Source organism: Phodopus roborovskii, unplaced genomic scaffold, assembly GCF_943737965.1.
Source record: "Phodopus roborovskii unplaced genomic scaffold, PHOROB, whole genome shotgun sequence".
Classification (NCBI taxonomy): Eukaryota; Metazoa; Chordata; class Mammalia; order Rodentia; family Cricetidae; genus Phodopus; species Phodopus roborovskii.
The window spans coordinates 2,763,138-3,038,838 of NW_026126444.1; the positions used below are offsets into that span (position 1 = coordinate 2,763,138).

The 275,701-nt window shown below is 41.0% G+C and overlaps 2 protein-coding genes and 1 non-coding gene across 3 annotated transcripts; all 3 read right to left on the reverse strand.

Moving 5' to 3' along the window:
- Positions 1 to 469: 469 nt before the first annotated feature.
- Positions 470 to 48,842, reverse strand: LOC127224705 (thioredoxin domain-containing protein 8). The gene is made up of 6 exons (XM_051187823.1): positions 48,697 to 48,842; positions 27,960 to 28,047; positions 26,134 to 26,238; positions 21,782 to 21,841; positions 15,918 to 15,983; positions 470 to 532 (listed from the first exon to the last, which is right to left on the reverse strand). The coding sequence occupies exons 1-6, from the start codon at positions 48,840 to 48,842 to the stop codon at positions 470 to 472; spliced, it is 528 nt and encodes a 175-aa protein (XP_051043780.1).
- Positions 48,843 to 53,260: 4,418 nt separating this feature from the next.
- Svep1 (sushi, von Willebrand factor type A, EGF and pentraxin domain containing 1) lies at positions 53,261 to 211,861 on the reverse strand. Its single transcript, XM_051187853.1, has 48 exons — positions 211,158 to 211,861; positions 185,621 to 185,876; positions 182,109 to 182,285; positions 153,833 to 153,991; positions 152,706 to 152,885; positions 145,384 to 145,563; positions 140,282 to 140,476; positions 138,124 to 138,242; positions 131,508 to 131,637; positions 130,298 to 130,405; positions 129,446 to 129,577; positions 128,138 to 128,332; positions 126,513 to 126,634; positions 125,414 to 125,522; positions 123,922 to 124,086; positions 123,149 to 123,382; positions 121,060 to 121,221; positions 119,167 to 119,328; positions 116,218 to 116,379; positions 115,507 to 115,598; positions 114,965 to 115,061; positions 113,224 to 113,337; positions 109,639 to 109,752; positions 108,885 to 109,086; positions 106,422 to 106,579; positions 104,362 to 104,563; positions 102,374 to 102,549; positions 101,251 to 101,375; positions 100,039 to 100,162; positions 98,898 to 99,068; positions 96,519 to 96,692; positions 95,794 to 95,913; positions 93,242 to 93,418; positions 92,938 to 93,022; positions 92,295 to 92,486; positions 90,989 to 91,159; positions 80,441 to 81,113; positions 75,928 to 78,713; positions 74,048 to 74,273; positions 70,127 to 70,282; positions 64,458 to 64,521; positions 63,766 to 63,939; positions 62,578 to 62,754; positions 58,447 to 58,617; positions 57,462 to 57,557; positions 56,755 to 56,850; positions 53,984 to 54,077; positions 53,261 to 53,637 (listed from the first exon to the last, which is right to left on the reverse strand). Exons 1-48 carry the CDS (start codon positions 211,689 to 211,691, stop codon positions 53,616 to 53,618), a joined length of 10,710 nt encoding a protein of 3,569 aa, XP_051043810.1. The 5' UTR covers positions 211,692 to 211,861; the 3' UTR covers positions 53,261 to 53,615.
- A 59,733-nt stretch (positions 211,862 to 271,594) lies between these two features.
- LOC127224726 (U1 spliceosomal RNA) lies at positions 271,595 to 271,759 on the reverse strand. The gene has a single exon (XR_007834737.1). It is a non-coding gene; the product is annotated as a U1 spliceosomal RNA (small nuclear RNA).
- Positions 271,760 to 275,701: the final 3,942 nt, after the last annotated feature.

Sequence of the window (275,701 nt, forward strand, 5' to 3'; positions counted from 1 at the left end):
AATGGTAAAAGGCCTTGTTGCTTAGCATGTGAGGGCCTTAAGCTTGATTCTTGGTCCCTGAACAAAACAAAACAGGGCAAAGTGAGGTATCCCCACCTAACCTCAACAGTGGCATACCTAAGATCTTTGATCATGTGAACAACTACATCTTTGACTATCTCTGGAAAACCTTGGTGACCTCCTGCTATTACTTAGCTTCATATGGGCTCCACTGTAAAGGTCACAATAACATAACCCAAGGAACATCCCCAGAGCAAGGCTGACTAAAGAGAATGGAAGTAACACAACTCTGCTTCTGCAATGGTTCTGATCAAGGTCTTGGGAGGATCATAATGCCACATTCTTCCCATTAAACACCAGGAGAGAGACTGATAGAAAGCAAACAATAGGACACATTGAGAAATCAAAACATAAAACATTTGCTGCTGCTTTAGAAAACGTCACAGGTATATTTGGTTTGGGTGGCAGCTCACATTAGCTCTTGAATCTTCAATTCCAGTTTTTTAGCATCAGCTCCGTGAAATTCAAAAATCTGTTTCAAATACATAAAGGCACAAAAATGTTTATTGATTCAAGCACTGCAAAGATGCGAAAGGGTCAAGGAATTTTGTGTCTGTAAAATTGTTTCTCATTTCCATAATTTTTAAGGCACTTCAAGTATAAATACACACCAACTAGATTAAGTTCATGACCTTCTATTATTTGTCACAAGATCAGGTGCATTCAGGTGATGTGGCCATAGATAATGTGCTATTCTTTCAAAATGGGTGATAAGATTTCTCCAGGTCTCTATATAATCCTTTTTAATATATGCCCTAGAGCATTTGACCAAACTGGAGATGATCGGAGCTCCTTACATATTGGTTTTTTCATTTATATACACAGTTTTCTAAAACTAAGTTTTTCTGTGACTTCTGCCCAGGTCATGGTTGTATATTTGACTCTTACAAGTGCATGTTTTTCACTTTTCCCCCAACTCCAACTCAGGGTACACTTCATAATGGGTGGTATATTTTAATTGCCACATTTTTAGTAGTATGTAAGATAACGAGCTATCTCTCTTCCTCTTTGAGACAGGTCTTAGGTAGCCAAGACTGGCCATAAAGTTCAGCCCTGATCCTCCTGCCTCTACCCCGGCAGGGCTAGGAGTACAGGCACACACCAAACATGTCCTGTTGGAGCATCTTTTAAATAGTTCTCTCAATGTTTGGCTTGGGGAGACAGTTCAGCTGGTGAAGTGCTTGGTACACAAGCATGAGGTATAAAAGGCCTTGTTTAGCTAGAACCCAGCTAAAGAGTGAGGTGGGTGTGGTGGAGTGCGTGGTCACAGTCCCTGAGCAGGGGAGGGGGAGGTGGACAATCCCTGGGCTTTGATGGCAAGCCAGTCTAGAAAATTGGTGATCTCCAATGAGAGACCCCAAACCACGAAGGTGAATGGCTCCTGAGGAACCATGCTGAAGTTGTCCTCTGGCTTCCAGAAGCTCTTGCACACACTCACATGAACACACAAAACAAGCACGTTGCAGTTAATGAAATAAGGAGATCAACCTGCCCTTTAAACCCACCACCAAGTCAATACTAGATGCATTCACTATTTGGATCCAGGGAAGAATGTAAATAAACGCAGGCAAGGATCAGCTGAAGACTTGAGCTTCTGGTAAGAAGGTTTTGAAGCTAGGAATGTGTTACGACTTTGGAGTAGGGGCTGGAATATCCCAGAACAAACGTCTGTGCTCAGTGTGCTTCAGAAAAGTAACTGTCCCCACACCTCTTGTTTCTGCTCCCCCGCTCACCAGCTTCCCCTCCGGGGCTGCCGCTTTATTCACTCCATGAAGGCCAACCCCAGGTGTGGCTTATTTCCATATCTTGGTCTCATTTCACTTACCTTCCCGGCCTCCAATCCACTTCTGAGACAGCACAATGTTCTTTTGAGTCTTGAGTATAGAGTGACCTATGTGTGGGTGCAGAATTTCATGGTTTATCTGAGTTGCCAGTCTGTAGTCAACTTCCTATAAATAGTTCTCCTGGCTTTTGGGCAGGGGAGGAAGGCATCAAAAGGGATCTACCAATAGGTCTCCTTTTTTAAGGTTGGGGAAAATTTCAGTCTGAAAATATTTGCCTAGCACACACAAAGTCCGGCTTTGACCCCCAGCAGCTCATAAGCCAACTGTGGTGTTGTACACCTGTAACCCCAGCATCCAGGAGGTGAAGAAGGCAGGAGCACCCAAAGTTCAAGATTTTTCTGAGTTTCATAGTGAGTTTGGCGACAGCCTAGGCTACATTAGACCTTGTTTTGGGGGCTGGAGTGGGGGTTCTTCCTAGTATTAGGATGGCAACCTGGGGCATGAAGGGAGTTTCACTATTGGGTCTTAAAAGTACTTCATCCCTTGTCTGAAGCCTGAGCTGGAATGGAATGCAGGGTGTGGGAGGTTCTGAATTCCACTTAGTCTCTGTTTTTCTCATGGGAGCTGGGAATCACCATGCAAGAGCAGTGGCTCCCATTGACCTTCTTTCAGATTTTATGTCCAAGGAGCCTCCTAAAGCTTTATCTTTTCTTCTGCTACAGAGGACTCCAATGTAGTTGGAGGTATGAGTGAGACCATCTGAGGCAAACAAAGCATCCACAGAGAAAAGGTGTGTCTGTTCCCATGATCAACACCATGTAATTCTAGATGGCCCTCTGGACTACCGACTATCTGTTAGAAGATATTTATTTCAGCTTACTTCCTACTTCAAAGGACAGTGTAAACTAACTAAATAGAGAGAGGGAGAGAGAGAAAGACAGAAAGAAAGAGGGGTTGGGGGAGCCTCTGGAGAGAATTCTCTAGCTGGAAAAAGCTGTGTCTCATAGTGGGGTGGTACAAAAAAAATGGGGCACAGCTCTGGAGAGGGGTGGTTTCCATGGTTATGGGGCTATGAGATTCCTGCTGCACAGCCACCAGGAGCAATAAGAACCATGGATACTGTGGAGTCTGACATCTTTCTAGAGATACATTGAAAGTACCACAGGGGACTGTCACCCACCCTATTACATTTGCCAGAATTGCACAAAAATTCCATAACTTTTAAGTAAAAAGCTAAGAGAATTATTATGAAGGAATCATATTGTATAGCCATCCCCAGACACCATGTCTATCATCTCACATCATTGTGTTATGCTCAAAAGCAACCTCAATTCTGAGTTCTTCACAATGGGTTGCTTTTGCATATTTTTGAACTGTACAGGTAGAATTCTATAGATTGTATTCTTTTTTCTTTAAACCTTTTTGTATTTTATGTATATTGGTTTTGCCTCCATGTTTGTCTGTGTGAGGGTGTTGGATCTCCTGGAACAGGAATTACAGAAGGTTGTGAGTTGCTGTGGGGGTGTTGGGAATCAAACCCCAGTCCTCTGGAAGACCAACCGGTGATCTTAACCACTGAGGATTTTCTTCACCCCTACAGTATTCTGTGTCCAACTTTTTTTTTTTTTTTTTTTTTACTCAGTATCATGCTCATGGTATTTCTCTGTTCAGCAGCAGTCTGTATGTGTTTCAGTATTCCTTTGCATGAGTATGACATAATTTATCCACTGGAGCTATGGGGGAATAATGCTTTTGGGAATATTCTTGTCTGTATATTTGGGGGTTGCATGTAAGAATTCATTCTAGCTGTACACCTAAAGGTAGGAATTATGGGATTAAACTTGATAGAAGTTCTCTCTATATTTCTCTCTGTCTGTCCGTTTCTCTCTGTCTTCTCCTGCTCTTCTCCCAGAAAGGGTCTCATGCAACCCAGGCTGGTCTTTACCATGCAGTATACCCAAGAATAACCACGAATTGTTGGATGCACAATCACACTCAGTTTATACCATTCTGGGAACTAAGCCAGGGCCAGTTAGGCAACTGAATTACAACAGCAGCTCCAGAAAGTAACTGTCCCAGCAGAGGATAAGTGTTCTAGTTGCTCCACATCCTTGACAACTTTTGGTATCACCAGTTTTTGTTATGTAAGCCATTCTGGTGGCTTAAGTGACATTACCTTTGTTTCCTAACTGTCCACTTTTAAGATGGGCTATAACAGTAGCAACACAACTTTCTCTGTATTCAGTTTTGTGCCTTTTATATACCCCTTCTTCTATGAATCTCAAAACCACAAACGTGCTTGTGACATCTTTTCTAAGATTCTTCTGTGTTTTTTGCCTCACCATAAACTCCAGTCTTCTAATGATGTCTTAATTTTGTCTCTTTTGCCTCAACACCATTCCTTATATAAACTCTGAACTCTAGGAACAGTTCATGGAGAATTCACTTGCTTACTTAAAAAATCATGACTTGAGGACCCCTTGTCTGAAGTGGTTGGGCAAGCATTTCAGATCTTGGGATATTTGAAAATAAATAATGAGATGTCACTTGAAATTTGCTTATGTTTCACCTGTTTTATGACCTGATGTCTGCTCATTTCCTTTATGTTGCTACGATAAAACACTCTTACCAAAAGCAACTTAGAGGAGGGCAGGGTTTATTTCATCTCACAACTCCCAGGTCACAATCCATCACTGAGGAGTCAGGCAGGAACCTGGAATCATGAACCATGGAGGAATGATGCTTGTTAGCTCAATCTCTGGATCACTTCCTGGTTCGTGCTGAACTAGCTTTAAACAGCCCAGGACCACTGACTAAGGAATGGTGCCTCAGTCATGGGGTGCATACTCCTACATCAACCAATAATCAAGATAGTCCCTCACAGGCATGCTCACTTAGGCAGTTCCCTAGTTGCTGCTTCTTTTCTAAGATGATTCTAGCCTGAGTCAAGTTGACAGTGAAGGTTTACCAAGGTAATAATCTTGCACAGTGCTGTTTCTAGTTTTTATTCACAACACTAAGTCAATCAATATTGAAACATCAGTCTTACAGCATCATGCTGGGATGGAGTAGCAGATTTTGGAGTGCTTCTTTCTGACTTTGGATGTTTGGGTTATGGATACTCACATGGTTTTCTTTTAGAATCTGCACTTAATGAGTACCTAGGGTGACCCAGGGCATTGTGAACAAGACAGATGAAATCTCATAGGAGCTTATATGCTAACAATAATTTCATGGCATTGTTATATAAGCATAGAAATTATTCCAGAGACACACCCAATGCTACACTATTACTCTCTACTTCTCCTTATTCAATCCCATTTCTCCCTGATGATGGTCACCCTATGAAGCATTCTGAAACATATTCTCTACTGTTCTAAAGCACTCTAGATGTTCCTCTGTGACATAATTGATTTTGTCTCAGTCTGTCCATTAGCTCAAGGATGGAGACTGTATTTTTTCAGCACATTTTTGGTGTCCAGTTTGGAACTCTCACACAAATTAGCTGTTATTAGAATGAGTTCTGCTACACTCACTTTTGGCCATTGACGTGAGTTCAAGACATTGGGTTGTATTAAATTTCAAGAATTAAGTGTTGTTCCTCCTCCCCCATAATTAGTGTCAGTGTGACAGGATCTAGAATCACCTGGAGATTGGCTTATGGGCATGCCTTTGAGAATTACTTTGATTATGTCAGTTGAGATCGGAAGATCCATTCACTATGGATAGTGCCATTTGCTGGGATTATGGTCTGTATTGATGGGGGATGTCCTTCTGTATGCTGTGAAAAGATTTCTCTTATTGGTTGTTGAATAAAGCTGTTTCAGCCAATGGACAGACAGGATTTAGCTAGGCAGGAAATCCAAACAGGGATAGAGAAAGGAAATAGGCAGAGTCTGAGAGTTGCCATGTAGCTACAGGGGAGGCAGGATTCCCGGGCATTACTAGTAAGCAAAAGCCATGTGGAGATACACAGATTAATAGAACTGGGTTGATAAGAAAGAGCTAGCCTGTAAAAAGTGTAAGCCAATGGCCAAACAATTATAAATAGATATTAAGTCTCATAAAGGTTATTTCACTGTGGCTGTGGGGATCTGATTAGGTGGAGAGAAACTGTCCAGTCGACCTGAGACTAGAAAATCTCCCAACACTGTATAAATGAAGAAAGAGTGAGCAGCATCCATTCACTGTTCTGACCTCAGATGTAATGTGACCAGCTGCTGTTAGCTCTTAGTGCCTTGACTTCCCCACTATGATGGGGTATACCTTGAATTGTAAGCAAACACAAATCCTTGTTCTCTTAAGCTGATTTTCTCAGGGTATTTTATCACTGACAGTAACTACGATCGATACCTTCCTTTTCTGCTTTCTTGCCAGCCTTTCCTTTTCTTCCTTCCTTCTGCTTTCCTTTGTTATGCTGGAGAACTGAACCCAGGGCCTTCCCACATGCTAGGCAGGAGCTCTGTTACCAAGCTACATCCTCAGCATTATTTTCTTTCTCTGTATAGTCAACCAAACACAAACATTACATTTCGTATCCTGGTATAGTACTGGGCTTTGTATTTGGGAACTTAGTAAGGGGACTGAATGAAGGAGGAAATGATACCGATCAGAACTTATTCTACAAGTGGCCTTGCTAACAGGAGCTCTGCAATTGTCTTGGAATATCACTGGGGATTAGAGGAACATCAAAGTCCACAGATGCTCCAGAGTGCATGCCTAGAACCCAAGCCCATATTCTCCTGATCTTTATTTATAACAGCCAATACAGTATAAATGCTGTGTAAATAGTTGTTACCCTGTATTGTTTTAGGAATACTAACAAGAAAGAGAAGTTTGTACATTTTCAGTATAAATATCTTTCAATTATTTTTTATCTATTGTTTGTTAAATACAAGAATGTGGAATCCACAGATTCAACTATAAATGGTTTGTGAATACTGACCAAAGTATTTCTCCCTTTTAATCTGGTGCTATGTTGGGTGGGTCTCCCAAAGGCTTCGACCAGAAACATCAGGAAGTGAATTTACAGCTCTCCTAATGTCTTCTTTATTTTAAAAACTTCCACACTCCCAGCTTTGAGATAGGATCTTATTGTGCACTCTCCACCCCATTTTGCAATAAGGTCTCACTATGTTCTCTCCCCACCCCACTTTGAGATAGGGTCTCACTATGCATTCCAAGCTAGTCTTGACCTTGCATCTCTACTGTCTCAGTCAACCAAGAGATAAAATTACATGCTGCTGTATGCTGGACATACTTGCAGCAACAAATAATAAGATCCTGTTTGTTTGTTTGTTTGTTTTTTGAGGCCAATAGGACAATAGGAGGAGGGAGGCTGTTCATCACTAAAGAAAAACCCAAATCTAACATGTTTGAAAACAGCTTTCATTGAGGACAGTTTCAAACACACACATACAAATACAGTAATGCTTATTTTGTGGTAATATTGAACACCTTTAATCCCAGAACTTAGGAGGCAGAGGCTGGGAAATCTGACTTTGAGGCCAGCCTGGTCTACAGAGAGCTCCAGGACAGTGAGAGCTATACAGAAAAACCCTGCCTCAAAAAGCAAAAGCAAAAAGAAACAAACAAGTGAACAAAATAGAGTAATAAAGTGACTCTTTCCTGATTTACCTATCACTTAGGTCTAAGAGAGGTATTATTTCTCATGTGCCAAAGACATTCTGACATTTACATTCAGTCTATTGCTGTTACCAGGAAAATTCAAAGGGCTTGGAGACACTGGTCCCTTCCTAATAGATGTCTGAGAGAAAAAACTAGCCGAATGATGCATACATAAGACTAATTAGAATGAATTGGCCGGCTGTTGTACAATTTTGGCTGAGTGAATATTGAAGTTATATTTGGACCAGCTGCATGAGTTCATCAATATCCCAGACATTTGGACTTAGTTAACAACAAGAACAATAGCAACCCCCAATGCACCAGCAACAATACAACACTAAACAACAGCATGATCCCATCAAGCAATTCAAGGCCTCCTTGTGGGATGACTGTAGAGATGTCTATAATACAATGTGTAATTCATTATAACACGACTAAAAGGAGAACATGTTCTCCTTCAAATAGATGGATGCTGAGGGATTAGATAGGATGAGTAAGACAGAAAAGGTAAGTATATTGAAAGAAAAAACTTTTAAAGCTGCCTCACCTGAGCGGAAGGAACAACAGTAACTACTGTTGATTCTGTCTTGGCTCCTTCCTCTGACCCCGCCCCCTCCACTTATCTCTCCAGACCCACTTACATCACAAGCAGGTATTTGAACATATTGGCTTTCCTATGCCTCAGACAGACCTTGATATGTAAGTACTTCAATTAAACTCGTTGGAGTTGAGCTAAAACATATCCAAGAGGTACCTAGAAGAGGTACACTCAAATTCAAGATAAGGGCAAATAGGTGTAGTCTGCTTCTGATCCCACTACTTGTCTTCACTGGATGGCACCTGTTTTGATTGTGAGACAACAACAAAACACCAATGGACTTTTGTTTTCTTAAAGTTGCTGCCATTTCTTACTCTGAGTATCAGCAACACAAATGATGACAAAAGTATGTTTCTTTTTCTCTGGTAGTAACCAACTTTTTGTTCATATAATACTCATCTGGGGCCTGGTAGGATATTCACATTTTCTGTGGAAATGTAAAAGCAGACATAGATCTAAGTAAACAAAATGGCATGGCTGTGCACTGTGTGTTTATTTCTGAGCAGGTGGAGGGTCAGCTTTGGCTGGACTGTGAGTTCTTATTCTGTGCCACTGGCTGGTTGTGTTGAGCAGACATGAGAAGCTGCTGCAGGACCAGGCCCTCAATACAGTGTGGCTTACCACTGAAGGGATTGTGGTGTGATGTCAGGGTTCATTTCCAGCCACACTGGAAATGGGAAAGACCATTTTGAACTGGGTCTACAAGAAATGATCTTCTGCCTTTCACTGGGAGTGTGGAATGGGACTTTGTTCTTTCAGGTAAACATCTTCCAGGGCATTCTCTTCTATGGCATATACCTATCCTCATGTTTCCACTGGGAAAATCTGCTCAGATTTTCAGTATTGGGTTTCTACAATCCTTGGCTTATCTCCATTCCCACTCCTACTCATGAAGTCCAGAGTGAGTGTCCCTTAAGCCTAGATGAAGGAATAACCTCTTGTCCATCCTCTCTCTTTCTGGGATACCCTGATCACGGGTACAGCCATACTTTCCCCCTAGTCTTTGTAGACAACCCTGAGAAAAGTATGTCCACATTTGCCTTCTTCAGACAGGTGAGAAACCACCACCACTCTTTGCTCATTTTTGGGCCTTGGGAGTCATGCAAAGCAGGAGCAGGACCTTCCTTATCTGGGCAGGAAGTTTCAGCTGTATAGCCCCAGATCCTTTCCCAGGCGGGCCATCTCAAAGTCTAGACTTCAAGAGAACCATTGTTCACATGGGACCCAGCCATGAATTTTTATGAGCACCACCGAGCACCAGAAGGACTCCCGATAAAGATCATAGCTTGGTTATCTGCATGACTCATGAGAAAAGAGCTAATGTCTGGTTGTTTATGCCTTGCATGGCTCTGGGGCAATCTGTGTCCTCTGACAAGAGAGGGCATCAGAAGATCCTTCTGGATTTCACTTATGAGTACTTCTCCTGATGCTTTTATTCTATATTCTTTGATGCAATAAATTTTAACTCTTGAGTACAACTTATTTCAGAGTCTTCTCATTTTTCATAAATCACCAAATGAAACACTGCTACATCTGAACAATTGAAAATTCAGAGTTGATGAACAGGGCTGTGAAAAAATTTTAAAGGGTGGGAAATCCTCAGTAATGAAGATAAATGACATTTTGATAGAAATTTTATGATTAAAAAATCAATACAAAACTCCTCAGTGAACAGAATATAGAACATTAAATAAGAGCATGGTTTGCAACACTGAAGGATGATCTGTATTGTCTAATCCTAGAGAAGAGACACACGTAGGAACCTCTTAGTTGCTAAGGCAACAGCAGTATCCTTTGGAGTGGTACTAAGGATTGCTAAAATGAGATGAAAGCTGCCCCACTTTGCTAACTTTCCTTGCATCCCTCTTAATTTTTGAACTCTACAATTTTCTGTCTAGAATATCAGATGCTCTGGGCTGACTGACAACTAACCAGAACCTGAGGACAAGGGACTCTTTATAGTCCCCCAGGCAGAATTCCTTTGTCTGCTATTGTCTGTATCAAGATGGATTTTACTGAGTAAAGCAAATGATGGTAACTCAGTGTAAGCAGAAGTTGTACATATTTGAAGAGTTTAAATGCCCTCTCAAACTTTATTTCTAAATTTCTAGTTATTTATGAACTTGTAGGGAAAAGGATACAGCTGGATCCTGAGGTTCTGATAGTAGCCATATTGCTAAACAACTCATCAGTATAAACCAACTATAAAAATGATATTGCAAGGTGTGCATCAGGTCCAGTATTTGATTCATTCTGTGCATTTTTTGAAAAGATTTACGACAAAATTTCAAAGATGAGTGATGTAGCATTCATCTCCCAAAGGAGGAAAATGAACCTTAGGATAGCTTATTACATTCCTAAGTCACTCAGTGACAGGAAGACAGAGGACCTGAACAACAGTTGCCTAATTCCTGGGATAGTGAGAGCCAGTTGCAAGAACTCGCTAGGAAGAAGGCCAAGCATAATTCATTTTTGAAGTAGTTGAGCACAGCATTTGGGAAGGATTCTATAGACACACCCCCTTCCCTGTTTCTTCTTGCTTCATCTATTATCTCTTCCTGGCCTTGAGGCCACTGTTGTGAGCCTTGTTTCAGTCCCATCCTCTTTCTAGCAAATGATGTGGGATGCTTTTGGTTTCTATATCCGCTTTATTTTATGGTTGATGCTTGTTGGAAATGACTTCTGTGATGTCAGCAGGAGCCCTAGAGTTTGCAGACATCTGGGTAAGAGGTTCCTCCTTCTTGATGTGAGAGTCCGGCAAGTGGTTTCTTGTGTTATGAATTATTCACTTATGAATAATTTGTTTATTAGCATATACAAGCCCAGTTTCCATTGCTCTTATTAGTGGGCCCACCTAAGTGCTTTGGGAAACCATTTTACTCTAAGGCAAGAGATGAAAGTTGCAATTAACTTTTGATAGTTGGCTCGGGCATAAGCAGTTGACCAAGACTTGCTAACTCTTTGTTTTGCTTCCTTTCCTATGCTCTGCAGACATCTGCTTAGCATGGCACCAAAGTTCTTGGTACAGTGGAGCCATTGTTCAGTCTCAGAGGCATGGAAATCCCCAATATTACTTGCAAGTATCAGGACACCTATGTCCATTTGTTTTTCTGAAGAGAGTTTATAGCCTCTAGTGAGTTTTTAGGATGGTCCATAAAATTTGTAATCTCTATATATAATAAAAATATGCTATTCACTTTGTGTGTAGTTTTATTTTCTATGATTTGTTACATAGATAACCATGATATGAAAATATTACATAGAAAATTTATGAAGTAAACAAAATCCCGAAACTGATGAACTTTCAAGCTTAAAGAGTAGATGGTCCTTCTACCTGCCCATTAGGAATTCAGTTATCTCATCATCACACCTATGGGCTTATGTTCAAGTAACCCTGGTTTATCTTACTATTAACCCTAAACTGTTAAGAGTAATTATTGGTGGCTGAAGAAAAGCTATAAAATATTTATTTTACCTGAAAATAAAAAAAATTCTTTACTTAGTAAGGAATGAAAATAATTACATATGTTTCCAAGATCTATAATAAGGATTAATAGGACCACCCTTCCATTTTATATCTAGGATCATTCAGTAGTGTCTGTGGTTTCAAGCATCCACTGGTGGTCTTGGAATGAATTATTTTTTGATAAAAGGGGGACTAGTACATGTATTACAATCATCATTTACCACAGTGATTCTTCCTAGAGCATGATATAATAATGCCTTAGATGAAAACATTAAGGAACATAGCAGAAAGTACTGAAATGCAGAATATGCTCTGTATGTGCACATGCGTTCGAGCATATTTACAGGTTAATGTAGGTTTGAGAGGTCAACCTCAGGTGTCAACTCTTCATGCACTATCTACCTTGTTTTTTGAAATGGCATCTCTCATGTGGATAGAACCCGCCCATTAGGTGTCCTGGATGGCAGCAGTCCTCAGGCATCCTCCTGTTTCTGTCTCTCCAACACTGGGATTTCAAACACACAGTCACACCTGGCTTTTCATATGTGAGTTTTGGGGTTCAAACTCAGGCCTATGCGCTTCGATGGCAAGTTTACTGACTGAGCCATCCCTACCCACTACCATAATTTCCTATATTGCATCCCTGCCAACTAACTTCTTAAATGAAACCTTTCAGCAGCCAGGGAATGATCACTAAGTACCATGACCCCAGGTCATGATTTATGGCTTTATGTGTTTTCATTAAAAAAAAATCTACTTATGATGTATACACACTAGAAATGACATGGGCAAGAATGATGGCCAAAGAAAACAGTAAAAGACTAAGGACGGTGTAGTATGGTGGATGTCTTTTTGGAACACTGGAGACACAAGCAGGTAAGGGACCAAGGGATTAGAGCAGCAGAAGTAAGCCTGAGATTCTTGGCGCCTATAGGAAAAAAAAAGGGGAACCCCAGCTCTTCCTATCTGATGCAATGGCACACATTGTGTTCCCAAAGGAGGAAGATATCATTCTGTGTTCTAGGGTGACTTATGACTCTTTTTTGTACTGTGAACCTTTAAGAGGCACACTGGCTATTTGCCAGATGTCTTACTGGAAACACACAGATGTCTTACAGGAACCATAAAGAGATTTCTTGAAACAATCCTCAATAGAACTGGATTCTAGCTTTTAAAAAAATGGTTAAGTGGTACTTAATTGCTTCAATAAGTCAGTTACCAGCTGCATGTTCCAGATGAAGGCATGGAGCCCATTTCTGGAGGTGGTTTCAGTGACATGAATTCCATTTTTCTCTACTTTCTAGAAGATAATTGATACCAATAAAAGCTTTCTTGCTCTGGTCTCCTAACAAGTAGACATTCAAATGAATATATCTTTTTCCTTGGCCACCCTAAACCCCTCCTTTGCAGTGACTGCCTCTGCAGACCACTGTGAGACAGAAACTGGGGGAAAAGGATGTAGACACATCATGGATTAACTCTAACTCTTGATGCAATGGGAAAGTGGGGCCCCATGGAACCCTAAAGACCTGTTCAGACTCCATTTTGAGATTTGAGTCAAAAGAAGTAAAAGATTTAGTGCTATCCACTTAGGATCTTGGTATCTTTTTCTTGGCTCTCACCTTTGGTGTACCAAAGTTGTTTTGTTGCTAGTTTTTTGTTTGTTTGTTTGTTTTGTTTTTAAGCAGGTTTTCATATGATTAGAAATAGATGCATTGATACATTGTGATAGAAATTGTTTCAGATTGTTTAGTTTTTAGAAAGAGACTTTATTTTTATTTTTTATTTCTGTGTCCCTCTGTGTGTCTGTACACACTGGTATCCACAGAGGCCAGAAGAGGGCATTGGGTCCCTAGGAGACAGAGTTGCAGGTGGTTGTGAGCCACAGGATCTGAGTGCTAGGAACTAAACTCATAAGAGCTGAGCCATCTCTCCATCCCAGCTGTTTAGTTTATGAACTCCACAATCAGTTTGCTATGCTAATAGTATTCAATGAAAACTTCGATTAAGAAAATTTTGGAACATGTCTATATACATTATAATCAGGGGCTTATTGGATAGCCCTGGAATTAGAAATCAGGGAGTTATAGTAGCTACTGGTAATATTACCAATTCAGTTAATTTTACTTTCTGTTAATTACTTAAATCAGCAAATTTAAATCTGTGGAGAGTTACAGTGGCTACTGGTGTTATCATCAATTCAGTTAAGTTCACTTTTTTGATAGTTGCCTATTAGCAAATTTAAATCTATTTTCAGGTTTTGTGTCCACAAGAAGTCCATATGGTAACTTGTATTCTCCAGGACACTGTGGGAGGAAGTAGGGCCTAGCAGGTCATCTTCAGGGCATTGGAGGAATACTCTAGAATGGAATTATAGTATTCCCAACCCCTTTCTCTTCCTCTGTTTAAATTTATTAGTTTTTTGTTGTTGTTGTAGTTAGTGCTAAAATACATTCAATTTATAAACATGAAGACTATGGGATGATTTAAGCTTAAGCTGTGGATGAATTCAGTTTATTATTTATTTATTCTTAATTTTTTTATGAGCATGAGTGTTTGCCTGCCTGTATGTTTGTGCACCATGTACATGCTTGGTGCCTGGTGGCAGACTCCCTAGAACTGGAGTTGCAGATGGCTATAAGCCATAATGTAGGTCCCGTGTAAGAGCTATGAGTGCTTGTCACCGCTGAGCCCTCCTTACACCTCCAATAAGCTCAGAGTTTAAAGCACTAATATCTTGGCTGTGTTCTGCCTTTTTTTGCATGATGGCTTCATTATCAGGTCCCATGTGGCAGTGAGCTGTGTCATAGCTTCTGTCCTCAAGTGTAAACCCAGCAGCAGCAAACGAAAATATATTGACTTAGCTCCTTCCACCAAATTCAAGCATTACTTTTGGTGTGATATGAAGTGGCTTGATCAAATGAAAGGGTCCATACCTGATGTGGATAGAGTTAATTGATTGGTTGTAACCTAGGGGTGGAGCTTGAGACTAAACATAGGAAATAGGGCTCCTAATAAAAAATAGAGTATGGATGCTGGTTGAAAAAACACCAGACCCAAAGAAGGCAACAGATGGAGGGGAGGCAGGCAGGGTGTAAGGATGGTACTGATGTTGCAAGAAGAACATGTTCTCAAGTTTGAGATGGTAGCAAAGGTGATATACACAGGCAATTAGACATGTAGGTGGGGTAAGTTAAGGAAACACATGTTAAATAGTTTTATTTTCAACTAAATGCCATGGGAAGAAACATTTAGTGTTCAAAAAGAACAAATCTATTGCATCAATTATATTACAGCAAATACCAAAAAAAAAAAAATAAAAACAAAAATAAACTGTACACCTGGTAGATCAAATAAATGCTTTCATTTTCCCCAATTTAGACACAATCTTTTTAAAACCTAAGCATGACTTTTAAATTTCACAAAATTCCTCATAACATTTTAGTTGTATACCATTCCACAGAACAGATGGCCCAGAACTTACTTAGACATTTTGCTGAACAAGGCATCATAATTGCTTCTATTGTCAACATTAGAAATAATGCCACAATTATTATATATTCAGTTACTGTATTTTTCTTTGGGATGTTTCTATGGCATAGGTTCCTAGGGACAAGATATTGTTGTGAAAGACAATGTATATTTTATGTCTCCTAAGTTTGCTACAAAATGATAGTTCAAGAAGCATGTGTGAGTAACTATCAAGTTCCCTCCTGTCATATCTGAAAATACTAGCTTTATCATGTGCTGAACATTTTAGACATTTTATCCCATTAATACCTATAAGAGAACAACTAATAGAACACGTTAAACCACTAATGGCAGGAGGGATCTCACACTTTAGTCGTGATAACATATTTAATGTTCATAATAAATGACAGAAAATTTATATTATCTCTACTTTACAAATGGGGGGGAAATGATATAAAAAGACTAAGTAAGCCACTGAAGGGCCCATAACTAAGAATGAGAAAGCTTGTGTTTGGGCCATGGGGATTTTACCTGGGCTGTGCATACTATGTCATGAGGCTATATTGCCTTACAATAATTTTTGGTGGATGTTTCTGCATGTCCTGCTAATGACTATACACTCTTGTGTGAGAATTTCATCATGTTCTTATCAGGTAGGTTCTTAATTTTTCTACCCCTGAGTGGAGGGAACAGTATGCTTTCTATTATTTGAATGCTTCAGATAGGGAGAGACTTACTATAAGTCATGCATTTTCTTTATCCCTCACCATGGTGTGTGGTGTTTGAGATTAATAATTAAAATAAAAAAACCCAAGTATTTTCATCTAACCAAGGAGCACCAGGGTTTTTTATTTTAGTGCTGATGGTTGTATCATCTAATTCATCCCTGCTGGTTTCCATGGAAACATACCTTTTGGGTGTGCTTGAACATCTGAAATGTGGGTACTGCTTTGATGTCACAAAGTTGAGTCAGTTCCTAGGAAAGAAAAGAATTGTTGTGAAGTCACAGTTTTGGTGACTCTCTGTACCAAGTGTGCGACTTGGTGACTTCTAAGAAGCACTGTCTTAAAGCCTAAGGGCACCTGACACTTTACAGAATTTCCTCACATAACCTCAAAGCCTTCAGGACACCCCTTGTGTAAAGAGGACCATTATGGCATTCTTGGATTTCTCTTTCCAGAGCTCTCTGTGAGGGATGAGATGAAGGTCAAAGGAATGGATGGGGAGTGGCTAAATGAGTTGTATTTAACAACACTGATGATGGAGGGGAGCCCCAGGAAGCCTAGTATGGAAATACCATATTGCAAAAAGAGGAAGAAAAAGGCATGTCTTCACTGGTTACACTGAAGACATGACACTCTTAAGGCTAGCACAGTTTTTTCTTTTAAGCCTTGTTAGCCTTTCCTCCTTACTACTCATCTTTACTTCTGAAACATTTGGAGGAAAAGGACAAGAGAAAGGGCCAGGATTCCATAATTTTAACCCAAATCAAACTGCTTCCAAGTGGTATTTTTTGTTTGTTAGTTTCCCTTGTTTAGAAGCTGAATAAAAGCAGCTGTCCATGGAAAAAGAACTAAACTCTCCTGTTGATATGCCATTTGATTGATTTTAACTCCTTTCTGCCCACAACAGACACAGACACAAAGAAGCATTGCACACACACCAAGTTGTATTTTTAGTAATAATTGCCACAGCAACAGCTCCTCCATAAGTTATTATTAGAAAAGTGTGTCTTAAATTTCTGGATAACTATCACTTACCAAAATTAAATCAAGAACAGACAAACAACTTAAATAGACCTACAAGCTGCAATGAAATAGAAGCAGTCATCGAAAGACTTCCAACCAAAAAAAAAGCCCAGGGCCAGTTGGCTTCAGTGCAGAATTCTACCAGACATTCAAGGAAGAACTAATACCAATACTCCTCAAATTGTTTCACAAAATAGAAACAGAAGGTTCATTGCCAAACTCTTTTTATGAGGCCACAATCATCCTGGTATCCAAGCCACACAAAGGCACAACTAAGAAGGAAAACTACAGATCAATATCCATGATGAACATCAATGCAAAAATGCTCAATAAAATACTGGCAAACTGAATCCAAGAACACATCAGAGAAATCATCCACCATGACCAAGTAGGCTTCATCCCTGGATTGCAGGGATGGTTTAACATACGAAAATCTATCAATGTGATCCACCATATAAACAAACTGAAAAAGAAAAATCATATGATCATCTCCCTAGATGCTGAAAAGGCCTTCGAAAAAATTCAACACCCTTTCACAATAAAGGTCTTGGAGAGATCAGGGATAACAGGAACATACCTAAACAAAATAAGAGCAATATACAGCAAACCAACTGCCAACATCAAACTGAATGGAGAGAAACTTAAGGCGATTCCTCTAAAATCAGGAACAAGACAAGGCTGCCCTCTCTCTCCACATCTCTTCAATATTGTACTTGAAGTTCTAGCTAAAGCTATAAGACAACAAAAGGAGATCAAGGGGATACAAATTGGAAAGGAAGAAGTCAAACTGTCTCTATTTGCAGATGATATGATAGTTTACATAAGCGACCCAATAAACTCTACCAGGGAATTCCTACAGCTGATAAACCTTCAGCAAACTAACAGGATACAAGATAAACTCAAAAAAATCAGTAGCCCTACTTTATTCAGACGACAAAGAGGTGGAGAAAGAAATCAGAGAAACATCACCCTTTACAATAGCCACAAGCAACATAAAGTATTTTGGGGTAAACATTTACCAAACAAGTGAAAGACCTATATAATAAGAACTTTGTGTCTTTAAAGAAAGAAATTAAAGAAGATACCAGAAAATTGAAAGATCTCCCATGCTCTTGGATAGGTAGGATAAACATAGTAAAAATGGCAATATTGCCAAAAGCAATCTACAGATTCAGTGCAACCCCTGTTAAAATCCCACCACAATTCTTCAGTGACCTTGAAAGGATAATAATCAACTTTATTTAGAAAAACAAAAGACCCAGGATAGCCAAAACAACCCTATACAATAAAAGAACTCCAGAAGGCATCACCATTCCTGACTTTAAGCTCTATTACAGAGCTATAGTTCTGAAAACAGCCTGGCATTGGCATAAAAATAGACAGGTAGACCAATGGAATCGAATTGAAAATCCTGATATTAACCCACACACCTACAAACCCTGATTTTTGACAAAATAGCTAAAATTATACAATGGGGTGAGGAAAACATCTTCAACAAATGGTGCTGGCACAATTGGATGATGGTGTGTAGAAGACTGCAGATAGACCCATATCTGTTGCCATGCACAAAACTTGAGTCCAAATGGATCAAAGACCTCAACATCAATCCAGCTACACTGAACCTCTTAGAAGAGAAAGTAGGAGGTACCCTTGAACAAATTGGTATAGGAGACCACTTCCTGAACATAACTCCAGGGGCACAGACACTGAGAACAACAATTAATAAATGGGGCCTCCTCAAACTTAGAAGCTTCTGTAAGGCAAAGGACACAGTGGACAAGACCAAATGGCAGCCCACAGACTGGGAAAAGATTTTCACCAATCCTATATCCGACAAAGGGCTGATCTCCAAAATATACAAAGAAGTCAAGAAACTAGTCAACAAAACATCAAACCCTATTAAAAAATGGGGTACAGAACTGAAGAAAGATTTCTCAATAGAGGAAATCAAAAAGGCTGAAAGACACTTAAGAAAGTGCTCAACATCCTTAGCTATCAGGGAAATGCAAATGAAAACAACTTTGAGATACCATCTTATGCCTGCCAGAATAGCTAAATTAGAAACACCAATGAGGACTCATGCTGGAGAGGATGTGGAGAAAGAGGAACACTCCTCCACTGCTGGTGGGAGTGCAAACTCATACAGCCATTTTGGAGATCAGTATGGCGGTTCCTCAGGAAAATGGGTACTAGTTTACCACAGGACCTGGCAATCCCCCTCTTAGGCATATACCCAAATGATCCACTTCCATGCAATATCTCTTCAACTATGTTCATAGCAGCACTATTTGTAATAGCAAGAACCTGGAAGCAACCTAGATGCCTCTCAACTGAAGTATGGATAAAGAAGATGTGGCATATCTACACAATGGAATACTACTCTGCAGAAAAAAATGGAATCTTGAAATTTGCAGGCAAGTGGATGGGACTTGAAGAAACCATCCTGAATGTGGTAACCCAGTCACAAAAAGAGGAACATGGTATGTACTCGCTCATATATGGATTTTAGACCTAGAGCAAAGGATCACCAGCCTATAATTCATACCACCAGAGGAACTAGGATACAAGGTGTATTCTAAGAGATTCATATAAAGTCCCTCACAGAAGGGGGAAGGGACAAGTCCTCAGAGCACAGGGGAAGTGGGGGGGTAGTGAATGGAGAGAGAATTAGGAGAAAGAGAGGGGGAAGAGAGGAAAACACGAGTGACTAGGAAGAATTAGTCAGGGTAGGAATAGAAGACACAAGAGAGAGAGAGAGAGAGAGAGAGAGAGAGAGAGAGAGAGAGAGAGAGAGAGAGAGAGAGAGAGAGAGAGAGGACATAAAAGAGGGAGCCAATATTGGTTGAAGAGAAAATGGAACCTAAAGAAAGGTCTAGAGACCTACAAGACTGCTGCCAACGAACAATTTGAGCAACCAACTAACAATTTGAGCAACCATGGAAAGGCTACCATAAATAACCTTCCTGGATAGTGAGATCAACAACTAACTTATCCAAGGAGCCTCATCTAATACCTGTTGGAAACAGAAGCAAACACCCATACCTAAGCACTGAGTCAAACTAGAATCCAGATGCAGACGGAGAGGACAAGACCAGGTTGCAGAAACATATAGAGACAGCTTACCTGAACAAGGAGGAGCTGATGGGCCCCCAGACTGATAGCTGGGAAGCCAGCATGGGACTGACTCAGGCCCCCTTGAATATGGGTCTCAGCCAGAAGGACTGAGCAATCTAAGGGACCACAGACAGTGGAACCAGGATGTATCCCTGGTGCACAAAAGGACCTTGTGAACACATCCCCCATGGAGGATAACTGCCTTAACCTAGAGACATGAGAGAAGTCCTAGTTCCCACTTCAAATGACCTGACAGATCTACATGACCCCACCTGGATGGCATTGCCCTACATGTGGAATTAGGCTAGGGGGATGGGAGGGGAGGGTGATCAGAGTGCATGTGAGGGAGCAGAGAGGGTAAAAGGGAGGGAGGGAGGGAGAGAGGGAGAAGGAACTGGGATCAACATGTAAAATAATAAATTAAATAAAAAAAAACAAAAAAGAAAAGTATGTCTTTTGCTTCATCATAAGAAATAAAAAAAATCTATAATCAAAAAGATGAGAGTAACTTGTGTTTGCAAGAATGTGGGGAAATCAGAACTCTCTACTGTAGCAGTGAGAATGTAAAATGATGTGTTTTCTAATTCATCGATATACAATCAAAGTGTAGTAGCAACAACTACACGTGTAGATATAGCTCTAAGAGACATCAAAACTTGAATGATCACACAGAAATTTATTCAGTAAAATTTATGGAAATATCACAATAGCCAAAATCTTCCCATGTATGCAAAATTTGTGTTGTTGACAAAAGTATGACTAATTATGACAAAGAAGAGAACTAATTTCTGATTCCCTGATCATTTTAAAGCTCAGCTTCAACTCAGTGCTTGGGTGGGTCACTTGCTGTTTTTTTTCTGCCCTAGTTGGAAGGCCGAGTGCCTCTCTTGGGTTAGCGTGGAGCTATTGGAGGCAGTGGAACCCTCGAGAGGTGAGGCCTACCAGGAGGCCATTAGTCTTTTTTGGGCCATGCCCCTTCTTCCTCTTTTTTTCTTCCTACTAATGACAGGATTATTTCATTCTGGCATGCACTCCTGCCCAAATGTGCTGCCTTCTGCAGGTCCAAAAGCAGCCATGAGTTGACCAAGGACTCCCTTTTCTAACATGGTGAGACAAAACAAACCTTCTATAGTGACAGAAAGTTAATTAATATAATTACATTTCCTTATTATAAATTAACAACTCCTGGGGATAATAAGTCCTAGGAGATAATTTATACAGCAATAAGACATCTTTGGCTCGAGACTAGAAGGCTGATTATTTTGGGAGAGGGGACAGGAGAAGGGGGAGAACAGATCTAGGGACAAGAGGGAAGAATTTCCTGGAAATTTTATGCTATATAAACACCCCCCAAAAATACAAAGACAGGATACCAAAATGAGATATGTTAAAATGTCTGTAATTATTGAACAAGGTATTAGAAAATGAGTAATAACTTACCACAACCTAAAAATAATTTTTCATCATGGCTCCATTGTAATTTCTGCCTAGATTAGTGGTTCTCAAACTTCCTAATGCTGTGAACCTTTAGTACAGTTCTTCATGTTGTGGTGACCCCTCAACCATAAAATTATTTAGTCATTACTTCATAATTATAATTTTGCTGTTGTTAGGAATCATAATGTAAGCATCTGGTATGCGACCCCCAAAGGGGATGTGAGAACCATGGCCTAGAGTAACAGGGCTGAGGAACAAGTAGTGAGGACTGTTGGGATTGACTGGTGATGTCTGCTACAGGAGGAGGGAGCACCATGTATTTGCTAACATTTAAAGAAAACAGTTTGCTGCATTTAAAACAAAGATGCGGAATTACATTTGTTTTTAACCAGGCACTGCCATCACTTTGACAGAATGGCTCAGTGACGTTGCATTTGGGTTTCGATGTTCCTCACAGAGGATTTAAGAGCCTTACCTTAGATGAGTCCACATCCACACTAGCAAACATGACGTTTTGGTATTTTAGAGACATTGCCTTCAAGACAAAAGAATAAAACAATATAAATATTAACATTTGTACCAAAAATGTCATTTTGAGGAAAGGACATATATAATGTATGACTCTGTTGTTTCTTTCCTTTCTTTCTTCCCTCCCTCCTTCCTTCCTTCCTTTTTTTTCCTTTTGGTTTTTTGAGATAGGGTTTCTCTGTGTATCTCTGGCTGTCTTGGAACTTACTTTGTAGATCAGGCTGGCCTTGACCTCACAAATGTTTGGATTAAGGGTGTGTGATACCCCGGCCGGGCTATGACTTGGTTGTTAAAGAGACCTAAGCATCATTCTGAAGGTTCATTACAGCCTAGAACTTGAAGCTCCTCAAGGTCAAGTGAGGATCCATTCCAGAGTCTAAGGACAAAATGATTGGCATCCTAAGATTTGAGTTGTGTGCAGTGGAGCCAGATCTACCCTGTCAGGGGTAGCATTTTTCTGAAGGCATCAAGGAATTAACTGTAATGGTTTTCAAAATTTGTCTGGGGTGATGGGGGTGGGCTTAGATCACTGTCAGAAATGGTGCCATGGTCCTGGTTTCCCAGAAGAAAGATGCAGTTCTCTGAACCAGACATGTCCTTGGTGCTTTGACCTCCTCATCTGGACAGGGTTTGGAAGGTGTGATGCTGGGGGGGGGCAGTAGGTTTCCCTGAGGACCATCATCAGCCCAGCTTTTTCCACCTTCCCACACTCTCTGCAATCTATCAGATATTGAAACTAGATTTTCCAGACTCTCTTTGTCAGCTGACTTCCAGCTAGTCCATGGGAAGCCATGAAAGGTGGTGGGAGGAAGGGGCTGTCTCCTGCTTCTATTTTGTTCTGGAAATGTCTTTGACAGAGGTGGTGACAGCAAGGTCCTGGCTCATGGGTTGTGCAGATGAAGGACAGTAGTGATTTATGCCAGCACAGATTTATGTTCAGACAGCTGTTGGTCACTTGATAGTGTCTTGATTTGTTTACAGATTATGTCACAAGCATTTCTAGTCACCTTTGTCAAATCAGACTATTCCTGAAAGGTGACATAGAAGGTGTTTAAAGCTTGTCCAAGTGGAGTCAATACCAAATGGAGCTATCCCCAGGGATAGAGAAGTGGGAAATTCAAGGCATGGGGAGGGCTTAGATGGATGCCTGAGAAGCCTGCCACTGGTAATCCTCCCTGCAAGCTTGTGTGTTGATTGCAATTTATGTTGGGGTTCTTTCTTCTGTGGTCTCTTGAAATGGAGATATGGGAGAAAATTCTTGTATAATAAACACAAAGACCAAGAGGCAGTGGTGGTCATGCATCTTATTCCAGCACTCTGGAGACAGAGGCAGGTGGATCTATGTGAGTTCCAGGCCAGCCTGATCTACAGAGAGAGTTCCAGGACAGCAAGGGCTACACAGAGAAACCCTGTCTCAGAAAGACAAACCAAACCAAACAGACCAAAGCAACAACAAAAAGCAGAGGTTGGAGAATCATAAGACTGAGGCCAGCCAGGTAATATATGGAGTTCTAGGCCAGGCCAGGTCAGCCTGTCAGACTCTGGTCCCATCCCCAGCTTTCTCACCCGCTTTCCAGTGACTGAATAAGCATTTAATTCCAGGTATTAAAAACCCTTGTTTATCTTTATTTATCTCTCCTGATTTGATCTCTGATGGGTACAGTGACTAGACAGTGCCTTCTTCCCATCCCCTCATAGATCACGAGTCTAACAAAATCACATGAAAGACCGGAATCTGTTCCCTTACAAAAGGTCCGTCACTACGGTAATCACGGTACAGCAAATGCTAAATTCTTCCAATCACATTTTCCTCCAATTGTCACTCACTCACAGAAACTTCTCCCCCTTTTTGATAGCTATCCTTCTGCTGTGTTTATCTGCATATATAATGAATGGAGTTTACATAATTCCTTTTAATTCTTGTATAATCACTGTCTATTGAAAGACATGAGCTTTTCTTTTAGCTTTTAAATATTAAAGGTAAATACTATGAGTGTTTACAAGTAGGCTCATTTCATTTGATCAAGAGTACAACTGTTAGGTCATAGATTAATTCAATGTTAATTTTTAGGTCATAGGTTAATGACTTAATATGCTATACTAAGTTATTTATAGTACTATTTTTCTAACATTCTAATATTAATACATATACATATAGTTTATATGCCTTATAAATAATTACTGAATTATTTTCAGAGTAAGAATATTTTCTCACCTTTCTACCAACAAAAATATAGCAAAACAGTTTCTTCACATCATCTAACAATACAGATTCCCCACATCATCACCAGTTTTTTTTTTAAAAAGAAAAAGGCTTGAATTTTAAGGCTGGAGAAATATGTCAGTAAAGTGTTTGGTCTTCAATCATGAACACCCGAGTCTGATCCCTAGAACCCATGTGACAAATAGGTGTGGTGATATGCACTTGTAATTCTAGCTCTATGGTTGTAGAGGCTGATGGATCTCTGGGGTTCACTAGTCACAGTAAGGTTAGCCCTTCAGTGAGTTCCAGCCCAGTTAGACACCTTGTCAAAAAAAAAAAAATCCAAAATCCAAAATCCAAAAGCCAAAAGCCAAACCAAAATAACATCAATAAACAAGATAGATGGTGTTTGAGGAATTATGGCAGCTGAGGTGCATAATACACATAATACACACACATGGTGTATTATGTGCCTTTTATTGGCTACTGGCATCAGTTTTAACTATATGTCATTTGAATGGATTCACACTTTTGTACCTGAGTACTGGCTTTTTCTGTGGCATAGTTAGGGGTCCTTCTTTCTTAGTTTTGAGTGACAGAGTGGTCTGCCAGATAGTAATATGTTCTTCTGCACAGTCCAAGAGTTTCAGGCATAGCAGGGATGCGGAAGTGTCACAAAGATGGAAGGATGCTCAGTGGGTAAAGCCCTTGCCATGAAAGTGTAAAGACTGCGATATCTAAAACCCATGAAAAAGCCATTGAGTATGGTGGCCTGCCTATAACCTCAGCATGCAGGAGGCAGACACAGTGGGTCCCCAGAGCAACATGCTTAGTCAGATTAGCTTGAACGATGAGCTCTAAGTTCTGCAAGAGACTTTGCTTCATATGTGAGATAGAGAGGAATTGAGGGAAAAATCTTTCATCAACCTTGGACCTGCATATGTAAATATCCATGCATGCATGCACACTATACCTTTCTTTATCTGCTACAAGCTCATTTAAAACAAAACATTGATGGTTGTGACTTGTGAGAATTAGTTTCAGCAGATCCAAGAGGTCATGTGAGAAAATCCAAGATTTTAGAAACCTCACTGAAAACAGACTATGTTTTTAATTGTGTCATTGTGGTAGTTTGAATGTAATTGGCCCCCATAATCTCATAAGGAGTGGCACTATTAGGAGGTGTGGCTTTGTTGGAGTGGGTATGGCCTTGTTGGAGGAAGTTTGTCACTGTGGGGGTGGGCTTTGAGATTTCCTATGCCTTGGGTACCAGTGAGTGTTTCTGTCCACTTCCTGCTGCCTTGTGGTCAAGATGTAACCAACACCATGTCTGCCTGCATGCTGCTGTTCTCTGCCATGATGATAATGGACTGAATCTCTGGAATTGTAAGTGAGCCACTTTGGTCATGGTGTCCCTTTACAGCAATAGAAATCCTAAGTTAGAAACCCTAAGTCATGGGATTAAAATGTCTTTATATTTGAAGGAAGGAATACATTTCCTAAAGGTGACCAGGAGACTTTTGTACAACCAGGAGAAAGGAAACTAAAATATCCTGGCATGGGAGCTGGAGAGACTTCTCAGTGATTAAGAGCACTGGTGTTCTTTCCGAGGACCAGGGTTCAGTTCTTGGCACACACATGGCAACTCACAACTGTCTGTGACTCTAGTTCTGATGCCTTCTTGTGACCTTCACAGACACCAGGCATGCAAGTGGTACACAGACCTATACTAAGTCTAAGCATAAATATTGCCTCTCTCTGTGGTCTCTTAATATTTGTAAGGTCTGAGTTCCGACTTGGGTAAGATGATATGAATTCCCATTCATTTGTACGCAACAATTCTTCAGCATATGCTGGTGTTCCTTGGTGAACTGCCCACAGACAAATAATCCCAATCTTTGGGCATCTACTAATGAGATTCCAGATTCCAGGGTATTAGCTCCAGGTTCACTGGAATGCTTAAAAACAAATAAAACAACAATAGAAATACACCCTATAGATAGTTCAGAAGTAGAAAAATCTTTTAGAGTGGCTGTGAAACCTTTGGGGACCTAAATTCCTTTGGCAACTATGAGGTAGACACTGGAAATACTTACCTGGAAAATGGGGCCAACCATTTTGCAGGGGCCACACCACTTTGCTGAGAACTCCACCACCACAAGCCTGCTCCCAGCAGCTTTTAACAACTGTTTCAGTTCATCCTAAAACCAGACAGAACACAGGGGGATATGGGCATGGTCACAGACTCTCACAAAGTCTTGCAAGAAATAAAATGAGGATCTTGCAAAGGGTACAAGAATAGGGGAAGTCTTCAAATCCAGGCACCCTACCTTAGGGTCCCACAGATGGTCCAACCTTTTCTGAGTGAGTCTGAGGCTAGACATAGCTTTGTTTTCGAGTACACATGATAGGTGATGCATTCGCAAACAAGCTAGAAGTCTGCTTACCAAATGGCACAGTAGAGGCGGCTACCTTTGGGAAGATGTAGGTCAGCCAGGGAGAAATGAAAGTATTAAGGTGAAAGCAGAGATGCTATGTCAGCTAGATGTCTGTAGCCAATAATTTTAAAGACAGGTAAAATTCATCAATGGTGAGATGTCTTGCTTCGTGGGAGTGTTCACTCTTAAAGTATTAATACCATTCATTTAATGATTTGACTTATGCATTTATTTACTTATTTGCTAAACTTCCTCAGTAAGATTTCCAATAGTTGTTGCTACCACCTAACTAAAGTTTTCCTTCCTGGGACCTCAGATCACTATATTTATATTTGCTCATGGCTGTCATAAACAAGCTGTTTGGGGCCTGGTTTTCCCTATTGGAGTCACTTCTAGTTTTCCCTCATTCTTCCCCAGCCCTTATGGAAGAATGCGCACTGGGTGAGAGAATGACAGCTATAGGGAGTGCTCTGCACAATTTATTTTCTCATTATTCCCTGGAATTGAGATTAACTCACCCACACCGATGCTCTGAACTGTAATCTTTATGCCCAGTGTGCTCAGTATATACTCTCATCGATATCACAGCAAAGGGCACAGATGTTCACCACCTTTCTCAGGGCCATCCAGCAGGTGATGGTGTGACTGGGATTGTTCATTTAGGCAGCCCGACTACAGAGCATATTTTTTCAACCGTTACTGACTTCTCCCATAGATGAACTACACTCTTTTCACTGTGATTAGCAGCATCACTTTAAGTACCCTGGACTAGGTGTTAATCAGGTTAGTTCATAATTGGATTAAGCAGAGAAGGGCCTATCCCTACTAGGGGTGGAGCAAATTCCATAGAAATGGCATGCTTGCCCTTCACCAAGGGGCCCTTGCTAATTAAGTTCCCATTTGGTTTAGTTTCAGGCAGGTGAGACTGATGATTCAAAGATGCTCCCACTTTCTGGCCCTGCATTTCTGCAGAATGGGTGACTGAATTCTCATGTAGCCAAGACAGGCATCTGGTCTTAGTTCTATCTCTATTTCCTGTGGTTTTAGAGATTAAACCCAGGGCAAAGCATAAGCTAGACAAGGTCTACTTTTAGCCCTCTTGTTACTTTTTATTTGGAGATAGAATTTCACTACCTTGCGTAGGCTGGACCTTGTGTTCGATCTATAGCCTAGGCTAGCCTCTGACTTGGCAGTTCTCCTGCCGTTGTCTCCAGGAAGTACCAGCCTGCACCACTACTCTGGCTTCTCATGTGCTTTTAAGGTTACATAGTGAGCTCCAAGTCAGCCAGAGTTTCATGGGTTCTTCTTTCAGTAAGACCCCAAGACAAAAGACATAAAACAAGAGAAAGAACGGAAAGATCTCCCTTGACTTAGCGCAATGGAGGGAGCCTGGGTAGAGGATAATTCCGAGTGCTTATCAAGTCCCATTGAATACTGCTTCGAAGTGTCTTGTGAAATATTTCGTGAAGCCAACAAATACTTGCCATGTCATTAATTATCTGCACCATGATTAACATCTGGGACTTGCTGACGACCCTCTCCTGCTGGTTCAGGTGGATCACTGTAGCTGTCCTATTAATTATGGCATTCTGGATGGAATGAATATAAAGGTAGCTTTTCTATGACATCATCGAACAGGTCATCTCAGGACCTGGAACTTTGGCAGATTCTGAACCTAGTTTCAGGCTGTGACTAGGCAACTAGCTGGCCAGCCAAGAACCTGAAAACCATCAGGTCATCTTGCTCTTATTCTTGTCATTGGTTTCTACACATTTCTTTTCTGACCTCCCCCACCCAAGCATCAAAAACTCACAGTTAATTTCATTTAGGATTTTAAAGAAACTGTCCCTTGTTTGCAGGTCCGTCGAATGGTTGCAGAAAAGATGCCCTCTCCACCCCCTCACCATTGTCACCTGTGCCAGGCGGGAGAGCTGGTCCTCTTCCTCACCAGCTGCAGCACTTGGAGGAGCAGGCTCTGTATCCTAGTTAGGCAGCACAGTAGAGCTGGCCCTGGTGGTATCAGTCTGGGTGGGAGAACTGGCAGTGCCCCTTGTTGCCTGCAGCAATGGGCAAGCTAGCCAGGGCAGTGATGGAGAGCATGCCCCAGTGGTGAGGATTCGGGAGAGCTGGTGGTCAGCCCAGATGCAGGGCTGAGTTGGCCCATCCAACATCCACCCCATCTATTAACTGCTGGAGCATGTGAAGGGGCTAGTGTTTCAGATCCAAGGCTGCAATGACATGGTAACAATAGGATATCCAAGAGAGTCCCAGTGAGGATCCAATATTGATAGTGTAGCAGAAACCAGAGACCTCAAACCAGGCCAGTGACTCACTGTAATGAGCATTTGCAAGTAAAGATGGATGAATAAACATGTATACTGTGTGATTGGTGACACACTACAGCTTCCATGATGATATTTTTGTTTCTTTTTGTCTTTTTTTTTTTTTAATTGTATTTTATTTTTCAGGGGGAAGTTGCAAGGGCAGAGGGCAGACAAAAGGGATGGGGTGATGAGTGGGATTGGAGTGCATAATGTGAAATCCACAAAGAATCAATTAAAAAAAAAACTGCTGGGTAGAAAAGTACTAATACTTAATCCTGTAATGAGCTTCCTGTAAATTCATTTCATGACTCACAGATTCCAGAACTTTGCTGTTTTGCTCTAAACCACTTAGACTACAAAGAAACTTCACTTTCACACAAGCAGTGGTCGGCAATTTTTTTTTTTTTTTTTAAGGGGCAGATAATATTTTAGGTTTTTCAGGCCACGTTTTGTTGTCACACCATCTTTGTGTTCATAACTTTTAAAGACTGTAAAAAAAATAAATTTCTTTGCAAGCTGTAAAAAAAAAAAAACAATTTAAGAATTTTTAGAATTAAAACAAAACAAATCTGGCCATGGCTTCTGTTCCTCAATTCCTCAGATCAACAAGGACAATTAAAAAAAAGTGAGACATGGCTATTTCTACAATAAAAGAAAAATGAGGAATATCTTTGTTTGGGCTTTCCATACCCCCAGTCCTGTGTGTAAGGTGGAGAGACAAATAGCTTGGCCTGGAGGGGAAGTATGTGCATGTGCTAACTTGTCCTTAGTCTCCCTTGACTGGAAAGACTGCTCCAGGACAGGTCAACAGCAAGATGCTACTTTGGTTGTGGGTGGGCTGCAATTTTCATCTATAACAAATAACAAGCAGAGTGTTTCTGATGTCTTTGTCCAATATCTATCTTCCCCATATTTTGCCCCTGAAATGCTTTGCTTATATTGCTCATCTAGACCCGGTTGGCATTAGAATTTGTTACCTTTCTTCTTTTGATCCCTCTGTCATCCCAACCAAAAAACAAACACAAACAAAACCGCAAGAAACAAAAGCAAACGTCATGATTACAGACTGAAGGTCTTATCTTCATGAGTTCTGCCTTCCTTTCTCTCATTTTCACCCAAGAAGGGAAGACAGATGGGACTCAGAGTGAGCATCTGTTGAACAAGGCCTTTCAGTAGACGCCTTACTCATGCTTTGGATCAGAGTTCTTGCTGTCGTGGCAGGTGAGGGACCTTGTCTGCATAGCTGGATATTCAACAGCATGGGGATGTTGAGCTTTACCTACTGGTGTCACTAGCATCCTTGAGTGGTGACAACCATAAATGACATCTGGGGGTGCAAATTTGTGCCTGCATTCTGCAACAACTGCTTCAAACAGAGGGCTGACTTCTAGGTATCATTTCCATGGTTTACCTTGCAAGTTCCTGGATAATTTCATCTACTAACTGTAAGGGGAACGATTGAAATGCAGCAGGTTTTGAAGTTCTGGGTTGCTAGAATTAATTTAGAACTCAAGCCCCAGCCACTTGTCACAGAGAGACACACAGCTAATTAATGAAAACCATCTGCCTCGGGAGGGAGGGCCTAGTCTCTACTCCAAATGACTTTACAGATTTTGTTGGCCCCTCCTGGAAGGCACCACCCTCCCTGTGGAGTGGGGAGGGAATGGGATGGGAGGGTGGTTGGGGGGGATGGGACAGAGGGGGAGAGAGAGAGGGAGGGAGGAGGGAGGGAGGGAGAGGGATCTGGAATCAATATATAAGATAAGAAAAAAAAAAAAAAGGAAAAGGAAAAAATGTCTGCCTCATCCTCCAGTTTCTGGGGGGGTTGTGAGGCTAGGCCACACTTCTGTCCTCTAGTGCTAAGACTTGCAGACTTCCATAGAATTTGCTGCCAAGCAGCTTGCCCAGCCCTAGGGCAAGGAGAGTGCTGAGGAAAGCTTACAGAAGCCTGTTTGTTCTCTACTAGATTTAAGCAGCATTAAACACCAGAAAACAGTCAAGTTTACACAACTCATATCTTAAAACAAAATGTTTGCTGTATTAGTTCATAGACAAGGAAGATTTCTAGTCTCAGCAAAAACAGTCCCAGTTAAGAACTTTCTAGAATAAGAGGAGTCTGGGCATTTCCTTTGGACCCGGCCAGCTGTATTGTTTCCCCAACATGTGCTCACTTGCATTTTCCTAGACTCATTCCTGACATTGTCATTGGAAACGTGAAAGTCAGAGACAGTCTGGGGAGTTTCCTTATGAGCAACTAGAGCTGTAGTTTTGTTCTGTTTTATTTTGTTTGCTATTTAAAAAATTTAGATAGACACTCAGTCCAGAGAGAAGTCAGGATTTAAAAAAAAAAAAAAACTTCAAAAGCTGGCAAGAAAACCAGAAAGTGAGATGGGAAGGAACCAAGTAGAGAGATGAAGGGGAAAAGGAAGCAAGTAAGAAGAAAAATAGCAAAAGAAGATAGAGTTAAAATATAGTCAACGAAAGAAAGAGGGTCAGCAGGGGACTGTAGACAGAAAAACAGACTTATAGACAGAGCTTTCACTGTGTGGAGATGAAGAGTGAATTCTCTTTAGTGCCCCGGTTCTTGCTATTCAAGTCCCACATAGACCTTGATACAAGGTGAAGGTCTCGTCAGTAGAAATGTAGGGCATCAGACTACATCAGATCCATTGATTAAGAAAGAGCCAGCATCCTGACTCTGAATGTTACTCGTGTGCATGCTGATATTTAAAAGAATGACTACTAAGATCCATTTCTAACTGAGGCTCCCTGTAGACCAGTGAATGAGCTACATCCACATGGCCTGGGAACTGTGTGTATTCCCAGACCCCACCCTGGACCTACTGACTCAGAACCTCTGAGGGTGAGGCCCAGCAGTGCACGCCTTATCAAGTCCTCCAAGGATTCTGTTGCATGCTTAGGTCTGAGTGGTATTGCTGTAGTTTCAAACAAAACCTAACAAAACACAGTTCGATTGATTTGTGTCAGCTTCATCACCCTAAAACTGGGGGGTAACATTCAATATACTTAACCCCTTTGTGGCTTGGTGCTTCCTAATCAACCAGGATGGGAAGTGCCTGCAGCATATCTGCTCAGTTCCTGCCAGGCATTAACCCTTTTGATTGCTGGATTTTGGGGAGAACAAGGGTATTCCCAAGGTGGGATTTGTTCAACCTCAGTGAGGTGGGATAAAGGGATAGGAGTAGAGAGACTCATGGCTATTGACCATTATGCATGATTGTGTGTGTGTGTGTGTGTGTGTGTGTGTGTGTGTGTTACTATGGATCAAAGCCAAGGATTTGAGTGTGCTAGACAAGTGCTCTACCACTGAGCTATTACCCCCTCCCCAGTTTTCCACCATATGTTTTTAATAACTTATGACCTAGTATGACTGTCTCTGTGTGCATCAGCTGAACAATGCCTTGTGATACTGATAGTGAAAGCACCAAACAGCTGCCCTTTCTGGATACCAAGTTTCCACTATCAATACTCAAAAATCGAGTTGTCAGAAAATCAGTGTGTTTGTGGGGCTGGACAGATGGTTCAGCAGTTAACAGAGCACTTGTTGCTCTTGCAGAGGATCTGGGTTCAGCTCCCAGCACGACATTGTAGCTTACAACCCTCTGTAATTCTACCATGGAACAGAACTGATTCTCTCTTGTTTTTAACCTCCTTGGTACCATGCATGCCTGTGATACACATGCGTACATGCAGGTGAAAATCTCATATACAAAAAAGAAAAAAAAATCCAAAAATTTTAAAAAGAAGAAATGTTTATTTAAAAGTGTATTTGTCTGGAAATTTAGGATTGAAATGGATGTCTCTGTGGATTTGTTGTTAATGTCAGTGATTCCTTTACTATCAGAAAAGAAAACTCCATTATGTCTTCTGACCCAAAACCAGGGCAGAAAGGAGCTGTGTCTGCTGGCTCAGGCTCAGGGAGCCAAGATGCAGATCCAATGCCCTTTTCTGATATCCTTGGGCACCAGGCAGGCATATGGTACACATATATACATCCATATAGGTAAAACACTAATACACAAAAAATAAAATGAATTGTTTTGAAAGAGAAGATAATTTGTGCCCATACTAACATACCACTAATTTTATTTCTGTTTATTCTTAAAAGAATAAATGTCCTCAACAAGACCCTCCTCATCACAGGGATCAATGTCTTCTGCTCCTCTGCTCACCTAAAGCTAGGAACACTGGGTCTCTTCCATAACTGGAATGTTACTGTGACCAAATACCCCTTAAGAAGCATCCTTAATGGAGGGAAGATTTATTTTGACTGGTCAATAGTTTATAATGGCTGTAGCACAGTCATGGGAGATGTCATTCTGTAAATATGTTTTTCTTATTGGTTAATGAATAAGGCACTGTTGGCCAATAGGAAAGCAAGATAGGTGGGACTAGGAGACAAGGAGGTTTCAGGGAGAGAGGTAGGAGGAGATTCAATATGTAGAGACTTCAGGGAGAACAACTTTGGACCCTCTCTCCGGTAAGATAAGACCACATGGAAGTACTTAGATTAATAGAAATGGGTTAATATTTAAGACAGAGCTAGCCGATAAGAAACAAGTAACTGGCCAACAGCATTTATATTTAATACAGCATCTTTATGTATTATTTGGGGCTGGCGCAGCTGTGGGTCCAGGCCTGCAAGGAAAAACCTTACTCATAACAAAATGGAGTCCAACATGGACGGAAGAACTTCCACTTAAAATGTAACAGAAGCTTAAGAAAGGGTTTTAGAAACAAAAGAACAAAGACAAGCAAGACTTCTTGGTAGCAGCATTTTCCTCAGTTGGACTCTGTTTTGCTAGAGACAAGCAGAAATTTGCACAGCTCCTTTAAGGGAGATTTCCTGACTCAGCATAAGTGGCAAAAATCAGAAGGCTTTAAAAGAACTCCTGTTGCAACTGAATGGTGTGTACCAGAGCGGCAATGGCAGTGACCGCATCTCCAAGCCAGCAACATGCTGCTGGATGGCAGTGTAGACCAAGGCTGTGAGCACAGCTCTCAGTTCTGGCCGTAAAAGTGCCCGCTGCCATCTTGGATAGGCTAATACAGCTGTGGCTTTCATTTTTAGCAATGTTGTTGTTTACCAGATAAAAGACTCGTGATCCCAAAAAGATAAAGATTTACAGTAAAAACAGATTCGGATTAGGGAACACCTTTAAAGGTTTACAGTGTGTTTTAAAATATATGTAGGCTTGGGAGAGAAAATGAAACAGGATAAAATGGTTTAAAACAGAATGATAAAAAGACAGAGTAGCTGAGTGTGGTGGCACATGCCTTTAATTCCAGCAGAGGCAAGCATATCTCTGTGATTTCAAAATAAACCTGGTGTACGGAGTGAATTCCAGGGCAGCCAAAGTTACACAGAGAAACCCTGTCTCAAAAAAATGAAAGTAGAAATAAAACAGTTAAAAAAAAAAAAAAAAAAAAAGCCAGGTAAAGATGGAAAGCACAGAGAAACTTTGGATACTATACACTATTCTATTGTCTTTAAATTGTTTGACTGCTGAGGAAATAACTGTTAAAAGAAATACTGCTGGATTAATTCAATTTATATATTTTTAAAATGCTTTGACTTCCAAATTTAAGTCTAAGGACAGGTTACTGGGGAAAAGGATTTCTATTTTTGTTTCCACAGCAAAAGAAAACCTGTGGATTCCTTCCAGACTAACATGGTTTGATCAAGCAAGACCCCCTGAAGCAATGTCCACTGGACAAGGCAGCCTTGCAGAATACAGCCAGGATTTCTTTGTCTTCTTAGGATCCCCGTGACAGCGCCCCCTACCAGCAGGAAGCAGTGTGGAAAGAACGACACCCAAATATTGTCTATAAATGTTTGTTTTCATTTAAATGGGGTTGGCTATAAATGGCTAATGACCACAAAACTCTTTAAAGGACACAGAGAAAAGTGACGGACAAACTGCCAATATAGGTGGACAGTTTAAAGTTTCCTGCTTTGTTGAGGAGTCTGACAGACAGACTATGGCCTATGGGCTGAAGATGGAAGATTACAGAAGAACTTCGGGTGACTGACCAGGCAGTGAGTTGTCTCTGTCATTTCTAGAGTTTATATATTATCTTTCTGTGTTATTTGATGGAGTTGAAGACAGTTATGGTTATAGTTTTCCTTGGTTAGGATTAAAGATAAGATACATATAAGACTTTAGACTCACAAAGATAGGATAGATGATAGAATATTTACTAAATGTCAATGGACTAAATATTGTTAACTATGGTTCTTATTTGATAACTGTTTTGTTATATATTTTACTATTAAGCTTAAAACCATTTCTTTTATTTTAGACAGAAAAGAGGAGATGATGGGAGATGTCATTCTGTAAATATATTTCTCATATTGGTTAATGAATAAATCACTGTTGGCCAATAGGAAAGCAAGATAGGCAGGACGAGGAGACTAGGAGGAGAGAGGAAGGAGTAGGGAGGAGATCCAAGATGGATGATGGAGAAAGAAGAATGCCAGCCCCTCTCTCCGATAAGATAAGACCATGTGGAAGTACTTAGATTAATAGAAATGGGTTAATAATTAAGACAGAGCTAGCAGATAAGAAACTAGTAACTGGCCTACAGCATTATATCAAATACAGAGTCTCTGTGTATTATTTGAGGCTGGCACAGTTGTGGGTCTAGGCCTGCAGGGAAAACCTACTCCTAACAGCACAGCTTACTCATAGCCTGCTGAACCAGGAAGCAAAAGGTTTGGGGCTAGAATCAGAGAGAACTCTTGTTTTCGGTCTTCCATCTCCAGCCACCAGTGAGGTACAAGTTCATACCTTTTAAAACAGCCCACCAAGGTAATGGCACACACCTTTAACCCCAGCACTCCAGAGGCAGAGGCAGGCGGATCTCTGTGAGTTTGAGGCCAGCCTGTCTACAAGAGCTAGTTCCAGGCCAGCCTCCAAAGCAATACAGAGAAACCCTGTCTCAAAAACAAATCAAAACAAAAACAAACACAAACAAACAAAACAAAAAACAAACAAAAAGCACAAACCAAACAAACAAAACACAAACAAAAACAAAACAGCCCACCAAACATGAGTTCTTCAAATACATGAGCCTGTGGGAGACACCTCACATTCAAACCCTAACAGCACTGTTCTCAGCAACCACACTGTGGTCATCAAAGGATTTCTGTTTTGTTTTGCTTGACAATTACATTCTGGGTGGTATGGCCAGAAACCCTTTCTCTCTCTCTCTCTCTCTCTCTCTCTCTCTCTCTCTCTCTCTCTCTCTCCCTTCCTTCCTTCCTTCCTTCCTTCCTTTCTTCCTTTCTTGCTTGTTTTCTTGCTTTCTTTCTTCTTTCTTTTTTTCTTTGAACTGGGAAGAAACTCAGCCTCTGGCCATCTCAAGTAGTCTTTTCAAGTCAAACCAGAAAATTGATGGAATGGCCCACTGCCCAGCACATTATTAACAAGACTGCACAGGACGCATTTCCTTGGTGAAGCATTAGCAGTCTTATTATTATTGAACTCAGCACAAGTTGCCGGTTTCTGCAAATTGCCTTTCACTAGTATTTATAGAAGAGCCACTATCTTTTGTTTTGTGTGAACTTCTGGTCATCCTCCTGCCTCTGCCTCTGGAGTACTGAGATTGAAGATGTTGTCTTACCACATTCAACTTGAATACAATTTAAAGAGTTTGCATCATTTCATGGAGAAAGCATTTAACACTGACTCTGCTGCTGGCTGCCTCTGTGGCTGAGAGAAGGCAAACCATCTGACCTTTTATGGGTGGGTGTTTTTCACTCACAAATGAAAATATTACAATTGTGTTTTCACTCAACATTTATTAACAATTTAGGTTTGTTTTTAATGAAAAGAATAGAGAGCTTTAGCAAGGGCTGCTTTTGTGCTATTTGAAGTAAACAATCACATGACTGCTCAGAAAGTTGCCTTTACAACTTGTGGTCAGATCATGCTGTGATGATTCACATTTCATCAGTGAAGTTAAGCTCCTTTTCTCTTGAAACACTGGACAGAGCTGGTCAGATGAGGTACCCAGATCAAGTGATTCTGCAGGGTGTGTACTGGAGGGTGGTGACATTGATGCAGTAGCTGAATCTTCCTGGTGTGACCCGGCATGCATGCATATATGCACACTCGCACACAGATTCCTTTCTCTGAAGAGACTTGGCTGATCATTCCTCCATTAGGCCAAGTGGCTTTTGTTTTTTCTGTAGTTATATGTTGTCTATCCTGGAACCTATGAAGAATTGGCATCCAATTTAAATTTTACCAGTTCATTTTGCTCCTTAAAAGGCACCATGGCCTCTGTCTACTTTGGATCTAAACATGTTTGACAGCTGTTAATCTGTCAAGTGAGATGATCTTACTGAGTTTTGAAGATCAAATGAGATTTTCTGTAGAAATGAGTCTGTTAGCCTTGGACAACACTAAGCCAATAATCATTGGGTCTTAAGTATAATTTTCTAAGAACTCAAGTGTATTTTTTTTTATGCTGGGTTTTAATCTTCCTTTTTAAAATATATGTTTATTATTTTTTCTTATTTTACATATTGATCTCAGTTCCCCCTCCCTCCTTCCCTCTCTCCCTCCCATGTCCCCAGTCTTAAGTGTAGAGCAACTTAGTTAAGCTAACAATTCTTTACATCCTCTTTTTTTCCAGTCTTAAACCATGCTTTTATTCACATGTATATGCAATGTGAAGAAAAACAGTATATTTCACTATTTGAAAGTTCTTCTTCTTCTTCTTCTTCTTCTTCTTCTTCTTCTTCTTCTTCTTCTTCTTCTTCTTCTTCTTCTCTTCCCTCCCCCTCCCCCTCCTTCTTCTTCTTAAGACAGGGTCTACTTTGTAGCCCTGGCTAGCCTGGAATTCACTATGTAGACCAAGCTGACTTGGAACCCAGGTTTCTTGGAGATCAGCCTGCTTCTGCCTCCCAAGTGCTGGGACTAAAGGTGTATACTACCATTCCTGGTTAGGCACCTTTCCTTTCCTTTCCTTTTCTTTTTTTTTCCTTTCCTTTCCTTTCCTTTCCTTTCCTTTCCTTTCCTTTCTTTTTCCTCTCTTCCCTTCCCTTTCTCCTTTGCCTTTTTCCTTCCTTCCTTCCTTCCTTCCTTTCTTCCTTCCTGCCTCCCGATAGTTTGAATGTGATGTGACCACCATATGCTCATGCATCTCAAGCTGGTGGTTTGGGAAAACTGGAGTCTAACAGGCGGAGCTTCACTGGAGGAAGTGGGTCACTGGAGACAACTGGCCCCACTTTCTGTTAACGCCTCTACTTCCTAAGTGCAGATGTAATGTGACCATCCAGTCTCCTGCTTCTGCTGCCAGTCTTCACTGCTTGCTACTGTATCTTTCCCACCATGATAAACCCTTTCTCTCCCGAGTTGCTGTTATCAGAGTATCTTATCATAGAAACAGGAAAGGAAACAAAGATGACTCTCCCCACCCCACCTCTCTCTGAGACAGAATACAGCACCTGCTAGTGGAGCACCTCACCATGTCTGCATTCCCAACCTCTAGCTCTTGCACAATCAGTCTCCTGCAAACCCTGGACCTCTATTTTTCAACATAATTCTGCCTGGACGATATGTTATTGTGGTGGTTGAATAGCACCCATGGGCTCATACATGTGAATACCTGGTCCCCAGTCAGTGGAACTGTGTGAGAAGGCTTAGGATGTGTGACTTTATAGGAGGAGGTTCAGGCTTTGAGGGTTCAAAAGACCCAGGCCATTTCTCATGTGTCCTTTTTGCTTTCTGATTATGGGTCAAGATGTGAGCTCTCAGCTGTTTCTGCCACCACGCCATCCTGGACTCTAACCCTCTGAAACCATGAGCCCAATTAAACACTTTCTTGTAGAAGCTGCCTCTGCCACGGTGTTTTGTCACAGAAATAGTGAAGTAGCCAAGACAGTTATTGTCTAATTTGAGAACTGCTTCAGAGTCTGCTGGGTATGTGTAGGATGTGGAAAAGGCATAGTCTATGAGTCCAAATTTGCTTACTAGGAATCAATCTTGAACAAAAACACTTGTAGGAGTCTTCCCTTGGCACTGGAGTTGTAGTTAATCACCCTCCTTATAATGTGGAGGCAGTGGCTGAAACTCATTGTACTCCTCTCCTCACTCCATCCCTCCTCCCCTTCTTTTATTTCTCTCGCCCACTCTACTTTTTTTTTTTTTTTTTTTAAATGTTTTTATTGGTTCTTTGGGAATTTCACATCATGCATCCCACCACACTCATTCCTAGTCCTTCCATGCTCATCTAAGCATTCTTGTGACTTCCCTCCCCTACAAGAAAAAAAAAAACCTAAAATTTAAATTAAAAAAAAAAAAAGAACCGAGTCCAATTTGTGTTAACTACATACTCACTGGAGCATGGTTAAACCCTCAGGGTCCTGTCCCTTAAGTACAATCGAATCCTTCCCCTCCTGCATCCCAGCCAGAAGCCATCAATTGTGGAGAGCTGCACTTAAGTATCCTTACCATACTTTTTAAGAGTTCTCTTGCATAGCTTCCTGCGTGGTCGTTACTTTTTTTTGGAGGGGAGGTGTGGTGTGGGGGTAGGGGTTGTCCCAGAAACCTTCCTTCCATGTCCCCTTTTCTCGACTGTGTATCACAGCAATCATTGGTAACACTGCAAAAGTAGCTTCCTTGCACTTAGCAGTCAGTGCGAGCATGGATCATGGGCTTCTACGTGTTTTATGGTGACAGCACAGACCACAAACACTGCTCCCATCAGCAGTAGGACCATGGATCCAGACAAGGCTCTCAGAGGCAGTCTGGACCATGGACATCAACTTGGCCTCAGGCCACTCATATCAATGTGGTCCCTGGAAGTAGCACAACCCTGGGAAATCACTCTACTTTTTTCTGAACTTTCTTTTTATTCATCCTTTGTGTTTTTCACATCTCACCCATTTATTTCCCTGTCCCTTGGTATCCACTCTCTGCCCTTGCAACCTCCCCCTCCAAAATAAAATGAAATAAAATTTAAGAGAAATAAAGAAAAAAAGAAAGAAGGAAAAAAGAGAAGAGAAAACCATCAGTCTTGCCATGGAACCTGTGGCGTGGCACAGTCATGCAGCAAACCCTTCCGTCCATGTCCATACATCTTCACTTGTGGGTGTTCATTGCAAAGGGTCATTGGTCTGCTTTGAAGCCTCTGGTTTCTGCTATACTATTGATTCTGGGCTCTCCCTGAAACTCCTCTTGGTTATCCTGTCATTGTCCTGTGTGGTGGAGATCCTGCAGCCTTGGGTGTGCAGGACCAGCCCCTTCATGTGCTTCAGCAGATTACAGGTCGGGTGGATAATGGGGTGGCCCACTCATAACTCTGGTTCTGGGCCTGGGTAGTTGCAGGGTTGGTCAGCCCGACTTTACCACCAGGGAGAGCTCTGCTGCCCTACCTTGGCTAGCTCACTCCTTGCCATGAGAGGAAGTGGTCTGGCCAGTTCTCCCACTTTCATGTCCTCAGGGCCAGCTCTACTGTGTTGTCTGGAATGCTGCAGCTGCTGAGGGTCAGGAACAACTCTCCCACTCTTATGACTAGTGGGCCAGCTCTCCTACCGGCCTCAGGCGTTGATGGGCAGGGTGGGGCGGGGTACGGCAGGGCATCTCTTTCCCATCTGTGCTGCCACGTGACAGATGAGTAATGGGGACAGCTCTCCCATGCTCACAACTTCAGGCCGGCTCACCCACACCTCTGCCGACAGGATTGGCTCTATTGTGCTGCCCAGGTGAGGTGCGGGGCCTGCCCTCCTGAGTGCTGAAGCTGGTGCTCTCCCTCTCTTACGACTCAGGGCCAGCTCTCTCACCTGTTTCAGGCATTGATGGGGGGAACATTTATCCCCAGCCCATGCTGGCATATGGCAGATGAGGGGCGGGGCCAGGTCTCCCCTGCTCACATTCCCGGGTTGGCTCCTCTGCACCCTGTCAACAGGGTCATTTCTGCTGTGCAGGACCTGCTTTCTCGAGTGCTGCAGCTGGTAAAAGGGTCAGCTCCTTTGCCAGCTGGAGGCAGTAGGGTCAAGGAGAGGGGCATCTCTCCCTCGCCCTCACCACCACATCAAAGATGAAGGGAGGTGGTACTAACTATGACCCTTCACGTCCTCAGGGCTGGCTCATCCATGACCCTGTCTACAGGGTCAGCTCAGTTATGCTGTTCAGGTGAGGTGGGAGGTTCCATTCTCCCAAGTGCTGCAGCTGATGAGGGGTTGGGTCCTTACTTCTTGGTAATGATAAAACAGAGCAAAGCAAGGCGGAGAGGCCTGGGAAATTGCATAATCACTTTCAAAAATTGAAAACGACACATGCTGAAGTTTCAGAAGGAAATGCAAGCACTTACTGCCTTAATCTTTCTCTCATCTCCTTTCTTTGCTCCCAAAGACATACCCAAGTATATTTTAAAGCTTATTTGATCACACTGTTGTACCTTCAAAGTCACTGTTATAAGAATAATGTGCAATGTGTCCATACCCTCTGAGGTGCCCCAGGGCTGTGCTATGGATGACGTTTTTCTGGTGCTATGATTTATCTGCTCTTCTTGAGCTGAGAGAGAATGACAAGGCAGAAGGAGCCATGAACCTAGAAGAAGGAAGGGCTGGAGGCAGTGGCTGAAGTTCGGTTTTCCACTCTCTCATTGATGATGGTAGTGATGATAATGTCACTCTCATAACACTCACACACCTGAGCCTTAATTCTTAGTTCTGAAAATCAAGCCAGGCCCTGGTCCTTAAAGATGCACAGCACTGAGCTGGGGTCCCTTCTGAGCATTGCACTGGGGAGGGGGCTGAGTGTCCAGATTCCCTGCTGAAGCTGGTGCTGGGAGGACACATTGCCCAGATGATTGAAAAAAGGGACAAGCAACAGAAAACAGAAAGATGATCTTATCAGCAACAGAAAGACAAAGAGGGAGGAGTTGGGATAGGCTGTCAAAGAGGCAGGCCTGCTGTGAGTTTATGTGACTCAACAGAGCAACATGTCAAGGCCAATGCTGGGTGGAGAAGGCACTCTGAATGTGTGAAAATGGATGAGCTTGTTATGAAAGGCTCTCAATTGAGTCCTTGTTCTCACATTCTCTACTCAGCTCTTAGGGAAATCAATGAAGAGGCAGCGCCTTCACAGTTTAGTGAGTCAGTGCATGGTGCAAAGTGATTCATTAAAAAAACCAACCAACCAACCAACCAACCAACCAGACAAACAAACAAAAAATGACGCTTAGAAAGCTGTCTTCAAGTTCAGGAACCCATGCAACACTGCTTTCCTTTGTTTTATTTTTCTTAGAAATAGCAGAGTTATATTCATCTATTTTATCCTTTATGTGTAGGAGTGTTTTGCCTACATGTATGTCTGTGCATCAAGTGTGTACCCGATGCCTGTGGAGCCCAAAAGAGGGCTTCAGATGTCCTGGGAATGTAGTTAGAGACAGTTGTGAGTCGTCACATGGTTAATGGGAATTGAACCTAGGTCCTGTAGAAGAGCAGCCAATGCTCTTACCCGCTGAGCTGTCTCTCCAGTCCAGTGGCTTAAGAACAAGGTTCCCAGACAAAGGGATCACAAGGCTTTCTGAGATGCATAAAATACTCTGGGGTTGGGGTGATTAGCTCACCTGAGCTTGTAAGTTTTCATACTAAGACAATAATAGACACTGCAGGTTTAGTTTGATCAGTTTTTACTGACTCTAAGTTTGTAGGAGGCAACATTAAATTGTTCTACATTTACACTATACCTTTCTTTTGTGAGAGGTATTCCCATTTCAGAGATGTCAAACTTGAAAAATGGTTTTTGGATGAATGTAACGCAAACACTGGCTTAATTCTGATTGATATTCTGACACTTTAATCTGGGGGGAGGGTGTGGAGGGTGTGCCTCTGGCTTAGACTTCATTAGTCCTCATCATCTTCTAATACCTGGGCCTGAATAGTGAACATGGGCCTGTGAAGCTAAGTGAGGAGGGTCGTCGTTGTTGCAGCAGGGGAACCAGGAATGAAGGTTAGAAAAAGAAAACATTTTGGTCACTAGATCTCAGAGCACTTGTCTTAGCATTCTACTGCTGTGAACAGACACCATGACCATGGCAAGTCTTATAAAGGACATTTAGTTGTGCTGGCTTACATTATCAGAGGCTTAGTCCATCATCATCATGATGCGACCCAGCAGCTTGCAGGCAAACATGGTGCTGGAGCAGGGTGCTGAGAGTCCTTACATCTTGACTCACAGGCCACAGGAAGTGGTCTGTCTCACTGGGCATGGCTTGAGCACATGAGACCTCAAGGTCCACCTCCACAGTGACATACTTTCTCCAACAAGTTGGTCACACTTCCCCATTCCTGGAAGAGGTTTGGGATCACTAATGCTACAGAGTCATATACTAGCTGAGCTTTTTTTCTGGGAGGGAGGGTCTGAGTTGCACATACCACTGTGATGGCTATTGTGTAGGCTCCTTCAGTTTAACCCACGTGGGTGGATCCAGTGTGGAGTTAGGAAATGAGAGCTTAGAGCCTAGTGTCGTCAACTGTCACTTTGACCGTGGACTCACTCGGAAGCTGGCTCACTTAACAGGGTGAGTGTCTGTATTCTGAGGCCTCTGCTTTACTTTGCCAGTGCTCCCGTTACACCAGCCCGAGAATGAGGCATCTGAACAGCACTTTGTCTTAGTCACATGGCTGGTAAGGTCTAGGTACCAATTGATGTGGGTGGTGGTGGAGTTCCAGAGCTCTGTACCCATAAATAAGAAATAAACATAGCTATTAAAAATGCCCAGATGCATACACTAGCCAGCCTGCAAAGAGAGATGTGCTTTAATGGAGTTGTGTTTGAAGTGCTATGAAGTTCAAAGGATGAGATAGGTTCAGGGAGCCTCATGCTAAGAAGCAACCTGAGCCCTGGAGGGAATCAGTCACATTGTCATTTTAAGAAATGACATATTTTATCACTTGGTGCTTTCAGAGCTTGGGTCCATGGATTCTAAACCTTTCTAATGAGCAATTGGGTGGTTAGGAGATAAAAGAGAGAAGAGTTTTATGGGCAGCAGATGCAGCATAACTTTATTTATAAGGTTAAAAGCCCCGAGTGTAGCAACAAATTGATGGTGGTGATGAAACCGGAAGCACCCAAGGCTGGGTGAGTACTGCAGGAGCTGGACTGCAAGACTTAGAGCGAGGTGGCCACTTACACGGGAAAGCTCGCAATGCTGCTTCTGAAGATTTATTTGGGTAATTTTAATGATTAAACCACTTTCAAAGCTTCAGCATTACATCAGTGTCTGGTTATTGCATTCGATGAATTTAGCCAGCCTCCAAGGTGGCTACCGACAATTGTGTATTTCAGACCTATTTGTTCTGTCTTTGACATTGGAATGACAAGTTGTAAAAGGTATGTGTCTGGGGAGGTGCTACAGCCTCGCTGGGGGAAGTACATCATTGGGGTAAGCTTTGAGGGTTCATAGGCTTACCCTACTTCCAGTTCGCTCTCCGCTTCAGAGTTGCAGTGGAAAATGCTATTTCTCAGCTTCCTACTTTGGCTTCCTTCTGCCATGCCTCTCCCCATCATTATGGACTCTCCCTCTGGAACTGTAAGCCACACCAAATGCTTTTCTTCCATTAAAAACAAACAAACAAACAAACAAACAAACAAACAAACAAGGTTGCTTTGCTCTGAAGAACAAAAATCGGCTGCGTTTGTATATACATAAACATAAAAACATTGTCTCAACTATTCCATTTTTTATGATGTAATATTCCTGGAAACATCCCTGAATGTTCTCTAAATTCTATGAACTATTTCTCCCCCTAAGTCTTATTTTCCTCTTCCTCAGTGCTTATTGTTTACTAGACACAGAGTGTTACTAGGGATAAACGAACGAAGATGACACAGTGATGCTCTCCAAGGAGGGAGTCAGGTGAGTGGCAGCTCTGGACTCAGCTGGAGGGGCAACCATTACTGGTCAATGAGAAATGAGAGGAGTGTGGAGATACTACATAGGAGAAGGCAGCAGGAATAAAATGAGTCCAGTGACTGAATTTAAATGTATCCAAATGTGAAATCAGGAGAGATACAAGAATGAATTATCTACAACGATTTGTAATTTTTTTCAGGTCTAAGAGGGATGGAGGGAGCCCACTGTCCCACTCTTATGTGTCCTGTGCACTATTTACTCCCAGTTTGGCTCTGGACCCTGAAATCTTAGGAAGTGTATTAACATGGTTGAAATCTAAAGCATAAGCAAACAGCCTGTAGGAGGGGTCCCTATGGTCTAGCTAGCTTAGCCTCCAGGCCACTGTTCATCTGTGTTTTGGAAGAGGTTCATAAAGTCAAATAGCCCTTCAGTGGACCAGACCATGATGACCAGTCCTGCTGCTTGGATGGGGAGAAGCATGACTGTGCTGTAAACATCTGGTTTGCTGTCAGTGAAACTTCAGAATTAGTAAAATAGTATAGCACTTGAAAGATGCGCACACGAGCAGGATACAAATATGGGGCTTGTCTTCCTGTTTCCACACGTGTTTACTCGTAGACTTGTCAGCTGGACAATCTTGGCAGTCTGTGCAGAGTGAGGCATCAGTCCCAGCTTTTGCCTGTTTTCCCTTCCACAATCCTCGCATGCAGGATACTCTCGTGACACAGGGGTAAAGAACACTACTGTACCATGGGCATCTGCTTCTGGCGTCTAGGTCTACTTTTTTGGGGCCTGTTGATTATCAAGCTGGGCAGCGAGTCAACACCAAGGACATGGACTTGTTTGAATAATAATAAATAATTTGTGGTGTATGGTCTCAATAACACACACACACACATACATACACACACACAGAGAGAGAGAGCGAGAGAGAGAGTTTTCATTCTGTGTTTGAGTACTCATGTTCATTTGTCTGTTCATTATCATCATTGTTGAGAAGGGACCTTGGGACAGAGAAGGGCAGAGTTCATTCTTTCACTGTCTTAGATCAATTGACCTAGATCAATTGGTGTATGCCAAGGTCAACAGTACTTATCTCTCTTGGGGAGATAATTCAATTTGTTAAGACTTTGCAAGCCTCAGAACCCATGCTGAAGAAGCCAGGTATGTTGTTATGGGGGCGGAGGGAAGGGAAGGAGGAAGGGGAGGGAATGGAAATAGGAGGGTTCCTGCAGTTAGTTGATGGGCAAACCTAGTCTACTTGTTGAGTTTCAGGTCAGAAAGAGACCATGTCTCAAAAACAGAACAATGACTTCCAAGGTTGTCCTCTGCCCCTCACATGTACATGTAGGGAGAGTATTGTAAGGGTTGGGTCATGATGGCCAAGCTAGGTAGGACCAGGGAGTGGAGGGAGGTGGTACCACTAAAGGACATACCTTTCAAAGGCCTCCACATGAGAGGCTGTCATAATCAGATTCCAGAAGCCATTCAGCATGAGTCCCTCTTTGTTTCTCACTTATGACTTCTGGAACATTTGGGCTGTCTTTTGCACAGCCTGGGGGTATTTGGTGGGACTCTGTTCTAAACCAGAGGGTGCCTTGTGATTAGGACATTTTCTTGTGCAAACATCACACATATAGGCTGTAATAACAAACTACCACACTAATAAATCTTCCATGAGGTTGAAAATGTTGAAGTCAGGGCCAAGCTAAGGTTCATCCCCTGGAAAGGGTACTGCCATTGCCTAGCCTAGCCTGGCCTTTGGTTTGGTGTTGGTCATGTGGGCGTGACTCCTCCGTGCTTCTGAGCTCTTAGAGAACAGAGGAGTTTTGTAAACTGGGGAGGAGCTGAGCAGGAACAAGAAGGACTGACGATGATTTATTTGGTTACTTTTAAGATGACAGGTCTCCACAGAGCTTGGAATCCTTACCGCTTGGTGATGGCATAAGTAAAAAAAAAAAAAAAAAAAAAATGCATTTTATATGACAAAGCAGAGCACAAACTCTTTAAGGTGTGCCAGGAAAGACTTCGGAAGTATCTCCCCTCTAACCATGTCGTATATTTACAGGAGTTGGTTTGAAGAATGTGGAGTTCTTGGGAAATGCATGCAGGTAGCCTCTATGTAGTTCTTGCCTCAGTCTCTCCTGTCAGGTTTTCTAGTTTGACCTGGCTTCCTATTACCCTCCATGATAGAATATACTTCAACTTAAAGAAGCATTAACCTCCTTTGAACCCTTCTGGGAGAACAAAGAGATCCAGCAGACACGATGAAAGGAGAAATTTTAGTGACTGACGGAGGAGTGGGTGTGTAATTAGACAAGCTTAGGACTTGTGAGAAAACTTATTTATAACCATTTTGGTGAGGAGCAGGTGGGATCCACTCTTCTTTAGAAGAGGAGGCCAGCAGTGTTCCTTTCCTAACTGGCCAGACACCCAGCAGCCTGTGGGGGCAGCTGTTCACGCTGGCCTCACTCTTCAAAAACCTGAAGTATTCAGAAACCTTGTACCCAGAAAGGCATGCATGTTAAGTGGCTTTGGCAGCTGAGAACATGTGACTATGCTTCCCTGCAGCCCTGTGGTCCTTGCAGTTGGCTCATTGCTTTTCATGGTCATCGTTCTAGGACTGCTTATTTGTTCTGGTTTTGCACAAGCCCAGGCACTGGGCCTAGGTTTCCTCCAATTGGTTTATTTAACATTAACAGAAAAAGGAGGTTGCTGTCACTATCTTAAAGTATCCAGGAGGAGACTGCTGCAGCAGCTGGTTGCTAAGGAAGCCCCAGAAAGTATGGTAGGGACATGGCTGGGGAATTTTCAGTATTATAAGTATCTGCTTCTTGTGGATCCTTTTATGGGGAGAATATATAGTACACAAAGATTAGCTATAAGGTTTGTTTTAATGCTTGACTTGTAAGTACCTTAGTTTAATCACCAGGCATTTTCCTCTTAAGCACACAGCTGTGCACCACCAGGCCAGGGTTTCTTTGTTCTTCTCCAGTGGTTTTTGAAGGTGTATTTAAACAAAGCTAAACAGAGCCTGCCTTTAAATTTATATGGGATCTGCCTACCAATACGATGGACCAGTTATACGATATGTACACACACATTAATGTGGGGATTTTATTTCAATTAGTTTTTATGGAGATCATCACTTGGTATGAAGAGGAAAGTGTATTTACAAACATGAATGTGATGTGGCTGTTGGTTTTTGGTGTTGACATAAGGTCTCATTATGTAGTCCTGGATAGCTTGGCACTTGATGTCTAATACAGGATGGCCCCAAATTTGGGATCCTCTCACCTCAGTCTGCTGAGTGCTGGGATTTGCAGACTTGTCCTATCATGTCTGATTCTAAAAGTGACAAATCTTCATTGAAAATGAGTCAGACATAAAGGGCAAAATTGAATTAAGATGTAAAAATTACCCACAACCCCCTGTTTTATAGAAAATAATTATTGGTGGAATTTGGCAGATCTCCACTTATGTTGTACGTACATATTTTAGGCAACTGAGAACCAGTAGAGACACATTTTATATTATGTAAAAAACACATGCTGATTTTTAAATAGCATGTCATGCTGGTTTTTCACATCATTAACAATCTTTGTTAATATATTTACAAAATATTTAATGTCTTTTATTATTTACTCACATAAATAAATCATGAACCACAGTGCCAACTCTAGGTTTTTAAATGATATAAGCCCTTGCCTTTTTAAATGATGTAATAATGCAGTAATTATTGCTTTTGTGCACAGATATTTACTGCAAAGTTAGGTTTCCTTGTGGGATTTCTTCTGAGTCAGAGCATTACTGAACTGAAAGGTGTGAATTCCTGTTTTAAGCGTTTTTTGTTCCATGGTTACCAGCTGTTCCGAGGAAAGGGTGTTTCCACCACGGCAGAGGCCTCAGAAATCTTATACCAAACAGCCATCCGCACATTATCATTAGACAAACATCACTGCCACCAGCAGCAGCCCCCCTCTGTCCTCACTGTCGTTACCATTGTCGCCACCCGTCATCACTGTCACCACCACCACCACCACTACTGTCACCACCACCAACATTTACCACCACTGTCCCTATCACCATCATTTCCACTATCACCACCACCACCAGCATCACCATCAATTGCAGAAGCTCTGCCATTTTGTTAGGCAAAAATGTGGGTAATTCTTTATTTTCCATCAGTATTCTCTCTCTCTCTCTTTCTCTACCAGATTGATTTTTCATATTCCTGTTTAGAATAAATGTATTTTAGGGATAGCTACTAATACCTTACTTAAATTTCTTAAATTTACTATTATTGTACATAAGAGAGATGTATGCCTGTGAGTGTAACCATATGCACTGCACAGTGTGTGTATGGAGGTCACTGCACGGTGTGTATGGAGGTCACTGCATGGTGTGTATGGAGGTCACTGCATGGTGTGTATGGAGGTCACTGCAGAGTGAGTGTGTATGGAGGTCACTGCACGGTGTGTATGGAGGTCACTGCACAGTGTGTGTATGGAGGTCACTGCAGAGTGAGTGTGTATGGAGGTCACTGCATGGTGTGTATGGAGGTCACTGCAGAGTGAGTGTGTATGGAGGTCACTGCATGGTGTGTATGGAGGTCACTGCATGGTGTGTATGGAGGTCACTGCACAGTGTGTATGGAGGTCACTGCAGAGTGAGTGTGTATGGAGGTCACTGCATGGTGTGTATGGAGGTCACTGCAGAGTGAGTGTGTATGGAGGTCACTGCATGGTGTGTATGGAGGTCACTGCACGGTGTGTGTTTGAAGATCTCTGCACAGTATATGTATGGACGTCAAAGGATAACTTTCAGAGTTTGTTCTCTCCTTCCTTGCCAAGGCAACTTCTCTCTGATGGTCCTGTTGAATCCCCCAAGAATTCCTGTGTCATGTCCGGTGTTACAGTCGTTGATGCTTTTTGTCCTGTCTTCACTTAGGGTCAGGTCTACAGTGGGTGAGTATCTCAAACAGCTGAGGAAGTCTGTGCTGGAAGGTGGGTCCCACTGGAAGTGCTGATGGGAGCTGGTGGAACTTTGAGAGGCGAGAGGAACGTAGAGCACCGGAGCTGTGCTCTTGAGAGGACTTGTGGGACCCTGGCTCATGTCTGTCTGTCTTCTTGTTTTTCCATGAGATGAGCAGGCCTTCTTTAACACATTCTTCCTGCCCTGATGTTCTGTGGTAACAAGTCCAGAGAACTAGAGCCAAGCCATTTTAGACTGAAACATGGCCAAAACAAACCTTTTCTTTTATTTAGATGACTACCTCAGACATTTTGTCATAGTAACAGTGTGTGACTAACAGCCCAATAACTCCTTGCTTCCCCCAGTTCTCATCTTCCATTGTCTTGTAAGCATTGTACACATCTCACTTGTCTAACCCTGTCATGATCCATTTTTGAGAGGATCTAAGTTTCCAGTGAAAGCCTCTCTATTGCCTACACCTGTATGTTCTGGTTTTTTTTTTTTTTTTTTTTTTTTTGTAGTCCATAGACAGCAAGTTGTCTCTTTATAGTTGGTACAAACTGAACTACTCAAAGCTTAATTGCATTTTAATACCTGCCTTAATTTAATTATTCTTCTTCACATTCTTTTGAATTGCTCTCTCTGTAAGCTATTGCACTTTCGTGTAATCCTAATTTTTAATAATAACGTTTTTTAATGACCTGTGTTATCAGTGTAAGAAATCTACAATATTTAGAAACAAAAGATATGAGAGCAGTAATATGAAACCCAACTATATAGAGATGAAACTTCGACTTAGGATGTGGATTTACTTTTAATGTTTGTTTTTTTTTTTTTTCTGTTTCAATTTCCAAACTGGAGTCACTTAAATCTCATTATAGCCGGCCAGTGGCAGTGTACATCTTTAATCCTGGCACTCAAGAGGCAGAGGCAGGTGGATCTCTGTGAGTTTGAGGTCAACCTAGTTTACAGCATGAGTTCCAGGAGAGCTAGGGCTATACAGAGAAACCCTGTCTTGAAAAATCAATCAACAAGTAAACAAACAAATAAACAAATATCTCTTTATAGCCATACCCCTAAAACACCTTGATTGTGTAGATATGAGGGTTGCAGTTATTTCCTCTCAAGAGAGAACTGGATATTCCAGCTGTTCCTTAACATTGGCATTTGTCTCATTTTAAAAAACTACCTTAAATCATAGTAGCAGTGTCCTGGGACTTCCATCCCTGTACTGTGATGACACACCAGGGCCTGTCATATCTTGCAAAAAGCAAATATAAAATTTTACTGTGCCACCTGGTTTTGCTTCTTTGTCCTTCAGATCATGCCTAATTTTGTTTTATACTTTCTCTTTGCGGGAAAGCCACAGGAACTTGACATTTACCCAACCCAAAGATATTTGGGTCCATACATACCTTGTTTTAAATTTTTAAAGTTTAGTTCATTTTTTTAAAAGTGTGTGTGTGTGTGTGTGTGAGAGAGAGAGAGAGAGAGAGAGAGAGAAAGAGAGAGAGAGAGAGAGAGAGAGAGAGAGAGAGAGAGAGAGAGAGAGAGCTTTCCTGAAGGGCCCAGAGGCCTCAGATCTCACGGAGATGAAATAATGTGTGGTTGTGAACCACCGGATGTGGGTGTTAGGAACTGAATTTGTGTCTCTGCAAAATCAGTAAGTGCTTTTAAATGCTGAGCCATCTCACATTTTAAGTTGAGATACCATACACACAGAAGATTTGTAATGTTGGGCGTTTTCCTCCTTATCTTTAAAACAGATTTTTAAGTCTCCTGAGCATGGGAGTTTGAAAGGAGAGATAGTTGGGCTTAAATCCAGCATCTCCCACACAGGCACCCACTCTGCCATTGAGCTACATCCTGGTCTAGAACATTTTGTATTCTGATTCTCACCCCCAACCCGTTCATTATCCCATAGCTTTCTGCTTCTGACAAGTTCCATGACATTGCATTATTTTTGAAGGCTGCATAATATGTAATCCTGTAAACATCAATGTAGCATATTTGAGGCTTCCTATCATTGGATGTTGTCTATGTGCATACCTTACTGATAAAAATGGAGACATGGTGAGCTGCCTTGACCTAAAATGTGCTTTGGTTTTCACTTGGCTTTGTCTCAGGTGAGGGTCTAGAAACCTGCCCTGTTACCTCCTTCTCCAAAGCCTGTTAGTCTATTGCAAGCAGCCATAGCTACTCTGATGAAGATGGTTGCTGTTCTGCTCCGAGGACTATGTGTTACAAGCATGGTTCAGGAGCACATGTCTGTAACTCCAGGACTCCTACAGGGAGATCAGAAGCAGAGATAGAAGTCCTAGAGGCCTTGTGTGTGCTGCAGTGATGAGAGGTGCTGTCGCAAACAAGGTGGAAGGTAAAGACCAGTATGTGTCTATGTGCACACATGCATGGGCACATGTGCACCCCCCAAAAACATCATACATCTCCACCCCAAGATGAAAAAACAAAAAGAAAACCCCTCACTTATATGATAGGCTACTTCCTTAACACCTTGCATAACACATCTAATTTGGCTTACTTTGGAATTATAAACACTTTAGTCCATTCAAAGTAAAAGCATTCACATTCTAAACTTTAAAACCTATTCAAAGTAACAAGCCACAGTCTACTTGGCTGGTGTGTTTCATGAGTAGGCACTTTGAGATCCAAGTATTACTATCAACGGCTTTCTCTCTGGTACCACTTTTCTTTTTCAACTTTAAACTTTTAGTTTAAACTTTAGTTTGTATTTTTATGATTATAAATGACAAAGATCAACATAGGACAGAAGCCAACAGACTGCAGACAAACTGAATGACAAGCAGGCCCATAGCATATAAGAAAGGGAAGAGGGGGAAGTCAAGAGGATGAGCCCCTGAATAAGAGACCAGAAGGAAGATTCTGTCACCTTTCCTATATCTGCTGTACTACAGTGTACCCTGTGCCTCATGGGAGTTCTCCCAGAGAGCAGAACCAACCTGATTATATATTTCCTATATTAAAACAAATCTAGGCTTTGGCTTCATTTTCTGAACTCTGGGAAGTCTAGCCATCTGTGATTCTTTTTTTCTTCCTTCCTTCCTTCCTTCCTTCCTTCCTTCCTTCCTTCCTTCCTCCCTCCCTCTCTCCCTCCCTTCCTTCCTCTCTTCCTCTTTCTTTCTCTCCCTTCCTCCTCCCCTCCCTCCCTTTCTTCATTCCTTTCTTCTTACCAGGGAACCCAGGAGCCACCTCTGAGAATTTTTCAGCAAATATACTTACTCATAAATCCCAATCATTCCATCCCCCCAACAATAAGTTGATGTCTACAGTTTCCAAATGTGGAAAACCATCCTCCAAATCACCCTCAACATCAGGACAGGTTTTTGCAGAGGGCACCTGGTTCAATAGGTGTCCTCTTAATGAAGTAAGGAAACCTTTGCAGCCACACACTGTAAACAAGACAGGATTAATGGAGGGGCCTCCTTTATCATAACTGTTCAGTGTACTTCATGTAGTCATATGCTACACAGAGGATGAGAAGGAAGTTCACCATGAGTCCTCCTCTTTGTTTCCCAGCCACCTCAGAAAAAACGGCGCTACCCAGCAAAATATATTTAGTAGCAAAATATATTTTAATGGAAAGTCATTTTAAGTAATTGAATAAAAACCGTGTTCCAGGGACTTTCTCAGCAGACAGCAGAGTATGTACATCTGGCGAGGGTAGAGCAGCATCCCTTTAATATAACTTTCGTATAGAAAATGCAAGCATATTTAAACAATGGAAACATGTAAGAAAGGATGTCACAAAGAATAACAAAATAGATCACAAAATTAATAAGTCAACCTCAAGCTTATGAAACAAACGAGCCCAAGCACCGTGTTGGTCTTCCTTCGTGTGAGTTCCAGGAGCTACCAGGAGGAGATGACCCTGCTTTGGGAGAGGCTGTGGGGGGGCGTGTGTGTGTGTTAAAACCCGGTTCTTCTTCTCCTGAAGAAAGAAAACATAACAAAACCAACAGGTTCAAGAGAATCCCAAGCTCCATATCCATCAGCTTCACACAGAGTCCACATCAGTCTCCTTGTAGCTCCCGTTTTAGTACATGAGCCAATGAAGGGAGCCAAATAGTGTTTACTTTTGACATCTTGTTTTCTTCATCTATCCCGACTTAATATTTTCTAGCTTTGGGTTTAGTGAAGGTTTAAAGAGAGTACTTAGATATCCTGTGGTTAACAATGTTTACACTACAACTGGAGATACCTTCTGGCTCTTGCACTTTTGCCCCTGAGATACAGTCCAGGAGTTATAGCTCAGCGTTCAACTGGGGCTGTCTTACCTGGAGCAATCGTGTCCTGTCCATGCTGAGAGACAATGGCACCGGTTTGGTCTTACACATTTCCCACCATTTAAGCAGGGAGACTGGCAAGTAGCTGTGATGAAAAGATGCATGAATTCACTTAGGTAGTACTTAGACATTCTAAAGAAGTCACAGAAGCTAATGGATAGAAGTTGTCCTTTCTTCCCACTGAGCCACCATTGACCATTACACATGTTACCTCCACAGTGGCCTCACCTCCCCTTCCCCTTCTGAGCTATTCAGGTTTTCATATCAAGTCCTCACATTAAGTTTCACCACACTAAGATCAGCTTTACTGATCATGTTAAACCCACTGGATTGTCTGTTAGAATATTTTATTATTATTATTTTAATGTTGCAACCAGTATGATATTTTGTCCTGAGCTCTAAGCTTTTCATATACTCAGTTAATTGTGGCTCTGGGGGGGGGTGGGAGGGCAGCAATACACTCCAAATTGATTAAGTCAGACACCATGTTACAGGGGAATAAGTCTGTCACACAGAGTGCTCAGAACAACACATGGGGCTGGAGAGATGGTGGTTAAGAGCCACTGGATGGTGGCTCTGTGGTTAAGAGCACTGGCTGCTTTCCCAGAGACTCTAGGTTTGATTCCCAGCATCCACACAGTGGCTCACAACCATCTGTAACCCCAGTTCCCAAGGATCTGATGCCCTCTTATTGCCTCCCCAGGCACCAGGCATGAAAGGGGTACACAGACATATATGCACACAAAACACCCATACACATAAAGCAGGCGTGTATGTATAGTCCTTTGTGTTTGACCAGGGGAACACATCTCATTTAAACCAACCAACCAACCAACCAACCAACCAACCAATCAACCAACCAACCCAGCATTAATCAGAACTTGAGAACCTTAGTTAGGTTTAAAATTAAAATTAGTCACAGAGGAAACTCTGAGATAAAGCCCAAAGGTTGACTACACAGGTGTCTTTTCCCACAAACCCACAAACTCTTCATGTGCACAAGTCTGTTCATTAAAACACCACGGAGTCTAAAAACTGATATAAGTCCATTGCCTACCAGTTAAACCTGTCAAAGGAAGGTGAGTCCACACAGGAACCGTCAGGGGAGAGCAGGACATGAGTTTTACTTTAGCACAGCTAGGCGGGCCCTCTCCTGGATGAAAAACCCACCCTTGGTAAGACACAGTGAAGTCTGCTGAGCAGGCACCAGGCACAAGTACCAGGGATGAAGAGGAGACGGGAGGCCGCCAAGTAAACTGGAGGCTTTCCCCTTACAGGGTCCTCTTGCTAAAGAAGAGTCAGTGCGGGCCCAGCAAAATAAAACCTGAGCATCCCAGTCCAAGACCCCGCAGTTTCTTTTTGCTGAGATAAGAACTCTCTCGGGAGCACGGCGCTTGGTGCTCCCAGACTGGAGTCATTGACAGCAGTATTTCCCCTTCCCAGCCCCTTCCTCCTTCCTTCTCATGCCCATGTAGGCCACCCACTCATGCCGTGTGTCTTCTACACAGTGCCATTTCTCCCCTCTTAAATGCCTTTTATTGATGATATACAAATCTGTCTTCAGTCTAGATGTGTCTGCTGGGGACCCAAACTATCAAGAGACAGAAGTTCAGACCACTGCCCTAGTGTGTCCCAGACTCCCCAAATTCAAATCCTTGCCTAGACACCTCGCTGTTTTCCCTGGCTCTTCTAGTTCAGTAAATGGCTTCAATTCCTGGGGCCAAACTGGAAAGAGTAGACTCACCTCCCCTTTTACCTGCCTCCCCTGGCCCCCACTTTTCCCCAACCAGATCTGTAACCAATGCTACATTTCACACTTTTCACAGAGCCACCATTTTTGGGGTTTTAAGTTCTTTAGATTTTGTTTCTTCTTGTCTATAGTGTACCTATAACTTCTCAACCAATCCCTTGGTGCTGCCAAAATGACATTTCCTTTAAAAACAAACAAACAAAAAGCCCTTTTTAAGTGTATGGGTGGCTTGCTTGCATGTGTGTTTGTGTACCATGTGCTTGCTGGGTGCTCAGAGGCCAGAAAATGACATAGGATCAGCTGGAATTGAAGTTACAGACAGTTGTGAGCCACCATGTGGGTGCTGGAAATTGGAGTCTGGTCCTCTGGAAGAGCAGCCAGTGCTTTTAACCACTGAGTCATCTCTCCAGTCACCACTTGTCACCATATATTGTTCCTCTGTAAAGCCCCCCCCCCAGGCCAGGGCTCCTTCACTCTCATGGCATAGTCTAGCACCTTGAGTTTGCCATGTGCATTTTCTGACTTGATGCTGTCCATCTTTTCAGCCGTGCCCCTGGGTTCTTTTATGGCCCCTGTCAGAGACACAGTGGTGTGTACCTATGTGTCTTCGTGCTCTATGCTTTTGATTGGGATACTCATCCAGTGATTCTTAATTAGGATGGTTGGCCTGGAAATGAAACCAAGAATCAACTAGTGGATGGCTGGGCAGGATCCAGAGAAGAGGCCTTGCTAGCTAATGGTGTACAGTAGAGTGTGAGAGATATTCAGGAAGGATCAAGGAGAGGTGATGACGCAGATGGTGTTCTTTGGTACATTCTCCGGAGAGGTGTTTTTCAGGGTGATCTAGTTCAGTGTTTAGAATTGGCCAGAAGATGGTGTTAAGACATTCTTGAGAATGACTGATACTCTTCTGCTGCAACACCCCTTTTCAGTCTAAGTTCAACCCATCAGTATCTCCTGTGGTTTCATGAAACCAAACAATTAAGAAAGCAAACCGTGGGAGGAAGCCTACCTGTATGACAGCGGGACCCAGTCCAGCCTGCAGGGCAGTCACACTGATAAGGGGCCACACAGCGCCCACCGTTCAAACAGGGAAGTATGCATATTGCTAAAAAACAAAACCAAACAGGTAAAAATGTGTAGACAAAGGATTTGATCACAGCACCCATTTTCATATCTGCTCAAATGTTCAAAATCCTGTTTGCTGGAGGAGAGACTTTGCATGGCTCACTTGTGTACTCACTCTGCTTAGTAATGGCTATTGCTGGGAAAGTACAGCCAGGTGGAAGTGTGGTCCTTACTCAGGTAATGGCAGAGGCCCAAAGCACTGTTCCCTTAAGGGCACTCTGCAATGCTGAACAGTTATTCCAATTGTAGCCAAGTTGGAATAACTGGTTATCACTGAATTGAGGTAAGGGAAGAGAGCGCTGCGGCATGATCACAAGCCCCTTCCTAACAAGACTGGTACTGAGTGCCAGGAGGCACGTGGCCCTTTAGATGCGGCAACTGCATGCTCAAAGTTATAGATATTGTAGCTAGATCTTCTGCAGCCAGTGATCTATGACAGTAGCCCTGTACACTCGGGTCTGCCGCAAGGATTTGAGGCAATCAATTCCACAGGGCAGTGAAGGCTTTCGAGGGACTCTTGTAAGCCAGAAGCTTCTCAGCAAATGATCAGCAAATGATGGGACACAAAGGAACGTTCAAGAACAGACTCACGTTCTTCACAGAGACGCCCCATCCAACCGTCTGGGCAGGAGCAAGCATTTGGGCGTTGGCAGACACCCCCATTCTGACATGGGAACCGACAGACAGCTGGAAAGAAAACAAGGGGATTCATAATTCCAGGGAATTCTGGAAAGTTGATACTAGAGAATGCAATTTCTCTTTCACAATTCATAAATGATGCAGTCTTTAGAGAAGAGAAATATAATTAAACACCGAGGAAGAATTTCAATATATGAGGAGAGGCACGTGTTGTCGGCTGTTACCATGACATTTTTTCCCATCTTAATGGAGGTGAAACAGACAAATGCAAACTGTATTGACAACTTAGAACTTGATAGTTATTGTGAAACATGCATAGTCAAGCTAATCGCCATTTGTTAGCACACATAATTACCAGTTCTTTCTCCCCTTCTTCATTCCTCTTCTCTCCCTTCCTTTCCTCCTTCCCTCCCTCTCTCCCTCTGTTCTCCCTCTATTCTTCTCTAAATTGCAAATCTATAATACAATACTGATTACTGTAGTGGAAATGCATCAGCTCTTCAGAGCGTGTTCATCTCAACTGCACATTCTTTGGCTAATGTCTATGCCTCTTCCCTCAGGGTCTGAACCACCATGACACTCCACAACTCTTTTAATCTGACAACTTTAGACTGCATGCTTAGTAACATAGCTCTTGATTTGTAGCAAATGCTTTTATACTGAAAGAAACAACTGTGATTTCAAAAGCCATTCAGATATTGTTAGGAAACTACCAGCCTTAGAGGAGTGTACTCTGAGATCTGGTTTCCTCTTTTCATTTTGAAGAAATGAGGTTTTCAAAAAAGTAAATTAGCAAGTTATGGAAGATGCTGCTGCTGTTAAGCCAAATTTAAGGTCAAGAAAATCAAAGAGATGCACATACTTGTTGGTCATACTGACCTCTGTACGCATTTCTTTGCAGCTTCACTTGGAAATGCTCATTCAAATAGTTCCTTACCTCTGCAAATAGGAGATGATGTCCATGTTCCATTTTCCAGGCATATACTCCTCAGGGAACCTTCTAGCATGTACCCACTGTAACAGGAGTAGGTGATCATGTCCCCATATTGGTAATGGACACCTCGAGCAATTGCATTTTCCACATGAGTTGGAGGACCACATGAAATTTCTATGGGAAGACACAAATAACAATTGAGCCTGTCCAACTAACCAAGATTGAGAGTACATCCTTACCATAAAGACCAAAGTCAATTTAAGGATTATAGATAAAATACACACATAAAATATTTTCATCTGTATAATGTCTAGAATACTAGAAACTGAAAGAATAATGTGCTGTTTTAGTTAAATTTGATTACAATACCACGGGGTCTTTGTCCCATGATTCAAATGTCAAGGCTGAGTTGTTTGAAACCCAAGGAAAGACAGAGAACAAGGATGAGCTCTCAGACCTCGCCAAAGAGGCGGCTGCCAGAGAAGGTAGAAAGAGAATATTTATCAAACGAGCACAGGGCAAAAGGAGGATGGTAGCCTGCCATTTCAGAGGAACAATCATGGATTGCAAATTTTCTGTTACTGCCTAGAACAGCACCTGCAGCCCAGTGAGAGCTCGGTATGCATTTAGAAAATAAATAGATGCCAACAATAGCCCGTGACTGAGTTTTATGGAATTTAAGACCCCTTTCTGATACTGGAAAGCATCTTTGGGAATCTGTGTTAAGACTCAGCAACTGGCCTTTTTTTGAAGGGTATGTGTGTGCTGTATAGTTAGATCAGGATTATTACAACTGTTTTTGTTTGAATGTTTTTGTAAGATGTCTCATGATAATTCTGGGGTGCATTGAGGTCTGGGCTGAACTCAGTATTCTTGCTATGTATCTAGTTTGTGTAAATCTAACAGGTACTCAGACTATGTGACCTGATAACAAAAGATCATTTCGTTACCATGATATTGTTAAGATTTAGTAGAGGAGATAAAAAATTTGTGTGATGTTTCTACATTTTCTTTTCCTCCTAGGAAAAGGCTTACAAAATAGCAGAGACTGGAGAGAAATAAATGCCACGCTTTGTTCAGATAGGTAGGCAAGGACAGACAGTCTTGACCAGTGGTTCCTGTGATTTGTGGACACATGGTATGATAAGTCTCCTGCGAGCTGTGTCATAAGAATAGATGTCATGCCATAAGAACACTGGGTAAATATAACCGTGCTTAGAGTTGTCAGATGTGAACCACAGGGAAGTGGCATTTGCATGTGCTAGAGACAGGGTTTCTCTGTATCACTTTGGAGGCTGTCCTGGAACTCTGCTCTGTAGACCAGGCTGGCTTCGAACTCACAGAGATCTGCCTGCCTCTGCCTGCCTTTGCCTGCCTCTGTGTTGGGATTAAAGGCATGCACCATCAACACCTGGGATGGGGCAAGGTTTTTAAGATGGCAACAGCCTATAGAAAGATCACAGGGAACTGATGGTTGCCTATAGCAGTTTGATAATCAAAGCATGGGTTTCAGATCACCTGTATGGGAATCATCTGGGCTTTTAAACACACAGTTCTGAGGTTTCTGCCTTGGGACCTTGCATTTTACATACCCACCCTGGGTGATTCTCATGTGTACTAAATTTTAATCTCTGTTCTGCAGGGATTAATATGAAAAGCAGGTATTCAGGAGGAAGGTTGTTGCCTAGAAAAGGGAAGGATGTGTGGTTTCAATCCAAAGACTTCCTGGCTGATAGAAAATGGGAAAGAGGCTGGAGGATTAACAATCATGAAAAACGTCTCCTCTCCAAGGCAACTTGTGGCCCACTCTAGAATACCGAACGTCATCAGGCATACATAGAAAGAACATTTGTAACAAACACACGTCTCTTTCTGCTCTTACTTCCAGTGGTCTGAATGGCAAGCATCAGGGAGCCAAGAACTAAGGTGAAGTTGTGTGGGCAGAATGAGGCCACTTGGCTGGATTCCCTTCAGGCAGGTGGCTTTAAACCAGATGACAAAGGCCGAAGAGAAATCTAATGTACACTCGGTTGCTTCTTTCCCTTTTGTCAGGGAGATTTCTTAAGTGTCTTGGAACCAAATCCTAGTGAAAATATAGTGTGGAATTTTCTAGCTTTTTAAAAAACTCAATCTAATGCTGCAGTAGGCTGGCTGCTGGCTAAAAATTCCGGAGGTGGGAACATCATGTTACTGGGCACCTCTTCCCATTTACAGAAACTGCTGACAAAGCATACACCAACTGATTTCTTCCAGAAAACAAATCCATGAGACAAGCAGTATCATAACTATCAACAAATGAGAACCCCAAGACTGAGAGAATGCTAAGGCATTCGTGTAAGTTTAGAGTTAAAGTTTTGGAGGCTAAAATTCAAATCTAGTCTTCATGTGCATATGTCTCATTTCATTAATTGGAGTACAAGTATTTTGAAGATGAAATACATCTTGAGAAAAACATTCTTATGTTATGTAGCCTAGTGCCTTGAATGTGGTTAGACCCAGTGAACATTTTTATTGACTGCTGTTGACAGAGTAGCTTGGGGAACAAGGGAGACAAAAGGTAGGATGTCGGATGGGAAGATGTTTAAAGTGAAAACAGCGAGTGAGAGATATCAGGAGATAATCATAGTTAGCAGGAAAAGTCTGTCAATTTCAGAAGCCAGTGTTGCAACATGTATGGATGAACATGTTGCTGGGCCAGAGGTTCTCAAGTTATGGCTCCTAGACCAGCAGGCAGTATTCCTCTGCTTACTCATAACTATGAACAAAGTACCCATCAGGAATGGCCTAAGAGACAACAGGCTTATCTTGGCTCATGGTTCCATATGGTTCAGTCCATGATTGTTGGGCTCCTGAGCTTGTACAGAACACTGTAACCATGGATCCATGTGACAGAAGTGATTCTATACCTCATAGCAGTTGAGAGTAAGAGAGGAAGGGACTGGGGACAAAGTCCTGCCCCAGTGACCTACTTCCTCCGACTCAGTCTCGCCTCCAAAAGTTCCTAGCACTTCTCAAAATTCTGCCACTATCAGGGGACCAAGCATGCAAAACACAAGTAAATGAGGAAAATTTCATATTCAAGCCTTAACAATCTCCATAAGCGACGGCCAGGAACTATTAGAAATTGATGTTATTGGCCTCATCCAAAAACAGCATCAGAAACGGGAGTGGAGCCCAGCTGTCTGTGTTGTAGCGAGCTCTGGAAGTTCTCCCGACACACACTCAAGGGTGTGATCCATCTCAGGGTAATTTTTGTTTGTACAAAACACTCGTAGACCATTAAAGGGTAATTCGAAGACTTGGTGATGTGGAGGAAAATGTTTATTTTAAGCTTAGCATCACACTTTTTCTTGGAAGAGCACATTCTGACAAGTCTACTCAGTGATTCCTAACCTCCTAATCAGGGAGGTTTTAATTTGGTCTGGAAAATTAATTTTTTAAAAAATGTTCAGTATTCAAATATAATGTTTTTGTTGTTTTAAACACCAGTTCAGAAGATAACTAAACTAGTGAAGTGACCTAATTATGAACAGTTAAGTTACTTCATTGAAAATAATTTCACAGTGCTAGAGAGGTGGCTCAGCGCTTGTAAGCATCTACTGCTTTTGCAGACCCAGGTTCAGTTCTCAACGCCTGAATGGTAACTCACAATTATCTGTAATTCCAATTGCAGGGGATCCAAAATGCTTTCTTAGACACCAGATACACACACACACACACACACACACACATTCACACTCACTCACACACACACACACACACACACACACACACACACACACGATGTACATGCATACATGCAGGCAAACCATTCATACACATAAAAATAAACAAATATTTAAAAGACATTGTTGTAAACAGAATTAAACATCAGTTAAAACAAAAACGCCTCCCCCAAACTTTACATGGCCAGTAAGATGGCTCAGCAGGTGAAAGTACTTGCAAAGCATACAGGACAATCTGAGTTGGATCCTTTGGACCCAATTGTCCACTGACCTCCTCCTCCCTCTTTCCCACCCCCACACTAATAATCAATAAAATATGTATTTTTTAAAAAGGGAAAAAAAGAAAACTCAGAAATAAAGGAAAACCTTCTACACTAATGACCTCACTGGGCTCTGCCCATTGACTCACTTTCACACTTGGCGTTTGCTTGTGTCCATGTCTCATCAGGGCTGCAGGTGATGACGCCATCGCCTTTGAGCAGGAAGCCTTGCCTGCACTTGATAGATACATTCTGGTTGACATAAAACTCCCTTTCCGAAAGCAGAGCATTCTCGGGAATCACAAAAGGGACAGGGCAGGGATTTGCTGTAAAAAGGTGAGGCAGATGCTTACTTACTGATACATCTTCTCTTTCCCTAAGTCATCTCTTTAAAGACAAAAGAGAGGCCCGCGGAACATGGATTCTCAGTGACAATAATGATGGGGATATTTTAAAAACTCAAACAATCTGGCCTGAAACTCAGGCTCCTCCTGACTCAGCCCACCACGCCCAGGGAAAGGTTTAACAATTTAGAACTTCAAACATTAAGCACAGATTTGTTTCATGCCACAGGAAATTATTTGTAAAGATTAGAAACCAGGCATATAAGAAATCAAGGCCCACAATGAGTATTCCCTCAGTATGCGATGGATGACATTGCTGTGTGAGTTTAGCCTGACTTCAGGCTTGCTCTGTGAGGAACAAAGCGATAGAGCTTCACGTCGAGCTTGTAGGCCTGATGATAAAAACGGGATGTTTCCCCAGTTCTGAGGGAAACACAGACGGCCGTGCAAGTACCCAGCTTTGTTCAGAGCACACATGTGTCACACACTGCACAGGCTCTTTCAGCTTTTCTGAGTTTCAGTGGGTGTGGAATAAGTAACACCAAGGAAGGGCTCTTCTTAATTCTAAAGGGTCCATTTGTGTACTATAATACTTTAGACAACAGCCAGAAGCCTTCTCAAGTCATATTCCATTTGTATTGTTTTCATGAAAGTGGTCAAATTATCTATAGTTACCACATTTGTATGTTTTATATTAACATCAGACGTTAGCCATATCTTCTTCTCTATCCCTTTCCTCCTGTCAACAGAATCCACAATACCTTCATTTCAAAATATTTTCACTAATTTGTATTTTCTCTAAATGCCTGAATTTATACTCAGCCAAGTGTAAAATAACACAACTAGAGCTTTATGGTAAACTTGGACTTAATGGCCACAGGTGGCCTTCCCTGGACCAATCTCACTCATCAGTGTTTCCCTTCATCTAAGATATGTGGGAAGGTAATTGTGAAGACAAATGTGGTTAAAACAGCTCTTTAAGTCAACACACACGTTTGCAGAGGGGAATCAGGTGACTCCAAGATCCATTTTCAGTGCAATGTGCCTCAGGGGAGCCTTCCAGGGTGTAGCCTCTGTGGCAGGAAAACAGCAGGCTGGTCCCAGATGTGGTGTTTTGCATGACAGCCTTCCCATTCAGAAATTCAGCTGGGGCCTCACATCTGTTCTCTAAAAGGAAGAATAAAGCCTGTGTTAAATGCTCTCCCAAGTGCCCTTTGCTTCTCTTGCTAGAGTTGCTGAAGATATTTTGTAGTGTGTGTATGTGTGTGTGTGTGTGTGTGTGTGTGAGAGAGAGAGAGAGAGAGAGAGAGAGTTGTACACACATGCATGTGGAATACTGTAGCATGAATAATAAAAACCCAAAGACAGATATTGGGGTTAAAGGTGAAGTTCGGAGAAGCAAAGCAACCAGCCACTAGAGAGTTCTCATGTCTACCAAGGCTCAGCCCAAATGAACATAAGCTCCAAAACAAACCAAGTGTTGTTGCTGAACCAGCAATCTTATGTCATATATCAGTTAATCTGTGACCCTTAATTGGTTGGGGTCCTTGAGCAAGAGCCATTATGTGTTCTCTTATAGTTTATGTGTTTATTTTATTAATTAAGGCACAAAATGGTTATATAAAGGGAATGGAGGCACATTGTTGCCTTGTGTCCTTGGGACCCTTAGGTGACACTTAACTCACCTCTGCATGTTGCCACCTGTCCACTCCACTGTCCGTTCTCCTGGCAGACTCGTTCTCTATTCCCCTGTGAAGCAGCAGAGAAGGGTCATGAATAGTGTCCTAGTTTTATGATAGACAAGAAAGGACTGCAAAGCTATCTTAGTTGTGGATTTGAGTGACCTAACGGTGGAATGATGAATGAATATATTAAATGAATGTAGTGTAAAGTTTAGACTCACAAAAACAGTTACACCAAAATTCCTCCCTGGCAGCATGTGATGAAGGCAGACTCAGCTTTATTTTCTATTTTAAGTGACAGCTAATTATAACCCATAGCAAAGACTCAGGAAGAATGGGTCAGAAATGTCAGAGATACTTTCGTTTAGTATAGTTAAACTATTTTGAATTGCATTTATCTTTCAATACTAGTTACATAAAACAAAGTATATGAGATAATATATTGGTTTGAGGTCTGAAAATTTTAACCACAGGACATATCTATTACACCTAAATTTATTAAGGCCCTGTGTATTTAAATTTTAAATAATCTGGGTTAAGTCTAAAATTTGCTTCTCCATCTTCTGAGATATCACTTTCTTGAATAATAATTTGTAATTATCTGAATATATTTTTTCAATACCCCATACCTTTCAGGGTTATGTAGGCTGCTTGTTTCCTGTGGTATCAAAGGGTCTATTCTTTGATTCCTGAGTATAATTTTTTTTTGTAGATCTCTGCTTTCTATTTTTCTGTTATCTTTTACCAGAACCATCTGTAACCCCAATTTGTATTATGTTCCTAATCAACCATGAAACAATAACTAATTAAAGGTTTATAACACTACTCAGTAAAAAGACCAGGTATTGAGTTTCTCTCCCTCTGTTTCTCTCTCTGTCTCTGTCTCTCGCTCTCTCTCTCTCTGATGTGTGGTGTATATGGTGCACAAGTGGCAGTCAGAGAGGCCAGAAGAGGACCCTAGGTACTCTGCTTCGTCCCTCTGTCCATCCATCCACTCATTCATTAACCTTGTTCCTTAGAGACAGAGTTCTCATTGAGCGTGGAGTTTGGCTGGCAACGAGTGAACCCCAGGGATCCTTTAGTGTTCACTCTCCACATCACTGGGGTTACAGGCATGCACACACCTGCTTTTTAATGAGAGAGTATTGGTTTTTGAAACACAGGTCCTCATGGTTGAGCAGTGAACAGTCTTACTTGAACCATCCCTCCTGCCTCCTTAGTAGGTCTTTAAGAGCTTTGTTCAAGTGTGGACTACATTCAGGACATGGATCTGTCACCTATTTGTTTTCTAACTTTATTTATGTTTATGTGTGTTCAGCACATGCCACATGTATATGTATGGTAATGGTGGCCAGAAGAGAGCGATAGGTTGCATGGAGCTTGATTTACAGGTGGTTGGGTGCCAGGTGACTTTGGTGCTGTGAACTGAACTTGGTCCTCTGGAGGAGAAGCTAAGCCATCTCTCCAGCTCTGTATCACATTTTTTTAGCTGTGTTCTGAATCAGCAATAGCTAGGAAGCTGCTAATCTTCTACTCTTGTGTTTATCCCAATCCACTGATATCCTTATCGAGTCCTCCTTCGAGGTATTTTTTTTCTTGAGCCATGAGTTTAATTATTGATAAATCTTCACTTGTAAAGATCTTTCTGACTTTAATGAGATGGTCCTGCCCTAACTTTCCAAAACAAAACTAAACAACCTGGTTCCATACATTTCACTGTTTTTCAAAAACACATTTTTATTATCTTCTTCTTAATAAAATAGTAATTTTCATTCATTGTAGAAAAAGTGAAAACATATAAAAGAAAAATAAAGCTTTCACAGTTATTCAAAGGCAAATTTTAACCTTTGTGATTTTCCGTAGACAGAAAAATACTTTTCCTTATTTTTCTTACTTTTTAATAGTTTAAAGAACCAGACAACTGCCTACCTACTCAGCTTATTAACTAAGTACTCAGACTATGTTGTACTCAAGCAGCTTAGTCAATGGTTTTGCTTTTTCCCAGTGTCCTTAAAATGTTCTCTCCCTGTAATGACTTGAATGACAAATACTCTGTTTGATTGTGTGAATTTTTATTCTAATATAAATTCAAATAAATTATCAGTAAGTACTAACTTTAAAAAAGCATCCACTCACTTCCTCATGGACTTTTTTCTCTATTCCTTCACTTGCTTTGTGTGAGTCTTAGACCTATTAGCACAGCCCTCCACGTACCCCACCATATGTAAGTTTCCAAGCAACTTGTACAGATTCTTGTGTGACATTTTAGAGCCTTAACAACTGTTGTATTATTCACTGGTGGTGATTTTTGTTTTGGTTGTTAGCCTAGCCTTGAAGGGCTGAACTATCCCTCTAGCTCCTGGTGGTGGTTTTTAAAGTAACCAACTGAGTCTCAAGTTTTTGTTTTTGTTTTTTTTTTTGTTTTGTTTTTTGTTTTTTTTTTTTAACTTTGATTTACTATTTATATCTAAAGTTGGCTTTAGGTATATTTTTCATGCATGATAATTTTTTTTGAGATTGAAATAGCTCATAAAAAGGTATTTGCCTCACACTCTAATGGGGGCATATTTTTATAGTAGAAGAATGTAATATAATTTATGTTGGGTGTCTTGATTGCTTTGCTTGGTTTTGGTAGCAGTTCTGGTACTGGGAGTGGATGATGATAATTATCCTGCACAGACTTGGGATAATGCATTGAGGATGGTGCTTGCCACTATCATTTGCCTGAAGCCATCACATCCATGTAAGCAAGGAGGCTTACTGTACTGTATGTGTCAACAGGCTGAGGGTGAGCAGGTCAGTTTCCTAGTGCCCTTCAGAATCTTCGGTAGAGCAGACAGTCTGCTTCGTCTTCTGGAGCCATTTTTGGTGTCAGATGCTGGCCTGGTCTATAGAGTGAATGTCAGGACAGGCTCCAAAGCTACACAGAGAAACCCTGTCTCAACCCCTCTCCCTGCAAAACAAAACCTTTGACCTGGTTTGTTTTTTAGTGCTGTGATAAACACCATGACCAAAAGCAACCTGTGGGGGAAAGGAGTTATTTCAGCATACATACATACATACGGCTTATAGTTCTTGATGAGAAGTCAGGGCAGGGATTCAAGGCAGGACCGAAAAGCAGGAACTGATGCAGAGACCATGGAAGAATGCCACTTCCTGGCTTGCTCCCATGACTTGTCCAATCTGCTTTCTTAGATAACCAAGGACTACCTGCCCAGGGGTGGCACCACCCACAGTGGGCTGGGGCTCTTCAATGTCTATTATTAGTCTATATTAGGCTAAACTGAGGGGGCATTTTCTCAGCCAGAGTTCTGTCTTTTCAGATGACTCTACCTTGTGTCAGACTGACAAGACACTAACCAGCATGTCCCTACAGACTTCCATGATTATAGTAAATAATAATAATATGTCATATATTTAAAAAAAACTATGCCTTCCTAAATCTCTAAATTCTTTCTCTATTTCCCCTGCTCTTCCCTTCTTCCCTGTCCATTTATTTGTCCCAGATCTGGAAACTTGTCATTTGTTGTGTTGTTCCCAGACACACTTTTGTTGGCTGTTTTACACAATGTCACTGATACTATTTAGCAGACTGAAAAGCTTGATAAAGTCAAGTTCATTTTTTTTTTTTTCGTGGAAGGGAGCAAATCATTGCCACATATGTGCTGTTTCCATCCAGGGACACTAAATATCTACTATCTCTATTAGTTGATAAAGCCTAAATCCAGCAGCTCACAGGGATAGCATGTAAATTCTGGTTTTTCATTCATTAACTGGAGTGTTTTTATGAAGGTGGGTGTCCCTTCACTTAGCCTTTGGTTGTACTGCCTTAAGGAGCCCATCCTTCAGTTATGTGTTCTCAACAGGAGTTTGCACAGCAGCTGCTAATAGTTCCAAGGTATCATTTTTTTTTTCACTACCATTATGGGTCTCCTATCCATTCATGCAGTTTAACACATGCCACTCTGTTTGAATGGTCTGTATTGCTGCTCAAATGGCTTTTGAAACTTCCTCTAGTTGGCACCATGTTTCCTTTAAAGATTTGCTTATTTTTATTTTATGCATGTGGGTGTTTTGCCTGCATGTGTGTCTTAGCACCATGTGTGTGCATTGCCCAGAGAACAGAAAAGGGTTTTGGAGCCCCTGGGACAGGAGCTAGAGAGGGCTGTGAGCCACCACGTGGGTGCTGGGAATTGCACCCAGGTTCTCTGAAAGAGCAGCTGGTGCTTTTAACTGCTGAGCTGTCTCTCCAGCCCCCTCCAGGTTCTCAGGTGATGAAGGTTTCCAGGCAGTCTTTTACATATTTCATTATAGACCTGCATTTGTTATTTCTCCTAGTAGCTAGAGAGGCATAAATCTTTTGAAAAGACTGCCAGGTGATTTTAACAGTTGGTTGGCACAAGAATAGTTATTAACAACTTTCAGCTCTGTAGTTAACAGCAGGCTGTTTGCCCCCAACATTTTAAGTTAAATTATCAACTTCTTCAAATTTCCTGAGTTTGTGGTAGATTTTGTTTCCAAAAATGTATATGTTTTTGTAAAAATAATTCAAGATCAGCAATCTCAAGTAAGGAATGCCCCAGTTTCAAAAACAGGAAAAAGTTGCCTTCATTCTTTTTGTGCTTATTTTCTTAACCTTTGAGGAAGCAAACTTAGAGCCACAGAAATCTGGCTCCAGTTTTTATGGGCCTCCCGTGACAACTCTTTGATTACACGCGTGCGCACACACACACACACACACACACACACACACACACACACACACACACGGCTGTGCCACACACATACACCTGACTGGTAATGAATACTTGAGGTAAACCTATTCTCACACACCACTGCAAACACTAAGAGATTCCTGAGAATCCAGATGGTAACCTCTCATGACTCACAGCAGCTCTCCTAGACAGAGTTGATGGTGAGATATCTCCTTCAGAGAAATTAACCTCAGTTCTCCCATTAAAGCTCACAAGGAGCTGCAGGTGCTGCCCACGGCACTGCAATGCTGCAATCAGGAGTCACTTAAGGATAAGGTTGGGGTTTTCTTAGGAGAGTTCTGAGGAATTTCAGGCTAGCTACATCCCAGGGAACCTGGCACCTCAGGTAAGAGCTTGCCAGCACCTGTGTGCTCACTGTTGGTCAAGTCTGGCTTTACTCAAGTACCTTCTTGTGGTTGTACCATAGTGATGCATTGTGGGGACCGTTGGGAGCTGCCTAACAGGGTGCTGGGAGCCTAACTCAGGTCACCTGCAGGAGTAGCAAGTGCTCTTAACCAATGAGCCATCTCTCCAGCCCCCACTGTTTTTTGAACTGGGGATTGAATCAGGCCCCTGGATATGCCAAACAAGCACTCTGCCCCTGAGCCACACCCCTCCCTTTCTTTTATGTCTATTTTGTGACAGGACCTTGACAGTTGTTCACAAAGGCTTGAACTTGTCACCTTCGTGTCTCTACCTCTGAGTAGCTGAGATCACAGGTATGGGTCACCACAGCTGGCTATATTTTTTGTGTGTTTCAAAAATTTTAAGTCACCTTAACTGTTTTTCCAGAAAGTGTTAAGAGGATAAAGTAGCAAAATATAATAGGATGTTTTAGGAGCAGCGTTGCTAAAATTAATTTATTCAAATCATATTCAAATAGCACAGTAATTTTTGTTAAGTGATTTGTTACTGTACCTCTAACTCATAGCCAGAATCACATTGATAAACGATGGTGCTTCCATAGCTGTATGTACTACCGGTCACAAATCCATGTTCTGGACTTTCAGGATGCCCACAAAACACCGGGATGCAGGATTCTTCAGAAAACGGTGGCTCCCATGTACCATCGGGCTAAAGAACAGACCACAAAGTATAAGTCATATTAGGAATTTATACATGAGCCTGTTATTTATGTGGCAGACTTACCCCCAAAGTGAGAGTCAGAAGGACTAACTGTGTTGTTTGTTGTCTATCTGTAGTTCTTCCAAAACACATTTATCATTAGGTTTTGTATAGCACCGAACATTTGCTGACATCTCTGACACACACAAAATATGCTTTCCCCCCCAAATAGACCCATCCCATGAGGAAGTCCCCATTATAGCACACTAGCTAGAGTGTGGACTAGAGTATAGGACTTAGAGGGGGTCAGTGCAAATACCCCACCATTGTACATCCCAGTGAACCCTTGGATTTTACGTGATTTCCATGCCTTAATTTCAAGTTTCTGAGAAATAGCAGCATTGGGTGATGAGTTCAAAGTTTGAAGTATGGGTTTCCTGTACTCTATATTAACATGGCATTTATTTGTGTTTAATGTGTGTGTGTGTGTGTGTGTGTGTGTGTGTGTGTGTGTGTGTGTGTTTGGTGTCATCTGCTGTTCCTGATCATAACTTTTTCTTCCAGGCTGGCCTTAGATGCCCAGATCTTTCCCCGCATGTAAAGTTCCCGGTTTCAGAGGGGTCCTGGCCTGTACTTAGCAGGAAGGAGAGTTACCTGGAAAGACCAGGGATATTCTGGACAAGCTTAGCTTGGTTTCTACACTCAGCCTCTCAGTGTTAGAATACACCCCAGTGTCAATCACATTTCTACATATAGTCGGCTTTACTGATTGTGACTGTGTCATGATCTCTATAAGTCCCCAGAGAATAGAGGTCAGAGACTGCCTAGACAGCTGAATACATGGAGGCTTGTGCAACAGCAAACAACACTCATCTACACTCCAGGAGGCAGCGCACCTAAATGTGTTGGGCACCAGACAGAAGCTGCCACCTACTGGACTTTTCTGATCCTTGCCCTATGTGTCTCTTCACCTGTTGTTTACTCATGCTCCTAAAAGGGGGACACACTTAGCAAATTACTGCATCCCGAGAAGCAGGTAGAGGGAACCCTGACTAGTTGTCAGTAGGTCAGAGGAGATTCTAGAGGCTCAGGCTCACTCCTGGTGTCTGAAGTGGGTAGCCTTAGGAACTGAACCCTCAACCTGTGGGGCGTAGCACAACTTCCAGGTACAGAGTGTCAGAGGTGGACAGGGGCTCATAGCTAGCTAGCATCTGCAGCAGAACTGATTGTTGTTTATGTACGTAACTGGTATTAGAAGGGTGCTCTTGGTAAGTCTGAAACAGTATTCGAGGCAAAACCCTTTAATATACATATAATACAATATATATATGTATATATATACACACACACACACACACACACGTGTGTGTGTGTGTATGTATGTATGTATGTATGTATAAATACGTCCACTTTACAACCAATCATTCTCCAAATGTATAGAAGTTGCACTTTTCATTATTTTAACTGTTGCTTCAACAAATCAAAGTTTTTAGTGGAAACATTTTAAACTTTTAGGCTGGCATACAAAACAGTGGGTTTCATTATGGCCTCCTCACACATATGTTACACTTTGCTTTCATTTGTTTCCCTCAGCCCCCTCCTCCTCCTTTTGCCTTATCTCAAGGCCATTTCCTCTCTTTCCCCAGTGAGTTCCCTGTTCTGTTTTCTTGGATAAAAAAATTAAAACTACATTCTGTTGTGTGCTTTTGAAATACTGGTTGTTTGGCTTTGATTATTTCAGTTTTCTCCATGATGGTTATTTAATTGTCAGAGTAATTTATCACTTACTCCTTACCTCGATTTCTTCATCTACTTTTGGTTCACCGTCCCCTTCTTTTGCTTTTTCCCAGTGTTCACTGATGGAAGTTTTGTAATTCTGTAATGTCATAATTTCTGGAAGGGCTGGGCTTCCTTCAGTATTCATTTTTTAACAACTGTATTTACCTTATATACTAGTTCTATGACGTGCAGAATGATTTTGTTACATTATAATAAAAATATTTCTAGGTACTGAACACAGTTCTATGCAACTTCTGCATTTGAATACTTGAAAGAGTCAATATACCTTTCAGAGTAAAAATTAAAACAGAACCCAGTTAGATAAAGGACAGAAATCACATTTCATGTGGAGAAAGAAATAAAGGTTATATATACATAAAACAAAACAAAACAAACAAACAAACAAAAGCTACTGATTCAGAAAAAGAGAGCCTAGTCACCAGTGTCCCAGGATCCCAGAGGAAACATATGGAATCACCCAGTGCTTCACAGCCCAGTGTAGAGAACAGCAGATTCTCATGAGCCTAAGTTCTGAATAAAAAGGGGCATGCTTTGAGAGCCTGGCTCCTTGGGTAGCATTGCATCTGCTCCATGTGATGGTTCTGCCTGTAGGTTTGGAAGTAACCAATCGCTGGGGACGCATGGTTTATAAATGGGAAATTAGGAGAAGAATAAAAAAAAATTCTTGAGTCCCCACTATGTGTCAGGCATCTTCTGGATACTTAACACACATCAATGAGCACAGGCTTATAGACAAGGAACAAGCTTAAGGATGACGGACTGAGGAACCTCTAAATGTGAGTGATGACAATCTAACTCACATGCTGAGGGAAAGGGCAAGCCTGTGTTACTCTGTAGGCCTCCTCTTCCAGTCATAGAAAATGGAGGGAGGTTCAGCCTCTCATTTTACAGTGGAGGCCAGGAGAAGGGGCTCTGCTAGGAAGGCCTGCTATCTGTGTGGCAGTTCACATCTTTAACAAGGTGTTACAGTTAGCAAGCTATTAAACTATGCACAGAAAGTGCTTCATGGTAAACTAACCACAAATTTTATGCCCAAGTGTCTATGTGCACAAACCAGCTGATGACTTTTAAAAGATCAAAGTTTGCAGAAGTTAGGCGTTTCTTCCATCACCGATGCGGTTTTCCACAACACTTGTTTTCAGATATGGTAACCTTAAGTATAGATTCCACCGCCTCTATCTTGTAGCCCAGGCTGTCCTCAGACTCCCTATGTAACATCTGCTCCTCAGGTTTCCCTGTCTCAGTGTTGCCTTACAGGTGTGCATCACCATACTCAGTTTCACGTGATAGGCAGAGAAAAACCTGGGGCCTCAGGCATCCTGGGCAAGCATCCTTTCAACAGAGCTGTCCCTTCCCCAAACCTATTCCCTCATAGTCTTTCTACATAGCCCAGACAGGTCTGGTGATCCTCTTGCCTCTGCCTCCAGAATGCTACATTATAGAATGGGCTACCATGCCCAGCTTAAGTGATTTTCTAAAGTAAACAAACAATAAACCATGAAGGCAGGATTTGACTACTGTTTTCTGTCTGCCTGTGCAGCTTTCAGGCCTTCCACTGAGACTACCGCCAATGGCTATGAATATCTCATTACTATTGCTTTTTAAACATATTCCCTAACATTAGCTCTTTCTTAGTTTAAAACTGGTAATATTAGGAAGAAAACATGTTCTACTTCTTTTTTCCTCTGTGTTAAAAATTTTTATTTTATATGTATGTTTTGATGCAAGTTTCTCTGTCACATAGGCATCAGATCCCCTGACCTGGAGCTGCCATGTGGGTGCTAGGAACCAAACCCAGGGAGTAACCGGAGCTCTTAACCATCAAACCATTTCCCCAGCTCCACAGGTCTAAGAAATGTCTCAACTCTTTGGGTGCAAATGAAACCTGAAACATTTGCTTTTCTTTCTTGGCCAGCACGATGTCACAGATGCCGTGGTTAGACTGCCTGCCTCCATTCAGAGACAGTATCTTACCTGGCAGGTTGACGAGTCCACTCCTTTGTAGATAAACCCTTCTGTACAGGACACAGAAACTTGTCTATTCACCCGGAAGTCATCTCCAAGAACACGCATGCGTGTTGTGTTTAATGGCACCGGACATTTTCTAGGACTGCAGGAGATTCTTTCAGGAGACCAATGACCATCTTGCTGGCAGGTGAACGTATCTGTATCTGTGTCTGTCACATACCCTTCCAGACACCTGCAATGCAGATGAAAAAATTGACACCTGCAGAAAGTAGCATGCTGTGCCTGACGTATGCTGAGATTAAAGGAGTCGCTGCAAGGCTCAGGAGACATTTTATGAGAAACCTCAGAACTGCCTCAAAGGTCAGATGGATACCATTACTATGCAAAAATATTAATATAACAACATCCAGATAAATCCTTAGAGATCCACATTCAAGATTAGCCAAGACCAAAGTTGTCTTAGATGTGACTGAAATCAGTTTCTTTCATTTATCCATTAATTCTAAAATAGCTACTAGTTCAAGAAATTATTGCTAATACTTACATACTGGTAGGACTATAACATAGTATTTATGGCTTATCTACTGTGCAACAAGCACTATAACTTGTACAAGGTTCTTCTAAGCTTGATCATTAAGCATTGTTGTAGCTATAGTATAGTTCAAACTCAAGTAAAATTGGCTCTAAAGCCCCCCCATGACTTAAAAATGTGCATACTTATGCAGCAAATGGTTCTGTACAATGATTAATTTCTGGTGATCCCTCTATGTACTTTACAAATATCAATTTATTAAATTCTTATCAAATTCTCGTTTCCATCCCATTAGCAGATACTATTAGAACCTTCATGCTGTTTGGCATTGATGAGGTTTGCACCAGAGAGATTAGGTGCCTTTCTTGAAGTCACACAGCTCAACAAGTTTGTGTGGGATGTGGTAATACTCTAGAGGGAGTATTCTGGGGTCCATGCTCCTACCACCACTATATGCTGCCTTTTAAATCAAACCATTTAATCAATTCATAGTAACCTTGAAGAACACCTTTTACATTCCAAATATCACCAGGTTAGGCAGGAGACAGAAGTCTTACATAATTGGAACAACCTGATTAGCGGAAACTAAGTAAAGATCGGCTACTTGGTGTCACCGTTACACACCAAGGAAAAGGCTTAGGAGAATCTTGACAAATAAGTGACACTGTGGCTCTAGAAAGGAGGTTTTAAAATACACCCTAGAGTCCCAGAGTGGCCATTTATTCTTCTGTTCTGTGTGCAGGCCTCTGCTCAGCTTCCTCACACTCCAGCCTTCCATAGACCACAGTTAGGGAACAGGAAGGCAGCCTAGTCTGTTCACAGTGGAACACCCCAGAAGGACAGCTAAGTTATGGATCAGATCTGAGCTGTAAATGCTTGGAAAATCCAGTTTACCAGGCACATAAAGTACTGAGACAGTTGAGATGCTTTTGAATGCGATGGTTACTTACACCAATAAAAATCCTAATTCCCAGATTCATTCCAAATTTTTACACCTTTCATTGAAATATTTAATTTAGTAAAAGTCTTCAGACAGGGGAGTTTCCATTATTTGAGCACTATACACTTAGTTTAAGTAGCACAGGTTGGATAGTTGCTTTATTCATATGCTCAGTGATTCAAAAATGATTGAAGCTTTTCAGAGGACCTTGTGGTTTCACAAGCACCATGAAGATTATGCTAGAAACCATGGTCTGAAAAGGGTGTACAAATGTCAAATGTTAAAAGCTTTGGACTTTGGAGGGGAGCCCAGGGATGGAGGTTCTCTTCTGAATAGCTACATTTTGATCTGTTCCTTCATTTTATAATCCTGCCTATGCACTCCCTGCAGACTCTATAGCCACCTGAGTCTTACCTGAGTTTCACTTTGCTTTTATAGGTATATGCCTCTCCCATTGCCACTGCATTGGCAACAGGCGGTGGGGGTCCACAGGACAGGGGCTCACAGGCTGGGTGAGGCTGGCTCCATGCCCCTTTCTCTGTACAAATCAGATTTGAACTACCTTGCATGATGTAGCCAGGTCTGCAGCTGTAAGTTACAATGTTGTTCTCTAAAGGGATACTCTCACTGATGACTGCATTGGGTATGGTTGGGAGAGAACCACAGTCAGCGTGTTCACAGAGGGGGAAGTCAGACCACTGGCCATCAGCATCACAGGTGATTTCAGAAAGTCCAAGGAGCTTGAAGCCTTTGAAGCACTCAATCTGGACGGTCTTCCCACAGCCCACATCAGTTGCATTGATGGTTCCATGTTGAATGGTGGGTGTGGAACACCTGCAAGGTAGGCAGGAAGGCAAGCTACCGCTCCAGGAACCGTTGGAGAGGCATCTTCTTGAAGCACTTCCATGGAGCTTATAACCGGGAAAACACTGATACTGTATGTGGTCCCCGTGATAAAAGGAAAAGCCGTTAGGGAAGCCCTGGGGAAGATTGTCAGGAGGACCACAGGCAGCTGGTTTACAGATGGGAGCCTCTGCATCCCAAGTCCCATCTGACTGGCAGGTGAGTTTAGCAGCCCCATGTAACACATAGCCCTCTAGACAATGGAATGATACTTCCTTCTTGAACCCATAGTCAAGGCCATCTGTCACCCCATTTGCCACCTGCGGTGGGGCAGCACATCTGACAGGCATGCAGCTGGGAGTGGTGCCACTCCAACTTCCATTGATAAGACAGACACGGCTCTTAGCTCCTTCAAGCACGAACCCCTCACTGCAAGAGTATGAAATCTCTTTTTGAAACGTGTATTCTTCTCCCTTCACTTGGCCGTTGTTGGGGACTGGTGGTGAGCCACAGTCCACAGGAATACACGTAGGCTCGTGCCCATCCCAATCTTTATTCTCTTGGCATGTTCTCTTCTCAGTGCCATTGAGCACATAGCCAGGGTCACACTCATAGTGTAACACGCCCAGGTATGAGTAGTCACTTCCCTTGATGAGTCCATTCCTCAGTGGGTTTGGCTTGCTGCATGAAATGGCTTCACAGCGTGGTGCAGTACCACTCCACTTCTTATTCTGTAGACAAAGTCTTAAGTGGGAGCCTTCTAAAATGTGCCCTGGCTTGCAGCTGTATTGTGCAGCACTGCCCAAGGTAGTCTGTGTAAAGTGCAAAAAGCCATTTTCGGGAGCAACAGGCAAATCACATTCAATTGAAATGCAAGAGGGAGCACTCCCATTCCATGTTCCATCTTCCTGGCAGATCAGCACAGGGTTTCCCAGCAGTTCATAGCCAGGGTCACAGCTGTAGGAAACCATCGTGCCATATAGAAAGTGAGATGCATGTGTAGCAGGGGATTCCTTTGTATTTTCCATGGTTTTAGCTGTTGTTTCCAAATGTTGAGGGTGAGGAGTCAGATATGGGACTTCCATCATGTCATCTTCTTGTGCAAAATATTCCTGGCCTTCTTTGACTTTAGTACAGTCTCCAAAGTCTATGTGAGGAGGGAGACCACAGTCTATGGGCACACATGTTGGGCTGGAGCTTGACCATCCTGACTCTTCACAGGTCTGCATGGCATGACCAACCACCTGAAACCCAGGGAAGCAGCTGTAGATAATCATGGCACCATATCTGTAATCTGCACCTTCTACAAAACCATTCTCGATGGGTTGTGGGTCACTACAGTGGATGGCATTGCAAGAGGGGGCATCCATGTCCCAGTCACCTGTTTCTAAACAGGTCAGGGCCTTGGGACCTTCAAGCCGGAAGCCTCGGTCACAAAAGTATGTGATGCTTTGTCCATACTGAAAGCTTATGTAAGAGAACTGGCCATTTAAAATCTCTTTGGGCTCTGGGCATTCAATGGGTTTACACACTGGTTTTCCTCCAAGCCACTGGCCATTTTCTCCACAGAGAGTGGTCGCATTGCCCACTAACTCAAAGCCTGGCTTGCAGGTGTAGAGCGTGGTGCTGAGATAGGCAAGCCCTTGCACGTGGATGATGCCGTTGAGGATCTCCTCAGGTTGGGGGCATTCTACTGGAACACATTCAGGCAATGGAGAACTCCAGGCGCCGTCAGACTGGCAGAGGATGGTTGGGTCACCTCTTAAGAAAAACCCATCAACGCACGAATACTTGGCAGTACTTCCAAAATGAAGAGCACCAGAAGAAGCAGGGAGGCCAAAGGGAATCAAGGGAGGAGAGTGACAAAGGACCATCTTACAAACAGGAAAGGAACCATTCCATTGCCCGGATGGCAAACACTTCAGGACAGAAGGGCCTTGCAAGGCATGCCCCTCTTTACAGGAAATGGTCATCACGCCTACCTCAGAAGTTAATTCCTTTAACACGAGCTGGTTTTCCAAGAGGGGAGGCTCTGGGCACTTGGTGGGGACACACTTTGGGCTTGGCTTCTTACTCCATTTGCCAGATTTCTGGCAAGTCCAAGAATTATCACCAACAAGCTCATATCCCTCATTGCAGAAAAACTGAACCTTGGACCCCACACCAAAGCTTTCTCCTTTCAAGAAGCCATTCTGGATGGGAGGGGGTTTCCCACAGCTGAGAGGGGTACAGGACAGAGGGGCCTCACTGTGCCAGTGGCGATTGGCTTGGCAGACAAACACAGGACTTCCAACTGCCTTATAGCCTGGGTTGCACTGGAACCTTGCTTCGCTCTCAAAGGTCTTGCCAGTGGTGTGCTGCAGGACAGGGAGAGAAAAGTCAGTACAGCTCACAGAACAGGCAAGCCAGCAGGTGGAGTGCATTGCGAGTCACACTGAACTCAAAGGCCCACACTTACAAGTGACTGGTTAGGACTTTCATGAGCAAAAGTTTATGCTGCTTGCAACAAGCTGGCCCCGAGTTTTGAAGGAAAGTAAAATGTGGAAAATCAGGTGAGGTCATTTCCTCTGTAGAAAGTCTTATGGAACCCAAGGGGGATAAGATTGGGGGGTCTGTACAGATTGATGTCTTGAAGGGCAATATCAACAGGATACACAGAGAACTTGGTGTGATAAAAAGTTTACATAGATGCTTTAAAACCCGTTTCACTTAAAATATTGTCTATTTAAAGCGGTACTATGAGCCAGGTGGGGGTGGTACATGCTTTTAATCCCAGCACTCAGGAGGCAGAGGCAGGCGGATTTCTGTGACTTTAAGGCCAGCCTAGTCTACAGAGCGAGCTTCAGGACAGGCTCCAAAGCTACACAGAGAAACCCTGTCTTGAAACCCCCTCCCCTAAATGGCACTATGGTCTTCGACTTGGAAGACTAGGCTGTCCTCCCCCTCCCCCTCCTCTTCTCTTTTGGTGTATGTGGACACCTGTGTGTGGAGTCCAGGAGTGAACCGCAGGTGTCATTTCTTAGATGCCATTCATCTTGATTTTATTAATTCATTCTTTGAGATAGTCTTTAACTACTGCTTGGTAGGCAGACCAGGCAGGCAAGCAAGGGATCCCTGAAGATCCCTGTCTCTGCCTGGCCAACACTGGGCTGACAGGTGTGCTTGTCAGGCAGGCCAGGTTGGCAAGCCAGTGATCCCTGAAGACACCCATCTTTGCCTAGTCAGCCTGGGGTTACAGGTGTGCAGCTCAGTGCCTGACTTTTCTTACCCTGGGGTTTGGAGATCAAGCTTACAGCCTACCTCTCGCACAGAACACACTTTACATCCTGAGATATTGCTACAGCCCTCATTCTTGAATTCCTAGAACACTTACTAGAAAGACTCTTTTTTTAGCGGGTAAGTGGATCATGTCTGTATCATGCTTAAATAATGCTGAAATTACCTTTAGATATCTCAAAAGAGCAATGCAAAACTGCACCTCATATTTCATTTAAAAATCAGAGTGACAATAAACATCTCTGAGTTCCGTTTAGGTGATGAATTACATAAAGGAAAATGGTTTTCATTAAAATTGGCTTACTCCAACTCCATATTTAAGGCCAAGAAAAGATTACAAAGGCCTTGGAATGTCTACAGCTTACTATAATGCAGAAAGTTGTATACTGAAGAGGCTGGAGAAATGGTTCGGTGGTTATGAGCACTGGCTGCCCCTCCAAAGGACTAGGATTAAATTCTGAGGACCCACATGAAGGTTCACAACTGTCTGTAACTCTAGTCCCATGGAATCTGTTGCCCTTTTCTGGTCTTCTTAGACACCAGCCACATACATGGTGCACAGCCATATATGCAGGCAAACACACATACACATAAAATAAAAAAAATTAGAGCACACACACACACATAGTAAGGTTTCACAATTATCTTGACTCATTATTATGCAATACACACCGTGTATAGATTTCAAGCTACTTCTGTTCCAGGAATCAATATGTCTACTGTCTCTACTCCTAGACACTGGGCTAGCGATGGTAGACAGCCCTATGAGGGGTGAAAGTCACCGATCATTTGTCAGTGAGTCACTTACCTCCAGAAAAGCGTTCTCTACCTTAGGTGGCTCGCTACAGGAAACAGGGTGGCAGGTGGGCAGGGGTCTGCTCCACTGTCCGGTGGCCTCACAGGTGCTCTTCTTCTCCCCTTTGATATAGAATCCCTTGTGACAGCTATACGCCACCATGGCGCCAAAACTGTAATTTGCTCCACTAGCATAGCCATGCATGATGCTTGGAGGCTCTCCGCACCGCACCGGGATGCACTGGATTGACAGGGGAGAAGGGCTCCACTGCCCTCCTCTCAGGCATTCAATCTTTGCCGACGTGTTCAGCACAAAACCCTCCATGCACTTGAAGCTTACTACCGAGCCTGCTGCAAATTTTGCTTTGCTCACAGATTCCAGAATGCTGTAGGAAACAGATGGAGGTTTTTCACAGAAGTGAGCTATACAGCGTGGCATAGCCTGGCCTTCTGGGGGAACCCATTTCCCCTGGGCGTTGCAGATGAGCTGGGAATTATCAGCCAGGCTGTAACCGTCTGCACAGTAGTAGAAAGCAGTATCTCCGAAAAGTCGGTGGGCAGTCTCTGGAGAGGCGTGGTCCACATTGGGGGGCTCGTCGCAGGAGACTGCCAGGCATTGGTGGTTACTTGAATTCCACTTGCCATTGGCTAGGCATATGATGGTGTCAGGTCCAGCAAGGGTGAAGCTATGGGATGGAGGAGAAAGGAACAAGTCAATGTAGTATTGAGAAAAGGCATTGCCTTGTCTCGTTTCATTTTTTTTTAAATCATTTCAATACTAATTTTGCTTTTATTCTTTGTTTTTATAATAATATTTAGCATCTGGATATTAAGCATATTAATCAAAAGACTTTAATGCTGATCAGAAGGAAGTTAAGATTTCTGCTATTTAAAGATCTCTAATGATTGATTGTTACAGGTGTGTGTGTGTGTGTGTGTGTGTGTGTGTGTGTGTGTGTGTGTGCAAGTGCTGTGTGTTTGCAGAGGTCAGAGGTCATGATCATTTATCGTGAGCCCTGTACCTTATTTTTGAGAGGGAGTTTTTGGTTTGTTTGTTTTCCCCTGGGACCTGAAGAATGCTGCTTAGGCTAGGCTGGCTGGCCAGTGAGCCCCAGGCCACGCCACTAACACCCACACCAGTTTTTTACATGGGTGCTGGGGATCAAACCCAGGTCCTTGTTTTATCAGCTGAGCCTGATCCAAGGTCCTGTCTATTTTACATTTTTAAAATAAAAACAAGGTATAAGTTTTGGTTCTTTTGACTCAATTCAATATTGGGCCTCCATAGTTTTGATAGCGTTAGTCTGTGGATTTTAATACTCACTTTTCAAAAAGCTTTGATGAGCCATATTTATTACAGCTTATAGTTGCTCACTTCCAGTCAGTGAACTTTAAAACAGTGATTATAATTCTAGGCTCCAGTGTTTTCAAAACTTCTGCACATGTGGTTAGAGTTAAAAAGCTTTGTTCTGTATATGGCTATGCCATACAATAAGTGTATGGATACATTTTTGTCCAATAGCTCCCAGCCTTTCTTTATGTTCCAGGTATTTGCTCATACATTGATGATATGCTCCCCAGAGCTATCTCAATAAAGCAGAACAAACCAGTAGGCTGTGAGCTATTAGGGGAACCACATCCGAGGCGTTCTGACTTTCAGTTTCAGACTCTTAGACAACATTTTGAAGGGGTAGTTAACATCCAGTCAGTCTGTCATTTTGATACCAATGATGAGTAAGGGAATGAAATTAGCCAGGTGCCTAATTGAATCCTTGTTAGACATCGTGGCTTGTCCATCTTGTAGTCTGATGAGTGATGAATCAGACAGGCCCAGTCACTTGTCTAACATCACCCTGCTGTTAGCAGAGGATGTGAGGTCCAAATTTGGCGACTAGATTCCAACACTTACATCTTTTCCACAATGCTGCTCTCTCTCTCTTCCTCTCCTTCTCTCTCTCTTTCTCTTTTCAGACAAGTTAGTAAGACTTCTGTGTATGGGTATGTCGTGGAAACTCCACAGAGCTTTCACAGTACAAATTATTTAGCCCAGCTTTTGGCAACGATTCTTAAGTCCTTAGTAATCAAAACTATCACTGAGGTCCGTTTTAATTCTAAAAGGAAAAAGTCTACTAGATAAAAATTGGGATTCTATTATCCTCACCAGAAATATCCATAATATCTATAGGCGACTGATGGAAAAGTCAACAAAAATGACAGACATCAGTAGAATGCTATACATCCACCCCACCTATGGTCATGACCATGCAACTCACAGAAATGTGTCTACATGAATAAACTTAGATACCCTCAGGATAGCTGAGTGAAATTTCCACTTACAGCCATTTCAGTTGGTAGTTTAGGAAGACCTCAGTCAGTTCTTTGTAAATAGATATAGACTTAGCATGTGTTTAGATGACATCTTTCTTAACAATTACAGGGAGGCATCCATAGCAGTATGTTTAGAGCATGACTTTATAATTAAAACTCAACAGGCCTGGCCTACTGACTTGACTGCTCCTGCGCAGGACACATCCTGGGTGGAAGGTCTACTTACTAAGGCTCCTGTTGTTTTACAGCTCGACTTGGATCATTCACACACTTTGAAACATGCGTCATTATGGTTCCCAACCCTTTGATGTGGCTGGCACTGCTGAAGTTCATATGCACAGACCCAGACAGCTCTGATTTATAGGAATCCATTGCACATAAAGTTTTGCCTTTATTGCCTGGCTCCAGATGCTCTGAGGCAGAAGCATCTGTCTCCAGACCCTTCCTCATTCCACAGAGCATCTTGAGAACATGAAACAATGTCGTATAATTTGGCAGCACTTGATAGAGACTCTGACCCTTAACCTTCTGATAACTCTCCACCAACTGCTTTTTCTTCATGGAAAAAAAATCACAGCAAACCAGCTTTCTAATAGAATGGATAATGACCACTGAATACATGCTTTTAAAATAAACAAATGTAAAGAATTTATTTTTAGAATCTTCACTATCCCCCCATCTGGATTAAGAGCAATGATTTTAAGTACTCCAATTAACACTTATATTTTTCACCATGACTCTTTGCAGCTGGCTGTGGGACAGTCACTTCCTTGGGGCCCAGATACTGTGCCAGTGAAGTGCTTATTTGCAGAAGCCCAACTGTGGGATGTTGTAAGATACATTCATGTGTGGTCTCTTCCTGTGCCAACATGGGGTTCCCGAGGCCTTTGTAATGTAAGTGCCAGCATTCCTGGGCTTTATATCACTAGACAATGTGCTCAGTGAAAGTGAGTCTAGGTGATAAACAAAGACAAATAATTTTTTTTAAATGTCAAAACTTAAAGTTGATAAAGGAGGATATATATATTCTAAATGACACAAAAGGGGAATTACTATAAGCTATAGCATAATCACTTAAAAAAGAAAACCAAATTGCTTATACTATTTAATTCTGTTAGAAGTTTGAAAGTGTATTACAACTATGGGTGTATCTTTTATTCCCTTATCTTGTTGAGGGATTATTCAGAGTATGATAAACATTTTCAGTTGATAACATATGCCTATAATTGCCAGCTACCAAAGCAAGAAAATGTGAAACTGGGCAAAGTCTAAAATGTGAGAAAAACTTGGAATTAGAATCAACCTAAGTTGAAGGAATATTCACTTAAACTCTTTGTAACCTTTTGTATTTTCATTCAAGATGTCCTGGGAGCAATCTTTTATACTTTCTTTAAAAATCAACCACACACACTAACTACACTGTGTTCCAGGTAAAACAGCCCATCAGTATTCCAAAGATGTCACAGGACCCCAGCGATCCACAGGAGTCTTTTGGAAACAGACAGAATACTTTCCAGATACATTTTTTCAATAGTTGGATTCACACACCTAGAAGAAGCTTACTAGCCAGCACGGGCCCTGGGAGCTTTATGAGTGAACTTGGAGAGCAGCATTAGATTCCCTTCTAAAAGAGAAGAGCAGCCCATTAAACAGCTACAGATTAAAGACAATAATAGAAAGTGTGAAGAAGCATCAGTAATTGATCTTGTTTTAATTCGTAACAACAATCAAAGATCAAAGCTGCTGCCTCAATAGATCCAATAATTGCATTTAGAAGCTTATGTGTGAGAAGAACCAAGAGGGAAACTCAGTGGGTTTTTTTTTTTTTTAAATGACATCATTAACCCTTCTATGCCTCTGAGTTTCACACCAATGAATGCCAACCTAAGAAGGAAAAAAAAAAAAAAAAAAACGAGAAACAAGTGACCACCCTATATTTGGCGAAACGGAAGCACCTCTCACCTGGCATTTGGGTATTGATACAAATTTAGAAAACATAAATGTTTGGGTAGAAGATAAATTGGGAATGGTGAGTTTGATGAAGCTGCTTGCTTCTTTCCTGGTCTTCATTATTCTACTCTGGTCTCTTGAAGTTCTTGCCTACTCACTCACTGTAAATTTGAGAACTTGTCTTGTTCCCACGATTCAGGGAAAGACTCCATCAAAGCCAAACAACAGTTTAGCATCCTTCCCTAGCTGAAGAGCTATTGACAGATGCTAAGTGAAGGAGAGAAGGAAAGACAGCTTTCTTTAAGGGTGTGGTCCCTGGTAGGTGGCCTACACTCTAGGGGACAGCTTCATATTCATGCATATATGCAGGACAAATTGGACTCAGTGGGTGGCAAAAAAAAAAAAAAAAAATCAAGACAAAGCGAAGGCCTTGAAGTTGGGAGGAGGGTTTAGGGAGTAGGGGTGGATACTAGAGGAGTGTTGGGGAGGAGTGAATACGGTCAAAGGACATTGTATACATGTATGAAATTCCCCAGAGAACTAATAAAAATATTATATTAAAATGACAACCGTGAGACAACAGTAAGAATATATGCACATTCGTGATGTATGGAGGTCTGGGTGACTTATACGGTATGGAGGGCAGAGGAAAGGCAGACTTGAGACTTGAAAGGGAGTAAACTCCACTTTCACGAGGCTGAGAGCATCTCAGCATGTGGAAGGAGATAACAAGACAGGTCATATTACATAGAAGTCATGGCGTGGATACAATGATGCTATTTTTAATATACCAAGATGCAGAGGGTGTGCCAGACAAGCCCCTGAGAGGAAAATAGAAATGGAAAACACAGAGAGGATGAGAATGGAGTCCTAGTTCCGGCTATCACATAATCCACAAATCTATAATACCAGATGAGACATAACAGATATCATTTTAAAAGCATAGCTAGGCTATCCAGAAAGGAAGCCTTCATGCTCCCGACAAGAGGAAAAAATTGAAACCAGAGAAGCGAAGCTTGCCAATGAATGATGTGATTGCTTTTGGATCAGACAAAGAAAGGAACAAGAGAGGAAAAGAAACAGCCTTGGAACTGAATTAGTAACTGCAGTGTCTGGCAGGGATCCACATCTCTAGAAGGAGGTTTGCTGACAAGGTGAACTTTAAAAATGTAGTTCATTTCTGTGTCTTCAGAGGTGCTGGGCAGAAAAAAATGAGGCCCCAGCTAATTATAATTCTGTATCTGATATAGATTTCACATTTGAATTCATGTGCTTACTTTGCATGCGAAACATTTCAAACTGAGAAATTAATATGAAGCTGAGGCCCCTGGGGTAGCTGGTAGAAAAAAGAATCCAGAGAGTCAGCTCACAAGGTTATACAGGTTCCCCAGCTGTCAGTCTATATAGTCCATAAGCGCCTACTTGTTCAGGTCAGCTGTTTCTCTGGGTTTCCCTAACATGGTCTTGACCCCTTTGCTTATCACTCCTTCCTCTCTACAACTGAATCCCAGGAGTTCAGCTCAGTGTTTAGCTGTGGATTTTTGCTTCTGCTTCCATCAGCTACTTGGTGAAGGCTCTAGGATGGCATTTAAAGTAGTCATCAATCTCATTATAGGGGAAGGGCATTTAAGTTAGCCTTTCCACTATTGCTTAGATTCTTAGTTGGAGTCATCCTTGTGGATTCTTGGGAATATGCCTAGTGCCAGGTTTCTTGTTAAGCCCATAATGACTTCCTTTATCAAGGTATCTCTTTCCTTTCTGTCCTTCCCACAACTGACTTTCCTGATCTCTCATGTTCTCCTCCCCCCTTCCCTTCTCCTCTCCTCTCTTTCCTACCTCCTTTTGATAAAATAGATTTGAAATTCCAGATAGCTGTTTATGTTAGGAACCTTACGGTTTTCTTACTTGAAGGTGTTGTTGCCATCTGCTGGCAGGCACTTGTAAGTTACACGTTAATTGGGCTGGCAAGGTCACTTTTTATTTTGGCCATTTGTTACTATCTTGAAAAGCTCAAAATGTGAAAATCTCATGATCATGATCATGGTTACAACTTGCAGTGTCTAAGCTGGGGATATCCATTCCATTTTTATATGTGTCAGGAAACATGCAGAATTGCTCAGTGCAGCTCTGCATTTATTAGCACATAAAGTGGGAACAAACTAGCCTCCTGCCAGTAGAGATATGGGTAATCTAGAGATGGTGCCTGTGTGTGTGTGTGTGTGTGTGTGTGTATAGGGCAGATGATGACATCAAGTTGTTTCTCTGTTATTTTGCAGTTTCATTTTTGGGGACAAGTTCTCTACTGAACCTGGGAGCTTGCTGCGTTGGCTAGATTGGCTGGCCAGAGATCCTCCAGGATCTGCCTGTCTTTGCCTCCACCAGCACTGGGTTTATGATTTGTGCCACACTGGCTTTTCACCTGGGTGCTGGGGATCTGAACCCAGTCCTCACACTGAGCAGCAGACACTCTACTCATTGAGCCATCTCCGCAGCCCAGGGGCAACACGGACCTATAGGTCATATTTTATAGATGTGGGAAGGCAGTTCCACTGACTACCATGTATCTGAGAGAGATTATTCACATACATATACATAATAAGAATAAAGTAACTAGTTAAAGAAGTGATTTTTATGTGAAGATGAAAAAAATTTAAATGTTATTTCTTCAATAAAATGATATGTACAAATACACATAAACATGTAAATTAAGAGTATACTTGCTTATGCAAAACGTGTATGTATTAAAAGCAAAATAGGCATTGTTACCTTGAGAATAGAAGAATATTGAGAATGGCTTCCAGGATAATTTGTGATATCATATTTCTTTCATAAATTGATTTCATTATAGCAAAAATTTAAGGTGTACTTGTGGAATATTAGCTGAAGATGGGTTACATTTGTTTATGCTGTGTAACATTTGTTTAATGATGCATTCTTTTATATTATATTTGTTTAAGTCTGTGAAGCTGTGTTACTTTGTCTCAAACACCTGATTGGCCTAATAAAGAGCTGAACAGCCAATACCTAGGCAGGAGAGGCAGGGTTCAAGGACAGAAAGAATAAACAGAAGAAATTTAGGGAAGAGGTCGAGGAACAAGAAAAGGAAAAGGAGAGGAAGACATCAGCAGCCAGCCACCCAGCTACACAGCCAGATATGGAGTAAGAAGTAAAGAAAGGTGTATAGAATACAGAAAGATAAAGGTCCATAGGCAAAATGTAGATGGGGCAATTTAAGAAAAGCTGGCTAGAGATAAGCCAAGCTAAGGTTGGGCATCCATAAGTAGGACTAAATCTCCAAGTATTTACTTGGGAGCTGGGTGGCAGGCCCCCCAAGGAGCAAAGAGTAAGAGTAAAAAACAACTACATGTACTTTTATCTCAGCGATGGAACACAGGTGATTTAAAAAAAAACTGGATATTTTTACTTCTGTATATTTCAACTGTGGCCAGAAGGGAAGGGAACAAGACAGGAAACCCCCTCCAGTCTTGCTGCTTCCTAAGGGACTCCAAGGAGAGGATGGCATCCACAAAAGGGCTTAAGGACCTTTCTATCATCAAGAGTTTGAAGTCCAGAAAAGGAAGACTGTCTGTTAAGAGTTGATTTTTGTCTTTCATAAAAGGTCACAAGTGGGTAGTGATTTGTGACTGTGGGTATGTGCGGAAACAGTGACGACAGTGCCCTCCTGTATTATGGACTGCCAGCAGGGGCCCATCACTTCATACAATGATCATATTACAATGATAAAGTCGTATTTGTACTAATGCTTCATGTGTATATAAAGCATCACAATTCAAACCCATCATCTTTCCACAGTAGCTATGAGACTTACATGGGAAGATCCAGTTTCCATTTATTCACTGATAAAAAAGAATCCACAGACATCACCTGTGAAGACCCAGAAGTAGCTCTAAGGTAGTTCTTCCAAATTTCATCTTTGTAGAAGAGTCTGGGGAGATGGCTCAGTTGGTAAGTGTTCATTGTGCAAGCATAAGGACCCGAGTTCGAGCCCCGAAACCCAGATGGGGGAAAAGCCTGTTATGACTAATAAAGTAATGTGTGATTCTTATGTAACCATGTAAAGTAATTCATAAGAAATTTCTTTGAATAAACTAAAAATCTCTTCAAGTGAATGGGTTGGATACAACTTATATAGCTATCTTTATTTGTTGTGCAGATAAACCATGGTAAGATGGAGAGACATAGTAACAGGCCAACATAAAACCCCATCTGACAATGCAAATAATTTGTGAAGAAAAGATAAGAGACTGTTAATAGCAAAAATATATACAAACTTCTGGGGAGAAATGAAACAAAGTGTCAATGCGATTGCTTTTCTAGATAGTGAAGTTACAGGGAACTTTTGCATACAGATTTTAAATTCTCTCATTTTATATGATAGTCATACATTGCTTTAATTAGTCACATCTAGCCTTTTCCCTCAAGTCCTCATGTCTGCACATCAGACACTTTACCGACTGACCCTCCTTGCTCCAGGGCCCAAATCTTATGTGAGTCAGTCTGCAGTGGGTGTTCCCAAAGTCGCTATTGCATTGACACTGAAACATTTATTTATTTTTATTTTACAAGTATGAGGTCTTCCCTGCATGTGTGTCTATGTACCACAGGTGTGCAGTGCCTGAGAGGCCAGAAGGCATCAAATGCCCTGGAACTGTACTTAATGGACTGCATGAGTCACCACGTGGTTGCTGGGAGTGAAACCTGGGTCCTCTGGAAGAGCAGCCAGTGCTCTTAGCTTCCGAGCCACCTCTCCAGGCCTGCACTGACATATGAGAGATTTCTTGCTCACTTAAGATACTAAAATCTAGAATTGAAGAAGTTGATCTTACAGAAGTTTCGAATGAAATGGTGGTTGCTAGAGGCAGTGAGTGTGGGGGTTAGGAGCCTTGGTGAAAAGTCCTAAACAGAGACTAAACTATAGTCAGATAGGAAAAAGAAGCAAAATCACAGGCAGCCGCCATGGACTAAGCATTTCAGTAATGTATCTGGAAGCAAGGATTTTGAACACTTCTTCCTAGAAGAAATGATAAACACCCAAGGATACAGATATTCAAAACTCCAGGTAAACAGCACAAAATACACATGTGTGGAAACATGATATGGGGTCCCACCAATGTTCACAGCTTTTGCACTTTTAAGAATCAGTTTTTTGTTTGTTTGTTTTAATTAAAGATTTCTGGAAGTTTTTATGTCAGTATTTAAAGCTGAGGATCTCAAGAGCATGCTGTCACCACGTGCCGGTGAAGAGTCTAGACAGATGACAGGAATGTGGCTCCCACAGTTCAGAGTCTGTTCCCTCTCATCCCGGCACCAGTTAAGGCTTCATTGATTTATCTGTCCAGCTATGCCATTCATCACAGTCTTTGTTCCCTCATGACATTCACAAATCCTAGCTTCTAGTGAACCTGCTTGACTCAGGGGGACATTCAAGACACAGAGGAGACACGCTGCTGCTTCCCCGAGGGTCCACAGGTATCGAAGGACAGAGCTGAAGCAGAAATCCAGAGAGCAGGGACTGCGGACACTCCAGAGTGTGCAAACACGGGGGATAAGGAAAATATTTAACGAGAAAGTGCAGACAGAGAAGAAACACAGTGGCCACAATGGAACACCACCTGGGCCTTAACCACACTCAGTGCCTCCTTGCTTGAGGCTGTAAGTGAGGCCACGAGGTAAAGCCTTTGTCAGTTGTTTCCTGGTTTTCCAAATATCCTTCAACAAAGTAAGATCATTCAAATGGAGAATGCCAAGCCCTACCGTTTTTATTCTCCCACTGATTTATCATCCTTATATTGTGACTTAAAGTCTTAGGTTCCGCTTTTGTGGACAATAGACAGATACATGCCAGCTTCGATGGCTTTTCCACATTCTTGGTTAAAGTATAAAGAGATTTTGCACTACATTGCTCATTGCCTATTATCGCTTTTTATTGTTTGTTTATTTGTTTGTGTTTTGTTTTTTTTTTTTGTTTTTCAAGACAGAGTATCTGTGTAGCCTGGGCTGTCCTGGAATTAGCTCTGTAGACCAGGCTGACCTCGAACTGAGAGTTAGACCTTCCTCTGCCTCCTGAGTTTTGGGAATAAAGGCAAGGACCAATACTTCTCAAGCTATTATCTGAATCTCAACTTGATAATTATAGTACATTCCAGGGAGGCCCTGTTTGCACAGGGAAGTGTGCCTCCTCTCTGCTGTCAGGCTTGGCTGCTGGGATGTTTCATTTCTGTCCTTACTGTTCCACACTTCTCTTTTCACAGGCTTTACTTACCCCTCTTTGCACGTGTAAGTGGCCGTGTTCCCAAAGGTGAAGTTACTCCCAGTGATGACAGCATCTTTGAGGACTGGGGGGCTCTCCGCAGGAGCACCGAGGTGACAGGTCGGTGGTGCTCTGTCCCAGCTGCCTGAAGCAGTGCACTCAATGAGGGATGGGCCCTGTAAACTACAGATAGGAAAGAGGGCTCAGGTCATTCAGAGTGATTGCTTACTGCTGTGGAGAAATGGAACTTGGAAGAAAACATGGGATGCATGATGAGTTTCAGTGCACAAAATAATGCGTCTTTACATTGTATAGTTTTATATGAGCAGAAGAGAAATTTGCTCAGACCATTTAAAATTATGAATGGGTAAAGAAACCTACAACCACCTGTGGCAAAATTCAAGTCTGATGTGCCTATTGGTGGAGGAGGAGCTCCAAGACTTCTGACAGGCAGAAAACTGGAATGAGAAGGGTTAATAGACTAATTATTGTCCACACCCGCACAGACAGGCGATCAGAGCCACCAGACCTGGAATTTAGGCTTTGTAGCTCGTTTGACTTCACAAACTTTGTATCCCACCTCATGGCTTACTCCACCCCCCACCCCCCACCTCGTGCTTCCAGCATGATTCTCAAAGCCTTGATTAGTTCTTTTCAAAAATTATAAGAAATTCATTTCTTTATTTGTTGGGTGTGTGTGTGGAGGTCAGAGGACAGCTTGAAGGAGTTGAAGGAGTTAATTCTTCCTTCCCATCACATGGGTCCCAGGGTTGGAACTCATATCCTCTGAGCCATCTCAGTGGCCCTTAATTCTTTACTTCCAATCCACTTAATCTGTTCACTTCAGAACCTGTTGACCGTCTTTCTAGGTATAGCCTGACTTTATTGTTCCTTCCGTTTACACACACACACACACACACACACACACACACACACACACACACACTCAGTCAACTGAACTTCTTACAGAGTTAAGACCCTCCATGCTTTTCTTACGCTATGTCACATACTGCTCAATATAATCTTGATAAGGTGTGTATATAAAAAAGATTTATGGAGAGGCATCTCATAAGGGATGATGCTGCACTCCACAACCAACTTGGCTTTCCTCCTTAGAGTCTGGATGCTCCAGCAATTGAGCTTGGAGGACTCCTGGAGTCACAGACTGACCACCTCCTTGACACTTACTGTAAGTCAGGCTCCAAGAAGAACATGAATTTGAGAATGCCCCTATGTTTATAGATTTGCTTTGAAAGTCAGCTCATGCCTAGGAACAGCAGGACATGTTAGGGGGCCAGGCTGGTGGGCCAGGCTTTACCTGTAGCCATCCTCACAGGAATACGAAGCAATAGAAAGATAGGTGAGCCCACTTGCGATGTATTTCCCATTATTTATGTTCTCAGGTCTGGAGCACGTCACCAGCTGACACACAGGAGACGAATGACTCCACAAACCACTAGCGAGACAGGTTGACTCCTCATCTCCAGCCAAAGTATACCCTTTATCACACCTGGAGAAGACAGAGGACATGACTGAACATGAAGAGCTCTACTTTACACACTTGAAAACTGTGAGTGTATAACATGTATGTGTGAGTGTGTGTGTTTCTATGTGTGAGGGCAGCCATGCACACACCATGTTGTGCGCTGAGAGGTTGAAGGATAGATAACCTTGGGCATCCATTCTTGCCTTCTGCTGTTGGCTGCAGCATACGCTACATGAACAAGCGTGGGAGTACTCTACTACCGCTGACATGACATTAACAAGAGTATTACATTTTTTGTTTATGTTTTTGTTTTTTTTTTTGATAGGCTTTCTCTGTGTAACATCCCTGGATATCTTAAACTTGTGTTGTAGATAAGGCTGGTCTCAAATTCATAGATATCTGCCTGTCTCTACCTCCAGAGGGCTGGGATTAAAGGAGTGAGTGTTGCACTATACCTTTAAAGTTAGGCGCTCACCTGTATGTCACCTTACTGCCATATGTAAACACGGACCCATCAACACCACCATTTTCAGGAGCAGGTGGGGCACCACAGGAAATGGCTGCAAGGATCGAAACAAAAGTGTGATTTCCTGAGACTCCATACAAAGCTCCCCCGAGAGTGCATGACTTTCAGATTTTATCTCCATGTCATGTCTAAACTGGAGCCCGATATCTGGCTCTCAGAAGAAAGACTGACATGACCCAGAACTTACCATGTCAATCATTTTACCTTTCTAGAACTGCCCAACACAATAATCCCAGCCATTTCCTCAGTGTACCTTCACAGGCTGGTCTGACGTGATCCCACTCTCCAGTCTCCAAACAGGTGACTTTGCTCACTCCCAGCAGCTGGTGACCTTCCTCACAGGAAAACGTGACTTCGGCACCCACTGTGTAAATCTCACCCGATGAGTGGCCATTTTCTGGATTTTCTGGAGCTTTACATTTTACAGGCTCTTGAAGGAAAGTTTGTGTGACTATTAAGTGGTGCTCACACAACCATACAAAGTCTCAAAGCAAAAGAATTCTACAGCAGTTAAGGCAACTGTGAACATGGGGCAAAGGTCACAGACTTGCTGGGCATTAGCCAGAAAATACACTGGATAGCACTTAAAGAGTATGTTTAAAGGTTAGTCTTATTGTCTTCAAATAATTTGTTTTATTAGTCTAAATGATGTGTCTGGTTTGTGTGGCATGCCTGAGTGCTGGAGCCCGTGGAGACCAGGGCTGTTGGATCCCCTTGGAGTTGTGTTTGTAGGTAGTTGTGAGCTGCTCAGTGTGTGGTTGTGGGAATCAAACTCAGGTCTTGTTCAAGAGCAGTATGTTCTCCTAGTCCCTCTCTCTCTCTCTCTCTCTCTCTCTCTCTCTCTCTCTCTCTCTCTCTCTCTCTCTCTCTCTCTCTCTCTCTCTCTGTGTGTGTAGGTACCCATGGGGGCCAGAAGAGGGTGCCAGAATCTTTGGAACTGGGTTACAGATATTTATGAGCTGCCCAGGGTAGGTGCTGGGATCTGAATTCAGGTCCTGTGATAGAGCAATGCATATTTTTAACTAACTGCCAAACTTTCTCGTTAGCTTCTAAACAATCATATTTTGAAATTGAGATGAATACTGAAACAATGGAAATTTTATGTGGCTGTGAAGGTAGTTATCTAATGGGAAGCAGTGAGGCCCTGTGCACGTGTCTCCGAAGGCTTTCCCCTTCTCACCTCATCCCATCAGACACAGTTAAAAGCAGCAATCAACTCGGTTTCAAGCTGTTATAAAAATGTATAATCTTCATTGCTGCTAAAGCTGATGACCTGAATTCAATCCCTAAAACCCACTTGGTAGAAGGAAAGCTTTGATTCTTTCAAATTGTCCTTTGACCTTCCTACAAGTAGCATAAAAGGGGGGAGGAGGGAGAGACTGTGTTGATTTAATCTTTTTCAAGATCATCCAGGCTACGGAAATCAAAGATTTTGTCTATTTATTTATTTAGCACTAGAGACCTAGCATAGAGTATGCCCGGCAATTGCTCTAGTATTTAACTATACTCTCAGCCCTCTAAGGATTTTAAAGGAAATAATCTCAGGAAGTAATTGCAATTATAGGATTGAATTTTGGAAAAATATCCCAAGTGAGCAGAATAAATGAGGTCCAAATACTATTTTCCATAGCAGATATTATCTAATGTTAAACACAGAGAAAAGTTACTTATGGGGAGTTTGTAAGGTGGGTTATAAAACAGAAATTAAAGTTATGTCCTTAATCTCTGTGGGGACATGAAATGATAATAAGTAAGCCTGCTTCCAATCAGGCATAAGATGCGTCTTGAACTTGTTCCCTGGCTCCTGTGTTAATTTATTTTAAGGGCCACATTCTTGTATTTTCAGGATTACTTTCCTTTCTTGTTGAGTGGAAATGTTTTTTTCAATGTTCTTATGTTTTATTCCATATAAGACTGATTTTTTTTTTAAAGAGAGGAAATGCATTTAAATAGGATTTTGCTCTGGGACGTTTTTACATCTTGCTCTCAAACAGTACAGGGATAGCACTCAGATCTATCTTTCCAGCCTGAGAATAATATGATGGAGATGTTGACATTCAAGGTTCTCTGTCTGTAGCCAAGAAGTTACCTGTGTACAATCTAGTTTACATTTCTATTTCCATCGTGTGGCTCTTCTGTGCTTTGTTTTTATTGCTGCTGCTGTTTCATACTTCCTGTCCCCCCTTCCCCTCCTTCCTCTTTGTCCCTCCCACCCCTGAAACAGGATCCCTACCTCATGTAACCCCTTCATCTTTTCTGTCTGTTTCCAATGTATCATTTTGCTTTGGCCGTCCACAGCCAGTTTCTATCTCACTGTTTTCTGGCAGTTGCACTTAAAAGGAAATTGGAAGGTGTCAATGAGTAGAGCAGTCTGCCAGCATTACCAAAGCTAACAGAGGAGGATGCCCTGAGGAAGGGAAGACGTCAGTTTTCTCCAAGGACACAATTGAGTGTGTCTGAGGCCGAGGAAAGAGGCTGATGGTGAAGGCATGAAAAGCATCTTCCATGCTGGTTGTGGCCATGAGGCCAAGTGATTTTTCTGAATATACTGCTCCTCTTCTACTAGGTAGATTCCTCTAACATCTGACAACATTGGCTCATTTTGTGCCCCAGAAACTGGGAAGTCAGAGGAAGTTCAATGCCAATTAACTGTATCTTTAGTGGTTACTGTATGTCCTTGATAAGAATGTCATGTTCTTCACCTGTCCCTTTGGCCTTTGAACATGAAATGCCTGCCTTATTTTTAAATAACATACCCCTGAAGTTCATACTTGAATTCAGCAGCTGAGATAAGGACTTCAATACCTGCACAGTTTTTACCATCTCCCGTGTATGGTGGGTTGCATGAGCATATGTAGGATCCATTGGTGTTCAGGCAGGAAGCATGTTCATTACAGTCTGAGCCAACGGCACACTCATCAACATCTGGAATGAAGACAGCTTACAAACAGTCCAGTGGATTTGTTGTTCTTACAAGTCAAACATTTGCTTTTCCCTGTAGGTTACTACGTATCACTTAACACATAGCACTGTATGTATGTTACAATCTTATTTATTTATATTTTATGTGTAAGTGTTCCTCATGTGTACCTGCCTGCCAGAAAGAGGGCATCAGATCCCGTTACAGATGGTTGTGAGCCACCATGTGGTTGCTGAGAATTGAACTCAGGACCTCTGGAAGAACAGCCAATGCTCTTAACCCCCTGAGCAATCTCTCCAGCCCTACTGAATGTGTTTTTATAAAATTTAAATGCAACCACGGTGATTACACAGCAAATGAACAATGGAATCTACAACTTCCTCAGCTGATAGGTAGGCAAGCAGAAGAACAGGGGTGGAGACACTCTTAATATAGAACTTGATTAAAAGGAGGAACATTTGGCTGCTTGGGGAAGGAACAGCTGCTTTGCCATTACCCCTTGCCCAGGGTTTACTGGGATGGGGTGGAGTTCGAAAGGGGATGCCAGGAGAGCCGTGGGATTTGTAAACATTGACTGGATCTGCACAGCAGTTGACAGTGTTTATCTCACCGAGACATGATGGTGAAATGCCATTCCAGCTCCCATTGTCTGTACAGAACATTCGGGAATCACCCAACAAGTAGTAGCCATTGTTGCACTGATAGGTCACAGTGCTGCCTGCATGGAAGTCCTCAGCTGAATAGAAGCCATTCTCCAAGGCAGGAGGCAGCCCACAGCGAATACCTGGAATGGGGTGGAGAAACACACTGCAGTGGGAGCAAGGTCCTCAAAGGACATCTTATTTGCATGAACCTAGCTTCAAGTAGCTGCTTCAGGCATGGCTTTTTTTTCCTGTTGCATACAAGCATTGGCTGGAGAGTGCTGTATGTTGCTGGAACCACACACATGCTCCCAGCATGTGGCACATTGTCTGGTTCACGGTAGACAAGCTACTCTCTCGCTCATTCGCTCACTCACTCACTCACTCACTCACTCACTCACTCAAAAACACCCGCGGCACTCTTACTACCCATCAGGCACTGTCCTTACAGCAGTGAACCAAGTAGGTGGGATTCCTGCTTTGTGGCACTTCCTGTCCAGTAAAGTAGACAGAGAAGAAGACAAAGCATGTTGTGTGGGGCAACAGCTGCTATTCTTCACTTGAGGTAGTAGTCTTGGCTATACAGACCACTTCATCCCCTTAGCCTTGCTGCTTCCTTAATTTTCTGGCCTTTATCATTATTATTCATTGTAAATAAACATTACTATACACTTCTGCCAGAATGTAAACACAAGAATAGGGCCAGCATCTGCAGAACATATACCGGTGTGTAGATAAGTTTAGTATTTTAAATAGTGTTGAGTCAGTGAATCGGTGGATATGCTCAGCTCAAGACAGCTGTTTCTCTTTCTTCTCCCAGCAATGACACACCTCAGGGTGGCTCTCCAGCCTGTAGGTCCCTATTTCACTCATCTCTAGGTCCTTGCTACCACCTTGGATGCATTTATCTCCATCATTATCTGTGTTCAAAGAGTATGCAGACTGCACTTAGTTATATTTCACTGAAACCATATCATCACTATACTTATGAAAACCCTACCTTCTCCTACAGTTCTATGAGATTCTACTGCGTATAGTTTTTATTTATCTTCTCTTCTCACCTGCTATCCATATCTTCCCCAATCCCATCTGACCACTATAAGCATTTCCTTGATCCCATCAAAGCTGAACCATCTGCAAGCATGCTCATTCCATTCAAAATGCTTTGTAACTAAACCTCAAATAGCTTATTCCATAGCTCAGGACTTTACTATGCACTAACCAAACCTTACATATTTTCGAATGACTGACTCACCTTCTAAATATTCCCTATTTCTTTTCTTCATTTAATTTTTACCATGTACATTTAGTACATTGTATAATTTAATTTTTATTTTAGATCTATAAATGTTAGATGAATATCAGTACCATAGGAACTGGGCGAATTTTGTCTTTGGTTTACTAATGAACACTAATGCCTTGCGATTTACTTTGAATACATAGGGATTTGTTAAATACTTATTGAAATGCTGATTATGTACAATTGACATCTACTCACTATGAATGATTTTTTTGAGAACTGTATAATAAAACATTTTTCTTTATAGCACAGATGAACACTGAATTAAAAAATTAATCATTAGCTTCCAAAAGTAATCCATGATCACAACCTAGAAGCTAGATACATCAGGGCTCAAAAGGAGCTCATTATAATGCATATTAAAGGTTGTGTATATGGCAAACAGCCCTGATGTTTTTTAAATTAAAGTTTGTATGAAACATAAGGTAAAATTATCTTCTTTTGTCAATAAAATTATCATCTAACTTGAAAGCATTAGGGATATGAATAAGAAAATGATGACTACAAAGTGTGACAAATGGCTTCCATGGCTTCCCGATAAAGGAAGCCTTATTCATCAGCATAATTCCTGATGTCTTTAGAAGACAGTTATGAAATATTTTGTTCTAGCTGTTACAGTTATCTTATAAAAACCTTCTTTCCAGGGTGCAGAGACTAGACAATATGGATGATATTTCATCATGTCTAATGGGTAAGTTGGTTATTTTTTTTCTCTCTCACTAAGTCCTGTTTATTTATTTATTTTTTTTTCGCTACTATTATATATTTGTCCCCCCTTTAACAACCTTCCATTTCTTTCTGTATGTGTCAGTCAGGATTGCAAGGAAAAATTCAAGCATGACAATGCTGATTGTGTTGGGGAGCGGGGTTTCATTGTTTACCTTCCACATGGTCCTGGCCCAATCTCTTACACAGGGCAAGGAATTGATGAATGCTTGCTGTGTTTGGGACAGTAGATAATGAGCATTTATCTAGCATTCTCCAAGTGCTTAAATGGGTCCCCTAATGTTCCAGAACCACCCAAGTGAGTTGAACAAAGGCCACTCACGTTCACAGTGAGGGAGTGGTTGTGTCCACTGCCCTTGGTTCAGACAGTACTGCACAGGATTCCCAACTATCTGGAAGCCTGGGTCACAGAACAGACTGACTTTGGAGCCCGGCTTTCGGTCTCCCGATGCAGTTCTCAGGTGTGGCACGACTCCTTCTAAAGATGGGCAATCTGGGGACAGAGAGCACAGGCAAGAGCATGTCAGCAATGCAGCTGCAGGGCCACCGACTCAGGGGCTCAGACTCTCTTTTGTGCCAGCAGGAAACCAGCTTGACCGAATTAAAACAAGTTTTCAGGTACCCTGGTCACTGACAAAAAAAAAAAAAAAAAAAAAAAAAAAAAAAAATGGTAAGAAAAAAGTTTTTATTTGTATCACCAGGGAATTTTCCTCCTTTCAACAGAAGTCTGTTTGTTCCTTTAAAGGAACAAACGACATTCAGGGGATAGTAGTGCACTGTTCTTGTAAATTATTTAAAGTCATGGATTCTACAATACTTTAAAAATTCATTGCAATGCAATGAGTTTTAGAAATGGTTTAGGTTATCCAGAGTGAATGTTCAGGATGTGTGTGGGAACAGCCACTGATTTTTATCTGTTTCACAAAAGTATCCTCATCTCAAATAGGAGCCTAGAAATTTGGTGATGATTATAAACAAAAACAGGACTGGAGAGATGGCTTGGCAGTTAAGAGCACTGGTTGCTCTGTAGAGAAGCCAGGTTCTGTTCCCAGGACCCACACTGAAAATCACAACCATCCTTAACTGCAGTTCCAGAAGATCCAGTGCCCCTTATCTGGCCTCCAGGGACACCAGGCACTGATGTAGTGCATAGACTACATTCAGGAAACACATGCATATGAAAATAAAATTTAAAAATCTAGAAAAAGGTAAAAGCAACAAAAACTCATCTTTTTAATCGTATGTTACCTTCATCCAAATATCCACTTACTTTGTACTCTGCTGTACAGAAATAATTCCAATATTCCAAACACCCTTTGGATGGACATGAGGTAGATGTAAATCCCAGTTAAGGGGCAGATTGACAGGTGCCATGATGTGGCCACAAGAGAATTTTTGAATTATGAGTTTTTGACAGAGCATTTCAGAAGAGTCAAGGCATGGCAAAGTTGGTAAGTCCTCACCAGAACAGAATATGCTGCTGGAATCAACCTTCACCTTCCCCGTGATTCCCGACAAGAAATCAGGCCAGGCTAACACATTTCCCCGACTGAGTTCACCTGGGCAGGAGCTGGCCAGCGACTTCACCTGCGAGTTTAAAACAGGCTTTTAGATAAAATTTCTACTTAAACGGAGCTTGACATCACATATGACCCTGTTGAAATAGCCACAGATTGTTGTGGCAGAGGTGAAGGGGAGAATATTTTTGTATGGTGTGATTGCCAAGGCAACAGGGAATTTTCTTGTTTACAATCCACATGGTTAGGTGTCCCTACTATATCTCCCACTTAAAAGACTCTTGGCTGCCTGAAGTTTTGAAAGCCTTTGCATAGTTTCTTGTCTAGCTATTAAAGTTGGTTAAGTCATATTTTTCAAAAGAAGTCATTCGTGTGTGCACGCATGTGGTGTGTGTGTGTGTGTGTGTGTGTGTGTGTGTGTGCACGTGCACATGTACCACCTGTGTAAAGGTATTTGAAGTCACCAGAAAAGGGCATCATATCCTCTGTAGCTGGAGTTATAGGGAGTTGTGAGCTTCCTAAAATGGATTCTGGGAACTGTATTGGGTCCTTTACAAGAGCAACAAGTGTTCTAAACCACTGAGCCATCTCTCCAGCCCCATCTATCAGTATGGCTTTGAGACTGAATATTTTATCAAGCCATTGCCACAGTGCAAACGATCCCACAAATGTGTGGTGGCCTTTTGTCAATCTTGCCATAAATCTCTTATGTAGATTGTCCCTCTCCTTTATAGTTAAGGGAAATGAACTGTAAAGTGGAACAACATGATTGAAACCATCCCAGAAAGATTGTGGTTGGATCCCAGGCTGTTGGACTCAAGCCTGGCTGGAAATACAGATCTATCTCTTGCCATCTGTGGATGTTCTTACAACTATTCTAAGCATAGTCTCTCGTTCTTTCCATCTAGAGAGTAACATATTTTTTACAAAATGCCCATTCCCATTTAAATGTCAGAACATCACTGAGAAACTAAAAGGGTTGTCAATGGAAATCACTATAGATTACATCCGCCTAACAGAGCAAGTTCTCCATTATCAGTGACAAATCCTGCTAATTAGGAGTTTACAATATGATATGTCATCATTAGACTGTTCACGCTTTTACTAGGTTTGTACCTTTGTATCTCATTACTGTCATACACTGAAAATGGAATTGACCTGCTGTGGAGACAGGACATAGTCCCAGAGGTTGAGCTGGCTTATGGAGCCCACAAAAGACTCAGCTGGGTTGAATCCCTCTCCTTTTTTGTCTTGCTCTTGCCCAAGAACTAATGCACCACCACCTAGAGAGAGAGAGAAAGAGAGGGAGGGGCAGCATGAGAATAAAGAAGAAAATTGGCCTAATGGTTTGTTATTTCCCACATGCTAATGTAACAAAAGCCTAGCTAATACAAATGAATGAAAGTGTCATTGAAAGCTAAGCTATGTAACTTTATTGAACGGCTTAGCAATGAGGGCAGATTGAAATTAAGTTTATGTGGACACTCAAAAGTGGTTGGAGGGGTGAGCCCATCAGGCTCCAATGGAGTACACATGGCTCCCTGCCTTTGATCTCAAAGTTTCTTACATCTTGGATGTTTTGGTCCTCCCTATTGTCCAGCCAACTCTGTCTCAGCCTTCAATGCAGGTTCAGTGAATGTAGCAGGCGGTATGCACCTCCTAATGACATGCTGCCTACAATATCAGGGTTGGAACAGCACAGGAGTAAAAGCAGAGCAGAAAGCCTTTCTACCTGTGAGATCGCAACTCTAAGAGAAGATATGCACATAAGACGCTTTCCAGTAAGAACAAAAATGGAAGTATGCAGGATGGAAGTATGGGGGGGGAGGGGAAGAGGGAGAGAAGTGGTTATGAAGACATGCTTGACTAAGTTAGTTTTATGCAGATAAAAGACACAGTTTCAGTGTAAAAAGACATAGTTTCCAGACACAAAAGCTGGAAAATATGCCCAGTGGCTCTGTTTGTAGACACTGTCCCAAAACAAAACAGAAAGCCCCTGAAAAACAATAGGCAAGCAAGCAGGGTCCACCAACAGCAATTGCTTCCTTAGAAGACAGCTTAATAAACACTAGCCCAGTTTGCTTCAGATCTCCAAAGACATGGCTTACAGTCTTGCAGTTTACCCAGGGATAGTTATAGTCTAGATAACTGATGTTTGGTGAGGGAAAGATATAACTGTGGATCTTTGGAAGCAATGGCAACAAAGTTGGCCAGTGTCCTGTCTGTGTAAGCACAGCCACCTCCAAAGTCTCACACACATACTCATTTTGCTAAAACATACCAGGTATGGCTTTGCCGATAGAGAGGCCGGTACCACTGTCAGATAATTTCCCGTCTATATAGACTTTCCAGACTCCACCAGTGCTTGTCCATGTGATTGCAATATGATGCCAAATGCCATCATTTACAGAGGGGCAGTTTGTGATCTTTTCTTTTCCATTCACATAAAGGACCCAGCTGTGGAGAGAAAGATTCCAGAGATTACAGTCAGAGATTCTTTCCTTGGGCCATGTTATACTTTATCGTGTGTGTGTGTGTGTGTGTGTGTGTGTGTGTGTGTGTGTGCGTGTGTGTGTTACTCATGTCATCCATTAGTTATTTCCACCCTCCATCTGATAATATTGTAGAAGCAGACAAGAGTTACTAAAATTCTAGCTCAATGTAAACACTGATGAGTGAGAAAAAGTCTTAGGGTGAGCCAAGATACTTGAAACAATTTAGCATCCTTTGGAAAGTCAAGGAGTGAGAGCTGCTGAAATGTCTGACAGTTTCCCTCTAGAACGTGTTTTCCAAGACCAGAAGCAATTTTCAGATATGCATAGGGAGGGAGTATATTTCAGGGCTTATAACTGGGCATCTATGTTCCCTCAAAACTTGTATGTTCAAAGCCCTAACCAACAATCTGGCAGCATAAGAAGAGAAACCTTTGGGGGTGACTAGGTCACAAGGCCAGGGCCGTCTGAAAAGGGTTACTGTAGAATCCCCTTGCTGCTTCAGTCTTTGAGGGCATGAAGAACATTCCTAGAGGGAATCTGTGAACCAGTAAGGGGTTCCTTTCAGACCCTGATTCTGTCCCACCTGGATCATAGACTTTCTATATTAAACTGAGCAGACTGGTCATATGGAATCCTAAATATGTCTGCCCAAATAAAAGAACCAAAGGAGGGTTCTAAAACCCCAGCACTCAGGGGATGGTGTAAAGACGTAAACAGTTTAGAGTGGAAAGTGTCCAAAGGCAAATGGAGATGAAGAAATGATTCAGAAAGAGGAGGGGGAGAATAAGTCTTTTTAGACACCGATAGCAACATCCACAGGAAAGGAATATTCTTGAAACAATGTTTCATCTAGATGCTTTCCCTTTTTATCTCTTTATATACATTCTATCTCAGTTGTTTACAAATGTCTTGATTTTTCTCCCAGAAAGTTCCAGTTCACTAAAGAATTGTGTTTGATGAGATTTTTACCAAGATGATGGTACTCCTCTTAGCTTGAGAAGAAAGTCCCAGTATGTCTCTGGGACCAGCAACATGCTCAATAGGCCGAAGTGATGGGTGAACCTTAGAAGAAAGTGCCCCATGGACCACAGGGCAGGGGCAGACTTGGAGCCTCACTGAGGAATGCAAGTGTGGAAAAGAGTGGAGGGTCATCATAGGACCACAGAGCTTAAGCCAGTGAACAGCTCAGCAATAACTAGTGTGGGCTGGTGGCCAGTGGTGGGGGCTGTCCAAGTCTGTAGCTCCTCAGCAATACTCTAGATACAACTGGAAGGACCATGTAGAGGGAAGGACTCTGGAATTAGGGTTAATTGTTCTTAAAAGAATCAAGAATGCCACCTTGTACCCTGCGGCTGTGCACTGGCTCTCACTCAATACACCTGTCTCCCACAGACCCTCAGTCTATGGATATCCTGCTATGTAAAAAAGAGCATCAGTCTCTTGAGAGTTAGACCTCATCTTCCCAGGATATGACTTGCAGGGTGCAGGGCATGGCAAATAATTTAGGCTTTCTGAAATATTGTTTTTCTGTCTGCAGAAGGAGCAGTATTTCTTCAGGGCATTGTTAAGATAAAATAAAACAATACCTATGACAAACCCACACTTGGCTTTCCCATAGAGCTTGTTGAGGTGTTCCAGCTGATTGTTGTCATTCAAGCCTCCATGCTCCCTCATCCCCAACCCCAATGTCTGATTGTGAGCCCTAAGCAGGATTCAGTTCTAACTTGGTATCAGAAGCTCCTCCTGCCACACCCACCCTACCACTTCTGCTTACCCATTATAATCAGTCAGGAGGAAGGTATTGTCTTTGTCGCCCTCAAGAGCATAGGAGATGGGTGTCCCATAGTTGATGATATCAGAGGATTTCATCCAGAAGGCACAGGTTATGGCATGGAGAGATGGAAGCACTCCATCTAGTATGACATACCCATAGATGCCAGAAACTTCAAAATCCAGGTTAAAACCTGAAGGCTGTTCTGCAACAAATAAGGAGAGTTGCAGGAGGTGGCATTCCTATAGACTTTCAGTTGTCTGGGGAAGGCAGTGGGCAAGAAGTTAACTTCAGCACACATGAAGATTTGAGAAGCGATTTCAAAATTTGTAGAGTCCTTAAGAAACATATGCTTTTACTCTATCTATCTATCTATCTATCTATCTATCTATCTATCTATCCATCTACCTTTAACCAGTGAGTATACATCATCATCATCATCATCATCATCACCATCATCATCATCATCATAATAATAATAATAATAATAATAATAATAATAATGGTGAACACAGCTGTGCATGGGAGCAGGAAAGTAGGGTTGTGGAGGCAGAGAGGCTGAGAGCTGATAAGGCAGGGTGTACACTGCTGGGAAGGACTGTGAAGAGAGAGGGGTTGATGCTGCAGAGGAGGGAGAGAGGCTAACTCAAGGGCAGCATCCACTCGTACTTGTCTGGTCCATAGCTGATGAACAATTCAACTCTTCTCCTATTCAGTTCTGCAAAGTCTGTTCTATATCACAAAAGACTTCAGTCTGTTTGGAAGGAAATTAGTGTTGCTCTATTGACTTTCTGACCTACTTGTCTATCAATAAGCCAAGTCGCTTTCTAGACACATGTAAGAAAGACAGATGATAATTAACATTCACAATCTCAGAGATGAGCATTTTGTTTGGCTAGTTCATGTGCTTGAGTTCAACTTTATAACATAGTAAATATGGCTAATGACAGCACATGTACAATTCAAAACTACTGAGAGTACATTTTAAGTATTCTCACAACAAAATGTGTGAAGCAGCTGGTGTAATAGATATGTTGATTAGATTGCTTTAAATATTCATAAGTCACAACATGCTCTCATAGTCCAATAAATTTATGTAATTGTAATGTTTCAACTTTCTATCGTAAAAAAATGCCATTAAAATTAACAAAATTGGGATTGAGGAAATGGCTTAGTGCAATGGTTCTCAACCTGTGGGTCACATGGGTTGCCTAAGACCATTGTAGCAAAATTATAGGTATAAAGTAGTGACAAAATAATTTTATGGTTGAGGGTCACCACAACACGAGGAACTGTATTAAGGGGTCATAGCATTAGGAAGGGTGAGAAGCACTGCCTTAGTAAGTAAAGTGCTGATTCAAACAAGCATGAGGACTTGATTTCCCAACCCTAGCACCCACATAAAGAGCCAGACATGGTGGCATGTCTATAATCCCAGTGCTGGGAGGCAGAGATGGAAGGATCCGTAGAACTTGCTGGCCTGCCAGTCTAGACACTGAGCTCTTGGCTCAGTGAGAGACCCTGTCTCAAAAGAAATAAAGTGGAGAGCAGTTGACACCCACTTCTGGTCTCTACTCTCACCTGTACACACACACACACGCACACACACACACACACACACACACACACACACACACGCACGCACGCAAACACACACATTGCCTCAAGACCACAAAGAAGGAAGAAAAGGAGAAAGAAGATAGAGGGGAAATAATCGAAGAGCTGGTGTGTGGCAGCAAAAACTAAAAGGTTGGAAAGGGAAACATGGAAGAGGTCTGCCAAATTGTTTCATTTTCCTTAGATGTCTAAGCTGTTGGGGATAATGACAGCAGTACCTAGTTTATTGATGGTTGTGAAGATGAAGTAAGTACCAAGTGCTTAGCAGAACCTCTGGTGGGTGGGCAGTACATGGCATAGGCAAAAGCCGATACTTCTATAATTATTCTGCGTATTGTTAACAGTTGTTCTGAGTTCATACACACCTGTCTCACACCTGAGTTCATACACACCTGTCTCACACCTGAGTTCATACACACCTGTCTCACACCCGAGTTCACACATACCTGTCTCACACCTGTGGCCTGAAAATCCTGGCCGGCATTTACAACTGTATGTGTTCAGCTCATCCACACAGGTGGCCTGGTTCCTGCATGGGTTGGACTGACATTCATTGATGTTCAGTTCACAGTGTGGTCCTGTGAACCCTGCCAGGCATTGGCACCTGGAAGAAAATGAAATGCATCAATAGGAACCATAAGAGGATCCATTAGAGAAACTGCGTCCCCAACTTATGACAACCTTGTCTCAGAAGGCTTTAAAGACTGAAATGCTAAAACCTGTTCCCCAATCCAAAAAGCACTTAAATTGTGTCTACTTTTCCATTCATCTGACTGTGACTGAACCCCTTCAAGACACTGTGCATCATGCATCATAAATAGAACAAAATAAAGCAAAAGGAATTCTGGTCCAAGTGAAATTTGGTTTATGTGAGTTTTTCCCCACAGAAATTCCTAGGACAACACGGATAGCTCAGGTTCTATTCTAAGGCCTTAATTTATTATGACAATGCTATGGTAATGAGATAATGCTGGTGTCATTCCCACTTTACTGATGAGTTGAAGTTTGCCAGAGCAGTTAAGGCATTTGAGGAAGTCCTGCTGTCACTGAGTGCTGGGGTAGGAGCCTCAACCTCATTCTTACTCCTTGTGTCAGGATCTGTGGTCACAACCAATTGTTTACACATTTACAACAACAGCAGCAGCAACAACAAAACACATCCAGCAATGACAAACGCTGACCATCGTGTTGTGAAATAGGAAATCAGAGATGGAAATTAGAATTACAATCCCGCAGTGTCTGAGGGTTGTTGAGAGCCTGTCCCCCACAGCTGTGTATCCACTTCATGTCATTTTCTCTAGAAAATCACTGCACAAGAGCTGTGCATCCTTTGTTCTGTGTTCATGACAGTAATGCCCTAGTGTGGTGGATGGGAAATCAATCTCTGGTATACTCATGTCGTAGACACTAAGCAGCCATTGTGGCAAATGAACCACAACAAATCCATCTGCTTGACAATGCTGGAAACAATGTTGAGTGACAAATGACAAATGCTATTGATGGGGTTTGTCCCACTTACCTAACATCTAAAAACATGCTGTATATTGCTTATGGATGTGATTTCGGAAGTAAAACATAAAACATAAATGACCTTTATCTGTATAGGCATTTCAGAATATTGATTGCCAGAAAGGGAATGTGTGTGTATGCAAACTATATCCAATTCTATCTTTAGAAATTATTCCTTTAAGAAAATTTTGAATCAAATTTGCAAATAAGATGAATACTAAGATTTGCTAATCATAGAGCTGAATGCATGTCTTTATTATTCTTTGCAATTTTCTGTGTGACTGAAATACTTTTCTTTAAGGAGGTCATATTATCAACACCAGCATATTCATTAGGAGCTGTCTTTGAGGTTGATCTGAAGGTGGCTAGTGTGAGCTTATGGCAATGGAGAGGTTTAAGAGGAACCTTTAGAGCGGAGGCCATCTTGTCTCTGAACTTTATGTAAATCTGTTTTAACTAGCATCCTTATCTGTCAGGAAAACATTGCCATAGCTCTGTCTACCATGCTCAGTTAATCCACAGGGCTACATTCTTCTGACAAGACATAGTGTCCTTTCCTCTCCTCTGGTTCTAGATGAATTATATATTTTTCTGTTGTTTTGAACCCTGGGGTGAGACCAGAACCCTTAGAGTTCACCTGCAAGTTTCTTACAGCCTATGGAGAGGCACTCTCCGTTGGAAATGGGAAGCTTCCACGACAGGATGATGATGTTTTGGTAACATTCACTTGCCCAATGACAAGACAGTTACTGACCTGGCCATTTTCCACATATGTGTTTACCTATACAGGGCTTTGGCTGCTTGTAGGAGGGTGATAAAATGCAGGGGCAGAGCTGGGAGTGAAATATAGGGGTGATTTTGATATTTTCCTTTTAACTTTGTGAGCTGATAGATCCAGCAGCAACTTTAGGACCATGGTATTTCCTAAGTTTGTGAGCAAGAACAGTTTATCCTCTGCACTCCAGAAATGCTGTCTTCCCTGTCTCCCTGCATGATGGCACCTGCATTTGATTGTAGCACCCGGGAGGTAGAGGATCAGAAGTTCAAAGTCATCTTCAAGTATGTAATGAGTTCCAGGTCAGATGGGCCTACAGGAGAATCTGTCTCAAAACAACACATACACATACACATACACATGCACATGCACATACACAAATACATACACATACACATACACATACACATACATCAAACAAGCAACAACCACCAAAAAGCTACATGCTCACGTCTAGGCTTAGCCTTGTCTTACTGCCAGTGGTGGTGAGATTCAACTGTGCCTATCTTTGGGTGAACTTGTGAGGACAGCTGACTTGGGACTTAGTAGCTAATGCTTCACTAAGACTGCAAGTGACTGCTCAGTCAAGGAAACATAAAGCGAAATTCTAGACTCGGCCTTTTACCTGAAACTGTTGGCACCATCCTTACACGTGGCTCCATTTTGGCATGGCTGGCTGAGACACTCGTCCACATTTTTTTCACACCGAGTACCCAAAAATCCAGGTGGGCATTTGCACAAGAATCCCCCAACTTGGTCTTTACAAGCTCCATTATTTAAGCAGGGGCTCGACTGGCATTCATTGATGTCTGTCTCACAGTGCTCACCTAGGGTGGGCGAGGACAAGAAAGAGCTGGGATGATTGTCTCTGTAGGAAAACTGAGCCCAGTGTGACTCCTTGAGTGCTCCTAAAGGAGAGAGGCTGCAGAGCCACTGTCATTAACCCTGCTCGTGATGTACCTTGGAAGGAGCCTGGGCTTTGTGGAGTCATTTCAGGACTCTGCAGCTTATTTAACTCCCTTCTAAAACTACGGTTAGCAATGGGCATAGAGCTGAAATAATGTTTAAGAGGACAATATGTTTAGTTCTTTTTTTTTCTGTTTCTTTGCCCTTGCATTTTTCCTTCATTAGCATTCCACCCATTTCAGACTTATTCCCTAAAAATCAAGTTCATACTTCTTTAACCCTACTGCTTTCATCAGTTTGCAAAATATATTATTTTCGCCAATTTACATTCATTTCATGAACATCATTTACATGACTTATCTCCAACAGTATGTTCATAAAATCCAAATATAATACTTAGGTATTATGTTAATAAATACACTAATTTTTATTTACAGAATTTGAAACAAGGGAGAGAAATGCAAACTTCTCACCAACATATCCTTTCACACAGGTACAGTGGTAGCTTGCCAAGCCATCAGTGCAGGTTCCTTTATTCAAGCAAGGGCTGGAGCTACACTCATTTATGTTTTCTTCACATAGTTGGCCTGCAAAGAACCACAGAGTCTTTGATCTGGAGAAAACATAAGATTTGGTCAAGCAAGTTGTTTAGAGTGAAAACTGAGCAATTGGAAATCATGGAAAAGAAGACATTTAGCCAGAAATGCAGCATATTTGGCGTACAGTGGGAGATGACACCCATGGACATGTGACCATATTTGTAAGAAGGCGTGGCCTTGCTTAAAGTTGTTTTCTCTCATTAGTTGTTGATTCTTTGCTGTGCAATCCTTCTGAAGTTAAGCTGTAATAGCACAAAATTGGCAAAAAATATTTGAGAAAAATACTGAATAAAAAAAATAACTTATTTTGTTCTGAAAGTCCAGAAAACAGTAGCCAGCTGTCCATGTGCTCTGTAAATAGGTTCTGAGAACAAGTGATGTCATTCACATCCTTTCCTTTGTTGCCTAGCAACAGAGGCCCAGCCTGTGATATTACCAAGTACAGGATGCTTAAATTCAAGGTGTAAATGGAATTATGTAGCTGATATCTAATAGCACATATATCCCACCACAAACTACATTAGGAAGAAATGTTATTAATAAAAGATTTTGAAAGTAGCAATTCTAACAAACCTACATATTCATACAGAGCTCAATACTGCTCTATTAATTTTAATTATCAACTTGATATAAATCTGGAGTAACCTTCGAAGATGGGATGTCAATTATATTGGTCTATAACCAAGTCTGTGAGATATTGTCATATCTGAAGATTGATGTGTGAGGGCCCAGCCCACCATGGGCAGCATCATCCCTAGGCAAGTGGGTGGGCTATATAAGGAAGCCAGCTGAACATGAGCCAGAGGGACAGCCAGTAAGCAGAGCTCCCTCTTGCCTCCAAGTTTCTGCTTTGAGTTCCTACTCTGACTTCCTTCAATGATGGAATGTCATCTGAAGTGTAAGTCAAACAAATTCTTCCTCCCCAGGATGCTTTTAGTCAGTGTTTCATCATAGCAAGAGATCAAACTATAACTACTTTTTTTCAATAAATACTTATATCTAATATTTAGCAAGCAGCACAGTATATTTAAAGTCTAATAAATACATATTATTCAGAAGCCTGGGTCTAATTTTCTCATAGTATATGTCTACCACTCTGTTCACAGACTTTATGGGACAATCCCAGGTGAAGCTAACCTGAGATTTGGAGATTATCTTTAGTAGATACATGCTTGTACAGAGGCATCATGGTGGAAATGCAACCATATGTGTAAGGCAAAGAATGAAGAGAGAGAGCTGGGACATGAAACTGAAATAACAATGCATCTGGCAGTGGATCCGCCTGCTGAACACCTGAGTTCAATGGGGGTGGCAAGTATGCAGATCTCCAGCCTCCTCAGTTAAGTCTGAGCATGTCTACCTCTTGAAATATAGCTAAATGTATATATGTGACATGCCCCTAAAAAGAGAGCACACACTTTATTTGGGACCACCAAACAAAAATTTTCTCTTTTCTTGTTGGAGATATATAGGCATATATTCTCTGTCTGCCTGTTTACCAACTAGAGGGAACTTTGGGACGATTTTCACTGTTTAGAACTCTTGCTCACACAAATCTTTGAATACTTATAAACAAATGTGTATGAGGGTACAGTATGATATTTATAAAAGAGAACAAGAAAGGCTAGATATTAGGGGATGATGAAGGATTGAATGTAGGTAATGGACATGAGTTATGAAAGAGGATATAAAGCTAATTATTTTTCTATTCTAATTCTGTCATAAATTTTTTTTATGATGGCAGATAAATGAATACAACTCTATTTCACAGTGAAACTGCAAAGTCCAGTGTGAAACTCCATGGCTTCTGAATCACTGTTTAAACTGCATAGACTTGGGGTCTGTATAATTTTGGTGTGTGTGTGTGTGTGATTTCTATTTGCAAAAACTTTTTTTGATAAAAAAGCTTATAAATAAAAATACCCAGAAATATTTGAATTGGACTTCCAGACAACATGTAATTCTACTGTATAAACTCAGTGTCCCTCCACATAAGACTAGGTCTACCATAATGTCATGGACCCCAAGTGGAAAAAAAAGAACTAGTTCAAGGATTGTCACCATAAATTATATTAATATTTTAATTTCATTATGAAAATTGTTTGTTTTTTGGAAATAATGTTTCATAATCTAGTTACTTTGAAATATGTTATAAAGATTATAAAAGATTTATTAAATGTAGAAAATAATATATGCACATAAATTAAAATACTTATTTTAATATATTTTTGAATAATAAGTACAGAGAACTTGCTGATATGATATGTTTCTGTCATAACAATATTATGAGATTGTTATTGCTTCTTAGGTTACAAATCATCCTCTTGTAAAATATTTAACTACGTAAAGATGTGTTATATTTGTTTATGCTACAGAATATAACTTTAACTATATAAAGGTGTGTTACATTTGTTTGTATTGCATTTGTTTAGTTGTGAGTGTTGCATTTGCTTTACCTTGACTGCCTAAGGTACTTAACTGGTCTAATAAAAAGTGGAACAGCCAATAGATAGGCAGGAGAGGGATAGGCAAGGCTGGTGGGCAGAGATTAAATAGGAAGAGAAAACTAGGTTCAAGAGAGAATAAGGAAGAGAGAGTGAAGGAGAGAGGGACATGCCTGGGCCAGAAGCTAGGCAGTTGCCAGCCATTCAGATATGATAGGGGTGAAAGTAAGACATAGGAAAGGAGAGAAAAGTAAAAATCCCCAAGGCAAAACATAGATAAAGACAGACAAATTAAAATAAGAGCTAAGACAAGGCAGAGGTTTCATAATTAGTAAGAATTCTCCATGTATTGATTTGGGAGCTGGTTAGTGGCCCAAAAGAAAGAGCCTGGTACACATTCTATTTCATAAGACTCTATTATCAATACTGGAATAATTGTAATGAGATTCCACAAGTGAATTGATAGTGAGGTTGATGTTTCTGAACTATTTTAGAGGGAGGATACTTAAAGGTTGCAATTCTCTGAATTAAATATAACACATACTTAAATATATGAATGCCTTTGAATTGGAGAGAGGAGCAGAGTCTGTAATGACAAAAGTGACTGATCTGTGGTAGCAATCACACACACACACACACACACACACACACACACACACACACACACACACAATTCCAAATTCCAGTAAGGTAACAGTGAGGAGCTGGAAGGACCATGTACTTGTCTGGCATCCCATGAGAACAAATGTGTTTCCTCTTACTTCTTCATCTCCATTTATGAACCTGAAAAACAGCTTCAGAAACACTCCCAGGCTCTGAAGTTGCACATCTTGTAGATACAGAGGGAACCAGGTCTGCCCATTTTACCATTTTATAAGCCATCAGCAGTTTAATACTAACAAATCGATGCCTTGCTTTCCTTACATAACCACATAATGAGCACTTTCCAAATGTACACAAATTCTCCAAAACAAGACTCAGTTTATGTTGTAAACACACTAGCCTTGCTCCTTACCTGTATAACCTAGTGGGCACTCACAAGTGAATCCCCCAACTTGGTCTCTACAAACTCCACTGTTGAGGCAAGGCAGTGAGCTGCATTCATCGATATCTGTTTCACACTTTAAGCCTAAAATGTAAACCAAATGCTGAATGGTAAATCAAAGAAAGGGAGTAGTAAACATGAGAGATCAGTTGTGCAATGATCTCCACAATCTCAGCTTATGAGGAAGAGCTACCATAAAGTCTTGTTTAATGAAGGCACCACAGGTTTCCATACAAATTTAAAATAGCTTACACCATTACATGGGAAATAGCACAGTATCTTAAAACATTGAGAGAATGGAGATGGAAGCTTGCAGTTATAAACATGAGCCATAAATTATGTTAACCATAAAGCAAAACCCACAGAAACTATAAAGAGCTGCTACCTAAGTCACCAGGCTTAAGGGGTGGAGCCGGGCCAAGTTTCTCTAAATCTCAGCTTATGTGCCAGATGCCCTGTAGTGGGCATTATCTTTCCATAGGATGCACACAATTTGCTGGGCTAGTTCTGTTAGAAACACTCCCCACCAGGGGACTGTGATTTGAGCTCACCAGCACTGGCATCACCTTTGGACAGAAGAGAAATGGCCCATTTCATGCCATACCCTACACTACTGAATCAGAAATGCTGAGACTGCCAGACTCTCCAGGGTCCAGGGATCTGTAGCTTGGTGAGCCTTTTAAATAGCTATGGCACATACTACTGTATGAGATGCATTATCCTATATGATTTCTTTAAGCCACCACTGAAATGTAGAATTCTCAGAAAAGGTCCTCTTTTCCTCCCTTCCTTTCTGTCTTTTTTAGATAGGATTTCACTGTGTATTCCTGGCTGTCCTGGAACTCACTGTGTAGACCAATCTGGTCCTGAATTCAGAAAGTCTCCCATCTCTGCTTTCCAGTGCTGGCAAATTCCATATATCCTATAAAATGTCAGCACTTAAAAAAGTACATATACATGAGTCACTGTGATAAATGGAATGCCAATGTTCTTGCTAGCCTTTGGCTGCCTTTTGGTTCTAATTTTCTTTTTGCTTATTTCTTTTTTGGTGAATTCTACTTAAATATAATTTTACATGAAAAACTTTCAGAATTCATTGCATACCTTTTTTTGAAGCAAAAACCAATTTTAAAGAAAATAAGGGATTGTTTAAAATTAATTGTAATTTTAAAATATAGTTTATCTTCCTCCTAAAATTGTTTGTGGACACATTTGTAATGCCATCCAAACTGCAAATAAAAATAAATCTTACATAATTCCTACAGCCTCTAGTCCAAAGCCATGGTGTTCTCCTGAAGCTAGAAACAAAGTAACAAATCTCATCTATGAACAAGAACTTCCCCTCTTGAGTAACAAATGAGAGAAGCCAGGAATTTGTTCTAAAATGTTTGTGTTGGACAAAGTTGAGTGTCATGCCTTTAATTTGTGTTAGAACAAAACCTTGGACATGACTCTTGGACTGTATTCCAATTACCCCCCCCAGCTATAGTGTTAGATTTTATAGTGACGATTTCCCCCCCTCCTTTTTGCCAAATTATGCAAAGAAAGCTGATAGGTATGCACTCTTTTTATCTTGTTCAACCCAGTATTTCTCCTCACTAACATGATCCAATGTATCTTACATGATCTGTGTTTAGTATTCCAAAGTCTGACTCAATAGCTACACCAATTTCACATAAAACATGTTAAAATTAGCATTCCTTTATGTTACCTGTATACCCAGGTGGACAGAGACAGACATAACCACGCCCAAGCTGTTGGCAGGTTCCACTGTTGTGGCAAGGGTTTAAGAAGCATTCGTGGAAGACCTATGGGGGCAGAAAAGACATGGATCACAGAGAAGCACTCAGATCATTTCAGAGCATTCCTACCTACGGGCCATAACGCGGTCAGGCTGCTTCCAGGTGAGTTCATTCAAGATCACTTTTTGAAAGTTCTTATTAAGAATCATAACTAAGCCAGGCTTTGGTGTCGCACACCAGCACTTGGGAGGCAGAGGCAGGCTGATCTCTGTGAGTTTGAGGCCAATCTAGTCTACAGACCAAGTTCCAGGACAGGCTCCAAAACAAAACAATGCAGAGAAACCCTGTCTTGAAAAACCAAAAAAAAAAAAAAAAAAAAAAAAAAATCATAACTAAATATTCTAAATATTTTTTATAGTTTTCAACTACAGTATTCTGAGTTATGTAAAATGGCAAATTATTCTGTAAGCATCCCATCAAAGAGAAAGTTCTGTGCAGGGAGCTGACTTGCCTGGCTGCTGACTTCATACTTCTTTTGGGTACGTCCAGGGGCTGCAAGGGGCACTATGCTTTCTTCTGCTGCTGAGAAAGTAGAGCTAAAACCTAACAAGACAAACATGCAAGATGTCAGTGTGTGGTAGGTGTGGCTCATAATTAAACTCTCTCAAAATACAATCTAGTTGCAGAGTGAGTCAGCCACATGTATTTTGTTTCAGTAATACTAAACAGGAAAACAATCATGGGTGGCATGTCATTCCATCCTAGACTCTGAAAGAGGTATTTGGAAGTTACCAAGTGCAACCTTTCCAAAATAATTTTTCTAGTCATGTCATCCAAAAGACTTTAAAAGGAGCCGGTAAAATGGCTCAGTGAGTAAAATCACTTAACATCAAGCATGGTGGCCTGAGTTTGATCCTAGGACACACATGGTGATGTTGTAAGTTAGGATTCCCGAAAGCTGCTGTTTGACCCCCACGAGTGTTGTAGCTTGTGCATGTGTGAATGCATATACACACGTACATGCACACACAAGCTTGCACACATATGTGCACACACATGTGCACATACACAATACAATAAATAAATATACTAACATTCTTTTAAAAACCATAGAAGGATGAATTAAGCCCAGATATTGGAATCCACCCAAAATTCTGACATTCAGAGTAGAAGTGGCCTGAGGGGCATAGGTAAGAGCCCAGTATAAGATCTGAGAACTCACTTGAGCAATCCGTGATGGATGTGGCACCAGTGATGGTTGTAGTTCCATAAAAGGGACAAGCTAGGCAGAAAGACTTCCCTGCATTGGGCTGGTAGTAGTCTCGAGGGCATGGATAGCAGGGTGTTAGACCAGAACGAGAGAATTCTCCTACTGGACAGGGTACTGCAAAAGAAAGAAGAAAAGGTTGTGTGTGTGTGTGTGTGTGTGTGTACACATAAAATAACTCATTACTCATTTAAGATAAGCTTCGTAAGCTTCAGTGTGAGAAAGCTATAGAAACAGTGTCACCTCTTTCTATTTGGAAAAGGAAGTCCAAGACACCTAATTACATTAGTCAACTGATAGTAAGATGAGAAATGGCCCATCTGTAATTATATACTCAGTGAACAAAGACACATGCTTTCAGTTAATATGTTTCTAAAGACAACACCAGAGGGCACTTAGTGCCTGTTTTAAGTCCATTCTAAAGGGTTTGAGTGAGAGATGGTATCATTCCGGTCCTCATAAAATATCGATCCTTGTCCTATTGGGTGGATGTGTCAACAATGATGTGTAGGTACCGTTTATGGGACTGAAAGTTCTCAGATTGTGTAGCCACAAGCCAAAGGATATGTATGTAAGAAAAGGCAAGACGCATAAAGTTTGTATTGCACGAACATAGTAGTAATGTGTGGCATATAAAATTGTTATAGTGGTTATAACAATTAATTTTGAGCATACTGAAATATAAAAGGTATTTTCTTTTTAAGAAGCATTATGTAAACTCAGCAAAATACAGAATGACACATCAATAAACAAATCAATATAGAAAAAATAATAATGAAAGAAAGAGTTGGAAGAAAGAAAAGAAGAGAGGAAGGAAGTTAAAAACTAAGAGACAATATGTGAGGATTTATTTTATGTCCTATATTCTTCCATTTTAAAGTGCAATAGTATTGGTCCAAACCCACAAGAGAGATGAGTTATTCTTGCTTCTCACCCATGGTGAGGAGAATGTGGCTTATAATGCTGGGAATACTAGGAGACATTACCAGAATTTCTGCCATGTCCTGAGAATTAGAACTACTTAATTGCAAAGCTTGCACTAGACAAACCTCAAGGCTCATTTAGAAAGCTGAAAGAAAAGTCAAATGTGAACTCATTTCCCTGTAAAAATTCCAGTTGCCTTGTGGTTGGAGGATGTTGGGGTAGTGACAGAACTATTTTACTGCCAACTTTCTTCCAAAATTATTTCACATATCAACAAAACCAAAGAGTGCCTAGCGAATCCATTTCAAGCATAATGTGAGTCTTTGACTTTTAAATTAAAAAAACAAAATTGGAGGTAGCTTTGACACACAGTCTAGCTTCAACCACAGTCTAGAAAAATTCTTTTCTCAACACTTTGGTGAAACATTAGATTGATGAACACTGCTCAAGGAATCTATGAGGTCTAAGAGTTTTATCTACCATGACTCTGGTACACTGAGACAGTTTAAACAAATGTGAAGACATATGAATCTTATCACTCAACATCCATTCTCCTATGTCCTATGACTTTCAACATCTGAGGACTACATCTCCTTAGATGTAGCTCTAGCAAACCCCTTCCACTGCCACAAGTAAACCTCCCCCCTTGACTGGTTGCAAGGAATCCCAGTCTCTTTTTAGTTGTAGCTGTTATGGCTATAGCTCAGTGAGGAAGTGTGTGCATGGCTTGCTGTGTAGCCTGGAGAACTGGCACAGAGCAGGCTGGCTCTTAGGAAAACATCTTTTTACTCTCTGGGTTGTCATAAACCTTAGGCTTTTAAACCAGAGGATAAAGAGTGAAAAGATGCATGCTTTTAAGAATCATCACACAGGCCGGCTTGTGAGTCTCTGTGATACTTCAGAGGCCATCCCCAACCTTTTTTTCTGAATTCAGCTCCACTGGCTTTACAGAGAAACAAACTTCTAGAGTTTCTAACAAAAGGCTAGTCTCTCTCTCTCTCTCTCTCTCTCTCTCTCAGTGTGTGTTCATGTGTGTGTACACAGAGTGTGTTCCTGTATGCTTATACATTTGTGTGTATACACATTTTTGTGTGTGTTCATGTGTGTATATTTATGTGTGTACACATTTGTATGTGTATTATTCATGTGTGTATGTACATTTGTATGTGTGTGTGTGTTCATGTTTGTGTGTGTGTGTGTGTGTAGCAATATTTGGTATCTTCCCCTATTGCTATTCATCCTATTGTTTAATCAGGGTCCCTCACTAAACCTGGAGCTCATTGGTAGATGAGACTGGTTGACCAGTAAGCCCCAGAGATCCTCCTGCCCCTGCCTCCCACTGCTGGGATCATATGAATGCTGCCATGTCTGGCTTCTAACGTGGGTGGTGCTGATTTGAACTTCATGCGTGTACAATAAGCATCTAATGACTGAGACAGCCCATAACAGATCAACTTTGACTCTCAGGTCTGGTTTTGAGATAGTGTTATGTTTTATCTTCTAGTTTTGTTTACATCTTCAGGAATATCTGGCTGGATAACTCTACTCAGCTGGGATATTAGAGATATTCAAAGTAGAATGCTGGCCTTTTTATTTCTACTTAAACCAGTGGCTGCCATAGTGTGATCCCTGGACTAGTAAAAGTAGGCATTACCTGAATACTAGGTAGAAATGCATGGTTTGCCTAATGAATCAAAACTCCGAGGACAGGGTCCAGAAACCTGTATTTCTATGGTACCATGAATCCTCATGCTCCTTACTGAAGCCTGTGATAGAAGTCTTGTGGTATATACAGACAGCCCAATGTTTATACTGAAGTGCTGCTGATCAGCAGAAGAAAAGGACCTCCCCATGAAGAGACAGTTATTTACATTCTTCGAATACTGTGGACATTTAGTTTTGTTAAGAGTATATCACTCCTCCACGCAAAGAACTTAGCATATGTAAATAAGTATAAACATCTAAAACATTGTCGATAACCTCCACAAGCAGAGACGTCTACAGCTCCTCTTTTCACAGTTGTGGTGGGTTCTGGGCATAAGAGGCAGTTCCGGGATCCAAATTCTGGTTGGTAAGTACCCAGTGGACATGATTCACAGGTCTCAAGTCCACTAGAAGAGTAGGTGCCTTGCTTACACTGAGCTGAAAAGAAACATACAATGCAAATGAGCAAAATTAAGCTGCTCAAAATTAGCTGTGTACAGGGTAGGGCTTCCCCAGTCTAATGCATGGGAAAAAAGGCAATATGAACTCTTCCTCTATAGCTGTTCACACATGTAGAGCCATCATGCTCCTGTGTTCTACTGTGAGACACATAACCAGCTCCTTCCATCACCACCTATCAGTTTGTTTAGTAGTCACTGAACAAGGCTCAAAACAGACACCATGGTGAAGCACTGCCTTAAAGACAAGTTGTGCAATGGGAAAGTGCAATGAATGACAGAAATAGAATCCTAAATTGGGCTCCATGCATCCAACCACTTCAACACCTCAACTTTCCAAATTAGAATGGATTCTGCTGCTCCTTTAACCATTTCATTGATGGGTGAGTCCCAACTACTGTCTTTTCCTTTGATTTCTCCAAGGGACTCTCACTTTTTAACATTGCTAACATTTTTGGTACATTTTCAAACACTTGGTACCTCCTAGAATTTGATTTATCATTAAATATGCACACTGCCTTCATATCCATAGCATGGAGAAACAATTTTGAAATTTCTTCAGTGAGGTGTGTCTTATGTTAACCTTTATTATGAAAGAAAATGTTTCCACTGGGGACTTGCATTGTGAAGGACAGAGAAATGTGGAAAATACTGCATATTTTAGTAGCAAGAGTCTATTCATCTGTGTCTGTTGCAATTCATTTCCAAGCCAACAGAAAATTGATCTCATCATATCAAATAATGTTCTAACAAAAACTAAGTTGATGATTGCTAAGTGAAGTCCTTTCTACTAATTAGCGTGAGATTCAAGAAAAAAGTTCTGGCTAAATAATGCATGTGGATTGAAACTTGAGAGAAAAGCACGTTATAAAGCTTTGTCCCAAAAAGAAAAATAAATGATTTCTTTGAATACAGAAGACACTCAGTACTTTATAAAAAGAAAGACTATGTAAAATTGCTCTGAATAATGTTCTTATTTCATCCTATTTTTAGACTGATGGATTGAAACAGAGCTAAGAACCCTCTACTCCAGTGGTTCTCAATTTTCTAATGCTGCAACCCTTCAATACAATTCCTCCTACTGTAGTGACCTCCAACCATAGAACTATTACTGTTGCTACTTTAAACTGTAATTTTGCTACTGTTATGAATTGTAATGTAAATATCTGGTATGCAGGATATCTGATATGTGACCCCTGTGAAAGGGTTGTTCAATCCCCCCAAAAGGGTCATGACCTACAGGTTGAGAACTGCTGTTCTACCCCAAAGTATGGCATCTAATTATACTGAATATTTTAAGCTAAAAAACTTAAGAGCACTGGAGAAGCAGAGAGGTCTCTATGAACCTCCCCCGCCCTTTTTTTCTCTCACAGTGGGGCTTAACGCTGAATGAGACATGTCCATTCATTCTGCTGACTGAAGGAAGGAAGCACCCTTGACTCTGAAGACACTGGGACAAACAGGCCTTGGCAACACCCTCTTAGTTTGTTACACTATGTCATACTCTCTTTGTCCCATCATACTTCTACATAGCCACTCACCTCATCACATAAAAATTTCATTAAATAAATGAGTATGATTGTCTCTTGTTGACTTATCTTTTGATACAGGAGCCTTGACCAAGACCAAGTGATGAGCAAAGAAGCCTTTCTCCCATTACAACTGGATACAAAATCCATCTGGTCTCTGATCAAAGCATGTAAGCCTCTACCTTTGCATTCAGAGATGCTTCTCGAATGAAGATATTCTGTGTAAGTCCTAGGGGGACAGAGCTTGCACTCGAGCTGTCCTTCTTCATCTTGATAGGATCCCATCAGGCAGCTTTCACAGGTAGAATGCTCCAGAGAGTAATAGGTTCCCAGAGGGCAGTTGACTGTGAAGAAAACAGCCAGGAAATTCAGGTCTCCCCACCATGGTGCCCTTTGGTTCTTTCTCTCTTTTTTTTCCTGTGAAGCTTGTTTCTAGGTACTATTGTTCATGTGTTAAGTTTTACTGTCAGAGTTTCACATCCACAGTGAGTAGACCTTCCAGAAATATATTTCTAAAAACCAATGGTAGTAGATTTTTATTTTGAGAAGATGCCTAAGTTTTATTGACCAATCTTAGGTTTGTTATGATGGGTCTCTTAATAATGGAGTAAAGCTATGGCAAACCATAGCATTATAAATACATAGTCAACAAAGAAAAAAACTGTCAGAAGACAAGGATAAAGTAATGGATATTTAGATGAACTTGTGATAACTTCGTGATATTGAAAATGTTTTCTAAATTGTCTCTCTGCATGCTCACCCCTATAAAATTAAGCTATGTGTCATTTCAATGTTATTTCTAGAGACAAGAAACAGGTCAACACAGCAGGACTAAAACAGGTGAGGAAGAGCGTTGGCCATGCTTTGAGGTGTTCTTGCCCTATGAAGGCATCCAAGGAAACAGCTGCATTTTATAACTTGTAGTGACATGGACATTCTGAGGTCAAATAGAATGTTAAACTCACTGAGCAGGTTATTATTAAAGTTAGTGTTCTAGAGAGACACCTGAACTTCAGATCTGCTGACTCAGAGATGCTAATGAATACAAATAGTACCTGGGTGCTTATTAAAAATGCATTTCTAATTCTCTAGCTCTAAAGTGCCAGGTGCATTAGTACTTGGGTGGGCCCGGAGTTGTGATGCAGCACAAGCATTTTAAGCTGGCACAGGCTGTCTGAAGTCCCTGCTGAGACTGGAGAAACAGTGACCAAGACGATTATGAGCAGGCTCATAATAGCAGCTTTCAATGAGTTGAATGAACTGATTTTGTCATACAAGGGAAAGCACATACGATGTCAGATGGTGGCAAAAACTGTCAGAGATTTCCCAGACAAGATACAAGGGTCATGCTTTAAGGAAGACTAACATGAGATTCATGCCATTCACGTGTGTGTGTGTGTGTGTGTGTGTGTGTGTGTGTGTGTGTGTGTGTATGTGTGTGGCGTGTGGCCTCTTTAGGAAGCAGGTCAGAGTTCATCCAGATTATAATTGTAGCTGTGTAGGGTAGGGCTAAGGAGATAGGAAGAAAGGTGGGCAATCTGAAAATAGACGGAAGTAATGAATTAATGCCATCAAATTGTACATTTTAAAGTACTTATGTGAGTTTTACCCTAATTGAAAAAAGATAAGATTTTAGAATTGGTTGTGTAGTTAGGAATCTCTGTTATATCACTTCCTGTGAGTATGCTCTGGCCCTACTTTTCTCTTCTGTACTGTGTATTAATATTAACAATACACCATAGATATGTTGGACAAGATAAAATGGGAGAGGTGCTTATCTTATAATGGTCAAATACAGGAGCTACTGTTGTTGGAGCAACTAATAAAAAAGTCATGAGGCTGTTTTTTGTTTTTAAACCTAATTTTTGTTTGCTTATTTGTTTGTTTATTTACTTATTTTTGTGTATGACTGTGTGTCTATGCATGCACACAAGTGTCAGTGCAGGCCAGGAGATCAGAACCTCTGGAGCTGGAGTTACCAGTGGCTGTGAGCTGCTGAATATGGATGATGAGCCATTTCTCCATCACCATTGTGAGGCTTAAAGAGCTATATAATTGAAAATAAGATTTGTTTCCCTCACATAAAATACTTCGCTTGTCCTTAACAATGGCATATACTCATGTTCTTGAGATAATACAGTGCAGTAATAACCACACAAGTGCAAAGTGCCTGTTCCATGCCAATGTTCTTTATACACACTTGGAAAACATCTGTACCCAGCTAGTTTGACCCAGTGCACAGTAAAAAGCTGGGTCCCAGGGTTGGCTTACCGCACATGCGTCCCCTCAGCACAGAGCCCGGTCTGCAGAAGAGAAAGGCCTTCTCTGTCTCCAGGGAATTGCTGTCAGCCACCACCATCTCAGAAGCAAGCTGGAAAGAATACATGGGCTCCTTATTCAAAGTGCTTTTCAGGCGGTTTGTGATCGTTTCCAGTGTCTTAATGAGTCGCTGCTGATTTTCCAATTCAAGGGTATCATTTCTTTCCTCTGGCAGTGGCACACTAGCTGAGAGAAAAACACAACAAAATTAAACATGCGTGTACAAACACACACACACACACACACACACACACGGTGTGCTAGGTACTAACTATGATAATTTTTGCTTCCAATGAAGTTGTATCTTAAAGTCCTGAGAAAAAAATTAAAGTAGGCCAATCAGCTCTTACTGGATAAGTCACACTTGAGTAGTATGAAGAACAAAATATGTTTGAATCCTTTCCCTGGATGCTGATTTTACATCATCTATTGAGGGAATTCAGCATGACAGAATGAATTATCCTATATTCTTGCTTTTAAAAACAGGCTTCTTAGTTCATCCTGTCAACATGCAAGTAAAGCAGGGTGCTGGTTACTCCAAGGAACAGAAAACACATCTGTGACACTAAACAGCATCCCATGACCATGCTTAGTTAGCCAAGTTCTCTCTACTTTTTTCCAGGGTTACTTCCTAATACACATAAGGCATGACAGGTTTCAGAACTAGCTTCCCAACCCCAAATTTCACATCATGTTACTTTGGCAAATGAAAAGTTTATCCTTACCTGTAATGTTAAAAATTAGCTGAATTTTGGGGTCAGACAATGGGGCAGTTCTTTTAATCCGTTCCGGTCTTGTTTTGCCCACACTTGCAGGTGTTTCTTGTATAACATCCAGGAAGTGATCATAAGAGTAATCCAGCCTGTTACCTGCACCCCAGCCCCCTGGCCCTGATGCAGAAAAACAAGTGATCAGATAAGTGCATCTTCCTCCATGTTCAGGTTTTAATGTCACAAGTCAAACTGTGTGAAACCATTTACTCAATTGCCCCTGGTGTACATGTGGGTGTGGCCCATAGCCTTACATTGTCATTTTGGGGGCATTTTGCATTTAATCTAGAGACTATTACCCATTTACCTCTGAAAGTATACTTGATTTATAGCATCTTTAAGTTACCAGGCAATTATTCTCACTTTAGAGGGAATTGGGGAAGGGGTGCAGAAGTCTAATGAACTCCCTTATACCGTCCTCTATTTTAAAAATGGCCTTATAAGCTTACTGAATGTAGTTAGAATTTCTTTTGTAAATATTATTCAGAATATCTGTCTCGTATATTAAAGGTGAGGAAGCTAGAAGGGTTGTGTCACTGGGGAAGGCAAGGGTATGTGTGACTTGCAAAGTGCCCTTGATGTCACTGTGATCATCAGCCAGATTTTCACTTCATCAGGTGTGATGCATGATCATATAACCTTGGCCAGTTGCTTTCATCTTCTGATTCTTTCATTAATAAATAGAGATAATGAGCCTGACTTCACAGCTTTGTCTGTAATAAGGTGCGACAACTTATATGCCCTGGTTTAATATCTGACTCATTAAAAATCCTGGTGTGTCAAGTAATTAAGTGATGTCCATGTTGTTCTGGCCATATTGACACTTAATCATGTCCTTTACACAGTAGCCATGTTTGTGAGTCTGTCACCGAGGTAAACTGTCTTCAAAGATTTCTTGGCTTTCTGTATGTATTTAAAAAGCTGGGGTCGATATTTTTGTGATTTCAGTTACATAGTTCCTTACAGCTACTATATCGCAATTGTGGAAAATTCATTTACCATACTTAGAAAATCTTTGAGAGAATATTTCTGTCTACTTGAAAAAAAAAACACTGAAAATTAGATTTTTTAATAACTGAATTTTTATAATCTGGATATTCCTTATGTATAACTATTTTTAATCAGTGACCAACTGAATGCCATATAAAAATTACTGGTTACCTACTTTCTGACTGTTATGATTCCATTCTATAAAAGGCCACTTTTAAAACTGCCATCACAGTGTGACCTTCATCATGAAGTGCTTTGGCTAATATTTTGAAGTGATTCATTTCATACCAAAATTTAAGATACCCATAATGAATTATCACATGACCAAATCCTAAAATACTTGATGACTAAATTAATAAAAACTAAATGTTCTTTTTCCGTTTTCTACCACTCCCACAGAGGAATTTCACTTTGCTGTTCCATCTTGCAAACCACCACCGCGAAATAAGGCCATTACCAATTGCAAAGCCATTTTCATAGTCATAATTATATTCGATGCAGTATTTTTTGGTCAGGTCCTCCAGTCTGCAGTCAATGTCATCAGCATCACTACAAAAGGATGGGACCTGCAAATGAACGAAGAGAAAGAGCATGGAAATCACACCCCTGTGTGCTTCTGGTGAGCCCTTGGCTCCCCTGGACCTCAACTCTCCATCAGCAGGAGGAGAGGGAGAGGTCCTTCGTGTTTCCAGAACTCTACATCTTATGAACAGAAAATCCTTTTGGATGGGGATGTAACTCAAAATTTTAGAGTGCTTGCCTCAAGTGCTTGAAGCCTGCAGACAATGCCCAGTGACACATCCTGGGTGTGGTAGTGCATGCCTGGAATTCAGTGGTTCACAACCTTCCTAATGCTGTGACTCTTTAATGCAGTTCCTCACGTTTTGGTGACCACAATCAAAAAATTAGTTTCATTGCTACTTCATAACCAATTTTTCTACTGTTAGGAATCATAATATAAGTATCTGATATGAAGGTGATCTTAGGTGACACCTTTGAAAGGGTAGTTAAACTTCAGAGGGGTTTGCAACCCATAGCTTGAGAATCATTGTAGTGTATGTAATCTTGTCGCTAGGGAGGTGGAGGCAGAAGGACCGGCAGTTCAAGGCCACCCTTGGCTACATAGTGAGGTAGAGGCTGGCATGGGCTACATGAGACTTTCTCTCAAACTCCCAAATCAAAACCAAAATGCAACAACAAAAAATAAAATCTTTAAGTGTTCAATTAGTTCTTTTCATAAAATAATTTTGGGCATTTTCTGTCAGATTTAAAAAAAAATAAGACAAGTATTTTTAAATCACAAAAACCCTAAACTTTTTTTTTTTTCCCTTAACTTTCTGGTTCATGTTATTTCGAAACTTAACATTTTGATGTAAACTGAATTCAGAAGTCTAAACTCTATAAGCAATTCTAAGCATGAATTTGAATCTCAAAGAGGGACACTTTCAGGGGTAGGAATTTCAGTTACAAACAATCCAGTGAAGTGAGGACCGGTTAAGACTGCCTTAGTAGTGCCCCGAGTGTCCCCACACAGCAAAGGCCTCCTGGCGACATACCATTTTCCCCAGGGTGGTTTCAAATGCTGTCGAAAACTTCTTAAGCAGATCCATGTCATCACAGCGAGTGGTTTTGTACAGCATCTCAAAGGACTTGAACCCATGGTTTGCAAAACGTTTTACTAGGAAAGTATAGGGGGAAACCGGCATCAGTTGGGTAGAGTTTTCAAGACAAACTCATTTCTTCCTTCCTCTCTCCCCCCTCCCTCCTTGCTCTTGTGCTAGGTAAGTACTCTATCACTGAGCTACCCCCCCCCCCAGTCCAAAGATGTAGCTTTCTATGAAAAAACGGAAACTCCAGACTTGAATCCTAGAGGAGGACTAATCTTATGATCATGACACATGCATGGTAATTCCACAGTGAGGACTAATGCTTTGTCTACTGACTTAAAAAGTATTTTACAGTTGGTCTTCTTTTGCTTCTGACATGACTTATAAACTTAGTTTTCGCAGGGAGAGGTGGCAGTGAAGGTTTCCAGGCATCCACTGTCCACAGTAAACCACAGCGTGGTGGCGCTGGGCTCCTTCTCCCAGATGAGTTGGCTTTGATCTAGTGCTCAATAACTTCCAGTCCTACGAGAAAAGGGGCACTGGGGAGAGTAAGAGACCCTTTGATCTTGACTGCATCAAAGTTGTTTAAATTTATATAAGTTTTAATTATGTGTTTGTATTTTCAACTAACAGACCTTTCAAAGTTTTAACTATTATGTGTAGTCGTAACCCTTGAAGTATAATCTCCACAGAGACAGCTTTGCTCTTGTAGCCAAAGCTTGCAACGTGGGCTGCTAGAGTCCAGGACGTGGTGATGCAGGGGTTCGAGGCCCAGCACCACCACCCCACACACTCACACACACTCCAGCCCTTGCCCCCATATTCACACACACACACACCATCCTCCCACATTGCACCCACCCCCACATACATACCCCACCCTCAACACTCCCATCTCCCTCACTCCACCCCCACACTCCACCCACCCCACACATACACACAGTCAATTCCCCCACATACTCTACCCCTACAACGCTCCATCCCGTCCCCATATACACTTTACCCCCTCCACCCACCCACCCCCACATTTACACACACACACACACTCCACTACCCCCACTCAAACCCCTACACTCCCACCTCTAATACAACTCTCTCCCATGCACTACCTCCCGCACACTGCATCCCCCACTCCACTCACCCCACATCCACACACACACTACACACGCACACACACATACTACACCCACTCCCACACTTAGAACGAGCAGCTCTAGATCTAAGCTAAATCTAAAGACACCATACAGTCTACTGTATTACATCATCCACACCGTATATTAAGTTAGAGAACTCCTTTCACTAAGGGACTTGAGACTCATGCTTCCAGACTGAGAATTCCAAGTTCACAAATTTCTTCCAGCACTTTTGAGTAAATCATGAGAAGACACAAATAGTTATGCCTTTTAATAGGAACCCAATCTCTAGCAAGACTCTGGTGGCTAGTATTTTAAACCATACATACTGCCCATTCATGACAAACTTCCAGGTAATTCTCATCCTAAGGAGAATTTTCTGTGTAACTCGAAGAAAGGCACACGGTGGTACACTTGAAAAGCTGCAGACTTGGAACTTACTAGCACAGTCCGGCCATTCAGTAGAATATGGTGGTCTCCAGATACCATCTTCAAAAGCACAGTAATACTTCTCAGTGGACCCTTCTGTGAAATCATAGCCCTCCCGGCAACTCAGGGTACAGTTAACTCCAGCACTATCCTGGGCACAGACAAAGTCCCCGTTTATAGGGGTGAAGGGAACCTCACAGGGAGAACCTGTGTCAAAATAACACTGTATTATTCAATTATAGTTTTGGAGCAGCATAGTCCAGGAATTAAAGCTGAGCTAATAAGAGAGCTCCTCCTGCCTCCTGCTGTCCTTAGGAACATTTCCCAAGGGGCATCAGTATGGGAGAGCAGGGCTGACTACCTTTTGGTTCCTTGTATTGTGGGCAGATGTTGAAAAGTTGTACTGACGTGCAATTACAAGTTCTGCACATTTTATAAGAAGGAAAATGTATATCTATCTGACTTTACAATATTGTTTCTGGCAAAATTGCTTGAATAAGCATAAAACCTGCATAATAGACGTTATGTGGCAAAGACATTTTCAGGGTCTTTAAAGCAACACTTCGCAACAGCAGGGGAAAAGGTTCATAAAACTGCAGGCAGTTGTGATGGTGAAGCTTGACTATGAACTTGACTGGGTTGAGTGATGCCTACATGATTACTAAAGCACTCCCTCCCCCACCCCGCCCCACCAGGGTTGTCAGTGACGTTGTTTTCAGAGATGACTGGCAAGTGGGAGAGTCATCAACAGGGGAAAGGACCTGCCCTGAATGTAGGCAGTTCCATCCAATAGGCTGGGAGATGGGATGGGATAAAAGGGAGGAAGAGAAAGCCAGCAGGTGTGTCCATTCTTCCTGAACTACTGCATCTATTGTAGCTGCTGTCACTCCTGGACACACCCAGGTTCTTTTAACCTTTGAGTTTCCCAGTGACTCTCCAAGGGGCTTCTAGGCCTTCATCATTGGACTCGGATTGCATCATGAGGATGAAGGATATACCCTTTAGGCTTCTAATTTCTTGGACTGAGCAACAGCTGGGTTCTCTGCATCACCAAGCCCATAAGGCAACTCATCCAATCCCTTTTGTAACTAGTTCTTTTCCTCTAGAGTACTCTAGTTAACACAGGAATTAAAGACACCCTCACAGAAGATCTGTCACAAGCTCAAGGATGACAACTGGAAACTTACAATCTGTCAACATTTGGACTTGAAAATTTAGTACTCTCAGCCTATTACCTCCCCCAACCACCCACCTCTGTCAATAGTGACCACATGCATCAAATGTCAGCTAGGCTGGGGGAGGGTCTGGTGGAGAGAGTACCTTTTATGACAATGTGGATGTCACAGGTTCTGTTGTTGCCTGAGGGGTCAGTGGCTGTATACCATACTACAGTTTCTCCGTGAGGAAAGAGATCTCCTTGTGTGTGACTTCTGGTAATGACCAATTCAGCCCCTGCGGACGGAGGAGAAGGTGTGATTTCTGCCTTGCATCACTCTGCAGTCACACCCCTACCCTTTCATCTGATGTGCTTTCATTTTCTATTCATGCAAATTGGCTGGGCAATCCACTCTGTGTGATTTGTCTACTGCTAGAGAATAAAAGATCCAATATTTAGGCTGTACCACAGAAACAATAGATTGGAAAATCCTATTAAATTAAGGACTTTTGATAAACAGAAGTTTTTGACTTGGTCTGTTAGAATATTGACAGTTTAAGAAATTGACCTGACTTTTCTTGTTTTAGGGAAACTTTTAAAAATAAACTTCAGTTATGTTCACTTGGGTTTTCCCTCACCTTCCTATGGCCTGTTTTAATCTATTCATCTAAGGTCTGGGGATGAAAGCAAATGCACAGAATCAACTGGAGATGCTAGTAGAAACTCATTTTTTATATCCCCATGGTATCATAGACTCAATTTAGTAAACTCATTTAAACCTGCAAGTTCAAAACCTAGCAAGGTCTAATAAATGCCCAGTGATTATTGAATACAGAGGAAGCCCAATGGCTAAGCAAGACGCTAATGTTAAATTTTATGAGTATTAAAACACACCACTGGTGCCATTTCTCAGTCTTCATAGCTGTTACTTACTCATTGCTTTTGCCATTCAAAGAAGATTTTAAGAGTAAAATCTGGCTAGTGCTACCCAGCCGACAAGATCTGTGCATCCTCACCAGAGTTGTCTGAAAACTGAGGCTCATCCCAGTTGGCAGAGTGCTCCTTCTCTAAGACCTGGATGGGAGGTGGAGATCGGCACCAATCTATGACAGGTGGTTCCACATCTGCAGAACATGGAATTAGACAAAGAAGTCATGACTGCTCTCTAAGTAGCCTTGCAGAAATGAAGATATTCCAAGGAAACCCTTGTGCCTCTCAGTCTATCATAATATTGAAGCAATGGACCCCAGATGTATCCAGGCAATCTTGTGCTGGGAGAAGGGAAAGGCACAAGCCAGAGAAGGAGATTGTCTCCCTGAAAGAGATCTCACACAGCTCTAACAATGTGTTAGGCATAATACAGGATGTGACTGAAGTCAAGACAATGGTGGGTGGAGCCACCCTTTGAGGTGGATTGCTTAGATGTTCACCTCCTTGGCCCATCACTTAAACTCTAATCTTATTTCAGGGCTCCAGAGACAGACTTGGGAGTTTGCTGGATCTCTTTAGGCCTCTTTCCAATATGGCCATAATGAATTAGTCATTTTTCTTTCAGGTACTGGTCTGATTCCTTTACTGGCTTACTAAGGATGAGTGGCCAAAATGGCTGGAGGCACAGGCTATGACCTTCAAGTCTGATGACCTTACTAAGCCTTAGAATCCACATTGAAGGGTGGCATGCTGTTGAGTGTTAACTGTCATCTTGATACAACCTAGAATCGTCTGAGGAAGGAGGTCTTGGTTGAGAGACCTGCAGGCATGCCTGTGTGAGACTGTTCTGGGCATTGAGATGGGAAGACTCATCCTAAATGTAGTCGGTATCATTCCCTAGATAGGGGTCCTGAGCTGTGTAAGCATGAAGAAAGCTAGCTGAGCATAAGCAAGCGAGCAGGCAGAGGGGTGCATTTGATATCTCTGCTCTTGACTGTGGATATGAGGGGACTAGCTGCTTTGAGTTCCTGCCTCAACTTCCTTTCAGTGATCAACTGTAAGCTGGAATTATACTCCAAACAAGACCTTCCCTCTTCTAAATTGCTTCAGATTAGGGTATTTATCACAGCAACAACAGAAGTGTATCTGGAAGTGGCTTTGAGGTAGTATGGGAAGCCATGTTTTAAAGTCATGATTGAATGTGGTTTCAATTCCAAGATGAAGAACCCGGGCACTGATAAATACAAAGGGATTGTTTTTGTAACCCCTCTACCACATGATTTGGAGAAGACTTACCGATAACCTTAATATAGAAAGTACAGCTGGCTTGATTACCAGATGAGTCAGTTGCTGTGTAGGTGATGGCCACTTCTCCAATTGGGAAGAGGTAAGGTGGAGTAAAGGCTGGTTGGACCTGGACTGACACCTTATAGAGACAAATAATTATTTGATAATGTTGGTAGTACATTTATCTTCTTTTGATCTATGTTATCAGCAAAGGAATAAGAAGATTCAGTATTTCATAGGGAAGAAAGGAGGATGAAGCACACCTTTATGGTGTATTTTTCATACCACTCTTCCACCCTTTACAGAGGTGCCATACATATTTTTCCTTATGTTTTAAGCACAATGCAGTAGGACACTTTTGTACTTTTGAGTGATCTTCAGAACTTAAGAAGGCTTTTACACGTCCCCTTCATGTTCATACAAAATATAATTTCTTTCAAAAAAGTATTTGGAAGAACTTTTAATTTGGTTCCAAATTTTACTCTTGTAAACAGTTTTATACACCAATTTAAATCTGTTTTTGCAATTTCCTTACAATATCTCTTCATGCATAGACCTGACTTTAGACTATCATTATTTTATTGATGGGTAATAAAAAAATGTCTTTCCTACAAGTGTGGTAACAACTTGCATTCCCATTGTCTGGGATATGATATCAGTGTCAGTGTTCTCAGGTCTGTATCAAATATCTTCAACCTTGCTAAGTGAAAAGTACCGTGCAGGCCCTTGTTTTTATTTTAGAGTATTTGTGTGATGCTGTGGGTCAACACTGGGGTTTTATATATGCTAGATGAAGCCTTCTAACCCTATTCTACATCCCAGGCCCAGTGTCTTAGTTTTCAGCAAAGATTACATTCTCTTGTTTCCATTCTCCATTCACTGGAAAATTGCAATGTAATAAAAAAATTATATTAGCATGTTATATAGTTTTGACAAGCTTAAAGTATTTTTTGATTTTTATATTCATTGCTAGGTTAAGAAGTTAAATGATATATGAGTAAAATACTTATGTATTAAAATATATTTATTTTCCATTGGGTTTTAAAAAATATTTCAAATAAGCTTAGAGAGCCTTTTATGAAGTGGTTTGATAAGTATTTGTATGTATGTGATAGTATCTTCTTAGTTTTAACAATTAAGAGACTCAGACAGTCAACATTCAGTCATAGGTATGGGAAGGGCTCTCAGAAACGGCCCCTCCCATGGGAGTGAATGTCAGTGAGGGCTGGCTACTAGGAGACAGGAAATCTGTCCTCAGTGCTGTAGTCACTGGTGAGTTGCTCATGCTCAATGGATCCCCCCAACACCCAGACCCGCAGGTGGGTGAGGGGAGCTGATTAAACCTGGTAGGTAGGTCACAAAACAAAAAAGAAATTCTACAGTAGAGACAACTGTAAATTGGGCAGGGACCTCTAGGAAGGTAGATTTTGTGAGGGTAGGCTTTCTGGTCACACAAATGCCCGTGAGTCATGAAAACCTATTTAAACTCACTCATTTACCAAGCTAGTCAGGTAGATTGTTCTTCTGGTCTTTCATCGGTGCCCTATTTGGGGGTAAAGATGTTGATGTTCACATCTTCCCAGAAAAAAAGTCAGGACATTCTTGAAAAAGAAAATAGAATGAGTAAAGGAAGAAAATACTAAAAAAATACAGAAGGAACCTCTGAGTTGAAGAAACTGAAGATATGGCTGCAGATATTATAAAAGGGACTCTAGCTGTATGAGGCAAGAGTCAATAAAGAACAACCTATACCTAAGGCAATCAGACAATTTTGGGCGTGGTGAAAAATCTCCACAAGACTCAGGGAGAAAGGCTTCATATCACCTACCAAATTCTCTTTATCATTAAATGCTAGACTGGAATAAGAGAGATCTTGGAAGTTATATAAGCCTACTACAACCCCCCCCCTTTTCTGAAGGAAAAAAAAATTAAACTCACCAAACAAAAGATGACTCTTAAACTCTCATAAGTAAGGAAAGTCCCAGTCCCCTGCAAACCCCATGACCTCATGACTGTGGACTTGGTCTAAAAAGGGCTCATAACTGTGGTTATAAAGCAAACATGAAGAGTTATAATTTTGGGAAGGGAATATATATAAAGTGAATAACTGATAATTAACCAATAACGAATTGGAATAAGAATTGTACATTATGCCAGAAAAACCTAAAATGGCTAAGAAGATCAACTAATAAATTTGATTATTTTGCTTGGGAGAGACAACCAGTAATTTTATACTTTTTCACTATTGAGAATTAAATAATTATGGGTTTCTACATATTTAAAGAATGTCATTAAAATCTGTATATTTCTTCTGTATATGAGGATTATAGAATCCAAATAATGCCATGTTCTAAGAGACCCCCCCCATGGACAGACAAATTGGCAGGAGGCTGATATTCAAGTTGCCAAATAGGTCCATGGCCCAGCACTCCCATCAGCTCACAGGAGCAGAGACGCTGTGGAAACAGGAGTGTTCACTGGGGTAGAGTTCTGAAAACTTCTGTTTCTTTCTTCCCCCCCCCCATAGGGATAGTGTCTGCCTCAAATGAAATACTGCTTCAGACAATCCCACAGTATGAGTTTCTGCACTTCATTGATAGATGGAAGCAGCAGAAACCCATATATTCTCTCTAATGCACTGAGTGTTTGTTGAGATTGACTGCCATCTCTTGGAGTTTAGGGATATACATGAATGTAGACAGGTGTCTGCTCTTCCTTGGATGAATATTGCAGGCAGGGGGCTTGGCCAAGCAATGTGGGTAGCAAGGGAGGAAGAATGCTGTGGTGGTTAGCAGGAAAAAAATGTTCCCATAAACTCAGGTATTTGCACACTTGGTCCCAGTTGCTGTTTGGAGAGGTGGTGTAGACTTTCTAGAGATGGTACATCACTGGGGGTAAACTTTGAGAGTTCAGAGCCTTACTCTACTTCCGAGTCACTCTCTGCTTTGTGTATATGGCTGAGAATGTTGATGTGACCAACCAGCTCCCTCCATGCCTGAGCATGTTGCCTTGTCTCCCCACCATAATGGATTCTTATGCTTATGGATTGGATTATAAGTCCCAAATACGCTATTCTCCCCGCCCCCAATACATTGCTTTTGGTTATGGTGTTTTATCAGCAATAGAAAAGTAACTGATACAGATGCTATCATAAGTTAGCCATGGCTCCTATTTTGGCAAGGTGAAGTCATGAAGGCAAAGGGGAACAGAACACCAACTGAAACCTTGTGCCTTTACTCCATCTTAGATAGATCCTTTAGGCATTAAGAACTTGTGAGTTGTATCACATGTCCTGCAATTAAAAGAGTGGGTAGAAGATATTCTACTAGAACACAGTGCCATGTTCAGGAACTGTATGGGGCAGAGTGAGGGCACGCCTGCAAGGGCTCCTGCAGAATCTATGCTTGGGAGGGATGAAAGGGGCAGTAATTACATGCTAATTTCTTTGCGTATCTCAGTGACATTGAGATGAGAACAACATTAGTTAAATGGAAGAGTTAACCTGTCTTCAAAATCACTCCTTGCTCAACTGTTGCCTATTGTCATGACACAGTGCTTCAAACTCAGCAGCTTCAAACAGCACACACTATTGCCACAGTCTTAAAGGTCAAGGTGCTAATGGCTCATACAAGGATGAAATCAAGGTGTCAGTACTCTGCTTTTCCAGCACTGAGGTTTCCAGAATGGGCTTCCAGAATGCCTCTTCCTCCAGTTTCTAAAGCCAGTGATACTGACAGAGCCCTTATCACTCACTAGCTCCCTTTCCACCACAGCATCTCTCTCTAGCCAGAGTTGGAACTGGTGCTCCTTTCTTAAGGGATATGTTAACCAAGCAGGGCTCACTTAGACAATAAAAAGTAGTCTTTCTACCTCAAAATCTATTGCCTGAAGAATCTCTTTGTTGAATAATGAAACATTCACTGGTGGTGGAGGACAGTGATATTGTTGGGGTGCCCATGATTCTACTGATTGTACCAGCCACTTATATGGAAGCCCAACAAGAGATGGGGGTATAGAATAAATAAAAGAGCAACCACAGAGCTGACATTCCAATCCCTTGGGTCAGCTCTGGGCAATAGCAGGATAAATCTTTGAAGTGCAAATGAGATTCAAATTTTTATTTAGACAACTAGATTCTTCTTTTTAATCCTTGAAAGTAGATTTTAATTACAGAAAGCATTTGTTTTTATATCTCAAAGTAACCAAGCCTGCATGTGACTCAGGACAAATACTTATTTTGTATTGTTTCTGTCCCAGTTGAGTTTGTTCAAGTTGAGTCACAAAATTACAGTTTGATCACATTGTATCTGTAATTTAGAATCTTATTTTCCCACCAAAATACCCTCCCTTCTAAAAATTGTCCTAAGGAATGATCAAGGCAACAGTCTAGAAAAGTGTCCTCAAGCCCTCACAGAATCCTAGTCTGTTTCTTCCTTCTTTCAATGGCCTTGAGTTTGTGTCTTGTTGTGCTTTGTTACTGTAAGTTCTAGAATTGCCTTGCCTTTCTCTTTCTATGTGAAGTGGCAAAAGAGCCACTTCACCTGTTCTCTTGTGTATATCCCCAAAATCCTACTGGTTCTGAAGATATTAATATAACCATAAGGATTAATCTTGCTATAATGAATGATCACCAATTTCAAACCAACCATGAACACTGTATAGTAATCCTACTGTATCTCTCGGGTTTGTACTCTCCTTCTTTCTCTCCTCAAACTTTCAGAATCTCTCTCTCTCTCTCTCTCTCTCTCTCTCTCTCTCTCTCTCTCTCCTCTCTCTCTCTGGCAGACTTATCCTACTGTGTGTTGAGTCTGACCATTTTCTGACCATGATCCACACACAATAGGTTTTCCTTGTATATCCAACTTCTCTCTCCACAAATGGGTCCTCATAGTTCTATTTCCCTTCTTTTAGGTACATTTGTGTCATATCCATTGTGGTAGTCCCAATAACAGTCCCTGAAAGGTATCCATGTCCCTTCTGGAACTTGTGACTGTTACTTTACATGGCCAAAAGCATTTAGGAGATATGACTGAATTAAGAATTATAAAATGAGAAGATTATCCTGATTCATCCAGATGGGATAAATGTAATCACCTCACTTTGGTGTTCATCAGACACAGTTCGTATGATGGCAATGTTGAGACTAAGTGTCCACAGTGCCATCTTACTACCAATGAGCATCCTTTAGTAGCAGGAGGCTTTTCTTCAATGCAATGTCTGAATTTCTGAACACAAGGCATTGAGATAACAAGCCACAGATTCCTAGGCAGAACTTTTGGTCTTCTGTGCCTATGGGCAACTCAGGATCCCATGAACCAGGGCAGGCACTGCTTTTGTGCAATATCCTGCTTTCCTGGATGCACTTTCTCCTACATAAAGAGCTTTGCTAAAAGGATCACATGTCCCTGGATACGTAATAACACAGGAAATTCTTCATATTCCTCCAGCTAGCTTTTGTTGTAGAAATTGAACTATCTGACAGGGTGACTATGATTGGGTTGGGAGTCAAGAGTCAGACATTGGAAGTGATTTTCACTCAACTGCATGAGTCGATTATTAAAATGCGAGAAGTTATAGAGAAAATCTGAGGGAGCATTGAAGGAGTCATCCTGACTCTCTTGGCAACAGGGAATGAAAGACAGTGATGTATTGGTACAGCCTTTGAGACCCTGCGAAGAGCAGGCGTGGTGGGGAGGGGATGAAGATATGCTTCCTGCTTCCTGTTGGTGCTGGCTGGGCTTACTTTTCTCAGAGACTAATGGATACATGATTTCTGCATCTATATACACACAGGTGCTATGCAGTGTCTCATCAGATCCTAAAATGCACCCCTTTCTGCTTGATATTGGTGAAGATGGCACACATTTGTATGTCTCATAGAAAGTACTCACAGTGTGCCTGATGACACCTTTTACATTTAGTCCTAGAGGTTAGAATTTTAAAAGCTACTTTGAATGTAAACATATTCAACACAATTACTAGAACAATTATTATTGTTTTGCTTCCCACTCCCAATATATCCTGCCTGGAAGAGCTTACACATATTTACATGCAGCTGTGAAAGCAAAATGCTGTTTAATGGTATCTGCCTACATCTGGACACAGTGAAGCTGTAACAGGAAACTGCATTCCTAATTCCTAAACGATGCTCTTCCCTAGTAGCTGATGGTTGATTGTCAGTAGCCAGTCAGTGTACATTTAAGGTTTAAATACTCAATAAGACTGAATTTAGGAACACCCAGTAAGAAATGCTGACAACCCATCCTTCAGCTTGGCCAATATGCTATTATTTAAAAGATACGTTCATGACTAGGAATCAAGTCTCACATCTTTCCTTAGATTTTTTTCAGAACTATCCAAGGAGTGAAGAATCATTGATGATAGAGGGTTTAATGGAAAGAACAATATGGCAAACTCATGGAATGAAAAGTTTCTGTTCACTTTGTAGTTGATATTTATATTTAAAAACTCAATGCTGGCTGTTATCTCAGAAGAACTATTTCGACTGAAATAGAGGGACAGAACTGTGCATCATCAAGGTACAGTAAAATTTCCACATCACTCAAGTGCATGTGTAGATTTAGAATTCATTCAGAAGGAATGGGGATGTTTACACCCACCTTACCTTTTCACCAGAGTTGTCCTTAGCTGTTGGGATTTGCCAGGTGATGTTAGCAGTGTCTTGCTGTTCCCCAGTCTTAGCTTCGATGTCATTTGGACAGATGATTTGTGGAGCCTCCACATCTGAACCCCCCAAAAAACCACAGCTCAATTAAACCCCCTGTCATGTACTTTTAAGTTACTTTTAAAATGTGGTAAAAATCTGATTATATTAATACTTTGTAATTTTAATTACCAATTGATTAGGTCCACACAACTACTTTGCGTAGCTTATCTCATGTGGCTTAGGAGCCCCTTCCTGAGCTGGCCCTGTCATGTAGCCAGCATTCACATTCCACTATAGGGAAGATTTCTGTTGGCCCATGGAACTCTCCAGTCTGCCCTGCACTTGGTCTTTGCCTCCGTTCTTCTCTTTGCCTGCCTTAATGCCCCCTCATTTCCCCTATCCCACCCCCAAATACCTCAAGAGCAGCTGCAGGTCTTTTCATCCAAAGTTCAAAAGCTGCCCGGGCTCTCCTGAACCACTTGGCATGCTCACCCCCTGAGTCCTGAGTCCTCATAGTCTTTGTTTTTCCCAAGCAGCAAACTCAGCATGCCATTGCGAAACAGAAGTTTCTCCCCATTTACTTGAAGGAAAACCTCACCCTGCTGTTTTACTTAGTGTCTGGCATACAGGAGGAACTTTTAATGAAACAGAAATAAATGGAAGAAAGTGAAAGCTGACTGGGGCAGAAACTATACTTGAAAATGGGGCCATCAATCAAATTAATTAGCAGTCCTAGAATGTACTATCTGTGAAACAAACAGCAAATGAATCTAATGATACTTCTTTATAGTGGATAAGCTTTATACACTATGAATGCAGGATTAAGCCAGATAAGGTTATACAGATCAAATTATAGTGACTTGAAGTCAAACCCTTGTTATGGGTTAGAATACATCTTTTATTACTAAATGATGTTAAATGAGGCCTACTAAATTTCCAGATGGATGTATCTGAATTGCCTATATTTTGTCTAATTTTATTGCTTCTCTGGAATTTTATTTGATTTATGTTTTCCCCTATGACGATGCACAGCTGCATACTGATATTCTGAAAACAGTCATTGCAGTTTTCATCCATAGTTAAGTAATAGTTTGGCTGGATTTGAATATTTATATTATTTTTTCCCCATCTCCGGAGGCACGATTGCTTTTCTTTCTGTAATGTAAATCAGATTCATGTTCGTTGGGACACTTTCTCTTTTTCTGGAAATTTAAGTTTTCCTCATTAACTCTGCAACTTAGACATTTCCCTCAGAGGAAGCTTGTTAGCCCAGTGGTCAGGGACTATTTGGAGCAAAAGATCCAGACCTTCCAGAGAAACTTTTCTGTAGTAGGTAAGATGGAAAGACAATTCACCCTCTTTTCCCTCGGCTTCTGCCTCTCATCATGACACAGGTGCTGTGTGCTTTTATTATTCTAATCTCTTGACTGCAGTGTCTTTGGGTTGATCAGTTAAGACATTCAAGTTCCTTATTTATTACTTGTTTATTCCAAAGGGGTTCTCAGTTTGATACTCCAAATTAATGACATTTCAACAATATCCACTCGAGTTCTTAATTTTATACTTTCCCCCTATGTTCTGGAGGACACACACACACACACACACACACACACACACACACACACACACACACACCACTTTTATTTTGGAGGAGGACTCTATCTCTATACTATACTATTTATACTTCTTAGGCCTTTTCTTGTTTTTAACGCTGTTCCCCCCCCCCCCCCCGGGTTACCCTGGCTGTGGGGTAAATGATAATGTAAGAAGATGCAGGCTTCAAAGAGCTCAAGACTCTTACTCCTGTAAACCTGCTCAGTCTTGTCGACTTCATATGCATCAGACCTTCTTTGATTTCCATTTCCCCATGGGAACTCTCAGCTGATTTCGCACTAGCGTCATTTGCATTTTCCTATTTCTTCTGTCATTCTCTCTCAACTGGATTTTTATAAATTCACTCTTTTTGAGTCAGAAATCTTCCCAGTTCATACATGGTTTTTACCTGCCATTTTACCAGCGAATTGCCCACTTTACTCACAGAGGGGCAGCCCTACCCAACACTCCTATACCATTATTTAGGAATTTGGGTTTTCTCCTGCCTCATGCAGGCACCTACCTTTGCACACAGCTGTCTGAACTTTAGCACTCCACTTCCCAGATGTGGCACATCTCACTTCTCTGGCCCCAGATAAGATGTATCCCTGTCGGCAGCTTAGCTGACAGGTCATCCCAGGCTTGGCTGGCTGTTTGCCACAGCTGGGTGGAGATATGAGGACACCCTTAGGCTTCTGGAAGGTCGTACAATGGTGTTCTGTTTCAGAGAAATGGCAGCATGTTGTTTGCATTCCCACAAAATAGAAATGACACAGTACCTTTACCTCACCCCCAAATATAACTGTGCTTCCTTAGATTGACATGCCCCACCCCTAAATGGTTGTGTGTGAGACTGTGTGCACAATGTATCATAAAACATGTGGAACTATCTCTTTGGTTACCTCTTGTCTAATTTGTTTGTGTTTTGTTTTCTCTATGAGACAGGGCCTCATGTAGCCAGGGCTGGCCTCAAATTTGCCGTGTAGCCAAGAACGACCTCGAACTTCTCATCTTTCTGTTTCTACCTCCTGATTGGGATTGGGATTGAAGGTATGAATGTAACACCTGACTTTATGTGGATCAAACCCCAGGTTTCGACCAACTGAGATCATCTTTTGCTATTTTGCAGTTGTATCAAAACCCTGAAAGTCTCTGGCGTTTTGTTGATTGTGACTATTATCATCTGCTTCAGAAAACTTTATTCACTGTTGATGATATTATTTATGCACTTGAAGAATAAATTGGACTCCACCTTTCATGGATTCAGTGGTATATTCAGCAACTGATTTTCTTTTTACTAGTTTCATCAGTTTTTGGGTTCTTTCTTTTTAAAAATTTATTCTTTGTGTCTTTGACATCATACCTCGAGATCCTACCCATCTCCCCCTACCAATAAAGCAAACTAAAATTTAAGAGAAAAAACAAAAAAGGGGGAAACTTTCATCATGGAAGCTGTAGTGTGGCCCTTTATATTTTTACATGCAGGCATTCATGACAAAGAATCACTGGTCTCTGCTACATCAACCATTGGCACTGAACCCTCTCTGGGACTCTTCCTGGACATCTTGTAGCTTCCTTTTTGTCGTAGAGATCCTGCAGCTCTGGGTCCATAGGACAACCTTATCCTCCACCCCTGTGCTCCCACAGATCACAGATGGGGTGGGCATTGGGATAGGCTAATACATAGCCCTGGTTCTGGACCTGGGTAGTTTCAGGGTTGGTCAGCCCATCTGCTCTCCCCTGTCTTCACCACCAGGGTGAGCTCTCCTGCATTGCCCTGGCTAGTTCATCACTTACAGCGATGAGCAACGGGTGGGGCCAGTTCTCTGGCTTTCATGTCCTCAGGGTTGGTTCTCCTACACCTTCATCTTCAGGGTCAGCTCTACTGTGTTGCCCAGGTGTGGCATAGGGGCCTGGTGAGTGCTGCAGCTGATGAGGGGCAGGAGGAGTTCTCTTACTGTATGACCTCAGGGCCAGCTCTTCCAGCTGCCACAGGTGCTGGTGGAGGGCGGGCGAAGTCATGCCACCATGCCACCACACAACAGATGAGTAATGGGGACAGTTCTCACATGCACATAACACCTGGGCTGGCTCACCCACACCTCCGCCAACAGGGGTTTCTGTCTTTAAGTGAGTGTGTTTTAGATAAACCTTTACCTCCACAGACAACTGTGTTATAACTGGGGCCTTGACCTTTCATACTGTCTTTGACCCTTCTTACTATCTTGGGCACAGATAAAAATAGCAGGTAGATTAAGTAGACTGTAGACAGAAGTGGTAAATCCAGATTAGGACTTAATGTGTGTGTATGTATGCATGTATGCATTAATTTATTATAGTAGAGATTCTACAATGCTACTGTCCTTTTTATGTAATAAAAGTCAACATTTATTAAATGCCTACTATGGCAAGGCCATGCTGTCAACACTTGCATGTGTTAACTCATTTAATTCCATACAGGAAGAAGTATTGCTATTTTTGATCACAAACAAAAGAACTGAACATACATGAAATGTGGCAGCAAGTGCCCTATCACTTAGCATAGTAGCAGAACACTCCTGCTCCTGAACATTCTACCACCATCTGCCTCCTTGATTTGAATACTCCAAATTCATCTTCCCTAAAGAGCTATTTTGTCTCTACATTTGTACAGGGTAAGCATTGTGGGACTACTCTAATGTTCTGGTCTGCTGTGAGCAGAAGGAAAATCACAGCTAAATTTGTAATTAAAGTGTAATGAATAATCAAGCTCCAATGCACTTTTTTTTTTTTTTTTGGATCAATCCTTCCCAATGTAACATAGCTACCTTTGACTCTGAGAACTGTTAAAAGTTTTTATCTTCTTTGTTATACTTGTCCATAGTATTTAAGTGAATATGTAATTTTAATTTTTATTCTATTTAATATACTGTTGTTTTTCTTAATATTTTAAAACCTCTTGTTTTTATGCTTAATAAGTTCTGAGGTTGATTAGTGTTCACTTAAATTATATTAAGCAGATTTTCTTCTGTTGTAGTGGTTTTATTTTTTTACTTCCTATTTTAAAATTTAAGAAAATTTATTTCAGTGAGTGACTTGAATTAAAGACATGAGAAAAATTTCATTTCCCCCAAATAGTTAACAGATTTTCCTGTGTGATCTCTTTAATGAATCTTTTTTTCCTTAACTGATCTGTCATGTTTCCTTAGTAACAACTGAACTGAGCTATGATGCCCCTTGAGTTGTCTGTGGTCTTTGAATTATCTTAATCTTTGCAGCTCTAGTGTGTATTTTAACATCAAGGAGACTGACTTTTCTTATTTCTTCTTTTTTTTTTTTTGTTTTGTTTTATGTATCCTAGTGGTTTTTAACTATATAGTCTTCTAGAAAAACACTGGGGCCACTCTCTACCTTAACAAAGGGAGAACAAAAGGAAAATTTCACTTAGGTATGGAATGAGACTATACTTCATGGACGCATATACATTTGGAGAAAACACTTTGATATAATCATATATATTTTTAAGAATCCCCTTTTTATTTTCAGAAGCATCTTCTTGTTTGTTTAATTCAAGTTTTTAATTTTTTTCTTACATGTTTCATGTATATATTTTGGGAGTTTTATTTGCTTTGTCTTTTGAAACTGTGACTGAAATATCCCATGTAGTTCTTGAATTTGCTATATAACCAAGGATGACCTTGAACTTCTGATTCTCCAGCATCTGCTTCCCAAGTTTTTAGGATTATAGCTGTGTGCCTCAATGTTCATCTTTACAAGGTGCAGGGAGATGAACCCTGGACTCTGCATGCTAGGTAAGCACTCCAACTGAACTACCCCTCCTGCACATTTAAACCAATCTTTTGAATGTAATTTTCACCATCTGTCCTAGTTCTCAGAATATAAACACAATCTACTCCCCTTGCCATTCTTTTGATTAACATGAACTCTCAGTATTTTGGGTAGATTAATTTTACTTTTTAATAACCTATCCATCATGATGAGATTGAATATCAGTATGTCCAATCTTGTGACTCTTTATCAAAGCTGATACTGAATAATAACGGATGATCACCTATCCTTCTCTTTTCCCAGTTTCCACAAAACTGTCTAGTTTGTTTCTCCAAGGTAGTTGCAGGTTTATGGTGGACATTATTTTATATGTGTGGATGTTTTGCCTGCATGTTTGTATATGTCCCATGTGCATCCGTGGTGCCTGCAGTGGCCAGAAGAGGGCTCGGATCTCCATATGGTCCTGGGAACTGAATTAAGATCACCTGAAGAGCCACTCAGCCATCTCTCTTAGATATCACTTTCTTACGGTTCTGTTGAAAATGTGTTTGAAACAACAATGAATAAATTTCTTCTTTTATGTTAAGCGACCACACAATGTTTTCCTGTCTACTGTAATGAAAGCAATGAGTCATATTGACAGATTTCCTAATTTTAGTTTTATTGGATTTCTAGGATAAAATCTCCTTGCTGTAATAGGACATTCTTTTGAATGTAAATTGCTTATATATTTGTTATTAGTGACACTGGCAAATTTAGTTTATAGTTTCAGGGATTTTTTTTTTTTGTAGTGACTACCAGGTTGGGAACAAAATAAAATAGATTGTTAATATGAATTAGATAGTTTTCTATACCAATTTACATGGTATAAGAATTACTGTTTTTCAAAGTTTAATTTTTTCCTAGTTTGCAAAGTTTCTGTTCCTTGACCTGTCAGTCATTTTTGGAGGGATGACTAATATATAATAGTATTTTCCATTTTTTATGAATAGTATTAATCTGCATTTCTGATTTTGTTTTCTTAAATCACTTAAGAACTTGCATCTCCCCAGAAACCATGGGCAATATAAACAGTATTTTATTTACATGCTCAGGTTCACACAGCATCTCCCTTTAATATAAACAGTATTTTATTTACATACCCAAGTTCACACAGCATCTCCCTTTAAAGGTCCTCTTCCTGTGTACTCTATTGCAGCTTTTAGGATCTCTCTATTTTATGCATTTCTCTTAGATTTTTTAAATTCTATTTTATTATTTCCTTTTAAAGAAACCATATTGTTTTATACTTTGGAATTAAACATTCAGCTTTTTAAATTTTTCCCGAAAAGACTTTAAAATTTTTCTGGTTCACAATCATGTCCCTTCAACAAGGTGAGGATAAATCATCTTCAGCAAATAAGGCGATTAAAAGAATTTGCTAAAAAAAAAAAAATCCAAGTTGTCCTCCTTTGGTGTGTATATGTGTGTGCATCTTGCCCAATGGAGCTGTAAATTTCCAGTGAATACAAGGCTTGGAGTTTTCCTAACAATGGAGAGAATTCTTCTCTCTTTGTAAGTGCAGTGGAGTTGGGGAATTATGACTGGGCACTTATTATGTTGAGTTACTCTAGGAAGAGTGACCATAGAGCAGGCATTTGAAGTTTTGCAGTGGTCACGTGGGAAGAAAGGTAAAATGGGGGCTAGAAGGATCCGAGTGACTTAACAATGTATTTGACAGTGCATGCACAGCGCCACAAGTGTGCATATGCACATGTTCATTCATGTGTGTCAGGAGCATGTGTTCAGGTCCAGGTCCTTGCACAGTCATGGACAAAGGAACTTCTCAGACCTCACATTTCCGGGCCACTTACTTACCCACACATCGAGGTTCTGCACCATCCCACTGGGCGTTTCCTTGGCAGGTAAGCTTAGCACTTCCTTCTAATCTGTATCCTTCATTACAGGTGGCCAAACACAAGGTGTTGAAGGACATTTCTGCAGTGGAGCAGCTGATGTGGCCATGTTTGGGCTGGCGGAGATGGGGGCATGTTCTCACTATAGAAAACATCAAAAGTTACATTTTACTAAATACAGACAGAAGTGGAACTGTTACTTTAGTAATGACTTGTGTTACAAACAAGATAATTACCTGTTCTTAAAGTATCAATAGATAAATAACACACCCTCGTTTTTTGGAAACATGGGGTCCTTACAGACTTATATTTTATTTTTACCACTACACTATTCAGTCTGTAGCCCATGGGTCAGGAATTTAAACAAGGTGTATTCTAAGAGATTCATATAAAGTCCCTCACAGAAGGGGGAAAGGGACAAATCCCCCAGAACACAGGGGAAGTGGGGGGGGGCAATGAATGGAGAGAGAAGTAGGAGAAAGAGAGAGGGAGGAGAGGAAATCACATGCGACTAGGAAGATTGAGTCAGGGTAGGAATAGGAGACAGGAGAGGGAAAGAGAAAGAGAGAGAGAGAGAGAGAGAGAGAGAGAGAGAGAGAGAGAGAGAGAGCATAAAAGAGGGAGCCAATATTGGTTTGAAGAGAAAACTGAACCCAAAGAAATGTCTAGAGACCTACAAGACTGCCGCCAACTAACAATTTGAGCATCCGTGGAAAGGCTACCATAAATGCCCTTCCCAGATAGTGAGATCAACAACTAACTTATCCATGGAGCCCTCATCTAATACCTGTTGGAAACAGGAGCAAACACCCATACATAAACACTGAGTCGAACTAGAATCCAGATGCAGACGGAGAGGACAAGTCCAGGTTGCAGAAACACATAGAGACAGCTGATCTGAACAAGGAGGAGCTAATGGGCCACCAGACTGATAGCTGGGAAGCCAGCATGGGACTGACTCAGGCCCCCCTAAATATGGGTCTCAGCCAGAAGGACTGAGCAGTCTAAGGGACCTCAGACAGTGGAGCCAGGTTGTATCCCTGGTGCACAAAAAGACCTTGTGAACACCCCCCCCCCCCATGGAGGGATACTGCCTTAACCTAGAGACAGGAGAGAAGTCCTAGTCCCTACTTCAAATGACCTGTCAGAGCTACATGACCCCACCTTGATGGCATTGCCCTACATGTGGAATTGGGGTGGGGGGGATGGGAGGGGAGGGTGGTCAGGGTGCATGTGAGGGGCAGAGAGGGTTAAAGGGAGGGAGGGAGAGAGGGAGAGAGGGAGAGGGAACTGGGATCGACATGTAAAATAATAAATAAAACACATACACACACACACACACACACACACACACACACACACACAAAAAAGAGAGAGAGAAAAAAAAAAAAATAGGAAGGAGACCTGAACAAGGGGAAGCTCATGGACTTCAGGAAACCAGCATAGGACCAACCCAGACCCCCTGAATATGGTGTTAATTGGGAGGACTGCACAGTCTAAAGGGCCTCTAGTAGTGGATTAGTATTCATCCCTAGTATAGGAATGGACTTTGGGAGCCCATTCCAAATCCAGGGATACCCCCTCAGCCTAGACACATGAAAGGAGGGCCTAGGCCCTGCTCCAAATGATGTGACAGACTTTGAAGACCCCCATGGAAGGCCTCACCCTCCCTGGTGAGCAGAAAGGGGGTAGGATGGGAGTTGGTGGGGGGAACAGGGGGAGGACAGGAGGGTGCGGGAACTGGGATTGATATGAAAAACAAGCTTGTTTCAAATTTAAATTAAAAAATTGTCAAAAAAATAAGAAGGAAAGCTCATGCAAAATATTCAAGTGCATATTTTACTGAAGTTACTGGCAGACTTTATTCTGTGGGAACTCATTCAAATTACATCAGTTGGCAGAGCGTAAGTATTAAGTTAATTAAATATAAATTTCAGATTTATTACTCCATGGAGAAAATAGAGAATTAAATGAGAGAATAAACATGAAGTTGGGTCCTTTGCTATCCTTGGGACAATTTGGGCTGAAGTCAACTAACTATTAATAAAATACTTTTAAAAATACTCTGCCTGCCACATAGGACTGTCATTTAATATGTCCACCATGTATATAGTGTCATGTCAACTACTGGGTTGTCTTAAAAGTAAGCGAGATAAATTCCTATGAAAATAATATTAGGCAATTGCTTTTTAGCTTCAATTAAAAAAAATTTCAGAAAACAAGACAGAGCTTTCCAAGGTTAAGATGAAATGGATTGTCACATCTCTTGAAGGTAATTATAGCGCATTCGAGTTCATGTCACAGATTCAAACTGTATTGCTTCTCAAATTGTTGGTTTTAGTAAACTTTCATTGCTCCATAGGGAAAACAAAGTAAACACAGTCTTTCATTTCTTAAATATTTCATACTCTTCATTCAAGAGTGAGTATTTATCATCATTTTTCATAGGCACACATTTAATTCCTAGATTTAACTTATGATTTTCAATTTATATCTGTTTCAAGAAATCCACATGTAGTTGATTAAGAAAACAGTAACTTACCCTAATCTGACTATGCTGTATTGTATACATGTATTGAATTGTTCTACTCCATAATGTACGCGATTATTATGGATAAATCATACAGCAACTAATAATTTAGAAAAAAATGACTAAAGTTGGAAGAGAAACATAGAAGTCAGCCTTGTAAAAGAGAACAATCGATTATATAGAGAACAGAACTACAAATGTGCTGTGACTTTCATCTTAAACAGGAATTAGATTTTTTTCTTTTAGAAATATGTTTCTTGTCAATCTCTAAATGGTGATTCTGTCTATTACTGAATCTAGGGAAAATCTGATGTTAAATGCAGGTATCTTGCTGTTGTAATGTGTTCTCCAGGAGAAACACTAGTATCCCAGGAGTTCATTTACTGTGCTGCTGGGGTTTAGCTAGTTTTTACTGAGGCATCAGCCAAGACTCTCTTAGTGGCTTAGAATGAACCACATAATTCAAAGAAAATTAGACATGACTGTAAGTGCTTTATGAAGGGGGGGGGTAAGTGCTCCTCCACTAAGAGAGGCAAGAATGAAGCCTGCCAATCATCATTCAGCATTACACAATATTGACAGTGTAACACGAAACATAAAAGAAGAGGAACCTAGGATCTTTCCCCACTAATCACTCTTTCCTGACTCAACCTTAGATTTTTTATTAAAAAAATTATATAATTAAAATTATTCTGTCCTTTAAACTTTATCATTAAATTACTTCTCCATACTACCTGCCCCTACCCCCCACCCCAGAAACAGAAGCCAGCCTTGCACAATGGAAGCATCTCAGAGTTCCAGATGCAGCATTGTTCATGAGCCACTACTAAAGCCAAGCTCATGCCCATAAAGCTGTTACTGTTGCTGGTTTAAAGTGTATTCCAATATTTTAGACACAAAAGTAAGAAAAAAATACACTTTAGATTGGATGACATATAGTAGATGTTTTGTTGTAATGGATCTCAAGTAAGTCCATACGGCATTGATAATATGGTAAAGAACAGATCAAGTCTTCATTGAGGACAATTCTACTTACAGGTGAGCAAGGTAGTGGCTTTGGTGGTGAAGCTGAGGGGGTTTTAGGACAATCCATTGTTGTGGAATATTATTTTACTGGGAAAAGATGTGTTACATTTGTTTATGTCCCAGAATATTAACAGTATAAGGGTGTGTTACATTTGTTTGACTGCCTTTGTTAAAGATGTAAGGGTGTTATATTTGTTTCGCCTTGCCTGCCCAAGGCACCTGATTGGCTTGATAAAAAGCTGACAAGCCAATAGCTAGACAGGAGAGGGGTGAGCACGGCTGCCAGAGAGAATAAGGAGGAGGAGAAATCTAGGCTCCAGAGAGAAAAGGAGGAGAGAATGAGGGGGGAAAGAAAGGAAGCGCCTGGGGCTGGCCAGACAGGCAGCTTCCAGCCAGAGACACAGAAGTAGCAAGAAAAGTAGGACATAGAGAAAGAAAAGGTAAAAAACCCAGAGGCAAGTGTAGATGAAGAGAAACAGACTAAGTTATAAGAGCTAACAAGAAACTATCATAAGATAAGGCCCAGCATTCATAACTAATATTGTCTCCATGTCATGATTCGTGAGCTAGTTGGTGGCCCCAAAAGAAAAAGCCTCATACAATCCATAATCTTGTCAAATCTTCCCTCTTGTAATTAATGTTATAATGTTTATATTAGGATAGCAATTGAAGTTTCATAAAGGAGAACAAACATGCTTTTTATTTTAATGGGTTGTACAATGTATGTTTATCAATGTGCATCTCTATCAAATTGAAATTTCAGGGTAGACAGGTGGAAAAAATAATTCTATATTAAGTCTATATTAACAGTGCTGTTTTAATAGTTGCTCAGTCAATCAACGATGCAGATGGCTATGGTAGCCTTTATTGTAACAGGTTGGTCAAGATAGAAATATGTTGGTCAGAATCCCTGTTGTGGTCTCTAGTAAGGCCTGCTCAGAAGAGAAGCCCATGCTTGCCTTGGGAGGCAGAAGTGTAGCAATGGTCACTGCAATCAGATTCAGTGATAGATAAATGCAGGGAGACCCAGTGTCTTCCAACTTGTCTCTACTCACTTCCACATCCTCACTGATAATCCTGGTGACAATGGTGGCCCACGTTCACTTCTGGCTGCAGAGCCACAGAGGTATGGCTACGTAGAGAACAAGGCTCTTAGACACTCCAGAATGTGTCTGAGTTTGTCTGGTGGTTTCCAATTACAAAGCTTGACAGGCCTGGGATCTCAGATTGAGTCATGAGGGATTCTCTGATGCTAACTTCTCTCTGGGCTTCCTATTTTCAGTTTCTTTCCAAAACTGTGTAAGGTTTGACCTACAAAACAAGTTCCTAATCCAAAAACACACATGCCTCCCTGAGTGACCCTGTCACAGTATAAGGGCTAGAATGATGGAAGACTGCAGCAAACACTTTAGGGTCACACCTCTCAGACTGAAGAGGTTGACAAGAGATGAGGCTTTGCAGATGAAGATCAAAGGCTTAATACAAGGCTTACCAACTAAGACTTTTCAGAGAGGTACTATGCACTTCTATGGCTGTTAGTGTAGGACACAAGGTTTTGGGTTTAGATTATGGAAGGCAGGGTCCTTTCTCTGAAGAGACAGTGGACTGTCCATTCCGCTTTTCTCCTTTGGAAATTCATTTGTTTAAAGTTAACATGTCAGTCTTCTTTGCTGTCCATTATTTGGAGGAAAGAGTAAACATTTCACACAGAACTGGTGACCTCAAGGAAAGTACTTCAGATGTGGTCAGAACAATTATTTTTAGTAAGGATGTGTGGGTTTAACTGCTTCACAGAAAATGGCTTTGCTTTGCCTTCACACATCAACAGTGGTTTGAGACCCGGAATCAATATTCTAAGTCTTTTCTCTCAGAATCCTAGACATATATTCTCCAGACATTTGGATGCCCTGTAAAGAGCCTCGGGCTAGTTGGAGCCTCTTGGAGGTAAAGCTGTTTGTGACTAGGAAGCCAACAGTGTTTCATGTTTTTCTGAGGCTTTCAGAAATGTCCCTGAAATTATTTCCAGACATTGATCTGTTTTTAATATTTTTTTCTGGCATTCACAAACTGATTTTGAACTAGATTTAAAGGTTTTGACTGTGCATATTTGTTTTCAAGATTTCACCTGGGGGTTGTATTCTTTGATCTTCTGTTACCACTATCCCTCAACTCCATTCACTCTCTGAATTCCTAATAAGTGTCTGCTCCTCTGTCACTGCATGGTTTTTAGAATTTTGTCCCCTGCTTTCAAAGGACTTTCTCAGGTTACATTTTTCAGTTTTTTATTTTGGCTTTTAAGTTTGTGTTTATTGAGCAGATAGTTTTGATTCCCCCTTCCCACTCTGAGGATTCTTATCACTCTTAGATTTCCTCTTTTTTTTTTTTTTGAATTCTAGTATTACTTTATTGATACAATTGCCTTTGATGCTGAACTGTTCAATTTTTCATGCTTCCCTGTCAGCCATTTTTGATCAACCTGATGGCAGTAGTTTATCCTTGACTTTTGGCAAGCTACATGATAAAGATCTGACTGGCATAATTTCCTATTTACTACTGGGTTCGGTTTTAGCAGCTAACAAACCCAGACAACAGATGTCTGTGGAACTTTCAGATGCTCTTGGAATGCAAGTTAGTGAGCTTCCCTGATGGGTACAGAAGCTCAGAGGAACCCAGGAGACAGTGAAATTATGGAATCTTGGAGAAGTCAAGTCCTCAGCAAAGGGTGTTGACGATGGACAGAGTATAGCTGCCCATTTCAGTAGTGAACAAATCAACCCACCTAGATGTCCAAATAAGTCTGAATTTTAGAAAAAACCCAATCACTAATTTTTACATATTCCTATGCCTCCAATCTAGTACTCTAGACAGAGTAGCTTTGGGGTCAGGTAGTTGGAGGGAGGTCCTTGACTTGCTCTTGCCTTTCCTTAGAAAGCTTCCTCCTTCCTTTCCTGACTTGTGAAGCCTTTGGAGGCTGGGGCTATGCCTCCAGGTAACAGAGGTAACAGAAATGGCCAAATGGGGTGATCTGAGCCACTGCCCTGTCTTTGGTGTGGAAGCCGTGACTACCACTGCTCCTCTTACTCTTTCTATAGCTAGCTTCACTTGGCTCCTTGGAATCTCATCTAATAAATTCTCCACTTTCTAGAGCTGGGAACATTTGAGTGGAAGGGTTCCCACTCCAGGATTCTGGGGTGACTCAAGCCATGTCTTATGGTAGGTATCTGTGCCCAAACTTGGCGGCTGTCCTGATGTTCTTGTTACCCAATCTTGATTGAAGTTTGAGTAGCCTGTCCATTTATCTCTAGACCAGCAGTTTTCAACCTGTGGGTCGTGACCCCTTTGGGGTTGAGTGACCCCTTTCACAATGGTCACAAATCAGGTATCCTACATATCAGATATTTACAATTTATAACAGTAGCAAAATTAGTTATGAAGTAGCAATGGAATAAATTTATGGTTAGGGGGTCGCCACCACATGAGGAAGTATATTAAAGGGTCACGGCACTAGGAAGGTTGAGAGCCACTGCTCTAGACAGACCTTTCATCAAAGGAATATGAGTGGCACAGATGGCAGTGATGGGGTCGGTCAAAGTTAGCGGTTCTCAACCTTCCTATGATTTTCGCCTTCTTAGGTGTATGAGCAAATAACTGACCATGCCACTAGACTTCAGATTGTGAAAGTCGGGGGACAAGACAGCCAAGAAACATGAGCTGGCCAGATTGCATACCTCTGCAGAAGCTCTCTGTCCCCGACCACACACCATTGGGTTGACACAAATGGATGCTGCTTCCCACAAGGTCAAATCCAGGGCGACATCGGACCCCACAGGCTGCATTGAAGTGGTTTTTGCAAGTGTTTTGTATAAAAAAGCCATTTTCGGGAGGCTTCAGGGCAGGACAGTGGACAACTAACAGAGAGAAAAGCACAAAGAAAAGTCAGTTTGTCTGTGGAACTGCACGGCTTCAGTTTATTTAACAAACCATGTCATCTATCTATTGGTCTGTCTGTCTGTCTCCATATGTACATCTATACTTCAGATCTTAATTCCCCACAGCTTTCCCATTTGACCCATCTGATTTGAAGTGTGTTTGGAAGGAGAACCCTGACACATGTGTGACTCCTGGTAGCTATTTACTACTAATTAAGATGTAACATGGGCGGAACGCTACTATTTTAACTTCAAAGGGTCTTATTTTGATACTGATATAGATGCACGTAAGGTTTCTAGGCTTTCTCCCCTGCTTTGGTGCTGGACCCCAGGACCTAACATGTACTAAGCACATGCTCCTCCACCAAGCTATATCCCTTGTCCTTAGTTCTTGACTTCCATAGATCACTAGATATTTTCCCTCTTAATTAAAGTAGAATAAAATAAATAAAGATCCAGGTGTGGTGACACGAACCTCCAATCTCAGCACTCAGGAAAAAGTCATAGCTTCTACCATGCAATTTACTTTGCAAATATTTTCTACCTTTGATATGAAGGAAAATATTTATGGAATAAACTTTTTTAAAAAGTGAATTTGAGCACTACCAGAACCAAGACAAGCTTTTTTGCTGTTCAAATTCATAGCCGAGGTTGCAGTGTTCCTCGTTTCTCAGTACCAGCTCATGGTTTCTGAATTACATTACTCTTATGATCTCAGATTCTTTCTCTGGAGCAGGGTGCCTATGTATTTAGTGCTAGTAAATGGTACATAATACAAGGAAATCACCCCTTCTCCCCCCAAAGTGTGACCAAAGACAGGGATGTTCAAGACCATCCTAAATGAATTGGGTGCAACCACCACTCTTCCGATCACAGAGATCAAGGTCAGCTTTCTACTTCCTGTTTGCTCGTAGTAGGTGGCTTACCCTGACAGGTCTGACCGGATGTCTGGTACCCCTCTCGGCACACACAGTCTTCAGGGGATGTGCTTCCAGGTGGAGAGGTGTGGTTTTCATCAGGACATGGGATGCACGTGCTGATTCCTCCTGGAGAAGCTTCAGGCTTATAGGTCCCTGATGGGCAAGCTATGGGCAGACAAGTGGCCAGAGAAGTTCAATTATATGCTATGTCCATAGAAGCTTATAATAACATTGAAAATAATGGGGTGGAGATAATCTTCCTACATAGAAATAATTATTGTATAATTCAAGCAGAAAAGAAGCTTGTAAAAAAAGAGTTAATTGTGTTTTTATTTTATATGTGTGTGTTGCCTGCAGGTTTGTATGTATACCGTGAGTGTGCAGTATCCACAGAGGCCAGAAGAAGGCATCAACCTCCTGGAACTGGAGTTACAGATAGCTGTTGGTTGCCATATGGGTTCTAGGAATCAAACCTAGGTACTTTGGGAGAGCAGCTAGTGCTCTTAACCACTGATCCATCTCTCCGGCTCCAAAAGCAGCTACACAGCCCCAAAAGGCTGACATGTTTTGTTTGTTATGTGCAGGCATGAAAGCCTCCCTAGCCTACAACTAGTTTCTGTCATAAAATATATAACATTATAGTATGTCTGGGTTGATTTTCCAGAAAACTCATAGCAGTGTATGTTAAGGGACTCAAAGGAATTAATGACACTCAATAGATTAAGCGAATCATAGCAAATAAGAAATCTACATCTCATCTCCCCCATTCTTGCAGCCATTCTATCCCAAGATCCATGTGCTCCTTCAGTGCAGATATGCAGAATCACTCCATCATTTCTGTTGGAAGCACTTGACAAGGGATGAGGAGAAAGTGAAGGGCTAGAGGGAAAATATTAACTGATGGGCAAAGGCCTTTGCGAAAAAGGAATGAGAGACCCTGTTTCTCCCAGGTTCACAGGGAGGAAAGGTGAAAAGCAGAAAGTAGTTGACCTTCCTTCAACCATCCCTCTGCACTGATGGTGTGTGCCTTTGAATTTATGGCTGCAGCCCTTTGGGGTTGCCCATCTGTAAAACAACTCGAGAAGAAGACATTTAATAACAAAGGGGACTTGGCGGCACTCAGCTAAGCAATTAAACAAAGCACAGCCATGAGGTGGGTTTGATTACTGAGAAAAGCTACAACCAAGGAACGTGTATTTCCATGCCAAAAGCAGGAAGCAGTCACATCAAAAGTAAGATTCATAATATAATGCAGCTATTAGGAAAATGATCATGGCTCTAAATTCTTCATTACATTAAAAGAAAAGAAAACGAAAAAACACCAAACTCCCATGACACATACTAGAAAATCCTAGCTCTGAATCCACCCAAAACTTTAAAAATGAGGGAGGTATTTTAAAAAAATACCCATAATGCTCTTGGCCTATGAGAAACAGTTGGGCATAAGGGAAGGGACTATTACTTCAAAGCATTTTGTGAGTGAACGGTGAAGAGCCGTTGAATTACACATTACAGCAGACATATCTTCACCTGAGCACTTAGGATTACAAAGCTCAGGTTATTGCAAGACAACAACATCTACTTTAAAGGTAAGTCAGCGTTTGCAAGAGAAAGCGATTGAGACAAAGACAAGGTCGTACATAAGAGCAACAAAGCGCAACTGCAGAATAAATCTTGCCACTGGGGATAACTGACAGAAGCAATAGAGCTGCAGGACAGCAGAGCTAATCAGGCACAGCCGTTGATGTCATGATATCAAGGCTGAGACTGTAAGATGCACAGCAGTATCCAAGCAAAATTAACAAAAGCCGCACCCAGCAGGAAGGAAGCACATCACAAGTTTTTGAGAAAAACCAAGAAGATAGTGATGAGAATCAAGCAGATACTTCATTTCTCCAGTGCAAAAGGAAATGCTAGGAAAAAAGCAGCATGGATTAAGGTGGGCGACCATGTAAAATGATACTATGAATCTAAATGGTTATAACACAGGGCATGTGCATGGGCCATATGCATGACTTTAGACATATTTCATTGGCTAAGAACGCAATCAAAATCAAGAACACAGGTTGCGAAAAACATTGTTAAGTGAACTGCTTGTGAATGAGAAACTTTTGGAACATGTAGTAACATTCTAGTATCACACTAAAATAATTGTGAAAATTGAAACAAATATCAGGTAAAGCTCCTGTTTCTCATGACTATACATGATAAGAAAGAGAAAATAAGTATGAATAATGTGAAGAATAAAGATTTAAGATATGGGAGAAACAGTGGAAGAAATAAGTAGAAGGAAGCAATTCATTTCATATATACCAATATGATAAAGTGGAAAGAAAAGGAAGGTCCCTATTTGTTCATAAAACTATTTGTGTAACTATGAATAAGAAAAATAACGTACGACTTCCAAGCCAGCAGAGAGAAAAACACATAGAAAATCTGAACAACATGAAACAAAAAGAGAGAAGAAATAATAAGGAAGAAAAATACAAAAGTACATAAAGTAAGGTGGCAGATGCAAAACCAAACAGATTGGTTATTACAAATAGGTAGTTAATTTAACCCTTTTGATAAGATAGAAACCTGAAATGTATCAAAATTATAGTTTGAAAATACCATCATAAGGAGAAATGAAAGACAGATAAAGAACAGCCTGGTGAGGTGCCACACACCTCCAATCCTAGCACACAGGAAGCTGAGTTCGAAAGATTGCGAGTTTGTGACTACCCTGGGCTACATAATAAGTCCCTGTGGAGATGGGGAGAAGGGAAGAGAAGGTAGGAAGAATGGGGGTGGGACTTGTAATAACACAAGACAGATATGAGCGAGCCTATAAAGTAATGGAGAAATAAGCTTTTCGTAGGGAAGAAATGTGCCGGTCAAGAGTCACAGGACACACTGTTTATTGCTCAGGATGAAGTGGAGGTGAATTATTTGGCAACATCCCAAAGGATGTTTGCAGCTCCTGCAGATGGGTGTATGAGAAAAGGTTTTCTTTCCTGAGCTATGAAATGCAAATGTTCACAGAGAAAGACTATGCTAAGTTCTTAAGACACATCCAATCAATGAGACAGTAGCTATAGAAATATAATTCCTGAGCTGGGGAGATGGCTTTGTCAGTAAAGTGCTTCCTGTGTGAGTTTGAGGGTCAGAACTCACACCGTCAAGCATTCATGTGCAAAACATCCAAACACGGTAGAACACATCTGTAATATGCGTGCTGAGGTATATGGAGACAGGCAGGTCACTGGAGCTTGCTGGTCAGCCAGGCCAGCTGAATCAGTGAGCTGTAAGTTCAAAGAGACCCTGTCTCAAAAAGACACTACATACACATGACTTGGTACACAGGTACTCTCTCTCCTCTCTCGGTATCTCTCTGTCTCCGTCTCTCTCCTTCAAGTAAAGGAGGCAAAACATTCAGTAATGAGTTTTAAGTATCTTAAAAATTATTTTAATATTTTTACAAGTAGGTGTTTCGCCTTCACATATGGATGTGTGCTGTGTGCTTGTGTGTTGCTCCCAGAGTCCAGCAGAGAGCACTGGATATCTGGAACTGAAGCGACAGACAGCTGTGACTTGACATTTAGGTTCTGGGAATGAAACCTGGGTCCTCTGGAAGAACAGCCAGTACTTTCCATGACTGAGCTGTCTCTCTATAAACCATTCAGTAAATCTTGAATCAACTTCCCAGCTTATCATTTCCCGACCATGCTCATGGGGGGGTACTTTTCCCATTTCATAGGTGTGTTGTAATAAACAGAAACTTCAGCACTTGGTAAATATTGCTTCACCCCATTTATCTTTCTTGTCCTCTACTTAGCTTGTCTTTGCATATGTTTCCTTTCCTCTAAGAGAACTTCCAGCATTCTCCAAGACTCTCACTTATTCTTCAATTCTTTTGAATAGTGTGCTCCTTCCCCTCTGAGCTCCACAACACATCAGTATCCCCTGAGCTCCAGTTCCCATGTGTAATACCTTAGTTGTCTCTTTCTCCAAGTGGATATGTGATGTCCTTCTGTATGCTGCAATTATGTGTTGCTTTTATTGGTTGGCAAATAAAGCTGATTTGGCCAATGGCCAGGCATAATATAGCTATACAGGAGATCCAAAGAAAGATCAGGGAGATATCATGTAGCCACTGGGGAAGCAAGATGTGAGGTAACAAGCCATGAGCCTTGTGGTAAAATATAGAATAATAGAAGTGGGTTAATTTAATTGTGAGAGCTAGTCAGTAATATGCCCGAGCCAAAGAATTATAATTAATATTAAGTCTTAGAGTGGTTATTTGGGAACTGTTGGGTAGGACAAGAAACCTCTAGCCACAGAGTGGACAATGACTTCAGTAAGTTCACAGTCTTTTCCAGTTCATTGGATTCACAGCTGTCTAGTCTACTGCCTCAGTCAGCAGTCATCCAACCAGAGAAGAGAAAACAGCACCTGCCAGAGGGTGGAGAGTGGTCCAGGGTGGAGGCCATCCTAATATCATGAAGAACAACAATGGAATGAAATGAAAAGATGTTAGACTTGGAGGCAATGCAATTGGCTCACAATCTCAGCTCTTCTACTCATAAGCTACGGGGTGCTGGATTGTGATTTTTCTTTTTTCATTTTTGTAGCATTAAGAAGTTACAACTAATGGTGTCTAAGGTTTTCCCAGAGGTAATATGCGAAGATTCCATAAATAGAATAGGAAAAAGGAATCTGAAGAAGTTTTCACAAAGCATAGTTATCTTCTGGATGTAGATTTGATATTTTATATTAAAAATAATAAAACTGAGACAAAACCTAATTTTACATTACTGTTTGCCAAGCTCCCTTGAATACAAGGTTTTATAATATTGGAGAATAGTGCTTGGGATAAAAATATCTAAAAGCACATTTGGAAACACATTGTGAAATTCACAGTGATGATGGGAAACAGACTTCGGGAGAACTATTTAGAGGCATTACACAATTCTGAGGGAAGAGGTGTAATCAACTTCCTGGACTTTCAAGGGAGGAACACATCCTCATCCCAAACTAAAGAAAAGATGAAATAAATCTGTGGTTTTAACAAGTTTCTTAAGGCCTGCTAGAGGTATATGCTTTGTTTTGTTTTCTGTTTAAAATGAGATGTTTCTGGAAGTAAACCAAATATTATTTCTTAACATCTCTCTTTGTTGTTGTTAAAATAAGCACTTTCTCTTTTCAGAAACATATTGGTGGTTAGTAGCTACTATTACTGGAAGTGTGAGTCTTGAAGTTGTCATGTACAAACATCAGATCTGTCTCCAGCTGACAATGAAATTCTTTGACTGAAGTAGACTCAAGCATCAACTATTTTGGAGTCTGCAAAAAGAGAGGCCTCTGTGCTCTCTAATCTGCCAGGCCCATTAAATATCAACATACACTATCCAGGATTTATTATGTGTCTATGTAACATACAACATACAGGGACTGACACTCTATCAAATTCCTCCTTACACATGCTCTAAGATTAACCTTTAAAATCGTGATGGATATTGGAAGCCTCAATCCTTGCAGACCTCATCTCTAAAGGCTAGTGAATAATTTAAGGAGTGTAGTTTCAGAGAGATTGATGCCAGGGTGCCCATTCTTGCAGAGTATAATGGCAGCCCTTAGAGTTGTGCCATTCAGAAGCCTTCATTTCTGCTCAGCCTAGGTAGGGCACAAAATGTATTGTTAAGACATCACACTTCTTCCCAACCTTGTACATTTGATCTGAATAAAGAATCAGTTCATGCAGGTTGTTGTGCTAGGATTTTGAGCACAAAACGTCATTGCTGTAGAAAAGAACCACTTTCTCTCCAGTGTTGGGCCAATGCTTTCACAAGAACAAGATCTAGTTGTACATAGAGGGACTTTATATCCATTAGGCAACTCTGATCCATTATGATTTTGTCAGTGGATTAAGTGACCCTGAAGTCTTAAGTGGGATGTGTAAGTATCCTGCCACTCTCCCTGGGATTGTTTAGCTCATTCGGCCAGAGTACAGACTATTTAAACAAAATTGTGAATCTGAACTCTGTGGGATGCCTTAAGAGCAAATGGTGCCTTAACTGCCGGCTATCCTGCTTGTAATAGGGAACACCAGTTCAGTCTGGCCAGGAGAGTGATGTATTACTGAAACTGTAAAAAATCCAAAACTCCAAGCCCTCAAAGGATGCCTTGGTAAAGAAATTGTCACATATTAAGAAATACACAGATAGAAAGACATACAGGCAGGCTTGTAGGCAGGAAGGCAGACAGAAGTCAGGAACACACACACACACACACACACACACACACACACACACACACCCTTTCAGCTAAAAATATTAGCTTTTTTAATTTTTTAAATTCATGAGCCCTTAATGTTAAACTATTACATATCTCCATTACCAGGGTTACAGGTAAGTGGTTTATTGTACCCCCTTTTTACTGGGTGTTATCAGATATTTTTGTTACTTGATTTATTATTATTATTATTATTATTATTATTATTATTATTATTATTATTATTATATAGCCTTAGCTGGACTGCAGCTAACTACATATGTTAGGCTAGACTCAAACTCATGGAGATCTACCTGGGTCTCCCTCCTAAATGTTGGAATTAGAGGATATAGCATCACACCTGGCAATAGCTTGTGTGTGGGTAGGGGGAGGCATGCATGCAAGCATGTGTGAATCAAAGGACAACTTAGGTCATCATCTTGACTAATTCCATCAATCTCACTTAAGATAGGGTCTGTCACTGAAGCTATACCATCTGTCTAGTGAGCCCCAGGGATTCTCCTGTCTCTTTCCACCCCCACCCCCAGTGCTGGGATTATAAGTGTGCACCAACATGCTTGGCGTTTTCTGATGGGTTCTGGGGATTGAATTCGGGAAAGTATGCTTGCAAGGCAAGCATCTTGCTAACTGAGCTCTCTCCAGAGGTATCAACAGTTTTAGAAACTATCCATAATTCCTTGTTGTGACTGTAACATGGGAGGCAGGGCCAGAAGAACTCGTGGATGAACTTGGGCCAGGGTTGTCCAACAAAGCATCCCTGGTGTGATTTAGGTGTAAGGGACAATGCCAAAGATTGCTCACCTATCTCTTCATATGCACTGGGACACATACCTGTCCACACTCACACATGTGAACTTGAGCATGTGTGAGCATAGTGTGCATGCGTGTATACATGACTCATAATTCTTGGTCATGATGTCTAGTCTGACTTGATTCTCGCAATTACAGCCTCATTTCAAAGTAAGCTATCTTAGCAAGTACTGTACAACAATCTTATCAACAAATCTACAAACAGTTGAAGGAATCAGTGAACAGATTTAAATGACATTCTTCTGTGGTTTCCACAAGACCTATTTTGGAACGAATGAACCTGCCTGTGTGGTCTACTTTGCCACTCTTGAAGTAAGTCATCATGCAATGTTTTTTTTTTTCTTTTTCTTTTTTCCTTTAGACTTCCATATTAAAACATCTGATATGTCTTCTAAATGACATTTGTGCAAATAAAATTGCAAGTACTTTACTTTGGCAAGTGCAATGCTTTCAACACATGAGATTAAGACAGGGTGTGGAAGAAGGAGAATTCCAAAATTATTGATGGCTTTGACATTTCTGATCCAAGTTATGTAATTAGAAAGCGGTTTTTCATCTGCATCACTCCTGCATGAGTGAACACAGTTGTAAACTAAAATTGTGAGCCCCTCAAAAGGGATGAAAAGGACTAATGGGACATTGGGGATAAAGTAAAGAATTCCATCTGTGCCCCTGTGTAGGATAACATCATACACAGACTAACACAGATGACAACCCATGGAAAACTCTTTAAGACATTGGGGTCAGCAAGAACAGGACCAGCTCCAAGTATCAACAGATGGGACCACTTGAAAATAAAGAGTTTTGCACAGACAAAAACAGAGCACCCAGTGACCCAGCAGAGCACACAGACAACTTTTGGAATACAGAATCTTTACCAGCCACACCTCAGACAGAAGACCAAAATGCAAAATTTACAAAGAGATGTAGAAATTAAACATCATAAGAATGAAACTACCACAATGGCTAAGGAAATGAACAGAAAAATTTCAAAAGAAGAAACAGAAATAGTCAATGACTATTTCTGAAAGTGCCCAACATCGCTAGTCAGGTGGGAAATGCAAACTAAACTACTTTGAGATGCCACCTCCCCCTTCTCAGGGTGATCATCATTAAGAAACCTGAACACAAATGTTGGAACGAATGTAGAGAGAGAAGGGCTCTCATTCACTGCTGGTGGCAAAGCAAATGAATACATCATTATGGAAATAAGCTTGGAAGTTCCATATGATGTAATTATTCCATATCTTAAATACCTCTATGAGTCCTGGGAATAAAGGTGTGTGATCCCAAGTGCTGAGATTACCTTTGTGTGAGCTGTTTCTCTTTAGAACTGGATATGCTACTATAGACATATTTGCACAACTGTGATTATTTCTGTTCTATTTACAATGGCAAGGGATGGAATCAACCTAGATGTCCACCAGCAGATGAATGGATAATGAAATAATGGGGTTATTTGTACAAAATGGAAAAGTGTTCATCTGTAAAGAAAAGTGACATTTGTAGAAAAATGGTTAGATTTAGACAGTATATTAAGTAAGGCAGAAGAAAAAAAAACACCATGTACTTTTTCTCATATGTACACTGTAGCTGTGATTGATATGTGTAAATAGCTGTAAATGAGAGTGCAAAATTTAGAAAGAAGACCAAAAGAGGGTGACTTTAGGTGACGAGGAAGAACAGAATCTATGAAGGACACACAAGGCATGAAAGAGGCTAGACATCTGTTTTGTTTTCTTTACTTAACCTCTATCATAGTTTTCCTTGTGTCTTTGTTTACGTAAGAAAATATAAATGTAGTTGGCAGTGAAAGTGTCAGACTTGAATTGGTGCTCAGCAGTGTCAGAGTGGCCATTCTAGTTACACACAGGTCTCTGAGGTGTATAGAGCGTGGGACTGGGAAAGGGATTTTACTTTAAAAGTTATTTAAAAGTTAAAACAAATCAAAAGATGATAACATAAGAGGGCATGGCTCAGAACTCAAAAGCCGAGGTGTGTTCAAGTAACCTTTCTGAGATGTGATGTCAAAGGTGAAGTTAGATCATGCCCAGACAGGAGACTTGACCCTGGTTTCTCCATACAGATAGACAAACAAAACAGCCAATGGGAAGCACTCTCCCTAGTCAAAGGATGGAGAAAAGGGTGGCCCAGCAGGCCAGGACATTTTAGATAACAGTGCTCAACTACTCCTTCTAAATGCTTAAACAAACAAACAAAAACCCAGACATATCTTTTTGTTCCAACCCTTGCCCCATCAGCAGAAGCCAAGTGAGGGGCTGTTATTATGGTTTAGATGGGGAGATGATTCCCCCAAAGCCTCAGGTGATGAGGAATTACTGGGAGGGAGCCTGGTTGGAGAAAGCAGGTCACCTGGGGTGTGTCACTGGAGAGTATATTGCAGCCCTTTCCATGTCTTTGCTTCCATGTACACGGCTTTGATCCACAGCATGCTTTTCATCATGGTCCTCTGCATCCACAGGCTCTGAACAACAGCCAGGTAAGGGGGATCAAACCTCTGAAACCACTCATCAAAACAAACCCCACTCTAAGTTGATGGAAATTAGTGTGATTAATACTCTTTAAGGCTTGGTTGACACACCCCAGTGGGCATCAAAAAATGTTTGAAAATCAAATAAGATTGACAAAACTTTAAATAAATTAAAATAAGGAAGAAGTGAACAAATTATTACTTTTGGGAATGTAATATACCTTGTAGACATTGGTAAGATAAATCACTTAAAATGGGTCTATATATGTCTAACAACTCAAAAGAAGAAGACCAGTTCCTCAAATACTACAAAGAACCATGATGCACACAAGTAATAGTAAGTAATTTGTATAGCTTTGCTGTTAGGAAAATTGAATTTGTAGTTTCAAAAACATCCACCTCTCCAAACAACAAAAAAAGTAAAGAAAGAAGGAAAGGAAAAAAAACAAGCACCAAAACCCCCCACAAATAAAAAGTAAAAAGCCTTATAGACTGCTATATCACAGAAATGCAGACTTGAAAATTTTCAATAAAATATAAATAATATATGAGATAAATTTTACACCATGAACCAGTAGAACTTATTGCAGGGACATTAGGCTGGCTTGATATTAGAAATCATTCCAGTCTAAAGAAGAAATTCTATTTGCAAATATCCTGATTCTTTTTGTAGAAGGTTCTAAAGTGCATATTAAAATCAGAACCCCTCTTAAAACCTACAGGTGACTTAAATAAAACTAGTATACAAGAAAAACGGAACTCAATTGCATTTCCATAGGTTATCAATGTACACACAGGAGAAATTAAAAATACACCAATAATTACTTGTAGTGGCTCAAAAATAAAACACCTATATGTAAATCATACACAAACCCATGTAGAATTAATATAAGAAATATTGCACATGCTGAAAAACAGACCTACACAAACTTTGTGTTCATAAATTTGAAGTTGCATAAATGCAAAGTTTTAAAGCAAGTGATGTGTAGATACAGTGCAGTGCTTTTGAAAATTAGAACAGGATTCTTTGTGCATGAAGATAATATCATCCTGAATTTTATGTGGGAAGATGAAGAAGCTAGAATAGCTACGATGATTTTGAAAAAAAGAGAATGAGAACAACCAATTTTAAGACTTAACACATAGCTATAGGGGTTGACACTGTGTGTCTGATGCAACAGACAGCATCTCAGAAATGGGCACTAACACACCCAACAAATGCAAAACTAGTTCAGTGAGGGAAGCATCGCCTTTCCAGGAAACAATGTGGCAAGGAGAACATTGGTACACACAGGTAAAATAATTAAGCAGACATAAGCCTCACACCTTACAGTTTACTAATTACTCTTGTCAGTTTTAAGAGGGGCTCTGATTTTAATATGTGTCATAGAACCTTCTACAGAAAGAGTCATGATATCTGCAAATAGAATTTCTTTTCTAGGGTGTGAGACTTATGTGACACAGATGTTAATATAAATAAAAGGCTAAAATGCTTTTACAAATGAGCATGGGACAAAATCCTTAGAAGTCAGGAAGGCAAAAGTATAAAGCACAGATGGAATGTTGATGAATGGACTCCTTCAGGTTCAACAGCATTCGTAAAGGTGCCAAGAAAAATAGATTCCCACACCTAAAAGAATGACACTAGATCCACACCCCTCACCCTAAATGTAACACAAAGAATAAATGACCAAGATACAGATATTGGGGTTCAAGCTTCAAGCTGAAGATCAGAAAAGCAAAGCAGCCAGCTTAGCCTTTACCTCTACCTGAGACTGAAAGGCAAGTCTGCCTCCATCAAACCTCAAACTGCAATTCCAGACTGCTGTGCTTTCCTCAGTGTGGGTGGCGAATCCTGAGACTTCAATGTCTTCCTATCTTTAATGTGGCTGGAGAATGAATGCAAGCTCTGAGACCCTGTTCCTGTCTTAAATACCTCTTATGAGTCCTGGGATTAAAGGCTTGTGATCCCAAGTGCTGAGATCATCTTTGCGTGAGCTGTTTCTCTTTAGAACTGGGTGTATTTTTTCTTTTTGTAGTTCAGTGTTGTCTTGAACTAACAGAGATCTATATACCTCTACCTCCCAAGTGGTGGGATTAAAGGTGTGTACCATCACCACCTGGCTTCTATAGCTTGTGGCTGACTTTGCTTTCTGAATCCTGAGGCAAGCTTTAACAAATCATAAATAATGTATCACCCCAGCACACAAAAACCAATTTAATACAGAACAGGCATAGTCATGTAAGACATGAGACTCTGAAACAGCTGGAGGAAAACACAGAGAACACACTTAAAGAAACAAGCATAAGCAAGGACTTCATTAAAAGGACTCCAGAAGCAGCAAATCTCAAGGAACTGACAAATTCATAGAATTTCAATGCTTCTTCACAGCAAAGGGGAAGAAAACAATAAAATGAAGAGACATCTGACCCAATGGGAAATAAATCACTGACAAATGTACAAAGGATAGGTATTTCACATCTAGGGTTTATAAGGAACACCCAAAAATTAAACACTCAAAATATCACATAGTCAATAAATGAGCTAATTAGTTGAATAGAAAGAAGAAACACAAATGGGCCATACATAATTGGAAAATTGTTCAATGTCCTTAGCCACCAGGGAAGTGCTAATTAAACCCACAGAGCTTCCACAGAATGGCCATCATCAAGACAACAACCATAAATGCTGGCAAGGGTGAGTGAAGAGGAGCTCTCATCCACTGTTGGTGGGAATGTAATCAATAGGGAGGGTCCTCAAAGAGCTGAAAATAGAGCCAGCTGTGAAAACAGGACCCAGCTGTGCCATTAGTACCCAGAGGCTGCTATGTCAGCCAATCACAGAGATTTGTAGGTCCATACTGATCATTACTCTATTCCCAATAGCCAAGGTATGGAATCAGGTAAACAGATAAAGAAACTTTGATAAATACACATAGTGGAGTCCTAGTTAGTTATAAAGAAGATTGGTATGATATTCACAGGAAAACGAATGGAACTGGAGGTAACTGTGTTAACTGAAATAAAATAGACCCTCAGAAGACTAGATTTAAATTAATCTCTCTGTCTCTCTCTCTCTCTCTGTGTGTGTGTGTGTGTGTGTATGTGTGTGTGTGTGTGTGTGTGCCTGCGCACGTGCATGCATTTGTGAAACACAAATGCACAAAGCTGGTTACGAGAGAGGAGTAAGTAGTCTAGAAGGAGGGAAAATGAGTGAGGATAAGGGAATATATATGACATGGAGCAGAAGGAATGTTTGGGAGGAGGAGAGGACCATATGAGGGCAGGAGGAGGGATGTGGGAGGACTTAGGAGGTGAATTAAGCATAATGGTATAAATGCATTGGAATACAACAAAACCACCACTTTGTATGCTTCCCCAAAACAATAAAAATAAAACAACTATGTTCTCAGACAATGGACAGAACAAAATACAAGTACTACAGGATGAAGTCCCTATTTGTAAATTACATAGCTGGCACAGACCCAGTACACATAAAATACAAAGAATTCTCATATTTTGAGAATAGAAAGTAAAAAAACCAATTAGAACAAGGATAAAAAGTCAGCAGAGACAGTTCACTGAAGAAGGCACCAATCACGAATGAGCATGTAAAAGGATATCCAGTTTCACTGGAGACATCCAAATTAAAATGAAAACGAGATGCCACAGCATTCATATCTGAATGACTAAAATCAGTAAGAAGACACGATACTGAGAAACTGAATCACAAATTCCCCTTTCTCTCCTTCCTCTCCCTCCCTCCTCTCTCTTGCTTTTCCTCTTTATTTTATTTTTAAGGCAGGCTTGCTATGTAGCCCAGGCTGGCCTCAAACATGGAATTTTCCTGAGTCAGTCTTCTGAGTGCTAGAAATATGAGTAGATACTGTCATATCCAGCCTCCTCATATTTTTCTGGTGGGAATGTAAAACAGTATTAGATTGTTTAGTTTTTTAAACTAAGCACATAACTACTATGTTACCATACCATCTCACTACTGGACATTTAACACGTAAATACTTATATTCACACAACAATGTGTGCAGAGATGTTTATGGCAGCCTTCCCTTACCATCTACCCACAACTCCCCATTTCCTTATCCCCCATTCTTTGCAAGCCTCCATTCCCACATAACCTTAGCATTAATCGTCTTGACACAGTCTACAGTCATCTGAGAAGAAGGCCTCAACTGGGGAATTTCCCCAGTCAGATTGGCCTGTGGGCATGTCTGTTGGGGGCTGTCTTGATTATGTGGTGGTTTGAATGAGAATGACCCCCACAGGCTCATTCACTTGAATACTTAATCGCCACTTGGTGAAACTGTTAGGCAAGGATAGTGAAGAGTAGCTTTGTTGGATGAGAAGAGTCATGTGGGGCGGGCACTAAAATCATAAAAGACTTGCCATTACCCTTCGGCTCTCTCTGCTTTATAGACATCTCCAGACATAGACCAGAGTCTGAAGAAGAGCACTGGGAATCTTCAGACTAGAAAGGGTAAATTGCAGATTAATACCAATGCTCACATCAGCCTAGTTCACAGCTCCTCAGGAGGTACACAAAAAGCCCTTTCAAATTCTTCTTGGGATGCTCATACACTGCTTATTACTACTAATGGAATCCTACCATTTTTAAGCTTAATGTTCCTTCCTAGGACAATTGTTGATGTCAAAGTGTTTCTCTGACTGCCTTGTTACTGATACTGCTCTGACAATGTTACTGGATTCCAGTTGACTCCTTAAGGCTTTCCAGTGGAGAAACAGTATATCATGCAAACAATAAGGCAATTCTTTTTATATTAAGCATAAAACGATAAAACATGACATGACATTTTAATTTTTTGCCATAAATATTCATATGTAACATGTATTTTCTCAAAATTTGTTTTATATTCATGATTTATTTTCATATAGCTTCCCCTGTATTTTGTCAAAATTTGTAAATCTCATCCTAACAAAAAATTCCCCAACTGTTAACCTCATGCTACACATAGTAATCATGGTTTGCTTTGTGCATTTGTTAAATGTTAAATTGTGAAAATGGTAAATTGTTAAAATGTACAATACTCTGGAATGTTATGCCTTGTATTGACCACTGTATGGATTGAAACATTATCACAAGCCTTTAAAGCAGGCAAATAAGTTGTACACATACACACACACACACACACACACACACACACACACACACAGAGAGAGAGAGAGAGAGAGAGAGAGAGAGAGAGAGAGAGAGGAAGAGAGTCTTCAGAACAAATTTGGAAGCAATCTCAGTAACCAGATGACATGAAAGAGATAAATGTGCGATTATGTTGAACTCAGCCTTCCAGATGGTTCCCTTTGATTCTGAGCCAGGACTGTTCAGGGTCAGTAGATTTGTTCACCTCCAATTCTCTATAAGAGGAGTGGAAAATTCCCAGGCAATTGAGAATCAAGCAGAGTTCCCATATGCCGTGCTCTAGTATCTAAACATGCAACTCATTTTATTTACTCATTCATTCATTCACTAAAATTTAATGACCATTCCAAGTTTATGTGCATGAAACATGGGTTATAAACTACTACTACTACTACTACTACTACTAATAATAATAATAATAATAATAATAAACAAAAAATATACTCATACTCTAAAGTAATTCAAAAAATGTAAAAGAAGGAAGGCATACATCAAATAATAATGCTATGTAGTAAATACACAGGGAGAAAATTTCAGGAAACTCATGCACCTACATGTGTCAGAGTAATGAGCTTTTGGAGGAAGAGACAAGAGTCACCACTGTGTTGCAGAAGTATTTGTTGTGAGTATGGAGAACTGGTGAGTGCTGAACAGGGGTAAGCCATGGAAGATTCTAGACAAAGGAAATGAAAAGGCACAAGCAAGAATTCAACCTTTCCATAGCCACATGCCTCTGATATTTCTTCTTAAACTCTTTAAAGAGAGAGATGGCAGTGTTTCCTAATCTCACTTTAGTGCACAAATTTAATTTGTCAATTTTGAATAGGATTATTTTTCTGTTTGTGCCACTGATACTGGAACTTGGTGTTATGCAGTGTCTTGTACATGCTGTGTAGCTTTCCTGGCCATGACCCCATTACCTAGTAGATTCTACTAGATTTGTGTTGTATGACACTGTTTCTTGGAAGATGTGAAGAAATGCCAATTCACCCCAGATAGGGAAACAACAACAGACCAAAGTAAGGACACCACCAAAGTGAAACTTAGTGAACCAGTGAGTTTTACTGGAGTTACTTACAGGTGCAGAAATGATTCAAAGGCTGGAGCATCATCACCAGAGACCCAGCCTACACTGGTGGTGGCTAAACAAAGCTGGAACCCCGAAGGTCACTGCATGATTTTCTGGTCATTCATAAGGTTGGAAAGTTTCTTTCCAGGCAGCCCAGTTGGTCTGAGCCTCTTCCAGGAAGCTTGACCACTTTGAGCCTCTTCTAGGCAGCTCAGGTGGTCCTGATTTTAAGTGGTTTGTTGGTGTGAGGATGTCTTTCAGAAGTCCACACTGCCTTTATGTGCTTGGGGAAAAGGGGTGGGCTGTATCTAGTTTCAGGGACTTCTTGTAACCTTTGAGTTGCCCACTTCTTGAGCTTGCCTAGATTTCCTGTAGGATGGAAATCTTAACTTTCCTTTAATATTCTGTATCTTAAGAAATTTTCTCCAAGATGAAATTCAGTAACATCCCCCTCCAACACACACAGAGTAGAGCAAGGGAGAGGGATTCACTGCATGAAGTGAAATGTGTGAACTGATGGTTAATATTAGTAGTTAAAACTAGAGTAATATAACTTTCATTTGCCTTGGCAAGGGCTATCAATAAAATGGAAACATCTGGCAAATTGCTGCCAATGAAACTATTGTACATTGTGAATTTGTTGTTCAGTAAATAATGACACTATGAAACACTATGAAAAGGCACAAATGTGTCCCTCTATGTTTTTGATAGTGACTCATGACATCTTATTGGGCTGAAATGCCCTGACAAAAGTAAATTAATGTAGAAAGGGTCCATTGTGGCCCATCATTCTAGCTCTCATTCCGCCATGATGGGGAAGCTACAACAGCTTCAGGAACTGCAGGGCCTAGGTCACACTGTATCCACAGCCAAGAAACATGGAGCAACAAATGAATGTCACTCAGCTTCCTTTCTCCTATATGCGTTCAGGATCCCAACTAGGGGATGGCACTGCCCACAGTGGGTGGGTATTTTCATCTCAATTAAATAGTCAAGATATTCCCAAAGGCCTGCCCACTAAACAATTCTAGATTCTGTAAAGTTGACAATTAGCACTATCAATCATAGTGTGTTTAATAGGTATCCAAGAGGAGATCAAGCCAACATCCAAAGAGAAATTCAACAAGCTACAACTATTATACACCTATCAAAAGAATAAACCTAGAGGCAAAGAACGATGCCAGGCCTAGAATGAGGGGATCTTACGCTCCACAAAGCCCCCTGAGACTTTTTTTAACCTTCACTCCTTTCTAACTATAAAACTATATTTGCAAGCAAGAGTACAGACAATGAAGACAACTTAGGGCCCATATCCTTTATTCCCTGGGGAAAGGACTGACAAACCCCTTACAGTTACGTTTACACATTTGTCTTAAGGCTTTCTACAAATTATGAGATGGACACAGACATCAAAGGAAAAAAAAATCTAGAATTCTTTCTTCCCCTGCTTTGAACAAACTATGACTAAACCCATTTCCCTTTCCAATGTCTATTTCCCAAGTTCTTTGGCATGTGAGGAAACTGAGGCAGAAAATGCATGGACCTAAGTACACAGTAGTGATTTCTTTGAGGGACAATGGTCATACAAACTACACATAGACTGAAATGGACCATGTTAGGTGGCTAGGTAGAAATCAGAAGCTTGACGGTCATGGAGGATGGAGCCCCTACCGACTCCTGTGTACCTGGCAACAATGTACTAATTTAAAGAAGAGTAAATGCTACAATTTAACCTCCTTAGCATTTGAAATGCTATTGTTGTATGAAAAGAAGGAGAAGGTGAAACATGCTCCTCATATTTGAAGCATCATAGGCTATGGACCACAAGAACAAGGTGGAAGCACCGAGGCATTGTTGGAGACCTTGAGAAGAAGGCTGTTCACTCCTGGTAGAGCATGGTTTATCTTTTTATAGATATGTTTATTATTCTTTAATTCTATTTCATCTACTACATAATTTGGGGTCAAAAGAATGGGATTTGAGTCATATCTCTGGCCCTTGGGGCAGACATCACTTTCAACTGCCAAGAAGATTCCAAGATTTATTGTGCACCAGGAGGCTTTCTGGTACAGAACAAAGGATTAATCAAAATAGGCCAGTCAAAAATGAGAATAGGAAATACTTCCTCAAGAAAGTAGTCTGTTCTAGAAGAAGCTTTAGAAAATATTGTTTAAACATGGTCAGCACAAAGGCCTCTCTGTCTACTGTCCACTCTTAATCCATTAAAGTGTTTTTCTCTGCAGTGTGGCTGATCTCCACGTTTACCCCTGAGAACCGTTTCCCTCACAAAGACCTCTCTGGCCACTGTCTCCTCTCACTCTGTGACATGGCTTTCCTCATGGCTGGTCTCTCTGCACCAAGTGCAGACTCTGCTTCCTAGAGAAGAATGGCACTAAAAATGTTACTTGAATTCTTTAGAACAGTTTCCTCTTTTGCAGTTAAGGAAAATTAGTAAACTGCATGGTCTAGCTTGCTTTCTGTTTATCTGATTAAAAAAAAAACTGAGCAAAATCAAGTTGGGGGATGAAAGGGTTTATCTTAGTTTACAGTCCATCATATTCAGAAGTCAGGGTGAAAGTTCTGGAACTCAGAACCCAGATTCAGGAACTGAAGCAGAGACCACCAGGGAGGAGTGCCGCTTACTGGCCGGTTTATCAGCTCACATTAGCTGCCTTTCTTTATTCATTCCAGACCCACCTGCCTAGGGATAGCTCTGCCCACAGTGGGCTGGACCCTCCTGTAAGAATTAGCAACAACAACAACAACAAAATTCCTCCAAAGGCATGCCTTCAGGCTGACCAGATAGATGGAAGCAACTTCTGCCCCAAGGTTTGGTCTCCCCAGGTCCATCAAGTTGAAAATTCAAGCTACCTATGAAAGTGCTTCTAAGAAACTCACCATAGCAATTAAGGCACTTCTCTCAATGGATATTTCTTGTGGTCCATTTCTTTGTACTGTAGACTCTTTGCTGCCTGGTTCACTGTTCTCTCAAAGTGTATTCAGTAAGTCACCTTTACAAAACTGAGCTAAATTCAAATTCAATTACTGTTCACAATCCCTTCCCTGTTACCATAGCAAATAACCACCGTGCAAAACCTTTATAAATCAATAAACAAGGCCTCCGGAAGGTGCTCCCATCCCCTAAAGAACTATGCTGTGCAGCAGAGCTCCAGGACTCACCTGGCAAGATTGACACAAACAGGCAACCTAGGAGTACATTTAGTAAAACCCAGTGGAGCCTTCTCAGAGATTGAGAACAGTACCAGCTCTTTTTACAAGTTAAGCGTCTTTCTTTCTTTCTTTCTTTCTTTCTTTTTTTTCAGTTTCAATGAAGTTGAAAAGGGATCCAAAGGAACTATCAGCTGATAACTGATGTCACACCTTCGGCATGTAAGTTGGAAGGAACTCCAAGAATTTAGATGTAGCATTATAGCACAGCTTGTAACTGGCCTGGCAGAAATGAAGATATTCCACAGAGACACTTTTGTCTCAATCGGATTATATCAGACTATTAAAACAATAGACACCGGAGAAATGGGAATTCACCCAGGAATCTCATGCTGGGAGAAGGAGAAGGTGCCAGCCAGAGGGAAAATTTTCTCCCCCCAAAAGATATTTCACATAATTTTAACAACTTGATAGATTGCCTTGTAAGATGAGACTGAAGCCCAGCTGGTGGCAGGTCTGTGGTGGGCAGGACCACATGCTAACGGACTGCTCGGATGCGCACATCCTCCGTCCTCTGTTTAAACCTTGAACTCACTTCAGGATAATAATACTGACTCGTGGGGCTCACTGGATCTCTTGTCTCCCTTCCCTTTCCCATTTTCCACTCACTGCTGATTTAGGCAGCTTATTTAGGACTGTGGCTGGACATGGCGTGGGGCATTAGCTGTGACTCCCAAGGTCAGTAACACACTCTTCTGAGTTCCAGTTATATATTTACATGAAGGACATTTTCAATGCTAAAATCCATCAAGGTTTTCATTCAGAGAAATGAAGTTAATGCCATATTTTTTAAAGATAAAATATTGAAGGTCAGGCAGTGGAGGCACATGCCTTTAATCCCAGCACCCAGAAAGCAGAGGCAGGTGGATCTCTATGAGTTCGAGGCCAGCCTGGTCTGCAGAGTGAATTCCAGTACAGCCAAGGCTACACAGAGAATCTTTGACTCAAAGAAATCTAAAAAATAAAACAACATTGAGTAGTTAAAAAAAAAATCCATGTAAACATTAATCATCAACCTTATTAAGGGATGGTTTTCTAATAATGCCCTTGTAATCAGAACATACATAGCAAAAATAATGTACAAATAATAGTGATAATTCAACCAAGCAGCAATTTTTGTTATAGAACATTTAAATTTTAATTTGAATGTGTATTCCCAATGTTGGAAAAAATATCCCCAATGTCACACAAAGAGACACACAAACAAAAGTAAGTGGGCAAGGCCACTTACTTTTCCTAAAAGACTGACAACAGCTCAAACCAGGCAAGCCAGCACTTGCATGGGGGGGGGGGGGAGGTTCACTTAGTTTCTATACTACTGCAGGGTGACCGTGTCTCACCCCACTGGTGGGATCTCAACCTCAGAATCTGATAGTTGGGAAGGGGAGAGTCCAGTCTCAGGAGTACCCTGCCTGGGGTATCAAAGATGGCTCCTGGAATATTGATCATCTTTAACAGGAAAAAAGTAGGTCTTCACGACAATTTTGGTGTCAGCAAAGTACAACGCTGTAATAGTGGAAGGACTTGGGACATAAAAATTAGGAGTGTGTGGTAGAACTGCAATAGAATTAGGAAAAGAAACAGGGCAAGATTTCTGTGCTTGAAAACGTGCTTGGTCACAGATGAATGTGCTGAGCCATTTGAAACAGCTCCTTGGAGACTGCTTCTGCTGGGAAGCACCAGCCACTCACTCACCCCCCCCCCACCTCCATGAAACTAAAAGCTGCATGGAAGGCAGCCATTGGTGCCCTCACTTTGTGTCTGTCTGTCTCCTTTGCTCTGGCTGACGGCACAAAGATAAGACATTGTCTTCAAGTCTCCCTCTGCAGTCCTCCCTTCCTCCCAGGATTGACAGGCTCCAGGGTGGTTCCCAGGAGACTCAGACTGTGTGCCCTAGAGCAGAAATAATCATTTGTGGAGAGCATCATCATGCAAGCAGTAAGGACTTGCCTGCCTTGCAGGACTGGAGCTGAGACAATGGCCCAGGAGACCACACCTGGACCAGGATTGCTTGATTATACACACTTCTTGTCCTGTCCCAGTTCTTCCCATGTCTAAATGTAAAGCTCACATCAGTGCCCTGAATATGGATTTAGGGCCAAGTGTGTTCCTTAATCCATTCCTGTCCCAACATAGACACAGCAGACAACTCTCTGCTTTTTTAACAGTATGCCAGGGCCTGGAATTACCCTCTAAAATCCCTGGCAACAGAATCAAATTTCCTGTCCTGCTTGGATTTCAGTAGCTGCATTTGACAGTGATGCACAATCTGTCTTAAAGTGTATCTTAAAGATACCATTGTTGCTGTCCTTCAAGTTTTATTCAGCTACTTGGAAATCAATGAGGGATACACAGATTTTCAATGTTTTGACACATGATCCAAAATCTGACAGCATGACTTAGCAAATTTTAAACGTTTTCCTTTGTCTGCTGTCATTGCAAATGGAAAGAAATGCTTATAGTGTGGCTGGGGAAGGGAAGTAATGTTTCACAATGAAAACCAGGATTGTTGCTTGCAATCCTTTTCTTACAAGATTTAGGCTGCTGGATATATTTAGGCTGCTGGATATATTCTCATGCTTATTTCTACACAATGAAATACATTGTCAATAGATCTTTCTTCTTCTTCTTCTTCTTCTTCTTCTTCTTCTTCTTCTTCTTCTTCTTCTCCTTCTTCTTCTTCTTCTTCTTCTTCTTCTTCTTCTTCTTCTTCTTCTTCTTCTTCTTCTTCTTCTTTTTTTTTTTTTTCTTCTTTTGGTTTCTCTGTGGCTTTGGAGGCTGTTGTTGTTCTGGAACTCGCTCTGTAGAGCAGAGCTGCTCTCAAACTCACAGAGATCCGCCTGCCTCTGCTTCAAACTCACAGAGATCCGCCTGCCTCTGCTTCCTTCTGAGTAGATTAAAGGAGTGCACCACCACCACCCCGCTGATTTTTTTTTAAGATTTATTTATTTATTATGTGCATGTATGTATATACACCAGAAGAGGGCACCAGGTCTTATTACAGATAGTTGTGAGCCACCATGTGGTTGCTGGGAATTGAACTCAGGACCTCTGGACGAGCAAGCAGTGCTCTTAACCTCTGAGCCATCTCTCCAGCCTGTCATTGGCATTTTATGATACATCCCATTAGTGGTGATTTGAACCAGAATGTCTTCATAGACTCATGTGTTATATTTGGCTGCCAGTTGGTGGCACTGTTTGCAGAGGTTATGCATTTTTCAGAAAGGTATACCCTGCTAGAAGTCACTGGTGGACAGGCTTTGAAGTTTTACAGCTTTGCCTTGTGCCTCTTCCTGCATCCCCCCCCCCACTTCCTGTGTATGGATAAAAATAGGATCTCCTACTCTTGCCACTGACTGCCATGTCTCCTGTAAGGCCACACTGCAAAGTCTTTTTGGAACCGTAAGCCAAAGTAAAATTGGTCATGGTGTTTTCATCACAGCAACAGAAAGGGAACTAACACGTTCTCCAGGTCTAACTTTGTATGTTCTATTGCTACAGCATTGTGATTGTCTGGAAAATGTTCTCAGGACTGATCACTCATCTCACTAAGTGGAAACCAGAGCAAATCAGCCTGCTCTAGGCAGCAGGTACAAACTTTGAGCTGATAGGAAGCCTTGTCTATGTACTAGCAATGTTCCCCCATAAAGAGCAAAAAGGGATTCATTGCATACATTCCTTACACCTTATAAACCCATCGCTAGGTACCACTGGGGATTCTTTTGTGGGGTGGGAGGAGGGAACAGCTAAGCTCTGCTCAGAGGACAAGATTTCTAAATGTTTTTGTTTCCATGCAAGAATTTCTAGAATTCTTTGCCCACTCTTTCCAAAAGAATGACATAATATTTATACAGACGTGCGTGCATGGTGTGTGTGGTGTGTGGTGTGTGTGTGCATGTATGTGTGTATGGTGTGTGTGTGTGTTGTGTGTGTGTGTGTGTGTGTGTATAGAGTTAGGGTGGGAAGTTATGTGCATTTAGATACATGCATAACAAGACATTCCTACATAAATATTTGCAAATTTCTATTTCTGTATGGTATCCTCCTTTAAGGAAATATAATATAGTTAGAGCTTTGTTCAAGTTATGTAGGGGCCTCATCCTTGACCCATATGGAGGCACAATTCCAGTTGGTTCATTCTACACTCACTGAAATAGTCTCTGGAAGAAGCAGTGTCCTCAAGATGCCTATTGGCCCCATACTCCACATCTCTCCAGCCTCTCCTGAGAAACCCAGAACAGCTGCAACCACTTGGATTTACAAGAGTTTGAAACTGATCCATCCATCTTAAAGTGGCTATTCTAGAAAATCAGTTGTACATTGCATTTAATTTGTTGTTGGCAAGGGTCAACCAAATGTAAATGTTTTTCTTTCAAATATATCAACCGCATTGTAAAAAAAAAAAAAAAGTGTTGTGCCACATGCTTTTGGCTGGAGAATTTGGTGGCAGTGAGGCAGACACACACAAAATATTCAGTTGTCTGAGGTTTCAGTTGTGAGTTTTGTCTGGAAGATTCTGATATCAAAGTTAAGTTTTTACCCATTTCCTTTTCCCAAGGAAAAGTGTTGATTTGATGGGATTTGTAATCACCATGGAAACAAATCTCCAGGGATGTCTGTGATGGAGGTTCTGGGTGAGGTAAATTGAGGTAGAGAGACACACCCTAAGTGCAGAGTGCATCCTTTTATGGGTTGAGGTCCCTGACTTAATAAACAGGTGAGCGTGAGCACACACCGGTGTCAGTCACTCTCTGCTTCCTTACTGTGGATGCCTTGTGGCCCACTGCCATCAGTTCCTGCTGTTGTGGATGGATGGGCTGAATCTACTCAACAGGAGGATGGCATAGCCCGTTCCTCCTTTAAGTTGTTTTTGCCATGTTGTTCGTTTTCTTTGGGCAATGTGTAAAGTGACTAGTGCACTAAGTAAGCCCTCTATATCATTTTCTTTTGAATATGGTCTGAAGAAATGCAGTTGAAAATACAAGACAGATCAGGAAGGCATTGCCCATCAGTGTGATGAAGCAGAAATAAAGACAGCATTTATTTTTGCTGGGAAATGGAGCCAGAAGTCAAAGGTCAGGACTGAGAAATGAGATAGCACAGAATTCAGAGGACAGTGTGAGTGTTCTGAAGTTTAGATCAAAGATAAGAGAAGCCTCAAATCATGTGAATCCTTTATTATGCTATGGAGTTTTAGCTTATCTTGTAAAGGGACTCCTGGTGTTCAGGCTTGGGTTTCTATAACTCATTCTGTTCTTTGTTTCTGGTACTTGGTTGAACCACATGAAGCTGCTATTTTGTAAGTTGGAAAGATCACTGGGAATAAATTAACTTGAAATTTAGTATTACATATGTCTATGGCATCAATCTTTCTATATATCTTAGCTTGGCTTTGAACCCATGACCTTCCCTCCCTAGTCCCCAAGTGCTAAGATTATAAGCAAGTGGCATTATGTCCACCTTGACACTATGTTTTTAACTTGGGCGTATTTGTTAAATATATATTATTATGACTAGGAAAGCAATACTGGAATCAGATAACTTGGGTTCACATCTCAGCTCTATCAACTGTGTTTCTGTGGCCAAGTTATTTGACTTCTCAACTTTTCAATTCATCTCTAAAATGGATTATATTTGAGAATTAAAAGAGTTTACATATAGTAATGTTTGGAAAGGTGTCTCACATCTAGTTCCTATTATTTAATATTGTTATCAGTAATTATGTTGTCACTGTCATCATCAACATTGTCGTCAACATCATGACAATTCAAATGCCCATGGAGGGTCAGGTGTGAAGGTTTTAGACTGACAATAGAGTTAGAAATGGAATTATTTTCTCAGCCAATCCCACAGTCTATATACACATACATTTTTTATGTTTATGTTCATATGCACACATTTGTTCACATAGATATTTGAATATTACATCAATATAAACCTATATGCATATATGCATGTCTCTCTCTTTCTGTGTGTGTGTGATGGTTAAAATTACCAACCTGACAGGATCTAGAGTCACTTTGTAGACAAACCTCTGGGCACGTTTATGAGGGAGTTTCTACATTAGGTTAGTTGAACTTGGAGGACCCTCCCTAAATATTGGTTGCAGCATTCCATAGACTGAAGTCCTATGGAAAAACAAGCTGAAGTGTGGGCATTCATCACTGAACTCAAGTTCCTGAATGCAAGTGTAATGTGCCCAGCTGTCTCACACTCTTGGAGATATGACATCCCCACCATGATGGACTGTGTCCTCAAACTTCGAGAACTTTACAATAGATCATCTCTAAGGTTGCTTCTGGCTCCAAAAAGGAATGAATGGCTGGCTTCCGAAAGACAACGTTTCTGTGAGGCGCACACTCACCATTCCTACTGTCAGAGTGGATATTGGCATCCTCTCCCTTGAGTAGAGTGGGAGCCTAGGTACTCCTCCATCTTAACAGAGTGTGTCAGCCTTCCTTAGAGCTTGTGCTTCACACCATGGACATTTGTGTTTGCTGGCATTGACTGCAGTTTGTAATTACAAACTAACCTGTGTGGTTAGCCTGTAGGTCCAAAGGAAGTGAGCATGGATTTGGGTTTCTTATTGAATAGGTTGCTCCGTAATATATGGTAACCAAATAGATACAGACCTAATTCTCCCTGCCTTTTGGGAAGATGAGTCTGGCACGGAGTCTCTCATGTTGTAGGAAGGACACTGTTGAGTTTTTTTCCCCCCTAGGGTTATTTTTTCTTGGGCCAGAGCAGCAAGCCACTAATACTCCCCTCCAACTATGGAAAGACACAGTATCTCAGAGTTCCAATGTCACTTTTCCCTACCTCTTAAAAACAGCAGCTGGATATGACAATATGCATACTCACACCAGAGTAACCATATCTGGTTTCGGTCTTGCCCGTCAGTAAGTATCAAATGGAGGCTTACTAATTCAGGAGAATGGGTGGAAAGCTAATCCTACTGTGTATGGTCTTGGCTGGAAAGAACAACAGAAGGCCTCCGATCTCTTTTGTTGACCCTCCAATGGCATCCAGCCTCCTACATGTTGTGGACTGCTGTTCCTGTCAGCATGTAGTTTCCAGTGGGGACAGAGGGTTGTGAACTGCCACCTCTTTCTTCTTGCAGATTATCCTGTGGGATGCAAGATTCTAGTGGCTCAAAGCAATGGGTACTGTGGTGGCCGATAGTGATGCTGCCAGGCAGCCACATAGTGATGACAGCAGTCTGTTGGCAAGGGAACAGTGCAGTCTAGGACCACACGGAGAGCAAACATGCTGACCACACAGCATCAAGCAAGGAAAATAAGATTCTCTGCTTCTTTGGTAGGTTAGGATAGGAGGAGTGAGGGAAGGGGTGCTGTGGAGAGTGCCAAGCTGGGCTGTTGATGAGAGTGTGGGAAGATTTGAAAGAAGGGGAAAATCAAGCAGAGGCTCTATGCCAGCTGGGAGGCCATTGGGTTGATCTCTCTCCCCTTTCTGCTTAAGCAGGGAAGCCTGCTGGGTGGGATGGGAATAGGGCCAAGAAAGTAGCAGATCTGCTGGGTGAACACGGATGGTCAGACCTGGCAAGGATGTGTCTGCCATCTGGCATCAGAGGCAAGGGAGGCTGGAGATACGAAGGGAAGTAAGAGAAAGAACAACAAGAAGAAAAGAGACTTAGACAATGACACAGAGGCAATGTCCTACAGGGAGGGAGGGAGAATGAACAAGAGATCCACGTGTCTGTGATGCAGCCCGGGCTTCGCAACAAAACTCCAGAACAAAATGTTACAAACACACACACACACACACACACACACACACACACACACACACCACACGCATGCCCACACACACACACACATGAGCGCATACACATGCACACACACGCATGTACACACGCAAGCACACACATACACATGCACACACACATGCACACATACGCATGCGCACACACATGCACACACACACCCACCACATGCACCCACACACGCACACACACACACATGTACACACACCACATACACATATATACACACTTGCATACCATACACACACACAAAACACACACATACACACAAATGCACACACAACACACACCCACACACACCACACAAATACACACACACACACACCACACGCATGCCCACACACACACACACATTCGCGCATACACATGCACACACACGCATGTACACACGCATGCACATACACACATACACATGCACACACACATGCACACATACGCATGCACACACACCCACCACATGCACCCACACACGCACACACACACACATGTACACACACCACATACACATATGTACACACTTGCATACCATACACACACACCATACACACATATACACTCATATGCACACACCACACACACCCACACACACCACACAAATACACACACACACACACACACACACACACAGGCCGTAGTACAGGAAAGCAGAGTCCTCCTCCTATGTGGTCTTTGTGGGAAACAAGTTCCATGGGCATACAGTTTTCTAAACAACACATCGTAGACATGTGGGAGCTACTGTTTCAGGTTAAAATCAATATAAGCAAGGACACAATCTTATCCAGAAAAACAACAGACTACTTATAAATATTAAGTATACCTAAAATATATCAGAGCACACAAGATTCCTGAGAACATCTCATCATTGACTGTTGAAGTCTTTTTAGACCATGTGGAGAAGTAAAATTATGAAGGTCGATCAATGGAATGAGTTCTATGTTTCAGAACTTTTTCATTTGCTTTTGGGGAGTCTTGTGACAAGATAAAAAGGTCATAGGGTATGCTGCTGGTTTTGTGATAATCTGACAACTATTTGTAGACCAGGGACTGGAATTCTAGGTTTCAGTCCTAGAAGACAGAGTTACTACAGATAAAAAGACCTCGAACCTTCCGCCTCCACATCCTGAGACCTTGCAAACTCTCATTCTTTATCCTGTCAGCCTGCTGCCACCACTTCCTCGACAAGTCCAGGCTAGCCTGATGCAGTGTGAGAAGCCTCATATAAGCCAGACTCCCATGACTCAGAAGAAGTAATTTCAGATCAATCCACAGTCAGCCAACTCCGAAACATCTCAGGGAATCCACTTAAGATCCTAACCACTTCACAGCTGATGACAAGCATAGCTGAGACCAAAGGAGTTGCCCAGTAGATTCATGAGCATTAAACACTTTTGAAGCCACAGAGTTTCTGGCTCATTATATCTGACTGATATAACTGGACCCAATCCAGAGACTCACCTGTGCATTCATACTGTAGACCTTTCCCGTAATAGCCCTTCTCACAGATGCACTCAAATTGACCTGTGTGTGTCCCACATTTGCAGCTGGCCATTCGGTCACAGCAGTCTTTCCCAGCTTCACAGAGGTAAGAACAGTGGGCCATATCCTCTTGAATGAAGCTTCCAGAAGGTAGATCTACCAGGAACATAAAATATGAGACAATGTTTAAAAAATTAACAGTTGATTGTTACATTCTCCAGTTGTTACTGGAGAACTAACTGTAGAAAATAAATCTTCTAATCTGCCTGGTTTTTCCACTGTTCCCTACCTCCACCCACATGAGTGTGTGTTGTTTGCAGGAGCAGGCTCTGGGGGTTAGCTTTGGCCAATTCAGCTATCCCAGTCTGGGACTTCACCCTAAGTGCTCCAGGCCATGCAGGGTCAGGCAGAAATGAAGCACTATAGAGTGGAATCTGCAGGTGCAGCAGGTAATCAACACACTTGGTCCTCCAAATCATTCCCCTGGCTTCCAGCAACAGCATCCCTGACCTCTGGATGAGGTCAGGCAGCAGTAGCCAGACTTTCCGAATCTTGTCCAAGTTAGAACTATAACCACAACCCTGACCACTAAGGGCTCCAACTGTGGGCTACTGACTCTATAATAAATAGCATCGTGTCCGTAGTCATTTGACTCAAGAGCATCACCACATAAGTTAAATAACAGTCATAATCCAGGCTGCTTCTTAGTGTTAAGTATAGGAGTATATGTTATGTAGAAAGAGACAATTCTGAGTATTTGAGCCAAGAGCTGAGAGGAGGCATGCCAAGAATCCCAGAGCACAGCCATGCAGAAACAGACGTAAGGCAGGGTTAAGGCTGCAAATGACTGAGCCAAGATGGATGGCCTTGGACGGAGCAAGCGCTAAGTCTACATCTCCAGATGAAAAAGTTAAGAAATCTTAGTCTGAATTCCAGTGCTAGGGTCAGGCTGCTAAGTCCAGCTACAGGGCTGGGCCCCTAGTAAGAATGCAAGTGGGTGACTGTTGGCAAAGCAGTCTGCGGATGAAGATCTGGGATGGAGATGAGAGATGGCCTCAAATATGAAATGTCTGACCTTATGTTAAGTCTGCAAGGCAGCAAGGGACAAAAATCAGGGGAAGGCTTGGTTTCAAGGAGAGGGAATCAGCAAAACCAGACCCTGTGTTAAAACTGCAGCCCAGAACCCAGGCTATGGGCGAAAGGTGTGCATGGGGCTCCCTGGGAATTAGTTCTGAGAAACTGGGCCAGAGGTTTGTTGGCAGCAGAAGACCTTAGAGAGAAAGAAAAGCCTGGCTCTTGAAGTTGGTGCAGTAGCATTTGGGCCCAGAGGAGGAGTTAAGTGGAGATCTACGCTGCAACCTGGACTGCCGAGAGTGTTCACAAACATAGAAGGTCTGGGAACCTACAGCAGATCCATCCAAATTGAAGAGTATGGAGGAGAGGACATCAGACTCACCTCTGATGTCATTATACCTTTTCAGTGAAAGCAGAGCCTCTTCTGGAGAGTCAGCCAAGTATGACACATTCTAGATGTGAGTTTAATGTAATAAATGTGGCACCTGGTAAGTCCAGTATGTGAGAGGTAGCAAAACAGTCTTCTCCTTGAAAGCCTTGTCTGACCTTATTCTTCACTAAATCACTTTAGGGCAGAGCCACTGGTCTCAAAAGACAGAAGAACTATTGGACCAGATATTGATTTGATACAACTTCATACTCACATCTGGTAACACCCACTATCCTCAACTCCAACCTTTCTGTTTCTATCCCCAACTCCAACCTTTCTGTTTCTCCAGCTAGCACGCCACTTTCCCTAATAAAGGGGAAAACAAAGGAAGGCCGGTTACTTCTGGCCATGTGCTTCTGGACACTGCAGCCTTCGTAAGATGAGGAGATTTTATTCTCTTAGGAAAATCGCGGTACATATAATTATACAATTCCTATTATGAAAGGGGAGAAGATTAAAGCCCATACTGGATTGCCTAAAGCAATTTATAACAAGGAACCCATTATCATTTATATTCAATAAGTAATGGATAGCAATAAATGTTGTTATTGAGCCTTTACATGTGCTGTCGGTAGTTTTTTAATAGTGTGTGTATGTGGGCATACATTGGTCCCTTCTTTTCACCATCTGAGTCCTGGGGACCAAATTTATGCTGTCCATCTCAGCAGCAAGCAACTTTTACTCGATGATCCACCTTGCAGGCCTCATCAATTTTCTGGTTGCTTTTTGACTCCCACAGCAAGCCTGTGAAGTAAGTACTACTCTTATTCTCTATTGTATTGGCCAGAAACCTAAGAAGTATTAAAGACAGATAACTTACCCAAAATCACTCATTTAGTACATGATGAAAATAGTATCCATATTCAAGAATTCTGAATTTTATGACTTAGCTCTTAAAAATTAAACCTCAGTTATAGGCCCAGGATTTAAATCTAAGCCTGGTTTTCCTCCCTACACTCACTCACCCTCCCCACTTCCAAACCCTGCTTTAAGTCCCTCTCCTTTTTCTAAGAGTCTTATCACCAATAAACTTAGTACTCTAACCCCAGAGAGTCTAACCCTTTTTACTAGATCCATAGCAAAAGGCTGATAGTCCACTCAAAACTCATCTCTTGGAATTCTGCCAGGGCTAGCCTGCTTTGTTTGTTTGTTTGTTTGTTTGTTTGAGTCTCACAGGGTGCTTCTTGTCTATTGCTATGATTTCTACCTGATGCCAGATTTTTCACTTTAGTGCCTGCCAGGATCATGCCCAATTTGGCATATGGCTAAATCCCTGTCAACTCCTCACAGTCTGCATTCTTTTCTCCTGGTTCAAATTACAACAGGCAGGCAAGTCCATCTAACCAAGAACTGTACACCTTATATCCATGTGCATGGTGCGTCAAGGACTCTGATGAGTGCATTTGCTAATTTTTCTCCCCCTTTAGGACTGATGTTCTTTACGGTAAAAGCCATTTATCTCTTAGTTGTCAGGGCAAGAAGTGTGTGTTAAGTGTTTAGCGTCCTATCTTCCTGTGTATTTCTGGAAACATTCTGGCGAGATTCAATGCTCATGTCTCAGAATGTTTACTCCATCTGTCCAGATAGCTGTAAATGTGATCTCAGTCTAGGCTTCCCACTCCGTGTGTGGCCTCCAAACACACCTCAATTCATCCTGTGGATCTAGGTGGGAACATATGGATGTTCTAGGGGGAAATGCATCACAGCTGTTAAGAAACAAAGCAAAACAAGATTGCTGCCAGGTCAGCATGCCATCTCCGGGCAGTTCAGAGTATCTTATGACACCCAAAGCCCAAGGCCCATGCTCGCCAAGATCAGTGAGAGAGCTTGAAATCACTCTTCAATGAGTTTCATGCATTGAGAGAGAGGGGTGAGAGAGAGAGAGAGAGAGAGAGAGAGAGAGAGAGAGAGAGAGATGATCAAAAAGCAAATAGATAAACGATCAAAAAAAATTTCAGGGACCTGTAAGGCTTTTAGCTTCCATTACCTTCATGCAATGCCCTTCGAGCTAAAGCCTCGAATTCTTCAAAACTGTGGAGCAGGTAGCAGTGTTCCTCCTTCGGGGTAGAAGCCATGTCATTCAGTTCCCGGATGTTCCCTTGCCAAATCCCGAAAGTGAAGATCTCCACTCCAAAGTCCCGCAGCGATGCTGCAATGGGTCTGGGGTCTCCGCCATTGGAATAGCCATCAGTGATGAGAAATATGACTTTGGTGGAGTTTTCTCTAGAGTGACGAAGGATTTGCTGTAAGGACACAGGGAAGACCCGAGTGTGAGTAGTGCCTGCCCCTCTGCTTCCTTTCCTGGCTAAAGCAGTACCTGAGAAACAACCATCAGTGAGAGAAAAATAGAAACAGGCACAGGCCAGGATCTATAATGGCCTCTCAGAAGACGAATCGCAAACTCATGTAAAACATGTCACCATCATCATCGTTATAACCACATCACCATCATCCTTATCGCCTCTGAGCTTGTCAATGAAGAACAAGGGTTTACAGAATGATATTGACTCAATAATTAACACTTTGTTGTGAAGTTGATCTATCAGTTCTCCGGACCCGGAAACGTGAACCAATACTGAGTTCTATGCATCTACATTGCACCTATCTATCTATCTAAACCACCCCCAACCTCACTAGAAAAATTCATCAGAAAATGTCTTTTCCAGGGTTTATGATGGCTGACCTCCTTCCTATATTTGTTTTTCCACTACTCCTTCAAAAATGTAGAATCGATTCAATTCTTCATCTTTTTGGACCACCCAGGAATCGCATAAAATCAGCAGGTTTTTGGCAGCATCCTATCTTCATGAGAAAACATGGAACCACTAACGCTGACATTTGAGCTTTATTATTTTAGGACAAGTCATTCTGTTTCACCATGTGTGTGATTCCTTTGCCGTGGACAGAGGCTTTGCTACTCCATTGCCAGGGATGTTTTACAGTATCACACCTCAAAGGCACATGAACTCCAGGTGTGCATCTAGCAGACCCATCCAATTTTCTATCATGGCTTTTCACTAGAATTTTGTGGGAAAGGCTAGGAAGCATCAGGATACATTTTCTAGCAAGATCTTGGTTGATTAGGTAATAATGGAAAGACACTAGCCATTTTCTAGAAGGTGGGCTAGATAGCAGCAATTATACCCTACATTTTGTCAAAATTAAAATAAGATATGATCTGAAAGGTAAGTTGGATTTCATTTACTTTAGGGAGTAGATTTTTTTTTTCAGATTATAAGAACAATATCTGTATAAAGGAAGATCCATCACTAAATACTCAATGGATTCTGCTTATAATTGAATTATACTTATCTAAACTTAGCTATCATGAGCTGCAACTAAATCTGCCAAGCATGAATTTAAAGAAAATCAAACTGAAAACAACTCCAGAAACCATCTAGAATGCCAGCAGTTTGAGAAGAGGTGTTTAAGTATGTCACCCCCCCCAAAAAAATCAAGCCCAGTAATGCAAGCTAGATCAGATGGGTGCCTAGAAAGACAGGCAGCACAGAAGGCTGTGTGTGATAGAGCAGTATACACATTGTTAACAGACATTCCTCAAATACATACCAAGTCCTCAATCAACAGCCTTCACCATCTTGATTCTTACAGTTTAAAAAGCTGTCCATTTGATGAAGGACAAGTGGTCTGCGATGAATGCATGACAAGCATGAGACTTTTCTAATCCCCAGACAAGAGCCTCTGGGGAGATGGGGAGGGAAAAAGGCTAGAGAAAGATGTTATGCTCTTGGGTGAGACCCTGAAGTCTGTACCAATCTCTCTGCCCACCCAGTTGGGTCACAGAGAAGATAACAGATAGACATCTCTTGAGGCACAGAGTTACAGATCCTCTTCCACTTGGATGTTCAAGATGGTGATATAACCATGAATAAGGCTATTGTACAACTCAGGAAATAGAAGGGCAGAGATCTGAGGTGTGAACATTTCTCAGGCAGTTTTGCATAAAGAAGAAAGAAGAGGAATTCTAAACATGACTCAGTTGTCAAAAGTGAAATACTGGGAACTTCTACTTTAGAGTTTTCTTGGATGACCATAGATGGCTGGCCTTATTTCCTCATCAGGTGGAAAGGCATATCAAAGGAAAAGTTCTGGGCTGGGGGTGGAGCACATGGCTAGTATGATATTCACCTGGGCTCCATCCTCAATATGATAATGAAGAAATGTCCACAGAATATACATTCCATTCAGCATTAGTAAGATAGAGTTCAGTAAGAAAAGGTTTTGTCTCAACACACAGTTTCTCATCCCAATGGGACATCATGGCACCTTTGGAGGTGGGTAGAGTCTCAGTTGGACTTCTACATCTCCACACATCTACAGGACAAGAGATGAGGTTGAGGAAAGACAGAGGAGAAGGTTACTTCTCACAGCTCAAGGGTGTTCAGAGTGGCAACTGGGCATTTCAAAGGTAAGGTTTCAGTGAGGACTGTGGTCAACTCCCAGTGAGATCCACTGAGGGCAGGCTATTTAAATTCCTTGACAGCTGAGTTAGACAACATCCTTAGTCTACAGATGCCAGTAAAGAGCAGCTCCTCCTTTGCTCAAGAGAAAGCCTCAGCGATTTCTACACCATGTGCCAAACCTACTCAGATATTCTCCTGCAACTCCTTATTCTAAAAATTCTTAAATTCACTTTGAATTTTGTTTTACTTCAGTGAATGGTAGAGACTACCTTCATTTTTATTCAACTGGAGAATTATTTCCCCCACCTTGTTCACTGACTAAGCCTATCCTTTCTGTTTTAGTCTTCTGTCTGTCTGTTCTTGATAATACCACACAGCTTTGGGTACTATTGCTTTATATATCTATTTTTTATACTTAGAAAGGAAATTTTTCTTTCTTTTTTTTTCTTTTTGAAAGTATTTGTGGTCAGACTTAAATGTTTTCTTTGCCAACTGAGCTTGAGAATTGCTTGTGAACGTCTTCTCTGAATTCTGTTTGACCCAGTGATTTCCCTTCTTGGAATCCATTACACACACACACACACACACACACACACACACACACACACACACACACACACAGACCAGCCCCAGTAGAAATGAGCTGGCTGCAGTCTTCAAATACCATTACCCACTGGAAAGGTGGCAGAAATTTGTGAAGAAAGTGTTTGATTTCTGTTTGAGGACAGGGGATGTACAACGCAGCCTGGGTTTTCTCAGGACAAGAAACAAAGAAACCTAAGGACTAACAGAGATCAGTGAAGAAACCAGGGGCAGCTGCAAGGCCCCTTGTGCAGGCCAATGAAGGGCAGCTTGGTTATAGATGAAGATGAGAAATTGAATGCCCTTAAGTGCCTCACATTTAATGTATGCATATGAGGTGTGTGTGTGTGTGTGTGTGTGTGTGTGTGTGTGTGTTTGTATTTGTAGTACATATACATTAAAGGGGTAAAGTTCCAGAATCATAAACAATAATTGTAATGGGCTTAAACACCCACATGGACACATATATTACTTAGTACTGTTTCTGGGAAAAGCCCAATTATCTATTTAGAATGACATGAGGTAATTTGTTTGTAAAGTTCTATTTTTCCATGTTCAGAAGACAAATCTTCGTTCCAGCCCTCCAGAAGGCAGTGGGTTGTGTGTGCACCATCTTTCCTCTTCACTATGAGCAAAGATAGAGATAGAGGTCTTTTTTTTTCTAGTTCCATTTAGAAGTCTCAATTGCATCTCCACAAACACCCCACAATCCACAATGCCCTAATCATTTGAATGGCCATTGGTGAGGTCATAGCAGTTAACTGTAAGCAAGACACTGAAAATATGAGAATAATGATGAAAAGGTAAACAGAGAAGAATAGATTTTCATTTTCATCATGGTTCTTTTTATCATGCTATTAAGAGTAGTGTATGTGTAAAGTAGGTGCTCATAAATGTTTGTGCAATGCACAGAGTGGGAAAAATTCAGGATACTGGAATGAGTTGGTCTTGAGTAAGTAGTAGGAACGTAGGTGTGCAAATTTGTGTACTATTTATACAAGAAATATTCTAGGAGGAGTTGGAGAGAGGCAATTGAGGGTAGATATGGTCAATAAACATGTTGAAATGTATGGCTATTTTGAAGAATAAAAAAGCATTTAAAATAATATAACATTTAATTTTCTTTCTTTTTAATTCTCAAGGATATCCTTTATTCCATTCACCTCCTGTTCAATACCTGAGGTGGAATTTCATCTGTAAATTGTTACTCCAGCAAGTTTGGTCAATGGCTTAGATTATCACTGCATCCTGTTTCGTTGGCATAAGCTGTGCTAGAAGCAGGCTCAGAGACTCAGGACTCAACAAGCAATAAATGCCACTAAATCTGGATTCCCTTGAACTCCACAGCCTCTCACCCAGGAAAGAACTGTATTTCTATTCCCTATTTCAAAACCAGGCAGGCCCACTCATTAACATGAAAAAAAATTCTCAAGTATACTTAATGGTTTAATTTTCTTTTTATGCCTTCCAGAATGAACAAATCCTTTCCTGGAATGTGAGACTTTCCTTCACATTAGTATGGACTTAGCACATCCTTCTCACAGTTACTGCTCATCACCCACACAGACTTTAAGCTGGGAGTCAGAGTGACGGCTCAGTGGTTAAGAGCACTGGGTGCTATTGCAGAGGGCCCAGGCTTAATTCTCAGCACCCACACAATGGCTCAAAAACCATCCATAACTCCAGTTCCAGGGAATCTGATGTTCTCTTCTGACCTCCACAGGCCCCAGGGCCACATGCAGATCAAACACTTCTTTATACAAAGAAAAAAGAAAAATAAATAAAACTAAAACAAACAAACAAAAAAACCCTTAAGCTGTGATTCTGCTCTTTGCCCTTTTCAGGGACACTGATGAGTATTTCCAGGAGATCAGCTCTGCTGGCAAGTCAATACATGAAGCTGAACATAACAAGAATGATGGTAGGACTAGTGGTCTAGGCAAAGTGTTACACAAGATCTGGGGTTGGAATGTGTCTTAAAGATGGACCAGGGAGGATGTATTACTGAAAATACAGCTCTCCGCATTTATTTGCCTTATTATTCATGAATTAAAACATGATTTAATAAAACATTTTTTCATACCAGGACTTCAGAGCCAAATGGGTCTGTGGTAATGGCTGTGGAATGTGGTAGGAGTTTGGCATTTTTCTTTTGTATTTCTGGAATAGTTTAAATAATCTGCTAAAGATTTTTTTGGGGGTTCAGAATACTGAATGAGACAAAGGATTTACTGCCAAAGGAAAAAATGGACATGGATTCTGTATGGCAAGAGGTTATCACCATCTGCATTGTATCAAGCCTCTGATTTGCTTGTATAAACAGCTGGCAAGTAAAAGAGGCTTCCCGAGTCCAGCAATAGTCATTAGAATGATAAAAATGCAGGATTGTGCAATTCAGGTTTAACAGGGAGATCCATCATCCTTACACAAGATTGCACTCCCCACTTGCACCCCTCCCAAAGCATTTTTTCCTCCAAAGACCAGTTGCAAAAATGCTTTGTAAACAAAAGGAGGTGACAGTAAAAGCAAAAGGCAATACTTTCTCCTGAAGCCTTGTTAAACTAGAGAACACAACATGGGAGCCATCTGAGAACCAAACTGCAACTACCCATTATGGCCAGCCTGTCCCAAGGATGCCATCTAGAGAAGGTCATTAGTCACCCTTTAATGACCTCTTTCGGTGGACAAATCCATCCTGTGACTGTGTCTGAGGACCTCTTTGCCATGGAACAGATTAGTGTAGTAAATCAGAGTTTCCTTCCACATTGTTCTTTTTCTTGCTGGGAACAATTAAGCACAAACAACACGGGAGATTTGTTAGGACTCCTTCACCTTCAGATGCCACTTATCAGTCCCATTTTATACTGTCTGATATTCTTTGGGAATTTTTTCTTTATGTATATTTTGGAGTTTATAGGAAAAGAAATTTCTCTGTTGATTCACCCTCTCCTGGATGTCACCCATTTTAGTTTTTCTCCCCCCCCTTTTTTTGTTTTATTGTTGTTTTCATTTTGATCTCCTCCTAATACCCTCTGGGTCCAGTGGGATCATCTCAAGCCTTTTCTTGAATATCTTTTTTGCTGATGTTTCTTTGTTTAATTCCCTTCTACTTCTTTTGTTTGTTAGTCTTGTTTTTCTGTATTACTTTGGAGCCTGGCCTGGAACTAGCTCTATAGACCAGGTCTGAGTCTGCTTCCTGAGTGCTGGGATTAAAGTCGGGCATCACCAACACCCAGCTCCCTCCTACTTTTTGTTAAGGTGTGTGTGTGTGTGTGTGTGTGTGTGTGTGTGTGTGTGTGTGTGTGTGTGTGAGAAACTGTCAAAGAATAAGTTTTTAAAATAATAAAAGAATTGTACTTTATCTTTCTAGCTTCAGTATTTCTTTATTGTGTTCAGTTTACTCTCCATTTCTTTCAGTTTTTCAGCCAGCTTTGTCCTAATTCCAGTCAGTTGTCTGTCCATGTTTAGCCTCTCCAAATCTGTTTTTATTTGTTTAAAGGCATACAGCAAATGCATACTATGTTTTAGATCTTTTTTCATAGTGAATTCTTTTATTTTATCTCCATCTTGCCCTCCATCTTTACAATTTCCATTAGAGAATAATCAAAGGAACCAGAGAGTGCCGAGGGCTTGTCCCTCTTGATTTGCTTATGTATGCACAAAGGTGTATGTCTAGGAAAACCATTTGCCACTAACAATAAACACCTGGGAGAAGTAAGTGCTTAGAGTTCAAGGCTCTCAGTCTTCCTATCTATTATTATTGTCATCACGACCGTTATCGTTATTATAAAAATAAGTTGATAGTCAACCCAAGTCACCAGTGAAGAGGGTTATGAGTAAGCTACCTTTTGTGTTTGCTTGGAAGCAGATGAGCTAGGTCAGAATTGCCCAGGAGAACTTTCTGATTCGCAGTTGTCCTAGTTAGCTTTCTATTGCTGTGATAAGACACCATGACGGAAAACAACTTTGGAGGAATGGCTTTACCTCAGCTTACAGTTTATACTCTATTACAAAGGGCAGTCAGGGAAGACACTCAGGCAGGAACCTAGAGGCAGGAACTGAAGCAGAGGCCATGGAAAAGCACTGCTGACGGGATTGCTCTCCATGGCTTGCTCAGTCTGCTTTCTTATAACACCCAGGGCCACCTGCCAAGGGGGAGCACCACATACAGTGGACAGGATGCCCCCACACCAACCATTAAATGAAAAAGATGGCCCACAGACATGCCTATGCCAATCTGATGGAGACATTTTCTCAGCTGAGGTTCTCTTCTCAAATGACCTTGGATTGTGTGGTTAACAAAAATGTAGCTGCATACCAGGTTATCTGTGCATCAACACAGTGACATTTGCCACATGTGACTGTTGACCACTTGGGTCTATTGTAGCTGGGAACCAAATTCTTAATTGTCCTTTATTTTAATTAATTTATATTTAAGTAGACAAACATGGCTAGAGGCTACAGGATTGGCCAGTGTAGGCCTAGAGAGCTGTATTTTCACTCCAGGACAAACAAACACAAAATCTAGAGCAGGTTTCTGATATTCTGCAAGTGAAAGAAATGTGGTAATAACTTAAGGATCTAGAAGCCATGAGGCGCTACAGTAAGATAAATCCAAAATATTCAAGAGGTTAATGAAAGTTTCTGCTTTTCAATGAATACAGTATGAATAAAATTATATAATAATACAATAAACTATATCATTTTGATTTTTAATGATGTTTGTTTATTGATTTCCAGGGGCATGGTATGCCATGGTACATATGTGGAGGTTGGAGAATAACTTACAAGAGTTGGTTCTCCTCTAGCACATGGGACATGGAGACTGAACTCAGGTCATCAGGCATGATGGCAAGCACCTTCACTCATTGAACCATCTCACCAGCCCTGTATTATTTGTCTTGAGACAAACGTAGAAACTTTGATCAATTGTAAAATCTTGGCAGATCCCAAGTAGATAAGAAATAAATCAGTGATTCAGTTTTTTTCACTATTACTTAAGATTTTTTTTTTTTTTGGAAAGTCTAACCAAGATTCTAAGACACATCATTAGAAAGTGCCACTTTGTTTCATTATTCCTCTCTCTCTATCTTTCTCTCTGTTCATTAGAAAACAAGGAACAAACATTCACATCATCTTTATCAAACATGTTTTAGTTTTCTTAAATGATAGAGAAAATTTACAGATATCCAACTAGAAAGAGAAAGATAACAAAAAACTAGGTGTGTTTTTTGACCAAATCAAACAAAGGCACTGAAAGAAAGCAAAAAAAAATGAAGGAAGAAAGGAAGAAATAGAAGGAGGGAGGATAAGCAGGCTATTGGTAGAATATATACAAAAATGTTTAGTTTTATTAATGCCAAAACATAGTAAGTTAAATAATAATAAAAACCATTCTCGTTCTTTTTGACTTCTCACATGGTTATGGTGATTTAATTGTTTTTAAGTTATGAAACACGTGAAGAAGCAGAGACTGCTGGGAAAGACCCGTAACATGTGGAATGTCATTTGAGAACATTATCAGAGTCTTACATTTTTGATACAATTTGCCATTGGGGTCTACAGTTATGAATGTCATGAGTAAGCAGTCATGGATACACACACAAATAATCAAAAGGTGTTGCATCTCAGAGTAATTTGAAATAGTAAAGAAATCAAAAGCTATTAATTCCAATAACAAAATACCAGTTAAACTAATGAGACAATCACAGAATGCCATCACCATGAGTGACCACTGAATGTGAATGTACTGTCCTTGTGTAAATATATGTGTGTAAACATGTTTGAGTATGGCTGACAACACACACATCAAAAATACAACTATATCCTAATAGTGTATTTAGGGGATTTTTATTTACTTTTATCATGTAGAGTTGCATCATTTTCATATTTTTTTTCCTCTTCTCTGTGCTTTTTTCCAGAAAATGTCATTTGAGTTTCACCTACAAGTCAATGGCCCCTAAGCCCGCATCAAACTCCAAGATTCCCCCACATGAAGCTCCAAGATTTCCCTAGTGGGCATCTTAGCCTGAATATCTCACAAGGTCTTCCAAACCCAGTGTATTCAATTCATGCACAAACAAGGGTTCCCACAATCTGTCTTCAATACCTTACATATGACCCCATATTTCCTGTCTTTCAAGATTAAAATCCCGAGGTCACCTATAGTGCCTTTGTTCTAGTCTGTCACTATTAGTGGCCACCCAAAACATGCATTTCACCCAGGTTACCTGCCTTCCTCTCAGTCTCATTGCCCCAGCCTTGCTGCAGGCACTTGTTTGAGCATCTCTAGAGGAGTCAGTTCTTTCAAGTCTGTTTCCTGTCCAGCCATTAAGGTTGTTTTTCTGAAATCCAATGCAATCTTGCTTCAGACTTTCAATATTGTCAGTCTGCCAGTAAAGTGGAACCCAACTCTCTTCCAGGTTCTTTCACTACCCACCCCTAAACAATCCTTCCAGTCACCTCCCTTCCCCGCACGCTTGCCTGTTCTTTAGTTTACCAAGCTACCTCCTCACTACCTCTGACTTAGCTATGCCATCCCAGTTGGGGCTTTTGGAATGAAAATATTTTCTTATTGTTTTAGTGCCTAAAAAGTCCTCATAACTCTTTCACTTTTCCAACATGCACTCAGATTTTACTAGTCTATCAGAGTTCATCTCATAGAAACTTCTTCTAATTCTTCTGCCATAAAACAAACACGTCTTAGCAACCCTGTTCATCTTACATCATTCTGACTCCATCAAATTAAAATTGATGCTTGTATGTCTGGCTGTGTCCTAAAGTAGATTTCAATGTGACAAATTAACTTTACATTCTTACTCTGTTGGTGACTAAGAGCCAGGCATGGTGACATGTTTCTGTAATCCAGGGTGGGGGCAGAAGGGTCAGGAGTTCAAAACCTGCCTGAGTTTCATGAAAACATGTCTCCAGACTAATGTGAAAACTTGAAAATGAACACATAAATTTATGCTATAATTTTCCTCTCTATATGTCTAATGTACAGGATAAAATAATAAGGCTCAGAGCGGATCTCATTGTGCTCTTCTGAACTGAAAATTGACAAATATCATCTTCAAGCTCATTTCAGCACATCCATATTGGGTTTCCATAATGTCCCAGGAACTGTGTTGAGTGTTACCTAAAATTGTCATTGCTATTTGGTGAGGGAAAGGGAACACAAACCAAATGGGACAAAAAAAGTGTAAGTGGAGGGTTTTTTTTCCAAGCAATGGAGCTTTTCCATTAATCTTGTGGTTTCAAATAAATCATATTTAGTACATCTCATTTATTGTAAGTATTTACTCAACCTTTACAGGCTGAAATTCTAGAATGGGAAAAATGTTGGCTTGGGGAGTCTTTAGGCTCTTTGTGACAGTCTGCCCTAATAACGAGGAACCAGAGGGTCAGAGGAGAACTTACTCTCAGATTTATGTGTCCACAGTTCATCCACCCACATACATGCCTTAGTTATTAAACAAGGACACGTATCAGTTTGAAATGGACCCATGGGGACAGTACATCAAATTAGAAAGTGATGTGCACAGGAGTTGATGAGTAGCAGACATAATCCAGACTACCAAACAACAGAACAGATTCACAAGGACCAAACAATTGCCTACTCATGCCAACCTCCAACATCCTTTCTTTCTGGAACCATAGGTTCAGAAAATCTTAATGGTAAAGGCAGAACCATCAGGATACCAAATGCCCCATCACAGGCAAGAATACTGCTAACCTATCAATTACAGGAGAAGCACACTTCTAACCTATTGCAGGCAAGCATACTGCTAACCCATTAATTACAGGAGAAGCACACTGCTAACCTATCACAGGCAAGCACACTGCTAAACTATCACAGGCAAGCACACTGCTAACCTATCACAGGCAAGCACACTGCTAACCTATCAATCACAGGCAAGAAGGCTGCTAATTTAGATAAATATCAAATTAAACTTCATTGTTGATGTTGTGGAAAACTTCATAAAACAATCGCAGTCCAGCTGGCCAGATGGCTCAGTGGGTAAAGGTGCTTGCTGCCAAACCTGACAACTTTAGTTCAGTCCAGCAGACTCCACGTGGTGGAAGGAGAGAGCCTACTCCTCCTAGAGTTGTTCTCTGACATCCACACATGCACCAAGGCACCCACACACCAGAATAACAATAATAGCAATTGATAAATTAACCATATGTCTATATAATATTACCAAATAACATTTAGTGCTCAAAACAATGTATAAAGAATCCACTCACGTGATTTACATTGAAAAATCAAAGAACAAAGATAATCTCAAGTGTGACAAACACCATTGGCAAGTGACCACACATTTATAATTTTGCAAGTGAATCAAACAAAGAATAGAAGAATGTTAACTTAATATGACAAATAAGATTTATCATAAAACCAATGGCAAAAGTAATGCTTGAAGCACCCTCATTAAATTCAAGAATGAGACAAAAAAAGAAGTCCCCATTATCGAAGAGTGGGAATACCAGCTAATAAGTTGAGGCAAAAAAAAAAAAAAAAAAAAAAAAAAAAAAAACAACGTAAATCTAGTAATAAAAATATCTTATTTTAGAAGAAAGGAAATCAAGATAAAGAAATAGTGAGGAATGTTGAGAAAAGTGTATGCATAAGTATTTTAATTATAAAATGTTATAGTAACAAGTGGTCATGAGTAGATTTACCAACTCATTTGTGGACTTGGTATGCAACTCAGTGGTACAACATTTGTAGAGTGTGTGTCAGGTCCTGGGTTCTGTCCTTGATACCACAGATACACAAAAGACACATTTTGAAAAGTTAAGTCATGGTTATGTCTATATGATAACATATATTTGAAATATTCTATTTAGGAGAAGATCTTATATGGGAAAATGTTCAGTATCCAACATCAGAAATAAAATTATTTTCTTATATATTACATATAAGTATCAACCATACAAATAAGGATAAGAATCCAAAACTACATTCAAAACAGCTGGACAAAGCAGCCTTACAGACTACAGCCAGGATTTCTGCATCTTCTTAGAATCCCCCATGACAGCGCCCCTTACCAGCAGGAAGTAGTTTGGAAAGAATGACGCCCAAATTCCCAAATATTGTCTATAAATGTTCGTTTTCATTTAAATTGACTTGGTTATATAAAATAAATAAAAAAGAAATATACAAAAAAAAGAATCCAAAACTATGCTTTATCTAAAACTACAAAAGGGTAAATTATCTTCACAAGGAGTTTAGGCAAAAGAACAAGTTAATTAAAACTTCATGGCTATCATTGAATTAAAGGCATTTTCATTTTAAAGATATTCTTAGGTCACAGGTTTTAGGAAATAACAGACACTGTACTCTCCCTGATTTTCAAAGTCAAACATAGCATTTTCTTTTTTATTATTACATTTGCTTCTTGATGGTTTCAAGCATGTATATAACACATTCTGATCACTCTCGTTTTTAAGATTTAAAATGTTTTTAAAAGATGCCTTAATCATACTTGGTAGTCCATAAGGATTAGATATCTATTTAGTTGACTTAAACAAAGTGGGAGGTATATTGGGAGCTTGCACATAGGAATATCTTTCCCAACCCAACGTTGGGGAGAAAAGACTGAACCCCAGAAAGAAGAAACAAGAGGTCCCTAGGAATAGAGGTGGCTATCCTCTTCAGTCTTCTACCTGTTTTGTTTCTGGGCAACTCAGCATGCTGTCTAGTCCTCTTTGTACATCCTTACTCACTTTTCTTACATTGGTGGGATGCCTATGTCCTGTGTATTGACTCTATATTCTCTAATCACTGGTAAAAGAAAGCCAAAACAAAATAATAAAACAGAACTTTACTCTTTGGGCTCCTTGGGCCTTAGTCCAAATTTCTAGGAGGAAAACCAAAAAAGCCATGTCAACCTCTGCAACATTGATAAAGCCTGAAACAGGAAACCTCCATGGGTGGTCAAGAAAGGAGAGGGGTAGTGGTTCTTAGTGAAAGGTGTTGTGGATTGACATGCACTAAAAACACACAAAGGGAAGAAGTAACTTAATGCTATGCTAAGATGTTTCCAGTAGACAAAATAATAGGTAAATTTATCAGGTCAACTCTCCTTCTGAATGAGCATCAGACAGCATGGTGTGCAAGTTGGGAAAACTCAAGTGTAAGAATGTCTCTGAAAAAATATAGAAGTATCATTTATGATCCAAAGTCAATGAAAGAAACGATGCATTTTATGAGATATTTTGATAACCAGGAATGAAGACATCAGCAGGTGTTTAGAATGTATGAAAGATGCAGGAAATTTAATTATTCAATTGAAAATATGTGGGCTTCAACATTACTCTGCAATACTTTAGAAAGCCAGAGAGATTTTTTAAACCAAATCTACAAAGAAATGGAAAACTCAAAGGAATAATAATTGAAGGGAGACTTTGAAGTTCATGAACTTATGATGTATTTTATTTGTTATAGTTACGTAAATTTATTTTTAAAAATGCATTTAATTTGTGACATTTATTAGCATTCCAAGTAAATGATACTTGGAAGTTTGTTGTATCTTCTTCTTCATACTTGCTTGTACAAATAATCACATTAATTAAACATGGAACAAAGTACTCTGTTTATATCTTTTAAAAGCAGAAATTAAATGATCTAGGGTTGAGCTTTATTCATGGATTAAATGCTGTGTTACAAGTACAGGATCCTTAATCTGAGAGTCTGATGTCTGCAATGCTACAAAATAGGGATATTTTAGCACCAAGCTGATGTCATGAGTGGAAACTTCTAACAATAAAACTTCTGTCCACAGGAAAAATCATTGACACTGTTCTATAAAATGTCCTTCAGGCTATGTGTACATGAAAACTATGCTTAGAATTAAGACCCATCTCCAATATATTACACTGTATATATGCAAATATTCCAAAATTAAAAATAAATTCTGAAGTGCCCAAATATTTCTGGTCCTACACAAAATGCCATTAATTGTTAATAAGGGACTGTTGTAGAACTAACATCCAATTATCATTCAAAGATGCAGACTTTTAAATTATTTTGAGTGCAGTGTTGTCTCTAAGGAATTAAATAACCTGTCCAGTTCACTTGTGCACATACCTTAAGAACAATGAATACTTCTTATGAAATGCTAGAGAGACTTGGGAAGATAGTGTAGTGGGTATGAATTAGAGCACGAGTTCAGATCCCCAGAACCCACATAAAAGTTGGACTCAGCAGCCACATGCCTGGAATCCCAGTGCTCCTGTGGTGAGACTGGATGCAGAGACATGACACTTTACTAGGCTGGTTGGAGATGAAACCATATTCAAGCAAAGTAGAAGGTAAGGACCAACATCTAAAGTTGTTCTCTGACCTCTATACACACACTTTAGTTCATGCCTGGACACAGCCATGTACGTGTGTATGTGTGTGTGTGTGCAGATGCACACCAGCATACAAACACACACACACACATTTTTTAATGACCAGATTTATTAAACAAACCTAGTTCGGTATATAGAGTAATGAGAGAGAGAGAGAGAGAGAGAGAGAGAGAGAGAGAGAGAGAGAGAGAGAGAGAGAGAGAGAGAAACTTTGAAGTTCTCAAATAATGGTAAATGAAACTTAGTTGAAAGACCAATTAAATTCATAAACTTAATCTTGAGCTGCATGATTGACAGCTGCACTTAAGGTGTCTAGGACTAAAAATGTTGACTTTTTCCCCCTTGAATCAACATCTTTATCTTATTAAAGAATATGGCTTAGTGCTGATCTTGAATTAGTTAAACCTGAGAATTCAAAAAATTAATGAAATAAAGGAGACTTGGAAAGATAGCTTGCTCCTTGATATGATCTCTCAGTGTCCGCAGATCATGGCCTGTGCAGTGATTGGCATGGGAGGTGGGAGATGGGAGATGGGAACTGTTATAGTTACAGCACATGGAAACACACATGAAAAGAAATTCTCTGGACTTAAAGGGGGCAGACCCAGTAAGAACAATGGTGATCAATAGAGATTACCAGGCACTTCAGACAACATCAATTAAAATGATAGCCTCCAAATGTTCATGGGTCTTGGTTATGTGTCTATTCTATCATGCCTCTGTCATCCGTACACCCGGATTTCTTACTGCCCTCTCCAGAAAGACTCTTGAACCAACATCACCATCAAGCTCACATGAGTACATCTTGCATGAACTAGACCTCCTGACAATACAATGTAGACAATAGAGGTACCTTTGCGTGTAGGCTGCCTGGATCTGAATTCCAATTCACCCACTTATCCACTGTAAGACCTTGTTCTTACACACTCCCATTATGTCCCCTGTGATTTAGGGATAATCACAATAACATAATCTAACTGAAATTTGCTCTTGTGGGGGTTTCATGACTTCACACAGGGAATGTGCTTAGAGAGGGACCTGGTAATTACCCATCACTCAGCACTATTTGTAATGATTTAATTCTACTATGCTGCTAGAATAGGCCTGACAAGTATGTGTCAGTTACAATAAAGCTAACATTTTATTGAGAGCTGTGAATGTTTGTGGAGGCTTTCAAAGTAGTACTGGAGATTCTGGAAAAGTGTGATTATTCAACCAATAACTGCCCATTTCCACCAGAGACAAGAAGGACTCAGCATTGTCTGGTCACATAATGGAAAAAAATGGCTTCCAGATCATATATTGATGAGGACTAGAGATGACTAAAGATAACATTGATGATGACATAGAGGGGCATGTTCTCCAAAGCTTAAAGCATACAGATTTCCTCTGAACTCACCAGACAACTTTCTCTTTATAGGAACTGAGATATAATTCCTTAACTAGATTTTAGGGGGAAGCTATAGCTATTCATACCTGTGTGACATTATTCTCAATGCTTCCTCTTGCGCCCATAGGAGGGTGAACTTGTCCCAACCCTTTGACCATTTAAAAAGAGGAGCACCCACTGAGAATCCCTACTGCACTGTTCTAGATCTGGAGCAAAAGAGAAGTCAGAACTACCAGACTACCTTTACTATGCTGACTGACATTAGCCATATGGAAGATGTGACTGTGCCAGGGCTCTGAGACTATAGTGAGTGATGTTTCTAAGTCCTGGGGAGATATTACATTACCTAATGAATGTCATGGAAGAGCTATGTACTGGATGGTCTGGATTCTTGCTTCCTTAGTTTCCCTGTACTATTTGTGATGATTGATAATGATTGTCTTGATGGGCTCTAGAATCATGTAGGAGACAAGCTTCTGGCCATGCCTGCTGTGTGGTTTGAATGAGAACGGCCCCGATAGGCTCACATATTTGAATACTTGGTCCCAATTGGTGGAATGGTTTGTGAAGGATTAGGGGGTGTGGTCTTGTTGGAGGAGGTGTGTCATAGGGAGCAGTGGGATTTTTCTCTCCCCCTGACTTGTGGTTGTGGAGTAAAGATGTGAGCTCTCAGCTCTGCCATCATGAACTCTAAACCTCTGAAACTGTAAGCCAAATTAAACACTTTCTTTACTAAGTTGCCTTGGTCATGAAGCTTTATCACAGTGATAGAAAAGTAAGACCCATGGAAGGCTACCTTGATCAGGATAGCTGACATGGGAAGACATTAAAAAAAAAAAAAAAGTGGCAGCATTACCCACCCAGGCTTGGGACTCAGACAAATATGAGTATAAAGATAGCCAGCAACAACACTCTCAGCTCCCTGCTTCCTGACTGAAAATGCAACGTGACAGCTGCCTCGTGCTCCTGTTTCTGTAACCACCCCATCTTGATGGCCTGGACCCATGAGCTGTGAACCATAATAAGCCTTTTCCCCCACAAGTGGCTTCTGTCAGGGGATTTTTATCACAGAATAGCAGCTCAAACATTATATCTCTCACATTTTGGGAGAATGTCAAATGAAGCATTTTGCAAAAGTGCTGAAAAGAAATGTACTGTTGGTATGATGGCCACTATTGCCAGATAAATCTTATCTTCAGTTCTTTAGCCTCTAAGCCATAAGAGACAGAGAATGTTGAAATAGGAGAAGTGAAAGGAAATAAGGAAAAAGGACCAGTGATGCTTTCTGTGCTTGAGAGATGTCAAAGACCAGCTTATGGTTAGCTCTCTGGAGAACCTCCCATTTTTTCTCACCTTCCACTTCAGTAATAACTTTAGGCTACTGTGGCTTTCTTATTTAGAGGCTACAGCATCACTTGGGCCCAGCTATTTTCCATGACTCTCTTCCCATGTAAAGTCATGCATCTTTGCTGTTGTAGTGCTGGGGACTGAAACCAGGGCTTCATACACACAGGGCATGTGCTGAACCACCAAGCCACAGCTCCAGCCAGCCCTAACCTGTTATACTCCATCATCTTCCTCTCTGCAACTCTTCCCCCTACCCAGATTTCTCATATCAGCATCTCTATGCTTGGGGCTTTCCAGTTGCCTAGAGACCATTCTGTGTGCGTGGAGAGGACCTGCTAGTGGCAGAGAATTAACCACCTCAGCAACCCCCAACAATGCCTGACATGAGGAGGTTTTAAAAGACCTGAGATCCCCCACCCCCCTCCACTTGTGATACTTGAGGTTTGAGGCTTGAATTGACACTGGCTCCCAGTGTTCCACAGTAGAATTAAACACCAACTACCACTCGTGTTGTTGTTGGCATCCTTCCTATCCTTGTCTCGCTTCCTTCCTCTCCCACCCATAGCTGCTTGGATCACCTCCCAGACCAGCTACCTCTTACATTCAGATGCTCTTCCTGGGTTAGACTTCTGTCCAAATCTAAACCAAGAGTCTGGCTGTATTTCTAGTCCCAGAGTCAAAGCAAGGCCTTTGTCCACCTAAATTAACAACTGGCACATAGAATGTGGGTCTTCCCTCCGCCTGGTTGGAGCAAGGGAAACACAAAACACAAGGGATGAGAGAGATGGAGAAATCTATTGTTCTGTAAGTATGCTGCTCTCCACCCAAATCTAATTACTTCGTTCATGTTTTGTTTCTCTGTTTCCTTCTTGCCTGCTTGTGTAGGCCAGGGATAGGTGGGGGGGGGCGCTTGATTGACTTTGCAGAGGTGGATCCACACAGGATCCATGAACTCTGAGGAACATATTCTTCTCAGTTGTCTGTGCCTCTCATTAACATGTGGAATGCACAGTGCTCCTTACTTCGAGCCATGGGTCTTGGCACTGAATCTAGGGCGACAGAAAAGAAAATCTCATATAATGTCCTTTGCAGCTTACTTGCAGTGTGGGGTTTTACTAATTAGATTGGGCTATGTACAAACAGCCTTAACTCTGGTATCTTCAAGGCCAGAAAATTCCAGTAACAACTTCCTGAAATCATCACTTTTGAAGCAACACTCAAAAGCCAAGCATATTTTGTGGGGAAATGTGACTAAAAAGACAAAGCCTGGCTAGGAAAAGAAAAAACAAAACAAAACAAACAAACACCAGAAATAAGCAAGTGAAATGCTTTCTTTTCCCCAAGATCTATTTCAGATTCAACTGGAAAGGTGAGGCTATACAACAGGACCAAGGGGTACAGTTTTATTCTGCAAATAGGATGACATTGTTATAAGGCAAAATGAATGAGCCAAGATGCACCCCTAGTAAGCAACACACATCTCTCCTGATGACAAGAAGCCAAGAACCTGCCTTGTAGTGAACAGGCACAAAGCTCACAGCACAAGTAAAGCTGGGGGGCTGGGGGAGGAGAGAATTAACCAAGAAAAATGGATCCTTGATGCAATTGCTTTTATGTGGGATGACATCAAATATTAGAAGACGTCTCTCTTCCCTGGAAATGTTCTTTGCTGTCCATATTAGCAAAAATGAGAAAACCTGACAGACCATTAGCCACTGACCTGTCCATGCATGACAAACCAAGGAAAGCCACTGTCTCTTGGCCTCTCAGCCAGTGGATAGGGTCAATTGTTTCCTCCGTCTGCAATGTCAACACCTGCTTGGTGGCATGTCCTTGACTATTGGGTCTTCTCTTCACAGAGGTCTCCAGGTACCAAAAGACCTGCAGCTTGCAGGTCTTTATGTGTGCCTGAAGCCTCATGATCCCTTGTGAATTTAGGGGAAGTAAAGGACAGCTGGAGCGAGAGGGAGGGCACAGAGGGTGACTCCTGCATCCAGCTCAGCTTGCTAACCCTGACAGCTTCAATGTTACAGCCTCAGGCATTTGGCAAAACAAGACTGGAATTTTTTTCATTTCCATTTCCAGACAATGAACTTGAGTATCCTTTTGGTTTTGCAAGTAGAGCTGTACTGTGGGGTAGGATGCTACATTCTCATGAAGATTGGGGGGGGAGGGATTGACATTTAAAAGGGATTTTAGGGGTTGGAGAGATGGCTCATCAGTTTGAAACACTTGTTGCTCTTGAGGGGAACCTGGAATTTGCTTCCCAGCACCCACATGATACACACATACCTGCAGCCAAAATATTTATACCATAAAACAAATAAATATTTACAAAATTAAAAGCATTTTATACTTGAGAGTAGTCATACTAGCATGGACCTCTAGAAGTCTGACAGTATTCCCTTTCAGTCACCTTTGCTAATGTATGAGATTGGTACTTCACTTCTTAGTAAGTTAGACATGCTCATGATAACTACATTTACAAGTGGAGGAAAACGGATGCATTCAAATAGGTAATTATGTTCCCTGTAGATAAATACTGCTCAAATTCTGGAGGGCTTTTGCCTAGCTTTTCCTTATACATATATACATAGTTTGTTTCATACAGTCTTACGTAGCTCAGGCTAGCCTCAAACTTGCTACTAAGCCAAGGCTGACCTTGAACTCCTAATCTTTCAGACTCTGCCCCCCAACTGCTAGCATTACAGATGTATTCTGTGACATCCAGGTGATGACAAATATAATTGCCAAGGAAAATTCACTTATAGGAAGTTTTTGATACTAAATACCTCTGAACAAATTACCGTGCTATTGAACAGTTAAAAATATGATTATATTGGCTCTGATCTACATTAGCTATGTCAGCATCTATCCTGTTCTTCCTTCTCACTAACAAGGCTCCCTGAAACTAAGGGCATAAGCTCAAGTTTCCCTCAATGAGAAGTACAGGAAAATATTATGTGGACTATGACAAGAGTCTTTAAATGGAGGGTGACTGTCTTTGCCTTTTTCTTCTTTCTGAGGTCTTGGAATGACTTCTTGATAGTAGGCAGATAGTAGGCAGATAGTAGGCATGCAAAGGGGCAGAAGGGAAAGGAGGAGATGGGGGAGGGATGAAAGGGAGAAGGGGCGGGAAAGGAGGGAAAGTGTAATAATTAGGGATATGTAGATAGGCGTGTACAAAGTGATAACAAAGCAGGAGATGTCTGCCTCTCAGGGCTAGTGCTGGCTACAGAATTCACTATTCCAGCCCTACACTCTATGAAGCATTCCAGAGACAGTAGCTAAAGAGAGTGTGCTTACAATGAAGTTCATCGGTTCAAATCAAGTGTGATGACCACAGGCATCCTCCCACATGCCCCCAAAATGGTTGAGCAGGTCTAACACCATGTTAAAAGCACGAAGCTATTACCCTTCTTGTTTAAGCAATCAAAAATATGCTGAGAAAGGTTTATGTTAGTCATGGAAGTTCTTCAGAATATGGTTCTATGTAGAGGAATAAGGTGGGGCTGGAGAGATGACTCAGTAGTTAAGACAGCATATGCCTTTCCCAGCTCAGTTCCCAGCACCCATGTAGCAGATCACAAACACTTGAAAGTCAAGCTCCAGTGGTTCTAACACCCTCTTAAGGCTTCTTTGGGCCTTGCACTCATATGCACAAATACACACACAGGCACACACACACACACTCACACACAAAAGATTTTAAAAGGAAAACGTGTCTAACTTGTAAGAGATAAAATTATTCAGCTATGCTTGTATATCTGTGTACTTCATACAAAGGCCAAGCCACAAACAGTTCAAGTGTCACCGTTCTATGCACAACTGGGAAGCTGGTGAATTACCTCACTTCTAATTATCTGTGTAAATTTCATCTCTGAACCCAAACTCGATGGCTTACCATTTGCAAACTGAGCTTGCAGTGAGCTGTACCTGTATGATCTATATCCAAAAATTCAAGTACAGCCTCACTAGCACCATTCCCTAGTGTTAGTTCTCTCCCATCACTTAAGAATGTCCATCAGAGGCTTGCAAAGGTTGTAAGAAAGACACGTAGGTTTCTGGCTGGACAGGGACTGAGTCCAGCTGACCTCTGTCCCATCTCATAACTCAACCAAAATGAGGAAAGAGAATAAAGTCAGGGCACAGTTCAGTTAAGAGAAACATTTGAGAAACCTCTGCTTGCTAGTCACAGATTGTGCCAAAAGGAATAAATACACGAAGAGCCTTGTTTTGGCAACCTTGCTTTCCAAGACAATACGCAGTACTTGGAAGGAGGGAGCTGAAGATGGAGCAGGTCTTGAGGCGAGCACTGTGTCCTTGACTTATTCCCCACTTCACATGTAGGGAATCAGCAGTCTAGAAACCCAGAGCAGAGCAGGCCTGGCCAAGCCAAATGGAAGAGCTGGACATGACACGGTTTTCCCAGAACAGCTGTGTTCCCCTTGGCAAAGTGGGCAATGTGTGACATTAAGATTAGGGCTAGCTGTAATGGTCTGATGGGTGCTGGGAGTGGGTATCAGGCCAGGGAATGCTTGAAAGTGGATTCTGCCTGGTGCAACGATTTCAATAAATAGAGAGCATCCCTGGGTTGTTACTTTATCTCTTAATGGGGGAAGGCCTTAAAGTATCATACAGTGCGCAAGAGAAGGAAAAGAAAACCAGATTCAATAGATTGATGAAATGGTAGGTACCATCTAATTGTTGGCTAAGGGGTACATTAAGATTTAAAGTATGTTTGCCAATCAGGAAGAAAAAAGAACCATGCCCAGATGAAAAAAAGGGTGATAATTCCTGAATGTTCAGTTACAGAGCCTGTCAGAGTACCTGGGGACATTTGTGTTTAGCCTTGCTAATAGGGGAATGCATTCCCTCACATAGTAAAAAAATCAAGGAGTATTCAAAAACTGGCCTGGCTTGCCCAGCCTGCATCCTAGTACTGACATGGTTACTACTCATGGGAGTGCAATCTGGTGCCATTTTCTGCTGAGCAAATTGTCACACACATACTCTCAGACGCAATGATGGCCCTTCAAAGTCATAGGCAAGTATATAATACTCTGTTTGTAGTACCTATATGTACAATAATAGCTAATCACAGAATGAGATATTGTGTGACCATAAAAGAAACTTATGCAGTAGAAGTGAATTTCCTATTATAAATGGTAGGCTGAGAGAAAGGGGGGGGCAGAAACCTAAAGAGAATGAACAATTCTTTTACTTATGGTGAATACTAATTATGTACTCATACATATGCAGGTATATGTATATGTAACATATCAACATGCTACAGTATGTTTACAGGAACCTTTTCTGATTATTTCATTTACTACACATTATTAGTAAAGTAAAATTTATTAAGTCAAAATAAAAAATGAGTCTAAGAGACTTCACTAAGAATCTGATTGCTAAGTGGTGGCCCTTGTCTGTAGTCCTAGTTACAGGAGAAGCAGAGACAGGAGAGTTTCCTGTTCCCAAAGGTGCAAGGGTGATTTGGTCAGTATAATACGATTTTGTCCTACACACATATGTGCAGAAGGCAGCACTAAGTGGATGGACTTTGTGGCTTATAAAGCCAGGCGGTGGTGGCTCACACCTTTAGTTCTAGCACTCAGGAGGCAGAGGCAGGTGAATCTCTGTGAGTTTGAGGCCAGCCTGATCTACAAAGTGAGTTCGATGATTGCCAAGACTGTTACACAGAGAAACCCTGTCTCATGAAACCAAATACAATAAAATAATAAATAAATATGTACTGAGTGGAGGTTCCGGGCTAGGGCATGATGGAGATAAGACATGAGGGGTGATATGACCAAGATACATGCATGAAAGAGAAATAGAGATACAAAAATTAAGATTGTCATGAGAATTCATGAATAATTGTTAAAAATAAAATGTAAAAGATATATTGGGCCTCTTGGTGCAGGACTGCAATCCCAGCTACTCAGGAAGTTGCGGTGAGAGGATATAAATACAAGGTCATTGTGGGCAACTTAGTGAGACCCTGTCTTATAACAATAAAAAGTTAAAAAAGAAACCTGGGAATATAGCTCAGCGATAGAGCACTGAACCAGTTTTTGTGAAAGCCTGGGTGCCCCAAAGGATAAATTCATAGATAATAATGTTGGATGTAATTCAGGTCTAAATTTTTTAAAGTATTTACAGGACTTTTGAAAAACTACAACTATAGATTGATACAAAATTATAAATATGGATAGCACTATTATAAAAAAAATGTAATAACTCTCAAACACTTCAATATTTTCTATATTGAAGCAAAAATGTTATTAGTTTCATTGGAACTATATGAAAATAAATTAAAAATTCACATTGCATAACACCTAGGGAAGACCGATGGAATAAAAACAAGACAGACAAAAGAGGAGCTTTGTCACTGCCTCACATTTAAATATGTTGCGAATTTACAGTAACTAAATCATTTTGGTCCAGTTTAAGATAAGATAGGATGGACTAGAAGACCAGGAGAGGGCTGAGTACCCACTCATATTTATTACGTGGTTAAAGAAATAGTCAGCAGGGGGCTGGAGAGATAGCTCAGTGGTTAGGAGCACTGACTGGTCTTCTCCAGGACCCAGGTTCAATTCCCAGCACCCAGAAGACAGCTCACAACTGGCTATAACTCCAGTTCCAGGTGATCTGACATCCTCACACAGACATACATGCACATAAAATAAAATAAAATTTTCAAAAAAAGAGACATTCAACTAAATTAGGAAAGAATCAGTGACTAGTGAGCTAGGACAGCTTACATTTAAAATAATGAGACATCTTTGTATGGGACCACTCAGCTAGTTCCAGATTAAATAAACTGTTAAGTGGAAAGCATTTCTGATATGGGCAAAGTGACAGTCATTATAACATTATAAGCAAATATAAGTTCTTTAAATTTTTTAAATAATTTATTTATTGTGTGTGTATGAGTGTTTTGTCTGCAAGTCTGTATATGCAACATGTGCATGCCTGATGCCTAGGGAGGTCAGAAGAGGGTGTTGGAACTCCTGGAACTGGAGTTAAGGTTGGCTGTGAGCCACTAACTGGATGCTGAGATATAAATCTAGATCCTCTCCAAGAGAAGCAAGTGCTTTTAACTGCTGAGCCATCTCTCCACAGTTGCCCAAATTTGGACCTTAAAAGCAAACGTTGATAGATTTGAGCAAACAATGTTTAGACCATTCATTCAAATATAACAAACTGGAAAGTATATTTACTGCATATACAAGAGGGGTTCCTGTCCTCAATACATAAAGAATGTATTCAAATCACTAAGAGTAAACAAATTAATGGCAAAGGGGCAAAACTACAACCAGGTTAAAAAGCTTCCTAAATTATATCATTCCTTAAGAGATGAATGTGTGCTCTCTACACATTAGTTCATAACACTCAGTTGTTGTGAGGCTGGAGAGATGGCACCATAGTTAAGAACACTGGCTCAGGTAGAGAGAGGACTTCAATCCCCTGCTAGTACCACATGGCAGCTTACAACTGCCTGGAACTCAGGGGATCCAATTTCCTCTTCAGACATCCATGGTCACACCACAGGGTAGTATGTGCATTTCAATCATACGTAACAACTGAAGGATGCAGGCTGCAAACTCTAGGCTAGCGAGTTTGTTGAAATAATACATGAACATACATAGTGGACAATGTTCAATTGTATATCAACTGGAATTTTAAGAATGAAGAAATTATTGGGTTTTCCCACTCCTTTATGTTTCATTTATTCTACAAACACTGACTTGCTGGATTGCCCTTAATATTTCCCCGTTCCAAATTATGCTCAGCTATGCATTAATTTGAAATTAGGAAAAAGTTGTTTTGTTTTTTAAATAAAGGTCTACCATGTGAAACTGACTTTTGTTAGATGCTAAATAAACATTTATTTATTAAAAACCTGGAGCATAAAATCTTGGTGGCAATGGCTGTCATCCCAGCCCTTGGGAGATGAAGGCAGGAGGATCAGATCTCAGAGACACCTCTGCTATATAGTTACTAAGTGAAGGCCAGGAGAGCCTGTCATAAACAAACAAAACAAAGGCTGGGAGCTAAGTTATGTTGTGCTCTTTCTACAGCGTGAAAAAGATTCAGGGCTGTCCTCAGTTCACTGCATGTGCCAGCTCTACAAACCATACCTATTCAGGTTTGGATGTGAAAAGATTAAGTGTCCCTTCCTGGAAGGGAGCGATTCTTTAAGACGCCTGACACTTCACTAAGCATTTAAAATTCTTCATCCCTCAGCACCTTCACAAGGACAGCTGGAGAATGGTCCTATTTGTGCAGCTGGAGACCTCGCCTGGGCATGTTAAACCTTGCTGGGACTGAACCCCGCTGAAGAAGGGGCTGGCAGCTGTGGGCGGGTGGAATCCCATAGTGCTGGCCGGGGTGGGTGTGTGGGGTCTTACCGCAGCTTGCTGGAAGGCGCCCTTGGTGTAGGTGCCACCACCGCGGTAGGTGATGGCTGGGATCTCGCGGCTGAGCAGCGCGCACTTGTGCTGGTGTGCCCGGCTAGTGGAGATGTAATCCACGCGCGCCACCACGTTGTTCTTGGACGAGAAGGTGACGATGGCCACGCGTGTGGCCGTGGACACCACGGGGAAGTCGGACAGCAGCTTGCGGACGAACTTGAGCTCGTTAAGGAAGTTGGCTTGGCCCACGCTGGACGACTCGTCCACCAAGAAGACGAGCTCCAGGCGGCCACTGAGCTCCCGCAGGCGCCGCACGCGGCTCCGGAACGCGCGGCCCAGACGCTCCACTTTGCTCCCCACCGCCTCCTGCTCACCGGACGCGGGTGGCACGGCCAGTCTGCCCGGAGCCCCAGGCGAGGCCTCGGGGAACAAGCGAAAGCTGAAGTTGCGCGACGGGGCCAGGGGCTGGAAGTTAGTCCAGCCGGACACCAGTGCCAGAGTCCAGCAACAAAAGGCCAGGCAGGACCACATCGCGCTGGGGACAGAGCGGTGGCCCCGGGGAATGCAAGTCCACAGTCCCTGTGAGCGCGGAGAGGAGCCCGTAGGCTTGAGCTGGCGGAGGGGACCCGGGATAGCAGCTGTGAGCCTCAGAGCACTTGCATGTGACACTGGGGACAAGATCCAGACTCCTCTAGCAGCTTGGGGACTGGACTCGGGAGGGACTGGAGCGCTCTGCTCCTTTGGCTCTCCGCTATTTCGCTTCTCTCCTCCTCCCCTCTCTCTCCCAAAGCCTATAAAATGTTTGAAGGAAGGGGGCAGTGAAGCCAGAGTCACTTCCCTCCTTTTCTGTCTGTCTTCTTCCTTTCCCCCTCTCCTCTCCCTATCTCTTCTCTATCTCCCCCCCCCCCCTTCCCTGGGATCCAGCTAAAGACTCTTGGAGATTCCATGACACCAGACCCCCTCGCCTGTCATGCTGTCAACATTCCCTCACAAGCGCACTGATTGATCCCATATGTCTGGCAAGGAGCTGCGGAGGAATTCGCTGGAGATGGATCTGGATACCGAGAGTGCCACAGTAATTGGAAACACTGCAGAGGAAAACACGCGCGGGGCTGGCTGAGTTGAAAACATGCCTTGAAAACTGCTTGCTCACCTTTTGGGCTTCTTTTCCACTCTTGGGGGATGGGTGTCTAAGCCTCCCAGAGTAGGTATTTGCATAACTTGCCTGAAGGGCCTGCCTGGTCGGTTGGTGGTGCAGACTCTGGAATACCTGTTCAAATCGCAGGCTGTCGGAAGTTGTGCCCACCCCTGTGCATCACAAGTGCAGAATTACTTTACTCTTTTCCTGCATTTAATCATTCATGCATTTGTTCATTCTTTCCTTCATGTAGCAGCTTCTGATGTTCAATAGATATCAAGAGGATGAGCAGGGAAAACTGACATGAACTCTGTCCTCTAGGAACTTGTAACAAGTAAAAGTGTTGTCTCTGTTATCATCAACTCGATAATCACACATGAAATGCATATGCATGATTACATATGTTTATGTGTGTGCACATAAATGTACACATATTTACATGTAATTGCAACTAACCTTAGTTAAACAGAAGATTTGACTTTGGCTAAGGCCAGGCAAGCCTTCTAGGAGAGTGTGAAGCTCCTGATAAGTTCAGAACTGTGAGTAGGGGCCCATTTTCTTAACAGCCTCTATTTTGACCAGATTCAACAGATGAGATCTGTCTGGTATACATACCCTTTGGAATACCAGCTGCTACTTGGGTCAATTTTTCCAACTAAGGCCTTAAGAATGTACATGCATAAGGCACATATTTATTACATGAAAGGTAGGGTCCTTAGTTAAGAGATTCCAGCTAGGAATCAAGAACCCTGTGTGGTTATACACACCTCCAGTACCTCTGGGCTTCAAACCAGTGTGTACTTTTATTTTGCAGTGGAATCAGATGACTCCAGAGCTCCCCTGGTCTCTAACAGTGAGTGGTTTAACTCCAACTCTACTTAATGAACTACCTTCAACAGGAGAGGTGCCAGAGCACATAGGCTGAAATGTTAGGGCTATTGGGTGGCTATACTACTTAATGATTGTATCAGCTTACTCATTTGAAAACGGGAATAATAATAACATATTAACGACTAAATCATAAAATAGCAAAACTCCTAGGAATGTGTTCAGAACACAACATGTTCTCAATTCATGTTGGTCATTCATGTCAACACCTTTATTATGAATGCTGCCCAAGTCCCACTCTTAGCAGTACTCACTGATCATCAAGAATGTAGCAGCTTGCAAAATCTTGAGAACTGAAAACTGCATAGGACTCTATTCTAGTCCTCCAGAAGAAAATGTAGATTCGAAAATCATTCCTGAGTTGTGTGTTTGCAAGAGGGACAAGGAGCAGGGAGAAGAAAGAGCTGGATCTTCTGAGAAGGAGTAAGATCTCATTCAACTTGAAACTCTTTTAAAAAGAAAGGTTTTCCAACTTTCATCTACCCCATGTTATTTAAAACACATCATTAAGAGCTAGCATCTGGGTCCATGTCAACCACTGGATACACTATCTTGTGTGTCCTGTTACTCTCCTCCCCCCCCCCCCAAACAAAACACCAGGAAAGCAGACAGTTGCTTTAAGACTTTCTCATTGCAAGCAATGAACATTTAGCTCCTCCTTGTTTAAACAAAAGGGATTTATTGGCTCAAGGAAATAAACTGGGGAAAGGCCTGGGTGGTGAAGCCAGGCTCAGAAAGCCTTGGGAAAGGAAGGCATGATGGAGCCTGCCTAAATATAATCCCAGCACATGAGGGGCAGAGGCAGGAGTGTTGAGAGTTCCAGACCATAGTAAGATCTCACAAAGAAAGCATGGAGGTGTGTGTGTGTGAGTGTGTATGTGTGTGTGTGTGTGTGTGTGTGTGTGTGTGTGTTTTAGAGGCCTGTGGAAATGGCTCTGTCTGTAATGTCCCTGGCAAGTAAGCATGAGACAGTGAGTTCAGAATCAGAGCATCCATATAGAAGTGGAGAACAGTGATGTGTGTCATTGCAATCAGAGATGGGTAGATTCCCAGAACTCCTTGGCCAGCCAGTCTAGCTGAACTGGGAGCTCAAGGTTCAGTAGAGACCCAACTCACAGAACAAGGCAGTGAATGATTGAGGACACCTGACACCAAACTCTGGTACACACACGTGCACACACACGCATACACACACACATGCACACAACTCAGAACCACTTCTGCCTCTCTGTAATAGTGACAGAGTCCCCAAATTTCAGTTGAGCACAAAGAGTAAAATCGTGTTTTCTGGCACCTGTTGCAGTTGGATAGGTCTGTACAACTGGGATCTGAGTTGGTTGCATGTGCAACTTCCAGAAATAGTCTTTAAAAAAAAGGAAAAAAAAAAGGCAGCAGCTACTTTTATCTGTTGATTCTTTCATGCTTGGCTCCAGTTTTCTGTGTAGAACTAGAGGAAGAAGGCATGGAGAGTATGTTTTAGAAAGGCTGAATCTGACCCTTTCTGCTTCTTGTCCTAAGAAATGAACAGGCTTATGTTCCATATGTTCCCACCTCTGGGATGCTCTGTTCAGCACACTGAGCTAAAGCCACCACAGACTAAACCCTCCTAAACTATTTTTGTTAAGCATCGAACACCAAGATGACAAAAGAAGCCAATGAAATGCTTTGCTCTACAGCAGTGGTTCAGAACAAGGGATGGTGGTGGTGGTGGTGGTGGTGGTGGTGGTGTGTGTGTGTATGTGTGTGTGTGTTGGAGGGGGTGCGCTACTGTCATCTAGTGTATAAAGATTGTAGAACTAACCATCTCAATGCACGCACAGGGCTGAGGCAGAGAGAAATACTGGCCTATACAACAGTACAACGATAGACACAGGAAATGATAAAATACTAATAGTATTAGGAGAAGCACCTAAAGGACTTGGCAATATGGAGGTGAACTGAAGGAAACTGCTATGGCTTCATCTTGTGAAATAAACAGTCTGGGAAGCAAAATCAATTGTGTTAGTGGTCAGGAAGCTAAAGGTGCATGCCTGTCCCTCCTGATTTCTGATTCAAAATCAGCAGAAAAAAGAATCAACAAAAAATGGAAGCTCAAACCCTGTGTAGCTACTGGGACCAGTTCCTGAGAAGAGGACAACACCCTTGCCATCTGTCACTGTGTTAAAGTGAAGTAAAGAGTAAAGCCGTGTGCCCATCTAGGGAAGGTTGGAAATACGGCTGAAGACAGCAGAGGCTGGTTCTGGCAAAGACCCTCCTGGGACAACAAGCACCAAGTCTAGAAATGGGAGCAGAGGTGGGGACAAATTTCCGTTCCCAATCCTGCTGGAAATTACATTCTGTTTGCTGTGAAATCTGCAAGCTTGCCGGTGAATGGCAGCAGCAGGCGATGGTGACAGAAGGAAGATGCCCCCTTGTGACTGTACTTAGAAGAATCGAACAGACATCTCCCCTCATACAGAGCTTACAAAAGTATGCTAACCTATGCTTCATGTAGGTAGAATTACTAAGGGATAGAGTTTACAGTAGAAAGAGCCTGGTATAGAGACACTGGGAGCAATGAAATAGCAAAAAATCATATATTAATGTTGATAATCTGATGGCAATAGTTATTGTAGATGAAACATTTCAGAATGCCTACCACTGTATTTAATCTTACTTACCAAATACATTTATAAATGATTATAACATTTATCTCTGTTTAACATTATAGTTCTCTCTGCTTCAAAGGGGGAAGAAATGGAGTAATATAAGAAAACACATACATTTGAGAACCTAAATGGATTTTCGTATGTCATTTCAATACACGGCAAGTGGCAAGGTGTTGCTTCTGGTTTTGGTTTTTGAGACAAAAATCTCACTCAGCAGCTGAGGCTTACCTGGAATTCATTATATATCCCAAGCTGGCCTGGAACTCACAGCAATCCTCCTGCTTCAACCTCCTAAATACTGGGTTATACTGGTGAGCTGCATCTTGGTATGTGCCCTTTCTTGCCGTAAACTGTTGGGGGAGGGGTGGCACTATCATGCCATTCTTTGTCACTCACTGCAGTTGTTTCTGCTCTGCACTGTCCCCTATAACGAACTCTCTGCTGAATTAAACTGAGCCTCGACAACCCCCCTACAGAATGTAATCAAAAGATGATCCTCCCCTCACTGTACTGCCTCAGCAGGGTATGGTGCCAGGCACTGGGACCACTCCAAAGTCCTTGTCATAGCCTGTAATACATAAGTATTAATGTAAGTATTAACTCGTTTACTTATATGGAAAAATATATGCAATCAAAATCAGGCTGTAAAGAAGAGTGGTACCAAGACGCACCTCCCATAGGACACAGCCGGCCATCCCTTGTCCTTGTAAATGCAAGGCTGATGTCTGCCAGTGTCCCAGGATCTGGGCCCCAGGAGAGATTTGGAAACAATAGTAGAGGTTATACTAAGCTAAACATTGCAAAGCTTGCATCTGGGACTGGTGAACAGTGACTGCCCTTAGAACCTTTTGTGTAACAGTTTGAGCTGGCTTTAGGTTCCAAACAACCTTTTCATTTACCGCCTCAGAACGAACCACAGAAAAAATATGCCCCAAATATTACCTGTCTCCTTGGACTTCCCAAAGGTAATGTGGGAGATGGCCTCTTTTAGAATGCCATAGATTGACGACATCTCTAGATTCTCTCACAGGCCAAGCCCTCATGAATACTTACAGACAGCCACAGATGTGTGGCCATCATCACTTTTAACCTATTTTTTTTTTTAAAGTATGCACTTCTAGATATCACATCTGAAGTCAAGGACTGAACCAAATGCCATTTGTGATCCTAACTATGACATTAAAGAGTGAATTAAGTCCACTAAAAGTAAATTAAGGTTGCCTTGGTAAAGGCACATCCTTTTGATGTTTTTCTTTCTTCCTTCTTTCACTAATGTGTGAAATGTGCAAAGGCCAGGTAAAGATGGTAAATTTCCTAGGGACAAACTGTACCAGCACCATTTGTCCCCACTGGCAACACTCTAGCTGTAGCTACTTTATACACTTTATTTTCAAAATTACGGTCTGATAGAATTACCTTTTGAACAAGTAGACTTTCATGAATTCTAAACACATATACAGCCTCGTGGAACCACGACTATGGTCATGACACAGTTTCATCATTATAAAAACTGCCTTTGGATTACACCCTTGCCTCACCCCTAACTACTGATCTGTTTTGTGTTTTTGAGAATGACGTATAATTGGAATGGAATAGTATGCAATTTTTAGAGACCAGTACTTCTTTTTCACTTAGCATAACTTTGAGATTCATTCATTTTGTGTGTGAGTTTAAATTTTCATTTCTGTATGGTAAATTCCTAGGGATGGATGGAATTGTTAGATCATATGACAAAGGTATGATTTCATCAGAAGAAATTTCCAGAACACTTTCCAGAGTGGTTCACATACCAGTTCTCAATCATGATAGACATGTGTGAGTTCCCGCTTGCCCGACATCCTATCTAGTAGACACATGTTTGTATACATATGCATTGACATGTTGCTAAAATTCCTTCCCAGGGGGAGGTGTAAGCAACATTTACTCCTCTGGAGATCCCAAATGACAAACTGAGGCACATTCCACCAAAGTTAACTGTAGGAAACCGATGACTTTATTGGGCTTACTTACAGAGCACTAATGAAAAGTCGCTTACTGAAATGCTGGAGATCCCCTTGCCAAAACACCACATAGAAATTCTTTACTCAGAAGGGATGAGATTTTCCCATAGCTGCAAAGATGCAGCCCCCTCCCCTAGTCTTCTGCAGCCTATATACTCTAGCTCTTACCCAAGGCCATGTGCAATTAGGGGCAGAGTTGCATACAAAAGGTGCTATAGAGTTGCTAGGTAGACTAGTGAGGGTCCTGTGGCCCTCCTTTTCCCTCATGAAGGGCTGTAAATAGTCACCAACCCATATGTGATGATCTTTAGCAAACGGTTCAGTTGAATTCCCAAAGATGATAGTTATTTGGCTTGGAGGACAAATCAATGTATGCATGGATATACACACATATATCATATTCATGGGAATCTGCAATGGTATCTCATTGCAGTTTTTTTTTTAATCAATTGACTTGTGTGTGTGTGTGTGTGTGTGTGTGTGTGTGTGTGTATAAGTCTGAAGTTGACACATCAGATATCTTCCTTGATCACCCTCCACTTTATTTATTGAATCGGGATCTCTCACTGAACCCAGAGTTCACCAATTCTTATTAGTCTGGCTGGCCACCTTGTCCCCTCAAGGATTCCTTGTCCCCACAAGGATTTGTGCTGGGAGTACAAGTCTGGCATGCCTGCCTGACTTTTACATGGCTTTGGGGAATCCAACCTCTGGTCCTCATGCTTGCAAGTCAAGTGCTGTACTCTCTGAATCTCTCCACCGTCACCATGGCTGTTTGCATTTCTTAAATAAGTAATGATGTTGGGTATTATTCTTCATACCTCAAGTTCAAGATTTCTCTCCATTTTTATGAAGAATTTTTTTAGAAATTGTAGAAAAAATTTGATAACAAATTTTAATTTCTTTTCATTTGAAAATGTATTTCACTCCAATATATTTTCTGGATGTACAACTCTAAATCAACAGTAATTCCCTTTTCTGCATTACTGTAAATATACTATTTAGCTGGGCATTATGGTATATACTTATATTCTAGCACTGGGGCAGGAGGATTGTGAATTTGAAGCTAGTTTGGGCCACATAGCAAATTTGAGGCCAATTTAAACTATACAGCAAGATTGTCTCAAAAAGTACACAACTCAAAACAATAAAAAAAAAAAAACTCACAAAATCTATATTTTACCCACTTGTTTTTTTAACTTGCTGTGTATTTTTTTGTAGCTTAAAATTTTTTACTTTTTCTTCATCTCTTCTATTTCACTAAACTCTGTGCATTCCCAGTGGCATCTGGGGCTGTTTTAACTTGTTCATGTTCTGGGAGCTGTTTTTTTTTTTTTTTTTTGGAAAGATGAGTATTTTTAAGTTGTTTCTTGGATATTTTGATTGTTGTGTTTAAAAGCACATAGAAGGAGCTAGGTGTTCTTATTTTAGTTAGTAGTTAGCCTTGGGAGCTTCAGATCACAATATCCATCTTGAATTCTGTAGGTGCTGGCCGCAGGAGGAATTCCAACATTAAATTGGATTTCGATGTTTTGGGGGTTTCTACTGTGGTCAGCTAGAGACCCGGTTGGAATTCTGAGAATGCAGCAAGTGATTAGGAGCCATCCTTGCAAGCAGTTCAGTAAAGAGCTGGGAGTCTCCGAGCCTTTACTACTGGGATCTTCTGGATTACTGCTTGTTTTCCTTAATAAAATAAATAATAAATAAATAAAAATAAAAAGAGAACTGTATATTTTGTGTATGCGTATGTGTGTGTACTGATGCACACTTGTGGAGGTCAGAGGAAAACCTCTGGGCACCGAATCTCTCCTTCACTCACTGGGTCCCAGGAATCAAACTCAGGCTGTCAGGTTTGGCAGCAAACACCTTTGCCCACTGAGCCATCTTGCTGATTCCACTTTTTATTTCCTGACATTTCCTGTTAATCGTCTGCTCAGAATTTAGCGCCCGAGACGCCCTGCTGTCCTGTACATGTCAGTGCACATGCTTGCAGGTTCAGGACGTCAACAACTGTCTTCCTCTGGTTCCTAGTCTCATCTTGCATTGTAGCCTCATCCTTGCCCACTGCTTTGAAGGGGTAATTATCTGAGTGTAGAAAGTAAAAGAATAGGAAAGTGTCTGTACCAGTGTCTATTTGAGAGCATCAAGCTATACTGAATTAGTGCCAGCCATCCCTGGGGGAGTAAAAGCAGTAAACTCACTGTTGCTTAAAAACTCTATGAATTCTGGTGTCTCCCACCTAGACAAATTGCTACTGTTAGCCATTCTTTGTCCTGTAACAGCAGATCTGTGTGTCCTGTAAACATCTTCTAGTCATGTTCCATGGAACGGGAGTTGTGGAACGTACCTATTCCATTTTACTGACAGCTCAGGAACCTTCTCTTTTGAATAACAATTTTATTTCTTCAATCGCTCTTCCAAGACTGTCTTTGCATTCAAAGTTCGTACTTCCTCAGAAAGTTTCAGCAATTTAGATTCTCTTAAAGATGATGTCCTTAATTTAAACCAAGGGAGGAGAGCGTTCATTGACATGGATATGTTTATAGCATTTTCTAATTATTGAATCTCTTCTATATCTCTATATCTATCTATGATATTATTCAATTATTCAATATCATTTTTATATATTGAATCAATTTTATTTTTTACATCTTGGTTAAATTTGTGGAAAACTGATTACTTTATTGTAAATTTTAGAGAGCCAATACCTGGGTACTTCTTAAATATATTAATTTATGCCTTTGTTCTGTCCTGGACAATTTATATCTGTAGTTCCTTGACTTGAAATTTCTTCTCACTTGTGTGTGTGTGTGTGTGTGTTGGTTTTGAGACAGGCTACCATGCATCCCAGGCTGGCCTTGAAGTCACTATGAAACTGATGATAACCTCGAGCCTCTGATCCTCATGGCTCCACTTCCCTTCCTTTCCTAATGCTAGGCATACAGGTGTACATCACCGTATCTGATTTATATGGTGCTGGGGATCAACCCGGAGCTTCTAGCATGCTGGAGAAGCACTCTACCAACCGCACCACATCACCAGTCCAACTTCACTCTTAAGTGATGTATTTTTAAAGTTTTATTCATACGTCTATGTGTTTGGTTTGCAAATACACTGCTGTCAGTGGGCAGAAGAGGGCATTGGTTCACCTAGGGCTGGAGTTACAGGTAGTCGTGAGCTGCCAGCTGTGAGTGCTAGGAGCCCAACTCTGGTTCTCTGCAAGAGCTGTATGAGCTCTTAGCCATGGTGTTATCTCTTGGGCTATCAAGATCCAGTTATGCAGAGGGTAACATTAGCTGTGTCTTCTCTGTGACATCACTATTACTTTCTAAATAATTTATAATCAGAGTTTTGCTTTTCTCTTCGGTCCAAAAATTATTGAGGAATTTGTTTGTGTTATTTTTATCTTGTTCTAACTCCAAAGGTTTTTTTGTGTTTTATTAACCTGTATCTAATCCATTTTTTGGGAGTATTTCATGAAGGTTAAAAAGTAGACATGCGTATCATCAGTCTTATGGCCTAGTACATGGCATAGGGTATGACATGTCATTAGATTTTGGGAAGAAAGTAAGCATTTTTGGTTGTAGGATATAAATTCTTCTGTCCTATAAATCATCTTTATTTCATAAATTAGTCAAAGACTCTATGTCTCTATTCACTTTAATCTTTTCCATCTGTAGGAGACTGAGAGGCTATTCAAGTGTGGTCCAGTTTTGACAATTTACATTTCTGTTTTCAAGGCTTATGTTTTTAATAGTCTTTAAATTTTTATTCATAAATTTTGCAATAGTTACATAGTTTCTACAAATATTTAAAACATTAAGAACATACAACTAAACTATATGCATTTATTATATGTAGGGCTCAGGACAGCTTGGCTACATTGATGATGGCATGACAGGCTCAATAGAGACCAGCCAGTTTACCCTAAGGTAGCACCTGACTCCAGGAAAGACCACAAACTGAGACCACCCATGCACCACCCAGGAACAGACCAATCAGTATCCAAGGACAAAACACCTAAAGTTCCAATCATTATAGATAGGCTCACCAGATGTCCCTTCCAACCATTGTAGATAGGATCGCCAGATGTTCCTTAACCTAGACACACACATCCCCTTTCACCAAGACACCCCTAGACATATGTCAGCCAATGAAGGGTCCTGAACCTTAGAAGTCCCCTCACCCCAATCTCTGCTGTTATCAAAACCCTACCCCAGCTGAATCTGAAACTGAAACTCACTGATTGTGCCAATGCATTGGTCACCTGGAGAATCCAAGCTTGAACTTGAAATAAAGTCTCTTTGCTTTTACATATGGGATTTAGTCTCCATGGTGGTCTTTTGGGAGTCCCTAGGATCTGACCATAACAGTTTAGATATTTAAAGATTTTTATCCATGTGTACATGTGTGTATGTATGGCACATGAGTGCTTGGAGGCCAGGAAAGGGCATTGAATCTCCCAGTAGCTAGATTTGTGGGAAGCTTTGAGCCACCCGATGTGTGGACGTGGGAACTGAATAAACTCAGGTCTGCAAGAGCAGCAAGTGCTCTAACCACTGTGACATCTCACTGGTCCTCCATTTTAATGTATTTGCCTTGAATTTGTCTATGTCTGGATGGTGTCTCTATTTGTCATCTTCCTCACCAACATCATCACCAACATTTGAGTTTGTTAATTTCACTTTCCCCATGTCTTTAGTCTCCCTTTCAGCTTGTCTTTTTATATTTTCATCTCTCCCCGCCTCTCTCTGAGGTGCCTTGGGAAGGTATCAGTGCACCTGCATGCCTTGTTAAAACAAACAGCTCCGGTGTCTTCTCATCCTACTGCAGATTTCCCCATCTTTATGATTGTTTACTGTCCTCATCTCCATACTCCCTTTTCTTCATGGGAGAGATTATTCTCTCTGCTCCTCACTGCCATGGGTTGGGTGTACCCTCACATCTTCAATTTGAGCTAAGCCTCAGTGTTCACTGTAACAAATAAAATGCTCAGAAAATGACACAAGATTGTCCATGAAATGTATTTCCATGACAAGTTTTTTCTGAAGCCTCTGGTTTTTTACTTAATGAAATTATAATGCCTATTTTAGGCTGCTGCCCCCAGGTAGCAGAAGGCAAACAGTATAGCATTAAATTCTTGTGATAGTCCACAATATCCCCAGTAGGTGAACAAAGGACCCAAGCTGAGATGATCAGAGACTAGCTATTCTACATGCTTGTGCACTCAATGCCAAGTTCTAAATACATTAAGATTTTGTGGACTTTGCTCTCATTTTTCTGAGTGTATGTGAATTGTACATTGATGTGAATATATGAATCAAATAACATCACTGCGGACTTGCTCATTGTGCTTTCTCACAATTCTCTGTAACTCTGCATGTCTCACCATTTCATACTACAGAGCCTGTAAAACCTGAGTTTCATGTGTTTCTTACCTCCACTTGCAGCATACAGTTCCATGGTCCAGTTTGACCAAAGGAAGTTAGGGTACCTTCTAGGAAATGAGACTCTTCCCTGCTAAAAAGATAGATGCAGTTCAACGTCATGCTTCAGTGAGTGTCTGTTCCCATTCCTCTATGTAACATTCGTTGGGATATTATGATGTCATTTCTTTTTAAGTAGGATCTTATTGTATAGCCTAGGCTGGCTAGAACTTGCTTTGCCTCAGCCTTCCAATGCTGGGATTACATGTGTGTTCTATTTGGCATTACTCTTTCTTATTTAAAGTCTAATCAAGTTAATTGGAGTTGACAAGAGAGAGGAAGAGTAAACCAACTATAGCAATTTAGCATTGAAGGTTTCGTTTGGAAGGTAGCAGTTTGTGTCTGTTAAAGAATCAAGATCTAAACCTGAAGGCCACGACTTTTCTCATCTCATCCCATGTGCTTAACTTATCCAGGGTCTATGGAAATGTTACAGTACAGGTCCACCTAAAATCATTGAGATGATGTAGAAAAATTCTAGAAATGCAGATCACTGCTGGGCTACAATGCCCTTTTATCAGTCATATACTAAGACCAAGATTGTGTTTTACCCAGAGATCCCCAGGAAGGAAAAGACAAAATAAACCCCACAAAGTAAAAGAATGTCTCTACCCTCCCAGCTTGGCAAGCTGCTAGTCGGTCTTGTGCCAATAGCCCAGAAGCTACCTCCATTAAAACTCTTAGTAAGGAGCATCCTGTCTCCTTATCCCAGAAGACAAAAGCCACCTCCTACCCCACGCAGAGGCTGGCATCTGGAACAGTTTTGTCTTCCTGAAAGAAAATTAACAAGAGTGGAGCCTCCAGTTTCCAGGATTTGTTTGTTTTGTTTTTTGCCTGTTTTATTTTATATTTTATTTTTTAAGCTTCCTTTCTTGTGTTTTACTGTTGAACATGGGAAAGAACTCTCTTTCAAATTATTTCCTAGGTTTTCTTACCAACACCACAGGCTTCAACTGCCAGTGGGCTTCACTTTCTGTAAAAGGCAAGTAAGGGAATTCCATGGCTTTCTTTTGCTTGGAGTCTGTTCTTCTGATCTTTCCCACATATTGCTCCAGCACATCTGGAACATGGGGATAGCTCAGCTATCATGCTGTGCAAGCCTGGTTCTTAGAGGATAATGGGATAATAGGATGCTTCACCCAACCCAACAAAGCAAGAGAGTCTTCCACTAACCCTAGAAAGTCAGGTGGGCCCACCCTCAGGGAACGAGCCTTCTTTCTCCATCCTCAAGCAACCTTGGTTGCATTTACCTGTGGTGTTTCTAACAACTATCCAGACAATGTCATGGTCCTAAGTGGGGACCTGGATGGCCTTTGATCTCATTCAGTATTAAATTCATGCTACTATGAAATCACCAACCTTCACTGAGAACCCTTGTCCCCCGTGTGATAGAACAAAAATTGTTTTCTTGAGCCATATCCAGAGATCTTCCTTCTTAAAGAGAAGTGGATGGCAGCTCTGAATTTCCCTACATTGCTAAACCTGTCAGATTGCTTTACTGCCATGGCATTTAAAAATGTATAGACACCAACACACAGTTCCTGTCTATAGCCCCTCTCTCTCTCTCTGTGTGCGCACATGACATATATTTGACAAATAAGAAACATCTTTGTTACTAAAATTAAAGTGAAAACCTAGCAAAATGTTTTTTTTTTAATTTGTTCCAATTTCATTGGAAGTAAAGCATAATGGTTCCAAAGAAGTAATGGACTGTGTTGGTCTTTTCCATTTTTATTAGTATTTATTAATTGTACAAAATAATGGGATTTTTTTTATACTTCTACACATTACATGCATGGTACTTTGATCAGGTTTATTAATCTTTCTTATCTATCTTCCTTTCACTTCCCTTCCCCCTTCCTTACCCACATAAGTCTGATAACCTCCTTACATGAGAGAAAATCTGCAACCTTACCTTTGTAAGACTGTTTTATTTTTTCCTCACCAGACAATCTCCAACCTAATTTCATTTATGGCTGAGCAATGCTCCATTGTGTACATATACCACCCTTTGACGGGCACCTAGGCTGATACCTAGGCTGCTGTGAACAGTGCAGTGAGAACATGGGAGTGTACTTACTTCTACACTAGTCTGATGTGGATGTTTGGGCATGTGTTCTCATGGGGTCCATAAACTGGATTGCCCTATTGTGAAGTTTTGAGGAACTGATCTCCATAGTTGCTGGACTAATTTATACTTTACATTCAGCGTATACTTTTAATCCCACATCCAACATCTTTTCTTCTTCCTCCTCCTCCTCCTTTTTCCTCCTTCTCTTCTTCCCCCCTTCTGTCCCCTTCTCTTCATCTTCCTCCAACTCCTTCCTGGCCATTCTACCTGGAACATGGGATCTCATTACAGGGACATGGAATCTTATTATAGAATTTCCCTGCCAGCCAAAGATGTTGTCTGCTTTTGAGAAATGCATGTTCAATTCTCTTGTCCATTTATATATTGAGTTCTTTGCTTTCTTTATTATGAAAATGTATAAGGTTAAATAATTTTTAAAAAGTTTAGCTTCTTTATTAACTCTTTGGAAGTTTCACATCATGCACCCTCATTTTGCTCACCTCCCAGTCCCCCGATATCCCTGTCTCATCCCTGCCACGGCCCCCTGAAAGGAAACAAGTCAAAGTAAGCAAACAATCAAACACAAGCAGAAACAAACAAAAAACCCCAAACCAAAACAAAACCCATGAAAACAGAAAAATCGCTTTACTTCTCTTTCTTTCCTGCCTATCCAACACCTCTTCATTCATCCAGTTGGCATGGCTCAAACATTAAAGGCTAGGCTCACAACCAAGAATAGGTAATTGTTTTTGAGTTCCACATGTATCTGGATATAAATCCCCTGCTGGACAGAACACATCCTGTAGCTTATCTTGTCACTGTGTGGCTTTTGCTTTACAGAGAGGTCTTCATGCTGACTTTTGTTTATGAAAGGGAAGTGAATGAACAATCCATGAAAATATTTTATAAACAAATATTTAAACTGCATGTCCTATATATCCCTTATTATTTAATCTCAAAACGTTCACCAGCTCTACTTTTCTCCACAGTTCCCTTTTTTGTTTTCAGGAGAATCTGAATATTGTTCTTTGCTGAGCATGATGCTGAATACATCTCAAGAACAAGGTCTTGGGTTCTAAATTCTAAACTCAGAGGATCTGCTTTGGTAATGCGGATGGGTATTCGCTCTCTCAGCTCTCCTTGTGACATGAATTACTTTCCTCTTCCTAAATCACATTCAGGAAGAGTTCTTGAAAGCCTCTTTTAGAAATACAACAAGTCAAAAGACTCAGTAAGGTAATTAATCTTCTTGATTCAATTAATATGCTTCAAGCCAGATGTTGGTGGTACATGCCTTTAATCCCAGCATTCGGAAGGCAGAGGCAGGCAGATCTCTGTGAGTTCAAGCCAAGCCTGGTCTACAGAGTCAGCTCTAGGTCAGGCTCCAAATCAATACAGAGAAACCCTGTCTCAAAAAAGCAAACAAACAAACAAACAAAAATCAATTACTATGCTCCATGTGTTAACAGACTTAGCATTCTTGAGTCTCTTAGGTATTACTTTATTGCTGAGGTTTTATGTTGTTGTTTTGCTTTTAGCTTTTGTTTTTGTTTAGTACAGGGACTCAAACCCAGGGCCTCACACCTGTTGGGTAGCACTCTTTCACCCAACTCTACTTCTAACCTTAGGTCCTGTCCTATCACCATTTACCTTCTTCCCATGAATTTGCAAATAGACAAGCATTGCGCTTGTAGCAATTCCCTATTTTTTAAAACATATGATGTGACAGTTTCATAGTTGAAAATAATAATACTGACAAATCTCCAAAAGTCTAGTTTTTAAGAGCTAAAACAATATGTATATGATTGAAGGCTGTGGGAAGAAAACAAATGAAGCCTTAGATAAAGCTAAGCCCAAACAGCAAAACGATTGGACCCAACAGACCATTCATAGTGAGTTAAATAAAGTTTTATTATTAGTCATGGCTTGGGCATCAGCTACTTGGTTCTTGCTAATGTTGCTCATCTTGTATTTTATTGTGGGTAGCTAAGCCTGGAGAAATTCTGATGGAGTCTCATGTATGTATCTCTCAGCGAGAGGAGAATCAGTGTAATGAGACTTTATAAATGATCTGGTAGGCATCTTGGATAACACAAGCACATATATACACACACATACATACATCATACATAAATACAAACACACACATCCATATACATATACCATGAATATATATACACACATAAACACATACAATGTAAACATGGTACAAGTATGGACAGGAAGAGAATTTTTAAATAATTTATAATTTTAAGAAATACAAATTACCAATATTAACTTAAGTAATAGTTCAACTTAAGTAACAGTTGTTAAACTAGTCTTTCTAAATATATCCAATATTTAATGGCATTTTTTATTTTTTTTGTAAGCAATAAGAAACAATTTTCAAGACAGCCTCATGAAACAAAACTCTTTCTGAGCATGTTTTTAAAAAGAAGAATTACTATTTTATTCTGAAAGTGTCACTGTGGGAATATCAAAAGGCAATCATAATAGAGTATCTTTATAACATGTGCCTATGTTTTCAAAACTGTTTAATGTTATAAAGACACTCCATTCATTCTAGCAAGATGGGAGGAGGCAAAAAACATGCTCATGTCATGTGATTTAAAAAATATGAGCATGGAAAAGATGATGAGAAGAAACATAAACATATGTAATAATCTTACTCAAGTTGCTATTGACTTTTTTATTTATTGTATTTTAAGGTGTAGTATATATACATTTTTGTGTATATTCAGATAGGCTGGCACATACTGTAAAATGTACATCCTAGGGTTAATAATTTAATGGTATCCTTAATTTAAATAACTTAATGCTGTAAATATCCAAAGATGTTTAAATATCATCTAATGATGTTTTCCTAATTCTGATTTTAGGCAAATAATAGGTGTTGATTATCCATTGTGTGTGAACTGCCCTACAACTTAATGACTTGAAAAGATAAATTATATCTATGATACTGTCAGTTGAGTGGAACAGTTGAGTGATTTATATTTTGTGTTTTTCATGAAACTATAATTAAATGTATGGTCTGGAGCAATCTAGAGACACAGCTCATAGACATTCAAGCAGCATTTTCACTCCTCATTATAAAATGAAACCTATTTGTGCATTGCTCTCTTTCCCAGACAATGGCATGAACTTTTTATGTAGCAGTGTACTGGCTCCAACAGGTAGGAAGTAGAAGTTATCAGACCCACTATGAGTGATGTGTCAAACTGGCATGACATCACTTCTGACATATTCCAATGGCCAAAGCCAACCTGAGTCCAATCTAGATTCATACTGTAGCAGGACCACATGGAGCAGGGGACACAACACTGCCAGGAACTAGTTGGGAAGCTACACTCTGCCAGTCAATATTAGATCCAAGTCTATCACTCTCAGGGATCTCTCCCTTGTTCTTTCAACTTTCTGTCTCCTACCAAGGACTTTAATGTACTCTGTGGGTTTTAAATGGAAGCAAGGTCTAAACAATTAATGACTTCTCATCTCACTGCTTGATAAAGGAGAAAATTACAGTAGTTTAATTAATCCCTTGAGGCTTTTATCTAAGACTTACAGTGTGTGCAAACTTGAACCCTTTAGAACATACTCTGCTAACTTCTGTTCATCCTATTAATTTGTACCTTGTTTGTCTCCATCCAGATGTTTCTTATATTTAAAATTCCCTTAATATATTCAGACTAGGAAACCATTCTAGCATTAAAATGATGCACCAAACACACCCACATTTATTTTCCATACCCTTGGCTCTTTCTCAACCTACTTTGCAGTCTTTAACATTCTTAATTCAATTAAACCCAGATGGAATCTAAATTTGCCAGGAAAGAAAAACAAAACATCTGACAGGATTTTTTTTCTTTGTTCTGTGAAGAAGGTCTAAAGGTAAAATATACCCTTCCAAATCGTAGACAGCAGACAATCAGCCTAAGATTAGTATTGGAGGCAACCTCTAGATAGTCCCTAATTATACTTCTCTTATGTAATTCCTTTCTTTTAAATGGAGCTGGCTTTGATGATTCATTCACTTGGACAAAAAATGGTACAAAGTTCTCAGATGACATTTTTAAGATTAAGCTACAAAAAGTTTCTGTTTTTCATATTTGACATTTTTTTCATCATCTCTCTTGTCCCTCTGAGGAAAGTCAGTGTCTAGGTTGTGAAATGCCCTATGGAAACCCACATGGTAAAAATCTGTCTTTGCCCAACAGCCAGTGAGGACCTTGCATGTCAATGCTAAGACCTCAGAATCGGAGCTTCCAAATCCTGTCGATGCCCTGTGAGAGAACTTGGAAATAGACCCTTTCTCCACAGCCTTGGGATGACTGTCAGTCCTGCCCAGCACCATAACTTGGAATCACAGAAAACATCAGATGTTAAATGTTTGTTGTGTTAAGTTTTGGGGAAGTTGCCATTGAAGTACCAACATGGGTGTGGAAGGCTAAAAAAGGGGCCTCTGGTGGTCCAAAGAATAGTCAGAAAATCATCATTACTTTTTCTCTTTTATTTGACACTTCCTTGAGGGTAGTCTCAGTTGCATAGTTTATAATCAGAGTGAGGTGCTCTGAGAAATACCTTAGCTTTGTAATTGGAATGAGCTCCTGGGGGCCAGAGAGTATAGGAGACAGTGACTCCCTCATTGCGCATGGGAACTGGCAAGCCCTCATTCGAAGATGAGCTGTGAACCACGGAGTGAGGGAAGCTGGATTGATTGACTGCTCAAACAGAACCAAAGCAAAGACACCTCTAGAGGGCATTTAGATAGCAAAGGAGCTCACCGTATTATTGTCAACATTTTCAGTATGCAATCCCAAATGATTTTTTAATAAAGAAAGAGATAAAGAGAGAACCAATCACTTATCAAGAGAAAACAATAAATACACTCAGACCCTCAAGGTCTGAGTTATCACATGTTAGATTACCTCTCAGAAACTTGCTGATGTGTGAAAGTAAACACTCTTAGAATGAATGAAATAGTAGGAGTTTTGAGTAAAGAAACCATTAAAAATATCCAAATGCTCATTTTAAAACTGAAAATTACAATCTTTGAAATAAAGAGAAAATGTAGTGGATGGGATTGATGGCAGAGGAAAGAAAGTTTCATTGAATCTGAAACTAGATAAATAGAAACACTTGAATTAAATGAAAGAGAGAAAGAGAAGGAAGGAGGGAAGGAAGGAAGGAAGGAAGGGAAGGAAGGAAACGAGCAGGGTGGGGTAGTGCAGGGAGTATGGCAGACTGTCTTTATGGTCAGTGGAGTGACACTGAATATTTAACACTACTTTAGGGCCCTAGAAAGAGAAGTCAAAGTGAGCGGCACAGTGTGGTTTTGAAGGAATATAGATGCACCATCATTACATTATGTGACGATGAGGGGAATTTTCACTAAAGCAGTTGGTTCTGAGAACCTTATGCAGGTTAATACCAAAGAAACCAAGTCCAGACAAAATAAAATCAAACTGTTGACTCAAAGACTTCTCCCTTTTTCTCTCAGTTCTTAAGATGAAAAACCAAAAACAACAAAGACAGAAATACCAACCACACCAAACCAAACAAAACCAGAGGAAATTAAAGAACTCCAGAAACAAAACCAGCAGAAACCACACATATGAAGGTAAACATAATGGCCTCATTTCGCCCTTTAAAGTTCCTTTTAACAAGTATAATGTGAAAAGTTAAAAAGTTCTAGCTGCATTTTGAAGGTAGGTATGTATGTATATATAATATGAAAAACTACTGCATAAGGGGAACTATTTTTGTAAAACTTCCACATTTTTCAATGTACCAACAAAAAAGAAGCTGTTATATTAAAATATTTTAAAACTCAATGCTATGATGATTGTAAGAGATCAGCTTTAAATATAAGGGTAGTTTTTTTTTTAAAAAAAAAAAAGCCAAAGATACTGTAAAAATCCCACTTAGAGGAACACTGGAGTAACTATATTCATATTAGAGTAAAAGCCAGAATAAGGAAAATTAGTAAGAAAAGGGGGGGTATTCAATTAATGCAGAATTCTCCAAAAAAGACACAATGGTCCTATAGTGTTTGTCCCTGACAACAATCAAACTATATGGAAGAGAGAGAGAGAGAGAGAGAGAGAGAGAGAGAGAACATAGGTAAAGTAGAAGTCCAACTGGCAATGTCTTTACTTGGTAGTTAGATGGAGACAAAAGGAAGGGGTACAGAAGAGCGAAAAAACAAAATGATACCTATGCTACATCCAAGATTATATCCCGATACCGGAAATGAATCTCAAATGTTCTATAAACATTGAAAACATGCAAAATGCATGCTCCAATCATAATGGAATTAAATGAAAAAAATCAATGAGTAATATATCTAAAAGCTCTCCAAATATTTGGTAGTTAAAATTATCTGTGGCCCAAAGAAAAATTCTCAAGTGTAATTAGAGCACATTTTAAACTGAACAAAAATGTAAATATGCAATAATTTATGGATGCATTTAAAGGAAGTACTTACAGAAAACTTTATAGCATTCATGTTCACATTTAAAACATCTTTATAGCACTAAATGTGCATGTTTCAAAAAAACAAAGACCTCAAACTGATAATCTAACCTCTTAAGAAATTGGTAAAGAAAGAAAGAAACCAGAGAAAATTGAACTCAAAGCAAGGAGGAAAATAATGTGTACATAAGAACAGAAAAAAAGGAGGAGGAAGGGAGAAAAGCAATGGATAAAAATCAGTGAAATGAAGAATAATTCTGTGATTAAAACACAAACCAACCAGACCTTGAAACTGGAAGGAGACATAAGAGAAGAAAATGATCAACCTGGGAACAAGAAGTGAAGCGTCACTGCGTAGGCCACAGAGATTGACAGGAAAACACATACTGCAAACCACCCACAATATGCCTTTGACAGTTTACGTAAGACTGGCCAGTTCCTTGAAATTGACAGAATATAAGAAGTCATCACAAATTAAAGTGAGGGCATTTATTTCAGGAGACTTTGCAGGGTTTAGTTAGGACCATTGGCTGCTCCCATCAGAGCTTCATTATGAATCTTGGTTAATCTGACCTTTCCCCCATAAATCCCTATTTTCATCTCTCCTCTTCCCCAGACTATGTTCTTTAGGAGAGAGAACTACTGCAGTCATGAGGACCCTCACATAACTTAGCTTTCTTCAGAAACATTTACAAGATGATCTGATTAGTCTTCCCATCTGGAGTCCTCCCCTTTCTGATCTCCCCTAAACCTTTTTACATCTAACATCATCAGAGATGCACTGGAGGCTTTGAACCATCTCCCACAGATCTATGAATTCCTCTCTCTTTTCTGACTCAGAGCTAAACTACTCTGGTTGACTTTTCTGTGGTGTAATCATTGTCACAGTACAGCATTCTCCTTCTTTGGGTCTTGCAACACTGTTCCCTAGCTCAACCAATTGTCGGGAGCACGTGGCTTGTCTCATGAGCTTTATTTCCTGCTATACAAGAACCAGCAGAGTTCTCAGAAGGGCCAAGTTCCTGCCCAAATTATTGTGGCAATGTTAGGACACAAACAAAACATCTGCTCTAAAGCTCTCTAATCCAAGGAAGAGTATAACGTGTTTTATATAGTTTATGCCTGCAGACTCCAGTCTCTGGATAGGCATCTCAGAACCCTCTTAAACTGTTCAGTTTCTGTTTGTGTTAGTTTATCGTGAGAAAATTTACAGCAAATGCAGAGTTCATCTCTGCCTGAAATGTTTAAGTAGTTCATTTTTTAAAAATCCTAAACATCAAATTTCTTCTCATTTCAATTCAAAGTGGCCTTTTCAAATTAATTCTTGTGAGGAAAAATACAAACTTATAGACAGAATTTTGCTAATATCATGGTAGGCATGAGGAAAGTGCATTCCTGGCCATATTTTGAGAGAGAGCAATAGAGTCACCAATTAAGCCAAAAGGTTATAATATTTGAACCTCCCAAAAGCCACCCCCATATTTAATATGGATTTCTTTAAACCACAAGAGCTGGGCCTCATCCCTCTCTCACACTCCTTGAAAATTCTGATACTCATCCAAGACCATCACAATTTAAGACCAGAAAGACATGGTTTGTGTGCTGTCTTCTACATGGAACTCCTGCTTTTAGTTATATGGTGTTGTGTGACACTACCTGGGGAGATATGGACAAATGCCTACTCATTTCAGAATGGGAAGATCTGACATACCTAAGTATGGTTACCAGCAAAGTCCAACTTGGTAAATCAGTGAGTTTATTGGGGTAGTTTGTACTTTGGTTTAGGGATTACTTACAGGAGCAGAAATGGTTCAGAGACAACTTCATCACCCAAAGCCAACCCCATCATGGATGATGACTCATGACAGCCAGAGATCTGGAGGTCACCACACAACCTGAAGGAAGTTAGTAGATAGGTGATTGTCTTTTCCAGGCAGCTGTATTGGTTTGGTGAGCTTTGGCAAATGCCTTTTCAGCTCCATAGAGATAACTATGTGGTTTCTGTTCTTAACTTTAATATTGAGCCTTACACTTATTGATTAACATAAGTTAAAACAATCTGTGTCTCCAGGATGAAGCCCACTTAGTAATTTCTGTCTTTTTAATTTGTTCCTGCATTCAGTTTGCAGATATTTTGTTTGTATGTTCAGCAAAGAAACTGGATTATAGATTATGCCATCCTTGTTGTTATGATTTTAACTGGTTTTGGTATCACAATAATGCTGACTTCAGAGAATAAATTTGGAAATATTCCTTTGTTTTCTATATTTTGGAACAAGAAGAGTTATTTTGATATCTTTCCTAAAAGCTTCATGAAATTCAGGTTCCATTCAGTCTTGGGCTTTGCTCTGAGAGGAGGTGGTGATATTTTGTTTATGTTTTAACAAATAATGCTTGGCTGAAGATCAAAGTATGTAGCTAGCCACTAGTTAGCCATAGAGACCAGGCAGTGGTGGCACACACTTTTAATCCCAGCACTGGGGAGGCTTAGGCAAGATCTGGTGTGAGTTCAAGACCACCCTAGGCTATACGAGATTGAATCTGTCTAAAAAAGAAACAGAGCCAGGCAATGGTAGCTCACACCTTTAATCCTAGTACTTTGGAGTCACACACCTTTATTACTTACCTGCACTAGGGAGGTGGAGATAAAAATGATATGGTTGGGCAGAGAGAGGACTATAAGGTGGGAGGAGACAGGAGTCCATTTAATTCTTGCACAGCCTTGATCTATCATTTGGTGGTTCCTGTAAGGTGACTGGATAAATTAAGGTTGTTTGTTTGAAAATCTTAGGCTGTTCCTCTCTAACCTTATAGTGCAACACTGAAATTGGTTCTCCATTTAATTCTTCTTTGGTTCTCCATTAAATTCCTCTGTCTGAGTTTGAATATCTCCATGATCTGTTTTAATAAGTTTTTCTAAGGCCTGTATCTTGACACTCATATCAACCAACTCTTTTAGATATAAACCAAGAATTATCAAGATGAGCATTAACATTATATCAATCCCAGTTAAGTTGATTATCCCTTCATTTAATTAATTTAATTGTTCCAATTTTAAGTCATGCATTGCATAATCATGCAGAGAACTAACTCCATCATAATTGTGTTTCCCATTTTTTTAAATGTGGGAAAAAACTCTCTCTCTCAACTAATTCCCCCTTTGAGAATTCCCAATTGTTTCACCAAATCTGCTAACAATGGCAATTAAGATGTGAGCCTGACTGTTGCTGTGTAGAACAGTAGAAGCCCAAGTGGATTTCAAGGCAGCCACCTAGTTTGGCAGCAGCTGGAGAAGAGGGTCCAGCAAAAGCCCACCAGGACAGATGAAAGGAAAACCTAGCCATCAGAGCAGTGACTTTGATCTCATTGGCTACAAAGCCATAGGCAATCAGCTTTGTGTGTGTGTGTGTGTGTGTGTGTGTGTGTGTGTGTGAATTTGTGCTTCACTTTGAGTGCCAGATGTATCATGACATCTAATTGGTCTTAATAATAAAAACCCAGAGTCAGATATAGGAGTTAATGTTGAAAGATCAGAGAAGCAGAGCAACCAGCCACTAGTTCTTACCCCTACTGAATCCTCAGACCAAAGGGACAGTCCTGTTCCTTTGAAACCTCAAACTGAACGCAATGAGCTCCTGTCTCCTCCTGCCATGTATTCCTTTCTCAGCCCAGCCATGTCACTCCTGTCTCCACCTCCCTCGTGGGATTAAAGGCATGTGATCCCATGTGTTAGGATCACCTTTGTGTGAACTCTGTTTCTGGATCAATCTCATGTAGCTCCCGGTGGTCTTGAACTCACAGAGATCTGCCTGCCTCTGCCTCCTCAGTGCTGGGATTAAAGGTGTGTGCCACCAATTCCTGGCCTCTGTGGCTAACTAGTGTGGCTAGCTCCACATTCTGATCTTCAGGCAAGCTTTATTTGTTAAAGCACAAACAAAATATCACCACAGATAGGCTTTTCATTACAGCTTCAATCTCATTGCTTTGAGCCTTTTGCATCTCCTGACTTCAGTTTTGATAGATAATATGCACTTAGAGACTCATCCATAGATTTTCTTCTTTTTGGAGTGAAAGTTTTCAAGTATTCTCTAATTTCACTTGACTTTGTGGTGATGACTGTTCAGTCCTTTGAAATTTATAATCACTCTCCCTGGGTTGTGCATACCTGTTACCCTGGGCCATTATTATGGGGTCTCTGTATTTCCCTACCCCTGATAAGTTTGATGAGTCCAACTGGAGCTGCTTAGTTTAGTCTAGGGTCAAAAGTTGAACAGCATCTGTCCCCTTGGGCTAGTGACTCTTGTCTGTTTCAGGAACTTCCTGAAGCTTTTCAGTTGTTTATTTTCTTAACTTGAAGAACCTCCCTTCAAGCTAGATGTTTCACCACCTCCCTTTAAAACACCCTGCATCTTGACAGCTTCCCTCCCTCCAAGATGGATAGTCTCTTCTCAGAGGAAATTGTTACACAATACATAGTAACCATGGCTTCTCACAGATGGGTTCTTCTAAATTTCAGAATCTGAATGCTGCTACCATGACCTCTTTGAGCCAAGACCTGGGTGGTCCCCCCTTCCTGCATGCCTGGAGTCATGTCATGGGGTGACTGCATTGATTCATACCTTGAGCAGCCAGGAGCATCTGCCCATCTTCTGTCACGGGACTTCACTTTTCTTCCTGCATTTCCATTTCCTAAAACAAATCTTCATCTTCTATTCTTTTGTTCACTCTTTCTGGTCCTGGGATATATTAAATTTAGGACTTGACTTTGACTTCAAAATGTTTCCCACATCGGTGACACTAATGTCACCAGAGGACTTATGGCCTGTTAAGTGAGAAAAAATGGGAAATGATGTTAAAGGAATGAAACAAAAACAAAAACCTAACTTTCTGCTGCTGCTATAAGAAGTGCAGTGCCCATCAATGATGATCTCTGATGCATGTAATGGCATCCACTGCTTTGCAGAAGTTCTGAGAGCTAAAGCATGAGTGGTTATCACAGTGAACTTCACAGCCTTTGTCCTTCAGAACACCGACTTTCAAACTTGAATGCACCTAGGAGTAGAGGAAATGATTTAAAAGTGCCGACCCCAAGTCCTACCTGAACACTCTGATTTAAGTCATGTGAGTTGCAACCAGAGAATCTGGACTTTTTAGCATGATTGGGATCTGCAGGAGAATTGGACAAATTGCAGGTTGTTGGAGTTTCTGATTCTGTAGGCTTACGTAAGTCTAGAGAATTTTCACTCTTTGTCCAATTCCAGCTAATTAAGGTTTTACATCTGCTCACTTCTCTCCAAGAGAAAATCTATTGCCCTACCAAGATTGTAAAGTACGTCAAGGCTAAAGCTAATAATGTTCCATGTTCTCCAAAGTTCCTGAGAGATCAGGAACTCAATTGAGCTTTGAACAGTGTGATGCTCTTGGGAAGTGACAGAACCTTAAGACATGCAGTCTACCTGGAAGTCTTTAGATCACTGAGGTTTGCCCTTGTAGAATAGTACCCTAGACAGAGCTTTACTCTATTTTTGTCTAACAGCTGTGAGATTAGTTATTTTATTCTCTCCCACACTCCCACCATTGTGTGCTGCTTCGCCTATGGGTAAAACCAATGCCATGAAGCCAAACTTAAATAGCAACCTACAAAATTGTGAGTCTAAAAGCCCATTTGTCTTTATAAACTGATTATCTGGAATAATTTGTTACAGTTATGGAAATCCAATGGCTCACATTTCTGCTCTAAAGTATAAAATGAACAGTAACAAACCAATAAAAAGAATGCCAACTGAGAAACATAGAAAGGACCCACAAAAATCCTTGGGTATTTTTGTTTGTTTGTTTGTTTTTTCATTTTTATAGAGGTGAGGGGGACAGAACTTGGGAGCACTGCACATCCTGTACAAGCATAGAGTTACAAAACCCTGGCCTAGAGACTCTGTTGTGGGGTTATCATGTTTGAATGCCCTCCCAATGCCTTTCTGAGGTTACAGGTTTACATGACTTCAAGTATGTGCTTCTGAATTTAAACTAGTGCTTTACTAATCATAGTTCACTTTCTGTTAAGGTCTGCCACGTTTTCTGATGATCAGTTACCAAGCAGATTTATTTGTAAGGATAACTCAAATGCAAGATCCTTGAAATAAAAATAGAACTTCCCAGCTTGGGCTGAAGCTAAGATGGAGGAGAACACAAGAGAGTCATAGTGAGATGAAGCAGCTGCTCCTGTTATCCCTTACCTGCTCCACCTGTTAATACTCAAGAGTGGGAGCACTTGGTGAATTGTGGTCACCTGTCGTGGTGTCTTTACCATGAGTACCATTGATTGCGGTTTCTCTGAAGCCTTCAAATTCTCCAGTGGGAATAAACCACAGATTCCCAGGGAGTTCGTCAGCTGTTAAAACCAGGGCTCCACAATTGTGATGCGCAGTTTGGGGAGAACTGTTTTCCAAACAAAGATCCCTGGCAAAGAAGATCCCTGAAACTCCATCACTACCACTGCTTTCACAGGAGATATTGTGGCAGCAAGAAATGGATCTGTGGCCATGGCTGAGGCTGAGTTGGCTGCAAAGGGAGTCATTCTCCTAGCTTTAATTGAAGGAGCTGGTATCTTGTTGACAAGGTTTATCTCCACACAATTTCCCAGTGGCTCAATTTGCTGAAGTCCACTCGCAATTGACTTTGAGCCAGTTACCATCCTCATCCTTAGGAGACTGACAGTATCCACAGGACTTCTGTCCCAGCATCCTGTCAATGGGTGGACTATAGTTCAGTAGGGTTTCAGAAGATCAAGTTACAGTATTTTATTTATTTATTTATTTATTTATTTATTTATTTATTTAATATAATCAAGTCCATTTAAATGAAAATAAACATTTATAGACAATATTTGGGAATTTGGGCGTTGTTCTTTCCAAACTACTTCCTGCTGGTAAGGGGTGCTCTCATCGGGGATTCTAAGAAGATGCAGAAATCTTGGCTGTAGTCTGCAGGGCTGCTTTGTCCAGCTGTTTTGAATGTAGGATCACCTGGTACTCTGTTTCAGGCGGTCTGGCTTGATCAAACCACATTAGTCTGGAAGGAATCCCCTGCTTTTCATTTTCTGTGGAAACAAAAATAGAAATCCTTTTCCCCAGTAACTTGTCCTTCAACTTAAATTTTGGAGTCAAAGCATTTTTTTTTAAATTTAATTTATTATTTTACATGTCGATGCCAGTTGCCTCTCCCTTCCTCCTTCTCTCCCTCTCTCCCTCCCTCCCTCCCTTTTACCCACTCTGCCCTCTCATATGCACCCTAACCACATTCCACTCCCATCCCCCCACCCCATTCCATATTTAGGGGAATGCCATCCAGTTGGGGTCATGTAGATCTGACAGGTCATATGAATTAGGGACTAGGGATTCTCTCCTGTCTATAGGTTAAGGCAGTTATCCCTCCATGGGGGATGTATTCGCAAGGTCCTTTTGTGCACCAGGGATACAGCCTGGCTCCACTGTCTGAGGTCCCTTAGACTGCCCAGTCCTTCTGGCTGAGACCCATATTCAGGGGGGCCTGAGTCAGTGGCATGCTGGCTTCTCAGCTATCAGTCTGGGGGCCCGTTAGCTCCTTCATGTTCAGGTAAGTTGTCTCTATGTGTTTCTGCAGCCTGGTCTTGTCCTCTCCATCTTCATCTGGGTTCTAGTTCGACTCAGTGTGTTATGTATGGGTGTTTGCTCCTGTTTCCAACAGGAATTAGATGAGGGCTCCATGGATAAGTTAGTTGTTGATCTCACTATCTGGGAAGGGCATTTATGGTAGCCTTTCCACTGTTGCTCAAATTGTTAGTTGGCAACAGTCTTGTAGGTCTCTAGACATTTATTTGTGTTCAATTTTATCTTCAAACCAATATTGGCTCCCTCTTTTATGTTCTCTCTCTCTCTCTCTCTCTCTCTCTCTCTCTCTCTCTCTCTCTCTCTCTCTCTCCCCTGTCTTCTATTCCTAACAGGGCTCAATCTTCCTAGTCACAATGGTTTCTTCTCTTCCCCCTCGTTTTCTCCTACTTCTCTCTCCATTCGCTGCCCCCCCCCCACTTCCCCTGTGCTCTGGGGGACTTGTCCCTTCCCAGTTCTGTGAGGGACTTTATATGAATCTCTTAGAACACACCTTGTATCCTAGTTCCTCTGGTGGTGTGAATTATAGGCTGGTGATCCTTTGCTCTAGGTCTAAAATCCATATATGAGTGAGTACAAACTATGTTCCTCTTTTTGTGACCGGGTTACCTCATTCAGGATGGTTTCTTCAAGTGCCATCCAATTACCTGCAAATTTTAAGATACCATTATTTTTTTCTGCAGAGTAGTATTCAATTGTGTAGATGTGCCACATCTTCATTATCCATTCTTCAATTGAGGAGCATCTAAGTTGCTTCCAGGTTCTTGCTATTACAAATAGTGCTGCTATGAACATAGTTGAACAGATGTCTTTGCTGCATGGATGTGGATCATTTGGGTATATGCCTAAGGGGGGATTGCCGGGTCCTGTGGTAAACTAATTCCCATTTTCCTGAGGAACCGCCATACTGATCTCCAAAATGGCTGTACGAGTTTGCACTCGCACGGCCAGTGGAGGAGTGTTCCCCTTTCTCCACATCCTCTCCAACATGAGTCATCATTGGTGTTTCTAATTTGAGCCATACTGGCAGGAGTAAGATGGTATCTCAAAGTTGTTTTGATTTGCATTACCCTGACAGCTAAGGATGTTGAGCACTTTCTTAAGTGTCTTTCAGCCTTTTTGATTTCCTCTATTGAGAAATCTTTCTTCAGTTCTGTACCCCATTTTTAAATAGGGTTATTTGGTGTTTTGTTGACTAGTTTCTTGACTTCTTTGTATATTTTGGAGATCAGCCCTTTGTCGGATATAGTATTGGTGAAAATCTTTTCCCAGTCTGTGGGTTGCCATTTGGTCTTGTCGACTGTGTCCTTTGCCTTACAAGAAGCTTTTAAGTTTGAAGAGGTCCCATTTATTAATTGTTGCTCTCAGTTTCTGTGTCCCTGGAGTTATGTTCAGGAAACAGTCTCCTATACCAATTTGTTCAAGGGTACCTCCTACTTTCTCTTCTAAAAGGTTCAATGTGCCTGGATTGATGTTGAGGTCTTTGATTCATTTGGACTTGAGTTTTGTGCATGGTGACAGACATGGGCCTATCTGCAGTCTTCTACACACCCTCATCCAATTGTGCCAGCACCCTTTGTTGAAGATGCTGTCTTCGCTTCATTGTATAATTTTAGCTGTTTTTTTGAAAATCAGGTGTTCATAGGTGTGTGGGTTAATATCAGGATTTTCAATTCGATTCCATTGGTCTACCTGTCTATTTTTGTGCCAATACCTGGCTGTTTTCAGAACTGTAGCTCTGTAGTAGAGCTTAAAGTCAGGAATGGTGATGCCTCCTGAAGTTCTTTTATTGTATAAGGTTGTTTTGGCTATCCTGGGTCTTTTGTTTTTCCATATAAAGTTGATTATTATCCTCACAACGTCACTGAAGAATTGTGGTGGGATTTTAATGGGGATTGCATTGAATCTGTAGATTGCTTTTGGCAAGATTGCCATTTTTACTATGTTTATCCTACCTATCCAAGAGCATGGGATATCTTTCCATTTTCTGGTATCTTCTTTAATTTCTTTCTTTAGAGCCACAAAGTTCTTATTATATAGGTCTTTTACTTGTTTGGTAAATGTTTACCCCCAAGATACTTTATGTTGTTTGAGGCTATTGTAAAGGGTGATGTTTCTCTGATTTCTTTCTCTGTCTCTTTGTCATCTGAAAAAAAAGTAGGGCTACTGATTTTTTTTTTTTAGTTTATCTTGTATCCTGCTAGTTTGATGAAGGTGTTTATCAGCTGTAGGAGTTCCCTGGTAGAGTTTATTGGGTTGCTTATATAAACTATCATATCATCTGCAAATAGAGACAGTTTGACTTCTTCCTTTCCAATTTGGATCCCCTTGATCTCCTTTTGTTGTCTTATAGCTTTAGCTAGAACTTCCAGTACGATATTGAAGAGATATGGAGAGAGAGGGCAGCCTTGTCTTGTTCCTGATTTTAGAGGAATTGGCTTAAGTTTCTCTCCATTCAGTTTGATGTTGGCAGTTGGTTTGCTGTATATTGCTCTTATTATGTTTAGGTATGTTCCTGTTATCCCTGACCTCTCCAAGACCTTTATAATGAAAGGTGTTGAATTTTGTCGAAGGCTTTTTCCGCATCTAGGGCGATAATCATATGTTTTTTCTTTTTCAGTTTGGTTATATGGTGGATCACATTGATAGATTTTCATATGTTAAACCATCCCTGTAATCCAGGGATGAAGCCTACTTGGTCATGGTGGATGATCTCTCTGATGTATTCTTGAATTCAATTTGCCAGTATTTTATTGAGTATTTTTGCATCAATGTTCATTGGGGTATTGGTCTGTAGTTTTCTTTCTTAGTTGTGTCTTTGTGAGGCTTGGGTACCAAGGTTATTGTGGCCTCATAAAAAGAGTTTGGCAATGAACCTTCTGTTTCTATTTTGTGGAACAATTTGAAGAGTAGTGGTATTAATTCTTCCTTGAATGTCTGGTAGAATTCTGCACTGAATCCATCTGGCCCTGGACTTTTTTTGGTTGGAAGGCTTTCGATGACTGCTTCTATTTCATTGTGGGTTATAGGTCTATTTAAGTTGTTTGTCTGTTCTTGATTTAATTTTGGTAAGTGATAGTTATCCAGAAATTTGTTCATTTCCTTTGAATTTTCAATTTTTGTGGAATACAGATTTTCAAAGTATGACCTGAAAATTGTCTGGATTTCCTCTGTGTCTATTGTTATGTTCCCCATTTCATTTCTGATTTTGCTAATTTGCATGTTCTCTTTCTGCGTTTTCATTAATTTGGATAAAGGTTTGTCTATCTTGTTGATTTTCTCAAAAAACAAACTCTTCATTGCATTGATTTTTTTTGTATTGTTTTCCTAGTTTCTATTTTGTTGATTTCAGCCCTCAAGTCGATTATTTCCTGGCATCTACTCCTACAGGGTGAGTTCGCTTCCCTCTGTTCTAAGGCTTTCAGTTGCACTGTTAATTCTCTTATGTGACTATCCTCTGTTTTCTTCATATGGGCACTTAGTGCAATGAACTTCCCTCGTAGCACTGCTTTCAAGGTGTCCCTTAAGTTCAGGTATTTTGTGTCCTCATTCTCGTTGAATATTAGAAAGTCCTTAATTTCTTTCTTTATTTCTTCTTTGATCCAGGTGTGGTGTAATTGCACATTGTTCAGTTTCCATGAGTTTGCAGGTTTTCTGATATTTGTGTTGTTGTTGAATTCCAATTTTAAAGCATGGTGGTCGGATAAGGTACAGGGGACTATTCCTATTCTCTTGTATCTGTTGAGGTTTGTTATTCCACCTAGTATGTTGTCGATTTTAGAGAAGGTTCCATGTGGAGTAGAGAAGAAGGTATATTCTTTTGTGTTTGGATGGAATGTTCTATAGATGTCTGTTAACCCCAGTTGAGACATAACTTCTGTTAGTTCTTTTATTTCTTTGTTGAGTTTCTGATTTGTGGTCCTGTCTAGTGTTGAGAGTGGTGTATTGAAGTCTCCCACTATAAGTGTGTGAGGTTTTATATGAGCTTTGAGTTTTAGTAGTGTTTCTTTTACGAATGTGGGTGCCTTTGTATTAGGGGCATAGATGTTCATAACTGAGACTTTGTGTTGATGGATTTCTCCTGCGATGAATACTAAATGACCATCTTTATTTCTTTTGATTAATTTTGGTTTGAAGTCTAACTTGTTAGATATTAGGATAGCCATGCCTGCTTGTTTCTTGGTTCCATTTGATTGGAAAATCTTTTCCCAACCCTTTTCCCTGAGGTAATGTCTATCTTTGAAGCTTAGATGTGCTTCTTGTATGCAGCAGAAGGATGGATTCTGTCTTCGTGTCCATTCTGTTAGCCTCTGTCTTTTTATAGGTGAGTTAAGACCATTAATGTTGAGGTTGAGTAAGGACCATTGATTGTTGATGCTTGTTTGTTTTAGGTTTGTTGTTGGCAGTGGTATTGTGAATATATTTGTTCTGCTTTACCCTTGGTTTCTGGTGTAGTTAAGTTATCTGTTGCCTACATTTTTGTGGGTGTAGTTACTTTCCTTGGGTTGTAGTTTTCCTTCCAATACTTTCTGTAGGGCTGGATTTGTAGATATGTATTGGGAAAATCTGGTTTTGTCATTAAATATCTTGTTTTCTCCATCTATATTGATTGAGAGTTTTGCTGGGTATAGTATCCATGGTCTCTTAATACTTGTAGAACATCTATCCAGGACCTTCTGGCCTTGAGGGTTTCCATGGAGAAGTCAGGTGTAATTTTGATAAGTCTGCCTTTATATGTTACTTGTCCTTTTTCCTTCGCTGCTCTTAATATTGTTTCTTTATTCTGTATGCTAGGTGTTTTGATTATTATATGTCGAGGGGTCTTTTTTCTTTGGTCCAGCCTATTTGGTGTTCGGTATGCTTCTTGTACTTTCATGGGAATGTCCTTCTTCAGATTGGGAAAGTTTTCCTTGATGATTTTGTTGAATATGTTTTTGGCACCTTTGGGCTGTGCTTCCTCACCTTCCTCTATGCCTATTATTCTTAGGTTTGGCCTTTTCACGGTGTCCCACATTTCCTGGATGTTTTGTGTTAAGGATTTGTTGGATTTATGATTTTCTTTGGTCGATGGATCTATTTCTTTTAATTTATGTTCTGCGTCTGAGATTCTCTCTTTGATCACTTGAATTCTATTGGTTATGCTTGCGTCTGTAGTTCCCGATTTTTTTTTTGCCCAGTTTTTCTATTTCCAGCATTCCTTTGGTTTGTGTTGCCTTTTTCTCTATTTCAGTTTTCAAGTCTTGAACTGTTTCCTTCATCTGCTTAATTGTTTTTCTTGGCTCATGTACTGTCTTTACTTTCCTTAAGGAATTTGTTCATTTTTTTCTACTTTTTTGTTTGTTTTTTCCTCCATTTCTTTAAGGGATTTTCTCATGTCTTCTTTGAGGGCCTCTATCATTTTTATGATGGTAATTTTTAAGTTGTACCCTTCTGCTTCCTCTGCTTTGTTGTTGTGTTCCGTTCTAGTTGGTGTAGATTCCCTAGATTCTGGTGGTGTCATGCTTGTCTTTCTGTTGTTAGGTGTTTTCTTGTATTGCCGTCTTCTCATAGCTTCTTCCAGTAGGTGTTGGTGGGGTCTCCCCCTCTCTCTATGGTACTTCCCCGGTGGGCGTATGTGGGTCAGTGGTTCAATATCTTTAGCTCTGGGTGGTCCAACCTCTATAGGAGGTCTCTCCGCATACAGGGACCCAGGGATGGGGTCAGGGATGAGGGTCGAGTAGAAGATGCCTGCAGAAACTCAGAGTGGTCCCTCAGTGATAGTCAGGTCTCTGGGAGGGGCCAGGGTTTTCAGCAGAGTACTGGAGGTGGGGTCAGAGACAAAGCAGGTGGAAATTACAGCTGGTGCCACGTGGGTAGGCAGGTCTCCTGTGTTCAGATTCGCTTTGAGAAGTCCCCCGAAGTAGTGTGGACTCTAGCCAATGGCTCTAGTCAATGTCTGGCAGAAGAGGACAAAGTGCTGAGCTGATACTCGGGATGTTTCTGCACCGGTAGTAGGGTCTCACTGGGAACTGGCACTCTCCATGTGAGGCCTCTTTCTTTAGCAGAGGCCCTGCTTTGGGGGTCAAGGATCTTGCAGGCAGGAACTCAGAGTGGACCAGCAGAGATAAACCGATCTCTGGGAGGGGCCCGGGACTCCAGCAGAGGACTGGAGGTGGGGTTCAGAGACTAAACACATGGAAAGTACAGGTGGTCCCACGTGGATAGGCAGGTCTCCTTGTTCAGAGTTGCTCCAGGAAGTCCCCAAGAAGTCTCCAAAGTAGTGTGGACTGTTGGCTCCACCCTCTGTCCCAGTGCTCAACCAGAGCAGCAGGACAGTGGGCAGGGTAGGGCACAGGGTAGGGCACAGGGTAGGGGGGGCAGGCTTGTGGTGGGGATGGGTGGGGGTGTATCAGAATTCCAAGGGGGACAGGACAGGACCATTACAGTATCTTTTAAGGTGTAGTTGGAGCAGCAGTGGGCAAAGGGGCATGAAGAGTCATGTAGCTCATTTTTTTTTTCTATTTAAAAAAGACTACGAGGAGAGAAAAGATACTGAGTTTATTTATTCACACTTGGATTGCATTTGTGATCAAAATAACTGTCTAATACCATTAGAAGTGTGCTTAGAAGATAAAGGACCAAAAGTAACATTGAAACTGGACCAACATTTCCTTCAGGACTTCTCTGCCTGGTGTTTTGTGTACAGTTATTGCGACTTAACATTCCTTTTAAAAGGTACAGCTCTGCCTTTCATACTGAGCCTACTTCAGATAATGCCTATCTATGCCAACCCCTGGTCTTACTTGAAATGAATTACACAGGAGAAGGATGATGCAATCAGCACGAGTCATTTCACAGGGAAATAATTGAAAGATATGCCCACATGTTTGTTCTTTGCTCTAAAAACAAAACACTATCTTGGTTTAGCAGATGCTGGATAGCTGGGCATTGTGCACATCTTAATAGCAGGGGCAGTTGTAGGTGGATTTCTGGGAGTTCCTGGCCAGCCTGAGCTACATGGAGAGATCTTGTCTTAGAAAAAGAAGATGCTGGATATAAAACTCTTTAGGACTACCATATCTTGTTTCCAATATACCAAACTCTGTATGATAATAATTCTTAGAGCTTGGGTTTGGGGTATAGTGTGACATGGCCTTCAGAAAGCACGCTGTCAATGCATCTGCCATTCAGATCAAGGCTGTATTTGTAGTACATGTTCAACTGCTGCTTGTAGTTTGATTATTTGTGGGATTTTTCATGGTGTGTGTGTTTGTGTGTGCGTGTGTGTGTGTGTGTGTGTGTGAGAGAGAGAGAGAGCATGTATGTATGTATGTATGTATGTATGTATGTATGTATGTATTTAACAGTGTAAAAAAAAAAAAGGATTTTCCCAGATAACAAGGAAACTAGTTATGAGCACCCTCACCAAACAAATAGCAGATCTGGCAGATCTGACAGATGACAAAGCCATACCATGTCGACATGTCTCAATGATACATATCACCAATGATCTAAGGGAACAGAAGAGACAAATGGGAAGGGACAGGAGATAGAAAATGTGTCCAATATAAAGGGGACACTTGCATCAAGTGTCTTCAGATAGCCCAGTACCATTTATGATACATATATACCAGTGAAATGCTGGGGTACAACTTTTGTACTATTTTTTAAAATTTGAACTTCAAAGGTATTAAATACTCAGAGCCATGGCTTTCTTTCCACATCTGCACTGAGCAGGACTTGCCTCATGGAAACTGATAACAACCTCAGAAAACATCCAGGTGTCTATCTGTGTTGGGAGGGTGCTTGCCTAACAGCATGAGTCCTTTGGTTTGATCCCAATACCATGTAAACAGGGTATAGTGCTGCACAGCTAAAATCACAGCACTTGAATCAAGGAGGCAGAAGGATCAGAAGTTCAAGGTCATCCTTTACTACATGGTGAGTTAGAAGTCATCTGGGGTATATGAGACATTAAAACCAAACAATACAAGAAAACACAGACTTATGGTTTTGCCACCTGAAGTCCACGAGCCAAAATAACTACCTGAGGTTAAATTGTAAAGGTTTCTGGTCAGAAAAGTCACCTTAAGCCTTCAACCAGTTGGGTTGAACAAATTATTTTTGACTCCTCCCAATCACCTATATCTCTTTCCTGATGATCTTGAAGATGTTGATTCTTGGCTAACAAAACTGTGGTCATGGGGACAGGATTAGAGGATGTGTAGGTATGGGAGACACCTCAACTAAAAGGTTATCTACTGTGGGAGCAATCAGGCTGCTGTATCCCTAAGGACAAGGGAGAAGCTCTCTTCACCTTTGACCAAATTGCTCTGGATTCTGCCAAGGGCTGTGACACCATTGTGCTCACTGATCCTTGCAAAGGTCAAGAAGAATGCCAGCATTTTGGCAAGTTATGAGGAACCTTCCACAGCCACCCCAAATTCAATGCCCTCTTCAAGGGCCATAAATTTAAGTATAACCAGAGTGTAATGGGTCAGCCACCATTATAAAAACTAATCCAGAAGCTTACTACTACTATTATTATTTTTTAATGTGGATTATGGGGACAAAAATCCATTGTATTTGTGAATAACTACTTCTGGGCCATTTCTCAAGAGGTCTAGTTTTGTCTCTGCTGGCCATCTCTATTTCTTTAATTTTTAGGGCTGAACTTAGTGACTTAATACTTTTGTACTTTCCACTCTATAATTATTTATTTCTGCACAAATGACAAATAATTTCTGAATATCCTTTTTACTTTATCCTTGCAGAGAGAGGGGCTTAGAGTACAATTGGTGATGCTTAGACATTAATGAAAATTCCTCCCCAGATCTTGCAATAAGATCTTGTAATTTTTGACCAGTGTCATCTCTTCTGAATTCTCTCTGTCTTATGTTTCCTTCTGTTTTTTGCTCAGAAAATTTTACCAGTGTGTAGGAGGATCCACGTAGAAGCTGTTGTCTGCTTCTTATTTACTTTTACCAAGCTCTTGGATGAAAAATTTAGCTGAGAAACCCAATTCATTCAAGTAAGTCACAGCCAGTAGGGTTCACTAATGAAGACACTGAGAAGAAGGGTGTCTTTCAGTTGTTCCACAGACTCCAGTGGGGCAGGAACATTAAGCCATGAGTGTGGAGAACACAAATAAGATTTGTTATGAATTCACTTTCTCTGGTCCAATAATTACTGAAAATTTATTCCAGAGTCTAGCAACAGCTGTTAATCTTCAGTGTCTGCTGTTTTGGAATGCTATTCTATTCTATTTTGGCATTCATTGCTTCTCTCTCTCTCCCTCTCTTTCTATTTCTTCGTGTGTGTGTGTGTGTGTGTATGTGTGTGTGTGTATGTGTGTGTGTGTTTATCTGACATCATGTGTGTAGGTCAAAGGACAATCTCAGACATCGGTTTTTGGGCACCTCTCACCTTTGTTGTTTGAGACAGAGCTTCTCATATACATGGATTTCAGAGTAGGCAAGCCTAGTTGACCCACAGGGATCTACATGTCTCTAACTCCTATCTCATCATTGCTGGGTTATAGGTATGCCATCCTGCTTAGGTTTTTATGTGGGTTCTAGGAGACCAAACTGAAGTTCTCATGCTTGTGATGCATGCCTATTATCAATTAAGCCATTGCCCCAATACCACTGTTATTTGAATAGGGTTACTAGACATGATAAAGTAGGGCCAGCTAGCCTGAGGCTGTCCTGACTGTCTTGTATTACTTTGCATTCAGTTGCTATGATAAAACACTGACAAGAAAACAACTTGGAGAAGAAAGGGTTTCTTCTTTTGCATGGTTGCCTCATAGTCCATCATTGAGGGAAGTCAGAGCAGGAACCTGGAGACAGGAACTGAAGCAGAGACCATCTAGTACCTCTGCTTACTGACTTGCTCTCCATGGCTTGTTGAGCTTGTTTTCTTATACTACCCAGAGCCACCTGCCCAGTAGTGGTCCTGCCAGCAGTAGGATGGGCCCTCCCATATCAATAACTAATCAAGAAATGCCCCACAGCCATGCCCAGAAGTCAGTCTGCTAGAGGCAATTCCTTACTGAGTTTCGGTCTTCCCAAGTGACTTTGGTTTGTTACAAAACGAACCAGTAAAGTCCTATCTGCTATTATGGCTAGAATTGACATTCTCATGTGATAGTTGCAAGCTTACCATTTGTCTTCCTTATTATTCCATGGCCTTCTGTAGAACATACTACCTGGCTTATAATCAAAACTTTGTTTTCTGTTCTGTACTTGCATCCTTCATTTTTTCATTCAGTTTGATTTTATACTAAACACAAACCCATAATCCCCAGGTCCAGAGGCTCAGATGAGGCCACTGGGTCACTAGTCATTAATATGAAGCATAGCATGTCACTGTCTTCTCAGACCTAAATGGGACATCTATGTCAACTTGAGGGCAACCTCAAGGCTCAGGAATTATCATGGGAGAATGATGGGAGATGTCATTATGTAAAAATGTTTCTCTTATTGGTTAATGAATAAAGAACTGTTGGCCAATAGGAAAGCAAGATAGGCGGGACTAGGAGACTAGGAAGAGAGAGGAGGTAGTAGGGAAGAGATTCAAGATGGAGGAGGGAGAGCAGAACGCCAGCCCTTCTCTCCGGTAAGATAAGACCATGTGGAAGTACATAGATTAATAGAAATGGGTTAATATTTAAGACAGAGCTAGCCAATAAGAAACTAGTATCTGGCCAAAAAAATTATATCTAATATAGTGTCTTTGTGTGTTATTTGGGGCTGGTGTGGCAGTGGGCCCAGGCTGGCCGGAAAAGCAACTCATAACAGGAGAGGGATGGAAAGAATGTAAAAGCCAGAGGATAGGGAGGAGTGCCGTGAAATGCTCTTTGGAAGATGGATGACATAGCTACTGTGCTCATGAGTGAACACATGGCAACTGTGATTACCTGCACATGATCAGATCAGCATCCACAAGCATCAGAAGACCATGATAGGTAGACTGGGTGGTTCATCAGCCCAAATGGAGAGGATGCAAGGGGAAAGGGGGCATGCTGGAGGCATCTGGGAAGAGTTGGGCTACACGTGGCGCACTGTTTCTAAGTATGAACATGTCAAAGATAAATAAGACCCAAAGAAAGGAAACTTTCACCTTTTCAATGAAAGACTTTGAAGAAAATATCAACAGTTTTAGTGATGATTGTCTCTAACAGCCAGAGTTATCTGATACATATCTGTATTTCCTGCCAATAGGTAATGAATTCTTTTTCTAACATAGCTACCTGCCGTCTCTGGTCCCCAAGGTTCTGCTGTTTCTTTCCATTACATAAGGGTTCTCCGTGCAGATTTCCTTTTCTAGATTCATATTTCCTCTACTCTCAAATATTTGTGAGAAGGAAATATCCATTTCTAGCCCAAACATTACTCCATTTTTTTAAAACTTTATAATTTTTATGCATCATCTCCTGGGCATCTCAGAGTTGATGTACCAAAAACTGTAATTGCCACTCTCTAAAATCTTCTGCCTCCTGATCCATTCATCCCCTGCCCATTGCTTGTCCGTGGAGGATTCACTTCTGATATTACAGATGATAACTGCATGCATTAATAAATCCAGGTGCCACTTAGAGTCACCCATATCCATGGATCCTGTGATATTTTCACTCAATAAGTTCATGTAGTTTTAGACAATAATCTGCTGTGTAAGTAGGGACTTTGTTGGTATTTAAGGCCTTTTCAAATGTATTTTCATGTAACTAAGTTGATGGGGGATGTTTGGAATGAATTTAGATGCATCTAAAGCATTTATTTATTTTTATTTTTGGCTTAGATAATATTGATAGTTTTATTCAAGTTATCTGGCTATAGGAGATGCCATGTGTTTTTGATAATTATATGTCAACAATTATTATTTACATCTTTAAATATCACTGAAGGAATGCTGTCTACTTAATTTGTGTTTTCCTTTCTATATCTTCCTGGCAAGTCATTACATCCAGCTTGTAACTTAAGATAAAAGTTGGCAAGGCATACTTAAACATTTTAAAATGAACAGCACAGATACCAAATGATCACACTAAAATATGAATATCTCTAGACTCAAATATTTCCCTGACGCACTGCCTTTTATTTTAATGTAATTTCTTCCCAGCTTAAAAAGAATCACTCTATACCATCTGCTTCTACAATATTTTGGCATGTTCACAAAGCTCCCCCTTCCAGACCCTGTGGTTCTGAAGTTCCTTCAGAGAAGTCTGTTAAAGAAAACACATCAGACGAATTTCCATCCTTCTAGACCATTTCTTAATAAACAGCAGATGAATTAATCAAAATGCACACAGCTGCACAAATGCTCCCTCATAACTGCATTCCTCTTCTCATTGTCCACTGGACTCTAAGCTTGTAATTTGCCCATGGAGAGACTATTTGAGGTACTACACGTTCAACCTATGTATGCCTTTTCTATAAAACATGCAGATGTGGTTTTATAAGCTGAATTATTACTTCCTTATCATCTCACATATTTCAATAGTAAGCAGGTATGTTCAGTAAATGGTCAGGGAAGTTCACAAACAGAAGCAGTTCTAACCAGTAAAATAATTTTTAGGTGCTGGAGAGAAGTCTTAGGGGTTTAAGGGCCCTGGCTGCTCTTCCAGAGGATCCAGGTTCAATTCTCAGCACCCACATGGTGGCTCACAACCATCTGCAACTCCAGTTCCAGGGATTCTGATGCCTCCTTCTGGCCTCTGAGGGCAAGGCACGCTCACAGAGCAGGAAAAACTCACATGCATATAAAAATAATATACATTTTAAAAACTTAAATATTTCAATAAATAAAACAATTTCCTTTCTGAAATTTAAATCTATCTTAAACAAAAAACAGGGCATTTCCAATTTTTTGTTTTGTTTTTGCAGCAACCGTAGAAGAAGAGGCCCCCTTTTGAATGTATATTGAACAATTCAAACTCAGAGTCATTGGGTTTGATTTGTGAGTGAATATAATTGACATCTAGACAGTGGCACCGACATTGATGAACAGCAACAATCCAATAGTCTCTCCAGGGAAGTCCACATTGAAATGTTAACTTTTTAAGATTACATTTACCTCCAAAGTCACTGTTTTGAAGTACATTCAACACTTGCCTAATCTAGATTCTAAACAGCTTCCATAACAAATCAGTGCTTTTAAATTTTTTTGTCATTTTGGGGATGCTATCAGTCTGCCTCCTCCAATATTGTCCATCCTGATCCATCTGTTTTGCACACTGGCCAAAGTTAGCTTTGCAAAGTTAAAATAGTGTTGCAAGTCCGCATATCTTCATGTGGTCCCTGTATCTGTCCCTAGGCCTTGCCCTTCCATACCCACTCTGGCTTTTGCATCTTCTTTGTTCTGCCCAATGGGTTTTGTGTTTGTTTGTTTCTCTTCTCAGTGGTTCACCCCCCCCCCCCATTCCCCTTCTCTGTTAGTTTCAGGCCTGAATATCTACTTAGGATAACCTCTATGGAACAAAGGACTGGTCAGGGGAGTCCCCTGTAACTTCTACATTTTACACCTTGCCCTCCAACCCCCCACCACCCCGCCCTAGAATTGACTCTTCACTTCTCTGTCTCTCTTACTCAACTGTATACCCTTGAGGACAAAAAACATCCCTTGTTGTTATGGAATCCTAAATACAAAAGGTAATGTTTGACATAACAGTGAATTTGATGAAAGAAAAAAAATCGTGCACTTAGTTATTTAACAAATGACTCAATTAGCCAATGAATGAGAACTCATTTATTAAAAATCTTGTCTCTGCTGCCCTCCAGTGGTCAATTGGCTTAGGCTCTGAAAAACTTCAAAAGAAAAGGAACAAAACAAAAAAAACAAGTTCTTATTTGCGGGCAGAGTAAATGCTTTGGTTTGTAGCATTGATATTTTCCTTGGGTAGAGTTTGGTATTTTCCCCTTAGATATTATCTTTCTAATTCAAGAGCAGTCTCCATGACCAGGTAGTTTTCCATTTCCTCCCAACTTCAGAAAGCTAAACTGGAGTCATAATAATAGAAGATGCCAATAGACACAAACTGTTCATTCACCGCTTGCAGGGAATGGTTGTGTGTGCCAGCATCAGAAGCCCGTGGTGAATGGGGGTGGTGGTGGTCATAATGTCTGTACTCTCTGAGAAAATGTCTCTCGGCCCTTGGCACACAAAATGAATGGTGATGTTGGCTTTTGTCATGTCATGTGCTCTTTAGGTGTAAAACATCACATAAATGATACATCTTATCAGTAGCTCAGTATCGTCATATCTCGATAGCTCAGTATTTTACTATATTATAGTTAAAACCCTTCTTTTTATTTTAGACAGAAAAGAGGAGTTGATGGGAGATGTGGTTCTGTAAATAAGTTTCTCTTATTGGTTAATGAGTAAAGCCCTGTTGGCCAATAGGAAAGCAAGATAGGCTGGACTAGGAGACAAGGAGGATTCTAGGAGATGTAGTAGAGAGAAATTGAAATGTAGGACCAAGAGGAGTAAGAGGTCCGGGTCCTCTCTCGGATAAGATAAGACCATGTGGACACACCTAGATTGATAGAAATGGGTTAATATTTAAGACAGAGCTAGCAATAAGAAATGCTAGTAATAGGCCAACAGCTTTATATCTAATACAGCATCTCCATGTGTTGTTTGGGGCTGACAAGGCTCTGGGACCAGGCTGATGGGAAAACTACTCGTAACAGCTCAGTATGGTGCTATAGGAAGATGTTTACTGCATATATTCTACAAGCCTGTGCGGAACTGTGTGCCTGGGTCTGTGAGAGTCACATGCTGAGTTCATCTGGTCCTTCCTAAGAATGAGAGAGCAAACTTTCCTGACACTGGCTTTCATCTACTCCCAGCTTTCCTGTGATTCAGATTTCATCCCAGGATTTTCAGTAGTGCTGTTGATCAGAGTTCTCACTGCTGAGTTATTGAGACTGCCCCGTCTGTATAATTCCTCTGGAATGTTGCTTTGCTCTAACAGGGAAGTCTCCCAATTCCTTCCTAGACTGCCACTCCATCCCAAGCTTACAGTGTCTTACTGCTTAATACCCTTTCTTCCTCAGTGCACCCCATTTGTCCTTCACAAAATTGAGCATTTTATCCTTCTCATTCTCAGTAGGACTACTAGAATTTGATGTACATTTTAAAAGCAGTTGTGCATACACATTCAAGCATTGTTTTCTCTAAAAAAATATGTTACCTGCTTATTATTTTGAAAAAAAAAATACGAAATGCGTTTTAACTATACCTCGACATCTTATTGACTTGTAACCAAGTAAGTAAAGAACATTTAAATCTAACAGATTTTAGTTTGGATAATGATAATTTTATGATTGTACTAAATTTTCAGACTACATCTCTCGTTTGATGTTTATTTCAATTAACTTGACTTTCTCGTGTTATAAAAATACTTAGGTGAAATAGTGAACTCTGATTGCTCCCGGTTATATATGTGACTGTCAGTAGCACATTTCACTAAGGGAGAGAATCTTATTACTGTGGTCTCCAGGGAGATCGCTTGCATTTCTATCACACTGCATGTGTGTCATGGTGCTGCCACATAGAGTAGAAAATGTCTGCCTGCCATTTGAGCTTAGGCAGAATATCAATCATGAGAGCCATAGGGAACTTCCAGGTGTTGTGGGAGTCCTGTTTCGTTACTGTAGGTTGCTCACACTATTTGTGTAAGGTGTTCAAAGCTCACTGGACTGTGGATTTAAAACTGTTCATAAAGTGGAATTAGCTTACAGTGACAGTGGAAAGCCTTAGTGAGGATTGGCTCTGAATTAATTGTTCTTTACCATACTCTCAGTTTCTTATTAATTGAAAACAAACTGTAAATACAAAAAAGGGGGGAGTGATTGATATACAATGGTCATTAACCCAAGAATTTATGAGCACAACCCCTGAGGGAAGGCGGAAGGAACAATGTCCTCCTGAGTGGCTTTTGCTTTCTTTAGAAGAACGTGTCCTCTGATCCACTGCTTTCCTCTTCTCTTGGCTCCTAAGCACCCAGGTTTTGCTTCTTTTCCTCCTCCTCAGGGGAGTTTCCATCTCATTAGCATCTATCTCGATGAAAGACTCACTCTTTCTCATGACTTCTCTCATCCAGTGCACAGTGCTGAGTCTTCTTAATGTCAACATTTCTCTTCAGGATTTTATACACCCCGTCAGTTTCCTTTTGCTGGGAGTAATTTGAATCCATCCCAGAGCCTGCTGCCTCCTTTCTACTCACTTCTACCACCTTTTCCCAGACTGATTTGCTCTCTGTATTGTTCACTTTTCTGCCATGGGGACATAGTAGCTTCCAGAAGCAGAATACATTCTTGAGGCCTAATAGTTTTAGTCTGTCACAACAGGGAAGAAGGCATGGGGGGGAGATGACAGCAGCTGGAGCTGGTTATCAGCTTCTTCACATCTTGGTAGGCTAAGAAGCAGGAAGCTTGGATTCGAATTGAGAACAAGGACCCTCAAGGCCTATTCTTGCAGTTGGCCAACTGAGGTCTATACCCCCAAAGGATCCTGAAACAGTGCCACCAGCTGGGGACCAACTATTTGATGATTTGCCAGATTCAAGACTTAGCATTCTTCCTAAGCCTGATCCTCCATTCTGTGAGCTTGGAAGTACTTGATCTTCACTTTGAATTGTATGTAAAGTGTGACGTTCACACATGGAAGTGTGCTGAGGCATGAGGTTTATGTAGCTCATTTGGTCTTGTCCAGAAGTTTATCTCTACAGCATATAGTGGGAGGCCTAAATTTTCACTTCTACAACTGCTTTGGCCTCTCCAAATTCTCTCAAATTAATTGTACACAATACATTTTAAATTTTTTCAACTACCACTGAAAAACATATTTTCCTTCATCAGTATGTTTGTTAAAAGTATAGACTGCTGGGCCTGAATTTAAATGTCATTGTGAGTGTGTGTGTGTTGATGTTTGAGTCACAGATATCTTTTGGAAAGAGTTGAAGATGTAAACAGAAATGACCGTGAAGGCAGTACCATTTTAGACATAAGTTTCCTGATGATCAATACTTGATAGAAATGGGGTTTGACATGTTTAAATTGCCTAAACATTCAGAGGCTGAATAGCCCAGGCACAATGTCACACTGTACAAGATTTTCTTGTACTTCACAATTCATTTTCCATTTTAACTATGGTCAATTATGACAGTCCAACTTGTTCTTAACAAGTAAAACTTTTATGTCTACCCAAGCAGAGTCTTACATTTCTCTTGGCCAAGAAACAGCAACCAGATTCTTCATGTCATGCAGTTTCATGTGATTTCCAATCTACATGTGTTGCCCAGTTGCTTTATAATAAATGGAGTGTCCTGCAGTGGAGCCACATGCATGAGGAAGTTCCACATGGAGGTGATTACTTCCTGAAACTTCCAACCCTTCTGCTCCAATATGAGTGACATCCCTGGATGCCAAGGCTCAACCTCTCCTGTTTATAGCATCAGGTAGTTTTATTCATCTACATTAAATTATTTACTTATTTGATGTGTTTTGTGTCTTACCTGTATGTATGACTCAGCACTACATGAGGGACTGATGTCCAAGGAGTCTAGAAGAGGGGGATGGATTCCCTGGAACTGGAGTTACAGATGGTTGTGAACTACCATGTGGGTACTGGGAATCGAATCCAGGTACTATGGAAGAACAACCACTGCTCTTAGCCCCTGGGTCATCTTTCTAGTCCTGGGATTGTATACTTTTAAAATGTACAATTCCACAGAGCTGAACAAGATACATCTTAGTAAATTCTGCCTATAGGCCTTAGATTGGATATGTGTGAGCTAGTCTGTTCTCTGCCTCTTTCTCTATTTGTCTGTCTTTGAAAAGAGGACCTGGCATGTTCCTGGCCTCAAAGTCACTAAGCAGTCAAGGACCTTGAACTTTTGACTCTCCTGCCTCCTCCTGAAAACAGGGATTGTGATTCTGTGACAACATCATTTCTAGTTTGGTGCTGTGGTAAGGATCGAACCGAAGTTTCCATGCATACTAGGCAAGCACTCTACCAACTAACTAAGCTACCACTTCAGTCAAATATATACCCCAAAATAGGCTCACACTTATCTTTTCTATAAATTAAATGGACACCTAGCTGTGAATTCAATGACTGGAGACACCAGTGGGTCATGACATAGTAAAGGGACTGTACTGGTGAGGTACCAGAATCCCTGATCACTAACTCATCTTTGCAGTTAGCAAGAGGGTACAAGACTACAAATTCATACATATGCTTAGATTTTCCATAAAAAATATGTGTTATATAGGGCAATTATAACAACTGTGGCCTTTGTAAGACTGTCAAAGTGGGTAAGGTAAAACTTGTCTTATCCACAGTTCTATTGCTATGAAGAGATATCCATGACCATGGCTACATATAAAAAGAGGCATTTAATTGGAAGCTTGCTTACAGTTTCAGAGGTGAGTCTGTGACCATGGCAGTGGGGAGCATGGCAGCAGGCAGGCAGGCATGACGCTGTAGCAGTAGCTGAGAGCTACATCCTGATTCACAGACAGCATGCAAAAAGAGAGTGAGACTGGGCCTGGTATGGGCTTTTGAAACCTCAAAACCCACCCCTGGTGGCACACCTCCTCCAACAAGACTATACTTTCCAATTCTTTCCTGACAGTCCACCAGCTGGGAACTAAAGATTCAAATATATGAGCCTATGGGGGCCATTCTCCTTTAAGCCACCATAAAGTTCTTAGTTCCTGTTGACAAGTTTACTGCACATTAGAACTAATGCATTAGCTGGACTTATATTCATTTGCAAGATGGGTAGGTTTTGGGAATTGTTGTAAATATAGTGTACCTAGATACTTGAAAAGATACTTAACAAATCATTTATTGTATCTTTGTAAACAAATCTACCTCTAATAAATAAAGAGTAATAATATCTGTTATTGTTTCCTCTAAGTTATTAGCATATATCTTGTCAGATACTAACCATATAAAAAGATCCATCGGTCTGTTTTCTACTTAAATGTTCTGAAGAATTGTACCCATTTGAGACCTCACTTTTGAGCCTATTAGATTCCCCACCCCCACATCATTTACTAGGCTACTTCACTTGACCCCAGGCTTTGGACCTACTGCTCTTTACAGCTTTCTCTCTCACCTGTACTTTTGGCCACACCTCACATTGTCTCTTTGACAGCTTCTATAAAAAGGGCTGAGTGCAAGGTGAGGGTCCAATAATGAGGTCGAACCAAAGGAAAAGTGATGGAGTCATGCCTCGATGTCCTGAGGAGGCTCAGTGGTGCCCCGTGCAAAGGTTGGTTTAAGTAAATCTTCCACAGGATTCCTTTTTCTACCCTGTTTTTCTTCTTAACTGTTTTAGTTTGGCTTTGGTAAATGTTGGCTTCCTTTGTCTCCGAATTTGCATGTACAAGTTGATCAGCAGATGGCACCACCAACCTGAAGAAACCATAGAAACAATGGGAATTATTATATATATATATATATATATATATATATATATATATATACATATTATATATATATAATTCCCATTGCAAATGCAGTTGTAAAAAATGAGATAATAAAGCACGATTTTATAAGAAACAGATAACATTTTAATATCACCAAATTTCAAGTAAACCTATTTGATAGAATGTAATCTACTCTGCAGGATTTAGCCAACTGCTTTTTAAACAACATTTTATTATAAACAGATCACCATGTAGTTACATATTTCTCAGCAACACGATTTATTAGGGCTATATAAATATATTATAATTTAGCTAAAAATAACATGTTACAGGGAACTTAGGTTATTTCCAATATCTTATTTTCCTAAGTAGCACTTCCTGAACATCCTCCTGCTAATTCCTTAGTTGTAAGGTGCACATTTAATAGTCATCACAGGACACAGTCTTAGAACTCCTGCATTAAAATAAATTTTAAAGTATTAATTTTAAGATGATCACAAGAAAGGACCTTATAGTTTGTGCCTTCCTTTTCCTTTGCATTGTATACATTGGATATTGAACCACTTATCAGGCTAGAGATGGATCACTTGCTGTTCTTCCAGAGACCGAAGTTTAGTTCCTAGCACCCACATAAAACAAATTATAGCTGTCTATAACTTCAACTCCAGAGTATTTGATACCATCTTCTGTCTTCTGCAGGTACTCACAACCCACAGGCATGTGGCACACACACACACACACACAAATTAAAACTTAAAAAAAGAACCATTTATCTCAAAATAGGCACAGAATGTAAATCTTATTTAATTTATCTTGTATTATAAGTTCACCAACTCTTTTGTAAATATCTCTAATTTTTTATTAGCACTCTTATAAAGTCATTGTTATCATTAAAGTAATTATAAGAACCATTCATTGGAATGTTATCCATGAGGGCTGTTATTTTCCTTTAGAACTAATGTATCTGCTTTTCTTTTCTAAATGTTTTAAGTCTTTTGAATTATCTTGTGATTGTGATTTTTTAATTACTTAAAATTAATTTTGTCTCTCCTTAGATGATTACCTCAAACTGTTAGCTAACACAAACCTGTTTTCTTTACATTGCTTCTGCTCAGGTATTTGGTCAGAGCAAGGAAAAATGTATGACAGTCAGATTCATAAAGACAGGGACTATAATGGGGAAGAGGAGGTGTCCCAATATCTCCCAGAGAATATGTGGATCAGTGAGCTGTGTTTGTGTGAAATAGGACACAGTTTTGTAGCCGCGATATTTCTGAGATCTCTGCAAAATGTTTTGTATTTTGTGGCCTCTTGAATTTTACATGGAGAAGAAGGCTAAAATCTCAACAATTACATTTTTTTCCATTGCCATTTTCCCATGTATGTTTTATCATTCTGTCATTTGGTGCAGTAAAACTTGGAATTTGTAATTTTTGAAATTGTTTTTATTTCTAAAAGGTATTTTTCTCTAACAGCTGTCTTTTGCGTTTTAAAATTGACTAATTTACTTTTGCATGTGGATGTGTGTGTGGTGTGTGGATGTATGTGAGCAGGTGTGCCTTCACTTGTGTGCACTTGAGTATGGAGGTCTGAAATTAACATCAGGAATCTTCCTCAGTCACTTTCCACCTTATTTACTGAGGCAAGGTCTTTCACCAGACCTGAAACTCATCAACTCCAGTTAGTATAGTTGGCCTGCTTGCCCTGGAAGCCCTGTGTCTTGACCTCCTAGTGCTGAGATTACAGGTGGCTGCCAAGCCTATTTGGCTCTCACATGGGCTCTGGGGAATCCATATTCTCACCGTCATACATGTGTAGCCAGCACTTTATCTGCTGAGCCATCTCTTCAGGCTCTGATTTTCCTTTCTCTCTCTCTCTCTCTCTCTCTCTCTCTCTCTCTCTCTCTCTCTCTCTCTCTTTCTCTCTCTCTCTCTAGCCAATGGCTAGAGCCTGTACTGGCTACCTCTGTCCTAAATATAAATACATTTTTATCAATCTAAGTGTTTCCACGTAGTCTTTTCTTACCAGAGAGAGTGTCTGGATCTCTTACTCCTTTTGGTCCTACATTTCAACTCTGATTTTCTTTTGTTAGCTCAAATTGTACAATGTAATTTTTTGGCATATCAGTTGGTTTATCTATTACTATTTACATTCACAGATACTTTGAAAGTGGTTGAAATTTTCAATCTTTTTATCAATTTAGAAGGCTTTCTTCACATTCACTACCTTTCCTTAAGGCTTCCTTCAGGGAACCACAGGCCTATGCCAGCATATATTATGGCTTATGGGGTATGGATTCAAAATAGCACCTGAAGTTGGGCACTGAGTATCATAAACTTGAACCTAAGGGGACAGTCCAGATTTAACTCATAACAGTAAAAATAAAGGTCCTAATCTCCTGTTTATCTCTTTATTTTATGAAGTCCTTAGTGTGGGATTTGTTAGTCTCACCATACGTTCTTTATGAAGCTCTTAACATCTCTAAATAGGCCAGGCACGGTGGTACACACCTTTACTTCAAATCTTTGAGAAGCAGAGTCAGGCAGAGCTCTGTAAGTTCCAGGACAGCCTGGTCTACATGAAGAGTCTGGGTCAGCTAGGGCTATGTAGTGAGACTCTGTCTCAAACATTTCTAAGTGATTTATAAAATCTCCACCCATGAATGTGGGCTTGATCATGCCATTGCTGACAATAATTATCTTTAGAATGTTTAGTTTTCTAAATTTAGTTTTTAAAAGTTAATCAGGGCATATTATGTTCCATTTAGCCTGTCATCCAGATCAGAGTGTCTCTCTGGGATAAAATAAGTCGGTTGAGGAGTCAAGGAGCAAGGCATATCTCCATACATCACTTCCTTTCCAACAAAACCAACTCCTCAGCCACTGAGGCCCACTTTATACCACCCTTTGTTCAACATTCATCTACTTACTACAATATTGGAATCTCAGTGAGCAACTAGACCCTGACCCCAATGAAGACTTTGCTCTTCATTTCAGGCTTCCTAAGGAGGTTCTGATACCTTCATCACATACGCAGGGAGACAGAGAGTGGTACCCATGGGTGATGCTGCATCACATACTCAGGTGGACAGAGAGTAGTACCCACCAGTCTTGGTGCATATTTCAGAGACACCTACTGATGGAATTTAGGCACATGCACAGCTGTGCTTCAGATTTCCATAGGGCATGGCTGGCTTAGCTCTATACTCCTCTGGATAGTTCTCAGGAGTGTACTGGCTAATAACAACCAGGAACAGGTGAAAGCCTTTCAACACTTCTTTTATCAGCAGTCCTGACTTTGCAAAGGATGAAGGTTATCAACCCATTACTAGCCTAGCCAAGTTTCATGGTAGTCCAGACACAGTAGGGTTTCCTAGGGACCCAGATGCTCCTAATAAAACTTTGACACATTTGGGCAGGACCAAGGCTTCAGTTTATACCAGACTGTGACAATCGGCAATCATCGAGTGGGGAAGTCACTGAGCACACAGGTGCCCTACAGGGCCTGCCAGGAAGACTGGGGAGTAGTTTTTATTAGTGCATTCAATTTAACTTCCTTGTCGTGGTGGAACCAAAGAACTTTAGAAATAAGGCATTCCTTTAATCGCTAGTAGTTGGTCAGTACCAGGTTCCTTGTATCTTATCACAGAAGTAGCTGTCAGTTTCTTTCCCATTCCCTAAAAAAAAAAAAACCCATTTCTATATTGAGATTTAGTATTTGCTGTTTTCTAAATGTTGAGAAATTCCATCAATTTATAGTTGTCATGCTTTTTCTTCTTTCTGTTGAATTTGTTGAATTTTCTTTTCTTTTCTTTTTTTTAGATATTACTTGAAATAAGCATTTTTTGTGTACTGTAGTTAGTAGCCAGTCACAAACATTGTAACTATATTTATCTTTAAATTCTGCTAGATGAAAAACAGGTCTATTTCATTCCCGATGTTTATGTATGAGCTTTATTTGCATACAAATCTTGGTTATTCTCTGACCCTGCTATCATGAGAGAAACACTGTTATCTTATTGGAATGTTGGGGTGCAACCTTTGTTTATGTGTAGGGGTACATACATGAGATATCACATATCCTGCTTATTATTTTGCTCGAGTTCTGTTTTTCAAATTACCATAGATATAAATTTGTAATCTAGTAAGAACAGCATGATAGGCTAAGCCATGTTCTAATTTGATGCCAAGCTCAACTATCAAGTTTGTAAACAAATGTTTAAGCCGATATTCTGAAGCAAACCTTCGTTGCTTGATATATGGGGGAGTTCAGTGCTGCTCTGGGTATGAATTGGAATCTACTTACTGCCTGTGAGTCAAGCTGCAGACTCAAATGCAGCTGGCCCTGCTGCATGACACAGAATTGTCTCCACCAGTCACAAATTACATCTGTCTATGCCTCTATTTGTTAGACAATCTGGCACCAGGGACAGCTGAGACAAAAGATTTTAAAACAGCTCACTTGATTGATGTGTCTAGAGCTATCTCTAAATCCAAATAAAATGCTAAAGTGCTATCAAGAGCATGTAAATCAAGCATGTCCCTCTTTGAGCCCTGACAGGGTCTGGCTAAGGCCATATGACACTCACACATGTAGACTGCAACTGACTTGTACCACACAATTAGACAGGTCACATTTTAAAGCTGGTTCAGCTGGGAGGTGGTGTGCAAGGCCCAACATGTAAACTATGATGAGATAAATCTCAATGGTGGGACCTAGGGATGTCAACCAGGAAAATGCATATGAATACAGAAAGTGGTTGATGTGGAGGAGATGTGTAGGGATATCATCTGTGACCAAGGGGTGGGCATTATATAAGTAAGCTAAATGCCAATCACTAGGGCTTCACTTTAGGGAGAATCCAGAGCTGGGTCTTCAGGAGATGTGACAAGAACTTTCCAAGTTTTTATGTCCATGACAATTCTATCCACAGGGCAGTACAGCTAAAACAAACAAATAAACAAGCACAAACAATCCACTTTGTTATCTGTTGTTCCCGTTGTCACCAATCTCTGTCTAATGCAGGCTGTGAGGAATTTACTACGAGAGTGTGAAACTCAAGAAATTAACCACAAGCCCAAAGACTCAAAAAATAAGGAGGTAGGCAGAAGGCACTGTAGCAAATTGAGCCCAGGAGTCCCTGGACTCTGTGACTTCTTGTCACCAGGGCCACTTCACCAGACTGCTGCTGCCAGGGACCATGTGATGAATGAATTCTAAAGCAACACTTTGTTTTGCTTTTGCATGAGGAATCTGATTAACCCATTATAGATATGTGATGCACTTTAATTACAGGGGGAATAGAGTCTGAAAGCTTCAGAATCTTCAATGTTAGGCAGGGCCTTGATGCCAGAGCAGGTTCTGAGAATGAAGAGGTGAAGGGCCTGGAGATCGAGCGTGTGTGTACACACACACACACACACACACACACACATACTACGCAAGTGGCAAATTTCTGTATCAGAAACTTTAGGGTTTTTTTGTTGTTGTTTACTTATTTACTTATAATAAAAACTTGTTTCTGTCCCCCTTCCCTTTTTTTGTTGTTTTTTGGGGTTTTTTTGTTTGTTTGTTTGTTTGTTTTGGTTACTGGAGAGTGAACCCAGAGGCCCAAAGATACTAGGCAAGTGTCTCACTCCCAAGCCAATATAAATGAAGTCTTAGAGTAGCCCATGTTTTGTGCAAAGGGATGTGGGAGTGGGTAGTCACATGACTCTGTTTTTCTGAAGTGTTTCAAGACTGTCTCCCACAGCTTGTGTACTCTGAGATGCATTGTGTAACCCTGGATCTCATTCCTATCATCACCCTCTGTCACCACATTTGACACTCTGAAGTTAGTGCCCAAGGCCCATGGCATCCTTGTCAATAGGTGCCTATTTGAGACCTAGTAGTGCTGTCTTATGGCTTGGGCCTCTATGGAGAACTACTACTTTATCCTGCCCTGTTGTCCCCGGGCAGGTGTGGCCCTCGGGCAGGTGTGGCCCCCAGGCAGGTGTGGCACTGGGGTCTAGTGAGCAGTAGCTGGTGGAAGCCTTAAGTTGATGGGCTTTCCTGAGATCTGCTGACCCATGCCCAGCTCAAGCTCTCAGCATTCAGGATGCCTTATTGAGGTTTGAAATGACTCGGTCTTGAAGGTAAGTGCTGTGAAAGTCAGTACTGATCAACCTTCCCTCCGCAGGCCTCTTCAGCCCTGTAATGGCAGGGATTCTTGGATTTAGATGACTCCTGCTGTCCTATCCAAATGTAGTTATTTCACTATTTTCTTGGTCAAGTGCCCACCTCCCTCCAGCCAAAGTGACCCATCTGTTCTATTTCATTTTTTCATTTGCATCTTTGATACATTTCTTTCACAGAAAGGCACAAAACAAAAGAAAACTCGGGCAAGAAGAGCTCTTATATCCCTGCACCCTATGGCATCCACTCTTCCTGATATCCTATCTCCGTAGTTAAGGTCTGCTGAGCTCAAATGCCACCCTCTCTGAGCATGCTCTCAGATTGTCCCCTTGTTGCCTGGCTCCCATGTGTTCTTAACAAACCTCTCTAACACTTACTGTACTCTCTCTCCCCCATTCTTCATTCCTTCCCACCCCCACACTACTACCTCTCTGGACAGGGTCTCGTGTATCCCAGAATGGCCTCAAATTTATTATGTAGCCAAGGATGACTTTGAACTTCTGATCTTTCTGTTTTCCACCTCCTGCTGCTAGGATTACACATGTCCGCCACCGAACCCTGTTTACGTAGACCTGAAGACAGAAGGCAGACCTTCATGTGTTCTAGACAAGCACTCAGTCAGCTAAGCTGTGTCCATAGCTCACCAAAGCCCTGCTTAATTGCTGGTGCTGAGGGTTGAACTCAGGATCTAGTTCTTGCCAGGCAAGCACTCTGCAGTGGAGCTAAATCCCCAAGCCCCTGCTCATTCTTAATTGTGATTGTAATCACATGTCTCCTGGCCAGGCTGCAAGGGGCCCCAGAGCCATATTCAGTTACTTGAGTAAATGTTCCTGTTTGGAAGAAAGGTAGGGAAGACAAGGAATAGGTTTACTTACACTCTCTACTTTTTTTTTCTTCTTCTTTTGTTTTTAATTTGAGACATTATGTCTTGTTTTGTTCCCCCAGTTTAGAGAATGAAAGTAGAGAATGAAGAACTAAATTTAACAGAACCACTGATGATTTTTTTTATTTCAGTTATATTAGAAGTTATCCAGCTGCTTGCAAACAATTAATAAAGGAAAAGAGCTATATAAATGTATCTTTTCATGAGAATTTCTAGATAATACCCACTTGTTAATAATGTGGTATTCTCTTCTGGCAGAAAAAATGAATTGTTGACTGTGAAAATACCACTCAGTCATATCTCTGTCCCTAAACAATATACAATCTCATCTTTCATGGCTCTCAGCTGCGCACTGGATGACACTTTAGACATGAGCCAATGTTCTACATGCAACAAATGCTCGGCAAAGATACATCAAATTCCAGTTGGACGGGGCTTGCCCCTTCTGCAAAGGGCACATAAATGAATAAATACAAGGAAATCCCCTCCCATGGTGCATGTGCAGGCACACACACACACACACACACACACACACACACACACACACACAGAGGCACGCACAAATCTTTAGAGCAGCTGGGTCGTATTAGAAGTTGCAGGACTTTTGTTAGTTCAGATGTTTCGGGGCTGTTAGGGCACTCTGAAGAAGAAGTAAATATTATGAGAAAGTCTCATTTCCATGCTGGTCATGGGGAAACACCAGCATAGTTTACTACAGTTTTCTAGTAAAACAGTCTCATGAAAGAATACCAGTGTTAGTCACCCAGCACATGATGACTGCTAAGGCAAGATGGTCTCTGCTTTCTTCCCTGAATATTCCAAACATGATTTCATTCTGACTGTCTTCCAGATGAACTCTCTTTTCAGTAAACTCCATCCAAATAATCATGGAGTGTGTCCTCACCGAATCCATTATTAATAAAAAATCAATCATTCTTTTAAACCAAATATGACCTATTTATAGAACTTCATGTGGAAGAGTGAAGGTGGTCAAGAGAGAAACATTTGAACTGTGGAAAGGAAAGCTGGTTGGAGCTGGGAAGGAACAAGACAGAATCTAGATGATCGCAGTTGATAAAACTGACTTAAGAAGACAATGTACTCAAGAATGGTATAACATGGACTTATTAATTTGTAAGGAGAAAGGGCTTTCAAAACAACAACAAATAAATCACCAAAGGTTTGTCCAATCACCTCATTTTCCTTTATTACCAAACTGTATGGAAAGCCAGTTAGTACCTAAAAAAAAGATGTAGTAAATATAGAGTCAGAAGATGGGGATACAGAGAAATTGATTTTTAATGGCCTAGGACTGACTAAGATGGATCTCTCTCTCTCTCTCTCTCTCTCTCTCTCTCTCTCTCTCTCTCTCTCTCTCTCTCTCTTTGAGAGTTTGTCAAGGGATTAGAAAACACTCTGCCATGCTTTCCCCAAAGCTTGGTGCATTCTTTCCCAGTTCTGAGTCAACTTGTACTAATCCGTCTAATTGTATCTTTATTACTACTTTCACAGAGAGACCTTTGCTGGTTGTCCTATCTCAGGAAGGGCCCCTTCAGAGTACCCCAGAGCACCCTGTAATTTCTCTTTATAGCAATTACCTCAACTTGTGCTTCTATATTTATTCATTGTTCTTCCTAACGAACCCTCCAAAAGACCAGGAATTACTTATTTTGAGCCCCTCTGGACTCTCAGAGCCAGCACAGTGCCTGGCACATCTGCAAACACCCAGCAAATATCTGTCAAGTGGCAAAGCAAATGTGTGGGTAATGGCTGAGAGCACAGGTGGCAGGCTCAGGATTTCTTGACTGATACAAAATTAGTCTCATTTGTGAAATGAGGATATGATATTACCCATCTTATATCATTCTCTTGAGGATGAAATATATGAATAGATGTAAAATACTTATAAGAGAGACCAACACAGAGAAAGCACATGAGCTTGTTAACATCGTATTACAAATGATAGTTTTAAGACCTAGGAATAGAACTTAGGACTTCCGACAGCCTAGGCAAAAATCAATACTTCTGAACTATTTCCCCATCCCTGAAATGGCAACTGTATCATTTTTGTTTCCATGCTTTTAGTAGAGATTAATGACTATTGCATTAATAGTCAATATTCAAAGAAAAAATCATGGGATTCAGAAAGGGGACTGATTGAATGACTGACTGATGACTGATCAGGTGGCTCAGGGGGTAAAGTTCATCAATTCAAACAGTCTGAGTTCAGTCTGTAGGAGCCATGCGGTAGAAGGATCTGTAGGAGCCATGCGGTAGAAGGATCTGTAGGAGCCATGCGGTAGAAGGAGAGAACAGATTTCTGCAAGTTGTCCACATGTGCGCCATCACACACACATACTCTTATACACACATATATACACACACATTCAAATACATACACACTCTTATACACACATACATACATACACACACCTTCTTTCTCTTTCTCTCTCTCACACACACAATAAAAATGTAAAAAGAAAAATAATGAGCATGCCTACCTCTTTAACAATACAAGGAATAATCATGATTGTCTTACAAGTTTTAGTGACAAAGACTGTGAATCAAACACTTGAACTTATATTTGTGTTATAAGGGAGAGTTGGCATGATTGTTAAGAGTAATTGCCTTCCACAGCCAAACACCAGATGGAGCATGGGGAATCCTTCAGAAGAGAAGGAGAAAGGATTGTAGGAACCTGAGTGGTCAAGGACACCACAAGAAAACTCACAAAATCACCTAACCTGGGCTCACAGAAACTGGATCAACAACCAAGGAACCTGCATGGGACTGACCTAGGCAGTCTGCATATCCATGACAGTTGTGTAGCTTGATCTTCTTGTGAGACTGCTAACCATAGGAACAGGGGTTGTCTCCAACTCTTTTGCTGGCTTTTGGGAACTTGCTCCTCATACTGGGTCACCTTGCTCAACCTTAATACATGGTGGGGGGGGTGCTTAGTCTTACTGCAATTTGATATGTCATATTTTATCATGGGAAACCTTCCCTTTCCTAAACAGAAACAGAAGAGGGGTGGATTGGATTGGGTGGGGGGGGAGATAGAAGGAAGGGGGAAGGAGGGGGAGGAACTGGGAGGAGAGAAGGGAAGAGGGAATGGAAACTGCAGCTGGAATGTAATATATATAGTCTTTGTCTTAGTGTTTCTATGGCCGTGAAGAGACGCCATAACCACGGAGACTCTTATAAAGGAAAACATTTAATTAGGGCCAACTTACAGTTCAGAAGTTCAGTCTATTATCATCATGGTGGAACATGGTGCCATGCCGGCAGACATGGTGATGGAGAAGTGGCTGAGAGTCGTACGTCTTGAAGCAAGAGGAAATGATCTGTCTCACTGGGCAATATCTTGTGCATATATGAGACCTCAAAGCCCACCTCTACAGTGACATACTTCCTCCCACAAGTCCACACCTATTTTAACAAGGACACACCTCCTAATAGTGACAGTCCCTTTGAGTGGCATTTTCCTTCAAAGCACCACAGTCTTAGACTCTGGTTCATTCATTCAACATGTATTGATGCCAAACACCCACCAGTCATCAAGAATATTTCACAACAGTTAAGTTTCACTTTAAGGACAAAATAGCACATTTTGATCATCAATAAAATCACCAATGATAGTATAATAGAATATATATGAATATAATACATATGATAGAATACTGGTGAAAATTCTTGAAAGGAAATTTGGAAATATAGACACAAGGTCTCATAAATACAAGCTTTGATGGAATAATTCAAATTTTATATTTACCTGCAGGCTTTAGTGAGAAGATGACTTGAAAAATAATAAATGAATTACTGAGAGTTTATTTCTCACAGTTAAATTGCAAACTAAAATGAATGAGTGCCCAGATGATGGCAAACCTGTTTACTAAAATAAAATTTGTAATCATCAGTGAGAATAGAAATGTACATTAGGTCATATGTGGGGTTCTCTAAACATCATTGAACATATATTTTCTATGTATCATAAGAAAAAGAATAAGAAATAAATGTACATATACTGTATGTTATTTCCTAAGTATGGCCCCACTGTTAAAAGATGGTTGCTCAAACAAATCATTGTTTTATTCTTATTTTTAAATCTCAATTTTTTTCAAACAATATGAGAGAATAAAAATTGACTAAAAGTCACATTAGCTTATTGCAGTCTCCAAGTGTTTCTTAATACAGAGAGTCTAGCCAATCATGATTTCACCTTGCTGATGCCAAAAACAGTTACCTCACTCATAAACAGTGAAACACACAGAAATCATCTTTCTGAGTATGTAGTATAATTATTCATAGAGCTCCACAGATCACTCAAAATTTCCATGACTTTCTCTGGTCATCAGTTCAATCTGGCCCCTGCCCCGGCTAACCTAACACAACCTCCAGCCTGGCCCTTAGGCCACACACTCAAGTTTTGAACAAAGGCCAGGAGCGTGGTTGGTTTTCTGACCATAATCTGACCTTACAAAAGTTAAGCCTTATCTGTGGTTTTATATTTTAATTAAATTGAATCCCCAGAGAGTATCAGAGTTATGCATAGAACACATTTATTTATCTTTGCATCAGCTCAAAGAGATTGTTGCAAAAAATAGACTATGAATAATTTGACCTTGTCATGCTGATTCACTCCTGTGATACAGTTCTGGAACTGTTTTGTGCTGTTGAGTTGTGAAGAGAATAAGGCAAGGGATGCTCTTTCCTGAAATGGTATAGTTTTCTAGACTAGAAAAGTACTTTCCAGGTACTCTTGAGGCTGATGTTGCACACTTCTGAGTCATATTGACTCAACACATTGTCAGTTTATTGCAGTGTTAATGGATGATGCTAGAAGGTGTGGTAATCATCATGTACAGAATCAATTGTGTGCACAGTGGAACTTGTTAGGTAAGAAAGGTGAGATGATGTATTTGTTTTTTTGATCTTTAAATCAGCTGGCAAAGAAGGGGCAGAAACTTTGGGAAAACTATCTGTATAGTTCTAATGTTTTATGTCCCCCTACCCCCCAATGAAGGCTCCGCCAATCATATGAAACCAAAAGGAACATAACTGACTCAGGGCTTATGGGAAATGTTTCTAATCCAGGCTCGAGTTTCAAGGTAACTCAGATCTCAGATCTGTGGTGTGAACTAGCCTGTCAAGGTGACTAGCTTTGCAGACCAATTACCACTTCCATTCCTTAGCCATCATCCTGGCCTCCTTTGCCCTCTTCAGGGACTTTTTCTACTTATCCCCACAAGAACAAGAGTACCTGGGCTTCCTTCAACCTCCCTGGCAATTATACCTTACTCTTTGCTCTCTTTGAACACACACACACACACACACACACACACACACACACACGTTCCTGTGGGTATATGTGTGTGCATGCATATGTGGAGGCCTGGGGTCAACTTCTGATATCATTCCCTGGCAGCTAGCCATCTTATAGCCATCTTAGGTTTTTTTTTTTTTTTTTTTTTTTTTTTTTTTTTTGAGACAGGATCCCTCCTTGGCTTAGACTCACTGGTTAGGCAAGGTTTTTTAGTCAGTGAGCCTGTCTGTTTTCCTAGACTGAGATGACTCTCAGCCATGCCTACCTTTTACTTTTTTTCAGGGGAGAGTGTGAATGCAGTCCCCCACTACCATAAATTATACAGTCAAGTTTCCGGAATTTGGGGAAATCGGAGGGATCAGCACATTCAGAGTGCAATGGATAGGCCTCACCCTTCGAAAAACCACCTTCGTGACCATGGTATCTCCCCTGCCAGGTCTGCCCTCTTTTATGTGGAATCAAACTCAAGACCTCGTGTTTGCAAGCAAACACGATCTCCAGCCCTCTTTTGTTTTCTTAATGTGAGCTTCCTCATCACAGCCTCTGAACGCAGGCCTTGCTAAGGGCCACACCTCACTTTTGCTCCATCACGATGACCTCTGCTACGTGATGGTTTAACCTCAACTTATTGAAAAACCCAAATTTCACTTTCCATCCTAGATTTTTCTGTAAGGGCGAACTTGACCTGACATTTCTACCTCTACCTTTCAGGTGCTAAGAATATGGGCCTGTACCACTGAGCTTGGCTTTATGGGTGGTGGTGATAAAACTCAGTGCATGCTAGGCAAACATTCTACCAATTTAGACAGATCTTGTTCCAAGAACCTTTTAATTTTTAGATGTTCCCTCTTATCCAGTCCTCTGTCCCTTAGTGACTTCACCACATCCATTCAATAATCAACCTAAACATCCATCAGTCATGTCATCGTAAAACCGACATGGAAGCAGCAATTTTTTATAAACTAATCTCAGAAGTGACATGCCATGAATGTTGTTTGTATTCTGATTCTTAGAAGAGAGTCATTACGTCAAGGAATGGGATTATACTGGGGCCATTGCAAAGGTTACCGACCACATTCTACCATTCAGAGGGCAGGAGTATCTTCCTCCTTCAGTGCTCCCTACCTTGCCAAGAACATCTCTCACAAGGCCACACAGCCTGATGGATGCAGTTGTCCGTGTTGCTTTTGGACTCTAGTACTGGCTTAGGGCCTAGCTGTGATTTGCTGAACTGAATTGAATTGTACAGTTGTAAGCCATGGTCAGAACGTGTAAACAGTGCTGATGTCTGGGAGTAGGTTGAAAAGTAAAGCTTATTGCTCAGGCTTTTATTGTTGTTTTCCTCAAGGTTTTCCAAACATAGTTGCTTTTGTTTTGATATGAGGTCTCACCATACTGCCCATATCAATCATGAACTCATAGGCTAAAGAAACGTTCCTACTTCATCTGCTAAGTATCTGGGGATACAACCACTTCTCTCCTGCATGATGCCTGTGACCACTTAAGGAGAAGTGGGGGAGGGAGACACTAAGCAGCCATGGGGAGACGTTTGTAGTTCTGGTCGGACTCAGATGGGGGTTTCCAATCTCCCCTCTCTGTCTTTCCATAATATCTGAGGAATTTCTATTTAAGATCTAGGATGCAGGAAGGCAAAAGAAATGATACAGAATGGAGGCTTATAGGATACTCAGGGACCAGATAGCAGCTATATCATAAAAGAGCTAGGCACAGTAAGTGCTTAGCACTTCCCTTTTGACTCCAAATGACAAAGGCTAGGGAAACTCCACATCATTCTTTTCCCATGCATGGGGTATGCCCAGAATTCCAGCCTGGTATGTTTCCCCAGATAAGCTAGATAAGTAACACTTTGTTTTCTACCAAAAATACAGTTTTCAAGTATTCAGCACCAACTTCCTCATCTTCCTTTCTCTCCCATTGAGAGTATCTCCAGTGCACCCAAGTTATGACACAATTCTGAGCAGCTTAACACAACTGCACTCCTTATAGGAACCTTCGTGGGGAACTTCACATTGAAATCACAACACTGGTAAAGAGTTATGATTGGTAGGGAGACCCATAGGTTGATGCTATAGCGAACATACAACAAATTAATGAGGCCTTAGACTGAGGCAGAGAGCAATGAAGTAGGCACGAACTGAATTTACTCTTCAGCATGTAAAGTGTTAGAGGACTTAGGCTAAAATCAGAGTAAAGTCATTGGTGTCAAGAATCACTCTCAGCCTGAATACTTTGAAAACTGAGGAGAAGACAATGACACACAGAAGTAAAAGATTAAGCAATTTCCAGGGTTCCAGCAGGATGATGAGTTTGTTAGTGCACATGCTGATATTACAGGAACCTAGGGCCAAATCCTCCAGTTCCATTAGGCATCTTCAATATTGGATTAATTAAATTAAGACATATTCTTTGCACTGCAGAAGTCACGTCTGAGAAACTACTTTCCAGGCTATCCATACTAGCTTCCCACTTTCACATAAGAATTAGGGCAAAAGGGGAACAAGCATTGGTACGATCTTGCTTGGGGATACAGAGAGCTGTATGAGAGCTAATACTGTCTCCCGAGGAGCACCTTAACATTGGGAAAGCATCTTGTAGAGACCAACTTAAGCCGTGTTAACTTGAACATTCATGTTTATTTACATTTTTGTACATGCATGTATGTGTGTATTCATGTTTATGGGGTGCATGTGCACATGTGTACAATTGCACTTGGAAAACAGGGGACAACCTAAGGCGTAATCTCCCCAAACACCATCCACATCCATTGAGACAGGTCTCTTACTGGACTAGAGCTCACCAATTTGGCTAGGTTGTCTGGATAGCTGTCTAGTCACTGTTCTGTTGCCATGAATAGACACCATGGCCACGGCAACTCATAGAAGAAAGCATTTAATTAGGGGATAGCTAATGGTTTCAGAGGGTTAGTCCATGATCATTATGAAGGGGAGAAGGGTGACAGGAAGTCAGGCATGGTGCTGAAGCTTATATCCTGATCCACAGACAGGAAGGGGAGAGATAGAAAAGGGAGGGGGGGAAGAGAGGGAGCAAGAGCCAGTAAGCTTTGATGGCCTTTTAAAACATCAAAACTCACCCCCCCCTCCAGTGACATACCTCCTCTAACAAGGCCACAACTCCTAAACCTTCCTAATCCCCTAATCCTCTCACTGGGAACCAAACATTCTTATATGCCAGTCCATGGGAGTCATCTTCATTAGAATCACTCACCATTGAAGCTCAGGGATCTTCCTGGCTCCCCCTCCAGTTTAGATCACAGACTTGTGGAATCATACATACATTTTTCTATGGGTTTTGGGGATCATGATTTCCAGGCAAGCGCTTTGCTGACTGAGCTATGGAATCACTCCAACTTGAAAAAACTTTTGAGTTCATCCAAAGCTTGTATGGATTAAGCACATTATCATGAGACATGCTTTTTAGTAGGGTACAGCTGTCATTGACCTCACCAAGAGCAGGAAGAGCAGGAGGCACAGGGTCCCCGCTCCCCTCCTACAGTGTGGTGAATGGCATGTTGGAACTAGGTCCAGCATCAAGTCATGGGTTTCAGAAGCATTTTAGTGCAATGAAAGCTGTGGTAGTGACAAGACACGGCATTTTGTTTTAATTAGTGGGGAAAGGTGGGAAAAATTGTGTGTCCTGTTCTGCTCTGATCCCACTGTTAAAGTTTCACAAAGATTCATTTAAGATTGAAAATCAGCAGCTGGTTTTCACTGGCATGCAGGCTGCCAGATGTGCAAATGCTTTTAAGGGCAGATTCAGAGATGTTAGGTGGCTACAGACATTATCTACTGCTGAAATGGTTAAAAAACAAAACACAAATTTTGAGTGTGTCTCAAGTGGTAAAAAGCAATGCCAAGGACTTACCGCTGGGGAAAACCAATAGTTGAATTCTGTGTGTGGGGTGTTCTATGAAGAGAACAAAACAGACAAGAGCATGGAGCAAAGCAGGAAAGCACACACTCAGAGAAGCCAGTTGAAAAGTCTCAAGCAACAACAGAGAAGTTGATACTGTTACACATTGGAGGAGCTCAGGCAATATAGCTCAGTGAGTTATCTCGCTTTTATTTGACTTTGGGCAAACATGTTTTGCTAGACAAGATATTAAAACTTGACATAGGAGCTGGGGATGTGGTAAATTGGTGGGTTGATTGCTTAGTTTGCTCAAAGCCCTGGGTTCAATCCTCGGCACCATATAAACCAGGTGTGATGGTAGCACATGCCTGCGATCTCAGCACTCAGGAAGGAGATTCAGTAGTGAGCTCAGCACTTTAAGGTTGCCTTTGACTATATAGGGAGTGTGAAGGCAGCCTGGGGTACACGAGGCCCTGCCTTAAACAAACAAAAAAA

Coding starts and splice junctions, on each gene's coding strand:
- LOC127224705 (XM_051187823.1), bottom strand. CDS start 48,842: ATGGCAGAGCTTCTGCAATTGATGGTGATGCTGGTGGTGGTGGTGATA. Junction 21,842..26,133: donor TGGTTGGCCCCATTTTCCAG/GTAAGTATTTCC, acceptor TTTGTCTTGAAG/GCAATGTCTCTAAAATACCA. Junction 533..15,917: donor TGTTCAAGCACACCCAAAAG/GTATGTTTCCAT, acceptor TATTTGAAACAG/ATTTTTGAATTTCACGGAGC.
- Svep1 (XM_051187853.1), bottom strand. CDS start 211,691: ATGTGGTCCTGCCTGGCCTTTTGTTGCTGGACTCTGGCACTGGTGTCC. Junction 125,523..126,512: donor AAACCACCCTGGGGAAAATG/GTATGTCGCCAG, acceptor GTTCATTTGCAG/GTCCCATCCTTTTGTAGTGA. Junction 101,376..102,373: donor TATCGGCAAAGCCATACCTG/GTATGTTTTAGC, acceptor CTCTCTCTCTAG/GTGGTGGTGCATTAGTTCTT.